This window comes from Apus apus, chromosome 6 (genome assembly GCF_020740795.1).
Source record: "Apus apus isolate bApuApu2 chromosome 6, bApuApu2.pri.cur, whole genome shotgun sequence".
NCBI classification, from domain to species: Eukaryota; Metazoa; Chordata; class Aves; order Apodiformes; family Apodidae; genus Apus; species Apus apus.
In genome coordinates this window covers 23,753,556-23,959,100 of record NC_067287.1, presented here as the reverse complement: position 1 = coordinate 23,959,100, position 205,545 = coordinate 23,753,556, and the positions used below count along the sequence as shown (strand labels likewise).

The window sequence follows — 205,545 nt, the reverse complement described above, 5'->3', positions numbered from 1 at the left end:
ACTTCTAGGATAAGCTTCTCAGAAAAAAACCAAACAAACAGAAAAACAACAAATCAACAAAAAAACCCACACTTCATTCTCTCAGCTGAACTTCTAAGTCTCATTCTGAATGTGGCTGAACGAACTAAGGGAATTCATTAAGTAATACAAGTATTTTTTTTCCTCTCTTTTCAGTTTTCCAGAGCTGAGGCAGGAAAAATGTTAAGCAGGATTTTGGGAGTTAGCAGGGTAAGTTTTAATATAAAATCCACAGAAAGATTAAGTAACAAACCACATACATTCTGGAAAGCTTAATCATACTAGGAATGTAGTAATTATGTATGTAGGAATTTTTCTCTTAAAAGAAATAAGTAACAGCAAGGAGATAAAGGACACAACTCTTAATTGTATCTTAAAGGACACCATTCAACACCACCATTACTCAGTTCAGTCAGGTGGACACTCAACATTTCTAACCTGAAAAGCTGAATCATGAATAGAAAGAAACTACATAAAACTTGTTAATTAGATTACTTGTTTCTGAACAACTTAATATTCTCTAATGATCTTGATACCAAATTATTAAATGGCTTTTGGCAAAGTTTTATTATTTTTTTTACTGATTTGTCTATACTTAACTCAAGAGAAACAAACATCTAGAAAGGCAGTTTAATTTTATTTTTCTTAATTCTATAATTATTACATAGATGATGGATGACAAAATATTACTGAATGCCCTCCTCAAATTCTAGGGCTTGCCTACATAAAACTTTTTACTCTTTAAATAAGCTTTTATTTGGATGGATTCACAATGACATATCTGTAGATTATAACCATATCACTTCAGAAACACTGGCAAAAAGTGTTGATGTAAGCTGATCCTATACAGTCTTATTTAAACTTTTTGAAAATCAGTGCAGTTGTTACTCAATGATGTAAGAATTTTTTTCACTGATATTTACTCATAGTTTATACCACCAGGAACAAAACTTTGCATATATCGAAGAAATGCTGAGGTAAGAACACAGGAGAGGAGCTACATTCTATTTTATCCATCCAAGAACTTGATCTGTTCTTCTTCAGGTTTAGTCTCATTAGCAGCTGGGAGGCATGTTCTCAAAAAGGAAAGCTGTAAAACATAGTTCAACTCTCCATGCAAAGATAACATTTCCCCAGGTTAAACCACAGAATTCCTTCCATGATTCTTCACAGGACAAATTACTTTGAAATGTGCCATTCTTTAATTTAGGCAGCAGTGAAGTTTATAAATAAAATACGTGGATAAGCAGATCTGTGGGCATTGCAAATATTTACTTACAGAATCTGAAGACTACCTTCTTATTTTCTCCTGTAGTACCAATATTTTTGTTTCTTTGCTGTCAGTTATTGTTAGGGTTTGTGTGTGTTTGGCAAAACAGTACCCTAAGGCAAGGCATATTTTTGTAAAAGATTTTCACAAATTACGTCTTGCCTTTTTTGCAAATTAATTAAAATTATGCAAAACAGTAAGAGTACAGCAGTAGTAACCAGTGAACTGGAAATGCTTTGAAAAACAAGCATGAAATAAGAGTACCAAAGACTATTAAGGACCGGCTGATAATAAAACAAATTAGGCAGCAGGAGGCTCATAGAGCACACACTGTAAAGGCAGTGAGATGATGCAACCCCTCTGCTCTTGGGCCACTTGGTACTTGGTGTGATTCCCCCTCCCAGGTCACACACCAACTTGGGAAGTCAGGTGTGGATTCTGAAAGGCAGTGCACCAGAACACTTAGGCAACCCCATAATGCCCCTGGCTTCTGCTCCCCCTGTACTTTGGGGACAATAATGACAATCTATTACCTCCTGGCAATGTAATACATGTATACCTATATTAAAAGCAGTGGATTAGAGCATTAATGTGCCCCCTTGGCAAACCTGGCTCCTGACACCCCCTTTATTCCCAGGAACAGTATTGATGATCAATCACCTCCTGACAGCCTAATACACCTGCACTTGGGTTGTAGCCCACAGTGGGGCAGTGCCAGAACTCACCAGAACTCCAAAATCTAGCAAGCTCTGGGCACATGCACTGGCAGAAAGCACCAGAATATTGCATCATCCAAGATGGGCTGAAATGGAAAAGTATCTCATAAAAGTCAGTTATCTTGGACCCCATAAATAGCAATTCTAAGCAAGACCCTTTGAGCAATCCTGGTTTATAGTGCACTGTGACCAGGAATCTCCCCCAGGCTGGGACACACACACTCGAGGACCATCTGCCAACAAAGGTGATGGAAAACCTGGTGAGTTTGTCCTCCTTGAGTTTCAATTCTCACTCGCTGAGGAATGCTGATGCATTGTGTGTATTTTCTCCATACTCAAATAGGCACGTTTAAACTATAGGCAAGCCTCTTCTGTTTTACTGGGCCCAAATACTTGTATCTGTGTATGCATACTCTATCTATCTATCTATCTATCTATCTATCTATCTATCTATCTATCTATCTATCTATCTATCAGTTTAGGAAACCCTGTCTTAAGTCAGCATAAATCTTGTAATTATCTAAGCTGTAATAAAGCCACTGTTTTGATTATTTTATATATATATATTTAATCACTTGTTAATTTCAAATTGTTTTATCAATAAGTGCTGCTAAAATTTAACCACTGATCTACCTTACACCACTAATAATTTATGAATCACTGTGAAATCATCACTGCGTCAAAACATTTCAACTGCAACAGGCAGCAAAAGGCAAGCTCCAGTGAGATTAACTGGGTGTGCCCTGGAGTACCAGAATGCCAGAAGACTGAAAAGCCATCTTCAAGTATCAGAAATCACAGCTACCATCAGGACTGACATAAGATAACTCCATCCTGAGTAGGAAACCAGATCAACGCCTCTTTCTGTCACAGATACTGACCATACAACACAACATTATTTACTTGGTTCTTTGAGTCCTCCTTAGGGCTGAATTACTTAAAATACTTCAGGCCAAGTACTGTTGCACCTGAATAGCCTAGAATTACTTCTGTAAGGAAGAAGAAACTCCCAGGCTTCTGACTGATGCAAAATTACTTACGGTAAGCAAAATGAAAGTTGACTAAGCAGCTGTAGAAGGATCTGACAATAGAGAGTGACAGGGCAATGAGATGGTGGATGAAAGTCTATGTCAATAACTGCAAACTAATGTAAACAGCAATGAAAACAAACCTAACTAGATATATGTAACAATGGACTCTAAATTACCCTTTATCATTTGGAGTTATTGTGAGTAGTTTTCTGCAAACCTGGACTACTGCTGAGTAGCAAGCTGAAGGCAAAAATGTTATAAATTACTCCAAAAGCAACAGAATAAAGCAGAAGAGTTCATTACACTTCTGTGTGTATCTCTTGTGCACTTGAGCTCTGTATACAGTTCTGGTTCCTTCACATGAAAATGTGGAACTAGAAAATGCATGAATGAGGCTAAAAGAATATGCAAAGGTGTGGGAATACATCTGCATGAGGAAAGAACTTATAGCTGGAGAACAGACTGAGAAAGGATTATCTTCCAACCTATAAAATCCCAAATGATTCATAGAAGGCTGACAGGAAATGATCATGTGCTGTTTTCCATCATACAAGACTTCAGTAAGTGATCAGGCAGCGAGTTTATAAAACAACAGCTGAGAAGAACTCTTCCACGCAGTGTTAGTAAATTAGATGTCTTGCTGCTATACAAAACTACAAAGCTGAAGAGACAGATGTTTTTAAGCAGGGATTATATGAATGAATGAAAGCTATCTGTAGCTTTTGAGCACAATAATTTCCTTTGCAGTTCCTGTTTGAAAGGTGCCTTCTGGAAGGCACTGCTCTCCAAAGGCATCAGTTTCCAGCCACTGTGGAGAGCAGGACACCACATTAAATGGATGTTTATGCTGGTTCTCTACAGCTATTCAGATTGTTTATTCTTTTCTTTCTGCTCACTTAGGTGTGAGAACCCAAGGACAAGCAGCATCTCTAGGTATGAAAGCATACTCCTGCCTTTTACCATCTTCACTGGGAGTCAAATCAGACTCTTAGCTCTTGATCTATCCTTTTTGGGTGTTTTTACATTGCCCTGAAGAGATTTTGGAAGAACTGTTTTCTGAACACTTTGCTCTTCAGTTTCAGCAGTGTTAATCCATATGCATCAATCTATTCAGATCAGCACTATTTTTCTCTCCTTTATACAAGACTGGGGAAGTATGAAGCAAGATAAATCCTGAATCATAATAACATACATATTGAATATAATGAAAATACTTTCCATATCCATAGATCATCACAAGAATAAATCTAAACCATTCTTGGACATCTTGGAAAGGAGATAGTGATTTCTTCTCATAGAAGAAACTGGAAAGGGAAGTAGAACCAGCCGGAGATGCTTTAAAACTCAAATGACAGATAATCATCTTACATAGATAATCACAAATTATAAGAGTTCTATTAAGAATATTCCTATTAAATACAATAAACTAGAAATCTGAAAAGCAAATCTGAAATGCAGTTTGGCAGAACTCCAAGAATCCCTGAAGATAAACATGACATATCAGCTGGAGTGGGTAAATCTCATTTAAACAAAATCTGTATGGTTGATACTCTGTATAGCTAGTTATCTCCACTCAAATATAAGGAAAAGAGTTTGTTTCATACTTGATTTTTGCAATGAATAGTAGTCCCATGGCCTCATCTTCAGTAAAATGCATAAGATTTCTTTATTGTGTAAACTGCAAAACCAAAGCAGTATAAACACTTTTAAGCTATACATTTTAAACAACAGCCAAAAGAAAGAAAGGAAGCCTTCCAACCCTGCTTTGGAAAGTTTGTTAATAAAACCCTTATCACCCTTCTGGATATTACCAGCACTCTAGTTTTCATTCTAGGCCAAGTTCTTTAAAACTTCAATATTTAAAAAATGCTTATCTCAGTACACCCCCTAGAATAAATTTATAAAGGGTTACAGGGGTACAGTTTCCTCTGCACTCTTTGAGAACTACCTACTTTACTTTTCCAAAGCCACAGCAGAGATCATCTGGTTCAGATTGCCACCAGGATAGAATTCCAAGAATGTCGTTACTTACGGCATCGAGGCCATCTTCACGTCCTTGTCCTTTAAATCAGCAAAGGAAAAAGCTACTGTGATACCTGTGCATGGATAACTTATTCCCAGAATTCTAGCAGCTAAGCTGGTATGTTGTTATGGAGAAGCAGCACATTTCCGTGTTCTCCAGCATTACTACAGTAGAAGCAAACTCTGAATAGAAATGAATTCTGTGGACTTGATAAAAAGTTAAACACATCAGTAGGTCAAGACACAGTGCACATTTTCACATGTCGATGCCTCTGACTTTTTTGTTGCTGATTAAATATAACTTTACCCCTGCTATTCTTAAATGTAACCAACACATTAGGAGGGGATTCAGTGTGCCCAGGATGAGGACAATAAACAATTCTGTTACTTAAAATAACTTCAAGCAGTCTTGCAATTTTGTTTGTGAAGTTGCTTGTAATTTCAATTTCAGAAAATATTTCCAGCATATATTTGCATTTCTAAGAGAGTTTTCATGTCCACATAACAGAATATGCTCTGTTAACACTGTCTTGGATTTCTTAAACTAACACCATAAAAAGTTATTCATTAGCACTTTCCAAAGACAGAACTCAGGCAGAAGAGTTGGAACAACTCCCATGGTATCTTCTGCACTACCATGCTCAAGATTTGTAAACACTTTTAAATATAGAGCAGGGTCTGGTCAGCAGTTAACTCTTCAGTCTTAGTGAGGTCCTGCATATATTGTGTGCTAACATTAATTTGAACACTTCACACTTTACGTTGGGTGAAGCCCCACCTTCCCAAGCCCCACAGAGCTTGCAAACTTTCAAGAAAAATTAGTAAGACAATTAAGGTTTGGAAGCAGGCAGATGCATATTGCTAAAGTAGATTAAATAAAAGTCTTTTGTTGGAATTTAATGAATCTGACCGAGCCATGTATAGTTCAAAACAGCCCCACCATTTTTCAAATATGTGGATTGTAGAGAACTGAAGTGTTATTTTCAAGCTGTGGTGTAAGATGTTCACAAAGCACCAAGGCTGTAAAGGCCATCATCCCTCCAAGCAGCTCCTCCTTAAAGCTCCCTCTTAAGCATTTATAACCAAGTAGAGCAAACAGCTGAACTGTGTGTTACATTCAGCAGCATCTTTTGCTCTCATTCTCAGCAGAGTTGCCTTACGAAAAGCTGCCTGCTTTTGTCTCCACAGCTTCAGCTACCAGAGCTGTCTGAAGCATCTGGAACCACCTGGAGGTTTTCGAGGGCAATACAGCATCAGGCTGGCTGCAGGAGGCCTGATCCTGCCTGTAAGCCAAGCTTCTGCTGCTGTGCTCATCCCTGCCAAAAGCAGAGGCAGTGGATGAGCGACCCAATGCACATTTGTGCTGCGAGGTGTTCGCTGAACTCGGGGCAGCTGGGGTGGGCTGGAGCGCACGGTGAACTACCCTGCAGCAGAGGCAGAGAGGGGAAATGACCCAACCCCACAATGGAGCTCAACAGAAAGCACACATTTTTAAATACTAGATATTGTTCTAAAAGTAATCCTCGTGCCATAATATTAATTATGTGCATATGAAATGTGCATGGTGCATCACAACGTATTGTAAAACAAAGTAGAAATAAGACACAAAAGGGTGGTGTTACTACAGATTGAACTAAGGGCTCCTGCAATTCATTTGTGCTAGGCCTCCATCCAAAAGACTAAATCCCAACATCCAACTGTAAAGTACTTGGCTTCCAGAGCACCACAGTGCCCTCCATATTTTCTGTCTTCAGATATGAATCATGTGGATTATCCTGCTTTTTCCCACATCTGAACTGACTTTCCCCTCAGGAACCTCGCCATACCTTACTTCTTATTAGACTGTTTCCTATTCTGTTGTCTCAGTATCATAGCTCCTTCTTTATCACTTTCCTTATTATTCCTTTGTTTTGTCCTTCTTTTCTCTGGTTCTCTTCCTAGTTCCTGCTCATTATCTCACTCCTGATCTTTTACAAGAAATAGCAAAAATGCCAAGAAATGATATGAAGAGATATTCCGTTTGTGGTGTTTCCAGGCGTCTCATAGAAAATTTTTCATACTGGGCATGATAATTTTAGAACTATTTGGCTCATCTGCATTTACAAAACCATTAAAAGCCTCTGGTGCTTTAAATTCATTTTAAAAATCAGAAATAGGCATGTGAGACTTGTGCAAGCAAAAATAGATAATTTTTATTTAAAAACTAAGAGGCTAAAGAGAAACTGATGGTTTAAAAAATTATTCAGAGAAAAGATACAAGTTATGCTAGGATTCTCTCTCAATTACTCTCCACTACTGTCTTCTTGCAATTACCTTTAAATTAATAAATTCAATTACTTTAAATATTTTCAATTTAATAAGTATTATTTATTAATAACGTATTTTAAGTTATGCATTTATAATTTACACACCTTGAGATAACTATCTGTGAAAAAACCCACAACTACTTTTGGTTAAGAAACTCCATAAATAAGGTGATTACCTGAGAAGCAGATGAAGGTTTTCAGTAGTGTCAATTTTCAGTTGCAGCCTCCTCCTGCACACCCAAGGCACCAGTGACCTCTGCCGAAACAGTGAGATCGATCACCTCCCAGCCCTGCAGTCTCTGGCATCCCCCTTTGGCCCTTTTTTCTAACTAAGAGAACTTGGCATGATTAACCCTCCATCTTCCATTTATAATTTTTTCCCTAGATTATTTGGGAGAAAATTGGCCAGTCCAACTGTAGTTCAAATCTGGCATTTTTGGAAAACAATTGAGCAGACTTTGTGTAAGTTTTAAGTGAATGTTCAACAAATAAAGATAGAAAGTTTAGAAAAATGTACAGTGATAATATGAAATGAGTAGTTTTCCTCAACCAGAGCTGTGCACATAACTGCATGTTGTTCTCACCTTCAGCAGCTTCCACGTACGTATGATTGTTCCTTCCTCTGTTTCTTACTCAGTGCTACAGTAATTGAAAGAGTGGAGGTGCCTGGTGTTGCAGACATCTCTGTAGACAGAGCAGAAATAACATGACAGAGTACCCTGAGGCAGAAAATGGACCATTAACAGGAAAGAAAAAGAGAGGAAGGATGTGAAGGAAATCCAACTTCACTGTTCAGTGCAAACCTGGCTCTGCCCTCATGTGAAGCACTCTTGTAGCGGTTTGCACCACCAAAGTCTCAGGTAGGAGGTAACCTCATGACCCCATGAAGGGAATGAAGTGCCATCACTGACTCGCAGATCAGATCATCCTGAATACCCAGCCCTCTTGAGAATGGGCTTTTTTCACTTAATGATCAGAAATACCTTAATGCAGACATTCAGACAACATAAGTAAATTAGTTTCTCCAGTTATACACAAACAAAGCTCCTCTGCTGATCAAGTGGTTATGACTCTGCAAACAGACACACTGATTTCTACTGGATGTCATTTAGCATAATGTATGAAATCTGTTTTATCTCATTTTCAAAAGGTAAAAAAGCCTCATTCACTGCCAACAGAAAATATGGCTGATGAACACAGCTGAAATCCAAGTCCCTTACAAATAAACCTACTAAATTCTACTTACCAATATTAAAGCATTGCCACTGGAAAACACCACCCAAACCCCCTAATGCTCATTCACTCAGCAGTTTTTTCGTATCAGTGAAATGACGTAGAAAAGCAGTGTGCCAGCTACTTAGCAGTAGTGCTATTTAGCAATTTAAATAGGGAGTGACGAATATCATATCCAATAAAAAACACCAGGAGACTTTAAAATAGCAAAATGTACACAAACTGTAGCCCAAAGCAGCACTGCATACAGAGCACTGATCTTCCGTGCCCAGGGAAGTGCAGTGGCCCACTCTTCCCATGGACACGCAGTAAGGATCATTTTAACAGATGATTCTCCTTTCACATCTTGGATGGCCAAGCTCAAACACCAGTCACTTCATTTTTGAGCATTTACACTCCCCTGTGGATGTTTACATCACCCAAACATCCAGGCATCCACCTTCAGTGCCACAGGAGGCTGGGGGTTGTGACACAGAAGAGACTCATGAAAAAGCCTGGTCAAGCACATAAATGAGGTTTTTTTCAGCTGACTATACAGAGATTCTCAGCGTTTCACCTGATACCTACACAACACACCCAGCATTATCCTATACTTCAGTGCACTCCCTTCAGCGAAGACAGAAAAGATTTGCACATACACTGAAAAGATGCTTGTGCTAGCACCTCACACCTTGTAGGCTGTGTTTTAGCTCACTCCCAGCATGCAGATACACCGTACCACACATGTCCAGCAACACGTCTCAGACCTGCCAGACTAGGAGTGTCCCTGTCATGTCTGCACACTAGGACTGGTGCTTTCAACATACTGACTCCCTACACACGTACACTGTACATTTAGTGCTACAAAGGTGCTGCTTGATAGTTCTGGAGCTCTGGAAATATGGCAAGCTGGTCAGAATTATTTCCTCAAAGCAAATAAAGGAAAGCCCCAAATTCTACTCAAAATTTGTGGTGTGGACAAGGGAAACAAATGAAAAACACAACAAAACCCAAAGAGGACTTTTCCAGAGGAAGCCCAGAAAAACAGAAAGCCTCCCCCGCCCCCCAAAAAATTAAATCTCTGGGCCAGAGTCAAAGATAGGGTCCCCATTCTCCAGACTCAACTATAAACCTGTTTTGTTCACTACATAATTTCTAACATCTACAACAAATTAGGCAGGAATTTGACAGGCTGCTTTAACTGCTCAGCCCTGATTCAATTTTGTTTTTTGTGCTGAATGAATAAAACTGCTCTCAGGGAAAAAAGCTGCTGGTGAGTCACCAAGGACAGCATCATAGCACACATAAGGGGAATGGCAAGCACAAGGAGGTTTCTTAGGCAACCTTTATTCTGCAGCTTCCTCATATCTTAACATTTTAATTCCAATATTCATTTAACATAAGAAACAGCTCTGGTTTGTGGCTCTTTAAGTACAGATTGTCACTTAAATTTTAACCTTCTAAACCAACTGCAAATGAGAGTGATCATTTTCATATACCCTCTCTAACACAATATTTGTACTGATGCTTTTTATAAAGAGCAGGAAATAAAGACAAACTAATTGAATGGGGCCTTTTCTGGTATTAGAAACCTATTCACAAAATGCTTTAAAATTTGTACTGCATAAGAAATTGTAAGTACACCACCACATTTTAATACCCTTCTAATCACATTAATTTGATAATAGGTGAAGACACATGACATTACTAGATGGCCAATCTAGGGTTGTATTCTAGCAGTATTTTAAAGCTGACTGTAAAGCACAAATGGCAGAGTTTTAAGTCTTGAATAAACTTCTCTTCCAGTTAAAAAGATTGTATTGAAGCCTCTGCTGTTCTGCACCCTCCTCTTCCTCCCCAACCAGGGCCATTGCTTTAACAAATGTCTGTCTTTTGCTTTTGTGAAACAATGGAGAAACATCAAAAAGGGTTGCACCTACAGCTGTCAGCTACTTACAACTGGAGGTATTTCCCAATACCTTCTAATTTACTCCTTCACTTTGAAAAATAAAAAAAAAAAAAGAAGGAAAGCAGGCCATCTGTTGTAGATAAAAACATAGCTTAAATTAGGAGAAACAAGACAAGGCCCCCAATTAGAAGGTGCTGTGCTTCTGACAACTTACTATTGAGGCTGGGAAAGCCAGGGGCTTGGAGCACCAGAAGGGAGGCTGCAAAGTAAGAAGTAGCACTCTTGAGAAGAGTAAGGGGACAGAGAAGCAGGAGGTGAAGACTGTAGAAGGTGACAATAATCCTGAAGCTCATTGAGCTGCATAAAAACAAATGCCAAAGGCTGTCCAGGGACACCACCCAGTGGGACCCAAGACTGGTGACTGTGAGCAGCTGCACAGCACAAATGCAACTTTCTGTCCAGCCCTCCTGAGAGCAGCAATCTCCCTGCCAGGAAGGGAAACTGATGCTACATGAACATAATGCTGCTAGCAGGGAGGGAAGAAAAGCATGAAGTTATAAAGGTAGGAAAAAAGCTGATATCTTGTTGGTTCTCAGATAAACCCCACTATCCACATCCACTATGGGCTGCCATTCACTCTCTCCCCTGTGACTCAGTCCCCCTTACCACTGTAAGCAAATCTCCCCATCATATTAAAATCCTGCACACTGGCCATATCTACTCTGAAACCAAATTCACTGGTTTCCCACCTGGCAGTTGAGGGAGTAAGACTTGCACTTACCCGTTTTCCTGTGGACTAGGGAAATCTTCCCAAAGGTGCTGAGACAGAGGAAGTTGCAGGATGCTCCCCTGTCTCTCACCACACTGACACCAAGGGACCAGGATCAGACACTGGGAGGCAGGATGCACCCAAGAGCATGACTGCCCTCCAGTGTGCAGACAACCAGAATTTATCCATTCTATCTGTAGAAGTTATTAAAAATAACCAGGGTATTTTCAATTCAACAAGCAGTACTCAGGAATACACTGAGGAGCGTTTGACATTTAAAGATTATCTGTGGAACAAACTACCCTCATTTACTCTTCATCAACATTGGAATCCTCTTAATCTTGCGGAAATGCTGAATTGTCCAATTTTTACTTAAACCGATGCATTGAAAGCTTATTAAAAAAATATGAAAGGCCAAAAAAAACAACTCCAGATGAAAAACCCCACCCCTAAACTCCATGATTCCCCCGCAGTTATAACCAAAAGACCTCAGGATAAGAAAGGATAAATACAAGCAGCTCTGGTAGTCTGACCCACAGTCAAATGTCCTTTTCACTAAACAGAACATAAAGTAATTATGACCAAAATATTTGAGAATGTACTTGAATAATTTTCTTGATTACAGGTATTTTCTTGAATCTAGCTTAATATTTTCAGGTTTACCAGCAGTTTTTGAAGCAGTTACTTTCTTTGGACTTACTGTACTTCAGCTGTACTTGTACTTCAGTACTTACTGAAGCTGTACTTCAGTTTTCAATGCTGTTCAGACCACAAGAAACATCTTCTATACTAACAATTATAATCTGAATGATTATCAAGTAACCAGTCAAGCCACAAAATGCTGACTCCTTTATTTCCCCCATCATTGTAATTTCCACCTTAGAGGAGGAATTTAGTTAAACACGAGATATTTCTGTAATACAAGATCATAGACTAGTACAAGAACAACCACTAGTTTACAATTTTTAAGGTCTACATAATTTTCAAAACTGCATGTCTGTATTTTCAAAACCAGGAAGTGCCATATATACATAAAGAGACCAGCTAAGTAACAATTTTTTAAAAAGCTGTCACTGTCCACAGGAACCATGTCTAGTCATGTTTTCAGTCAGTCAGTCAGCTAGCTGAGGGTCAAGTCATTTTTTAGTTTCTGTAGAAAAAACACAAGTAAAAAACCAGCATCAAAAAGGAATATATCTATTTTTATTTTAATATATATCTTATAGAAAATAAGTATTACACCACCGTATCAATGAGGCTTTAAACATATTTAGAAGAAAAATATGAACATTTTATATATGCTTCTCTAGCTTTTAAAGTAGTAGCTTTCTGAGCACTGTGTGAAAGCCACCAATTATTCTACAGTATATTGTTGATACAAAATACAGTTAAAATATGCTCCAGACTTCTAAAAAATTAACTACAATAGAATTACTTTTTGAAAACATTTTTGCGCAGAAATAAATTATAAATACACTTTTAATTATTAAAACCCTGAAGTTTAAGTTTCAACTAAAAAAAAAAAAAAAGGAATGCAAACCAAATCAGTGAAACAGAACTGTTTCAGGACAAAATAATAAAAGCCACATATTTCAAGGCAGGGTAGTATTTTTTCAACTTAGTAACTAAATAATTCATTTTAAAAAAACCTACCAAACATTCTCAGAGGAGGAAAAATGCAATCAATCCCTTTGCTGTGGGTTAAGGCCAATCAGCAATTATTATTAAGAGACAAAGAATCCAGCTCTAGGTATCTGTGTTTTGTATTTCTAAGGCAGTGCTAGTTAGAAGCTCAGCTTGCTAAGGGCTACTTGAAAGCTTAACGAAGAGTGTTGTGGTCCAGAAGAAGGAACTTGGCAGGTTTTTTTGTCTGTGGGGTGTTTCCTTTGGGAGGGGTAGTGTTTAAATAGAATACTAGGTTTCAATGAAGAGATTACTCAGAAATGCACAACACATTCTTTTGAAAGATATCAAATTCCTTCCTTCCTTTTCTACTTTTGTGCGATACATACAACAGGCATCTGGCAAGAAACACAAATACCCATGTGGAGAGAACAAACTGCTCAACGCCAAGGGAGCTTCTGCTTTAAACAACTGCCTAGAAGTAGACACTGTAGTTGTCTTCTCAAGCCTACACTGAGTCAAAACCGGATAGTTTAAAGTTATTATTTCAGCCACTAATACTTACTTAGCCTAAAGAGGAGAACCTCACTCCCCAAAAAAATCCAACTTACATTAGAAATTAAGGTAGTTAAGAGAACGTTAATGGTCTGTATTCCCATAATTTCTCTGTTACTATTAACTACTGATATAAACAATCAAATTTTCATTGACTTATAGGAGAACCAGAGCCTGCAAAATTCATGAGATGTATTAGTTTAGAATACACATGTATTAAAATTCTCATGATAAGGTTGTTGTAGGCTAACAGACCTTATGATTATCCTCATAATCAGAAATTTACATTGTAATGCATTATCAGTAGTGTATCACTATAATGACATTACAACATTTTTAAGAAACAATGTTGTAAATTCTACATTTTAAAATATTATTTACATAAGAAAATATTATTGGAAAAAACTTCAGACATGCAGATAAAGACTGCTTTGAAATTATACATATTTGATTTAAATTATTCAATTCAATTGAATTATTTTCATATAGATTCCATTGCATTCACAGATCTTGTAACAGATTTTTATCAAAGAAGCTTGTACAGAAATGAATACTACAGAAATCCAGTCACCTTGTTAGAAGTAAGAGGCAAGCAATACAACAGAACTTTAGATAGGATATAACATCAGTTTCTTCTGTAGTGATCAAGAGGCTGGCATTTTCTCATTGAAAGTAAGAGTCACGTTAAAATCAAACAAAAGTTTGCACAAAGATAAGAGCATGGGTACAAGTTACTTAAAGTTGCATTCACCAGAGCCAATGATTAAAAGATGTTTCAAATGAGTTTTGGCTACAATTGAATGCAGAAAAAAAGAACACCAAAAATCCTTTTTTTTGTTTCTTTTTTTTTTTTTTTTTTAAAGAAAGTGGTGTGCAAAAAATACTAAGGCCACCTCTAGTAGCTGCTGCTTATCAAAAGAATATAAATGTTCTCAGGAAAAAAGGAGGAAAAGAACATGGTGGGCATAATCTTTCTTGGACTTTGCAACTCCTGGGTCACAAAGATCTACACAAAGAAAGGTACAAGGACTGAAACTGAAGTATTAATGCAAAGAGAGTCAAGATTTCATGTGGTGTTTCCTGAGTAAGTTAAAGAGAAACTGCATGTCCCCTGTAAAGCTAATATGGCTACTGAAATTATTTCGTAGTTACAGTAATATTTGCGAGCTATTTTGTAGACAAAAGGGCTTAGCCCTTCTTCCAACTATATTTCTCTTTTAGTAACAGTCCTAATGTTAAAAAATACGTTTTAAAAATATAATATTAATCAAACCAATGTTTTGAAAGAATAAGTGAATTTGGTCTCTGATATCTATAAAACATACCTTGGAGCTTAGCCAGCTTTCATGGGCCATAAGCATCAACTCTCAAAACTACTCACCTCAAACACACACCTCATTCCCTCCTAAACAGGCTCTACAATATTGTCTTCACTATCACACTACATTCCAGCTACATCTGATTTCTGAGAATCCAGATGACTCAAATATCCCAAACATTGAGTTTCACCTGACAACCTTACCTGTCCTCCCATCCTTTTCTATTTAATCCTTTCCTTCCTCTGCCCTTTAAAAGCTGAACTCCGCATCTTAATCCAACACCACTGCAAAAGCATGCATTTTAATGAAAGACACACACAAGCTGATCTCAGTTGCATTGTTTATTTTTGCATACTGTTTTAAATGTTAACTGATCTTCTTACATACAAAGTGACTACTTCTGTGAACATCCAGGTTGATGTTAATTAACTGGTTCACATGTGTTTAAAAAATTAAAAAAATTGATTTTTACTAAAAAATTTATGTGTGCACATATAAACACACACACGACAAATTTGAAGTTGTTGACTGAAAACAGATTTCATTGTTATATGTTCATATCTAACTTCAAAATGCTTTGCCTATCACTATTTCAAGTAGTTGGACTTCAGTTAAAGTACCAGCTCAGACTGGGCACTCACCTGCTCAGTAAGTTCTCAGACGCTTGTTAGATTCTTCTGAAGGCGAGTCTGCCAGTCTCACTTTAAGCCTGACACCATTCACAATCTTGCCATGTAACGCAGTTATGGCATCACTGGCACTTGCTCTGTCTGCAAATTTTGCATAGGCCACATTTTTTCCAGCCACAAGATAAACTTTTATCAAGTGCCCAAAACGACTGTAAAACAAAAAAGATAACGTACAGGTTTTGCTGCAACATGGATACCTACTATCCAATCTCAAGCATATATGATTTGGTAACTGCAAAAGCTATATTCTCCTAGGTATGCTATATTTTCTTGTGCTACCCTCCTCCAAAACTTCAAATTTTCATACTCCCTTATCTAGAATTCCAGGCAGAATAGAAATAAAACCAGAAGTTCATAGGCAATGTGTTCTACAGAGTATTACAGCAGAACCACAAGCACTAGTGATTTATCTCTTGCTTAAAAGAATATGGAAAGCTAATCAATACCATAGTCCCCAAACAGTAAATGGCACTCAAAAAACCCCACAAAAACAAAACAACAAACAACGCCAAACAAACCAAAAAGAACACACAGAAAACAACAGATAATTCAGAGGCTTAACTTGCATCTCACTTAGGTGAACTTCAATTGTGATTCATCTTTGAAAAGGTACCATTAATATGACTCAGAAAGCAAGTGCTAAAGCTTTAGGGGAAAAGCCAGATTTCCAAGTCCTCAGGAGATTCCTGGACAGTTCCTCAAAAAATTTATTCAAACAATGAAGCCTGCTTGCTTAATACTGAAGTTATGCAAGTGTCAAGACTACCATGCACAGCCTTTTTCTTCTCCAGCATCTGATTAAGAAAATCCAGTATATCAAATAGGCACAGTTATAAACTCCACACAAATGCACAGTGTTTCTTTTCCCCTTGTGGTGCTTTGAAAATACTTGGGCTTTGGAAAGATTAACTGCAAATGCCAGTCATTAGAAGAGGGAAGCGTTGTCCTTTCTTCAAGAGTATACTAAAAGTAAATAATATAAAATACTGGAGAACAGCTGAACTATAGACCTGTTTTAAAGATACCAAAAATCATCAGTCAAGGCTTTGATCCTCATAAGGAGGCAGTGTGAAAGGACAGCTGAAATAGGGTCAGTAAGAGGCAAACCATCAATATCTCTCAGGACATAAAAAAAATTTCCTATACTTACTTCTCAAGTAACTGTGGATATTTATCAAAATACCTAAATTCCTTATCAAAAGATGTGAAAGACAACACTAAATAAATTAAGCTATAAGAACAGGAAGCACTGCATTTTTGGTTAAGAAATTAGAGACTGGACATTTTACTTCAGATGATGTTAACCAATAACAAAGCTACTGCACAGACACCATTGCATCTGTGTTTCAAAGTGAATTCCCGTACACACTTGTTTCAAAAGTGACTGTTACCTGTTGTTCACACTACTTAATGATCCCTGTACATTGTCTTTTCTAAAAAGAGTTTTCATTATGACAATATTTTTTTTTATTTTCAAGATTTATTTTAATTATTTCAAGGTTTCTTTTTTTTTTTTGAGAACACTTACTATGAAGTCTTACCAGAACACATCCTCCAATACATTTACAGGTAGAGGATGAGGATGAAAAAGTATGAAAAGCCTTTCCTTCACACAAGTGTCAGGTGGATCTTTTTTTTTGTGTGGTGGAAGTATAGCATCTGTTTGGGGCTGGACTAATGATGAGCCAGAAGTTCCTCCCAATGCCTGCTGAGACAGGGAAAAAAATGCAGGTATAAATTATCTGCCGGGGTGAAATGTTACCTTATCTTTTTTTTTTTTTCTAACAGAGAACATAAACAGTCTCTACTAGTTCTCATCTTAAACTAGTTTAATTTGGTTATTTCATTTAATTGGACAATAAATCCAAGTAAGGTCAGGTAACTTTACAGGGAATTAAAATGTACAAACTAACCAGAAGTAGAACTTGAAAATACAGCATCTAAAACAGTTATAGAAGAAAGTGAATAATGTTCTTTATTAACATATCTGAAGTTTATTACAGCAATTCAGAAGAATATTAATAGTAACCATCATATTAACTTACAGGAGGGGTCCTATACTGCTGAACAATTGCATTGTTATTCCACAAAACTGATGACACCTGTGCTGTTACTAGCTGTGTTGCCATTTTTCTGATGAGACTGCAAGCAGAAGTGATAATTAACTATTTTAAAGAGAGAGCCAAGTTAGAGTAATCTTAAATTCCACAAGTGCAAGTTCAGTTTTAATGCACATCTAACATTACCTCTGGAAATCTGTAAACTCGTATAGATAACAAAAATTAAGTCAGGCTTTCATGACATGCTAGACATGATCTGAAAGAATGCATGCTAGCTGCAACTCACTGAAAACACTCATATTTTTACATATGGAGTTAAAAAACTCTTTGCTTTTTTTAATACTCTAGGGGAAAATATTAAAAAGTTAACTCTGTAGAGCCCACTGCATTTTGTGAAAGGTGCCTAAAAGGTAGAAGGGACAGAAAAATTCCTCATTTCAATAAAGAGCACAAAGATTCAATTCAAAAGTCAGAATATTATCACAGAAAGCTTACTTCCAAGGTCTTATTTTCCTGTAATTTCTTTGTTCTGTTGCAGAGCAAGAAAAAGCAATTGCACTTTTTGCACAGATTCACAGCCTGTGTTGCAGGACCAAGAAATAGCAGGAATTATTGAAGAACAAAGGACAGTTGTTTGCAAGAAGTATTATTACAGTGGTTTATTTTTTTAGTTTAGATCAGGCACACACTTCTGAAGTGAGTCTCCCATTGTCCCTCCTTACTGTCCTCATTCATATTGCAGAATAGGTTTGACATGAACTAGACTCCTTTAGGATGAAACTAAGCCAAAACACACACTGCAGGAACATATGTAAGCCACTCCAACTTGTAATGAACATTCAAATCCTAGCATACATTAGTGATGGTCACAGTAAAACCTGATGATCCCCGTGCAGTGGGGATATCAGATCCTCAACACCCAACAGTTTTATTCTACGTAAGCGCTTCAAGAGGCTACTGTTAGCGGCACTGCAAACACAATGAAGACAGCAATTAGATAAGTATGTTTTTAACACAAAAACCTCAAAAACGTATTCCAGCCTTGACATTAGAGACATTTACAAAGATTCTTGCCAAACCCAAGATTTTCCAATGTATCTTAAAAATATATATTTAAATATTTTCTGTATTACAGACTACTAAGTTTCAAAAAGCTTACTCTAAACCATTCAAAAACCCCACAACATTTGAATTTCAGTAAATACTATCTACAACTGTGGAACAAGATCACAGGACTTCTGTTACTTCTTATGTTAAAAAAAATACTTATTTTAAACTTTGCTCTCCAGAACACAACTTAAACATTCCATCTCTGTGTATTGGTACTTACTCTGAGCTATCACTTCCATCGTCTAGGAAAATGACAGTTAATCGATTTCCAGGAGGATATTCAAAACCGTGTAACTTATACTTGGCATATATGGCTGATGCAGCAGTACTGTACTGAATCACAGCATACCCTACAAATACAGTGCACGCAGTTGCAGTATGATACGGGTAAATCCCAAGAACAAACTATCAAGTGATAAGCTTAAATTGCACATCAGTCATGCACGATACAAAGTTCTTAAGTCTTTTTATCACGTAGTACACTACTTAACAGCATCATTACCAGTAATTGTACAGAAAACTTCAGTGGAATTAACTAGTGACAGATCAGCTTTTTTTATGCTAATTTGAAAAGCTGGTAATAAAAAACTAAGTAAAAACCATCTTGCCTAACCCTGAATTAGAAACAAACAGTTCCACTTTAAAATGTAATTATCCCCTCAAGAGTGAATAAAGAGTACTGTAATGTTACAATGTTACCCTCTGAATCACTTCCATTTCAAACTTAGCTTTTCCACATTTTCCTCAACAATAGCAAAACTATATGATGACTAAACCAAAATAAACATTCCAATACAAAATTATTTGGTTTGGAATGATTTAATCTTATTTACTCATTTCAGCTTCTACACACAAACACACACAAACCCCTGTTTCAAGATGAAAAATCCAAAGATCTGTTTATAGAACATTAAAGCTAGATGTATAATAGTTCAAAATTTTTCTTTTTATTCTGCCCCAAACCATTCACTTAATTTGCCAAAAAGAAAACCACTTAAGGTTTTAATACTGTCCTTCGTGAGATTTTACCATCTGAAAATAAGATATTTAAGGCTACTCGTAAACGGGTTCAAACAAAACTGAATTATGCATCAGTGACTGCAGCAGCCACTGATACATAAAACATTAATTCGGTCCAGAAAATCCACTGTACTTTGCAATACAAATTAATTGAAGTACAATTAAGATAAATTCCCTTCATATGAAAGAAAAAACTAAGTCACTTTGTACTTTTACTTACCACTATTGGTATGAGGATCTCGTTGAACGTCACAATATTCCAGTCCTGGGACTAGATCAAAGAGGGCAAACAGCTGCTCTTGAGTAAAGGGAAGCCGTGAGACCACTGACAGACGTTTGGAGAGAGGCTCCTGAATTCTGCTGTCATTTTTTTCAAAGCTGCAAAACTCTGGCTGCACACCTCAGTTATTTAATAAATAAATAAATAAATAAGCCATGTCATCACACTAGCACGCCTTAATTTCATATATATTTTTCATTCAACTTTTAAAAGTAATCTAAATTAATAATATAGTAAAAGTAACATCTCTTTCACCAGTGTAGACAAAATAATCAGCCAACTAGAACAAAGTGAGTCACAAAAATATAGAAAATAAATGCCTGTCTCACTCCTAACTCCAACACTCAGCCTATTCAATGTAAGTGTTGAGCTAAGCCTCCATTAGCTTCCCTTCTTCCAAATGGCATTCTTACTTTCTGATCATACTCAATACTGCAAATCTCTTTTAGTATGCAAAGCTGTTACTTACAACATGGAAGTGTATTTCCTCTTAGTTCTTGCCTCATGCTACTGCTGTAATACTCATGTTCAAAAGACTCAGATGACTTATTTTTAGGTTCAGCCAAAATGGCCCTGTAGCCTGAAAGAAATGACCACACATATAGCAACACAACACATCTGAATTACCTGACCAGACCTTTATTCTTTGAGTACCATATTTAGAAACTTATTATTCAGAAAATCCAGTAAGTAATAATAATAATATTTATAGCTCTTGAAGTCTGATTTATCAATTGTGTTAAAGCCAACAACTTCCACATAGAACTAGTCCTCTGCACAAATTAAGGACAACAAAGCCTAGTTGCTGTGAGGGTGACTGAGGATTGGCACAGGTTGCCCAGGAAGCTTGTGTAGTCTCCATCCTTAGAGATATTCAAAGGTGTCTGGACACTGTTCTGGACAACACTGGTGCCCAGGTGACCCTAGTGGAGCAGGGGCAATGGACAAGATGATCTCCAGAGGTGACCTTCCAACCTCAAACATTCTGTAATAGCTGGCAGGATTCAGAGATGTTCTACAGGCAATCACTTGAGTTTCCACACTGTAACAGCAGTTTATTTATGTTTTGCACTGACTCAGGTTTTGCTTTCATGAAAAAATTAGGTATTACACTCAGGCTATCCAACTAACTTCATTTTAACTTCACAGCAGAAAGGAGATAAAATTTAACTGCTAAATAATCTTGGACTCATATTCCTATGCAAGAATTGTCACAGATACAATGTTAGTAAACCACTTTTGATAGATATAACTACTATGTACATTAACAGGGGAAAAAAGCACACAACAACAAAAAAAACCTACATTCACACACCAAGTTGTTTTGTATTTGTGCTCAAGTGAACACAAAACAGGAGGTCAGACTGGAAGGCTGCTACCAGGTTTCCCCAAAAGCCCTCCTCCTGGATGAGCAATACATCTTGTGCATCAGCCTTGACCACCTTGGTGGCCTTTCACCAAATTCACTGAAATTCAGGAACACAGGTACTAGAGCATGAACAATGGTTGGTCATAAAGCAAAGTCTTTCATTCATGGCAAAACAAAAACTTCAATTAGGATAAATTCGTTCTTAACTAAATGTAACCACAACAGAAGCCCTATGGATTATCAAATGTATATGTAAATTCATATTCTCAGAGATATATTGCAATGAGATATTACTGTGTATGAAGCCTAGCTTACAGACCAATGATAGTGTGTCCTGGTTCGAGCCGGGATGAAGCCAATATTCTTCTCACAGACCTTTTTTTCTTCAGTGAGCTCTCTTTTAACTAGCAGCAAGTTTTCCAGCTAGTTGACTGGTAATGCTGGAATGTATATGTTAGTTAAAAGACAGCTCACTGAAGGGAAAAAAAAAAGACAAAAAAGAAAAAAGAAAATTGGCTTCATCTTAGCATTCAAACCAGGACATAATTCATGAAAGCAACCTCTCTATCCATTTCCAAACTCTTCACTGATTTTACTCACAGTTTGGGCCTGCCAGAATGTAATCAGGCGACTGTTCTCAACAAATGTTAATAATGCTGGCATTTTATCTGCAAGAGAACTTAGTCTGAAGATGTGTTTACGTCATAAATAATTTACCTGCAAATAAGACTAAAAATCACAAAGTACACTAACTGTGAAACCCCTGAAAGGATTAAGTAATATTCTTACTTCGATCACACTCTTCAATTGCTCGGGCAGCTTGCGATGGTTTTAAATACCGCACGTAGCCCAAACCTTTACTTTCTCCAGTAGTCTTGTTTTTAATTATGCTGCAATATTCAATGTCTCCATACATCTAAAAAATTAAAAAGGGTATTAGTTTACAGAATTTGAAAATGCATCAAAGTTTCCTGTGTTAAGACTTTCTGGTAAGTTAAGAAAAAGCCAATTTAAAATAACAATTAACAAATACTGAGTACCTTAAAGTTCTCTTGCAGATCTTCCTCTGTAAAGGTTTTTGGTATCATAACAAAGATTCGTGTAAGCTCCTCATCTTCAACATCTCGGTGGCTTCCAGAAGCTCTTGACTGTGCAATAAATACCTAACAAATTAATTACACAGACATTAATTACTAGAGAAATGCAGTCTTAACTACATATCAACAAGCAAGAACAATTGTTTGTTTTAACAAGTCTTTGTATTTATTTTTCACATAAATTACTTTCCTAATACAGGGGGGAAAAAGAGCAAGAAAACCCTATATCTGATCATAGATGCATCTATGATGAGAGACCTACCAACACCCTAAACCTCAAATGGTTTCCCAAACAGGACAAAAGCCAGCAGAAGTTCTCACCAGAATAATGAGGAATGATCAGGAATATCAAAGCCTGATTCAGCAGCACTGCCAATGTCACAGGTGGCATGTGAGGTAGCAACACATGCACTACTGCAGCATGCCTGGTACAGCAGCAGTAACAAAAGAGCCTAGCAGCTTAACCAAGACTTGCTACTGCAGTTCACTCCTCAAGTTGGGCCAAAGTTTGCATGTCTAGTGCTCTGTAAGGATCATAACTTCCCACATATGTAACTGATCAAATATTTTTTAATTACTGAAATAAGTTTAATCTCAAAAGTGCACCCCAAAAGACAACCTGGTGAAAAACAAAACAACCGATTAAAAAGCCAAACAAACATCAGAGTAAGCCTCTTACACAAAAGCAGCAAGTGATTTAACAGAGCTCTGAAATTACTTTTCTAATAGTCATGCATTCTAATGGTCTGATCTTTTGGCTGCTAATGGCAAGTTCTTCAGAAAAGATTTGACTGACTCAATTGCTTTTTCAAATGAGAAACATGGAATCTTCTTTTTCTGTTCAAAGTCATTCATATCTTCCCAGTACTTGGAGTAAAGGAAATCAAGAGACTGAAAGCTGCCCAGGAGTCCCATAGGTTTAAAAAAAACCATAACTGTCCTGAAAAAAACTGCTCAAGATATAAAACCAATATAAAATATTCTTGCAAGACAGTTCTATTTAGCCATGTCAACCTTCCTTACAACACTTAAAATATCTTGTCTTTCACAGATACCTTTCACAGAGATAAGTTAAAAAATAAGAGTAAAAAACGAAGCTCGTTTCCAGGCTCTGCGTCTGCCCCAGGCCTGTTGCAGCCTGTGTCTCGCGTGGGAGCGCCGGGCCAGGGCGGGACCCACCGCAGCTCCTCCGAAGAGCGTCACCAAGCCCCTAAGCCCCGCAGCAGAAACCGCCCAGTGTTTGACCCAACAGGCTGAGAACATCAGCACCCGCAGCACGCACGGAGAGAAAGCCAGCAGGAGCCGGCCTGCCCTCCCCGCCCGCCGCCCAGCCGGGCGGGCAGCTCGCTGCGGGACCTCCAGGGCCGCTCCAGGCTGGCTCCGCCACCCGCCGCCCCGCAGCCCGCGGAGGGGCTTCCCGCTGCCCCGCACAGCTCCACACCACAGCCCGGCGGCCCGCTCGGGGCTCGGGCCGAGGCCTGCCGCCCTGCCGCCCTGCCGGGCAGGGAGCGGGGAGGCCCCGGCGGGCCGCGCTCCCAGCAGGAAGGCAGCTGTACCTTGATGGGCTTGGCGTCGGGGAGCAGGCTGCGGCCGTGCATCTCCTCCATGGCCCGGCAGGCCTGCGAGCTGCGGGCGAACTTGATGAAGGCGATGCCGCGGGACTCGTTGGTGCGCTTGTCCCGCAGCAGCCAGACGTTCTGGATGTCCCCGAAGGGAGCAAAGCGCTCCCTGATCAGCGCCTCGCTGGTGTCCTTGCCCAGCACCACGAAGACGCGGCTGTTGGGCGGCTCGTCCAGGCACTCGGCCGAGAGGCGGCAGCCGCTGCCCTCCTCCATAGCGGGGCCCCGGGCTCCCGGCGCTGCCGGCCTTTCCTCGGGGGCCGGCGGGGAGAGGCCGCGGCTCCCCTTCCGGCGGGGCGGTACCACGGCCCCCGCCCCCTCCGCGCAGCCGCGCCCCTTCCTCCTCCCCGCGCCCACTCGGGGCCGCGGCGCTGCCTGCGCCGGGCGGGGCCTCTGCGGGCGGGGCCTCTGCGGGCGGGGCCTCTGCGGGCGGGGCCTCTGCGGGCGGGGCCTCTGCGGGCGGGGCCTCTGCGGGCGGGGCCTCTGCGGGCGGGGCCTCTGCGGGCGGGGCCTCTGCGGGCGGGGCTGTGCCCTGGGAGCGCCTGCGGGCCCGGGCGGGCCGCCTGCTCCCGGCAGCGGGTGGGAGGGACTGAGCAGGGAGAGACGGAGGGTGGGTGCCGAGGAGGGGCCCTCCCGGCTCCCCCCGGCCCGGCCGCGGGCGGTGCCGCGAAGCCCCTGAGCAGCGGCAGCGTGGGGAGGTCCCCGGGACCAGCCCCTGCGAAGGCACCGCCACTGCGAGCCGGCCCCCCGCGCCGTGTCCGGGCGGCTTCTGAATGTCTCCAAGGAAGGAGGGAGACTCCACAGCCTCTCTGGGCAACTTGTCCCAGTGCTTGGTCACCCTCACGGTAAAAAAGCATTTCCCGATGTTCAGATGGAACCTGCTGTGTTTCAGTTTGTGCCCATTGCCTTACGTCCCGTCACCGGACAGCACTAAGCAGCATCTGGATCGACGTTCTTCATTCCATCCCTTCAGCTATTTATACACACCGATGAGATTCGCCCAAGGCTTCTCTTCTCTGGGCTAAACAGTCTCAGCTCTTTCATCCTTTCCTCGTAGGAGAGATGCTGCAGTCCCTTAGTCACCTTTGTGGCCCTTAGATGGACTCTCCCCAGCATGTCTGTGTCTTTCATACTGAGGAGCTCAGAGCTGGACATAGTACCCCAGGTGTGGCTTCACTGGTCCTGAATGCAGAAGGATCATCTCCCTTGTCCTGCTGGTGACACTCCTCCTAATGCAGCCCAGGATACTGGTAGCCTTCCTTGCCACAAGGACACGTTGCTGGCTCATGTTCACCCTGGCATCTACTATGAGGTTCAAGTCCTTTTCTGCAAAGCTGCTTTCATCAGGCTGTTCTCCAGCATGTACTAGTGCATGGGGCTGTTCCTCCCAAAGTGCGGGACTCTGCATTTCCCTCTGTTGAACTTTTTGATGCTCCTGTCAGACCATTCTTCAGCCTGTGAGCTCCATCTGGATGTCAGCATAACCCTCTGGTTTATCAACCACTCCACCCAGTTTTGTACTCTGTCAATATTTCCCTGACATACTAACTTCTGTTGCAATAATTTATTTATTTTAATGGGCTTCCTTCAACCAAAAACACTACACTGCATGGTGACCTGCCTCCTTTGGAAGAGCACTAGTGTCATAAAGAGAGACTTCCTCCATGAAGAAACCATTTTCAAGGCTTTTGCTGACATAGGCGACAGCAGGGCTTAATGTGCATCTTGTGAACTCTTGGGATATGAGGGGCACGCAAAACTACCTGTAGGAAAATAAGCATGCAGCTAACAAAATGTGAAGAATACAATGTTATTATAAAGTTCATTTCATCTTTTATAGTTGGATTCAAAACCAAAGTATTCCTCAGCTGAATACCTGAGTTGTCAGTGCCCCAGGGTTATAAGTGGCCCTGACCACAGTTCTGTTACCATGGCCAGCACAGGCTGGACTTGCCATGCTGCGTCCCTCACCATGGGATAAACTCTGCCAGCTCCTTGTTACAGAGGAGCCTGCAGGAAGCTCCCACTCAGTACAGGCAATCACACCTCTCACCCAGCCTTACCTTTATCTAGCAGTGCAACAAGAAGGTCTCATGAGACCATATTCCTGTTTTGACTGTAGAAATTATAGAGCCGTTTCCCTGCAAGAAAATCTTACAAAAGCTTAAAAAAACGAAGGATGAGGATCTCTGCTGTGGAGAAGGTTTGCACAGCATGCTGTGTGTGGACCATGTGATCACCAGCGTTCTTCTGTTAGCAGTGTAAATAAATAAACTTTAAAAATAAACTTTACAGAGTTTAAATGCCATTCTTACTGGGACAATAGACCAACACCTCCTGGTGCAAAAGAGGGTCAAATGAAAAATGCAGGGGATCAGGGTACTCACATTCTTTTATTCTCCACAAGCAATTTAAATATGCAGAAATCCCCCCTTTCTTTCACGCATGCAGATGTAGTTGTTAAGTTTTTATCAGCAAAGTTTCATGGAGGTAAGGTCTGGCCTCCCAAGCATCTGTCCCTTCTGTCCAGGCCATTGCATCTGGAAATCCCCTGTATCATTAAGGTGTTTTGGCAGGCACTGGAGGAGTTCTGGAGACATTCTATGTAGCATTGTGACCCACAGGGAAATCCTGAGGTGCTGCTGTGTTTTAGATTGGCCTTCTAGACAAGACCTTTACAGTTGTCACTGACACTTGTCATTGAAGTACTTATAGAGGAGCAATAATGGAGCTTAAAAGCTACCTTTACCTCCAAAGATAAGACTAACAAATTCTGTCATTCTGCACCTCTCAGAGATGCAACAAAAAAAACCCATGGTGCTTTTTCCTAATTGTAAATTTGATAACTTAACAAAAATTAATTAATGACCATCATAAACCAGATCATGTTAAGAAATCATGCAGCTCAACAGTCTCATCCAAACTTAGCTTTACAATTAAGTCCAGGTCAAATTTTAATTACTTGGAGATACATTATTTTTTATTATCATGCCACACAGAAAAATTTATAAAACTGTAGAAGATTATAAATGTGACTAACAACAGTGAAATTTTCTGTAATATTGTTAATTTTTTTTTTTTTAAGATTTTTTTAGATAGATCAAAATGGGTGATATTGAAAAATGCAAGAAGGTCTTTATTCATAAATGTTCTCAGTGCCACACAGTTGAAAAAGATGGAAAGCAGAGAGAGTACCAAATCTTTGGGGGCTATTTGACCACAAACAGGACAAGGTGCAGGGTTTTCTTTTTCAGATGCAAACAAGCACACAGGTAAAACTATCAGGTGACATGGATGAGGTACAGTGCTGGTGGGGACATTTATGAAAAAAAGCTTTTTCTTTAGAGATACAACAGAAAGCCTTACTGACGAGTTACTCTTACAATCGTCTACTTTGCATTGCTGCAGATGAACCTGAACTATAACTTCAGAAACAAAAATCCTCGGTCTCTATATTAAAAAGGTTTACCAATATTCAACACACTGGATCAGAAGGCATTTATCTTTTCCAGAACTTCGTACTATCAATGGGCAAGTTTTATTTCGAGCGCTTTCAGTTTTTGTTTGCTGGTCACCACCCTCTGCTGGCAACGTGGTGTGATGCAGTTGTTTGCTCTGACCATTTGCCTAGTAAACTATGCCTTGTCTTGTGTTTTTCATACGGACAGGCTTGAAAAGCATTCGAACACTTAAAAAAGGAAAGTAATTCTGTGAGAGTTTCATTACTTTTATTTATATTATTTGAATATTTGAAACAAGCTATTAATTACAAATATAATCCTGGGTTTTTTCTCAGGTTTAGAATTGGATTTTTTATTTTTCTGTGATTTCTAGGAAATGTTTTGTGACAATCGCTTTATACTGGGACTTCATCATACAGTACATCATCGGCATATATTAACTATTTTTCTCATTAAAAATTTAGTGAACAAATCATACAGATGTTAGTATAAGTTTGTAAAAGAAAGCCTCTTTAGACAATGGGAAGAGTCAACTATGGAGGACAGAAGAGAAACTTGAACATTTCAGTGATCTTCAGTACAGCACTAGTAGGCTTCTGTTGACAGAGACAGGTTTTAACAGGGTTGGAAGGAAACACTAAGGGTTTTCCAGCTTCTACCAAGAGTTTTCAAGAACTGGCCACTGACAGCCCTTTTTCTGATGCCCTCCAGTGGAGCACAGCCAGGATGAATTTCACGTCAATCTGCAGATGCTAATTTTCAACAAACTTATTAAGTTAAAATTGGATCTTCTGGACCCTGGAATTACAAAGATATTTACCAAACTGCAAAGTAGTTAGTAGCTGTATGTGAAATTCTGCAAAAAACCTGCAACTCTTCATGATGCTAAAAGGATTTATATTTGACTTATTAAAGTGACACAATGACTAGGTCTATCTTGCATATTTTATACTCTGCATCATTTATGCTCACATTCCTCTTGGATTCTAGGCACACTATGTTCAGGAGCATCCCATCTTGGATCTGAGAGAATTGATGTTTTCAAAAATACATTACATTGGGCCATCCTTGTATTTTACTATGTTTTTTTTGTCTTTCAGGAGTTGTCTGGAGTGAGAATACACTGGTGGAGTATTTGGAAAGCCCAAAGTAATACATTCCTGAAACAAATACTACTTTTGCTGGAATTAAAAAGCAGAATTAAAAAGCTGATCTTGTTGCATACTTGAGAAAAGCAACTTCATGAATCACTGCTGCTGCAGCTGTAATGTCAGTGAAGAGTATTTTCAATTTTTGCTAGCTCCTATGTAAAGTTTTAGGATTTTGATGTTAATTATTAATTAGGGACTGGCCTTAGAAAAATCAAATAAGGATATGTTTTAAGATACTATGTCCTAATGAACAACATTGGGAGGTTAGCATTATTTATATTATGCTATTATTTCATAAACCTTTGTTGATTGTACTATAGAAATACTGTCCCTTTCTAAAAGGAGACATGAGAGCCCAATTCTGTACCTAGTTATTCAAACACCCACTGAAACTATTATGCAGCTGTGGCTATGTAAATAAAAAGGTGCCTGTAAGAATTGGAACTGAAAGAAGTTTTTCTTTTGGAAAAAAAAAATTCCCTGCATTACCATCTGTGAAGAAAAGTACCATATGCAGTAGATAACAAAACATGACCTTACATTAAAAGGTGTGTATATATCACTATATAAAGATAATGGAGGCAGGATACCAAGAATATTAGATTATCTTCAGGGGACAAGACACCTTTCAGTAGTGAAGTTGACGTAAAAAATCTTGAGGAGATACCTGAATATCCCACGAACTTTTTGCTTAAAAAATATAACCCCACTCATTGTACTGTTAGTGCTCCTTTGTTTACTAAAAAACCCCACTGTCTACCAGTCATTTCTCAGAGTTGTGGATTTTTTTCTCCATTTGAGGTTAATATAATATGGTATCCTTAGCCTTCAACATGTAGAACGAATGAGGGCTAACTAGTTCAAGCAAATGATAGTAGTAGGTATTTTTCAGCAACAGCAGAAGTGATTAAAGTCCTCCTAAAACCTCCTCATGAATCTCTACCACCCGAATTGTGTTTTACAATTTAATTATCTGTTTACAAAAATGTAATGGATGAAAACATACTTATTCAAGCAAGGTTTCCTTATGTCATTGCAGAAGGGAACATAACTAATTTGCTGTAGTGTCTATTCCCAGGTACTCATTTTATCTGTATTGTTCCACTGCTTACCCACCAGGGTCTTTAACTGGTTGTCTTACAGTGCTCCATAGAGCTGAGCTGCTGGTTTTAAAATCCCCAGCAAGTAACTAAAGATGCCACAAGACTGAAGAAACAGTAGGTGAAGACCGCATTTATACCTAGGCTTAGGGAGACACTAAATTGTTTCAAGTGTTTACATACATAACTGCTACACAGTAACCATTTTGTTGAAAACACTAGTGTGAGCGCTCAGATCAAACCTTACCACAGTGAGAGAGTAAAAATTACGTACACAGAATTACTTCCTTGCGTGCAGATGCCAAAGGTCCTTGCTTGAGAGCTCAGGGTATGTGCCTGCCAGGCCTTGAGCAGCTTACACAATTTTTTTGTGTAAATGGAGTGTTTGTGCCAGTGTTGAAAAAAAGGAAAGGCCACTGGAAAGGCCAAGCAGCAATTAGTGGCTGCAGGCACGTGGTTGCCCTTCCAGGGCGATGGTGAAGCAAGCGCCTGCAGCTGAGGCTGGTTCCGAGGCAGCACAGGCAGCGGTGCACAGATGTGCACCACAGCCAGGATGCTGTGAGGAGTAAGGGCGGCACCACGGCTGTGTCCTCCCGAGAGCGAGGCCTCCACTGACGCTCTGACAGTCGCTGGGTGGGCTGAGGGGCTGTGCCTGCTGCTGCGCGTGAAATCCCTTTGCTTCACAGCCCCGGCAGCCTGTCAGCAGCGCACTGAGAGAAACGCTTAAAAGACGAGTATTTCAGCCGCCCATATCCTTACAGAGATATGCCTGCATTTTCATATTCCAAGCTACCTGCAGGAAAAGACCTCAGCTTCTTTAGCAGCTCGGGGACCATCCCCTATAGCGTGTCCTCCGATGTCCCCCCCTCGCCGCCTGCCCCCTCGTCCCGGGTGCTGCAGACGGGCTGCGCCAGCAGGCCAGGGGCGGCTGGCCACGGGGCAGCTGCCGGGACCAGCCCTTTCCCCTTCGCCGCCACGGCGAGGGGCCAGGCCAGCTCCCGGCCCCACGCGGTGCGGGCTGCTGGTGCGGGCGGCGCCCCCCGCCCCCTCCCCGCCCCGCTGCCGAGCGGGCGCCGCCGCGGTTCCCAAGGGAGAGCCGTCCTTCTGCGGCAGCCGCCCTGCGATGCAGGGAAAGCCGGGAAAGCAGGATGAAACCCCGCCAAGCAGGATGAGACCCCGCCGCCGGGCTGGGGCAGAAACGGAGGTGCGCTGCCACGGCGGCCCGGGGCTGGCGGCAGCGGGAGAGCTGCTGCCCACCTTGCAACAACGCAGGCACCGGGAGCGGGAGGTGAAATCCTTTGTCTGTCGCCTCCTAAGCAGTCTCCGGGCTGCGGGAGGCACAGCACCTGCACGGTGCCCCTCGTTACCCCCGACTGCTGTGGGAGACGCAGCAGCCCTTAGGGCACTGCGTGCCATAAGGTACCCATCGGCACTACCGACACGCGTCCCGAAATCTCTCCCTCTCCTTGCAGGCTCTGCTCGGAGCCCCGCCCCGGGAGGGGCAGCTGCAGGGACAGGGTCCACGGCAAGTCGAAATCTCGTTTGCTTTAAGATTTGCCCGTGTGCTTTTCCAGCCATCCGAACTCCCATTCATGAATTTCTGAAGCCGCCTTCATTCAGTCTTTGGTGAGCGCATGAAAGACATTTTTCACGTGTTAAGACCCATGACTCCGGTGTTTTTTTCAATCGCTTATGCGTAGGCATCGATTTAGCAATGAAACGTGCTCCACGTGCGCATAAAAATAACCCCAGCCCGTCTGCCTCGGTGGATGCGGTCGGAACGTCCGCCAGCCGCTGCAGCAGGAGCGAACACACAAGAGGGTGCCCGGCCCCGAGGGAAACGGCGTTCGGGCAGAAAGCCCCGGGCGGCTTGCGGGCGGCGGGCAGGAGCCCGCTCTCTGCCTCTGACACAGTCACGGGCGTGAGACGCCGCACACGCGGTGGGGTCCCCGCACGGGAGAGACTGCAGGCGTCTCAACTCGGGGGTTCAAGAAACGGAATGCACTTGATCTTTCTGGAAGGGCCTCGTTTTTCCGCTTGTCTTCTGAAGTACTAAAGTAACGCAAATAATGCCGTAAACTAAACATCTTTAAGGGGCGCGCTTGCGTTACCTCCCCCCGCCTCTCCTGCAGACGGCGGGCGGGAGCCGCGGCCGCCTTTGCCCCTTCCTTGCACACGCATCACAGACAAAAGGACCTTCCCTCTCACCCCACCGCGGTGTTCCTCCGTGAGGCGCCCGCCAGCTCCCTGGCGCAGATCCCCGCTGCTCGGGGCCCTCCCGCTGCGGTACAGTGGGCGCCCAGCTCCGCACGACCCCCCCACCCCCGCAGAGGCTGCCGGTGGGGCCTCCCCCGCAGCACGGCTTGGCAGGCCTCCCACCTCCCGCCTGCCCCCCCGCTCGGCTCACGCGTCCTCCCCCCGCCCTCTCCTCCCTCCTCAGTGGTCCGCCGGCTGGGTTACGCAGCAGCCGCCGCCAGCGCTGACAGCATTTGGCAGGAGGGGTTTGCCCGAGCGCTCCCGGAGCATCTCCAGAGGCGCGGCGGCAGCGCCTGCCCGACTCACCGGGGCAGCTGGCCCAGAACCGGGGGGCTGGAACCTGAACCAGAGAAGGGCTGAGAGCCGGGGAGCAGAAAAATACCTAGAATAATACTAATACTAATACTAATAATAGTAATAAAGAGTGGTGGCCAGAAAAAGGAGGTCGCGGGGGAAGCAGGGGACGAAGGCGCATCCTCGAGGAGGCGCCCGGGCCGGGGGCAGAGGAGGCCCCTCGCCGGGGCTGCCGGCGCCCCCCGCGCCCCGAGGCAGCCGTCGGGACGAGGGCAGCATGTGGCACCGGCGGGGCATGGCCGCCGCGGGGGCTCCGGCGGCATAAGCCGCCCCTGCCGCCCGCACCATGGCGGCCGCCGCCGACGCCGGCCTCGACGTGGCGGCGGTGGAAAGTTTCCTCGAGAGGCACCCGGAGCTGGTGGAGAAGTGGCTGAAGAGGAAGAACTCGCTTCCTAAAGCCCCTGTCCCCCCCGTCGCCGGCCCGTCGGAGGAGCGGCAGAACAGCGGCAGCCCCGGCGGCGGCTGGGGCAGCGCGGGCAGCCCCGGCGGGGGTCTGCAGCGCCGAGCCTCCCAGAAGGAGCTGCGGAAGAGCTTCGCCCGCTCCAAGGCCATCCACGTCAACCTCACCTACGACGAGCATGTGCATGGCCGGGCGCAGGAGCCGCTGAGCAGCGTGCGGCGGCGGGCGCTGCTGCGGAAGGCCAGCTCCTTGCCCCCTACCACCGCCCACATCCTCAGCGCCCTTCTGGAGTCCCGCGTCAGCCTGCCCCAGTACCCCCCCACCGCCCTGGACTACAAGCGCTACCTCAAGGAGCACAACGAGCGGCAGTTCTTCCTGGAGCTGGTCAAGGACATCTCTAACGACCTGGACCTCACCAGCCTCAGCTACAAGATCCTTATCTTCGTCTGCCTCATGGTGGACGCTGACCGGGGCTCCCTCTTCCTCGTGGAAGGGGCAGCCGCCGGCAAGAAGACCCTGGTCTCCAAGTTCTTCGACGTGCACGCCGGCACCCCGCTGCTGCCCTGCGGCTCCACCGAGAACAGCAACGAGGTGCAGGTGCCCTGGGGTAAGGGCATCATCGGCTACGTGGCGGAGCACGGAGAGACGGTCAACATCCCCGACGCCTACCAGGTAGGAGCCGGGCAGGCTCCCGGCACACCGCTGCCCCCGGCTCCCCCCCGGACCGCGGCGACGGAGAAGCCCCGCCGCCGCCTGGCCCTGCCGGTCCCCGGGATGGCCCTGCCCGGGCGGCTGCGCTGTCAGTCCCGGGGCGCCGGGGGTTGAGCCCAGCGGCTGCGGGTGTGCTCCGGAAACTTTTGGCCGGGCAGGAGGGGACTCCCATGAGGCAGGAGAGAAAACCTGTCCTGGGTGGCGGACGGCGCTGAAGCGGCCGTAAAATCGGTTTAGTAGCGCTGGTGGATTTCGCAGGAGCGGTAGGCGGCTTCTTGCGTTTTCAAAACATACTTTGGAATCGGCTGAAGAAAAGTTTAAAACAATGCTTGTGAGAGTTCTAATGATAATATTCTTAAATCTCTGCCTCATTTCATGTTACCTGCCTGCCCGCTGCTGAAATAATCTCATTGCTTTCGAAAGAGCATGTATTTTCACCTTTGCGTATGCCCACTCAGCCCACAGGGCATGTGTTTTCAAACCTGTTCCTAGGAGTGATGCAACCAGTCCTGTTACTCTCCTTCAAGGACTTTCCCCACCTTTTACTTTCCTAGAGGCTTCAGTGTGATTTGTGAAAATATAGTCCTGGTTTCAAGGCAAAAATTCTCTTTGACTTCAGCAGGGACTAACATGCCTTCGCCTGCGTGTTAATGCAAAACGGTGCATTCAGTTCACTAGCTTGAAATGTACCTCTCTGCCACTAAGTCCTAGGGGATATTTCTAGAGTTTATTGACGTGAGACACTGTCAGGAATTTGAGCTTCTTGGGGAAATCAAGAACCACAGAGTGACAGATTTTCTATATTAGGGTCTCAGAAAACTTTAGAAAGGTGGGAGATGCAGGTCTTTAAGAATTTTAGTAGTAACTAGTGTCCAGTGTCTAACTTTGCTCTGCAGTAATAACAAAATAATAAACATTAAAAATCTGATTATGCTTTATAGCAAACCATACTAGGAGGAAACTTGGAAAAAGAAGACTTGGTTATTTTTGTTTGAAATACAGAAGAGCCAGGGTACATGTATTTTGGTGAATATTTGTCAAGCAGTGAAAAATACTAAGCACCTCACAGGTTGATACTGACAGAGATTCCCAACCCAAGAGTTCAAAGGAAAAGAACAGAGCTTGGTAAAAATGCTGTAATATTCAGAATAAAACGAATGAACGTTGGATCATCTTTGAAAAAATATAAGCATGTTTCTTCCTTTGTTTTTCCTTTTCTCTATTACACACTTTGTCTTACCGTCTGATTTCTTTTATTACTTTCACTTCTGTAACTGTACTCTTCCCAAAATACCTGCTGTTCGTGGTCAAGCAGAAGATGTTCTCAAGTAGCTGAACAGATAAAGGATATCTGATTTTGTCTGGGAAAGAGCTTGTTCTCTTCTTTTAACTCTGGATAGGTCCAGCCACCTTTTTTGGGGAGATGAGAATGTCACTAGAAAGACAGGGTGTTTTCTAGTCTTATGAAACTGTATTATTTTTTCTTCAGTGTTTGTTCACTTTGTGTTCACTTCCTTATGAAAAAGCCCAGCTAAACAGTTGGTCTGTTTCTTTCACAGAGAAAAGGAAAAACCATCCAGTTGCAATTTCTGGTACTATTTAAATTATTCTTTTGTATGGCTCCTATTCAAAATCAATTAAAATATTATAAATAATACAAATAGTTGTGTATTAAGCTATAAGTACATTAATTGCAACAGAAAGGAAAGTTATTAGCCAAGTTCATCCTGTAATTATATGAAATGCATTTTCCTGCTTTCAGTAGAGTTAGTTCTGATTAACTGTAGTGCAAAATAAACTTTAGACCTTGCAATTTTGAAAGAAAGTTTTGCATTATAATAAAATGGAGGATCTGCTTTCTGTTATCTTTCTGAGTTAGTACATTTAATCTTCTCTTATCTGGCACCGTATATATCCATTGTGTGTCATTAAAAGGAGACCTTTCTAATGTAATTGTATAAAGAACCCTATAGAAGCCCATAAGCCGATATGTGTGCATAAAGACAGGACAGCTGTTCCATTTTGCATCATTGTAGTGCTCACAATGCATCACTTTAAAAATTTATACATATGATGATATGCTTTTTGTCTGCATTGCCACTAATAATGGAATTGTTTAATCAATTGTCAGTTTGAAAAAAAAGCAGCACTGGGAAACTTTGTCAGGCTGACAGATGGAGTTCAAGAAAAAGGGGCAACAGCACAGCACCATTTTGTCTACTGAAGAGAGTGTCTATATTAATGCTTCCCGTTTGATAGAAGAAGGCCTTATATTAGGTTAGAGGAATTGCTCTAGGTTAACTTAAAGATTTTTTGCTTGTTTCTGAAATTAACAAACTTGTTTAAAAAGGGGTAAAGGTATTTCCATATACTTTGTTATTTAGTTCACAGTATTGGGAAATTTGTTTTATTATCATCCAACCATATTTATTTTCTCAGAGTCTGATCAAGCACTAGCTGAAATTCTACCAGCAAGTACAAATCGAGCTGTCACTTTGTATTGCCAGCTACTACTGGCATTAATGGGACCTCAGTGTTATTAACACTACATTAAAGTCCTGTCATTTCCTGTCACATGCGTCACACAGGCAGTCTCCTGTGCCCTTACACAGACTGACTGGTTTAGAATATACTTGTAAATTATTTCCAGTTTTCTGAAGCTAAAAATTGAAATCAAATAATAGGGTAGGGCTTTTCTGTGATCCAAGTGATTATTACTGTTGTTGAGTCTTTCAAAACCTGTTCATGTAAAAAATCCTCCTTAATTCAATAAGCATACTTAGATACAAGGTTTGGAATTAATACTATGTATCAAGGACTGTATAATAATAATTTAATTTAATACTAAGCAGTACCTATATACCATCTCATGGTAATTTGATTTATGAAGTTCAGTAGTGACTGAGCATCAGAGAATTGGACAAATAGTTTATAGAAAGGTTTAGGTGAATGTTATATGACTGATTTAAAAGTTGCATGATTTCATTAATTATATTAAAAGTTTTATTAATTACATTGCTAAGTCACACGATGAAAGTGAATTTATAATTGTAACAATTTGTAAAATACATGACCCAATCAGTAAGAGTTAGCACTGCAGAGGATTTTAGAACAAGAAAGGAGACAGAGACTTTCTTTGCATTTTGGAGACAGTTTAAAACTCTTTCTCCTGGAAGTAATCCTGTTGACTTGTAAATTATACTGCTGGTCAGTTTAAGTTTTAACATAAGGCCTGGCATCTTCTCCTGTGTTAACTTTGGGAAGCATTTCTGACTCCTTATTCTTATAAGACACTATGTCTGGAGCATGTGTTGGAAGAAACCAATCACACTGGCAAGGAAATTCGGAACCTAAATGTCCATTGAAGCTCCTTTTAACAGAGGATAGATTTAGCTTTTGCACTTACATATGGACTATTAAGCATATTGTAAGTACACAGGCAGAGAAGCCATTAAATCTTCATCTGCAGTTCTTACGAGTTATTTAAAAAATTAAGTTTTTTTCCTATGGATTTTTTCATGTCATTCCTTCTTCTGACAGGTCTTCTTTGATGTTTAACTGAAATTACTTATCCATTTCAATTTTGTTCCATCCTCTAGAGCAGTATTTAATAAAAATTTTGAATCAGAAGTAATGTTTGGTTATTCTTATACCTTCAGCTGTGCGAAAGTTGAGAGATACTTTAATAACAACCCAAGTCCTTCTAACTAGTGAAGAAAGATGTTACTCATTAGAACAGTAAGTATTAATCAGAAAGTTGTGAAAAATATATTATGCCATTTACCACTGTCAGCTGAACAAAATCTCTGTATTTTATGTTAAATTCAGAATTTAAAAAGTAGCTTTGAAAGACAAAAAAAAAAATTACTTACCAGATTGATGTTTTAATAAAGTGGGCAACAAAGAGAGGAGAAATATTAAATGGTATCGTGTTAAGACATGGGTTTTGTAAGCTGGAGAAAATTCCATAAAAGGTGATCAGAAATTATTTTTTCAATACAGCTCATGTCTTTAAAAAGAAAATGTAACCGCATTACTGGAACTGAAATCAAGCAAAACAAGAGAAATCAAGCTCCTTTGTTCTATACTCCACTATTACCTCTTTCAAGTTTAGGTCAGGTGTAATGCAGCTAATGCACACACAGCTTTACACTAAATTTTAAACATCCTTGAACACCTATGTACAGGCACCAATTTTGTCTTTGTCGTGTTCTCCAGATGAGCTCTGAGCAGTCATTCTCTCCTGCTGTGCCAGGACTGCACTACAAAGTTACTGCCAGGGGTGTGGGCCTTTCAGACTGTGAGCACGCAGCTGGGACGGGCTGGTGGTGTAGAAGCTCATGAACCAGGAGGAGCCACATTTCATCACACATGGTCACAGTTTGTTAGCATCAATGTTAACAGTATGCCTCTTTCAATTTTAAAGAGCAGTTAAAGCATTAAAACCCTGGCTCCTGAGGGGTTCAGTTCTGCAAATGGGAAACCCTCCAGGTGCTGTTTTATTCAGCAGCCCTTGAGCAGCAGGCACCAACAGTCATATTAGTTTCAGTGCTGACTCTTAACAAGGACAGAGGTTGCTCTTTAGAGAGCAGTGAGCATGAAACCTGGTAAGCAGAATAAACAATATTTTTTTTTTAATTCCATGTAATAAAGAAAAAACAAATTAAAACCGTTTTTGCTGTGCATTAAACATGACGAGGAAGTACCACAGGGAACGGAAGACATAATTGCAACAGTAAAGAACTAAACTGTTCTAACAAACTTTCTACAAAAGGATGCTCCAGCCCATCATGAAAAATTTAGGAAAACTTGCAGTTGTAAGTATAAGGCAGTAAACTGGTGAAAGGATATTGTAATTATCCCCGAAACTTCTGCCCAGCAAAGGCAAACCCATCCTTTGTGTCACAGTGGTGCTGGCCTGGAAGAGAGGGATCTCCCCATAGAAGGCAGAATCCTCCTGCATCTCCACAGCTGAGAGCCCTCAGGGCAGTGGCTGAGGAGGTGTCTTCGCTTCCTGTCACCTCCTTCTCTCCCTGAGTCTTTTCAGGGAGTGACTTTTGACTGGCATGTAAAATGTCCTAAGGCTTTCATGGGTCACACCACTGTAATTCTCGCCTTGGACATGTCTACCAGGGGCAGGAAGAGCTCCAAAGCCACCTGAGAGCTCAGATATAAAGTTTTGTGTCCCCATGCTGCTGCTCAGGTGAATCACCAGGACAGATAGGCCTGCACAACACAATGTACATTGCTGAGGGCAGCCCGCAGGTATCATAAGGGAACATAGCTTCCTCTCCATGCTAGTGTGGGGTGGGCAAGGTTACCTCAGCAACCAGATGGAGCAGTGGCCAGTTCTCCAGGGTTGCCCAGGCTTACTTCATGGATGCATAACACCTGTTTGCTGCCTCAGCTCTGTCTGCCCTGGCTGCCTTATGGGTTTGAATGGACAGCAGGTGGGCTGGTGGGCTGGCACAGGTTGCCCAGATGGGGCTTGTTTGGTGCAAGTTCTGGGCCGAAGTCTGTACTCCACATGTGTAATGAGTTTTCTCACTGGGGCTGTTGGGTAATTATCAGCCATCTTGCCGGGCTTGCACGCTTAAAATCAATGTTGAAGGTAGCTGTGCTGTCTTGTTTTGGTGCTGGTGTGAGGGGGTGCTCAGGGTGGCTGTAGGCTCTCAGGCAAACACAAGCCTGGAGGAGTTCAGGGTGTTAATAGGTCAGTAATGTGAGTGTTGTGGGGTTTTTTTATTATTAAAAAAATTATCTAGCTGTCTCACTTTTTCAGTTGCTTTACAGAGCAAGTACTCAGTGCCCTGGTGCCTTTGGTCTCTCAAAAGGAGTGGCTGCAAGGCCTGGCTCCCCTGCTTGCCCTCCTCAGCAGGCCCCTGGGCCGCTGGTCACGCTGCGCTTGAGCCCAGAAAGCCTTTTGGAGGGCTGGGTGGTTTTCCCGCCTCCCTGTGAGGCCATCTTTTGTTAAGCTGACAGACTTTTACTGGCTTGTTGCTCAGCCAGCACATCTATCTGAAGAAGACAGGCAGTTTAAAGTGTTTTTTTCCTCAAATACTTGTAAAATTTCCCTGTGGAACAGGGGTGAGGCTAGTGCCTTTGTGGCCTATAATTTTCCTGTGAGAAGGAAGTAAGTATATTTGATTAGAGCTGGTCAGTGACTGTGAGGAAGAACTGCAGGATTCAGCCTTTCAAATTTTAGTTGAAATCTTGTTACAAGCACAAGATTGAGTAAAGCTGTAGTTTTGTTTGGTAAGTGATTTTTCTGTTTTGTTTAATTGGTTTTCAGTTTTTCAAAATGTTATAGAATCTGAATGTTTCGTTTTGTTTGGTTTCTTTTACAGTTTTATGTTCTTATAATTTGGTTATAGACTAACAAAGCTAATAAGCATGCATCCATAATTTTGCAAGTTAACTTGTTTGCTTTTGTAAGTATGAAACAACTTGATGGCTCAGCAGAGCTGTGTGTTAACAGGGTAACAGCAACTGTGTGCAGTCTGAGCTTAATGTCTCTACAGTGCACATTTAAAATTATTGTGGCTTAATAATGCTTCTGCTTTGTTACAATAAGATATTTTCAATTTATTATTCAATCTTATTACACTGCTTCTGTAGCACTTGAAACCACATGTTGCTCACTTGTGTAATTGCCTGTGGGTGCTAAGCTTAAACCCACACACACTTGTGTTGAAACACCCAGGAGTACTGTTGGTTTCTTCGCTCCAAGGAGCATCCCTGTGTGTACATAGAATTAATATAAACAATCATGAGTATTTAGGAGATCAGTGCTAGAACCTGGCTAAAAGTGAGGTTGAAACAAGATGGGAACATGGATATGGTTGTGGTTGGTTCCCAGCAGAGTGTCAGCCCTTGGTGCAGAAGGCCAGAGAGAGCCACTGTAATGCAGCAACCAGTAGTGAGATTGGTCACTAAATATTTACAGTTAGCAGAAAAATAGCTTTCTTTGTAAACTTTTTTTAATACTAGTACAAGCAGAGCATAAGCTCACATAAGCAGCCATACCTAAGACTACACCTTGATTTACTGTTGTGCCATTGGTGATCTAACTGGAGTTTGTTTTGAAGGAAGAAAACAAAAAACTTTCATGATGAGTCTGAGTAATATTGTCCTACAGAGGAGTCTTTTCTGATCCCTGCTCTTGAGCAGGTAGGATCATGAAGCATGAAATGCACTTATGCTTATTAGCTTGGCAGTTGTGTCTGAAAACTTGCTAGTACTTATCACAGAATGTTAGGGGTTGGAAGGAACATCGAAAGATCACCTAATCCAACCCCCCTGCCAGGCAGGGTCACCTAGACACATCACACGGCAAAGGAGACTCCCCAACCTCTCTGGGCAGCCTGTTGCAGTGCTGTGTCACTCTCACAGTAAAGAAGTTTTTTTCTGATGTTTATGTGGACCCTCCTATGTTCCAGTTTGCACCCATTGCTCCTTGTCCTATCACTGGACATCACTGAAAAAAGCCTGGCTCTGTCCTCCTGACACTTGCCCTTAACATATTTGTAAACATTGATAAGGTTGCCCCTCAGTCTCCTCTTCTCCAAGCTCAAGAGACCCAGCTCCCTCAGCCTTTCCTCATAAGGGAGATGTTCCACTCCCTTCATCTCTGTGGCTCTGTGCTGGACTCTTTCAAGCAGTTCCCTGTCCTTCTTGAACTGAGGGGTCCAGAACTGGACACAATATTCCACATAATGCACCCCAGGATGCCATTGGCCTTCTTGGCTACAGGGGCACACTGCTGGCTCATGGTCATCCTCCTGTCCATCAGGACCCCCAGGTTCCTTTCTCCTACACTGCTCTCCAGTAGGTCAGCACCCCCAACCTGTACTGATACCTGGGGTTGTTCTTCCCTGGATGCAAGACTCTACACCTGCCCTTGTCGAATTTCGTCAAGTTTCTCCCCATCCAACTCTCCTGCCTGTCCAGGTCTTGCTGAATGGCAGCACAGCCTTCTGGTGTGTCAGCCAGACCTCCCAGTTTAGTGTCATCAGCAAACTTGCTGAGGGCACACTCTGTTCCCTCATCTAGGTTGTTGATGAGAATATTGAATAGCACCGATCCCTGAGGGACTCCGCTAGTCACAGGCCTCCAACTAGATTCTGTCCTATTTACGCAACTCTCTCACTTCATAAGTTATATTTACTCCTGTTTAAGAGATTGGAACACAATTAATAGAAAAAAAAAAAAAGTCACAGGCAGTCTTAAGTAGACAATGCATAGTTATTTCTGTCTCTTGTCTAAGATATTAAACAGTGGTCAGAAAAGAAAATACATTATGTAACGCATCCCCACCAATCAAACTAAGGAAGAAGCCCCAAGCTGCAGACACATTAAAAAAATCAAAACACAACAAACCCCCAAAATTTCAGTACTTCAGATTAAAACTTTTTTTTTTTTCAAAGTAAGCTATTTTTAAATTTCAAACTATATATGGGCTTATTTAGTTTTAAATCTAGAAATTAAGAATTTTTATGGTCAATGTTCCCTGCTTTCTTAGGAATTGTCTTGGGATTGAAGAAATCAAGTTAGCCAAGCTGTTTTGTGCATTCTTAACTGTCTTATTTGTTTTATCTTAAAAAAAAAAAGTTGCAATGCTATATAAATAGTCACAATATAACTGGATTGTGTGCTTATTTGCTTGAGAGAATGAGGTTTGTGCTGCTGTTGAAGGGTACTCATTTGAACTCCTGCTGTCTTTGTCTCTGTGACTTTATGGATTTTGGGGGAGATGACAGGAATAGCTACAGCACTCCTGACATGGAAGTCACTCAAGAGATTGCTTTATTACTTGTTTTTTCTGTGCAAGTTTCTTCTCTGCAAGGTTTTGCCCATATCTACTGTAGTGGCTTATTACTCAATTTCTGTTTTGTTTATGCATAAAGTAATTTATACCATAGGTGATTTTAGATTATATAGAACAGACTGGATGTCTTAATTTTGATTTGTATTTAGGTTTTTAATATTATGCATTGAATCTAGATAATTTGGTGTCTTTTGGATTACTCTTTTTGTTGTCTATGAACATTTGTAATATATACCCATAGTATGCATGGTTAAGAAATGTAATAGGTCTCTTCCAACTCAGGTTAATGATGCTGTCAAACATATTATTTTTATTACCTATTTTTGATACAACTTAGCCAACTCATTTAGTAATTTAAATACAGTATGTTCAAAGAATTTTTGCTGCAAGTTTCTTGTGTTTTGTTGTTTTTTTTCTTGAACCCTTCCTAAGGAAAAAAAAAGCAGAACAAAAAACCCCAAACAAACCTCTGTAAAATGTAGTAGGCCAGGCTAGTTAATTAAGTACATCTTGTGTTCTGTGTGATTAAAAAACAATGTTTTCAAATGAAAAAAAAAAAATTTGCTTTTCCTTGTAACTATTGGCTTTGGCTGAGTCACTTAGTCTATTTCATTAGCTTAAAAACTTTCTCCTTAGGGTTTGGAGAAGGAAAGAAGTGTCTTTGTCATGAACATTTAATTCTAGAAAATGTATTCAGGCAGATTTCATCCTCAATTACAATATTTGACTCTTAGCTAACTTGGTTTAAGATTGTACTTTTTTTTTTTGTTCTAAATTATGCTAGTAATATATAAATTGTCCTAGCTTTGCTAAGGATATAAAAGGACATATTTTCTTTCCAAGGTCAAAGGGCTATCCAAATGTTTAAAAAAAACCTCATCAAACAACAAAATCTGTACCTTTACTAACAGTGTGTGAACCACCTACTTAAAATGAAAATCAACACTGAAATTCAGTTTATGAAACTTTGTGCAGAAGTTAAAACTGGTTTTATTTCTAACATAATCTTTTCTGTTGCTTGAAATGTCTTGAGAAAAGAAGAAATGCAGATTTAAGTAAGATAAAACAAGAAATAAATACTTGTTTTGACTGTTTTGTGGGAGTCTTGGAGACAGTCTTGGCCTTCTGTGGAATAGTGCATGTCCATAGAATTTTTTGAGAAGATTTTTTTAGTTGGAAATGTGTAGATCCTTTCAGTAAATGGTAGCAATGGTCACTTTTTAGTAAGGTTTTACCTGTTTTTCCTGGTCAGCATGGATTTATTTTTTTTTTTAGGCTTATGCTATGTGTAACTGTTCAGGTTTAATCATTATCACAGATTGTGTACGTTGGTGACCTCAGATCCATGGTCTGTTTGCTACTGATACAAGCAAAGAGAACTGGGCCTTAATGGATTTTTCTCTTGTTTGCCACTTACATCAATAGAAGAGTTGATTTAATTTTTTTCAGTCCTTGCTGTATTTCTGTATAGCTCTGTCAGATTTACTGACTCATTTTATGAATGCAGAGGTCAATTTGGAGGACTTAAGATATGGGAGATGGGCATTATTTTGTTAGGTCCTGATTAAAATTGCTTGAAACCTCAGGCACATAATGAGTATTTTATAGGATCAGAGCTTGTAAGCATGGTCAATATCATGAGTTTTCATCTGATAAGGTGAAGGTAGGGGATCTAGAAAAGTGAATTGGAATATACCATCTCACAGAATTAATGCTGTCACAACTGCTGTTCCAGTTTCCATCCTTTCTGATCCTTATGTTGTTGATTATTTTCAGAACACACTTTTAATGTTATCCTCACAGTTACAGGAACTAGAAACTTATTTAAAAAAAAACAAACTTGAGATTTTGATAACATTATGCAATTCTAGAACCATAGGAGAAAAACCTCTGTACCTTAACCTCGTCTTTTATAGAATAAAGCATGAAGATGTTCTTTTTTTATTGACAATCTTTAAATATGTTAAAGAAGAACTGAGACTGCAGCATCACTGTGCATGCAGCTGGAATACCAGCACTTGGATTGACTAATCAAGCCTGTTCTCTTCTGTGTCTTTACTGGATTAGTACACTTTACATGGCAATATTTCTGCAAATAAGAATTTACAATAGATAAATAACTTGAGAAAAGGAAAAAGTTTATCCTACAGAGTAACTTCCTTGTTGGCAGTTGTGAAATTCTAGTAAAAGTGCCTCAGTCTTCACATTTTGAATATATTTGGCTTCTAGAAATCTCATTATATAGATCCAAAGCAGTAAACCCAAGTATATTTCCTTTTAGTAATGTTTTCAACAGTCAGTGAAAGACTTGTAGTTCTTGAGTGTTCTTGCTTGAAAATGCTGCCAGTGTAATTACAGTTATGGTCAAGTATCTTGCTCAAAAGTATAACTTGTATCTGGCCTGTCTCTAATTTCAGAATGTAAATCTTGATTGTAAAGGAAACTTGAAAGCAAGTGTTGCATTGGTATTGCCAACATTGATACTCTCTCTACCTGGGAGCTCAGTGCAGATGTGCTGCAGGCTGTTCTAACATGTGGCAGTTTGTTTCACAATGTTTGCAGTCTGACAGAGGGCTTCTCTCTGATTTGGCAGCTTTCTTATTGGCTGCTAAACACGCCTCCTTGCTCATGGTTACTACCCTCTGAGTAGAGGCAGACCTAAACTTTTTACATGCTTGTCAGCCATCACAGTCAACACTTGGGCATTGAGGTTTTTATTGATGCTGTTAAGCCCAGTAGAACTGCTCAGCTAGATCCTGCATACTATTATGGAAGAAGAGGGGTGGGGGATAAGAGTTGTGGGACATAATGCAGGTCATTCAGCTTTTATATGTATATATTGCATGATTCAACAGTATTAATGTTGCCAGAAACAGTATTTTATTTACTTACGTACCTTTCCTTTTCATTTTCACAAATCTCTTAAAAATAAAATCCTTGCCTGCTTTTCCTCAAAAGATTAAGGTAGAGTTTCACTTCCCATCTTGATGATTATCAATTTTTACTGAGTTTTTGTTGAGATATTCCTAAAAAATATCTACTTCCCCCTGCCCCTGTTAAGTGCATTAGCTTTACTGTGTTTACTGCACCTTTAGTCTTTAGAGACTGTGCTTTAGAGATGTAATATACTTCTGCAAAAGGTAGTCTAGTTCTCTACCATACATGGATAATCTGATATCACATGGCAGGAAGACCAAAACATATTGTTACATCTCTCTGTTGCATGGCATGCTTCTGGGACTAAGGCTGTCTGATTGCTCCAGGATCCCTGCTGTTTTCCTTTTCCCTATTGTAGAGATCCCAGCGAGAGATACAAACAGGAAACTTCCAAAATCCACTTTAACTGGGAAGCAGTATTTGTGCTTTAAAAAACACTTTCCAGATTGCTAATCCCTCCTGCTTCTGTGGTTCTCCATAGCCTCCATTAAGGAACACAGGATTGATAGCTCATTATTAAATCTGTTCCTAACACTGGCAGCTGCACTGGATATATCCAATTCAGACAGGTTCACAAGCCCCTATCCCATGTGCCACCATGCACTGCAGGTCAAACAGCACTTTGTGTGTTGATCTTGAGGCCTGTTTAAAAGGCAGTGACTACACATACCACAGGATTGTAAATTACAATTGGATCTTATTACCTAGACAGAAGAAACTCAAACATGAATAGTCTTCCTGATTTTTTTTCTCAGACCTCTGTTTTGTCTTACAATGATGTCTCTCTTAGAAGAGTGCATTTAGAGAAATGAATGACTAGTCATTTTTGGCCTGTGCAACAGCTGTCCGTTTTCAATTAAACTACTCCATGAATGTTTACTTCTTTTACAAGGGCCACAGGAGGTAAATCGGCAACAATGTTTCCAGTCAAGGCATGTTGTCATTTTGGTGTTTCCTGATGTACTGTTTTGCTTAGAACAAAATGAGTAGAGGAGGGACCGGTCTCTCTAGTTATACAAAGCATATTATCAATATTTTGGCAATAATAGCAAATTCTAAATAGTAGTATTGAATCTGAGATGTAGATTGTTTTCCTCACAGCAGCCCTAATAGTGCTGTGCTTTGTATTGGTAGCTAGAAATGTGTTGATAACACCCTTGGCTGCTGATGATCAGTTGTTGTGGTCTCTACAACATCCCTCCTCACCACCAGGCCAGGGGTGGGTAAGATCCTGGGAGGGGACAGAGCCAGGGCAGCTGACCCAGACTGGCCAAAAGGATATTCCATATCATATTATGTCTGCTCAGCAATAAAAACTAAGAGTACGTGGGAGTGGAGGGGAGGGGTGTGGGTGGCATTTGTTATTATGACATTTGTCTTTAAAGTAACTGCTATGCACTCTGAAGCCCTACTTCCTGGGAATCCTGGGAAGTGACTTAGAATGCTGATGGGAAGTAGAGAATAAAACTTCTGGTTTAGTTTGCTTATGTGCTTGGCCTTTGCTTTTGCTTTATTAAACAGCTTTTATCTTGACCCATGAGTTTTTTCCATCTTATTTTCTCTCCCTCTGTCCCGCTGAGGAGGGGAGTGGTAGAGTGGCTTGGTGTGCACCTGGTGTTCAGCCAAGATCAGCCACTACTGTAGTTCAGATATTACCAAGAAGTAATTGAAGAAATGTGTAATTAATTCATTGATGAAGCCTACTGTGTGATAATTGCACTACATTTCACTTTGTACTGTTGAATAGGAACATTATCCTTCTAGGCTCTTTCTACAGTGCAGAGTGACTTGGCTTCTATTGGAGGTAATATGAAATTTTCAGTGATGTCTAGTGATAGGACAGGGGGCAATGGGTGCAAACTGGAACATAGGAGGGTCCATGTAAACATCAGAAAAAACTTCTTTACTGTGCTGTACTTTACTGTACTGACAGAGCACTGGAACAGGCTGCCCAGAGAGGTCGGGGAGTCTCCTTTGCTGGAGACATTCAAAACCCGCCTGGATGTGTTCCTGTGTGATGTGCTCTGGGTGACCCTGCTCTGGAAGGAGGTTGGACTAGGTGATCTTTCGAGGTCCCTTCCAACCCCTAAGATTCTGTGACAGTGTTTAGGAGCATGTAGAAGATCACAAGATCAGGCAGATCTGGGCTCTTGATGCTATTATTAAAACCATTCATCATGGTGGTTCTCATTCTTCTACAGAAGTTGTTAGGCACATATAATTCAAGGGGATCTTATAAAAGATTGCATATTAGTAATCTGGTTTTTATGGAAGCAAAGACTGTTTAATACACTCTAGTGGCAGAAATGGGTCTAAGGAAAAAGAGCAACTCATAATGAAGTTATAAAATTAAAACAACAAAAAAAGAAAATATTATAATTTAAAAAGAACCAAGAGCTTGATATACTCCAGCTGAAGAATACTATAAGCTATATATAAACACCACAGTTGATATTAATTCTTTATGGTTGAAAGGTATGTAAACTTGCAACAGGTAATATAATAGCCAAATGTATATGTTAAATGTAATGATGAGGGAGTGTAAAGCATTTCTAAATTGTCTCTTTTTTTAGGTGACTGAAGCAGTCTATTGCTATAGCATCTGCGATTTACAACAAGAAAATAAAAATAGAAATAGAATTGCAAGGAGGGGGGGAGTCTGTCCATTTTTAGCATCAGTAAAGATTTAATGAATTATCTCTTCCTTATTGCAATCAAATCTTATCTTAGATTGAAGATTGTAAGTATTGTTTTCATTATCTGAGACAAGTATAGGCATGATTTCACAGCCTGTATCATCTACACTTTTGAAAACAAAACTTGTGCTTATTTTCCTGGAACAGCTCAGTTCCCTCATGTTAGGGGAGTGAGAACTGGCTGTAACTATCACATGCAGCATAAATGCTAACTTTGCCCTGGAGAAATGGGGCTGCTGCCAGTAAGTAACATTAATTTCCTCTATGGCTGATAAAGACCTGTTGAAGATTTCTCTACCAAGATTAGCAAAGATGTTAGCACTACCTCTTTTGAACTTTGCAGTATCCTTTGGGTCACTTTGTGATCTGCAGTTCAAGCTGTGCTGTTCCAGAAAATGTGTGTCTACACACTGCCATGTATACAAACAAGCCATGTTTGTTTCTGTTCACTTTAGTTTTTGTCAATCTACATTGAAAGTAATTTTTGGCTAAGATTTTAATTTTGCTCTCAGCTGTTTGCTTTCTACAAATGTTACTGTATTTAAGAAAATCTTCAGATTGTTTAATGGCTAAAAGTACTATAAGCACCTCTTACTATTCTGTCAAGCACAGAAAGTCATATGAAAAGATATTTATTACATCTTTTAAACACTTCTGTGTGTATATGCAGTAATCTTTCTTCAGAGGTAACTAGCTCCATGTGTCCTGCAGAGGTAGGTTAAACAAACTGCAAAGCCAAACAACATACTCCTTGAGACATGTCTTTACCTAAGCAATATCCTGCGAATTATATTGGCATTTGGGGAATTTGTTTTAAATGGGAACACTTGTAGTTAGTTTTCCAGAAAGAGCTGAGATTTTATTGTATTTCTTTGAAAACCTGTTTGTACCCCATTTGAATACTATCCCACATAAGTCTTATTTAATGTGTTAAACTCAATGTGAAACAGAACTGGGTCCAAAAAGTGTCTCTGACTACTTGGCAGAGAAATTATGAGCATCTACAGAATGCAGATGTGAATGGCAGCATGGCCTAATGTAAGTGTGTATGTATGATTTTATATACTAGGTAGCAGTCTTTGCTGCCTGTCGTGCTCTATAACATGATGGGAATTTTTTTTTTAATTGTGATAAAATTAATTTGATCTCAAAATGTAATATTGTCACTCTAGGTGTATTTTTTGAACTATTTTTTAAGATTGTAGTTTATAATATTTTACAGTGGGTTACATTGTGAAATTCCTACAAGTATTAAAGCTCCTAAGCTTTCACTAAGACATGAGACACTACTTTTAGTGCTTTAGTGTAAAATGTGTTATGTCACTTGCCCCTAAACCATGTTCCAATCTGAAGAACTGTCTGAAGGCAACTTAATTATTTTGATGCATTGTTATTAGCAGTACTGCTATTAAGATTTTAATACCTGAATAGCTTTGGGGATAGAGCTGTATGTGCAGGACTGTGACCCCACACAGAATAGGAATAACAACAAGAAGTATGAAGCAATTATAGTGTTAATATAATACTTTCATTTTGTTTTGAAAAGTCCTCTTTGGATGTGATGCAAGCATTTATTTCTTATGTACATTCTTCAATAAATAGGCACTTTTATTGCCTTAGAAAAAAATTTAAATGACAAAGTACTTGGTGCCGTTACTTCAAAGATCATCTTAATCTTTACCATTCAATGTGGTCTGTTATAAACATTTTTAATATTTTGTTGTAAGAGGGGTCTTATGTTCACAGTTTGTATTCTGTTTTTTTTGTGAAAGTGCATGTTTTATTATCAATAAGATTACACTGCAACTTAATAATTTAGAGATTGTATATATACATTAATTAAAAAGAATTTTCATAGTTAATTATACATTACAATTTTTCAAAAAAACTAACTGCAAGTGGATCCAAAAGCATATTAAATAATCACACCCAGAAATATTCTATGTAACAATAATAGAAAACTTGATGATATTGGGTACAGTTCTTGGCTATCAAAATTTGAAAATAATCAATCACAAGAAATCATACTTGTAGAATTCTTGAATAACTGTTTGCTACTTGTACAGCTGAAGGGTCAACTTTTTTGGTGAAGAGTCAGTTGCTCTGCTCTGTTAACACTAATGAGAGTTGAATTGTTAAATTTGCCCCTTAGAGCACTTCAGATTAATGAAAAAAAATTCTAGTTGAGGTATACTTCATTTGAGGAACTTTCAGACCACTCAGATATTTGCCCATACATTTTCAGCCTGCTGCACAGTGTTTTAGTTGGATGTTTTTATTGTGAAACAGCCTTCATAAAATCTTTCATTGTTTCATAGTTTACGTAGTGCAAGCACAGCAAATTGACAAATATAAATTTAGTGCATTGAAACTTCATATAGCATTTCTGTCTGAAATGGAATAGTCCCAGTACTAGTTATAAGATGGTATAAAAAGAAAATTCACAGACTCATTTGCTGCAGATATCAGGCAGTCAGTAAGTACGTATCAGTAGAGCAGCTTGTACTTAAACACACCTTGATCACTGCTCAGATTGAACTGTTGTAAACTTACAACAACCAGAGAAAGACGTAGGGTGAATATATAGTGTCATACTCATGTATGCTCCTTGTTTTGCATTAAAGTCCTAATTCTGCTACTGTCCATGCTGTATACAGCTAATGGACACCATTGCTTGATTCTAAGGTAAATGTGGTGACTTTCCAGCAAGGGATATTCTAGAAATTGGTATGTATTGAGTCTGTGTGGCTGATTCTTGTGCTCTGTGGTCTCAATTAAGGTGGCACAGTGCTCTTTGCAGGTCTGTACTCTTGTAATGGAGCAGTGGAGGACCTTCTGCTTATAGATGGCCCCAGAGCACCATCAGCCATGGTGCTGAGCTGTGGGATGAGGAGCTTGTGCTTTGTCTTTTGTGCAGTGTGTTATGCAGTCTGTCTATCACATTTTTTTCTCATATTTATGTTCCACATACCTTTAATTTGTCTTTATTTTCCATGTTCTCCTGGTAGCTGCTTTGGTAGCAGTCCTTTAGGTAGGTCATTCTTGTAATTGGGGTATAAAAGTGGGACTCCAGTGAACACAGTTATGTAATGGTAAGCCTTGTGATCATCCTCAGAGAAAATTTTTTCTTGGTATCTTAACTGAGGAAAAACAGCTCATAAAGAACAGGGTACTATCAGAGTAGCAATAACATAACACTGCAGAATATACTATAGAAGACATTGGGAAAATAATTTGCCTGAAAATAGTTTAGATGTATGACATGCATGTTAATGATGCTTTATTTTCTTTTGAAGGATCGTCGCTTCAATGATGAAATTGACAAACTGACTGGTTACAAGACAAAATCACTCTTGTGCATGCCCATAAGAAACAGTGATGGAGAGATTATTGGTGTTGCCCAAGCAATAAATAAGACTCCTGGAGGTGCCCCTTTTTCTGATGATGATGAAAAAGTAAGATTACTTTCATTTTAAAAAAATGTCTTTTGTAACTTGGTAGACTCTTGTAAAGCTACTTAATCTAAATAAGTAAATGGTACAGCTCTTGTGTTAATGACGTTTTTGAGGAGTGCTTAGCATAAAATGCCCATTTTTGTTGTTCTCAACATAAAACGTGTATCTGTTCCGTAAACGTGGGAAGTCTTGTGGATGAAACTTCTACTTAATGGTCTCTAAATCTGATTTAGACTCTTTAAATGTAATAGATCTTAATAGGAAAACTTTATTTTTAAAAACTTACCTTAAGAACAAGTTCATTGGGAAGAACCATCGCAGAGACACTCCTATGATTGCTGACTTTAAAAATCACCACCAGCTCTTGATGGTCTCCATGGGATAAATACCTGTAGCATATGAAAAAGAACCTTTATTTTAGAGATTATGCATATACAACTTTATGCTATTCTAAAATATAGCAGGCTTCCAAAGGCTTGTGAAAGGATAAGGAGACACTAGGTGTGTATATGAAGCAAAATCTGAAGAGTAAAGTGACCTTAAAAAGCAGGAGAATAGATGGAGCAAGGTGAAATGTATGTAAAGCCAAGAGATGACTGGGGAAAATAATGGTAGAAGTCAGCAAACTGGGGAGGAACAGAACAGTAACTTTCTGCTGAAGAGAGAGAAATGGAGTCTCTTTCAAGCATACAGTTGGAAAATGTACATCTGTTTATTAAAGTATTACATCTAATTTTTGTGGAAGTGTATTTAGTGGCAGACTTTCCCCTCAGAAGTTCTTTATATTGTTTCAGAAGCAGATAATATTTGATGCAGAGCCATTGTTGGTTATTACATACATGTTGACATCTCTGCTATGACAAATATATTAAGTGATGCTTATTGGAAGGGGAAAATCCTGTCTTACTGGTTCATCTAAATAGATAGAGATTATTTTTAGAATCGATATGGCTTGACATGAATTAAATACATTATAAAGTTGAACAGTGGTTTATAAAGGCTGTGAAATGTTGCAAAAATCAAACTTGTCTTCTATAGAAACCATAGTAATTGTATTTATTAGTACTTTGTTGAAGTTACATTCTTGTTTTACTTACAGAAATACATTTAAGCCATTTCATAGTTTGCAACAATTGCTTAGTGAGAATAATGGATAATGGATGGATTAGATGGATAATGTCTGTTAATAGCAGCATAATCTGGTTTGCTGTGTGGTGGGAGTAATTAAAAATTTATGGCCTTTTTGAAATTTAAGTACGTGGAGGTAACTTTTGCAGCCCAGGTGAAAAAAATCTTTGCCAAGTGAAATATTAATAAGTGAATGCATTAAAGTTGAGCAAGAGTAAAGATAAGTACTGATTATTTTATACATTTTATTAGTTACCAGATGTCTTCCAATGGAAACAGGTATAAGTAAATATCCTTTATAATTTTATTAGATTATTTGGCTTAGCACAACTTTGTTGTCAAGTGGAGGTAATCCAGTAGTTATTCTTAGCAAAACCTACTTACACACGAAGAGCCAGCTTGCTTGCTGTGAACCACTACTTGTTTTTAGTGCTTTTCTGAAATCTGTTTCAATGTTTTATTGTGATCTGTTGTGCTCCTGAGCTGCTTGTTAACAACTTCTTAAACTTCAAGCTTCAGATTCTCATTGAGACCTAAGCATTTGGATCCAAGTTGAAAAACTAGGCATGTTTGGATTATAATCTTTAAAGTACACTCAACAAGTAAAAGGAGTGGACAATAAATTAGGCTGACAGTAAGAAAGCTTATGGTTTGACAGATTAACAGTACTCAGTTGCCCAGTTGAATATAGTACCATAGAGTGAGCTTTAAAAAAAAAATGGAAATGCCAACTACCTGTGGTTACTCTTCCCACCAACGCTATTAGTAATTTTATAAAACTGAAAAATTATTTACATGAACAATACTTAGAGTGCATATGTGTATCTGGCATCATATCTTTGTTAGATGTTTCTTCTAAATATGTGTTGAGTAACAAGGAAGAAAGTCATAGACTTATCTCTGGCAGTATCACTTATCTAGCACCACATTTAAGACAGCTTTTCTGCGGAAAGCTTATAAAAATGTTTTTCCACAAAAATAGTTAGCTTTTAATTTCTATTTCTGCAAGGAGTGTGTGTAACCGATTCTAACTTTCAGTTTTCAAATGCTACTTTTTCAGATATCTGAAGTGACCCAGTACTACTTAAACTGTTTCTTTACAAGTTATCTAAGCTTGTGTAACCATTAGTTTTCTTCTGAATTTTGATTCTTGAAAATATTGGGTGTTGAATGTTGACTTACTAGAATACAGTACAAATCTGGCAGTATATGCTACCCCATATGGGTAGCCAAATGCAAATTAAACAGATTTTCTCTGAATAGGCTTTTTTCTTCACTTTTTATTTCTACTCTGTGTCTGTGTAAAGATTTTATTTAAAATGCAGCCTTTATCATGGATACTACATTTGATTGCCATACGTTGCACTAGCAAAACAACTGTATACTTGTGAAGTGTGTATTACACAAACATACTAGTGTAAGTATTTGATGTTGGTACTGAGGCTGTGGCATGTGCTTTTATTCAGTGACTGCTAAATATTATCTAAAATCAGCACATTGCCCATAATTTGCCGTCTTTATATCATGTTTGCTGGTCGTTTATAGCACTCTTATATTTTCAAGCCTATATGTTAGAACTCTTCAAGAACATGTTAAGTGGGTTTTCACATGTAGAGTTTATATAAAAAAATGAGAACATAACTATGATTGTGCCATGTAGTAGATCTTAGATGTAATGAGGCTTGCCAGGCTGTATGCTGTTATTTCCAAATCTGTATTCATAAGTTTCTTCTCTCACTGAGAACCTAGAAAGCACAATATACCTTTGGGAAGCAAGAGAGCACACACTTTCAGGAGAATGTCTTGCAAGATTAGCAAATATTTTTGTGTTGTTTGTTTTTTGTTTTTTGTTTTTTTTTTAATCATAATATCAGCAGAAGTGGATTGTGAGGAATGGGGAAAAGCAAAAACTGGTAAGTCCTTAGAAAAGGTCTACCTGGACATAGAGGTGGTTTGTGTAGAAAAGCCTGATAAGTAGCTTGGTTAATGTTACAATTTATGACAATTAGCAGCTTCAGAATGGTTAGAAAATGAAAGTGTAAATTACTCCTCCTTTTCCTACTCACCCCCACCCCAGCCCTCTCAAGGAAAGGTCAGTGTCATTTAAGTCTAACTATTGTTTGCAAGTGTCTATCCTCTCTCAGTTTTGTGTGAAACAATTAAAATAATCTGTTGGGGTTTTTTTACACTGCTACAAGACTACATTGTGTAATGAAATGTCACTTGGGGGCACTACTGTCTTGAGTCAACAGAAAACAAAGAATTATGTTTTCAATTAGAACTTAGTAGATGCTAGCATCATTTTTATGTATGCTTAGTTATTTTCAGGAAGTTGAAAGTAAATAAAATATTTAAGATTTCAGAAGCTTTTCATGCTCCTAAACTGTAAGCAAGATTATATTTTGCAATTTCTAAAATGGAGTATTAGATGTCAAAATTTTTTTAGTTTTGGTTTTCATGGGAAATTTTCAGGTTTCTTCTACATCTGACTTTGGTGATAGTAACACCACTAATAACAAGTCTAAGTGAATTTTCCACATGTAATGATTGTTTTCCATTGCTAGAGTTCTCCTTTTGGTGCAAGGGGTGTTTCAACCAATTAATTTAACAATGCAGAACTAGACTTGACAGCCACTGGCATCAGAGAAACTGCTCTGTCTCTCAATGTGTTCTGTCTCCTCAACATCAGTGGCTCAGTTGAACAGAGTGATGTCAGAGATTTTCAGTTTGATACAAACAATCATAGAATACCTTTTTACTTTTCTGTATCAGCCATCACTATTGCATTATGTTGTGTAAATGGTAACTTTCTGGAGAAGTAGCCTGGTGGTATTCTTTTGAATGTGTCTTGCAACTGAAGGCACCAGTTCATCTGCACAGATACAGAGCAGGAAGATTAAAAAAAAAAGAACTTTGAAAAGAGCTGTACACCCTGTCAGTATTCCCAGTACTATCCTGAAGAATCATTTAAGTATGTGCTGTTTGCTGGCAAGTCATACTTGTTCCAGGACTGGTAAGAAATTAAGCCTCACAAGTTTGGCAGTCTGTAGTTTAGATTAGTGTATGCCCTTCAGAGTCTTCTGAGATGTGGTGCCAAAACAAATCTAATACTTCATTAGAGAGGCTCACAAAGAGCAGCAGCAGCTCTACAGTCACTTAAACTGACATCCTTGTTCTCTTTGCTCTGATGTCTTCTTAGCCTGAAAGAACAGAACTGACTGTGGGAAAACTACCCAGGACAGCCAGCTTGAGTTAAATCCTTCTTGACTTACTGAAAAGCAGTAGTTTGAATGCAGTGAGAGCCCTCCTGAGAGGGGGAAGGAAGAACTCTATATGGTTGTCTGTACTCTGTGCATAGTCTTATTAAGAAATATGTATGATTCCAGGATTCAGCTGCTGAATATGTGGTCTGTGGGGACTTGAAGGTATGGTTTTCTCATGCGCCGATATTTTTTCCTAATAGCAGCCCTGTGATTGCCCTGTTTAGTGTGCTCTTCTTGGTATACATTTGTTAAGGCTTAAATATATCCTATACTGGCTCTACCATAGTGATGAATGGTTTGCAGGGCTTGTGTTATATCTGCTTATATTTTTTTTCTGTTAGTTTTTGCATGATGGGTTTAGAACCATGCTGGCAGGTAGCAATTTTAAAATCAGCTAGAAGGGCTTCTTTATATTGGGGAAGTAATCAACTGAAAACAAAACTGCCTGTTCTGGATCACTCCTTTGCCTAGTAAGCATCTCTGACTGTTGTGAAAATGATGACCCCAGCTCTGTGAGTGTGAGGAATTTACTAAAAATGTCACCTGAAAATTATTTTGAGGCATCAACTAGAAAGGAACATAAACAAATTGGGCAAAGATTTTTTTTGCAGTATGTGATGACCACCTGCTAAAGTCTGCCTTGGTTCTCTGAAAATCTGCATGGCAGCGAGACTCCAGAAGCTATTATTTAAAATTGGCATAATCCTCAAAGGTATCATGTGGCCCTTATGTCACTTAGATCCCAATGCAAGAGACAAATTTGCTGAAAGAAGGCAGAAAACAACAAAGACAGTTGAAGGATAAAGGTGCTAAGCACTTCAACTATCTGGGAAAACTCAAATGGTCTGTTAGGCACAGTTCTCAAAGTGCTTGCTTCACAACACTATATTAAAATTAATCACAGTAACTGAGCTCTCTTGCTGAGGGAGTTTAAAACAATTTGTCACTAGAATGTTTGCTTTATCAAGGCAGCTTCACACCACTTGTTTGCAACCAACAGCACTAAATGACTGAAGTGACAAGATCTGAATGGACCTTAGTTAGTCTTGCATGCATTCAGTCATACTTTCAAGTTAAGGAGAAAGTCTAGATTTTTAATTACAGAACTCTTTAAATGTGCTTTAAACTTAACAAAAAATGTATCTTTATCAATAGCTCAAGTTTGATACTGACAGTTAATATTGGAACCAGACATTTTTGTCTCTGAGATGTGGAAACATGTCTAAGTTGTGTCACACAGTGATATTTTAATGAACTATTGTTTTTTCAAATACAAATATGGATTTTCCTAGGCTCAGAGGCTACCTTGTTGCTTTGGTTTATAGTATGTGTTAGACTAAATCTTTGATGTTTGAGGCCTCTAAATACAATCATAAAACAAACACATTGTTAGGTTTGGCATCAGGAAGAGTTTGTCTATAGAACAGTGAAGTTTTTAATGTTTTGTGGGGTTTTTCTGGTTTTGTTTGTTTTTGTGGGAACTGGGCTTTTGTTCTTATATGATGGTGACAGCAGAAAAGGTAACTGGATTGTTCCTGCAATTGCAGCAGGAATCTGAACCTGTTGGCTCTTTCCATATGTTGTATTCTTGTGTCTTCTTAAATAATTAATACAGAGAAACTTAAACAAATAAGAGCTCTTGTCTGTATACCTAGACTGTCATTTTGCTAATGTTTGTAGTATTTGACTTAAAGCTCAATAAACTAAATAGAAGAATCTCTGCTGACATCATGGGTTTTTAAGCATCAAACCTCTGTGCATTTAGAAATCCATATGGAATATTTAATTAAATGTGGAGGACTTAGGATGCCTAAAATGCAGTCACACAGAATCCTGAGCCTTCAGTGGGCTGATTGTAATAGGTGCAGTGCTTTACAGCCTGAGTTAAAGGTGTGTTTTTTACTGTTTTGTTTGGCAATTTGTGGAAGGAGTCATATTAATTTTCTAGGAAACTGAAGCCTTTTTGTTACAGCATTAAGCGTTTGTATATAATACAACATTTGAAAACATTGGTGCTTTCCTTCATCCTTAATACAGTAATGTTATAAAAAAATATAGTTGGAATGATTTTTATTAATTATGTCCCAGTTTGAAAAAAAAATTCCAGAGGCATTATGAGGATAGGTCATCCATTAGAGATATTAGTTATGAAACATTCAGTAATACTCTGGATCTTAGTAGGACATCTCTGGGTCTTCCTGCAAATTCTGAAGCATAAAAATAGCCCTAGAGCTGGTGCCCTGTTTCCCCCTTTCACTAGTATTCACAGGGAGCTAAAGGAGTCCAGATCTCTACTGGTCAAACATATGAACTGGCTTCACAGGTAATCAACAAAATGCCATGATCATAAAGCCCAGAAGCCAAGAATCTGGCATGTCTGATCATAATTTTCAGATACTTCAGTAACTAGAAACTGTGACCTTAATGTTATTTGATCTTTTTTTTAATACTGTATTAATATAATTTGCACTTAAATTATTTGAATATCAAAATGTTGAATAACAATAATATAAAGGCACAGGAGGATTAGAATTTCATTTGGTTTGTCTGTCAGCAGAAAAAATGCCTACTACAAAATAGTCTGAGTGCTGTGATGTGTATTTGTGTTACAGTGTAAGTCTTATGCACTGTCTGTATAAGGAATTTGCTAGAAAAGTGTTGGATGTTATTGCATTAACTAAGTAATAGAGGTTTTACCTTTAGCTGTCTTCCTTTTGTTGACAAAACTGCCCTAAAGCAGCTACATTATTTTGATCAAATGTCTCATCAGGAAAATCTTGTTTGCTTCAAGAGAAACCTGCATTGAGGTCTTGTTATGGAAGCACATAAAAGGAAACATTTCTGGTCAGTAGCTGGTGTAGCCTTCATTTCTGACAATTACTGGAGAAGTGCCCTATGGGCTGGGTGGGAGGACTTTGTCCCTAGTGAAGAGTTTTCCAAACTTATGTTAGTCACTCAGTTTTCCTGTTCTTTGGTATACTTTTAGAAAACAGCATTTTGCATCTCCTGTGAATTGCTTATCTTTCCTGAAGCAGAATGAAATGTTTGTACAGCAGTTCCTGCCATCAAAAGTATTTCCCACTGGATGTTGAGCCTATCTCTTGAGTTCAATAATGATGTTGAGCTATAGGTTCCATTATGAGATATTGAAAACTGCTTAGCAAATCATATTGCTAAAAAGTCAACCTCTGACCTTCAATGTGTTGTTACAGGCTTCTTAAGAAATCGCAATTCAAACAGTGTACTGTTGTTCTAGTGCTGACTCGCAGCGTACCCTTGGGGAAACAACTTTGCAATGGTATCTCGTCTGAAACAGAATTCTAAGAATTAGAATTAGGTGGTTATGTATGTACTATCTGACTTTCGATTTTAATTATTCTTGCTTTATAAAAACAAAATTATTTTCAAATTGTTGAGCTCAGCCTGAGCTTTTGAAGCCTTGTTGAATGCTTTCTTTGCATGGAGCAGCTGTAATCTGGACAGATCTAGTTAGAAAACACCAAATCAATTTCATAAAAATCATCTTCAGCTGTTCGTTTGATAGTCCTAGCTTTACATATAATATTTCCCATCTCCATTAAAATTACACAACCCTGCTGTCCTGAATTGGTTTGCAAAAGTGTAACTAGTCTGTAAGTGGTGAACTTCTGACTGTATGTTAGAATGAACTCAGTTCTCCCGCATGCTGTCTTTGCAATTGCTAGCCTGAGAAATTCATGTCTACATCCCAGCATTTGGAGTCTGCAAGCAGCAATCTAGCTGTAGTGCCTGCTAGGAGTGTACAGGAATGCCTTTCCCCTATACCTTGGAAAATGGCTGTTCTATTCAGTGGCCAATGAATAAATTCAGTGGAAATCAATGAATAAAACTATTGCCCTCTTCTTTCATAGGAACATAAAAAAAGATTGGCCACTGCACATGAAAGGTCTCTTTAACCCAGTGACATTTGTCAGCTGCTGAAAGCAAATGCCTGGGGTGAGGATGGGATGGTATTTCTGTCATGTAGTCTGACAGTTTCCCCTGATTAGCCGCTCAGGGCCAGACATGCTATCTTTGTATTTAATACCACCCCAGGGATTTTCTACTTAGGAATTTATTCAGGCATTTCCTGAAACAAGACAAATTTCTAGCTTTCACAACATCCTGCACATTGTGTGAAGAAATGCCACCTGACTTCTGATAATTTCATGTTACTCCTCCTTGTTTTGTTTTCAGTCAATCTGGTGAAGAGCTGTTGCTGATTTGTTTTCATGTCAATTGTTTTGCCCTAAAATTTTTCAGCCTTTAAAAGCTGTGGAGTTCCCACCTGGAGCAACAGTCTTCCCAGCAGTCAGCTGCTTGCTTTGGCAGAAGGGGTGCCTGCTCTTCAGAGCCTTGAATAGTGCCTGTGGTCTGCTGTGACAGTCAGTACTTTATGTATCTGGAAAAGCAGAAGTCACTTGAACTGTTTTTCTGATGACTCTAGCCTGAGAAAACACAGGTACTGCACCTGTCTTGGTGTTGGAAAAACTGTCAGATATGCCCAGAAGTGCTTTTGAAAGCCAGGGCAGATCTTCATTGCTTGTTGGCATCTTGATGCCACTGCATTACTAGAACATAAAGAAGGTTCATCATGTAACCTATTTAGTCTACCTTGCCAGTTGCTAACCTTAGCAAAAAAATGCTATTGTTCTTATGAAAGATTCCAGAGCTCACTGAATTATTGTGGATGTTGGGAAGTCTGTTTTGAATTAAAAAACAAACAAACAAAACAAAAAACACCACACAAACAAAAACAAGCAAAAAACCCCACAACCCTGTAAGGTCAGGTCACCAGTGGAAGTTAGCCAACAAGATGAAATTACTGTGCCACAAGATTATATTTTTGGAGCAGAGCTGACTAGAATGATGAAAGCTAAAGTAGTTTAACCAAATAATGATAATTATATAGCATGTCTTGCCTAGCTGACAAACACTAGAGTTAAAACAGTCAATATCAGGATGATTTTTTGAGTTGGAATATTTTTGAAGCTGTTGGAGATAACTGAGCCATGTTGTTTGTAATTGTGAATGGTGGGCAGAGATTTCAGCAAGAAAATGATGCAGTGCACTTCAGGTAACTCTTAACAGGGTAAGCAAGCAGTTTAGAAAAGTATTTCCTATGAACAGCATAGTGATACAGGCAGGGACACCAAGAAGGACTCTTTGTTTAACAGTGGTTTGTGGAAGCTGTGAGTAAGCACCTTAATTGTCAGTTCAGTCTATGGGGAACCCTTTTACTTAGCATACTTATCCACATACATATTTAGCAAAACAAAAAAAAGCTTATACTGGCAGCTATCAAGGCTACAGTCTTTGGACTGAACTGAACTTATATGAATTTAACTGTAGTATTAATTTGCTGGCAATTTGCTATCTCTCTGGTAGAATGGTTAAAAACAAATCTTGCTTTTTTTTTTTTTTTAAAAAAAATAGCTTTTGCTGTATCAAAACCAGACTAGAATTTTGTCAAGCTGGTGTCATGGTTACAAGGCAAATTCAATGATAACAGCTTTCTGGCATGATAATAACTCTCCAGTGTTGTGGCATGATGTTAAACTGGGAGGTGAGTGAAAATGCCCTGGAGCTGTAGGTGTATGGGGCCCTGTGTGTAGGGCTGTGTTGTGGGGTTCCAAGTATGGGGAGGCAAGTGCCAAGCAGTGATGGTCTTGTGGAGAACCGAGAGCTGAGGATATCCTAGCTGCCATGTGGTGAGGTGTCAGCAGGATGTTTTACAGGACAGCAGGGCCATGTGTTGTGGTCTGAGCTGGGGCAGTCCTGAAGACTTGTCCTACAGAGCAGAATAGCTACGGATTTGGTACTAGTTCCTACTAAGGAGAGGAGGGTTTGAAAGAAGGAAGCTTGCCAAGATGTGTTACCATAAACACAATCTGAATTTTCCTTTTCTGTCACATACACTGTAAAATGTTTGGTGTGGTTAGCACAGCCTGTGCGCTCACCTTTGTGCTTGAATCACAAAGGTTTACAATCTACTCTAGCCTAGGGCTTCTCCGTCAACTCGGGGTATAAAGCCATGAGCTTTTGATCCTATGTGTCCAGAAGTTTTAGTTCTTGGTGATGACAAAGATAGTCTGTGCCCTACTACATGTGCACAGCAGATGAAATGTGGCCTCAGTAATACTGCTGTTGCAATGGTGACTGCTGATCTCTAGTCTCTTAAAGAAAATAAAATAAATCAGAACTCAAAGAAGCTGGCAAAATTTGCTAGCGCAGTAGGGATGCGGATGACTTATAAAAGCTGAAGTCTGCCTGCAGAAATGTTAAAGCAGAAGGTTGGCAAGAAGCTTCTCACAAACAAATTAGAGCAACAAAATACTACATCTCATTGAAGTTTTTGAGAAATACGCAATGTAGAGACTCCTTGTAAGTGGAGAGATGATCTCTGTTTTGATATGATCTCATGAACATCTGACAAAATCTGACCATGGAGGGTTAAACTCACTAGTTGCTACCAGCCCAAGAAGTTCATACACAAATGAAGGTATTTTCTATTTCAGAAGTGCGTTTTGGGAAATCACTGTGCCCAAGAAGCAGAGGCTATTCCAGTGAGATGTCAAAGAGTGTAAGCCACTGTAAGAGCCTGTAGGAAGGAGCTTGAGCATTTCATGTGCTCAGCAATCAGTCTTAGGAGGTTTGAAGTTGCTGCATTGATATTTGGAAGAATAAAGACAGGGGGGTTTTTGTTGTGTTTCCCCCCCCCCCCCCCTTCAAACTATTATAGCTTTTCACATATTCTCTAAAAATTAGGTTCCAATTTCAGAGTAGAAATAGAGGAAAAGAACAGTGAGAAACTTATTTTATAAGCATCCCTGTTCTATGTATAAGAAGGATTTAATGTATGTTAATCAATAAAATGAATTCTTCCACTGACTGACTACTCAGTGATCATCTTCATCACTGACATAATACTAGCCTAGTATGTCCTGAACATTAAAACAAAATACTTCAATTAGTGTTTCATCAGGCACTTAGACTTTTCTTGTAATGAAAACTGAACTAGAGATTAATAATTTTGATTGATTCTAACTGAATTTATTCTAGTTTTCATGACCTTCTGCTTTGCTTCTGCTGTCAGTTTTGTGGATTTTATGAGAATAGATATGTCAAGTCAGGTGCTAAGATCTATTTTTGCTTCTATAAGAAGATTAATTTAGATGTTAGTTGTAGTAGAATGTGATGTTGAAGCTGGAAATATCTAACTGAAAAATATTCACAATATACTGTTTTAAACAAAACCTATTTTTCTAGGATAGTTGTTGTAATTCTGACATGAAATTAATCAGGCAGTGTGATTTTATGTGAATATGATTATGAAAGCTGTGAAAGTGAGTGCTGGGAAAAATAAGCAGAACACTGTGTATCTGCATGTGTCTTCTACAATAACAGAGTTATAGCAGCAGAACTGTGTTGGTTTTATTTTCTTAGTGAAATTATTTTGCATTTACTTTTCTCTCAATATTTTAATTTTCTGAGTCAATCCTGCATTTTGCTTTTTCTGGAGGAGAGATGTCTGGCAGCAGCTGTTGCTGTTGGGAATATCTGTTGCCATGCCTAGTGGTATGGTTATCGTATTTCAGTCTGGCATTAGGACTACTGAAGTAATACTCTAATTTGTCTCGTGATTGGTACTATTGCTTTAAGAAGAGCTGCATGCTGAGACCTTATAACTTTCATTTGCAGTTACCGTGGCAAGCCCACCCCCCCCCCCCCCCCTCAAAACCCTGAGAATGGACTGATGGTAAAAGAGTATTCAAAAGCACATGTAGGAATTCAGAAGCTGTCGTCTCTTTAAGATTTTTTTGCCGCCGGGAGACGTGGAAGCAGGAAAGAGTGGGACTGGGGGAGTGAAAATCTGGGGCATACCCAGGGTGAGGTCACAGCAATAAAGTGATGGATAAAGAACCTAGCATTCCTGTCCAGCGCTCATGTGCCAGCAGAGTAGGGTCTCACCCCTCTAGTGGCTTGCGTTCCTACTTGTCTGATACACATTTACTCCACACCAGTGTGTCGCAAGCCGGTACTGGGAGCTACCGGCGGTCAGGATGCTTTTGCAGCCCAGCTTTAGGTTAAGAGTGCTACAAGGGTGTCGCAGCTCTCAAAGCAGTGCTTTAAGTTTCTAAGCGAGGATGGACAAGGCTCAGTGCTTCCAGTCCCGATGTGTGAGTAGCAGCAGCCTGTTCTCACTGCCATCAAGTGGATGCCGGCGGTACGGCACCAGCCTTGTGTTTGAAGTTTCTTATCTTTTTATTATACCAAAATCTTAATAAACCTCACCCCACTTGCACGTCTGATTCTGATAACACAAGCAGAGGCTTTGCCTTTATACCTGTAGCACTGAAGAAGCAGAGTTCTCTAAAATCATGTGCTTACGTGGGAAGATAAAGATTTTTTGCTTCACAGTTTGTCTGCACTTAACATAGAACCGTAGAATGCCAGGCTAGAAGGGACCTCAAGGATCACCTGGTCTAACCTTTCTAGGTACTACTGCTAGTTTATATGAGATGGCTCAGCACCCTGTCAAGCTGAGACTTATAACAGTCCAATGTGGGGAAATCTACCACTTCTCTTGGGAGACTATTCCAATGTTTGTCCTCATGGTGAAAAATTTACTTCTTGTGTCACATTGGAATCTCCCCAGGAGCAACTTGTGCCCATTACCCCTTGTCTTTTCCATGTGACCCCTTGTAAATAGGGAGTCTCCATCTTCTTTGTAGCCACCCTTTAAGTACTGGAACATGGTAATAATTTCTCCCTGAAACCTTCTCTTCTCAAGGCTGAACAAGCTAGTTATCTCAGCCTCTCCTCATATGGGAGGTCCTCCAGCCTTCTGATCATCCTTGTGGTCCCTCTCTGGACCCTCTCCAGCCTGTCCCCGTCCTTTTTGTAGGGCAGGGACCAAAACTGAACACAATGCTCCAGATGTGATCTGACAGGCGCGGAGTGGGATGATGACTTCTTTATCTCTGCTGCTGATGCCCTTGTTGATGCAGCTCAGCATCCTGTTGGCTTTCTTTGCTGCTGCAGCACAGTGTTCACTCATGTTAAGCCTGTTATCCACCAAGATCTCCAGGTCCCTTTCCACAGGGCTGCTCTCCGGCCAGGTGGATCCCACTCTGAACTGCACTCCTGGGTTACATGTTCCCAGGTGCAAGACCTTACACTTTTCTCTGTTGAACTTGATAAGTTTCCTGCTAGCCCAGTCCTCCAGTCTGTCCAGGTAACCCTGGAGGGTGGCTCTTCCTTCTGGAGTGTCAACCTTTCTACTTATCTTGGTGTCATCAGTCAATTTCATCAGGGTGCTCTTGATCCCAACATCCAGGTCACTTATGAAGGTGTTACACAGCATTGGGCCCAATATCAATCTCTGGGGGACCCCACTTGTGTCCGGTAGCCAGTGTGAGGAGGTACTATTTGCTATCACCCTCTGGGTATGGTCTGTCATCCAGATCTCCATCTACTGCACAGACCGCTTGTCAAGGCTGTAATGAGCCAGTTTCTCAAGGAAGAGGCTGTGGGGGACTGCATCAAAAGCTTTGGAGAAGTCCAAGTAGATGATGTCCACCACTCGCCCTGCATCAACTGAGCGGGTTACTTTGTCATAGAAGGTAATCTGGTTTGTCAAGCACGATTTGCCCCAGGTAAATCCATGTTGGCTTTTTCCAATCATGTGCTTCAATTGACTTGTGACAGTCCCTGGGAGGATTTGCTCCATGACCTTTCCAGGAACTGAAGTGAGGCTAATGGGTTTGTAATTACCTGGGTCATCCTTTGAACCCTTCTTATAGATGGGGATGACATTAGCCTTCCTCCAGTCCTCAGGGATGTACAAAGTTAAAAAATAGAGGAAAATTGAGAGTGTGTGGGAGTGTGTGGAAGTGGTGACTCTCCGTTGCCAAGACAAAGCAGAGCACTTTGTAAGACAGATCAGTGGAAAGGCTACTCATCTATTAAACAAAAGCAGAAGCTAAAAAAGGGAAAGGATTGCCACAAAAAGAAACAGTTTTGGTAATGACAGTAGTATTGGAGAGCCTACGTCACAGCATCTGTGCTGCAGATAGACAATATGGGATTGGCAGGTTGTCTTCTGCTTGCCACTCTAAATAATAACATAGCAGATATGCTGATGTAGCTGATAATAAGTATACCCTTAAATACACAAGAGGAATGTCACGTGGAGGAAAAAGGAGAACGGGGAAGGCATCCACAAAATCAAAGCCAAAGCACCACTCTGATACAAATTTAAATTGAGCATTGTATATAGAATAGCTTCAATTGTTGAAAAATTGTTTTGGAATAATAGGCAAAGCCTCAGGAATTTTAGCAAGATCTTTGCTATCACAACCCCCTTGTAAGAGGTGAAATTGGTTATAACTTTGTTCTTTTTGGAAATTAGGGTAGGATGCAAATGTATTTCTTTGCTTGTAATCTCTACCACTATGTGGGATTCTTAGCCAGCTCTTGAATGCAAGAGTGCTCCAGGTGAAATACACTCTAGATGAAATTCAACAGTCAACAAAAAGTGTGGAATCCAGGCATTGGTTTAACCATAGAAGCATCCAGATTGGGGTCTGGCATGGGTGAGCAAGTCTTCGTTTCTGTGCAACTCAGCTCCTTCTCAGATGCTCACTGTGTGAAAGTTCCAAGCCAAGCCCAAAAATTAAGATACTATGTGTTTTTCACCATAATTCATGTGTTGCTCTTCAACAGTCCGAAGTTAAATTCTACTATATGTGTAGGGAGTGGTAACTCTAACGAGACAATTTTCAATACAAGTGTAATGGAAAGGATGAATCCCTATGGCTTTTTTAGATACATCATATTTTTTTCTTCAGTCTGCCTCTTTTTTGTCTTTATTTTTTTTTGTGGTGTTTTGTGTTTGTTTTTTACCTAGAAGTCCCACTCATGGGCTCAAGACCTGTACAGATAATGAACAGGAGGCAACTTCTTCAGAGATTTTAGAAGTGTTTCAAAAGCATCAGGTAGCATGTTGTAAATAAGTGTCTGACAACCTTTTAGTAGACTTCTGTAGACCTTTTGGTTACTTGGAGGGAATTTATTTTTTGTACTTTATATGTTTTTCAGCTGAAGGTAGGCCACAAAAAGAACATTCAAGGGAAGAAGAAGAATCACATAATAGTAGTCACAGTCAAGGAACTGTGTAAGTGGCAAAATCTCACCTCTTAAGACTAAGTAGGGTTGAAGATTAGGCTGCCTCAGGTAACCAAAGGATGGTAATAATAGGCTAAAAGTTGTATCTAGACTTTCCAGGAGCAGAATGATAAGCAGGTATTTGTTTGCCACATTTGTATTAATGCAGTTGTATCTTAGTGGTTTCAATATAGTAGAAGGGTCCTGATACTGTGTTCAAATTTCCTTTCTATCAAAAACATACTGTATGTTTTCCTTATGCAATGTCGTTTAATACTTAAACCCAAAGAAACAAAAAATCCTGCCAAAAACCCCAATCCAAACAAACAAAAAAACCCACCACTCTGTGGATGATTTTGCCATATGAAAATGGTTAATGTTTTCAGGAAGTACTCTTAAAGTCTGCCCTTTGAAATGGTTAATTTTTATTTTTTTTTCTGGATCAGGTTCTATAAATTGTTTGGCTTCCAGTTAATATTTTTTGAATCAGCATACTTCAGTATAACTTTCTTGTTTTCTTTTTTATATACTATATAGTTATTCATCATAGGCACCGTATATCCCAAAGCACAGACATAGTTTCACATTAAAAGGAAGTTTTTCTTTCCTTATGTGGAGGTATGTTGATTCTTTTTGGCAAGAAATGTTCCTTGACTCTGGATAAATACAACCGTATTATTTTATAAAAGTTAAAGGCATTATTGATTAATTACTCCCTCTTAATGGTATTATTAAAATGTAGTAACAAACTATTACTGTGCTTCTGTTCCTGTCTGGAGCCAAATAATTTGGAATCATTAAGAGCAGAGTTAATGGTTTTATTTAAGTATGTTTTGGCAATACTATATACCCAGGATAACAAATATTTTTGACCACAGCTAATGCAATGCTTTCTGCTGTTTAAGCATGTGTGCTAAAGGATTTAGGAAGATCCAACACTTCTGTGGGTTTCTTGATTTATCTCTGTTTATAGTGTAGTATTGTATTTGATACTGTTGCCAATCTTTACATATTATTCTTCTGTCTTTCAAATAATCAACAGTTTACCCACTGAAATGGCATGTGTCTAAACATAGTAGCTAGGCATTCTTTACTACTCTTCTGGTGGTCTTCTGGTAAATGGAGGTGTGTGTTAGACAATGCACTTTTACTTTGTCCTCCTTGAGAAGCTATGAAATCTCTTCATTCTTGGTTTGACCAGCCTAGTTTTCTGAAACACATTACCACAGGTTAGGATTTAAAAATTTCTCTTCAGGTGTTCATGAAATGGATTTAGAAAAAGCCACTAAAAAGTACAATCCCTTGTAAAATTAGGCACACCTCAAGAACTGTGTAGAGTCGAGTCCTCAACACCAAAGGATGGGATGAAGTTTGGGGTGACATATAACATTTGCTGTTCTATCTGTTCCCATCTGTGAACTCCATAGGAAATAATGTAGATACACAAACATCAATCACTGTATAAATTACAAATCTTGATTTGGTTCCCCAATCACTTTTTTTTTTAACTTTAACTTTTAGCTTTACATTTTATATTAATATGAAACTGTGAAATGTAATTTTCTTTCGGTGCTATTATTTATATTCTTAATGTACATATAGTGGTCTGGCTTATCAGGGAGGCAGCTGAGTTAGCTTTGTTAGTATCAACTTAATATAGAGCTTGAAGTCAGATCCTATTTTGAATTATTTCAAAACAAAATGCAGCATCTGTATATCCATGAATGCACTCAGCTAAGGTACTCATAGCCCTTTTGCTTGCAAGGTGAGAATAGGAGGGTTTAAAATATTATTTGAGTCTTTATTAAGTAAATGCTTTTAGCTTTAATGGTGGTAGGAGGAATATATAAAACTGAATTGGTAAAAATGAAAGCAGACTTTGAAACGACAACATTTTGCAAGCTTCATTCATGTAAGTCATACCAGTGACTTCAAGAAGTTGCCAGAATAAAATGAACAAATTTTAAAGAGAGCATTTGACATAAATACAATGAAAAAAAACATTACTAAGGACTATATTGTACTTTTTTGCTTGTCTTAGAGGAATTAAATTTGCACTCAAGTGATCTGAGCAGAACTCAGTCTGGTTTTTACAGTAAGGCTTTAGTTTTTCTTGCTCTAAGCAGAGCTGTTTCGTGCACAGCTGGATATTTGGTGATAAGTAAAGCTACTCTACACAGGTTACTAAGAACAGTCCCTTAGAGCAGTGAGGGGTTGTGATCTGCTGGGGCAGTCTTGGGGGTATGAAGGCATCCCCAAGGGTGCTCTCAGGTGGATTTGTTTGCAGTGCATGTTGCAGGACAGCAGGAATATGCTCTGCAGTGCATGTGGGACCTGTGTGCTGCCTGCACAACTATGTCCCTGCTCTGCTGCCAGCAAGACTGTGCCAGATGGTTGCTGATGCACAGGTTGCCTGCTAGCCACACTGCATGGAAGCAGATAAAATCAGAGATACAACCATACTCTAGAGCCTCCTTTCTCCTCTCAGTATGGATGTAGTCTTTGACATTCCATAAATCTGCACAGGAGTAAAGATGGATAAATGGGAAGGAAAGAGCAACAATGCCAATGCAAAAAAGATTTCTGTTTCCATGCTAAGCCAGCAGCTGTGAGAAACAGGAACATGAGAAAGTCGGGGGGGGGGGGGGGGGGGGGGGGTGGGGGCTTGGGTGTTTCATTTTTTTTTTTCCACAGCATCTGAAATCAGTTTTTTAGTTACTAATTAAAAGTGAACTGTTTTCAGAATCTCAGCTCTCTCTGCACAGGAAAAGAAGAAGCAAGCTCTTCCTTTAAATGCCTCAGGCAATTTGTAGAAGGCTATAGAGCTCTTTGGTACTTTGGATTTGACAGCACTGGCACCATCTATTGGACTTTTTCAGTGAAATAAATTTAGGCTTTGAGTTCAGTTTCTCAGGAACATCACAAAATCCACTGTCACATAGGTACTGGTAAAAAAAAATTATAATTAAAGTACCAGTATTTCAGGACAATTGACAGGCTAGCATACAGAAGTTGTCCATTCTGTTTTGGGTTGTTCAATTCTGTGAATAAAGATAAGACTTTCCTTATGGAGGCAATTAACTTCTTATTTTAAAAATTACAACATCAAATTGTTTCAAACAAAGTAAGAAAGACTTCTTTTGGAGAAGCAGTAGCTAAACTGAAGTTGGAAATAAGTATGTTGAGAAGAGAATAAACCAATATTAGAAAAAGGAATGAAGAAAAGATGGAAAAATTAGTAGACGTAAGGACTGCAACAAGATTCAATGACTATCAAAAGATAATGTAAGCTAAGACTGATATATTTTTTTAAGCAGATAAAGTGCAGATAAAAATACTGGGCCTTGGGAAAATGTTTAAACTCGTATGGAAAACAAAAGCAGAAGGAGAGGAAATGTGGGCAGATGTGCACTGAGCTTAATTTGAATTTCTCTTTGCATCACTGTTGTAGTTCTACTCATCTGTAAGAAACAAGGGTGTATAGCCTAGGGCATTTCTCTGATTATTCAGCCTTGCCTTGGTTAGTAGTCATTGCTTGTTTAATGACAACTTTTACAGTTCATAATTATGGAGACAAGGAGCAAGCCTACTCAAAGCCTAATTAAATAAAGAACACTATTCTTTCCTATGTTTTTTAACAAAATATCTATGAGGAGAGAATAGCCTTTTGATGACAGGACAGACTGTGTTCCTAATATTTCTGTAGCTTAAAGATAAGATATCCTTATTCAGTATTTGAAAGTATTCATTGGTACTACAGAACAAAGCTAGGGCTGAATGAACTGATACTACTTGAAGGTTGCAACTGGAAGTGAAGCCTTGTTTTGCTGGGTGCTCTGTAAAAGTTTAAAGAACTTCGGCCATAGCTAGTTAATAATGTAGACAGAAATATGCCCATAACATCAGTAAATTTGCACCGAAGTAGGATATTGATTTCTGAATGCAAGGTACCTACTTGAAATCAAATATTCTCCAGTCTGCAGTTCAACAACTATATTAATATCTTACTTTTTTTCTTCTGAGGCACAAAATTATGTATTCTTAAGTATATGCTTGAAGAACCTTGTGTGGCTGGAAGCAAAATGCACATCTATAAGTGTTACAGGCTTGCTTATATACCTGATTTTCTATATACAGGCTTGGGTTTGTTGGTTTTGTCTTTGTTTAAACAGAGATTTGTTTAGATACACAACTACTTTAGTCCAAGATTCAAAACATCATACGATTTTGAACATTAAGGGGCAGGATGTTCTGTGCTTACTAGTTCTAAGATTAACATCTTTGAAAATTTACACTGCTGCAGATCACTGTATTTTATCTCTGAGGATGTAAGTCATTCTATGGTTTGTAATACTGTTCTCACAGAGAGGTCATTTGGGCAGTTGTTCCAAACTGGTTTTTTCAGTGCCCTTCACCAGATTACCCCAAAGAAAGAAAAGAAGACAAATGGCCTCATCTGAAGCTGTAGTAAAAACACTTCATGGACAGTTGCAGAAGAAGGAGGAAAAAGATATGTAATTGTTACCAAATGTTGATGAAATCTTAACAAACAGAAACCTGAGCATTGGGGAAGAGTGTCTGAAAGCAGAGACTGTAATGTGAAGGTTTTAGTATGTCTCTGGACCTGTGAGTGAGACACTTCAGGCAGGAATATAATCATACACTTGGGGCAAGAGTACTTTGGAACGAATAAAATCCTTTTTTGTCTTCAGTGGCCTGAAACATGCAAGTCTCCAGGTGTAAACAGCCTGTATGGCAAGTAATTCCTGTACTTGCTATCAGAGAAGATGCTTCACAGACAAGTGCTTTAGGTAAAACATGTTCTGTATAGTTACACCACCAGGATTTGGCCCTGCAGTTCCCATTTATAAATAACTTTGCCTAGAAATCGGATAACAGTATGTGCAGGTGTGAGTCATTAGTGCAGGAGACACAATGATGTGTGGAAAAAACATGGCTCATATCCAAACCAGCCCACGCGTTTCATCAACCCTTTGAAGTCTGCAGCACGAAAAAAAAACAACACAATTTTTCGTCAGGCTTTGTAGCCCACCCAGCCTTAAAACTCAAAGGTGCAGTAATATGGAACACAGTGGTTCTCCTGGTGCTTTGTCAATCTGTTGTGCTCAAAAGGTAGTTTTAGAAGGCACTAATTTACTGTCTGAGTTAATTATCACCATTTCAACTGAATAGAGTAATATCCCCCACATGCATGCAAAAAATAATGTGTCAAAGCTGCATTCCATAAATTAATGTTTTAGAAGATGTACTTGTAAGTTCTAATGAATTGGTTAAATATCTAAATTATTGTTTTATTTTTAAAACTGAAGCTGGAAACGTTTTATGATATTCACCTCTCCAGTTGCAGAGTTAATGAAGGCTGTAAGGAAGAAATCAACTGGTACTGAAATAACACTTATTATAAGGTGCTGGTTTTGGAGAGAATTCCAGGGAAAGAAAAAAGGAGCTATTAGTTCAGGATTATGCTCAATTTACCTTTAATTAGTCTGGCAAAGTTTATCCTTTTAAGGCTTATCTTAAGCTGAAAGGGAAAACCTGATTCCTGAAGCATGTGATTCTCATCCATACTCTGGTTCTTACTGATGTCTTGTGAAAATTTTGGGCAAAGAAATTTAATTTGAAAGGGTTTCAAGATATTTTTTTTAAACTAAGACTAAAGAGAGAAGTGGATTATTTTTAATATATAAGTAAATTTGCCTTCTGAAATTGATATGTTTTCAATATTGCAGATTGAATAATTGTTTACCTTCATAAACGGCACAATTGCAGGGAGAGACTACAGTGCTGTAAATAAGAAATTGTTAGATAATATGTACTTACACATTGACAGCAAATTGTGGCTTTAGATCTTACCAAAAAGATAGAACATATTTTTCTTCTTGTCATTGAAATTATAGGTACAATTCAAAGTTCTGTGCAGAGATGGTCCCTTCCTTTCCTGTTTCTATTGGCATGTTCTTGTGCATGGATTAAACAGTAAAACATGAGATTTGGTCATCCTGGTAGACCCAAAACAGAGATACAGAGAAAGCAGGGAATGTCAAACCAATCAGACTATATTGCAAATTACATGGTTCCAAAAAAATGGTAAGTACTTATGCTCAGCTTCTTCTGACTGGTGTCTGTCTGAGAAGGGTAAAATAACTAAGGTCAATCTGCCTTTTGGGAAACTGCTAGAGCCAGAAACGATGAAAATGTCCTTGAGGCATCAAGCTAATTTCTACGTTTTTAAAGATGACAAAATTCAGGAAGTTACAACCATGTAAATCCAAAGTAATATGTCAGGTATTATTACTGCAGGCTCTTAGTGATGTGGATGAAAGCAATACTTGCTTTAGCTACTTTGCTGCTGTTGTTCCTTGAAGTTATGCTCATAATGGAGAAGAGCAGAGGTGACATAATTGCTCAACACTCTTTTCTAAATATATTTATACAGAAAGCAGTTAAGGAATTTTTATGACTTCGTGATGATCTTTCAAAAGGTCCTTTAATTTGAAACTAATAAGAATTAGCATTTTCTTTGTTTTTGTTGTTTAAGAAATTACTATATTGCCTTGATGTTACATTAGTTTTCCTGAACTTAGTAGTTACTAACCTTAGACCACTAACAATGATGCTGTCTAGATTTATAGATCAGTTTCTCTTCAGAGAATTCTGTGATACTTTTGGTGAAAGTTGTTTAAATATTATATTATTACTATACACTGTCGGGTTTTTTTTGCTTTTTTTTTTTTCATCTATGAACTCAACATGTGGGTTTGTGAGCTCTTTTCTTAAAGGCAAAGGTTTGTAGGGTTTATTCCCCTTCTCCCTCATGTGAAACATTAACATTCACAATGTGAGTGGTAGAAATTACAATATATGTTTTAAGTGTTAGGAGTTATTTTAATCAGGGCTGAAAATGCTATAATAGAACCTATTTCAGATTATATAATTGGTATAATTGGATTAAAATAGTTTTTATAAAGTGTGTCCAGTTTTATAATAAATTCTGTTGGAATAAGATAATGAATGTTTGCAGAAACATTGTGTTATGGGTAAAACTGATACACCGTATAAGAGTAGCTTTCTCAGGAGAAATGTATGAAGAATAGATAAGCGTCCCCAGGATGAAGTGCCATGATGTTCAGTAGCAATTATATTAGTCACTAAATATACATAAACTCAAAATAGGCAAATGTAAAACACCACTGGCAAATTTTCCAATGTTGAGGAAACACTCAACAAAATAACATAAGGAGGTATGTCAAAACAGAAAGTGAATATGCTGTGTTGTGATGCTTCTATGTATTATAGAAGAAATGGTCAGTTGGAAAGGGACATAAATTGGGGTTAGAGGAAGGGTGAATAATGCTATATGTTGTCCTTTATGGACTATTTCCACTCCATTGTAATTTTTTTCCATTTAGATGTAAAGTTTCTGTAGTCTAAGAAACACTAGAAATGCTTTGTTTGACAAGGAGTAACATGAGGGAGCACCGTTGGTGTCCTGAGTCTCTGGTTTTCTTTTAAGCTTTCACCTAAATTCTGGATCTCACTTGTGTATGAAAATTTAGATCACTTTTTTTCTTTTTTTCTTGGTAGTTGAAGAGAAGCAACCATTTCCACCCCTTTGGATTAATGCTGGAAACAGCAGGCAGTCAGGGCAACTAAACCTACTGATACCAGGCACAGTTTAATTCAGGAAATCTGCTTGGTTTATGTGCTGGATTCAGGCTTTTTATATTCCAGTTGGGGTTTTAGCTAGAGGGAAGTATTGGCTTTAGTCAGACAAGAATGCCCACCTCACTGAAAGAGGAGCTCAGCATGGCAAAGGATCAGGCTTTTCCAGTGAGCTCTTCTAGAAGCATTCTCTCTCTGTTAAACAAAGGCCAGTATGAAAAAAGGTTGCTATTCTAGTATCTTTTTCTTCAAAAATCACCTTTCGAAGTATATGAGAAAAGAATGTCAATAGTGACTTCATAATAGCTCTGTGATCTCAAAGCAGACTGTTACCTATAGATGAGTTACATTCTTTTTTTTTATTAAACTGCACGTAGTATTTATGCAAGAGCAGGATGAAGCTTCACTCACAACTCATAGTAATGTGTCCAGTTCTGGGCTTCCCAGAGCATGAGAGACATGGATGTACTGGATAGAGTCTAATGAAGTAACATGAAGATGATTAAGAGACTCTTCTAAGATGAAAGACTGAAGGAGCTGTTCAGCAGAGAGAAGAGAGGTATTGTGAAGGAATCTCATCACTATGTATAAATAGCTGATGGGACAATGGAGCCAGGCTCTTTCCAGTGGTGCCCAGTGATGGGGACAAGAGGCAATGGCATAAACTTAGACACAGGAAACTGAACATGAGGAAATACTTTTTTACTGTGAGAGTGACCAAGTACAAGCATGGGTTACCCAGAGAGGCTGTGAAGTCTTCATCCTTGCAGATACTCAAAAGCTATATAGATACAGTCCTGAGCAACCAACAGCAGTCCTTCCCAAGCAGGGGGTTGGACCAGGTGACCTCCAAAAGTCCCTACCAGCCTCATCCAGTCCATGATTCTGATTCTGTGCCTGCACTCTGGCTCTAAAGACAAAATTTTATTTGTACAAAAAGTGAAACAAGACATCTTAATTCAGTCCTGGCTAAGCCAAGAGTTACAACAAATAGTTTTCAGTTTGTGTACTCTAATATTTACAGACTGCAGGAAGAAAGCAGTGTATAATTAAGTCTAGTCCTTATTGTTGACAAGAAATGTGAGTTGATAACTGAGTTGTGAGTAGAATTGTGACTTGAAGATGGCATTCTCAGTGCATGGATGCATGTGAAATTTACTCTTGATTTCAGTACCATTTAATTAGCATGGTCAGTTAATATGGGTAGCATCTGCCAGAAACCAGACATGTGGCACAATTTGAAACGGTAAAACTGAAGCCTGCAGTTGTGCCATAGGAAAAATCAATTTTGAAGTGATAATTCTTAATTCTCCTGTGCCAATTTAAAGTTCTGATCTGCAGCTCTTTTTTTTTTTTTTTTTTAGCATGGATAGTATCAGTCTTAACTGCTCTCACTTTGCAGTGCCAATACCAAGATCTTCTGGTCTCATGTGGAGACATTTATAAAGCTTTTGTAACAGTGTCTGGGCAGGCTGGATCCACGGATGCAGGCATAGTGGGAACCAGGAGCTTTTCCAAAATTTTGACAAAAGTCTTTCTTTGTGACCTTTTTTCTCCTCAGATAAGTAATTTAATCTTTATTTGCTTCAGTTTTGCTGTCTCTAGAAAAGAAATACGACACCATACTGCTGCTGTAGAACTTGGCTCATGGTCTGCCTGAATGATTTGATATATGGAGATTTAAGGCACTGCAGAACTAGCCTTATGCAATGGCTGCAGGCTCCTGTGCCTGGGAACTGGCCTCTAGTGGCTCATCTTCCAACAGGAGAGACTAGCTAGGCAGTAACAATCCCTCTTGATGTCTCTGGAAAACATTACACAGGTAAAATGTTCTCTGTGAACCCTGTCAGCTTGACTTTTATTAAGGTGGTGGTATAATTTAGATGCATCAAAGATGACTGATGTTCGGCCTTTGAAGGAGAGATGGTTAATTGGTGGGTAGGAGTTGTGGTTTTGAGGATGTTTCTGACATTTTCTGATGCTGCTTATTCATTATTTCAGCTGAAATAAAAGCTATCTAGTACTTCTCCATAAGACTTTCCTACAAAGGATGGTGCCCTGCTAACTTTTGAAAGCAATGGCTGAAAACACTAGACTTGATAGGGAAAAACAATGTATAATTGTTGGGTTGATTTAACAGCCTTCAAACTACAGATGGTCACACAGATGTGGTGCATACCTCCACTGTCCAGATCTGAGAGCTCTCAGCAGCCCTTGCAGTAAGGAGTCTCCATGCTTTTCAGCTTGTTTATAATACAGAAGCATGGTGGTTTACAGGTTCAGTCACATTACTTTAACTTTTCAGCTCTCAAGGGAGCTTCCTGAAAGATGATTTTTTTCCCGTTGCTTTCAAGCTTGATGTGCATTTGCTGAAACCCTAGGACAAAGTGCTGAATGCCATGCATTGGCCTTACAGGTGCTTACACTAGCATGTTCCTTGTATCACTGCTTTTTAGTCTTTGACTGCTACCTCTACTCTTTACCTGTTGATACACTTCTCATTTTAATAGAACCACAATTGTTCCTTTGTAACTTTTCTCTTCCTCTTGTCCCTTTTTCTGCTGGAAATCCTGGTTTGTTATGACATTTTTTAATAACTCGTTGGCAGCTTGAAGTGTTTGATGAGACAGGGCTTATTCTTAAGCTTCACTGATTAAGGTGTGTCTAAAATACGGATAATTTTTCAATTAAAATAGCAGATTTTTTGCATGTACGAGATCAGAAGATTGGATCCTAGAATAGTAGCCATTTTACATATATTTAAATTACTTTCAGCTTTCTAGTCTTTAGCTGAAGTATGCTCAGATTTCATATTTACTTGGAGTAACAACATTTAAAATTAGGTTCTCTGTGGAAATTTACAGTACAATTGATTGCTCTTCCCACTTTATAATGAATGCTAAATTCAGTGCAATATTAGAATGTTTAAATATGTCTCACACAATATTGCTAGAAATAGATTTAATAGCCACTGCCAATGTTTTTGTGTGTATAACAGAAGAACTCAGTGTGGCTTGCTTAGATTTATTTTTTTTTAGCTTCAATTCATGCTAGTGCTGGCAGATATGGGAAGTGTTTAGCTGTAAAGTGACTGGAGCAAGAAACCTCCAAATACCTGTCAAAAGAGTGAAATAGGAGTAATGTGCAGTTCTGACTGTATAAACAGCTTTGCAAGTGTATTATTCTAAATCAAATTTAATGCATTCATTTGTGTTCCCAGTTTAAAGATCTTAGATGTGTAGGAGAAAAGAGAGAAGACAGGTTTTGTGCTGTAGCAACTGGAGGGCAGTACAGGGGTCTGGAAAAGGCCAGAGGCTGAGGCTGTACGGTGCCATTTTAACCTGCACTCCTGCCCATTCCTGCCCCTTGATCCTGTCTGCAATAGTTTCCCAGTGCCTTAGCTTGTGATTACAGTGACCTACACAGGATTCAGGTTTTAAAACTATAATATGTCTGCTCCAGTGTGTTGTAATCTGTCTGGTGATGCAGTTATCTAGTTTGAATGTGAGCCAGTAACTATATGAGGCAGCCAAGCATGGAGTCAGTGCTGAATAAACGGTCCCGTGGTCTTTTTCAGGCTGTTTACAGCCACAAAAAGCTTCCATAGTTAGTCAGCTTTATAGGACAGAGATGTTGCCATATGTTTGCAAGCATTAGAGCATTTTTATGGGACTGCATAAACAACAACCATATGCAAATGGAAATTAAAAATAAATAAATAAATCAGAGACAATAGAAAATTGGCCCAGGAGCCTCTGCAGGTTCAGTGGTATAAATAAGAGCTTATGTATCCATTTGTATGCCCATAATTCATGCAGTGTTTCTACCAAGCAATTGTTCTGTCCACGCTGGGGGTGGAAAAATAGTTTTGGAAAATATTTCTCGGAAGTGCAAGCCCAGAAGATAAGATTTTAACAGAGGCATGGATAGCCAGAGAGTGCACAGCTGGCAGAAGGTAATGCTTGTGCTTAACCATTTTGCGATTGATTTTGGTTTATTCTTCTCAGAATTCAGTAGAATACTTCATTCTCTGAATCTGTTTTTAACACTTTAGGAAGCATATTAAAGGGCAGCTGGCTTCCCTGACTTGGTTTTAAGGATGTCTACAAAACATTTATAACTTTAAACTTTAGCCACTAAATTTTACTTTAAAAAGATGTTTTTCTCTTTCTAGTAAGCCTGCACTACGTCCCTTCCCTTATGGGCTTACCAAGCAAGCTGTATAAAAAGAAGTGGGTTCTGTGGCCACTAAAGAAAACAATTGAAGCACATAAGCATTTGCTAAGAGCTTAATGTGGACTTTGTGCCAGGTTGAGTATGCAAGCCTTACTGAGCAGCTTCCTTCTTTCATCAGACATCCAAATTGGTTTTGTTTGTGATCACAAGCAGGACTATGGCAGAAGCCATGAGTTAGACTATATGTATCAGAACTGGCAGTGGATGCTCTCTGAGGATGCCTAGTGCAGGCAAAACCACATGTGGGGGTAGCAAGGTAAATGTCATTTTACCTCTGCAGTGTGTTGCCATTGGAGCACTGGCTGTTTTTCACAATTAGCTAATAATTTTCTGCATTGCAGGTCTGTGTGCATGTGGTTTCCTTGTTTGTATTGTTACTTGTCATTTAAAAAAAAAAAAAGTAGAAGACGTTGAGATCTGCTGATATAAACACCTATATTCCTAAATAGGGTAGAAAAGTAATATTTCATACTGTTTTGGGGTTGATGTAGAGTCTGTGCTATTTGTGAGGGTAAAACAACACTGAGTTTAGGAAACTAAAGGCTTCAATATCTTTTTCTCATTAAGAGAAAATTTTTCAAAACTTATTTCCCACAAGACACTAAATTCTAGAAAATAGCCTTCTTTCAAACTTTTTAAGGTAGGAGCCATGGTCCCTAGGCTGTGTGATGAAGGCAAAACTGGTATTGGTTGCAGACCAGTGTTGTCAGTAAGAGTTTAACTGGAGGTCTCCTCCTGTCTCTGATGGTAAAAAAAAAAAAGTTATATCATGTGTGCAGTTATCGTAAAACCCAAGCCCAGATCATGGGAAAACCCAGTAACTTTTTTAGCAGCTCAGAAAAACACTGATAAGCATCTTACTGACATACCCTATGTCTTGGCATCAAGGAAAATGGGCATCACATCTCAAGGCATTGTGATGCTGTAAGGTAAGGGTCCAAATGCTTATGTGCCCAGACAGCAATGCAACCAGGTATGAAACTTTAGGCCTATAAAATTGTGATTATGAAGAGGAAACATATGGGTGACTGTCTGAAATTCCGAGGGAGAACTGGTGTGCTTCATCTTGATTTCAGAGCCAATGCTGTAAAACCCTAATGAAACGAGCACAGGTTACAGCTTTCTTGTCCTAGCAGTCAGTTTGGGCTTCCACATATTGAGCTTCAGTTCTTTTTGTGGATTTAAAGGCCTAACTTTGGTCATATAAGTTTGGAGATGTGTGAAGATACTAAAGCAGGGGGAATGTATCCTTCTGTGGAAAGAAAAAAGTGACTATAGTCAGGGCAATAATTTGATCTTCTTGTGGTGTTGCAGAAAGGATACATTATCTTCAGGACCTACCTGAAAATGTTGCATAATTGAATATTAAAATGTCTACTATTTTTTTCTGTTCATTCCTTTGCTAGTTGTGTTTTAATAATAATAACATACAATAACCCCCATAATGAAATAATAGAATTTAGAAAGGAGGAGGATGAGATATTGAACTGTTGCCCATTACTTCATCGTATTTTCATAGAGGGTTTCCTGTCCTGATAAAATATGGAACAGTTTGTAAGTGAGCACAGTGTTTTAGCTTTTATTTTCTGCTCTGAATCTGTGAGGTGAGCTTAGTTGCTACCTGAGGATACAGTATCTGTAGGAAGATTAGGTGTGAGAAGCTGAGTTGCATGACCTGAACCCTGCATTGAAAGCTCAAGTAATTAAAAATATTACATTAACCTGCAGTTATTGAATCTGAATGCCTTATAGTTGGCACCCTTTTTAAAAAGGTCTCTTCCAACCTTTCAGCAGGTACATTTTATAAAATATGTTTTTATAAAATATACTATTACATATTCACCGTTTGTTAATATGACACAAAGTGCTGTGATGACTCATTACAATTAATCTTATTTGCTAAAATAAATTAAGTATATCTGTTAAAGCTATATTTTTGTTTTTATATTCTATTTGCTTTCTTAGGAAATTGGTTTGTTTAATAAATCTGCAAGCTCTTTTCCTGTAATTAATTCTAAATAGATGTGGAAAGAAATTTTCTGTCAGTTATAGTCCATTTTGGTTCAATTTTTCTTTTTTTAAATGGCCTTCAGTATAGGAAAGGGAAATTATTTTATTTAGAAGGATATGTTAGGTGTTTCTGTGAGTTTCACACCAATGTTTTGTGCATTGGTGTAACAGAAACATCCACAGATGTTGGCTGGTAGAGGCAAGCTGCCCTGACCTGTTCAGTGCTGCAGGAAGAACAGCAGACAGGGAAAAAGAAAGCAGCTCTTTCTTAACAAGATTTTGCCTCACCAAGGCAAATTAAAATAACCCTGTCATTTATTGGTATTGTTTCCTGTTACATGCTCCTTAACGAGTGTGTCTGTGACCAACATTTCAATACTTCATCCTTTCAATATAATTGTCTTCTTCTCAATTTTTTTTTTTTTTTGAGTTACCAAAGTCAGTATTATGTTACTGAAGCATATCCATGCTGGAGAATTACAAAAGTAAAATATAGATTGTGCTTTATGTTCATTGTAAGTTACATCTATTTAAGGAGAAATAGTAATCATCATCATCGTCAAATAATCAGGGTTGGAAAAGACCTTCAAGATCATCAAGTCCAACTGTCCACCCTACAACCCCTAAGTACTAAACCATCTCCTGAAATACCATGTCTACCTACTTTTTTAATACCTCCAGGGACGGATCAGCAGGAATGGAAATAAAATTACAGTGCATTATAGTTCAGTGATGCAATACATTTCTACCTTGGAGCACCAGAGGATTAGTAATTGTATACCTATCACTTAAAAGGAGGAAAAAAATACTGTGTCCTGCTTATGAGCCATTTGCTCAACTATTTGTGTTTCTTTGGAGGGAAATCCCTGCAGTGAATCCAGCATAACGACACCAGCTCCTTACAGTATGTGGCTCAGGCAGATAAGAGCTCGATATTACAGTACTACATTTTTGTATGAAATGTCAAGGGCTGTAGCATCATATTGAAGGTGATTGTAAAGCAGTCTTGAGTACTGCAGATTTAAATTTGTAATTCAAAATCAGAATGTGATAACTGCTTCTTGCTCCATTTGGCAGTTTTAGCTGAAAAAACCTTATTTAAAATTCCGTTACCATTAGAAATGTCTTTTTTCTTTGTTTATTTGGTACTGTATTACAATTTGCCAGAAGCACAGCACTCGCCCTTATGGTTCAGAAAGTACAAAAGAGGAATGACAGTAGGCTTTTGTAAATTGTGTTGTGGTTTTGTTTGTTTTTTGTAAACAGGGATAACTGATTTATCTGTTTTCACAGGGTGGTTCCCCTCTACCTCCTGGTTGGTTTGTTGGGTTTTTTTCTTCATAGCTGTAACACTTATTAATTTCTTCTACTGAATATCTTAATCAGATTGATGATTCTTAGCTGCACTGCACCTTACATAAGTAGTTTGAGTGGTGAAAAGAATGATGTAAATCAGCAGCTTTTCAGACTCTGGACATTTCATAAACCAGTATTTTATGGATGTTAATTTTTATGCAGAGTCAGTGCCTTGGAATCTGGGTTTCAGAGAGCAGTATTTTTCAATATTGCAAAATCATATTTTTTTCTTGCTGGAAAAAAAATCTTTGCTAGCTTGTTTATGTGATGGCTGAAGGTTTATAAACTTCTTCTATGCTTTCCATTGCCACAGGGTTGCATTAGTTTTGGGAAGAGAGGCTCCAATGTGGGGATGATAAATACCAACATTTACTTATTTTTATTATGTAAAAATGTGTCCAGTCTGACTATAATATTAATTATTACACTAAAGGTCAGATTTTTCTCAGGTTAAAGTTCTTCTGCTCTCCATCTCTTAATTGGCTGTGGCATTTAATACTATGAGAAGAAAATACAGATAGGCTTTCTTGTTTCATTTTGTAATACCTGAACTGAAATATGCAAATTCTCTCAGAGTGCTCATTATAAAAAATAGACCCCCCCTCTTAGTGATCTTTTGCAGTCTTACTTTATTTTTCATTTTGTGTACTCTTTCCTGCAGATCTGGTTGGCTAGTTTAATACCTCCCTGAAAAGATAAGTGTTTGTAAAGTCTAAAGTGTATCATTTTCCTTTAGAGGGAACCACAGTGGGAAGGGGAAGAAAGTAAAGTGTTTGCAAAATAGCAGTTGTGTGCACCCTTAAAAATCTGCAGTTATTCTGACAGAATGGCAGCTGCAAAGTTCAAAATTCAGAGAATCTGAAGATCCTTCCAGAAAGCTCGTCATTACTCAAACACTAAGTAGACACGTAGTTTAAGGAAGATAGAGTAAAACAAGTTGCTGCTGTTTCAGTTGTTGTGGATGCTTACAAGTCTTGGTGTTTTTTTTCACATAGTGTCAGTAGTCCCCTTCCCTGGGTAAGCAGTGATTTTTTAATTAAATGGAATTTCAAAGACAAATGCCAGTTTCTCAATGCCAACTTGTCACAGAAAGAATTGCTTACAGTGGATCTTCCAGTCAACATAGACCAGAGAGAATTAACCAGAAAGGTTAGCTGCAGCAGCATTCTTTTGGCTCTATAAAACAGCAAAGTGCCTTAACTCTCAGTGGCTTTGCAAACATCAAGGCTATTCAGCACCTACAAAATTTACTTAATGTTTCAGACCTAAGCTTGGGAACCCCTCAGCAGTGACACTATGTTACAGACTTATTACCAGCACATGGCTTAAAAATGCTGCTATTATCAGACTGTGATCAAGTGTCATCCTTGTGAAAGTGCCAGTCCTACAGGTACTCAAGTATTTGACTAGCCTGGTTTATTCTTTTCATGCAGAGAGAGGCTTAAGTATGCCTAAAGTCAGAGTCAGCCTGAAATCATCTTGTGCACCTAAAAATATTTTCCCAGTGCTTCTTGTCCAGTCTTTGTTAATGTATGGTGATTGCTAGTAACTTCAGTGCCTAATTGCAGTTGTTTTTAATGACTGGCAATTTCTTTTGACACTAGGTGATGCAAATGTATCTCCCATTCTGTGGGATTGCCATATCCAATGCCCAGCTATTTGCAGCTTCAAGGAAGGAATATGACAGAAGCAGGGTAAGTAAAAAATGTACATTGGACTGGTATCAAATCTTTGTCTTTTGTTCCTTCAGATTCCAGCTATGCATACGTGTTTGTTAAGCAGACAGTTTTAACTGTGTTTTATTTTAAAAAAATGCATTTTCAACAGATCACTGCCTTGACTGAGGCAGCAAGAAGAGAGCATGGGAGGGAAAGATACTCATGGTCATGGCTTTTGTTTTCTAATGTCACTTCCATGTTTCATAGTGCTGAAACTATTGAATTTGAGACATGGGTGGTACATGAGAGAGAGTTACTTTGGCAGAGATTCAAACTCCCATGAAATTCCAGAAATATCACACCTTTGACACCCTGAATTTTTAATACTAATGTGTAAATAACGTAGATATAACTTCACAAAAATAGGTAAGGAAAAATCTGTATGTGAAGGGTTTTGACAGCATGTGTCTGCATCAATACATTATTCATGATTGCAGATGCCACGTATGATTTGGGACAGGAGGCTCCAAAGAAGTGAAAACAAGGCTGGCCTCATGTCCTTTACTTCTCAGAGAGGTCTTTATTTTTTCAGTAAATAAAATGGTAATTTTGAGGGTGTTTTATAATTGTTGGCTTCTTTTTTTTCTTTTTAAATCACCTTTCCTGCAATGATGGGAAGTGCTACTTTTGTTATCGTGGATCACAGCTCACCAAAGCTCTAGCAGAAATACCACTGGTAGTGTTCAACCTTCTCTCACTTCACAAGGTGGGGGAAACTAGAGTGGGGTGGGTCTGTGTAATGAGCACTCATATTTGTATATTCAGAATGTTGGTGCTTTCAATGTATGGAAACTAATGTTTCCACCACTTTGAAAACTACCAATAGCCCTTTTCTAATGATGTATGTATTTAAAGTTCATGAAGCATCTGAGCTTGTCTTTCTGACCACTATGTTTTGGGGTGAAGGTGTGGAGAAGACTTGGGGGAGAAAAAACTTTTTCTGCCAAATATGTTTTTCCTTGTTTGATGTTCAAGCAAAATAATTGTTTGACTACTTAGAGCCTTAAAATTTGCTGCAGATTCCCAGCCTGCAAGGAACAATGACAGATTTTTGAGAAGTCAGCATTTAATCTTCCAAGGGAGGCATTCAACAGAAAGTATTTAAGGACATTCTCATTCTTCATTAGAAAATGGTACATTCTGGTACATTCAGGAAATTGGATTAGAGATACAGATTCTTTGTTTCTTGTTGCTGCTTTGGCCATGCGAGGCATAACAAATATCATTGTCATCTGACAGCTACATGGTGGCCTGTACTTAACTGCATTTTTGACCTGTTGGTGGTCTTTAGCTTTGCCTAGTCCATGGTTGAAATTAGTTATCAAGAAATATATGATGGAAAAGCCAATACTTTGCCTTCCCTATCAAACTAGGAACTTGCTGGCAAGTTCCAGTGGCTGTGACCAATGTTTTGCTGATGAACACTGTATTAAGAGACTTAAGACCACTAACATTTATATGCTTACCTATATGGATTTTCTTTAGTGTCTGTGCCCTAAACCAGAATAAAGGCACACTTCTTTGGACCCATGGTAAGAAAGAACATGGCCTATTATTTTTAAAGTCAATAAAATGAGAGGGGAAGCCCTACATTTTAAAACACTGTTTTATAGATGTGTTGTTAGGGGTGAAGACTGGATGAGGGTGCTATCAGAATATGGAAGTATTGATGTGTTGTTTTCTTTCCAATTTTCAACATGCAAAATGGATAGAGTTTAAATGCACCAGTAAAGTCATACAGCAAATCACCTAACTCAATCCATACTGCATACTTGAAGAGTTGCACTACAGCTATTGTTTCTTTTCTGGACCACAGTGAAGCAGTTTGAAAGATCCTCATTGTTTGCTAAGAGTTGGATTGTGCCCAATTATGGACTAAGAAGTATTGAACTTCTTTCTTTCTTCAGATACCCCCACCCCAATTCTGGTTCAAACTTTATTTGAATGAAGATTTCAATGGATCACTTATATTAAAACCAGTTCCAGAGGTTATGCTTCCTTTGCAATGCTCCATGTATTTATTTATTGTACAACCAATGCCACAGTTTTCTGTCCTTGTATGTAGGCTTTACTGGAAGTAGTGAATGACCTCTTTGAGGAACAGACTGACTTAGAGAAAATTGTCAAGAAAATTATGCATCGAGCCCAGACTCTGCTGAAGTGTGAACGGTGCTCAGTATTACTTCTGGAAGATATAGAATCACCAGTAAGTATATCTGCACATTCTGTAGAAAAGCTAATATTTGAGCAGTGGAACAGCTGCTTTTATTGTGGTGAAGATGGTTTGTATCATAGGTAAGTACTGGACACCAAGTATTCTTTCAGCACTTTGCTCTTAAATGCAAATTAAGTACAGGTTGGATCTTTCTCAACACCACTGTTGTGGTTTAACCCCAGGAGGCAGCTAAGCCCCACACAGCTGCTCACTCATTTCCCCACACCAGGAGGATGGGGAAGGGAATTGAAAGGGTTAAAGTGTGAACAGTCATTGGTTGAGATAAAGACAGTTTACTAGCTAAAGCAAAAGCTGTGTGCACAAGCAAAGCAAAACAAGGAATTAATACCCTACTTCCAATCGGTAGGCAGGTGTCCTGTCAATTCCAGGAAAGCATGGCTTCATCACATGTCGTGGTTACCTGGAAAGACAAATGCCATAACTCTAAAGTACCCCCCTTCCTCTTCCTTCCTGCAGCTTTTACTGCTGAGCACAACATCATACAGTGTGGCATGTAAGTTGGGGTCAGCTGTCCCAGCTGTGTCCATTCCCAATCTATTACGCACCCCCCAGTCTCCCTGGAAGGGGCATAGTGAGAAACAGAGAAGGCATTGACACTCTGTAAGTACTGGTCAGCAATAATGAAAACATCCCTGTGTTATCAACACTGTTTTAATCGCAAATCTAAAACATGTCACCACACATGCTACTGTGAAGAAAATTAACTCCATCCCAGCTAAAACCAGTATATCCACTTTTTCAAATGGAAAGTGAAATGTACATTTATGATCCTTCTGGGTATTTGAAGGCATTTAATGAGACATCTGTAAGTTGCTGGTGGATGTATCAGTGTTGTGATCCAGCTGATATGCTGTGATTCTCAGTTTTCTGTGTGATGGAATCAGTGCTTACTACAGAGCAGCTAGGACAGCTTAACTGAGAAGCAGGGTGCTCATGGGTCTGCCTAAAAAAGAAAAATTACCTGTTTTGTCGTATGTATTTGCTTTAATATTTTTTAATGGTATAGCCACTAGAAGAAAAGTCCGTTTTGAAACTTCACTTACATTTACCTGGACTTTATGACCTTGCTAACATTTTCAGACTAATGGCTTATCAAGTGAGTGAAGCTTGTAAGCAGTTTTGAAAACATAAACATTTGCATTATCAACCAAATATTTAATGCTCATTTTTAGAACTATCCTTTTCTGCATACATTCCAAGAAATAATTATCAGACATCTTTGTTGCTTTTTCTACAGTGTTCATACTTTTGCATCTATTATTGTTGTTTAACTGCAGTCAACTGAAACACATAGTTTCTATTCTAGTATGTAACAGAATCATAGAATGGTTTGGGTTGGAAGGGATATTTAAAGGTCACCTTGTCCAATTCCCCCTGCAATGAGCAGGGGCATCTTCAACTAGATCAGGTTGCTAATCAGACTATTGGTCCTGCAGAAATAACACATAAAAATAAACTCATCAAAGGTTTGTATTTGTATTTTAAACCTGTGTATTCGGCAACTCAGTAGGCTTTACAGAGTTTCTCTTTTTTTTTTCTTTCTTTTTTCCTCAAATCCATGGAATTTGTTCCTTCCTGAATGTTTTCCAGTTACTCTAGATGTTGGCAGGGCTATGTTTGCGAGTGGGAGTAGCTATGTTTGAACATCTTTCCTTAATACTTTGAAAAATTATTAATGAGAGCAGGTCTCGGTTCCTAAATGATGAAAGCTCTGTGAAAAGATAAGTCCTCGTGTTATTTTCTCCTAGTAATTTTCCCCTAAGGTAACACATTTGCATACAAATGTCACAAACTTGTTCTTGGAAGAAGCTTTTGCACTGAGAGTATGAAGTGAAAATAGGATTTCCAGCATTACTGAAGTATGTTTTTTCCAGTTGTTCTTTCTACTTGGCCAAGGAATAATTATTTCAATGCAGAAGTCTGTTAATTTGGATGGACGTAAGCTGTTTGTCAAAGTTGGCTTTCATGCAGTTTTGACAGGGTCTTTCACTGGGATGTTGTAGTACTGCCATTTGTAGGGTATGAGAGCCTCTAAGAAAGTTTAACATTTTTGTGACTATTGTTATTAGTAGTAAAATAAAAGACTCTCTTTTTATTGGTAGCTCCCTTCAGTATTTTCAGTGTTTTCATGATCATCCTGACTACTGATTTGAGAAGCAGCTGAAGGATAAAAATGTTGCTCGTAATATTCTTTTTCTATCCAAGTATGTTTGGATTCACTGACTCTGTAATTGGTTATTTGTTACAGGGCTGTGACAAGTCTAAACGATTATCAGAGACAGAATCATAAAATCTGTGTATGGCAGAAAAAAAAAAATAATCTTTTCCTTCCTGGAAGGAGAAGATGATTCTCATTTCATTTAAACTACTAGAAATTAAATACTTCCAGAGGAATATGCTCTAAATTACACCAGCATTCATAAAAGCAAGTGACATTTGTATTTAGTTTATATATTCTGTGTTGCAGAATTTTTATGTTTTTGGTTGATTTTCTCTTTCAAGACTCCCCCACACTTGTTTTATAATTACAAGATACAGTTCTACTACGTTCTTATGAAATGTCATTATGTTTGCAAGTATAATATGATTTTTCACAGAGCAGTACATTGTGGTAGTAGCAAGCCGTGGGTGGCATTGTTCACTTGAGTTTTCTACTATTTCTATGTTTGAACACGGAGGGCTTCTTTCCAAACAACAGGCAATGAGTTCTCATTCCTCTAGACCAAATTCTGAAATATGGACAGCCAAGGTATTCAGTTAAGCCTAACATTTTTCTAAACATTCGTAAATCATAGGTTAATTTGGAGTAGGAGAATACATCTTGCCACCCACTTGGTCATTTTCACAAGTGGTAAAACAGTTATTTTCCTGATTCCCCCCTATTTTAGAGGGTTAACCTACATATCAAAATAGATCTGCACACAGTAACTCAGTGTTAAGCCATGTCTAAAATACCATCATTTGCACATTTCATCAAAAGCTTTTACGACACAGAACTGAAATGGAAGGTGGGGACTCATGCCAGCATCCGAAAACATTACCTGTGTTCTGTGTCACAGGAGCCACTCTTAAAATGTTTCCCTTATGTGGTCTCGGCATATTATGTTTAAGAAAAATTCATTGCAATTAGTAGTGCAAATGACTTTATTTTTCTATATTTAAAAACTATGAAGTTTGTGTAAAACTCCATAATTCCCATTCCAAAGCCCTTTGAAGGGAAACATACACTGATGCAGAAAACAGTTTCATAAAGGGATCTAAAGATATAATTTGATTTGACATTGTTTGTTAGTGAACTGTGCACAGTGTGTATTTTTAACACAAATTCTCCATTGGGAGAATACTGATTGAATTTTTATAAAAATTGGGTTTTAATATAGGAAGCTTACATTACTGTTTCCTTACATATTTATTCATCTTAACAATTTTAAGTTACTTTTTTTGACAGGTGGTGAAATTTACAAAATCTTTTGAGTTGTTATCTCCAAAATGCAGTGCTGATACTGACAACAGGTTAGTGCTTATGTCTGCTGTGATAATACTTTATTTTTTCACATGGTTTTATATTATATGTAATATATACCTTATATCATACTTTTAATTTCTTATTGAACATTGGTTAGATTTGATTGAAGAGAGCCTACAGTTTTTACTCAGACAAGGCTCCTGCTCACTTAAAATTGAGACTTGCTTTGAATAACTATATATGCCTATATTTTTTAATATGTGTGTGCATATATATATATATACATGATAACATTGTATCAGTGTCTCAGAGAAGGAAATAACTCACAATTTTTTATTGTAGAAGTCGTGGAGAGCAAACAAAAGTTTGCATGATTAGTACTGAAGTAAAAATCACAAAATAATTTTAGTTTGCTTGTTGATCTCTTACAAAATGCCTCCTTGCCATTGTGTTGGAAGGTTTCCAGAAAGATTTTATTTCTACTCCTGTTGTCAAGTTGGAAAGCTGAAAAACCTCAGAGAACATGTATTTCCTCGAGATTGTGTCCCTGTGCCTAAATCTTGTTTGGGAGCCTAGTCAAAATAGAAGTCTATGCATCAATAAAGGGCTAATTGTAACAAGTAATCAAAAGTTTTTTGTCCATGTGGGGTTACTGTATTAATTCCTATAAGGTAATACAACTGATAACAGTTCATAGAAAACATCCTACATACATTGTAAAAAAGCCCCTCCCCAGCTTTTCTGTAGACCCCTTCAGGTTCTGGAAGGCTGCTGTAAGGTCTCCCTGGAGCCTTCTCTTCTCCAGGCTCCAGAAGGCTCCAGAACTGGACACAGTACTCCAGGTGGTGTCCTGAACAAAAGGGGAGAATCATATCCCTGGTCCTGCTGGCCACACTTTTGATGCAGCCCAGGACACAGTTGACTTTCTGGGCTGCAAGTGGACATTGCCAGCTCATGTTGAGCTTCTTGTCCACCATCATTCACAAGTCCTTCTCCTCCAAACTGTTTTTGATCCATTCTCCACCCAGCCTGTATTTGTACTTGGGATTGCCCTGACCTAGGTGTGGGACTTGCACTTGGTCTGTTTGAACTTCATGCAGTTTGCACAAGCCCACTTCTCAAGCCTTTCAAGGTCCCTCCATCGTGTCTACCTCACCACACTTTGATGTCATCGGCAGACTTGCTGAGGATGCACTCAGTGCCACAGTCCATGTTGCCAACAAAGATGTTAAATAACACTGATCCAAGCACTGACCCTTGAGGAACCCCACTCATCACAGCTCTCCATCTGGACATTGAGCTGTTGATCACCACTCCTTGAATGTGACCATGCAAATCAATTCATACTGATTCTGAATTAGAATTTGCCATGGCACATGGATGCTGTAATGACAAACATAGCCTTCTGTCCAACTTGCTACCCAGAGCTTAGCAAACTCAAATATTACTTAGTGCTTTGCCAAATATAAGCCCTTCAAGCATCTTTAAAAGTATTTTTGGGTAATTTGCCTTCTTTCGTGCTTTATTTCTTCACCTCCGGTGTGGTAGGAAGCTATCACTTCATTAAGGTGAATGTGCACATTGTACTCCAGATTATGACAGGTTGTAACTTTTCATGGTTTGATCTCACAGCATTACAAAAGTGGGTAGTGTTAATTTTAAGATGTGCAGGCAGACAGCAGAATTCAGGGCCACACAGAAAGATGAGTAGAAGGTAGATCTCTTTCATGCCCTTATCCACTAGCTGAGAAATGGAAATGGTGAGACAAATAGAAAATGAAAGCAAGTGATAAAAAATAGGGAAGTCTAAATAGGAATTTAAAAATCTCTTCTTTTGAGAAAGAGCTTCAGAGAGGCAGTTGGTTCTTCTTAGGTTAAGTGAATGGGTGAAAATACATTCTTTTTTTAAGGGACAGGAGTGTGAATCAAGGATGTGGTGGTTGTTCTTGTTTTTCTCAAACTTGATCTGTAGCCAGATTAATCAAAACAATGTAGGGTGGTGTCAAGATAACCAAGTTGGCTCAGTTCTTGTTACCATAGTTATATTAGCATGCTACCGAAAAGCAGTTTGCAGTAGCCTGCTCTGCATGTAGTCAAGTCAAGATTATTTTAACTTTAGTCTGACACATGCATAAACACATGTAACCTGATAGGGAGTCAGTGCAAGATTTATAAATGTAAATATCTGTACATCTTAATATAAATATTTACTGTTTTTTCTTTCATTTTTCATCCAGTGGAGAGTGAAGGTGGTTTTACAAAGATCAAGGTTAGACTGGCAGATATGACGTCACATTTGGATCTAGCAAAGGCACAGCTTGAGTTATTGGCACTGTAGTGGGAAAATAAAGGTTATTTAGGATACCGAACAATGCCATGAGCCCTTGACATTTAAGCTTTTTCCTAGTGAGTTTTGCCCTTTTCATTCTACATTCCACACCCATAAATGATGTAAAGTCATGAGATATTTCATGTGGAAAAAAGTGGCAAATTTAGTTTCTTCCTTGTTACATCAGCAGAGACAAAATATTTTTTTTTTTTTAACTATAGTGGAAATCCAAAGAGATTATAGGCCAAGAACAATTCTAGTTATAAGTTTTATCTGAAAGAGAGAGAAGTTCCACACTTTTAATATCCAAATGTACTTTGTCACAGTTTTAGAAGAAACTCGCTTTTATTTTGCCCTTCTTTCATCTGGCTAATCCCATCTCACCTGTTTAGTCCCTAAATATTTTTAGTCCCTAATTTTTTTTTTTTTTTTTTGCTGTTGGTTGTAAAGAAACACCTTGCAAGACCATGCTTGTGTTTATCTGTTCAATTTGCAGTTTTCCTGCACACACCATGATCAAGGTTGTTTATTCACAATGGCAAACTGATGCTGTTGTTTTAGCCATTCATTTTGTTCTTGAGGTATGCCTTTGCCCAAGTCTCCTAAATTTGCCCTCTCTTTGGAAAAACAGATTACATAAATCTTAGGAGCCTTGAGGGTTCAGTTCTAATGTGTTCAGGATGAAGATGAGCCCGAGGGAAGATGCTGATGGGCTGTCTTTGCTGCACAGAAGCTGTCGTCTTGGCAGATGATTACACCTCTCTATCCTGAGTACCAGTGGTAGTGGAGAGTTTGGCTGCTTGAGCCAGAGTGTGGGTTGCATGTGAGAAGATACCTGTGCTCCCTCCCAGTTGGGCTGGTACAGGGACAGTGCTGAAATCCCTGCTGCTGCTGTCTCTCCACCACTGCCCCTGGGATAACATGCACTCTGGTAACACCTAATTCCTTGCGGTATTTTTATGCTTCTTAGGGCATCTTTATGCTTTTCTGGTCCTAGGAGCTGGGAGGGTTCATGTTGCTGTTCAGAGAAGATTAAAGGTACCTGTGATTTTGGCTGTACCACTTCTCTACTGCACTATCTGGCATTCCTGTTAGGGATGCTTTGGGGAAGACAGTAGGGCAAGCAGCTGCATAAGGGGAGTCTGGAGCACTGCTCAGGTTTTCAAAATTGATCAGCTTTCTTCTCAAAACTAAGACAACTTGTGTTCATTTATTCACACATGAATAGCTACCCCTTGCCAGCATCAAAAACTTGTCTGCAAGAAATCAATGAGAACTTTCTTGCTGATTAAATAAGGTGTAAGGTGTAGTCTTTGAGGTTTGTGTAGATACTGAGTTTTCTGAAGAAGCTGCAGTGGAGTGTGGTGAGTTGAGCCCATGATTCTTAAGTCTTATCCTTGTTTACTGACAGCTCTCTAGCCCCTCAGAAGTTGTGGCAGGAGCTCAGCCAGAAAAAAAAAAAAAAAAAAAAGAAACTTTCATGTATTCTTTGTCTTCTTGAATTAACCTGGTTCAACACACTTATATTATTGATTTTAATACTTATTTTGTAATCCCTTCTTCAGCTATTTAGGTCTGGCATTTTAGGCTAAAATAAATAAAAAAGACAGTTCCCTTGACAGGAAAATTATTGGAAGTATGAATTAAAAATACCCCAAATTATCAGGCTAATTTGAAAAATCTTAAAAGTATATACTTTCAAATAGCTCTAAAGAAAATATTATTTAGAACTGGTTGCTTTTGGTGAGCAGGCTTGTATCCCACAGAAACTTGGAACATAATCTCACTCTTTCTTTGTATGTAAATGCTTTTCATTATTAATTGCTGTATTTACTTCACTTGGGAGACCAATGCTATTTTCAATACAAAGAGTTGTGTATAGGAGAGAATTTTTCAAGAAATAACAAATTATTGTTCCATCAATAATACTTAGTAACTGTTAATAACTGTGAATGGTTTTGCTGTTCCTATGAATATGCCTGTAAAATGGCATGATTGACTTTTAAGCAGCATTGACTGTATTTTTTTTCCCTTGCTGTGCCTTTTGATAGTTTCAAAGACAACATGGAGAAATCATCATCTTATTCTGACTGGCTAATAAATAATAGCATTGCAGAACTTGTTGCTTCCACGGGTCTCCCAGTGAACATCAGTGATGCCTATCAGGATCCTCGCTTTGATGCTGAAGTAAGAGATTTTTAGAAATGTAAATATAAATCACATTTTTGGTATTGCAACTAATATAACACAATTTTATTGGTACAGCCAAGTGGCTCAACATGTGACTATTGTGTGTTGTTTTTTCTATCCATTATGTCTTTTGGGTCTGCTGGTGTTGACATGGCTTTGTACAGTACACACAGGTCACTGAATTAGTGTATGACTTCAGGCAGTTACTTTGTCTGTGAATTATTTTTTTTTTCTATTTATATAAGTGACACCTTCCTCGGTCAAGTGATATTTATGCAAACTGATCTTTACTGCTGAAAATTCTGCTGTTTGTGTTCAGTGTTAGCAGTACCATCATTCTTAGCTGGGGTGACTGGCACTCTGCACACACAGAGTGAAAACAGAACCAGTATCTAGAGAGACAAGGCCAGCCAACCGAGCTTTTAATTTGCACAAATAAAATACACTGGATTACTTATTTCTCCAAGATACATATAACTCTTAATAAAAGTTGTTTGTGTATCTGAAGGTATTCATTCCAGCCTCAGGAAGGTGTACATACAGATAAAAACACGGGCATATACTTAACACTTAAATAAATGTTAGAGGCATATGGAAGGACAAAATCTTCACTGAATTCTGTCAGCAGTCTTATTCTCATTAACTGACAGCAATTAACAGTCAAGTTAGTTAACAGTCAGTCTTCACTGAATTCAGTACAGGAGCACTGCAGGGGACTCGGCCAGCAGTTGGGCAGGACATTAATCAGCAGCCAGCCTTAGTCAGCAAGCTTGCTAAACTATATTACTACAATAATTGTGCTTGGAAGTATTTCATCCTGAGAGTTTGCTTGGTTCCAGTTCTATTCCATGTGTCATTAAAGGGATTATCTCTCAAACAAGCAGAATTTGTCAAAACAAGAAGAATTAAAGAGACTTGCTGTAGAAGTGTACAAGAAAACTGTCAGTGCTAATTTGCTCAGAATTTCAAGTACAATTAATGCCTGGGATCTATTTCTTGCCACAGAGATATGCTAAAATAAAGCATGCCAATACTTGATATGTTTGCAGTTGTACTTTTAATATATAATGTCCTGAATAATTCAGCCCTTATTTGTTTCACAGTTACCCCTTTCCAAGTCTGAAGCATTGGCCAATTTATGTAGAGAAAAACAAAACACTTAATAAAAAGGGCAGTAATAATTTTCTGTCAGTGGATTCCTATGAAAATTTAATTCTTAAATTCTGTTGTTATAATCAATTATTTCTGCAGACAGTCAAGTGTAGGAAAATGAACTTATTATCCCGTGTGACTGAGATACGATCCAACATGCATTTGTATTAATGAACACATTGTTTTCTGTTTCTATTAAAAACCACTCTTCTTTCTCCCAGAACACTGTCATTTTCAAATGTTGATGCTCAATTTTCAGTGCATTCACTGAGAATTTAATGCCGAAGTATTTAAATCGAGTTAATTTTATGATACGCATCTGACACAACTGTCGCCACACGCCCATGGAGTTTAGGTGGCACTGCAAGTTGATATCAGTGATGAGTTCTGAATATGTACAAATAAGCAGTATTCTAGTAAAACCTGAGTGGTATTCTTTGCTAGCTAGGAGATGACAGTGATCCTGTCCTGCCTCCAATATATGAATTACTGTTGGTCTTTTATTTTTCTTTTACTAGAGATTGCCTGTAGCACTGGCAGTTTTAGTAAAAGGACATCTCTTGATGTCCTGTGAGAGGGCTCATCCCACTCTCTTACTCTAATCTCTTTTGAAAAAAATATTTTCCTCAGATTTTGCAGCAATGGCCCTAAAGAACAAGGCTTATTAACCACATAAAAGAGAGAATCAGTGATGCTTACAATAAATAGCGAAGTTTTACACTACATTAAATTACAAGAGCAATTGAACCTACATAGAAAATCTCAAATCTTGGTTTTGACCCCATCCTTCCATTTCTTCCCAGCTCGCACTTCTGCACAATTCCCTAATTGCTTTTGACTTTCTTCTGAAAATGGTATTTCCTGTAAGCCCCTTTTAATAGCTGCTTTGCTAAATCCAGTTTCAGTTCAAAAATTGGGAAGAGTGTTTCTAAGGCACACTTATTCAATGGAGGTTGTCTACGCTAATCCACCAGCACAAGGAATTCAGAAATTGTCTGGACATTGTCTCAATTGCAGTTTGTCCTTAATTCCAATTCAAAGTCAAATAGTTTATGCTTTCTGTTAGAAAGATGGCAGTGTTTGTATTTTCTTTGGCAATTATTAGAATAATCCTTGTGGCTTTTGGTTAATCTTGCTGTGAATGAGGTTTCAGCAGAAATATTTTCTGAGTGAAAGTGGAACCATATGGAATGACATTTGTAAATGTAAACTTACTCCTTGATATTTCTGTTACTAGGACATAAAATGGTACCGCAAATGGTACTGCGAATGGTACCTACAGCTAATGGAAGCTCTCGTTTGTATATTTTAGGCTGACCAGATTTCTGGCTTTCACATAAGATCTGTTCTGTGTGTTCCTATATGGAATAGCAACCACCAAATAATTGGTAAGACCTTCCTCATAGCTGCATCATTTTTGTGCTAATGTAAATTTAATTCTGTCTTTTTAATTCTGTGTTCCTTTTTCTTCTTTTTCCCAGCTGAATATTGTTAAGAAGTTATGGTACCTAGGATGCATGCTAAGTATCCAAGAAGAGACTTGGATACTGTATGGACTTTTTCAGCTTTCCCATTGTGTTAAGTTATATATTGTATTGAAACTGGAAGATTAATGAGATGAAAATAGAAATTCAAACAATATTAGCGATATATGCTTTGATGTTCTTCTTGGGTCTCCCTTTCTACTACACAATTCAGGCAACTTGTTTCTGCAGTCCAGCAACGTGGTCATTTCCCACTTGAATGTGAAACTACATGACTCAGGGAAGACTTACTGGAGGGGCTATGGCAGCTGCCAGAGTTGCCTGTGGCAGGGGTGCATGCAGGATCAGGGTGTGACAGGGTTTTATTGCTTGCTTGATAAGATGCTTCCCAGCTATGATACATCTGCAACTGCCCCTGCTTCTGGCACAAAAAGAAGCACCACTTGTAAATAAGTGCCAGATTCCTCTGTTAACTTTCCAGAATTGAAGTCATAGCAATAGCAATTTAAACCAGCAGGGTAAGACTTTGATCCTTGTGTGTTTTGGCTGTTGGGGAGAGCAGAGCTGAGATCAGTAGTGCATTGCTGGAGGCACCTGCCGTCCTTCAGGACCAGGATCTTCAAGCTTATTCAGCAGAGATGATGTGGGAATTGAATCTTAAAAAATATAGCTCATTTTTTGTTGTGAAATGCCTATTACTTTAAAGATGTAGAAAGAAACAGAACCCTTGACTGCTGATAGTTCTCTCAGTAGTTTTCTAAGGGCATATTGTAGCTAAATGAAATAGAAACAGTTTGTTGTAGTAGAACTCAGTCTTAGTTTGGCTAGAGCCAAGAGCCTTGAAGACTTTTGCTTTTTTGAGTGGTTTAAGGAAATTACTTTTTTCATTGGTTCAATAAATTCATGAAACATTGATGAGCAAAAAAGGACTTACATGCACTGGTGATGCTAAACCAACTAACATTTTAGGAATAAAGGTACTGATTCAGCAAGTTACATTAGTAACTCCACGTTGCTAGGACACCTTACATGATTGCTGTTAGCAAAATGCTCGAGTCCCAAAGAGATATTTAACCTTTTGTGAAAAATGTTGCAAGTAACTTTTAAATTTGCAGTATTATACTTAAAGAGTAATGAATAATGATTGAAAGTTATAAGCTGAGTCCTGGTATCAAAACAATCAGACTTTCACATGTTTATGTCTATCTAATAATTTCAGAATAAATATTTACAGTTTTGTTTTTCAGTTTGAAAAATGTATTTTAAAGCTTACCAATTATTAAAATAATCTGCATTGTGAATTAATGAGTGAAGATTATAATTCATATTAATTCTTTCTAAAGGTGTAGCTCAAGTGTTGAACAGGCTTGATGGGAAACCATTTGACGATGCTGACCAGCGACTGTTTGAAGTAAGAGACTTTGGATTTTGTAGCAATAACATCATTTTTCAGTAGGATTTGGTATTTCTGGGTAATGCTGCTTCAGACTACTTCTAGGGAGGGGTGGTGGAAGAATATGTTGACTGTACTGTGATTTGTTTTATTGTGGTTTATTAATTCACAGAAATCCTCAATGAATAAGGTTGCATTCTAATTAAAATTAGTTTCTTGCATCTGTTCTTTCTCATCTTGTTGAGGCCAGTGACCTACCTGCAAGAATATCTGTCTAAGCACGATTATTTCTAATCTTTCTATGCAATTCCTGTTAATGATTAAGCCAGCATTCATTTTGTGTTTGTATTATAACTGAATTATATTTGATTTTTTCTTTTTCCTCTTTTTAATTTTAGGCTTTTGTTATTTTTTGTGGCTTGGGCATCAACAACACAATTATGTATGACCAAGTGAAGAAATCCTGGGCAAAACAGTCTGTGGCTCTTGACGTATGTGTACTTCTCAATGAAACCTTTTTTTGCTTATAATTATCACATGTAAAGGAACCTGCTGCTTCTGAATTTATTTTAGCATCTTTTTCTATATCTACCTCTCTGCACTTTATAGTGTTATCTTATTAAGGTAAAGCTGAAGGGAAACTTATTCAGTGTGCACTTAGCTGTGGAGCTCATGCACAACCTAATTTATTTTGAGCCCAGGTATCTCATTTGATGCCTATGTTGTTGGGGTTTTTTTTACATGAGAAGAGGGGGCAGTTATGATGGAGAATCTACTTTCTTACACATCCAAGTGTAGGAATTAATCTAGGCATTATATTGCTTTTCTTGTCTGTCAGTAACTGATGGAAAATTCCTTAGAATTTTATATTTTAGATAGCTTGTTGGATTTTTTTCTAGTGTTGTAAAATATAAGTAAAACATACAGTAAAGAGGACAACATTTGAAAAGTTATAATTATTGCAGCATTTTTAGTATCAAAAGCAACATCTCCTGAACCCTTCTCAGATAGAATAAAGTCAAAGCAGGATGGCTGGCAGCTCAGTAAGGGTTCTGCTGTGAGTCATGGCCAACACATAATGCAAGATTCTGGCATTCCAACACCAAGTCTTTCTGTAGAATAGATGGAGAGAAGCTAAATAGATGGAAAGGTTTCTCTCTTTTTGACCATTGCCTTTGTAGGAATTTCTTTTCCTGTTTCTGCTCCTGCCACCCATTCATGAAGAATGAAATCTACCAGTTCCTTTAAAACTAATTCTAAAATGCATAAATATTTTTAAAAATTATTATTATTTAAATTTCTATAGGCTGATTAAAAAATAACACACTATTCTGTATTATATTCTGGAGATTTTCAAGATTTTCAACACAATCATATAAAAATCATCTTGGTGAGGACAAAGCTTGGAGTTTTGAGGGTAGCTTTAAAAATTTACATTATTCCTACTGAAACAATAAGAGTGGTTTGAATGAAAATTCAAGTATTTTTTAAAGTATATGCAACACTGATTAGTTTTAAAACATTCCTTAGGTGAAAGGGTAATTTTGCTAAGATTTCAGTATTGTTTTAAATTTCACGTATGACAGGAGAAGAAAATGATCTAGCTATCCTTGATGTGTGCACACTTTTAACTGTTCTAACTCCTTTGAGACATTATAATAAGAACCACAAAAATCACAAAATCACAGAATGATTTGGATTGGAAGGGATCTTAAAGATCCAACCACCCTGCTATGAGCAGGGACACCTTCCCACTAAACCAGGTTCTCAAAGCCCCACCCAGTCTAGTCTTGAACACTTCAGGCATGAGGCATCCACAACCTCCCTGTGCACCCTGTGCCTGTGTCTCACCACCCTCACAGTAAATAATTTATTTGTAATAGCTAACCTAAATCCATGATCTTTCAGCTTTAAAATGTTCCCCCTCACCCTGTTGCTAAATGCCCTTGTAAAAAGCTATAAGGTCTCCTTGGAGCCTTCTCTTCTCCAGGCTGAACAACCCCAACTAGTGTTGGCCTGATGGAGACATGAATTTGCTCTGTTACAACAAAAATCAAACCCAACTGGATTGTTATGAAGATAATTATATTTTCTTTGCTTTAGGGTTGGAGATATTTGTCTATGTATTTGGGATCTATCTGGCAAAGCACGCAGGCATGTTAAGGCTTTTGAAGTCAATAGGACTGTTTGTGTTAGAAAACATTCCAAGCATATGTGGCTTTTTATTATCCCTGTATATGTTTTCACTTAGGAGGAGAAGTTAAACACCAACCTTTTCAGGCCTCCTGCAAGATTCCTTATTCTTTATGTATCATAGTAATAAATGACTATAAACCCTTATATGCCCCAGATATTTGTGTAATATAACACGTTAGAATGAATATGCCTCCTGGCAAGAAAAACAAGCACTGCCAGACCTTACACTCGGATGCAGTGATGAAAGTTAACATAAAAGTTTGTTATTTACTGCTGAAATCAAAGACAGTTAAATTTCTTGGTTTAAAATACAGCTTCTTTCTTTGATCTAAAAAAGACAGTCATATAGCTTAAATGTAGATTATAGGTTTGATAAATGGCCCCTATGCTTCAGTGAGGAGTAATTCTTTATATAAATGAGCAACAACTCATGATAATATATTTGTAAAGTGACTGAAGATACAGCAGCAAAGTGCTGAACAAAAGAATGGTATTTGCTGAAGGACTGTGAATCGGTTTCTCCCAAACATAATACTTTATTAGCATTTATGCATTTAGCTAGAATCAACAGCAATAAGAGTGAAAATGTCATTTGAAAATGACATTGATATAATATGTAAAATAAATCCGTTTGATAAATACAATAATATGATTTCTATCCAAATATACAGATACTGTTTTTCATATAGAAACCTCATAAAATTGACTAATAAACAGAAGATAAAAATGTAAATAAACGATGGGGAAAGCCTGACAGTAGGATGCCATCTGGTTGAAAACCAGACTAAGTACTGTTGTATACATCAAGGATGCAAAAGTTGCAAATCATTAAAATATTAGTAAATAGTATTAAAGAAGAGTGCAAAAATCTAGAGGGATATAATGAATGCACATAAAGGAGAAACTTGATAAGAATTTTGGTATTAAGTGTAATCTGTCATAGCAGAAGACAGTTTTACTAATCTTACAGATTTCTGAGTGAAGCTTAAAATATGGTTGGACAGAAAAATAGATACTATTTGAGGACAGACATGATGTATAGTTATAGAAAGTAAAACATAGGACAGAAGAAGAAAATTGGTGATTGTTATTTATTACTTTATCGTGCAGGAATGACTTCCTATTACTGTAAAAGATGACACTTCTAAAATCGATATGAGTAAATACATCTTGGGACTTATTGCCACAAGGTATTGCAAGCCAAAGATGTTTGAGATAGTTTAAGCAATGTTATGAGTAACAGAGACATTAATAGATAAAAACAATTTCAAAATGAGAAATATGTATCAAAGTTGTAGCACATCAGCAGATTTGGTCTTGCTGTGTGGTGAGGAGGTCCTGTCCTTGCCAGGAGTGCTCTGGCTATGTAAGCTCCCTCATGGACCAAGCACCTCATCCCACCCACAGTCAGATCTTGGTGAGTGCAAAACACAGGATGGCTCTTGCACCTTCAGGAATGTTTGTCCAGTGCTAGTGTCATCACCTAGGGCATAATGTATTCCACATGTATGTATGCATACTTACAGGTAATAAGAGGAGGTGTGCAGTACTTTGTGCATTATAGTTGATGCTTTCATCTCCAGAATGGTATTGAAGAGAATGTCATACATAGCATAGAGGTGCTGATTTGCCACTAGCAAAGGCATTACAGCTTTACAGCACAGCAAAAGGCAATATTTGAAGTCTATAAATCTAGCATTATTTTTACATTGAATACTTTCTCTTTTGATCGTAGAATTCCAGAAGAACAATGTAGGCATGTTTATTATATTAAATGACTGTCCATGATTCCCTATAAAATGCATTGCATCATAAACACCGAATGTATACCTGAGAGCTTGCCATTAGTTACTATATGCTGACATTCAAACCAAATTACCATGCATAAATATTAATTAAATTTGTTATAAAAATAATTTATTAGACTGCAGCACAGAGCCCTATTATTTCTACTTGTCAAGTCTACAAAAGTGGTTTTTTAATCTTTTTTTCCTGGGCAGGTGTTATCTTATCATGCAACATGTTCAAAGGCAGAAGTTGATAAATTTAAGGTAAGGATTTACATTTTTTGTTATCTCTGACAATATAGCAGTAGGTCAAAATGGATGTAGGTTATCTGAGAGAAAAGTTGTATACCAAAAGTAGAAAATAATAATTAACAATCATTATTATTAATTAACAATTAATAATTTGCGAAGGTTGTATTGCATGTTAGGTAAAGAAGGTGGAAAAAATCCTTCAACAATAAAGACCTGCAGTGATGGGTGCACAGCAGCAAAATAGTATTGTCCCAGTGCCAGCTGCTGGAACTGCAGATCAGCATGGCTTTGGTGGCCTCCTCTGCAAGAACCATCATAGCAAAATCATACACAGTGAGAGGTTAGGAAGAGACTAGAGAAATTGAGAGGAGCTTGAGACTTTGTGTGCTTAGAGTGTGGAAGCTGTCCTGTGTTTACAAAAAAAGATTGTGCGTAGGCTCAGAAGGCCAGATGTGAAGGTGCGAAATCCTCTTTTAACTTCTGTAAGCACCTTGGGCAGAACTGTAAAGTGATGTGTGCTGAACATAGCACTGCTAGAGACCAATAACTGTGTTCTGACTGCATCCTCCCTTGCCAAAGGGGAGAGAGCATGGGGAACACTGACCTTGCTCTTCTATCACTGCTAGTGCTCCAAAGCTGCTTTGGTAATAGGCTTTGTCCTTTTCTGCTTGAGAAAACACTGGTATAACTTGGTGGCACTTCTTTGGCTATGACAAGTCAGTGTTGCAGATGGCTCCTCCAAGATGTGTGGGAGGTTCTTGTGGTGGGAATTAGTGTTGGTCTCATGTATGTAAAGTGCATCAGATTGTTGTGAATTCTGGGAAGGAGATCTGGGCTGTTGTGACCCCACACTGCTGGCATTCCCTGCTGTGGCTCCCTGGTATCTGTCACTGCTTGATGGGTTTTTTTGACACTTCACTGGCTGACTGCAACCTGATTTCTGCCCTATGGGGATGGTTGTGGTGGAAGGAGAAAGCCCAAGAATGACTTATCAGAGCTGATACTGATGAGTTACCTGGGCTGAGGAAGGGCAGAGATTGCTAGTTACTTGATTTGTAGATTATTGCCCAAATGATCACTGTGACTTAGAACTTTGTATCGATACCTGGTGTTAAGGTGTCATATTCTCCTGTTGAAGCTACTGTGCAGTTACCCAGACTTTTGTAAGATGAAGATTAGATTACCAAATTATTCCTGTCATCAAACCTGCTTGAAAATCGTTCCAAAACTGCAGCCAGCATGAAATGCTTCTGTGTGCTTAACAAGTTGTATTTTATGTTTGGCAAAAAGAACAATGAACACAGTGTGAGAGAGGATACAATAAAGGGATAAAGGACCATATTTTAATTTTAATTTTTATTTTATTTTTTTTTTTTAGTTCTGGTTTGTCTTAAAATAAGCACCATAGCTTCTGTGATGGTCAGGATTCAACCAATATCTTGCTACATACTAGAGGCCCATACTTCTTGGTTGTTATGAGCCATTGAAAGACAATTCCATCATGCTGTCTGTAGTTGAACTAAAAGCCTACTATGTTACTCTTCGGACTTAGATACTAGTGGATGAGGAGCTATTCTACTTGTTTTCCGAGGTGCCTTCATTAATAGATTTGCCAGTCTCCGAGTAAGGAGTGTCTTGTTACTTGTTAACTTTGACAGCATATAACCATCCATTTAATAGTTAATGATAAGGTAAAGGAAAATGAAAAGCATTTATTCATTAATAACCTTAATGGATACATTTTTATGAAGAACATTGATGAAAAAGTGAGGAATATAATCAAGGTGTGCTTAAATTAAGCTGGAATTTTTTCAGAAAAATTTTTGCTTTCCTCTATCCAGTTGTCTTGCTTTCAGTTCCTGACAATATGAATGCCAATGGTCTTTTACACCACTGGTTGTAAACAAAACAAAAAGCCAGATAGGAGGACTGGCATGTCTTGTGGGCCTTTGACAGAGAGGTCATCCCCAGAGAGGGCCATCTATCCACAGGATGAAATTGCTCCCGTCTGCCCCCTTGCAGAGCTTGGCAGCCAGTCTCCCTTCTAAGATTTCCTGAGGCATCCTACCCTGAAATCACTGCTCTCTTCTCTGATCCTTGTATTGTTATATTTTGTAGAAGCCCTTTGTTATATTGAGGTCATCTCCTAGACTTGACTGGCTAATAAACAATTCCTCCCTCTGGGGGTGTTTGGGGCTAAAACTGTCCCTTCTCCCTTTGGTGATTTATTGGCAGATGTCAGAAGACATGTCTGTTAGGATTTACCTGATGTTCTGGTTCAGTCAGAACAGTAACAGACACCCATGACAGGAACATCTAAATGAGAGTAATGCCAGTAGCTCACTATTGACTGGATCTGGAATGACATGGGACCTAATGGTAATTAATGACTTTGGAGAGACAATACATCTGAGTTGACAACTTTTCCACATATTACTCTAAACAAACTGTAACCTCAGAAATCATTGCATGTTCTGCATCTCCTAGATGAAGTTTATTTCCATCTTTGTGATCTTATCTCTTTGTAGTCTTAATAGTATGCTTTCCCATTAATTTTTATTTGCCTAAAATCTCAATAAGATTCTGATAAAAAGTGAAAAATTGCAATTATACTTGAAGTTGTTTGGTTTTTTTCCTCCAGCTTTTACCAGGGAATTAACTGTATTTCACTGCAGCAAGCCTAGCAAAACTAGTTGAAATTCTGTCAAGAATTTCCTACTGTTATTAGATGAATTCACAGATATACTTAATGAATTCACAATATACTAAGAATCAAACAATCACTGGGAGCAGGTTATGTAAAATAAAATGTATTTCACTTGCTTCTAATCCTGTCTAAGAATTAACGAAACAACAGAAAACCCCACCTTATTAGGAAAACCTTAAGAAATTAAATAACTTTCTCCAGATGCTAGGATGGGAAAAAATGCAGAGCACTATTGGATCTGGAAAATACAGAGGGAAGTTCATAGTATGGAACAACGAAAAAGAAGTGTATGATAATGGACCATGTAATGCAATTGTCCTGTTCCATATCTGATTTCTACACTTGTCTAAAAACAAAACAGGAATATAGATTCACAGTGAATGTGTGTTTTACCGCTTTTGAAGTGATTCCACTTCTGATGTTACTAGAATACAGCTTTCACTAATAAAAATCATAAACCCAAGTTTAAAAATACTTACATAATTTTTAGAAATTGTTCTAATAATGAGTATATTGGGATTTTTCTCAGAAGAGAATCCAATTATGTGGATCCTGAGTGTAAAAATTCATGTCACCAGCCCTTTTCATTATTTGCATTAAATCATTTGGGATTCATTATCACTTAGGCTAGCAGGCATACATTTCTAGGGAGCTCTGTGCAAAGCCCAGCTGCATTGCAGGCAGTTGCAGCTCTGTTGGCCTGGTTGGAGCAACTTGGGGTGCTGCCCGCACCTGGGGGAAGTGGGAAGGAAAAATTCATGCCCTTGGTTCAGCAGTAAGACAGGCAGCTTAGCTCTCCAGGTAGACAAAAATGGAACTGCAGAGATATAGATTCAGAGCCTGAGCAAATCCCAGTCTCTGTAGGTGATGATCTGGCCCCAGGGAAGGTAACAGGAGGTTTGCTGTTGATTTCAGCAGGATGTTGCTGTCTTCAGTTTTATTTGGCATTTGTAAAATTGCATACTAATGTTCCTTCTCTCACCTTCCATCTATGTATTCATGGCAGTCAATCTTTTGCATTGAGTTTTCTGATAGAATCACAGAATGGTTTGGGTTGGAAGGGACCTTATACGTCATCTGGTTCCAACACCCCTGCATGGGCAGGGACACCTCCCACAAGAACAAGAGCTCTGAAAGAAAGGTTAAAGTTTAAGAACTAATCCCCTTTTTATGCCAGTTGAAAGTGTCGGTCAAGTGAAAACTCTAGTTGTCACTCAGTGTAAAATGAGTCCTTTTTCCTGAAATGGGTAGTTCTTTAAAATGGAAGCTTAATTTACAGTGTTTCAATAATAAGCAATTTAATCAGCATTACTTGTTAATCAGAATGAATCATAGGGTATCTGCCATTATTCCAGTATTTCAGATACACACTGTGCTTCCAGGTTCTAAGAAAGAGGATTGTGATTTTTGTAAATGATTTATAGGATTAAAATAAGAGCAGTGAAAACATACAATGTATAGTATTGTACATAGACTGTCCATTGTCAGATAATTTTATATTTTGCTATTAAATAATTTTCAACTTTGGGGTTTTACACTATAAAGTATGATGGTTTAAAAAAAAAATCGGATATACTGCTAAGTTAATATAAACTGCATAATATTTTGTAGGTTTTCTGATATGCACTGCATTGTTGTGATAGGTAGATTTCTGATACCATTTGCTCTGGATATAGGGAGAGAAATGAAGCTTTACTTTTCATGGACGTTTGCAAGTAAAACAAAATAAGTCCACCTTGAGTGCAAGCTTCTCTTGCATATCTGAGGTCTGTCTGAAGTCTTGAGCCTGATTTATCAAAATACTTCTCACTTGCACCTACATAAGTGCACTAAATTCAGACAATTTTGGCAGGATAAAGTAATTAACAAATCAGAATCATAGAATCATCAAGGTTGGAAAAGACTGTCAAGATCATCAAGACCAACCATCTACCCTACAACCCCTGACAACTAAACCGTCTCCTGAAACACCACGTCCACCCAATTTTTAACACCTCCAGGGACAGTGTCTCCACCACCTCCTGGACAGCCTGTTCCAGTGTCTCACCACTCTTTCTGTGAATGCATTTTTCCTAATATCCAATCTGAACCTCCCCTGGTGCAGCTTGACCCCATTTCCTCTTGTCATATCACTGGTCACAAGGGAGAAGAGGCCAACACACCTCACCACAACCTCCTCTCAGGTAGTTGTAGAGAGCAATGGGGTCTCCCCTCAGCTTCCTCCAGCTGAACAGCCCCTGCTCCCTCAGCCTCTCCTCATAAGACCCATTCTCCAGACATCTAATCAGCCTACTTGCCCTTCTCTGCATCCTCTCCAGCACCCATATCCATATTCATATTTTTTTTTTAAGAAGTTAGAAATAGGTATGATTTTTAAAATTTCTATTCTCTCTTGTATCTTAGACTTAAAAGACAGTTCCGTTACTTCCATTGTGTACTAGATATGGTGTTCAGCTATAAGCATTTGAATTACTGGAATAGAAAAATGTAAGACTAGTGAAGTCTGATTAAGATTGTTGCTATCCTATAGCAATGTCCAACTGTGCCAGATTTCTGCTCATTCAAATGCAGGCTCTCCAAGCCTAAAAATAGTTGTCTTTTACACAAATATAGAAAGCCAAGATACATAAGTAAAGAATGCAGAATCGTGTCCAGGGCAGGATATTTATAGAAAGAGTTCCTGAATTCTGAGACAGTAATGAACAAGTCCTGTGACTTAGCAAGCAGTCCCACAAACACACATCACCTTTAAATTTCACTAATACAGTTTCCAAAGAGAATTTATATACACTGTTCTATAGTGGGTAATGTACAAGAACCTATTTTTAAAAAGCTAACCTAATTGTGCAGCTGTGAATGGTATAAGCCAGATCCATATTTAATGACCATAATGCATTATTTAAAAGCCTGTGAGAGATTCCCTTTTTTAGGTCAAACAGCACACAGGAGAGCTACAAAACAGAAAATAATGCAATATCTGCTTTGCAGAATCTTAAATTCAAAATGTAGTGTGGATGAAAATTCCTGTGTTTTTCAATTCTACAGTCTGAGGTATGGCTATTTAAGACACAGGGAGGCTTTTGTGTCTCTCTTAAATATACATTTAACTAACAATGGAAGGGTTGAACCAAAAAAGGAAACAGCTTCTATAGGACTGCAACTATACATGGCAAGGTAAACAGTTGAATACATGAAAGATGATGGATTGAAGTGAATTTGATAGTTGGAGTACATTAAATTATTATATAAAATGAGTTTGTTATTCATATCTTATGCTGTTATAATTTTATACCCACATTTAAATACATAACCATGGGCAGTACAATGAAAAGCTGAATTCTATGTATGAAATTTATCTTCAGCCTCTGTAAGGATTGGGAAAGCATTCCTGGACAATGTTGTTTTCTGCTATGATGCCATCTTTCTATTTAGTTATTTTTTATGTCCTAGTAATGAAATAATTTGTAGTGGTTTATAATAATAATTACATTATAGTCTTCCTCAGTAATTACATTTCAGAAAGGCAAGCTGGCCTCTGTATTTTGGACTACTTAGGAAATATTGCCATTGAAATATGTATGGCTAGAAGATGTGGGGTTTATGCATTGATGACACTGCCATTTCAATCTGCTTGGTAACAGGGTTTAGCAAGGACCCAAGGCATGTAACTGCAACATCAGTACTGCAAGCCATGGTCCCTGCCATGCACATGGTGAAATACAGTTCTTTAAAGATGTATGTAGGTGCATGAAGTTACTCAGATGCTTAAGTATTTTTCACATTATTCCCCAAGACTAGTCACAGACTCATAGATTCCTTTTTGGCTGCCACAGGGAGGTCTGTGCTGGCACTGAGCTTTTCCACAATGCTGTTCCACTGAGAGGAGCAACAAAGGAGGAAAAAAATAAGGAAAAACCCTGAGGGTGAAAAGGACTTGTGTTCATATTGAACTATGTTCCCTTTTTTCCTTTTGAGAAATGCACGTGTTCACAAGATGTAAAACAGTTTTTTCTCTGCTTTTCTGCAGACACTGCCTACGTAAGACCTGAAGCACAGTGTTGAGTTTCATAATTCATGAAACTGAGGTCTTTATTGTATTACATTATTTCATACTCTTTTACATGTGCCCGTGTCTTCAGTTGCCATGGAAACAAGAAGTCAGAAACACATTGCATACACTGAAAATTATTTAAAATAATAATGATTAAAAATATGGGACTTTTATGCCAGATTCTAAAATGTGAGGCTGTCATCTGTTGACATCAGGTGAGTGCTCTGTAATTCAAAGATACATAATGCACATTTTTTTTAAATGTCAGTGAAAAGAGGGAAGGGCATGGAGAAGTATAGGGGGAATGACTGTTAACAGTCTTTTCTCATACAATGTTCAGGCTTAGGGGGCATTAAATGAAATTATTTGGAGACCTTATCAATGTATATAAGTATCTAAAGGGTGGGTGCAAGGAAGATGGAGACAGGCTCTTCTCAGTAGTTCCCAGTGTCAGAATGAGGGCAATGGGTACAGGTTGGAACAGAGGAAGTTCAATTTAAATATGAGGAAAAACTTCTTCACAGTGAGGGTGACAGAGCACTGGAACAGGCTGCCCAGGGAGGTTGTGCAGTCTCCATCTCTGGAGATATTCAAAACCCACCTGGATGCAGTGCTGTGCAAAGCGCTCTGGGTTATCCTACTTCAGTGAGAGAGTTGCACTAGATAATCTCTAGAGGTCCCTTCCAACTCCACCAATTCTGTGATTCTGTATTCACAGTACAGATTTTAATCTGACTAAAGATCTCTCTTCATCAAACACATAGTGAAACTGCATGATCTATCACTGTAGATGTTAATGAGTTTTAAATGATGAACTAACAGAAGGAGAAGGCAAATGAGGACTGTTGTATAAAGACAGTCATCTTTGGCTCAGGAAATCTCCGAAGTCCAGCTTGCAGAAGCTGAGAGGACTGCACTGAGGAAGTATCTTTTCTCAGTTCCAATAGTCTTCCCTGCTTTTGGTGACTCTCAAAGCTAAGGTACAGGTCTTAGGAAGACCTTTGGTCTGACACAGTGCAACTATTCTTACATTATTAATCAGCAAGCATTAATTTCCAACAGCACTGATGGAAAAAAACATAGAAAACTACATTCTTTGCATCACTTTTTATCACCCAAAAGAGACCATGCCTTCTATGTGTAAAATAAAATGTTCATTGACTTGACAATTACTGTCATAAATGTCAGAAATTTCAGATACCAGGATTTGATGAAAACTCCCCAGTTTGCTGAATTGTTTGGTTTAGTACAAACTGTTTCCTTTCTCAATGACCTGCTCATGGAAGCATTTCTGGATTGTCCTACTAAACTATTATTCATCTCCTTGTCTCAGTGCTTGGAACTGTGATTCTCAGGTACACTTCTAATTCAACAGCCCTTCTCAGACATTGCTGCCGTCATTTAACCTGTTCCAGTGTGATAGACTTTATTGAGAGTAAAGCATATAAAAGAGTAATATGACAGTTTGTGGGGAAAAAAACCCAAAACCTGAGGTCTTTTGCTTTCATTTCTTCCATGAGACATTTCATTAAAATAAAGTGGGATGAGTTCAGTGTGACAGAAGCATGACGTACCTGTTTACAAATTATTTTTTGAACTGTCCTACTAGGCTAAAATTGTGCTACAGTGTCTACCTGAAATGTGGTCATAGTTAATAGAGAAAGCTAATGCAAATTCTGATTTTGATTTCAAAAATGTAAGCCTTCAGTTTTTTTCAAGTTTCAGCATTTGAATTTACTGGCTTTATAGTGGATCAAGATGAGATTAAACTGTCGCCACAAGGTCACCGAAAGGTTTCCTCCTGTATTTCTAAAATTAACCACCTTTATCGTTTCCAGTTGAGAATGTGGGGCTCCCAGAGTAAAATGTTCCCTTTTCTCCATGGCAGGTGAAAACCAAATTTATCAGTATATTGTAGAGTGAAGGTTTACAAGGAGTAATTTTAACCTGGGGTAGCTCAGGCACTAAGCTCTGTGAAAGGGCCAATCTCCCCCTTTGTTGGCTATAGGGGGGAAAAGGGGGAGGTTATAGCAGTCGTGAGGAGTACATCACCCTGTCTGCCCACCTATGAATATTTGTAGTCTAACTGGGCAGGTTGCTTGCCCTCATGTTGTCATATCATCTGAGCAGGGCAGGGCACTGCTTCATATTTTGGTTTCCCATCTACAAAGAGGGGACAGAAACATTAAAACATCTCTGTGAAAGATCTCAACATTTCTACTTTCTGACTGCAAAAGACTGTGTGGCGTGACTGTCTTGCATTGATAGGATGAGCCTGCACAAAACCACTTTATTTTGTAGTGTAGGAGATAAGTAAATTCTGCTTAAAAAAAAAAAATCTTTCTCTTGAGAAAAAGCCTTTATGATTTGAGAGAGTTAAAGCAAAAGAAAGAATCCTGTGACCTGAAAGCTTGCTAAAGCCCACAATTTAATCTTATATCCATGCCTAGGCACTTTTTTCTGTTTGTTTATGAGCTTAGCACAGGTCATTAAATGAATTTTTAAAAGGGACATGCTTCTTTCAGCAAGGAAGAGGTTCTACTCTGTGTATTATGTCAGGACAAGGGCATAATGCAGATGCCAATACAGAATTTCCTGTAATTTTATTTTAAGATGCAAAGGCAAAATGCATTTATTCTTCAGTGTTTACACCATACAGAACAATCTCTGAATATGTTTACACTGTAGGTTAAAAATAAGGACCTCAAGGTTTAGGATTAAAAAAATGTGAAAAATCAACATTGATATTCTGAATACAGACTAAAGATGCACAGTAACTAGAAATATTAAATAATAAATGGCTACTTCTAAGATCAGCTACTTCATAGCTAGAAAAGAGCTTAAATCTCCATGTTAAATACCTTAACAAGTAATAAACTTCAATCACTAAAAATAATAGAAAATTAAAATTATGTGCATGATCAAAACTGGTCTTTGTACTGCTTTTTTTTTTTAAGTTGCCTTTTGTAAAGCTGAAATAGATTTCAATTGTTTTAAATAATAATTTTAAGAATTTCTGCTATACTCTAATATTCTTTTACAGTAGTAAAAAACATTAAGTAGTTTAAAATATTACTGACTTGCTGCCTTTAGTAGTGGCTTATTTTCTGTTTCTTAGTAATTAAGAACACTGATACAGTGGTGCTTCAACAACAGAAATTTTCAGCAAAGGAGTAATAAAACATTTATGGTTTCCCATGCTAAAAAAAGTGTGTTGCTACTTTGCTGCTCTCGAGTATTTTTATATACATGGGAAGTTTTGTACTTCTTGCATCTGTTTTCATATCCAAAAAACACAGTTGGTCCTAGACTTGAGAACGCTTAGAAAAACAAATTAGAAACAGCAATTCTTGGGGACATAGTATTTCTCACAAGTGAAGGTGAAATGACTTACTATCCAACAGACCTGTTGTCTGTCCTTCAGTGTGATTGGTCATCATACTGCACAAGAATCTCTTGTCAGCTGGAAACCATCAAGGAATAAATACAGTTCAGCACTGCTGAACTATTTAGCCAACCACCATGCAAAAAGTGATCAGGCATTGAATACATTTGAAATGTCGTGCAAGCCGGAGGAATATTTGCTATTAAAAAAACCAAACCAAACAAAACCAACCCAAAAATACACAAAAAATATCAAACCAAACCAAACACACAACACTTGTCAAATGATGTAGTATGCTTCAATCAGTGACAGACTTGGAACTTTATCACAGAAACATAGAATGATTTGTGTTGGAAGGGACCTAAAGATCTAGTCAAATTTGGAAAGGTTTTCAAACAAGAAGAAAAATCTTGCACATTTAAATTGGATGAGAATAGTTTAAAAAAACTTGGGGTAATTCTGCAAATTATGGTACTTCAGGAGTTTTTTACTATAGGTGTATCATGGTTCTTTCACCATCAATAAGGAATTATTCCTCATGCAGTTGACAGACATGCCTCTGTGTAACCCTGTGACAGCTCACTGTTCTGTCTGAGACCTGCATTCCCAGGCTGGCCCAGTAAGTCCATTGTACTGTTTGATTTTACTAACACAAAAAAAGAATTATTTAAAGAAATCCATAAAAATGGCATAATATTTTACTTTTAAAATTATTATTTGTCTGTGCTTGGATTCCTTTTGTAGACCCAGCAGTCTGACAGTTATAATTGGGAATTTTCTGGTTAAAATATCTATTTGCTTTTCACTACATTTTATCTGGATATTAATTTTAAAATTAAGCAAGGTCTTAAGTTGTTTTAGTGATTTTAAAACCAGGAAAAAAATCTTTTGTTTTTCCTAGCATGTACCCTACAAAAGGAAAAAAATACTTTTCTTCATTTATTTCTACTTCTGTGTGATGTTCTGGCTGCAGATCGCTGTTTGTCATAAATGTTTTACTGGTATTGATTTAAAATTATTAATGGCAATATTTCTATAGGCTTTTTTTTTTACAAAATATTTTACAACAGGAAACATAAATGTCTCCCACTGGGAGAAGATAATGTCCTTTAAAGGCTTTTGAGACTGCCAATGAAATCAGAGCTAGAACCTTTTTATAATTAAAACTCCAGAAAGAGAAGAAAGGGAAATAGATGAGAACGTTTTTCTGAGATGAATCTGTTTGGCCACTGGGTGCCATCCTTGCTCCACTTTAAGGCTGATAGCCTAGCAGCAATTCTGTTAGGCTGTAAAACCCTGAAAAAGGTAATACCAGTGCCATTTCACACCATCTTAATGTCTGTGCGTATGCACGTTGTAGAATATGTTAGCAGCACAGGCAGTGTGTCCTCCTTGCACAAGTCACTGAGACACCTAGGAGAAATCCATGTTACATCCATGGCCTCACACCCACAATGTGCTTGTGCTGCTAAGGGTGAGGCTGTACAGAAAGACCTGTTCCCACTCACATGTGTGAGTGACTGTGCTCCTGAGTGGTATTGACTTAAGCTCTGGGATATTTCAAGGAAAAAACTGCATGGACACTTGTTTTCCAGATCAATTTTTATTTCAGTGTATGGGCCTGTGACATCCAAGCAAAACTATATCTACCATATATTATGTAAAAAATATTTGTGATTACAGCCTTCTATGAGGTATTTATTACACTGTTTTATTGTCTGCCTGGGGGGGATTCCTCTATTGTTTTCATTTCAAAAGTCTCTTGTTGTAGTCTTGGCAAAATCCCAGGCAGAGTAAATGTACTTTCTAAGAGAAATTATGTCAGTAGTTCTGGTTTTAGTCTTTGAAATTTTAAGTGTAAATACTTTAAATGTCTGAGAAATAGACTCCAGTGCTTCTCACTGCAACTGTATAGAAAATGTGCAGATTGTACCCTAGGCAAAAACAGGAAACTGAATATTTTATGAGGCCATTTCTGTGAAGTGTTCTGTCATCTTGTGCTTTGCAAGAAACTACACCCAGCTCTGAACTCACACAAAAATATCATAAGGGTATTTTCATAGTGGCCAGTTAACATGTCCTGTAAGAACCTCACGAATGACAAGAAGCAAGTATTTATTAGCTGTGTTGCAGCCCTTCACCACAGTGATAGATGAAAGCAACATTTGTTTAAAGAAAATTTATAAAGCTAGGAAGATATAGGTAGTAAGTAAAGAGCTAAATAAATACAATATTTTAGTGCCTATTATTTGCTTTTGTTGAAAGAGTAGGATCAGTATATTTTATTGTTTCTCAGAAAATATGATTAGGCTGCAAGTTGCGTGTGACATAGAGCTCTGTGCTGCTGTGCAGGCTGGGTGCTCAGGCCCTGGTGTGCTTTGTGGGATGCAGGGGGCTGTGGAGGATGTACATTCTGCTGCAGGAGAGGTGTTGGGCTCTGTGTTCACAGGCCACCCTACAGAAGCCTCACGTAAAATAACCCTTTTGGCACAATGAAGCTGCATTTTTTTGGAGGATGGTCTTTTGGGCAGTTCTTAGTGCTCTTAGGGAGTGATTTACAGATGGAGAATAAGAAGGGTGGATTGTTTTTTTAATCTACAATCAGAGCTTGATGAAAACTAAGGAGAAAAAGACAAAGATAAAAGAAATTTTAAGGTAATCACCGCGAGATTGTCTATAGCTTTTCTGTAAATGTATGTTGTAAGCTTGAAGGTGTTTTCAATATTATGTATTTTCTTGACAGCATTCTGCTATAGCTGTCACTCTAACAGATCTGAAATAAGACTTTCTCCCACTTCTTTCTCATGCACTCTCTTATATTATGTATCCAACTGAGAATTGCAGGGCATGATTTGGGCTGTGTGCCACCAAAAGAGCCAATTCTTCCCCATGCCGTCATATCGTGTTCTCTGTGAGAAGAGCCCTCATCCTCTTCTCCCTTAATCAGGATTTTCCTCTTTTGAGTCTTTGAGGAGGTAGCTAGAACCTTCTCTCCCCTTTCTCCTTGTGGAGGATAAGGCTACCTTGTATCCCTCACCCCTCCAAAATTAGAGGCATCAGGGGTTCAGTCTGTATTACCCATTCTGCTCTTCCTGGGAGCAGCAAAGCTGACTCTGTCTACCAAAACCAAACGAGGCTTTGTGGGAAATGGCAGCCTGCATGCCTGACACTTTTGTATTACGGAGAAATACTTGCCCTAGGTTTGCTGCTTGTGTTTATTTAAAATTCTGGGACGGAGATTGAATAGGCCCTTTTGTATGAGTTTCTCATCTGCACCAGTGGTCATAAAAAGTTGACAGTTGCTAGCCTGTAGTATGTGACACACTGGTTATTTCCTAATCACTGTAAGCCAAAAGGACGTGAACGCTCCCCTGTGCGCCTCGGGAGATCATTGTGTCAAATGTGCATGCCCTGTAAGACTCTAGTCCTAGGCTGCTGTGGTTATGGATTTTGGCCTTAAGAATAATAGATACTCAAACCATTAATTGCTTTTATTTTATGTCTCTGTTCTTTTGGAATAGAAATTTCTTGTTCCTTTTATAGGCTGCTATGTATTTTGTTTCTGTGTACTAGGAAACAATTTTAACATCAAGGATTGATTTTTTTTTAGTAACATAAATACTGTACTTTGTGTCTTTTCTATTATAGTTTGTAACAAAACTTTAATTGTAGTATTCTTATCTCTGAAATTTATTATTCCTTTTGATGGGTCGCAATTTCAGAAAGTAGCATGGTCAGACTGGATTTGACTGACTGATCAGAAACATCCAAAATACTTTCAGCTTTTTAGCTCTGGGCTTCTCTCTGGAAAAAGCATGTGTACTGCTGCAATGACATACCTCCCCTTGCCCCTTTAAAAATTACCTTATAAGAAGACAAATCCTTTCCTCAGGCACATACAACTTTATACCAAAAGCATAAAGTAATGCCATGTTTTTGTCTTAAGACCAGAGTGCATGGTAGTAAAAAAATTCCTAAATGCTACTTTTGCTAGTGATGCATTGCTTAATGGCTTCTTATTCTAATAGAAGGAGCAGAATAAATATTAATGCCATGAAGTTTCTCTTTTAATGAAAGCAAATACCAGTATTCATACTAAGAAGTGGTTATGTTTGGTAAATGGTCAAACTTAATATAACTTTTTGAAACAAGACTAAGTGCAACTTTCTTTGTTCCATATTTAGTATCTAAGTTATGTGTTACACTGTCAATTAGGCAGTTGAGGATGAAGAAGTATGCACCACATATATGTGCTTCAGCTGCAGCTTTCAAAGCTGGATTCAAGAGCAGCATTATTTTCAGTTTACGGATGTGAAATTTTGACTAAAGCAACAAAATTACCTTTTCCAACAAAGGTTTCAGACAGCAGCTGTGGGATTTCGGGCAGAGCTTGGGCATTTGATTTCAGAATTGCAACCCACTGCTTATCTGCTGGGTTATTCTGAAGAGGTTTAAAATGCATAAATCCTGTTTCCGGGACTGATGATGTCTTTAACATCTGAACAGTTGGACAGAACATTCACAGAATCTGCCATACAAACAGGGAGTCTGGCAGATCTGATAGGGGCAGTGTGAGGTCTCCTTATCTCATGTTTTTGTCCAGCTGCCTTCAGATGTGTCTTAATCCCCACTCCTATCTCATTCCAGTCTCCAGTTGTCATTTTTGGAGTATCTGTTCATACAGTGACCTCATTCAGAGGACTGGAATTTGGTGACAGTTGTTGAAGGGCAAATAAATTTGGGGTTTTTTTGACTGTGCTTGCGCAGGGGCATTGGACTGGCTGGTCTCAAGCTCCTTTCCAGCCCAAGTGATTCTGTGATTCTGGGAGATTTCGCTCCCAAAGGCAACAGCAATGGTACTGTGATAGTCATTTTAAAACTAAATTAAAAATTTTAAAAATCAAAATCCAAAAGACAATACATGTGCACACTTTTGAAGTCTGTTCCACACCCACTCCCCTTTAAATATTATAATATTCCCTTTAAATGCTGCTGGCCTGCCTCTGCTGCAGTTGGTCATTGGAAAAGAGGTGCTAGCTTGGCAGGGCGAAGGGCGGAGAGACACCATCCGCAGTCTGCAGTAACAGATGGAGGCCTTTAAAAGCCGAATTGCTCTGGGCATAAAACATCCCTAAGCTGAAATATTTGATTCTTTCCCCTTAGGAGGGAGTAAGAAATGTGTAAGACTGGAAGGTTTTGGTCTTCCATAGCTTAGGAGCGCAAAATCTGTGCACTACTGCTACTAACTGATTAGAAAGATACATTTTAAAAGATGCCTGCAGCTATAAATACAAGCAAGTATTTTAGAGGCCTTTACACATGAAAAGAACCATTTACAAATAAAATCTTTGCCATCAGACAATGCTTTCCCCAATATGGCATGATAAAAGATTGAGAAATAAAGACAACATGGGATTTAAGTATTCTCCGTTTTGGTGCTTTTTGAGCAGGTTTTGATGACCAGCCTTTAAGGTTTTTCAGCTCCTAATCTTCTGAGGCGGAGTGCTGGTGAAGAGTTACTTGAAAGGGTAGTCTTGGTTTTTGTGTATGTCTTGTTGTCTGAAGCTCCAACTTCACTATAGAGTATACATGAGGTCAGATCTTAACCTGCTGTTGAAATCATAGTACATGGACTCCAGACTCAAAAAGTGCCCCAGAGAGTTAAGAGACATACCATATGGTTTTTCTATTCTTTTGCAACACTGGGACATATATTTCATGGGATATCTTTATATATGTTATATATAATCTGAGTTTCTTGTTACTTCTTTTTCCATCAGTCTGGCAGTATTTTCTGATTAGGAAACCTTGCTAACCATTCCATATGTCATTGTCCATAGGGCTACATAAAAAGCAGACTAGATGCAGTAGTGGAAGTTGCAGTTAGAAAATAGTTCTGACACTGCATGGGAAAGAAGGCAGGTGTGCCAAATGCCAGAATGTGCTTATTTTTTTAATAAATCCATACTAATATACTTATCAGTAGGTTCCAAAATGCTTTCCTCGTATAATAAGTACTGCTGTCTTATCTACATAGGTAATAAAACTGGACTACAGAGAGTTTAAGCTGACACCACAAAGTAGGGTATCAGTCCAGTGTTTTCTGTGTTTAGCTGGACTGCTTCCATGGTAGTGAGCATTTTACAAGGAAAAATGAACTCACCAGTTTCCTTATGTCTGATTTTACCACATTATGAAATATGGATGTAGAACATAGCAAAGAATGCTATATTAGAAGAGTTAGTGCAAAATAATAAGCCTTCCCTGTCAATCTGTGCAATGCTATTTTCATCCTGTGTTCTTGTGGGTTTTTATACCATGTAATGTTGAATGAAGTTATTACAATCAGACTCCTGAGCTGCAGTTACCTTCTGTGTAAGAAACTCCTTAAGCTGCCAATTGGTGTGTGCCAATTTTTAGGAAAAAAAGAATGGATAAGAGGATTATGGCAAGATGAGATAAAATGTAATCACTACCTTGAAAGTACTCTCTCTCCACCACTGACCCAGATGTCTCATAACAAAATTCTGCTATAGGAGATTATTAAATATCCAAATTGCTATTTAATATCTCTTCCTGACATTATACGGTTTTTCCCTACATGAGGAGTTATGTCCCTCAGACCATTTTTTATGCTGGCAGCATGTGACCTGTCTGCTGGTCTGCACTGGTGGTACATCTAATTAACTGGAATGAGAAGACTTTAGCTTATTATAGCTTTCCCATAATCACAACTAGACTTCCAACTCACACAGGAATTTCGGTTTGTAAAACTGTGTGGATTGTCAGGGAAATCCATAAATTTTCTTCCCTGTTTGGAAGGACTGGTAATGTGTTTCCATATCCTCAGATATGGAAACCTATCATGAGCTTATAGCAGTTGTCACACCTACAAGTTATTCAGGACAGGAAGCACTCCCCCTTTCCTTTCAACCAACTCCAAGGGATCACTCTTGTACTACTTATAACTATAAACTGATTTAATGTTGATATGCATTTAATGGTATACTTTGCATGTGTATTCTCAATAGCATTATTGGCTATTATGAAGGTACTAGTGTGGCATATGACAGAAACTGAAAGTAGGATTGAAAGGAAAGCAATTTGCAGTAACATTAACTGAGCTGAATGTAAAACCTATCTTTCGTTTAGGAAATATGTTCATTAAGAGCTGTAGAAGTCTCGCCTTTTGCTTGTATTGATTGATTGTGACCGCTTCGTTCAGCCCTTTCAGTGAGAATGTTGTAAAATGCTGTGTATGTGTGTGCATATAATTCTACATTTTTCTGACAAACATTTACACATGAATGCATACTGCCTAGATGAAAAAACAAGTATGAATGCTTATCTTTATTGTTATCTAGTTGCGTTTTATACAGTGTATGTTTTGTACATCTAAAACAGTGAGACAGTTGTCTTCAGCAGCACCAAGGTATAAGCATCAAATAAGTATTTAGCCTTTCAGTGTTTCCCTAAAACTTTGACTCTTTAGTTTCCTGAGGTTTGTTCACTCACAGTTGCTAAAAGGCTTATACTGAATAAGAAACATAATTTTTCTGTTTTGATGAGCTTTTATAGTGGCCAGAATTGGGGCTTGTTGGTAGAATCCACTTGTGTGTTCCATGTATTTGGAAGTGTGATGGTCACTGATGACATATGGCCCTTTGGCAATGGCTAAAAGGTAAGGCTCAGCTAGTCACCCATCTCCTAGCAGCTCACCTATATCGAGCAGACTGTGAAGCAATTTGCATGTTAACAAAGACCAATGAGGAAAGGAGAGTATCTCTCCAATCCTTAATTAAGTACAAAGGCAGTTTTCCTCCTTCCTGTATACGTTCCACTCCATCCTATGCACATCTGAGTATGGAGTGCCTACAGACCCTTTCTTTATGCTCTCATCTGGGGGCATGACATCCTCTTTTTCAAGCTGCCTACAAGTGTTGATAGTTTCCCAGTCTGTTGACTGCTGATTTTCTACTTTATTGGGCAAGACCACTTGCCTTTCATGTGTTCAGCCCAACTTGTCTTGGTGGTCTCTTTCAAGACTAATTTTTGCTTGAGTATCAGGAGGTATGGAGAAGTGATCAGAGGAGGCACATCTGGCTTTAATTTACCATAAGCTCACAGAAAAGTCATATGAATTTTTCTTAAAGATTAAGAGCATTCAAATTCCTTGGTCTGCAGGGTAAAAAGACCTTGGAGTATAAGTTCTTAATTGTTTTTAGAAAGGGGAAATTTGACTTCAAAACATTTAAAAGGAAGCAAGCCTTTTAAGTGATTCTAAATCACTGGGGTGCTTTAAAAATAATTTCACTGTAACTTGAATTTTAATTGCCTGTCCCTTCCTCTTATTGTCATGGTACTTTCATCCCCTCTGTTTTCCTGGAAGAGAGTGTTGTTATTGCTGTTTATTTTAAGAAATCCACTGGTATTTGTCCTGCAGTGCAGAAAAATTTCAGGGATGGATATGTTTTAATATTCTGTATTATGAATTTTTTTATCTCTTTGTAATTAAAATAAATGAAGTTTTAATGACTGTTCTCCTATAAACCCTGGACTGCTGCATTTGCAGCCTAAGAAGCTGAGGACAGACAATGCCAGGTGCAGCCAGAATATTGCTGCAGCCCCACAACATATCAATTTTTTTTAACATTATTCAAATTAGTCTCAACACTCATAATTCTGTTGTTTCCTTTATTGCTGTTGTAAAGCAAATGGGTCTTTTATACAAATGTTATCTCCTGGCTATTAATTCAGCAGTTATTCTGGATTATGGCACTCCTGTTAAATTTAGGAATGTACAACCTCATAAATATTTAAAAGTTTCAGACTGACATGGGAAGAAATTGTTTTTGACTTGCTTTGTTAATATTCTGTTGTTCACTTTGTAATAGATTTTGGAATATATTGTTATTTCTCTACTGTTTGACAGAAGAAAAAACAATACTAGTTGAGCAACTGCTTCAAATGTTTACCCTTGAATTGTAATAGGCTGGTAAAAGTGTTTGTTTCCAATAAAAAATAGCAAGGAAAATATCTGTTTTCCTTTAAGAGAACAAAAATTGTGAAAATCTTAACCAGAGCCCACTTCAAAGTTTATCAAAATGCAGCAGTAGATTTGTAAATATAGTTTTGATTAAACAATATCAATTAGGTCCACTTACAATCAACAGCTTCTGTTTCAGCAGCTTTCTTATTTGAAATTCTCTCTAAAGAACAAACGAGTAAGGTGGACAAATGTGTTTCTTCCCTGAGAGACATGTTACAAAGAGTGCATTTGCTATGCAAAGATGGTATTCATAGACTAAATATTACTATGCCTCTTGAGTTTCCCCCAAAAGCTCTGAAGAATAACTGATTTATTAAGGAGTCACAATTTTTGTAAGGCTGCTGGAGGTCTGGACAGCACTGTCTTTGGGCTAGCGTTCCTGTTTCCCACCTGACTGTATTTTCTTGCTTTCTTTACCTCAGAAGTAAATACAGAGCTTTTCAGCCAGATCTCAAAGGGTGTTAAGGCATAACTCCTGTTAGGATAACCTAGAACTATTTCAAATGTATCAAGAATTGTTAAAAAAGATGCTGAATTGATTCAACCTGGATAAGTACGCTATCAGGTTCTTCAGCTCTGTCCTAGGATGAAACTTGACTTGATGGGTTTGTTGTATTTCCTGTCAGTTAACATCGTTGGTGTAACACAATGGCTTTTTGTGGTGTTGGCATGCTTTACTGAGTGCTGACCTGAAAAAACTTTTCTTCTAGCTAGGAATTAAGTTAACACTTCAATGTTAATACTATTTTATGGCAGGTTTACACCATCTTTTCTTCAATTGTATAGAATCCAGCTTAATCTCTACGTAAAGTAATTACCAAAGTGACAATTTGCCTTTAGCTAGAAAAAGCTTGTTACATATCATTAACTTGTTGTACTTAGGGTGCAATATTTCAAAACACAAGTTTTCAGAAAGAAAACTGTAAGATGGTCACATATTTTATGCAGGTGAGTAGCTGGATGTGCCACACCAGCTGAGTCCATGTGATTTTACCTAATTCAGCATGGTCCAGCTTATGGCCTATGGGCTGAATCCAGCCCCTTTGAGAGGTTTCTACCTGACCCATCACCTTCTCACTGCAGGAGACAGGGAACAGATGCTCCTTCAGCAAATGCAGCCTCCTCCACCTGCCCTCTCTAGGGAGATGAGTGGCAAGTCCAAAGGGGCGTAAGGAAGGACAAACAAGTCCTTGAAGGTTGTCAGCACCTCGGTCTGGCTCCCGCAGGTGCTGCCACTAGGCCAGCCACAACACATCTGTGTGCACAACTGTGTGCATGAGCCAGCCCTGCACACTCATTCGTATGTTTTTGTGAGCATAAAAAGCTCATTCCAATCTTACAAATAGAACAAAAGCCTGCTGTTACATGGACAAAGTAAAATGCAAGGCTCTTTTTGTTTACAGACTTACTACATAATCAGCATGTTGAAAAATATTTTTATTTTACTTTGAAAGCTGGACATTTCTTGTATTGCTCTTTTTTGGTTCTATGAATCTGTAGTGAGCAGCATAAAGCGAAGGGCACTTGTATGTTTATGAATGTAAAGATATTTTGATGATGAATTCTGCAGAGCAGTATATTTACTTTGCATTCCTGAATGGTAGCAAGTAAACTTCCCAGCTGCTCACTGTCCAGATGTTTCGTGCATTACAGAATTGTAATTTGCATTGGAATATATCATGTTACTGCAGTAGCTGTGAAGTGGTCAGCTCTCACAATCTAGACGATATATACAGGCTCCAGTTGGGATGATGAGCATATTTCCTGCTCATACCAGGTTCTTCTTCCCACTGTTTTCCAGCTCTGTTAACTGGTATATGTTTGTATTTCTTAGATGAAAACTTCTATTGCTTAGCATTCAAATTAAGCAGGGGATGTACTGGTAGGTCAAAACTGATGTATGGATGGTTTCTTTTATGAGTGACACAAAAAAACCCAAACAAACCCAAGTTTTGAATCAGAAGTTTCCCTTTGGCATTTTCAGGCAGCAAATATCCCTCTGGTGTCAGAGCTTGGCATTGATGATATCCATTTTGATGACTTCTCACTTGATGTGGATGCCATGATTACTGCAGCCCTGAGGATGTTCATGGAACTTGGAATGGTTCAGAAATTTAAAATTGACTACGAGGTAACCATCTGCACTGCAGAGTTATCTGCTGCTTTTCTCTTGGCACTGCTCTGTCCGTTTGTACACATTTAGTAGCCCTGGTACAATTTGTACTTTTCATTTCAGACGCTGTGTAGGTGGCTTTTGACAGTTAGAAAGAATTACCGGATGGTTTTGTATCACAACTGGAGACACGCTTTCAACGTCTGCCAGCTAATGTTTGCCATGTTAACTGTAAGTATCCAGCTACAGACACAGTCCTGTAAGAGCTTTTACTGCCACATGACCGTACCTATCTAAACACTTTCCAACATTTGATTTCTTTTCTACTTATTATGATACCCATTCATTTCCAATAGAAACACCAGATTAGGTTATCCAACTTAAGGTGGTACATGTTTGGCAAAGCCTTATAGTGTTTTAGTGACAGTGATATCACGGGCACGTTAAAGTGACAGAAAACAGGTGGCAGTCTTGGAGTGAGCTTATTATTATAGATCTTGATCTTACAAAAATGTTTTTCTTTGATTTGACATTTATTTCAGACTTTTAAATTGGGAAGTACAAAAACAAGGAAGATGAGAATCCCAGAGGTATTTATTATGTTGATATTGATTGCCTTCTTATTCAACTTCATCAAAATTGTTGTAGAAGGTATTGCCTTAAAATATTTTGACTGTCTTCCAAAGTAATGATCTAAGTGAATTTTGCATCCCCGTTAAACACTGTAAGATGTCTGTGTTTTATTAACATGCATCACCATCAGAACCAATAATTGCTCTCAGCATATAAGCAAATTCTATTCAAAGTACCACTGCTCTAGTTAATTTTGTAAATGTATCAATACAAAGCTTGGTGGACCTGGGTGCTTAATATTCTGGTTAATATGGCAAAAGAGAAGCAACGTGTCTGTGTGCACACAGCACTTTCCACTGTCCTTTACATTTTGTTTTTGCCTTATCTTCAGATAAAATAAGAATTCGAGTTTTTCGATTTTCAATTTGTGTTCAATTTTAATGGCCAGAGTCATTAATTTTAAACATTGAAGGGGTCATATCAACAGCATTTGTGCAAAAATTTATCTATCTGGGATATCATGTGCTTTTTCTCTAATTTTTAATCACTGAATATTTATATTCTTGTTGCTGGCTGGTCTCTGTGGTGTGGTGAGCAGTTGGACCTTGTGAAGCTGGAGACTCCACAGCCTGTGCCATTCACAGCACAGGTCAGGACTGTGTGACATGAACTTGAGACAGTCCATAGCCTGTTCCCTGCTCACAGGGCAGAGCTGTCTTGTGTGTGGGGGTTCTCAGCTGTCCTCCTCCATTTGGCATTGACTCTGTGGCAGAACTTTGTGCGTCAGGCAAGAAAAAACAGAATGGTACTTCCTCTAGCAGGTAGATGTTGGTCTAGTGCAGGTCCACCCCAGTGATGTGTGTTTGTTTCTTTGGGCATTTACAGAGGTCAGTAAAGTTGTGCCATACGTGGTGAGACAAAGGAAATGGAGACGTTCAACTAGAGAAAGGTCACCTCTTCTAGGCATAAGGCTGCTCAGCTGAGCAGAATTAATGTTGTTCCAGCTGAAATTTTCTGATAATCTCTAATGAAATCTTGTGTTAATGTGTAGGCATTATTAGTCTTTAGAATTTTATAAACTTGACGTGCTTTTTTTTCAGCTACAGAAAATTGGAAAGCTTTCTACTCTTGAGGAGCACGAGAAAAGTCAGGCAGCGCCGTTCAACTGGGAATTACCTTAATTTCTGCCTAACGCTGCCTTCAAACCTCACTGCTGAGGACCTCTAGATGGAGCTCCGAGGCTAGGTTTTCATCAGGCTGGTCTTGAGATGGGAAACGAGCTTTCCCACCAGGCATCTCAGTCTCAGCTAGCGGTGACTACACTGGCAGCCAGCAGGGCAGAAGCAGGTCCCTGCTTCAGCAGCCAACCAGCAAGCCTGTGAGGCCTCCACCGTAAAGAGCTTTGTCCTTAGTTCTCAAAGCATAATTTCAGGTCCTTTTAGCAGCCAGCACAGGGATGCAATTGTCTGTGGGAGGTGATCCAGAATTTTCAAGCCAAGCTCATTTCACTGCCCACACTCTTGGTAATAAACTGAACAAGCAGTTCGACATGCTGGGCTGGATGTGTGTGCCCGCAGCGTTGGGCTCACCACGCATCCCACCCCACTTTCCCCTGGCTCTGGCTGAGAACAGAGTAAGTTCACGTGTATGATCTGCTTGGGTTGCTCTCCATTTCAGTGCTAGGAGGACTGATCTTGTGAAAAAAGACACAAAAGAGAGAGCCAGGGGACTAGTAATAGCACAAGGTCCTGCTCTGACTGTGTTTATCTTGGAGGAGCCATCTGACTTAGTAGGTGCTTTGTTTTTTCACTTGCAAAAAGTGGAAAATTCTTTGGCAGTCAGAGGGGCTCTGATGCTCAAGAAGTAATGCTTTGTGGAGTTATTGCACATTATTCCTGATTTCTCCATGACAGTCAGCCATATTGACTGCACCACTAATATAAACTAATAGGTCTCTTTTAGGACTTTTTCAGCTGGACTTAACGCAGCAAAGTACTGTCTAATCTCTAGTGTGGCAGCCTCTAGTAGCCTGACTATGCTCCCACTGAATGTAGAAGGAAAATTCAGCTGGGCTGAACAAATCAACAGCAGAAATTTAACAACACTTAAACCTGGGTCAGGCTTCTGAACATCTAAGGCATGGTCCTGTATATCTAAGAATGCATTATCCCTCTCTGGTTAGGCACTGAACAATTATAAGCCCACTCCTGTGAGCCATACTTCTGTATTTCCACTTGCCCAAATATTCTGAAGATAATCACTGAAGCAGGACTGCTCCTGCGAGCTAAGGACATCCCAGAAAAGTAAACCACAGGATCAAGACCAGGCTTCATTATCAGTACCTTTGCCTAACACAGCTCACGTTGATGCTTATTTCAAAAAGTTAAAATTAACAAGTATGCAATACAAAATTAAAATCCCATCTGATGTGCTAATAACAAAACATATAAATGTGGAGCAAGGTATAATGAATGCAATTCATTTCCTCACATGAAAGAATGACCTCCATAACTCACTGGAGACGCTGCCACTCATGAGTTATGGGTCATTCCTTTTCTGGTAAAAATAAATTTTACTGCACCATCATCTATAGCCATGTATTTTTTCTCTCGGTGTAAATTAAAAAAATGGGGAAATGTAATCCTCTATTTTCTTGCATCATGTTCAAAGCAGATATCCCCTTACTGTAACATTGTTTTAAATTAAATTGTTTTTATTAAGTGAAATGCATTCAATGACAAGACTTTTGATTAAAAACAATGTTGCATTTATATTTGAGGTATTGCTACTGTTAATAAACTCCTTAATCAACTTTCCCGCATTTGCAATACCAGTTGAATCACTGAATTTAATCAAAGCTTGTGTTATGCTAAAGAATATTTATTACAGCATAAATTCTATATTATAAAACTTCTGTTTTAAGTTGTTTTAACTTAGCCATTAATATTTTCTCTAGATTGAATCCTGTCAAATAGCATGTTGTCAGTTACAAACCTGTTTTAAAATCTCCTTTTTTAAAAAAAAGGAACCTTAATTATTTATTTAAGAAGAGTATTTAATTTTTTAAAAAAACCACTATTTTTTAGATAATTGCCTCTGCATGGGTAGCTGTTATTGAAACACCACTAGAAATCAGGAGAATCTCTTTCATAAAATTCAAGTTAGTCTGTACACTGGTGGATTTGAATTTAGATTTGAATGAGCATTTTTGAAATGATATTGCAGCAACTGACTGGGATTTCTGAGTGAACTGTAAGTTCCTACCATGTAAGGTTATTAAGTACTGCTGATATTCAGTGTCTTTGTATCACATTGATTGAAAATCAATGGAATTCAGGATTTCTTACTCACTGTTGCTGTTCAGCCTTGGCTTGGTTCTCCAATATAAATGTATTTTGTACCCCTTTGACAGAATTTCCTTTCACACTAACTAGATCATGTGGCTAATTAAGGAGTGTCATTGGAAACTGGCACAGTGGAAAGGCAGGTGTCAGGATTTTCCAGCTCAGCCAGTCATTTTTGCAGGCAATACTTCCCTTATGCTTCTGAAAAGTTAAAGAACCAAGTTGTTTCTGCCACGGGTAAGACAAACAGCAGTAGAGAGGTGGTGTCTCACAAAGCACCACTCACTCAAGCACCTCCTCCAGACAGGATTTGCTCAGGTTGCTTGATGATAGCAATAACAGGAGTGTTTCTTTTCTGACGTGAGCCAATTCAGGCAAGAAAACAGCTGTGTCAAATGTCCATGAGAAGTATTGTGGCAAAAATAGGTTTTTAGGATCTGCTCCCCTGATCATTCAGGCATATCTGGTCTGAGTTGCTCCTGCGATATTTCAATACATCAGTTTTCAAAATTGTCCCTAAATTCTAGTAAGCATATGCAGCAAAATATGCCATTTGAGATGTTTCCTCTTTAAATCACGGCTCTTCATTTCATGTGTCACTCTTAATAGATTTCTCAATAGTTCATAACAGTTCCACAGAGAATATTTTCACTGATGATTTTTATAGGTCTTCTGACTTAACATCTCGGCTATCTCTGACAGTAGGGATTGACAAAGATGGTCACCTCAGGATTGAAGAAATCTAAGTGCTTCTCTAAACAATTATTTAAAAATGGAATAATTTTGCTTTGTATTTCTCTGGTACAAAATTCCAGTTTCTGTCTTAGTGTATAGTTATTGGTGTTTGTTTTCAGCTCTTTCGCCTTTAGCGCCTTCTGGGTAGTGAAGAAATGGCACGATGGAAATGCAACAGAGAGATAATAACAGATCACTCCAAGGACATTATGTATTCTGCCAACCATCTAATAGATAGTAGGGAATACAGTATGACAATAACACATTTATCTTCTCCTTACTGAAACGTTCATGGTACCAAAACAAAGTTGACTGTTGTTCGATGGACTAACATTACTTATCCCTGTTGCTACTGATAGTTACAGCTGCTATTTTTTTTCTGCTTTCAGACTGCAGGATTTCAGGAGATTCTGACTGAAATTGAAATTTTAGCTTTGATTGTGGGATGCTTATGTCATGACCTTGACCACAGGGGAACCAACAATGCCTTCCAAGCCAAGTAAGTATTCTAATTCTTATTACTTTAATTTGTTTTTCTTCCACAGAAGAGCAAAAGGTGACCAGGATAAAGAATGAAGCCTTAATTTCAGGCCTCCTAGGCCAAGGCCAAGTATTCTTATTCTCCTATGTAGTAAGGGACTATCCATCTTTATCATTCTCTGTTCTTCTGAGTAATTGCTGGCTTGTCCTTTGTATCAGGCTGTTGAATTGGCACCATATTTTGAAACATGGTGCCAAAACTTGATGTTCTTCTCAGGCTGAGGTATTATTGGTTCTGGTATTCAATGACTGAAAATGTCCATCTGGCTGGAATGCATGACATTAAGAAAAACCTTGTTCAACTGTTAAGGAGAAAATAGATAAAATAATGCTTTCACATAAGTACAGGCAAGCATAAAGTAATTCCTAGTTTATGAAGTTGCCATCATGGTGGAGCTCTCATGCATATTTTCCACAGCAGGTGGCTGGAGTAGTGGCTTCAGCACATACCCATTGGTAGTGGAGCACACAGGGTCCTTCGTGTTTAGAAATGCCTCCTCCCTGGCCTGCCCCAATGTGCCAGAACACACAGAGCCTGTTTGGAGACATGCTGCAGTGGGCTGGGGTGGACTGGTTACCCTCTGCAACGGTCAGTACCCATCAGCACACAAAATTGGGTTTTGAAGGCAGATTCGTACATCACCTATGTGAAATCTTGCTCTCCAGGCCATTTTAAATTCTAAAAATTAATTTTATTCTATTCAAAGTGGTTAGGAGCCGATTCAGTAGCCCTGAATTATGTACATTTTCACTGTCCAGACTGCTGCCCTTAGACACACTGAGGTAGGAGCAGCTTCATGAAAGGTTTGAGGGTACTTCTTGCTGTGGCAGTAAGGGAACTCCCTTGGCCAAGATAAAATTCTTTCCCATTTCTACGTTCCCTGAGAACAGAGGGGGACAATAGGAAATGTCCCCAGCAACACCCTGACCAGGGTGTGAAATAAAGCTATTAAACACAAAGCCTCCTCAAAATCCCAGTTGTCTTCTTGACTCCCCAAATCCACTACAGTCAGAATACAAGACCTTGAGGCTCTCTTGTCCTGCAGATCCCAGAATGCATTTCCAGCTTTGTCTGTTCTGCATTACTGCTGATCCTCCAGTGTGATGGGAAAGTGGTCAAATGGTTGTCCAAAGATATTTGAAAGACAGGGTGATTTTGTCCTACCATTTGCAGAAATACTCTGCTGGGATATGTGTATGCACAGGCTGCTACATTTCTGGGGACAAGCTGCCTCAGTGAACATCACTCAAACTGATGTTTCTGATATTCACTAAGCTGCGATTTCCTGAGCTATTGGTGCTGCTGTACAGTCTCAATGAAGCAATGACACTGTCTGGATCTTCAATCACCACAGCAAGGAAAATCAATTGCAGTGCTCAGAAGACAGAGCTCGTGGTGCAAAGGTTACCAAGCACTACAAGATTTCTTTTTGCAGCTGAGTCTTGAAGAGAATCAAAAAAGATGAGACAAATGGGAAGGAAGCTCAACTGATTGATGTTTATGTTCCTAATTTACAGAAATGAGACCTAAGATTTACCTCCTGACTGTTCTAGGCTCTGATTAAGTTAACCACTTCTCCACTGTAACATTACACAACAATATCTCTTGCAGAGGTATGGCTGAGTTAAAGGTAAAGGTTTCAGCATTAGACTCCTATCACTAATACTTGCTGTTTGACAACAAAATACAAAGAGGAGGCTACCATTTTATGACTCCATAAAGAAATTGCTGAAGACATTTTAACAAGAGACAAACATTAGCACACAGGTATAAAACACCCCTGAAAACAGGAGCTGTAGTTTTCATAACAGCAGCTATGATTTATTCCTCTAATCTGACATAAATTTAAGCATCACATTTTCATATTTTATCTTCAGAGTTCAATACAGCTGTTCTAAGTGATGAAAGTTCAAGCGGTATATGGTGGAGGCAATATCACAGTTGTCTGAAATGGCTCTGTTATATATCTCAACACCACGTTCTCTAGGGATGATGTTTCCTGGACATCCCTCTCTCTAATATAGCTGCTCCTGATAATTAAATATCAGTATGGTGCAGTTTTATAGTATATGCTCCTAGGAGACTCTTTTTGTTTGTATCTGGCATAATCTCTTGTTCTCGTTTCTTTGGAAAGAAACTCATCTTGTCATTTTAGGCTGGGCCCCAGAAGTGAAGTAATGATGAAGAGTAACTATTCTGTCAATCCCCTCCCATTCTCTGTATCGCCCAGAGATTCACAATTTTATAATTGTATGCTGTAGATTTTTGTTCTTTAAACTCAGAAAACCCACCTGCTTTGTGCACTTTGGTTTTGACAACAAACATGATGAGAAAATACATTGTAAAGAGATGCTAAACTTTACTTTTATTTTCACTGCTCTCACTTAATGTCTTTTTGTTTACCTTAGTATTTGTTTAAGTGTATGATTTTACATACAGACAAAACCTCACGGTATTAGCAGTTGTTTTTATGTTGTTGTGTTTTGGGTTTTTTTTTTTAAGAGTTTCAAGGATGTTACTGTTTGTCTTTAGTGCACAGTGGGGCACCCATGCTGTTGCATTGCTGAGGCACTTTGAAAGTTGCATTACAAAATGCCATGTAGTTCCAGGAAAATCTTTGGTCAGCTGATGATATTTAGCAAGGAGTGGAACATAAATGTCTTGTATCTGGCTCTAAATTGGTAATTTGATCTTGTCAGCTGTCTTAAATGTGGTTGCTGAAATGGAGAGGGAGTGTGGCTACCTGCTTTTGTGACTATGTTGTCTCAGAAACCTGCTTTGTAAGCTGATGAGCAGTATTTGTTGACTCCCCATGTTCTGTTGCAGGAGCGGATCAGCCTTAGCTCAGCTCTACGGCACCTCTGCTACCTTGGAGCACCACCATTTCAATCACGCTGTCATGATTCTCCAAAGTGAGGTACAAAAGCATTCCTATTAATCTCACTGTAAGCTTGTGGGCAGTTTCAGCCAGTGAAAGGAAATACCACACATGGTACCTTTTTAATGCCTTCTCCTTGAGAAATTATTGGTTGCCACAAAGGTCACAACAAGCATCAAATTAAATAACTACAAATGCTGATCATAGAGCCTGGAGATTATATTTGTCTCCATCAGCTAGGGGCAAGGCAAACATATCCTAATCTTATTGTCAGCTTTTCTCAGTCTTCTTACATATATTCTGCTCACTGGTTTATAGGTAGGTTCTTACCGTTCCCCACAGGTACTGTATTCAGAGTATCGTGGTCACCCTTTACTGGACCAGTTTAAGTTCTTTGACAGTCTTTCTTTAATCAGTACTGTTATGATGCTTCTGCATAATTTTACTAAACTTTTTTTTTTTTTTAATTATCAGTAATACCCTGTCTCCCAAAGTGCACTAGTTGCTTTGCAGATACTTATAAAAACATAATTCTTGCCTAGAATATTTTATGTATTCCAGTACACAGCATGTTCTACCCCCAAGATATAGTAAATGTGAAGAGTAGAAAGATCCTTACAAAGCAATGGATGTATTTTTCTTAATTTACACAGATAGGTAGTTATAAAATGCCTTCAGTATATAGAAGAGGCCATATGCTGATCTGCAGTAACTTTTGAAAAGCATTTGTGAATGTCCCATGGTCACAGGCAAATGAACAGGTTGATGGCTTTACAGTGACACTGACACTAGTCATGGAACTGTGGCTTTAGCATTCAGGTTTTTAACATTATATTAAAAAGTAGACACAGGAAAGGAGATCACCAGCATGAGATTTAAACAGCTCTATCTGCTTAGCCTAGCCTCTAGAAGGTGATACTAGGAATTAAATGGCTCCTTATACTACCAAGGAAATGTATAAGAAGAAGCAGCATTTTAAAGTTAAACAGACTGCTTCAGAATAGGAAAAGTTTGGGGTTTTTTCTAAACCATTGAGACTGTTCAGCCTCTGGAACAAGCTTTCCTTGGAAGCGGTGATTTCTCTAGTGCCTGAAATCTTCATAATGACTAAATGTCTCCCCAGAGATAGGCTCAAGACATGGACACCTCTGTGAAAGCTTACAGCTCATGTCAGTCTAGATGCTTTTATTTATCTTTTCCAGCTTAAAACCCAATAAATCTGGGGGGAGAGGGGGAAAGTTACTTCTTTCATTATAATCTACACCAGCTTCTTTCAGAGATGTAAATATTACTTGAAATGCAAGACTTCCCCTTTCATCATTCAGGCAGCTTCTTCTCCAGGTCCTCATTTCTAGACCAGAAAATTAATCTTACAGGATTTTTATCCAATAGACACTATTTGTTAATGGAACACAACAGCCCTCAGTTTGGAATAAATGCAGATTTGGATCCTCCAATCTACTTAAAGATACACCAAGTTTCACCAGCTGAGCAGTTTGTCTCCTTTCTCAAATAAACTGAAATTAGACTATACCCCGTCCACTAATGTTGATATTCTAGTCTGTCTTTGGTATCTAGAAGGAAACCCAGTGTATTTGTATTATTTATTTAGATTTTTTATTATCTTGGACAAATGAGCTATTTATTCTTTATTCTTGACATGCTAACCTCAATATACATTATCTTGAGCTTTATAGTGACATGGTTTCCTGCACCATGAAACAAGTCAGAAAGACAACAAATACAGAACAACAGATAACTTGGTAAATTGCCCCTATTGTAAGAGCTGCATTTTTCCTGATAAATTTTGCTTTGTTTTCTTCTGAGTACTTTAGTTTAAAAATTGTTTTTCAAAAATAAGCTTTAGATTCTCAAATCCTTTTCAGTATTTGGCCAAAAATAAATAATGATTTTATAGTCACAGAGAAGGCTATATTTTATGCATGATAAGTTATTTTTTTAGGCCAACAATTAGCTGATCTATTAAAAAATACCATCTTTACCTGCAGACCTTATATTGTCTGTCCTCAGATCATCATGGTTATAGCAATCCTATTGCTGGAAAATTCTTGGGTTTAAGGGCATTTTAATCTTCCTAGGCAGCAGATGGCAGTGCATACTGAATGTGTTTATGACAGTGCTAAATGTCACCAAAGTAAGACTTTGCTTAGCAAGAACTTAATTTTTTCCATAGGTCATTAGGGAAGAAAAAAAAAACAAAAAAAGGGGGGTACTTTTATTTATGTTAATTTACTTATATTTGACTAATCTCACAAAGAACATTTAGAGTCATAGAGTAATTCTTAAGCTTATGTTTAGAACTCTCCATTAATTTTGTGTTATTTCAGTTTATCTCCTCTAGGATTTCATAGAGAAATCGTAGGATCTCTGTTCTCCTTAGTTTTCAGAAATTCAGTTACAAAAGGACCCTCCTGCTCTCAAATAGCAATATTAAATAATTGTTTCCTTTCCTTCTGGCCATGGAGCACCTTTCAAATTCTTAATTCATGATCCCAAAAAAGGAACCTATTTGGCCTACAAAGGGCATTTGAACTGCATAAAATTGTGGTTCTGTAGCCTGAGTGATGAATGCTTATATACACATAAGGCAACAGCAACACTGGCAGAGTGAGCAAATGAGCTGCTGTGAATGGAAGGCTGATTTAGTGCCTTCGATTGCTCTAACAGCAGCTTGTGTGCCTGCAAGAAGCAGCACAGATAAATCTATTAGGAGCAAAAATCAAAAGCTGCAATGCACAGCTCCCCAAAACATTTAATAAGAGGAAAGATTGAGATGTATCCATAGTTTTTGCCCATAAACTGAGTCTGTGCAGGGTCAGAGCAAAAAATAAATCTTTACTCAAGAGACTATAATTTCAGCAGAGTTTAGAAAAACATCCTAGTGGCTTGATTACAATTGTCAACTCTTCCACCCCCATGTAATCTCAGCAGTATTAAAATTATTATTTTGTCATAGTTTTGACATGAATTAGAAAAGGCATCTGTTATAGGGAAACAGCAGACTAACGAGTTAGAAAACCTTTTAAAAACCTATATTGATTGCTAGCCCTTTACCTCTTTTATCTCTTTCATTATAGGGTCACAACATCTTTGCTAACTTATCCTCTAAGGACTACAGTGACCTTATGCAGCTTCTAAAGCAATCAATATTGGCAACAGACCTCACTCTGTATTTTGAGTAAGTATTGGCATTTTTTTAATTTGACAAATGAAAATTCGAAGAACTTACTCTAATGACCTATTAAATACCAATAAGGATATATAATATGAGAAATTAGTGTTTAGCTGTGGTTGAAGAGATTTAGTCTAATACTTAGTATATCTTAGGCTAATAGGAATATCTCAAGTGTCCAAGTAAGTTTTGCTTTAATGTGTAACATGTTTGTATCAACAAAAAGCAAGTGAAATCCTAGGCTTATACTTCAAAGCAATCCCAGGAATCGCTTACAGCTCAGTCCTGGAATTCTTCTGTCCCTTTTGTGATCATTTCTTCAGGCATGCAGAAAATCAATGACATTTTAGAATTATTTTCCACCATTTCAGAGTTTCTAAACATGTATGCTAAGAAATATTGTATTTAGTTGCAGAGGTCATGAAAGCATATGCATTGTGTCTTTGAAGACAAAGCATCCCAATTTACATCACATGAGAACAGGTCTGAAAAAGCTTAACTTGAGAGAGAAATAGGATCTCTCTCATAAGGGTTTTTTAGTTTCTTTCTTTGCAAATCAAATCTCCAAGTAGACTTCTTAGTTGGTGCTAATCTGTATTTTTCAAATACTGTTAATTATTACCAAGTTCTTCCCAGGGGGAATATCTGTGTAGCTGGAGGAGTCCTGGTGTCACAGTCACTTCCACTTCTGAAATTCCCCTCTGGCACATGCCTGGGGCTGACTTACAGAGAGAAGTGCTGTTGGATGTGCAGTTTCACTGTACTGCCTTCTCAGCCTTGACAGTATTTCATCCTTAGGATTTTTTGTTTGTTGTCCTTTAACATCCTATCCTGTACAGTGCTGGGTAGCATTTAGTCTTATTTTTCTTAGGGTAGTATACCTGGATTCTGCCCTTCATTTGTGCTGATGGCTGGTACCAAACCAAGTTTCCAGAAAACTTCAGGTACATTGTATCTTTAGCTGTTAGTTGTCAAAATACTACCTGGGATGCTGCAACGTTTGCTTTGTAGTTTTTTCTCAGTATTACTGTGCCCAAGGGTTGTTTCTAAATGTACTGACAGTAGACATACTGATATTCTGTTTCCTGCAAGTCTGTTCTCAGAGTGTATTAAGAAAGGGTTTTAATAAATAGTTTTATTATAAATCACTTCTAAATGTTAGTTCATGAAGAGACTTCTGTTTATCAACATGAAAATCCTGAGCAGGACAAATAAACCTTTTTAAGCACACTCTTTTTGAAACCATCCGTTAGGATGCTTGTTACCTGGGAGGCTGGTATGACAGTGGACTTTTCTGACAGCTTCAAGTGAGATGCAAGGAACACACCAATGTGTCAGTATGAGTTCTCCTGTCTCACCATAAGTAACAACTACTGCAGAAATGTTTTGTGCTTTTAAGGATGAGTGACAGGGGCTGAGGGCAGCTGTCCTGGCATGGCCCCATGTGCTCCCCCTGGCAGAGTCAGAGGGGGTCTTGGGAGGGAACCCTGTTCAGACCCAGACATGATGGAGCTCTCTTCCCTGCCTGCCTTAGGTTGAAAAGCTACATAGTCAAGTTGTATTTCAGTTTAATACAGAGAAATAATGTCCAAAAAAGGATACCAGCTGAATTTCAAGATTATTTTTCCCTCCATGCATAATTGATTTTTATGTGCTACACGAATCAGAAAACTCATAACAAATGAGGCCTCTTTACTCATAAATCTGCAGATAAGTTATCTTTTCCTCTTGTGTTATTATAATTAATTAATCAGGTAGTTATGCTGCTTTACTTCTGTAAGTGTCCCTGGAAATGTTGATGACTTACACATCTTACAGCCACCATATGTGAACAGATGTTTACACACAAGTACATAAATGTTTTTTTCAGTTTGCTTCATCTCCCATATTTTTGTGAGGAAAGAAATTCTTGTATCAGTATACTATGAATGCCTAAACCTAATGATCACAAAGTCCAGCTAACAAAACAGAAATAAAACTCCAGGCAGGGCAAGACGTTATGACCTTCTAAAGGCAATACTTTTCTACAAACAAACAAACAGATTACTTTCAGTGAAGGATCAGATGGAAAATATACTTGATTTTAGTAGATAATTCTACATAATGATGCTTGTAAATAATACAACAAGCAAAAGCATGGAATCAAAATGAAGTTTCTGGAAATGCACTCAAATGATGTCTTGAGCCACTGGGCTGTAGAGCAACTGGATTTGCTAAAATATAGTGGAACAACTTTCCCTTCTAGGGAAAATACACCCAAAGTAAATGCTACTCAAAGACATTGCAAAATTGTTATAATTCTGTTTATTTCTGAAATCCTGGCATATTATGTTTGCTTAATAATAGCAAACCTCTTTGTTTTGGATACCATGCATAAGCAATCAGTAGGAAACACTAAACTGTTTCCTGATACATGGCTACTTCCTTCAGGTTGACTCCTTCCTACGCTAGAAACTCTCCCTGGAGTTGGACTACTGCTTCCACATCCATTTAAATTGATTACAAAGAAAATTTTTATTTTAAAGTTTTCAGCTTAACATAAGGCCTTGAGACTCACATTTTCAGTTACTGTTTATGGATCTCTATATTTTAAATTTGAATGTTTGAAGTTTCTGGGATGTAATCTCCCTGAGCTTTCAGCTTTAAACATTCTTGCCTGTTTTTTCTCTAGTAACATATGAATTGCCCAGAATATCCAATACTTCCAAATTAAATCATTACCAAATTTTACATAGTTAGACTGAAATCCAAAAGAACCAAAAATCCACCACTCACCATATAATAGAGTATGTGGTTGTGATGATCTGCTCAAGATTAGGCTGATTTAAGGTTTACATGCCAGCTACTTTCGGCCATTACAATTTTCATGGCTACAATAGTTATTTCCACTGGGGCCATGACGCTAGGACTTTGTGTGAGAGAGCAGATTTCTGTTTTCTGCATGCATGACTTTGCATTGTTGTGGTGAATTTTGTAATGTGCAACTATTTTTGTATCTTATTTCACAAAACAAAAGGGAGTAGGTATCATCATGTAGTCCTTGTATCTCCCTCTTCTAATTGCTACCTTGAAATCTATTACAGAAAGGCCTTATAGTAGGAGGGACCGGTCATATAAGGCATGACAGTCAGTGCTCAGAATAATGCAACATGCCTCACTTAAAATCCTGTCCACTGATCAAGGGCAACATTCCTTGTGCATCTGGAAGTGTGCTTCTCCTTGTGTGTAAAACCTGTACTGGCTAACATCAGGCTGTGTTTTCAATAATCACTGTTCAAGATTTTAGTCCAGTTGAAATAAATTTAGAAAATACAAGATCTAACTACATTCCCACTTGACAAAGAGGTAGCAGAGTCTCCTATGAGATGGGGCACTGGACTGTCACTCAGAAAATAGACATTTGCTTTCTAGCCTTGATGCTACTATGTTGTGTCATCCTGAGCAAGTTGCTTCATATTTTTATACCTCAACTTTCACTGTATCTGGGACAGTATCTCTTTCATATTATAGTCTGCGTGCAGCAAGAGATGCTTGGAGTCTCAGTACCATAAGAAATTACACACTATGACAAGTTAGAATTTGGTATTTAAAGGCACCAAACAAGTATTAACATATTGTGGCTCATGTTTTATCCATCTTTGAGGACACAGACAAGAAGATAGCATAGGATCCAAGCAAGAAGACCTAGTTTCTAGTCAATAAGAACTACTAACTCGAGACATCTGCCAGTCCTGTGTGTCATTGTTCTGTGTGCTGGAAACAAGAATTGCACATCTCTTAAAAACCCTCCAGGATCCAGAAGTAAAAATCATTTTTGCTAGGACAAGTAAAGAGATGTGTGTATATATTTCAGGAGTGTTTCTATTGTCTGTCTGTCCACTGCTGTAATTGAATATTTCATGCTTCCATGGAAGACTGAACATTTTGGTACCATTTATTTCCTTATCTGCAGAGACCATAAATACAATATTGCTTTTACTAGGCAACTCTGACATTGATAACAGACATTTATAGAACATGTTCGGAAATTAGTATGTTTCGCTTAAATGAACTGTCCGCGTAACGACTTTAACAGTAATACATGAGGTTCAATGATTTCTTATCACCCAGAAAACCGTGTTTCTACTGCAGTGCTGTCCTGGAAGTGTCTTGTTCCCTTCTCTGATAATCTGTTTTGTTGCAGGAGAAGGACCGAGTTTTTTGAACTTGTCAGTAAAGGTGGTTATGACTGGAATATAAAAAAACACCGAGAAGTATTTCGGTGAGCGCTATTATTTCTTGCTTTCTCGTTATTTCAAAGTGTAGCCGTATTTGTCTAAGGAATTCCATATATATGGAGTGAAGACTTAAGAGTAAAAGAGAAGGTAGCTTGTTTTAAAATGATAATCCATGATATGAAACAGATAGTATGATTCTAAACATTACCAAACGGCAGGGATGTAATCAGTGTGACCTCAATCTCTCCATTCCTGTTTCTGCATTCACACTCTATCTTGCTTTCTTCCCTTTCTCCCAGCCTCACCAGTTACCACTCAGCCCTTCTGCCGTTTCTCCAGAAAGCATCAATATTCTCCCTCAGGATGCAAAGACCTTCCCTCCTTCCTCTCAGCTGTTTTCTTTCACTGCCCATGCTTCTCTCTGCCCTGTTACTCCGTACCTGGGAATCTGTAGATACACAGTACTCTTCCAGCCCTCACAAATTATCTGAGCTTGCCTGCTATTGAAAACCTCAGACACTGTGGGTGGTTTGAGTACACCACACTTTTGAGATAATAAATGTGTGCATTTGCATATGCATGCCTGATTATGTCTCGTTTTATCTGAAATTTCATTAAAATTCTGTTTCCTTTTGGCCTTTTGACCAAAATATTAGCCATTTTCTATTTTCCATATCATTTCACCCATTCCTAATTTTAGATTCAGGCAATATATTTGATGCTTCATTTTAAGTGCCCTTGTTCTTCATTTAAACTTTCTTAGACTTTTATCTGCATCATGTACTGTACATAAACGCTTTCTACAGCTGAATGGTTTCTTTCTCCTAATGCATATAAAACATGGTTGTAGCTAGATATTAAACTACAGTGGAACAGTATAGCTCACAGTAAATCTTATATTTTTATTGTAGATGAGCAATAGAAACTGCTTAAACAGTGTCTGGGATGCCTCCTGTGATTACAGATTCTCTTACTATAGCCGTCACTTACAAATAGGCATATAAATTAATCCAGTTTGCAGGTGTTATTTTGTAATAATATCCTCGTGTCACGTGAAGCACACACTTTCTTTTCCATGTATTAATGTGAATGGTGTTAGAAGTATTGCAAAATTAGCAGTTACTCCCTTGCAGTGTAATTTCTTTTCTAGCGTACCATGCACAATACCAAAATTCATCGTCTGGCAACCTGCAACACATTAGGCTTCCTAGGCACAATTGTGATGTAAAAGCCATGCTGATGGCTGAGATTTCAAACATGTCATCCTTTTCTGGAGGAAAAGAAGGGTGCCTGGACTGATGTTTTATATATGTATTATTTACTTATGCATCCAGAGCAGAGTTGTTTAGAAATCCAACAAAGGTTGATTCAGCTTGTATTGTTCAATTCTGTTTTTCAGATCAATGCTAATGACAGCTTGTGACCTTGGAGCTGTGACCAAACCGTGGGAGATTTCAAGACAGGCAAGTCATGATTAATAGCAGGGCTGGGAGGAGGCGGGACTGGCAGGACAATATTCCCAGGGCCCTGACTTACAAGGGACCAAAACTGGAATCAATTTACAGCAGTATCAATGCTATAAAAAAATAGCAGGGGGTTTCTGCAAGAACTGGTTTATTGCATAATCTTTCCATGTACACATACTGGTGAGCAGCATGTAGGTACCTGAAGAGATCTGGCTTTACAACTTTGCCTCTCATTAATCTTTTAAATCCATATCAAAAAATGGGTGGATTAAACATAAAAAAAACCAAAAAGGCTAGCCACATGTAGTTGCGCTTGCTTGTTTTGTCCCAAGGTTTTCCTTGGCAGTGACAGAATCTTCCCTAAATCAAAAATACCAGCAGATGATCTGCAAACTTTGATTAAAATAAAATCTTCAGTATATATGATAAGAGAAATGCGTTCATTTGCTCAACACTGATGGAAAAAACTGCAAGTGGCCAGCCCTACCTTAAACCATGACAGTAATATAGGTCCTCTGTACTTAGAAACAAGTAAATAAAAATTCAGGTCTCTGTTGCTGAGTAGGCTCTTTAGAAATATACATAAAACCCGGGTCCAGCATTAGCAAACAATTACAATGTGAGAAAGCAACCTGTCCCAAAAGTCTTATCCTGTACCACATGAGTTTCCCTCTTCTAGGCATCTTTCCTTACTCAGTATTCGTCCTTAATATTTCCTGTATCTATGCTAGTAATTCCGTGCCCTTTACCGAGGTCCAGAACAAGCCAGTAGAAGGCAGGCTGTGTAGGGTTTTGAAGGAATATACAGCATCAAGAAGCAAATAGGAAATACATCAGTGCAACTAAGTGTGGCTAAACACCTGGAGAAAGTCTGATTGACTTAACAGCAAAGTGATGTTTAAAAAGGTAGGGTGAAAAAGAGAAGCTGGACTGGAGAACTAGTGAGGCAGGAGCAGCCAGATTTCTTGGAGGACAAGGAAGTAGCAGAAGCTGAAAGGGAACTACAAAAGTTACATGCACATCAACTCAGTCAAAAACATTTATGTGGTGAGGGCTTCGGCTCAGCTTGCAGTTCTGTCAGATTAGTCTTTTTTGCTTTTATAAGCAGAATATGACAATAGTCCTCCTAAGGCTGTTACTCTACTTAGCCAGAACATGGATACCTCACATAGAAATTAGGGAAGCCACTCATATCCTGCAGCAGGAAAATGAGTCATGAGATTTTTCAGTGCCACCTAGCCAGAGCTGCAGTGTGGGCAATCCCTCTTCATTTTTCCTCTTTAACCCAGCTAGCTTCTCAATTTTATTTGACAGCCAAAATGTCAGGTAGGGTCTGTTTTCCATGTTATCAATCTCTGTGCTATGGTGCTGAATTAGTGCTGAAGTGGCAAACAGGTTTTTTTTATCCTTATCACTTTTGAGGTCTGTGGGTGAAAATTCCCCTGCAGCTCAGTGTACAGGTTTACTTTATATTGAAAAATCCAGTCTGGGATTGATTGAAACATTACCTGGTTGAGCAGAGAGGCCAATAAATCCACAGAGGGAAAACAAGAAATAGTTGGACCTTAACTGTGCCAACAGAACTTGAAAAGTGAGGAAGAGATTAAAATATATGATTCAAAAGGAATAAAGACTATACGTAAGAAGGCAAAATTCAGAAAGAGAATATAGAAATGGACAAGAGAAGTGCACAAACGGGACACAAGGAGAGCAGACTCAGAATAGCAGTGAGAGATGGGGGTGATACTATGTTGTGATTATTTTTATACAATATACTTGGCAAACCCTTGATTGTTGCTAAGTTGTTAAAATTATTCCTCTATCTGGAATATTGATCGAGAATTTTATTGCTGTGCTGGGATTACATACATTATAAAGTTCCAAACCGTGTGATAGGTTGGCTCAAGATTTAAGAGTACTTTATAACATCACTTCACCTACTTCTAGTATATTTTGGTACTCCTTATTTCAACCATAACAAGCTTAAGATTTGTGAACATTAGCTACCATGAGGTTGCTAGGGCAAGAAATTTGGAGATTTTATGAAGTACAGATTCTCTTCTTACTTCACCTTTTTTAGCCTTGGTGTTATGAAATATTTTCCTAGTTTGAAAACAGGGATGACAGGAGCTTAAGGAACTGAATACCACCCTATGTAGATTAGTTTCCCTTTTTGCACCTCAAATGTCACACATGCCTACCTTCAAAGCCCAACACATGAGAAGAGTACAGTACATAAAGGCTTCTATATCAGAATTGCCCACAGTTTGACTTCCTAAAGTTCCCATTGTTTCCGTAACTGATTTTGTTTCTAAACCTTGTGGTGTTCTGAGAAGCACAAACCTCTGCTGTGAATAGAACATCTTCATTCACAGAAGTCAGAAAGATGCATTCCAACTTCCAACCCACCAGTTCTTGATTTTGATACAATATGATAATCACAACCTGAGTTCATATTTAGATATTCAGATCCTCATTAAATTAATACAACAGAGCTTATTAGCTAAGGAAGTTTATTTGAAAGTGAAGTTGATTATACAGGGCAACAGCCTGTAAATATCCAGAGAGCTCTTGCACACCTTACAAAGCAGTTTTACAGACATTACTGTGGATGCCAACAAGAAGCTAAAGTTTTCCATTCTATTGTCAGTACTTGAGTGAGTTGCCTATGACTGCATTAAGTGCTATCTTGACATTGCAATGCAATTCCCCCAGACAAAATTCCCTATCAAAAAGGGCCAAGTGTACATATGATTAGTTATGGGTGTTTATACCTCCTGTATCCCCAGTTCTGAAAATTATACAAACATGTACCTGACATCAGTTGTGTAAATGGGGTTATTAAATTCTTTACAGTTAAACACAGGCTGACGTAATGGTCTGAGCAAGAGCTCATTGCCTTAAAAATTATGTAGCAAGAACTCTTAATTTTTGTCATTATTTATGTTGTAGGCAGCTGAGCTGGTGACCAGTGAGTTCTTTGAACAAGGAGACAGAGAAAGATTGGAACTCAAACTCACCCCTTCAGTAAGTTTTTATCACTTTCTGAAATAGTTACTAATTTGAATAGGGTAAGAAAATATAATTGGGTTCATTCAGAAAAAAGTAACTGTGTTTTGTCTGTAAATAAATATCTTGGAATAAATAAAATCTTTGTCCAATAAGGACATGCATTTAGAGCCAAGTATAAAACCTCTCCAGTCAGCTCAGTCACTTTTGTGTTGAGCTCTTTTGCCCATTTTCTGTAGCTTTTCCCAAGGTTATTCTGTCATTAATTTTGTAAGCAACAGGTATTGTTTTATCATATACTATTCAAATTTAAAAATCACCAGCTACTTATGGAAATAAAAAATCATCATATTTACTTCATGCTACAGCTGCCTTATCAGTGTTATTCAAATGCTGAAAAGCATTTCTATAGGTAAACAACTAAATATAACACTGTGATTGAGAGGATAAATTGGTATTGAGTGGAATATAGGCAGATGGGTATAAAGTGTCAAGAACTAAGAGAAAAAGTTTCATAAAGATTTTCAGTGACTTATTTGAAGAGAAAGCCTTATCCAGGTTAAATACTTCAAAATGTTGACAAGCCACTATCTGAAGGCAATGGGAGAAGGGTAACAGAAAGTATTCTAAAGAATTTAACTTAGAGGCCATTCACAAATGTGTTTATGCTTCCAAAATAAAAAGACCATTCCAGTGGCTCAGACTTGTTCTCACTTTGATAATATTTCATGTGACCTGGTGGTGATGTAATGAAGTCAATGAAGTTAAAATACTCATAGTAAATGAAAAGCAATTATTTTAAGGTGTGTAATTACATGTTTTGGATGTACTGTAGACTTTGTAGGAGTGCAAAGAAAAGACAAAAGTCAAAGCTTTCTTATCCTGTAGATGGAAAGCTGATGGACCCAAGTAATCTCAGGCAGAGTATGGAGAAAAGTCAACTCATGTTCAAACTCTCCAGAACTCAGATTCTTCTGCCTCCTTTCAGCCTTTGAGTCTCTTAAACATCAGCTTCAACCTCTATAATTTCCTCTCAGAGGGAGTGCAGTAAGCAGTGAATTAGGCTGTTTCCAGTTACTGAACAAATTTGTACCTACTCCCAAAATGGATCTGTTGATCCCCACCCTTTGGATTCACAGACATGGCTGGTTCTGCAGAAAGGGTCTGTAACTGGGAGGGAGGAAGCCAGCCCAGATCCATCACTGTTCATTCTGCTGAGCTGGAAAACCCTATGTGAGAACTGGGAAATTTCTACTTAAAAGTATCTACTTTGCACTGCTACAGGAGGTTTCTTACCAGCTTGACTCCGTCTGTGGAGCATTTATTTTTCATCACAGAAATATAAAATTCAAATACATTCAGCCTAAAAATTGAAAAACAGAATTGAAAATAAAGTTGATTTTTTCATGCCAGACAAATCAGTAAGAAGAGTGCTGTGAAGATTGATTATGGTTTACAAACTGTTCTGCTGTAAAAATTTGATCATAGCTCCAAAGTGCTACATGATGTGTCTGTAAAATATCCCAGTGTATTAAAGCATGACAGTTTTGTTCCCTTCTCAATTCAGGCTATTTTTGATCGGAACAGGAAAGATGAACTACCCAGGTTGCAGCTTGAGTGGATTGATAGCATCTGCATGCCATTGTATGAGGTAATTTTTACTTCCTGCTCCTGCAGAGTCCAGAGAAGATTGTTCTTGCCCCTCTAGGGGAGAGCTTACAGTGCAGCCTTGAAGGCTATTTGAACTCTTTACCAAAAAGAGTCTGAATCCTATGCAGAAATCTTCACGTTCCCTGAATCCTATGCAGAAATCTTCACGTTCCCTGAAAATGGTAATAGCTGTAAACATAATTCCTCTCCAAGTTATAAAAGCTGATAGGGCAACTATTTATTTTATTGTGTTTGAGACAAACTGATTCCCATCATTGCAAGGTGTGAAGTGCTCTGCAGAGAGGTGCCAGAGGGATGGCCTTGTTAAGTGCTGCTGTCAAACCTGTCCGAATATGTGTGACCCAAAAGGAAGCTCAAGGCTGAGCCATTGCACTCCCTTCTAGCTCCCTTCCAAATTGATAAAGGGCACGCTAGACCAAACCTTTAAGGTCAGTGACAAATGATTTGTGGTTTAACCTGTGTGCTATTTAACTTGGAGTTTACTCTTAATCATTCTTCTACATGGACTGCTTGGGTGCTTCGTATAAGGTGTATGAGCTCTTAAGTACTACTCTATTTAGATGATGGGAATAATGTTTCTCATTTTTTTTATTAAACCAAAGCTTCAGAATTTGACTTTTGTAACATAAATTTCAACTTTTAACTTTTTCTCTCTTATCTGTATAGAAAGCAGAGCTAAACAAGCAGGATGATAAATGGAAAATAACACTATAGAAACTTAACAATCAATAACTGTGTCAGTCTTCCTCCTACTCACTGAAACCACACAGACCACCTTATGCCACTAAAGACTGCCAGATTTGGCCATTGATATCTGACAAAACATGGAGATGCTCTCACTAGGCATTTTTTGGGAACTGCAACGAGCTCTTCCTGTTACCAATGCACCCTAAACCGTCTCACATTTTGAAGAAATGAATGGCTCAGTGATGACACGAAGCCAAGAGCTGGGAAGCAACTACTAGGTAACATTAAACTGATTAACTTGTGCCTGAATGTATCTTCCCTACACACAAACAAGAAAATGGATTGGCATTTCCTTTTCACTTGGTATACCAGATATGTCACCAATAGCATATGAGGTAAGAGGGATGATGTGCTTCCCCTGCTCTCTATACCTTGTGGCAACTGGGGCTGCCACTATGGCAATAATGAATTGGCTGCTCAGCATCAAAGGCTACTCCTGTTGTGCAACACAGACAATGTGTTTATACAAACAGCAAGGTGGGCTACTGCTTTGCCAGTAGATCCTGTCCTTTTCTTAGATCAGTCTTTGTCACGATGAAATAAACTAAAGCCATGGCTTTCAAACAGTTAAGGCAAAGCAAACACAGAAGTAGTATATAAATCTGTATTTTTTAAAATACTTAGATCATTTTGGACAATGGGCAGGGAATGGACTGACCTTGGATTAAAACTTCTAAAATAAAGTTTCTTTCAATGTAATAGTTCAAGTTACATTAGCATGCGCATTATACCAGAATTCATTATTTGTAATAGCATCTGTAATCCAAAAATCTACAATAAAGCAGGAAGAACTGATAATCAGCCCATCTTCTGCATGAGAACACTGCATCTGAGCACTAAAGCTCTATCTTAGCAGGAGATCTCTGGGGAATATATTCACATCTGATTTCCTTGCTTTCTGCTGTCTTTGCATCATGCTGTGCAGCTATTAGCCTGCTGCTCAACAACTTAAAAAAGAGACACCATCAAACCTGTAAGTCATTGTACCACCAGCCTTAGGGGTAAACAGAAAACTCAGTGTCCTAGTATTACACTGCGGGAGATTCTCTCTTCAATGTGAAGCCAAGTTTTAATTTTCATATCCAGCTTAATCAAACCTCAATACACATATCACATCAGCAGTGTCTTCAGGCATTGTAAATCCTCTGTTTAGGGCTGGCTGAGCACTACAACTGTAGCCAAGTCCTAGATTTCTGTTTCTTTTTTTCTTTGCAAATACATTCTTGGAACTTCTGGCTGTTATACTATGTTATAGGGACTGCAAGTGGGGACAGAATAGGTTACATCATTACAAATGCAAAATAAAGAGGCAGAGTGGCAGCTGACAGATGAGTAAAATCTTAGTGGTACTTATATATCTCACTCACATAGTGCTTATAAAAACTGTATGTTTGAAATAAACATTTGACCCTCATTTTGATAGCAAAATTACAACATTAAACCACAGAAAACAGATCAAGGCTTTTGCAGGTAATTTTTTCCATGCTAGTGATTAGAAATCCTGAATCCATGAGGGCAGATCCTAACATCCTAGCCCTGAAGGTAACTGTAGGGAATGCATGTGTCCAAACCAACACAATTGCTACAGCAGCACCTAGCAACCACCGAATACTGGCAACTCCCATTCCATTGCAGTCAGACAGGAGATCAGCAGAGCCCCCTCAAACTTTCTTAGCTCAAGGCAGTTCTCAAGAGTAGGCTGTCCTTGGCAGCTGTGGGTGTCTGAAGTGTGCAATACAGAAGGAGTTTCATAGCCCAAACTTCCAGGAGTCATCTGACACCACCCCAGTGCTCCATCTCTTCTCCACAGTTGAAGCTTATGAGCTAGGCTACATACCAGAGTGCCTATGAAGAACAGTTTATACTTAAACAGCATATAAACTTTGCAGAGCATTTTAGAGATTTATGGCATTTCTAGCCTTTTTTCTTTTTTTTTTTCCCTTTTTTTTTTTTTCTCTCTGTTCTGAAACATTCTTGGGAACAAGATCACTTTTCTGAGATTTGGTTCTGCCTCCTCCTTATGCATCTGCTCTGCTCTTGCACTTCCTTATATTAGCTCAAGACAACCCATTTTGAAGTGCAGTTACTCTCCCAAGTAAAGGATGATGAAGTCTCCTTTATCAGGAGATGGGAATCACATTCTTACCTGACTAGAACTGTTTTCTGAGTTTGGCTCCTTTTTGTGAGAAGGTTTAGTAGTGACTAGCAAATCTTCAAGACCTGTGCACCTTCCATAGTGATCCTGTTTGAATGACCCTCCAACCCGTAAGAAAGAAGATCAAAGATATACAAAACATGCTGCATCATAAGCTAACATGGAACTTGAAGCTAAGTATAGATACGTAATGATATCTGGGGATATTAAAAAAAATCAGGAATTATACACAGCTAGATTTCCCAAATCCAAGTCTCTAAACCCAAAACCTTTTTTTGTTTGCTCTGTAAGCCTGATTCTGCTCTTGACACAGAGTAAGCCATGGCTCTGCTCCCTTGCTCTCCCACATCTGCTACCCAGTGAGGGAATCAAGCCACCTCCAATTTCAAAATACCTTAATAATCAAATCTGTTTCCTTCACACTGTGGATCAAAGGTTTGTGAAAGATAAAAGCTTCCAATTTTTTGTTCATTGCTTTTTATTACACTTGAGACTTTATAATTTTATTGAATTTACTTTTTTGTTACTGTAGTGATCACTGATCAGACTATTTTTATGTGATGGTGGAGTTTTTGCCTTCAGTAGCAGAACAGCCATCCATTTACTCTGAAGCTCTGATTTTAGGGGCTTTAGTTACACTTTACTGCATCACATTTGCTCTTCATTCAAAAATGCCAGCAAGAAAAGAGTTAAACAGTACAGATGAGAAACAAGCTTATTAGAATAATAATTTATAGGGAAAAATATTCTTTTTTTTTCCATTTTTTTTTTTTTTGGTAGAATATTCCCTAAAGGGGAAGCACTTGCAATTTAGGCAGAAAATTTAAGACATGTCACTGAACATAAAGCACTGTGGCTACACTTACAGCTGTGTTCAGCACACGGAGAAAGTATCCTGTACCTATTTAGACATACGTGTTCATGTAACAAGAGACAGAATTTTGATCATTCAGAAAATTACCTTTCCGACCCTCCAGTAAAGACATGCTAAGAGTTTCAACACTAACAAATTTCTCTCCTGGACTCTGTGACTTCTGTGTACCTAAGGCAGGATCAGTCACAGATTTTTCCAAACTTGGATTAGATTTCTCAGTGGGGAGCAGAGTGGGAGAGTGAAGATCTTATTCTTTTTAATCATTATTTTTCTCACAAACAACATCAAAGCTTCAGCAATTCACATCAAACAAAAGATGCTAACAGAAGCCCAGCTCTGTTCACAGCATTGTTAGGCACAGACAGTAACACTATGAATAGCAGGGTCAAAGGCCATGCACTCTGCTTCTGGGCAGATAAATACATAGTCAGGTAGTCAGTGACAATGACAGCAGCTATTTAAATTTAAGGGAGATGTCTTTGTGGAAGATAAAGAAGCTCATGGCTTTTACAACTTATGCGTGCCTAAGATTGCCCTGCTCACCTCTACCTTTGGTGCTTCATTGAACTGCTCCATTTTAGTGCTATTTTTAGTGCTATTCAAGATTTTCTTGGGTATTGAGAGCTTTACACATATAATAGTATCTACAGAAGTGAATTTGTGTTAATCCATCCAAGATTCTAGGGGGAATGTGGGAAGAGTAGAAACATTAATGTTCAGCCTAGCAAGTACTTCAAATGTTTTGAACAGATCGTGGAGGGACAGAGTCCTTCTTCATCACATTGTTTGACATACTTAAAAAGAAATCTAATCACACTGTCTACAACTCCAAGAGCTCTGATATGCTTGTCTCCCTGCAGAAGATAACGTCTGGCCTAGTGATTAAATCTACCTTTAGAGTATGGTGATGTAGCTGCAAAAGCATCCATTCTGCTTGTAAGCACACATTAAACATGCAAGGTATCATAAATGGTAGAGCCTCTACAAAGCATAAAAAAATACACAGAAATCTCCAACAATCACAGCTACCTCTGTGCTTTAACTTCTCCAGTTCAAGAGTTGACTTTACACATGAATTGGAAGTGCAAATGCACACGCAGTGGTTTTTTTTTTTTCCGAAAGTCTGTACTCCATTTACAATCATAAGGCAAGAGATCAACCTTCTAATAACCCTTTGCAGAGACCAAGGAAAAGGTACACTTTTACAATCATGGCTATGCTGCTATGTCCTGATGCAGCACTTCCTCAGTTACCACTTCTATCCCTTTCTCTCCTCCTTTCAATTACTGTCTTGCATAAGAAAATACTGTATAAGAAATTCAGGGTTTGGACCACTCCTCTAGAAATCCTACTTGTCCAGAATAGACTGTATGGGATGGCTTAGTTCTTGTGCAGGCAATAGTCACTGGATGCAGCCAAAACAATGACTTTTTTCTTCAGATGTTTCTTTCCGCTCTGTACAGTCAGAACTGAAAAACTTTTAAAATTATTTAATGAAGAAGAGTTAATCTGTATGGACAATTTGGAAATGGGTTGCTGTACCCACCAGGTCAGGGCACTGCTGTTCTATTTAAATTTTTATATGAAGTAAAGATCAGGGGGCTGGGACAGCACTAGGTAGTGAGCTGATCACCATGAGCAATAAATAGACATTGCCTGCAACATATTCACAAGTTGTTGAGATGTGGTCTAGCAAAAACAAAACAAAAAAAACCCCAAACAAACAACCAACAAATGAAACAAAACAAAAATGGAGGGGAGGTGGGAAGCAATTTTATCAGCTCTGTGTGATTCTCATTGAAATCAGCCTTTCCTTTGTCACATGTTGTAGGAAGAGGATAACTTTCAATAGATCCTAAAGACTACCATAAAGATGCACACTTTTGGCAGGGCTTATTTCGTGCATTTGATTTGGACACAGAGAGTGAGAGATAATGCATCTGTGCTTCCTGGGACTGCCTAGCTGACGAGGATTAGTAAAGCAGATAGGCTCAGTCTGCAGTATGTGATACACTATGGACTGAGGCTGAACAGACTTTGGCAGATCAAATTAGTCTCACTTTGTGTTGAAATCCAGGGGGTAATATTATCCAAGGAAGAGCAGGTGCAACATATTCTGCTGTGTTTGTAAGAAATTTGCTTCAAAGGAAACTTAATCAGGCCAACTGCCAGCTCTGGGGAGAGCTGGGAACTAAGGATTAAGCAAGGAATAGAATCATAGAATCACAAAATGGATTGGATTGGAAGGGACCTTAAAGATCATCTAGTTCCAACCCCCTGCATGGGCAGGGACACCTCCCACTAGACCAGGTTGCTCCAAGCCCTGTCCAACCTGGCCTTGAACACTTCCAGGAATGGGGCATCCACAATCTCCCTGGGCAACCTGCTCCAGTGCCTCACCACCCTCACAGTAAATAATTTCTTCCTAATATCTAACCTAAATCTCCCCTCAGCAAGCTTAAAACCAATACCCTTCATCCTATCACTATAAACTTTGGTATAAAGTCTTTCCTCAGCTTTCCTGTAGCCCCTTCAGGCACTGGAAGGCTGCTATAAGGTCTCCCCAGAGCTGTCTCTTCTCCAGGCTGAACAGCCCCAACTCTCTCAGCCTGTCCTCGTAGGAGAGGTGCTCCAGCCCTGGGATTTGTTCTCTGGGTTTGTCCCAGAGAAAGGAGCTTTTGGTACTGCAGAAGGATCCCTCCATGGCCTTGAAATAGGAACTCAGCTAGATTTAGCACTTTTGCTGGCTTGTTGCTTGTCTACTAATGATAAACCTAAATGAGGCCACCTGGAATGAATTATCTTAAAATTCCAGAAAACTATTCTGATTCTATTACAACTTCCAGTAATGGACTGGTATCAGCAAACTGTTTTTCTTACCTTGTGCCCTTAACCTAAGAGTCTGTTGGGTTTTTTTGCTACTTTTGTACTATTAGAGAGGGAGGCTGAAGAAGAGCTATACAAGAAAGAAAAACCAAGAAAAGAAAGAATGGTTTCATTTGCAATATCCTTCTCTGTCAGTGACTATCTTACAAGATAAGATGGAAATGCATAGTTTTGGTTGTTTCAGAGCAAGTATTTTAGTGTCTGTGAGTATCACAAACATCTTTTTACAATGGGCACAAAGATCCTGATCCTCTTTTTTTGTTTCTTGAGAGCAGGGAGGGATTCATTTTGCCTTTGGAAATTAACAGAACATTATTTTTCCCAGGATTTTTCTAATTTGGTGGGATAACTGATGAAACATTGTATTACTAGAAACAATTTTAGGAATTTACAAGTTTTCTGAAATTGCTTACAAGGAGAAACAACAGAAATGAGTACTTCCGTCAAACAAGAGTACTTCAACTTCCTTCTCATACAGTCACACCAAAAAGCTTTCAATTGAAAGGGCAAGTCAGCAACAAAAATATTTGTGAGAATACAGAAACTCCAACATTTGCCATTGAAGTTAGTGAAGCTAAGCTTCAATAAAAGGCTTTCAAGCCTGATCTCTGAGAAAAACTGAATAATTCATAATAGTACAATTTATGTTGCTGTTTTCTTTAAAATTATCTGGCCAATGTGTTGCGAAGGACAAGCAGTCCTGTATGGAAATGTACATAAAGACCTGAGGCAGTAGATTGAAAAGTTGGCAGATAAGGTAGGAGAGACAGCCAATGGAGGGAACTCAGATTGTACAGCAAATCTGAAAGAAGATAAATGGATAATTTAACAGCCATTCAGTTTTCAAGAAAGACAAAGCACAAACTACATTGCATCAGAAAAGGACTAGAAATGATGATGGATGAAACACTTCAAGTAAGTGTTTAACACAACAGAATCACAGTTGCCTGCAGAATTCCCAGCTGAGGGCAAATTCAAAGAACTAAATAAGGATATGAGACTGATACGGTTTGAAGAGTTTTTCAAAATCCATTTAATAGCAAGGCAGAAGTCATTGATCAGCTGCTTGGTTAAAACATTGAAAGGAAAAGAGTTAGAAACATTCTGTCTCTTGCATGGTTTAGACATAGAATCAAACCCATAAACATCAGAGCCAAATAAAAAGTTGTTTATGAAGCAATAACTCTTCTTCTTCTGAGAAAACCCTTGGTTTCATGAAATTATTATGAAAGGATGAATCATTTGCAACTATGGCAACACATCAGTTGAGCTACTTCAGTAGGTACCCAGTCCTTCAGAATTACTCTTTCCCTTTGACAGCACAGCATTCTTGATATTGGTCAGGGCACACGTGGCTGCAAGGAGCTTTGTACATATTTTCCTCCCTGAAGTACCTGGCACATTTTACCAGTGGAGAATCTTACTTTATAATCATCCCTCTATATTATGCATGTTTGCTGACAATGGAGTGCAGCACTATTCTTGCTAGGGTACCATCACCAGAAAGAAGCATAACACTAACTCATAGTGGAAAAACTGAACTCTTGTGCATGTATTAGATCCCTTTCCAGTCACAACTGGCTTCCTTCTGCACTGCTACCAGTTTCTAAAAGAAACTCCTCTTTTCTATCAGAGAAGCTAGTAGTATATATTTCATCTAACTATATTTTTAAGCATCAGAAAGAAATGCCCTGGAAGAAATGCAAAAGTAATGCACTGATGCAGTATGTACTTGTCCACCTGGACCCCTCCTCAGTAAGCCCTAGAAGGAAAAAATAGTCTCCTTCAGCTATGCAGAGATTGAAGTAATTTATTTATTTCCATGAACTCAGCTTCAATCCAAATACAGTATTTTTTTCTGGAACATAATGATTAAAAATGACCCTGAATCAGTAGGGTAAATAAATAATTCATATACAAAGTCAGTCATAGTAGTTAATCCCTAGATCTTCTCTGTATTGCTTTATCTTCTCTACTTAGAGAGGTTAGATTTTTAGCAGGGTTTTTTTGTTTTAGTACACAGTCATACATACAGAAATACTTTTGGATTTTCAAAAGAACTTCCATCAAGTATTTGCATTATGAAGATCAAATCTGTGGATGACTGCAGTAGAGATTCCTTTTTACACGAAGTAATCTGAAGTTGAAGGACTTTCAGACAGATGGCTTACCTTTGCCCTATGTATTCTCATGTGAAAGCCACTTCAGCAAAACTCAGGAGTCCAATTCAGCTTTGCTGTAACTGGTCATGACTCTCTTGACTTTAGCAATGCTTCATATGCTTATACCAGGTCTGAATTTATCCCTATGGCTTCTCGGTCACTAGTCCTCCCTTCCAACTCAGAAACTGCCTATATAATAAAAGTGATTCATTACAAACCACTGCATTCCAAAGTATAGTGAACACTGAGACCTATAACTTTTTGATATGTGCTCAGTCATAAAAACAAATTTATATGGTCTTATTCCATAAACTCACTTTACAAATATTAGACCATACTTCCATGAGCTGTAATTTTGTCAAAGCTCATAAGTTAAGCAAGGTCAGAACTGGTCAATATTTGCATGAGAATCTCCAGAGAAGAAAAAAAGAAAGTATACACTGGACATCCTGCAGTGTTTGTAAGCTAGGGCTTACTATACTCTTTAAAAGGATTTTGTATTAGTCTTAGGATACAACCAAATGTTCTATTTGCTTTAGCAATAGTTTAATCTCTGGCCATATCTGTGCTGCATCTTGGCTTTTTAGGTAACACCCTTTCCCAGAGATGAAGGTGAGGTGGCAGATCAAGGTCTCTCCCACAGCATCACCCTTCAACCTAAGAGTTAGCTCTACCAACAAATCCCTCCACTGATACTCATCAACCTCTTCCTGAAGGCATTTGTTGCTACTTTTACTATTTCTTCATTCTCTATGATTTAGCTAGCAAAATATACCTAGGAACAACAGCTCTATAACTAATGAAAAAAACATTCTTCCCTCCAACCTTCTCCCATAAATAGCTTACCCTGAGTATCTCATGCACTCCCCCTTTTGCATTCTTCCTTCAGGCAGCCTTGCTCCTCTCCCAGATGTGCACAATGTGTTGCTGAAGTGCCTTGAACCTTTTCTTCTACTGGAAGGGCTCATATGTAAGAGGAGCTATGCCTTGTGAAAGTGTACAGGGAAGTACACAGTCACAAAAGACACCTAAATTATTGCAGGTAGTAGTAAAAAGTCAGTGCTACACAGTAACTTTCTGAAAAACAGCTTAGTCATACATCTGAGGTAGTAGATGGGTGCAGAAGTGAACTGCAAACCTATCTGGCTTTTCCCAGCGCTGGAGCACGCAGCAGCTGGCAGGATCACTCTTCCAGCACCCTCTATCACTCTACAGTTAAGAACAGCTTTTGCAGCAAAGAGGATAAAATGAGAAAGGTCAGCAATCATGTACCTACTGCTAGGTGGCAAGGCAGCTGGACTGCAGTAGAAGGACTGCAAGTGGGCATTGTGGTCCCAGGAGGAGAGACGGGAGCTCCCCTGGGCAGGGGCTCCCTCACCCCCATGCTGCCTGCCAGCTTCCAGCCTGCCTGCTGCACCAAGGAGGGACAAGGAAAATAGGAGTTTCTGGAGCTGCGAGTTTATGTGGTGGCATTCTATGTCAGACTGCTGTTGAAGACCAAGCCTCTTCCTACTAAAGCAAATAATAAATTGGAGGTTAAGAAGCTGGATACCAAAGTGTATCCAAAGCTGTTCATAGGAGGCATGCAGCAAAAATAGCAGCATGGAGGAGCAGTACATCAGGGGGTTTTCATGCAATAAGATGGAAAGTAAAAAGTGCAGCCAGAAAATAGAAAGCCCTGCCTAGGCTGCAGCCAAATAAACTTAAATAGCTTTAGGCATTAATTGGTGGTTTAATCCGGATCAGGAACAGGTGCTATGAATGTAATTCAGTAAATGGTCTGCCAGAAGGTAGAAAAATGTGTTGCTTTTGAGATAATTTCCCAGAAGCTTCATAAAAGAAAATTGATTACTGGAGTTTAATAATTAAAACAGGGCCAGATATATAGTAATCAAATGGGTTTTTAATTACATCTCAAGCAGAAATAAAATCCAATTTGTGTACTTTGTATCAGAAAATTCCTACCTAAATGCTTTGGTAGGTGGAAAAAATAAAATAAAGGCTAATTTCCATAGGAATTATAGTAGTCAGTTTAATTAAAAGACTAGATCAGAATGAAAGGGTCCCAAAGTGAATGGATACTAAATACAGAAGCAGTGGTTAAACATCAAATCGATGTCTGAATAAAGATATTTTATAGACCAAGTGCAAAATCTGCACTGTCGAGTATCCCTGACCTAAATTAATGTGTAACTAAATGAAGTTTCTGAAAATTACACTATATATTTATTAAGTATTCCATAGAATTAATTGCTTGTGCTATGGTAAAACTGAATAGTAAAGACATGTTTTATTCTTTTTTAAATGTTCCTTTTAATTTATTTCATCAAAGTTAATGTTATTTGTTAACCATTCTTGTTATTTACTTAGCAACATCTATTGCTCCTGGGTTATTTGATTCTGTAATATGTACTTAGGTATATATTTCTAAGAAATATATGTAATTACTTTTAGATTTAAAATGTGTTTACATCTCATGAGATACAGTGATTACAATAGAACTGTGTGGGTACTTCTTGATTCCATTCCCAACCTACCTAGGCTTCTGGTCTCTGCTGTAGTCAATACAAAGCTAACTGATCTAAGCAGCTCAAACACTCACAGTCCTGCTGGCACTGTACATGAGAGGGCTGTCTCCTACCATAACACTGTGGCATCTGCCCAGCCCTGGAGGGTCAGCATAGCAGTAAGTCATGCCCAGACTGCTGCATGTGCTCCCTGGCACTGGGATTGAAAATATCATGGTCTTGTGGTCAGTCTTGACAAAATAGTATTGAAAGAACAACAGATAGAGGCTAGAGCTGTCAAGCCCTACTGAGACAGAGCCCAGTGTCTCAGTGAGCTCCTTCCCCTCTACGTTGCCTGTAGCAGGTATAGGTTGCTGGTATAGCACTTATGACAGAAACAGCCAGTAATGCATTTCAGATTTGAGGCTGACAGGGTATGAGTGCAGAATGCTGACTTTGTGCTTAGAGATGTTTGTAATATAGTGATTTTAAAACTTTTTTTTTTTTTTTAAATCTAAAGTGTATATTAAAAAAATACTTTGCAAAAACTTTTTCATTAATTAAGGAATATCAACAAGCTTAACTGCCAGTGGATGGATACTGGCTTTGCACAGAACAGATCTGATAAATTGCCGTCAAGAGCTGAATATCTAATGTGTTACCTCTTGACACTGAGTTGGCAGTGGTAATACAGATGCTAATGACAGCAGCAGTGAGCTTTTCAGTTTTTTTTCAGGTGTTTTGTGATTTATTACTGCTCCTCTGTTTTGGACTTCACCAAATCAGGTTTGAGGAATACACAGGGATCTGAAATAGAGCTAAAAATGAGAAGCTCTGAGGCACAGTGATGGAAATGTTATGAATCCACATCTATTCTATCAAATGAATGATTGCCACCAGCGAGCAATACTACATGTGCCAGCAACTGCAGTAAAGTCTTGCCTCTTAGTCCAGGCCAAGGTTGCAAAGTTTTCTGGCCAGTCTGTGCCATATTTTAAGAAAAGAATTTCAAGTGGATTTGCTTCAAGTTTCACACAAATTGGCTACTTACTCATGACGTTTTTTCAGAAGTGCTGAGCATTCATAATTCCTACTGAAGTCAACTGAAATTGCAATTTTTCAGCACATCTTAAAAACAGGCCATTAACCCTTAATTATCATATAATAGCTCAATTAAAAATCTACCAAGACTTACTCCAGTAGCTAACCAAGCTCCCATGGCTTGCAGACTAGCTATAAAAAAAATCCAGTTCTTTAGTGCTGTGTCTGTGCCCTAGGGACTATTTAAAGTGGTTGCTGTTAATCCTGCTATTTAAAGCAAATAATGAAAATTATCAGCTGCAAAGGTACCTGCTTCCCCTTTATTTTCCTTATAATTTTCTGCACTTCTAGATGAACTTTTTGCCTTCTCTGTCATTTTTTTTAATCTTACACCAACCCTTCATTTCCAAAGACAAATACGTAGTTTGCATGCTATCGGAGAAAGCATGATACCCAACTCTCAGCATAACCCACTTCTTGCTAATCAAAAAAAGCTGCAACAGCATAATCCTTCTCTGTCCTGAAAGGGCACAGTACATGACTGCTTGGGAGGTCACTGGTTAACCCTTTCTTCACATCCAGGGGCTGCTGTACAAGGAGGTTCTGTCTAATGTTGGGACAAAAGAATGTGAGGCATTTGTGGTCTTTCTACATGAGCATTTGACACTGAAAGGGAAGGTAAAATAAAGTCCCAGCTAAGGCACGCAGCGATTTTATCATCTGGATAAGATAAAGAGATCTCAATGAGAACAATAAGCTTTACCTACACAGAAATTCAGAGCTGGGGGTGAGGAGGGTGGGGGTATGGTGCAGATTAAACTCTTTTTACCCTGTTACTCCCTGGACTGTCCCACAAAGGAGTGGAAAATTTTTCTCTCATTCTCTTTTATTTTTTTATTCTTCTTCCAGTGTCTAGTGAAGCTGAATGTGAAACTGAAGCCTATGCTGGACTCTGTGGCAGTAAATAGAGGTAAATGGAAGGAGCTGCACCAAAAAAGACTTCCTTCTCAGGCGGCATCCTCGGCCTCCTTTTCCTCTAGCTTTACCATGTCCCTCAAAGACATAAATTAAGCCTGCAAATGTCAGGGTCACTTTACAATAAGAGCTCTCTGAAAGGCTGTCATAAGCTTAGGCCCACTATTTCTTAAATGAATGCTTTCACAGACATACTTAATTGATTGGATGTTATCTTGATGGGAGCTTAGTTTGCTTTTACTGGCATGTCTAGAGGGACTGAAAAGAAGGCCTGTGGTGAGATCGTGCTGATATCTGGAGCAACATGGAAGACTTAGCACAAGAAGCATTCATTCAGCTCCGCTACATTTCAACTGCTGCTGTAAAAATCTGTAAAGCTGACAACAGACTGAAATATAAGAACTTACAGCTTAATAAAATTAATAATACACAGCAGAACTGGGATGCAAGCTGGTCAATTCATATGCAAGGAGCTGCAGGAAAACAGAATAGTATGTAATTACATTGTTGTTTTGCATCTCTTCAGTACATGTTATGAATCGATTATGCCTGCTTTTGTGATGTTCCTCTCTCACTCTTCCCTCCTCTTTTATGCCTGAATGTTCTGAAAAGCCTGCTTTGTATTCTAAAGAAGTATTTTTTTACAACAAAGCTTCTTAGTGATTGATCAGGGCCTTTAGAATTGCCTACCTTTGCTACATTTAAAAACAAACTTTATTATCTTTAAAGACACCAACCTGTCCCTGCTTCCCTGAGAAATTCATATTAACAATGCAGTAAATTTCTCAGCAAGGGCATAAAGGCAAAATATTGCATGGTAATTTTAGACTTGTGGGTTTTTTTCTTTTAAGAAATGCGCCTTTAACACTTTTTTTTTTTCTTTAATTAGCTTCCCTTAAGGAAAAGATTTATGAGCTTTAATTAAAATAGAATACAAATAAAACAGGAAATCTGTTGCCTTGTGCTTCAGGTTTATATTACATTGAAAAGTGGACCATGGATAAGCCTTTCTATTACAGTTTTCAGTTTAATATTTTGAGATGGTGGAAAGGAAGAATATAGTCATAGTGGACTGACTACCTCTTACTTCTCTTTTACGTTCTTTCAGTACAATTTGAGATGCTATTGTTAGTACTGAAATTGTACTGCATGTGAGAAGGCTCACATGCAGACATCTGTGGTAGAGGTGTTTGTAAAAGTATAATCAAAAGTGATAGGTCACAAAACCAAATGTGTTCAGTGTGATGACACTTCTATTACCTGAAAGTTGGTCTCTTTCCATTAGTGCAAAGATCACTAGCATAGCAAAACTGTGATCTATGATTTGAGGGTGCTTTCTCTGCTGCATGACCGGGCATGAGAGGAGTCATGTTGCAGTGCTTGTGAGTTCCCATTCATAGGGAAAAATACCCTTTGCACTCCATGAAAAATGGGATTCTAAATATAGGGTTGTCTGGCAGCAGAAATTAAAGCTGAATTCAGCTTAGTTTTACACCTGTGCCAAACTCCATTTACTTCAGTGGAATTACCTTGAACTGCCATCAGCTTAACGGAAATCAGGACCTGGCTTGGCTGACCAGATGCTAAAAAGAGCTTTCCTTTCTAAGGAAAGTGAGTCGTTAGCACCTTCCAAAAGCTGACTACATCTGCCTGACAACTAAAGAGAAACAACAAAACTGCTGATCACCTCTTTAAAAAAAACCCACAACAAAACCAAACCCTTCCGTGCTACTACTACTAATCACGGGTATAGGAGAATAGCAGAAAATGTCGGTACCATTGCAAGCCAATCTGTTAGTACTCAACTGAACCACTTACTTTCTCTAGCAGAAAAAAGCAGGGAAGGAGCAGAAATGCAGACTGCACAGCAGCGAATGCAGGCACCAGTGGAAATGTTTCTACTATTATTTTACCTCTTGTTTCTTTCTAGAATAAAGACAGAGGCAGGATAGTAACCAGCAAGCCATACAAAACCTACAATACATTCTTTATGGGAGAAACACATACCAGGAACAGACATAGCACTGCTGGCAGGTACATGCGGCTTTCCTGAATTTTGATATTGCATATTGCTAAGTATAACATAATTTACAGTGCCTACCCTACAGCTTCCCCCAAGGTTGAGTCTCCCCTCGTTTCCTCTCCTTTTTATTGGCTTCAGTGCACTGTTGCCCATGGCAACACCCACCGGCAGGGATGGGGATTCGGCACCACCGCAACCTGACATACAGCTGAAGCTCTAACAATGTCAACCATCAATCAAGTGACTGTTTATAATTGCCTCCATCTATTTCTTCTGTCTTGCGGTATCTTTGCCATTGTGGGTCAAAATTCAAAAACTGCTGACTAATGTTATGGTTCTGCTCCTCCATCACAAGGAAGAAAATGAGAGCGCACGGCTAAATCTTTATCAAATTGTTCTCAGGCAAAACGAAGCAACCCTGCTGAAACAAGGGGGCCACAGAAATGCATCTCAGAACAGCTATAGCTCAGTCTTAAAAAAATAAACTAAATTCTTATAAATTTAACACTCAGCTTAGGAACCCACAAAAGACATGTATTTTTGAAAGAAAACAAAGATTCTTTGTGGAACTGTGGAATACAGCAAAGAAAAATATCCCAAGTTTCTAATTTTTTAAGGTGATGGAAAACAGTTTTAAACTAGTGTTTACAAGCTCGATAGACAGAAATTGTATCTGCTTTTCATTATTTCTGATAGGGAAACATTTTCACAGCACTTCAGTCAGTTTTGCCAAACTCTTCCTAGATGAGGGCAGAAGAGATGCCTGTGTAGATTATTACATCAGAACTTTCCATCTTTTACTTGTTTCCCTGCCATGGGAGATCCTCTGCACATGGAGAGATCAAAAACCATTTAAATCAGTTTAGTTCTGTGATTGTGTATAAAACACAGGAGGTCCACAAGAGGTGAGGATAAATTAAAGGGCATGTGGAGAAGAGGACAGATAACCAACCCTTTGTTACCCAGGACAGCGCTAGTAAAGTGCTGCTTGGCCTTTCCCTGGAGATGCCTCAGCAACAGACAAGTACTCATATGCCCCAGCTGCCAGTGAAAACTTGGCCTTGAATAAAGGCTCTAGCATTTACAATTCCAGTGCTTAAATGTGGTGAGCACATGGACCATCCACAGGGCACAGTGGTTTCATTCTCTCCCAAAGTTGCTTCCAGCAGGTTGAACATTTTTCTTCTTGGTGTCCTACTGACTACTGCTAACTGAAGACTGAATTTGATCAGGTTTCTTGTCTTTTTTTGTGTGTGTATGTTGATGGTTGGACTCTGTGATCTCAGAGGTCCCTTCCAACCATGATGATTCTGTGACTCTGTATTTACAGGTCCTGAGGTCTCACAAGACCCAATCAGTGACCCTTACTTTATCAGAAGAAAATGTGCAGGAGAAGACCTCGTCTTCATCCCCATCCTCAAAGATAGTTCAGGCAATGCAGTAATTCCATTCAGGATTCCCACCTGTGAGACTGCTTACCAAAATCAACCATTCCTGACCAAGAAAAAAGAAAAAAAAAAAAAAAAGGCACAAATTTCCTAGCAGTGTGTAGGGTTATCAGGAAGGAGGCCTGGCACTCAAATCCTACTTGATTTGAAGCAAGCTTTCGAATTGTGGGTGCACCTTCCCCACCTGCCTGTGGGGAGTCACAAGACTGGCCTTGTCTCCTGCCCTCCTGTTGAAGCCCTCTTCACATGTGCTCAGCAAGGAAATGGGACACCTGCTGGGTACAGCCCCCATTTCTGCTTCGCTCCTGGGAGAGAGCACAGAGCACAAAGGTTTTGGTGGAAGAGCACAGGAGTGGCTCTTATGTACGTTCTCCTGGATCAAAGCCCTCCCCTGCAACATGACACTGTGACCCAACTAGAAAACCAAGCACTGTTCAAAACAAGGAGCACCTGAGGCAAAGGCTCTCCTGTGACTCAGACAGAAGCGCTTCCTACCTCCCAAGAACAAGACATCCAAGAGGTGTCTTTGGCCGTAGTTCTCATATCAGACAATTTCCCCTAAAATGCCCCATCATTTTGCCTTTCTACCAGCCTGAGACCTCCAGGCAATATAGAACAGTTTCATAACATGATTGAGATGTAGACATCTGCTTCTGTCAGGACATGGTTTTGCTCCTGCTCCAAAGCAGAACCACATTTGTGAGCAGCAGCTCACAGAAGTTTAAATTGGATGCCTCATGCAGCAATTAGACACTGAACTCCCCATGCAGCTCTGTCACAGCCAGCCCCTATTATCTGCAGGGCCAGGGAGCTTGCTGAGAAGGTCAGGAGTACATTTTGTGCCCTGCAGAAAATAGTAATGGAGTAAACGAGTATGTTTCATTTTAGCTCAGGTATTCATTCCTTCAGATGGTGTCCTTGGTACAGCAGCTGCATTTCTCTGGACTGGTGACCTTGCTAATTCTCCTTCTTAGAGACCGCTGCAATCTCATAATGTGCCCGTAGTTACCAACAAAACCAATACTAGTACTCACTATTTTTGAAAACTGCAACCAGCAGTGCCTAACATAATTTGTAATATTTAGACAAGTTAATCCTAGTGGGATAATAGGAGTGTTTCAGTCTACAGGCCAAATATTTCTTTCCCCTCATAAAATTAAAACTATTTTATTTAATTGATAGATTGTTTATGCATTGAATGAAACTTTTGAACAGGTTCATTTCAAGCCTATGTAAAACATATGGACACTTCCAATGCTTAGAGTGTTCTGGCCAAGAAAATGTAAAGTAAAAAGTCTTTCTATTGACTTTGTCAAAGAAAAATAATATTTTTAAGAGTAAGATCATGTGAATGGTTTCCAACATAACAATGAAGTAGGAGGTATAGATCAGCTGAAATGAGAGACTCCAGAGATTTCCACCACTTGAACATGCCAGTATTGGAATACATACTGTATATTGCTTGTTACCTTTTATTTTTTTATACTCCTTTGTATTTAATTACCATTTTATAAGCATGTTGGCCACTGCATACTATAGTTGTATGGGAAATATCATTATAAGCTCTGAACCTTTGCTGCCATGAAGAAAACGACTGATACATGCACAGAAACACTCCATGTTCTAATGCAAGCAAATTACACCTACTTTCAAAACGTGTAACTTAAGACTTTTGCATTCTTTTCCTTTTTGCATTTTAACACCTTACCCTCAATGTTTTGCTTTAGTAGATCAAACAATGCTGATTCAGCTTTTAAAAGCATGTTTTTGAAATTAACAACTTGGTTTTACTGGTCCCTAAAAAAAATAAATAATTTTAATGGTTTGCTGTGATTTTTTAAAAATTATTTTTCTTGGAAAATACCTTGTTAAGATGAATCATAACTGTATCTATTGATTACTGAATCACACAAATAGAAGAGCATGAAAATATGTGCAACTAAGCAGCCCAGATATGATTTTTGGAACATGACCTTACAGCACTTGTTCCTGGGAGTGTATCCTAACTTTACTGGATACAGGTGGCACTAGTCTAGAATAACTGGTGACTCTAACAGAGCTATTTACGTGTACAGAAATTACACAGATGATAGTCTGTAATACTGGACTACCATTGTCTACTATTCAGTAGACACTTGCAGCAGGACACTCCATCCCTCCATGCCTACCTCAGTTGCCCTCGTATGATTCGACAGCTTTTTGTCTCTGTTTTACGGGCCCAGGCCTGGAGTGGAACGATTCCCCCAGGAAAGGGCCTAGCAAGCTCTGAGCTGTTAACAACCTTGAAAGTACAAACAGAGGGTCTAGTTGACATTCATAACACCAGCTGCTCTCCAGTGTTGAAGAACACAGAGCCCAGCCCAGCCTCAGCTAGGCCTGAAATGGAGATAAAATAAGAACGAACAGATAAAGAAAGAGTTCGCTTGGTGAGAAAAGGGCCTTTGTGGGTTTTTTTTCCACTGTTTTCCTTTTATTCTCCAATGAGAGATTTTGGAGGCACAGCTAAATAGTTAAATGACAGCAGTCAATCCAATTTATTCCATAAAAGCCTGGTCCCACCTTCAATTGAAGAGACTCCCACACACTTTTCCAGAAGAGGTGCTAGACCTTTTCCTCTCCAGCAGGGGTGTCTGCCAGAGAGATTATTTCTCTGCAATTGAGGACCAGGACAAAGGGACAGCTGGCTGAGGCCATGAGAGGGTGAGAGATATTCTCTCCCTTATTGTCATTAGTTAACTTGAAATTAAGCAATCTTTCTTTGTTAAGTTCAAAACTTTTAAGGTTTTAGGATCCTTTCAGATAAGCACACTTACTGTATTATCACCTGGCCAGGTATTATTTTAAACATTGTTAAACCTATTAATAAGTTGCTAGCATTTAAATGGCTGCCCCTTATCGACTATTAGTTGTGCATTTTATTGGTAAGATTCCTTATTGCATGACAGCTTTAACGCCCTGTTCTAATATCCCAGCTCCCACACAATCCAGTTGTGCTTGTGCCTTTTTAGTTCATTAGTTAAGACCCTGGTGCTGTTTGCAACACCTCTCGTTCTGTGCATGTACATCCCCACCGCTCTCTTGCCCCACTCAGGACAATGCTGTGGGAAGAAGAAACATCCCTCCAAAGAACGATTACGTTGTTGGAGTAGTTACAGAGAAGTGGGGGATAGTTCCTTATACTGTGTGAGAGCTGCAGGGAAACTGGCAGGTTGTGCGGTTGTACAGACATCCCCCTTTCCACCAGCCATGGCAGGATCTTGACAGGCTGTAACGGGGATCTTTCTTGTTCTAATAACCCAAGTCACCGCTAACATTCTAGCTTGGGTTCCAGGACTGCGTGTGCAGCTCAGGGCCTGCTTCTACCACTTACTAGGCAAGAGAACAATCGCACAAGGCTTACAGATACATTAGAGAAATTGAAAAAATCGGGTTTGTTTTACTTCTAGTCTTTCCAGCTGCACGAGCAGCTATAAACACAGCAAACGTCACCGTCCCGGCCCCGTTTTCAGCAGCAGAGGCCTCTCTGAGCCGATGCTGAGCGGTCCCTAACCCGCCCGTTTCCCAGCTCGGGACGTAACAGCACAAGCGGGAACAGAAAACGCCAGCCCAACACCGACGATGCCGCTCCTCTCCCGCAGCCCCCGGCCCCGCAGCCGCTTCCGCTTCCGCCTTCCCCGGCGCAGGGGCGCGGTTCCGCTTCCCCCGGGCTGCCGGTCGCCATGGCACCGCGCGGCTTCCGCTTCCCGCCCGGCGGGGCCGTTGCCGGGGCCGCGGCGATGGAGGCGGCGCCGGTGCCGGACGGGCAGTACACGGCCGTGGTGTACGGGCTGATCGGCGGCGGGCGGCACGGCGAGGCGGTGTCGCTGCTGAGCCGCGGGCTGCAGAAGAGCTGCCGCTCCCGGGCCGGCCTCTCCCTGCTGGGCTACTGCCAGTACCAGCTGCAGGACTTCGCGGCGGCGGCCGAGTGCTACGAGCAGCTGGCGGCGCTGCACCCCGAGCTGCCCGCCTACCGCCTCTGCCAGGCGCAGGCCCTCTGCAAGGCCGGGCTCTACGCCGAGGCCCTGCGGACCGCCAGCCCGCTGCTGGACCTGCCCGCCTTCCAGGGCCGGGCCCTGCGGCTGCAGGCGGCCGCGCACTACGCGCAGGGCGACCTCCCGGCCGCCAAGAGCCTGGTGGAGGAGGCGCTCGCCGCCGCGGCGGACGGCGGCCCCGGAGCAGCTGAGGACCCCTCGGAGCGGGCTGACGCGGAGAACAACCTGGGCTGCGTGCTGTTCCAGCAGGGACGGCACGAAGAGGCCAGCGCCAAGTTTGCCAGCGCCATGCAGGTGCTGGGCTACAGCCCTGAGCTGTGCTACAACACGGCGCTCTGCTGCTACGCGGCCAAGCAGTACGCGCCCGCCCTCAAGCACATCTCGGATATCATAGAGCGCGGCATCCACCAGCACCCAGAGCTCAGCGTGGGCCTGACCACTGAGGGCATCGATGTCCGCAGCGTCGGCAACACTCTGCTCCTGCACCGCACGGCCCTGGTGGAGGCCTTCAACCTGAAGGCAGCCATCGAGTACCAGCTGCGCAACCTGAAGGTGGCCCAGGAGGCGCTGACAGACATGCCTCCCAGGGCTGAGGAGGAGCTGGATCCAGTCACGCTGCACAACCAAGCACTCATGAACATGGACAGCCAGCCCACGGAAGGGTTTGAGAAACTGCAGTTTCTTCTGCTACAGAGCCCCTGTCCACCAGAAACTTTTGGAAACTTGCTACTTCTCTATTGTAAGCACCAGTACTACGACCTGGCAGCTGATGTGCTGGCAGAGAATTCCCGTCTGACCTACAAACTGCTCACACCTTACTTGTACAACTTCTTGGATGCCATTATTACTTGTCAAACTGCCCCTGAGGAAGCTTTCCACAAGCTAGATGATGCAGCAGGGACACTAACTGAGCAGCTGAGAAAACTCGCAAAGCAGGTGCAGGAAGCTAGGCAAAACTGGGATGAGGAAGCTGTAAAAAAGGCAGTCAGTGAGCATAGTGAGACTCTTGATAAATATGTGCCTGTCTTGATGGCCCAGGCAAAGATCTACTGGGACATGAAGAACTACACAATGGTAGAAAAGATTTTCCACAAATCTGTGGAGTTCTGTAATGAACACGAGGTGTGGAAGCTTAATGTGGCTCACGTGCTCTTCATGCAGAACAAGTATAAAGAGGCTATTAGCTTCTATGAGCCACTAGTTAAAAAGCACTATGACAATATTCTCAATGTCAGTGCCATTGTGTTAGCTAACCTCTGTGTTTCTTACATCCTGACAAGCCAGAACGAAGACGCGGAGGAACTGATGAGGAAGATCGAGAAGGCAGAAGAGCAGCAGTGCTATGATAACCTTGATAAAAACATCTACCATCTTTGCATTGTCAATCTAGTCATTGGTACCCTCTACTGTGTGAAGGCAAACTATGAGTTTGGTATTTCAAGGGTCATTAAAAGCCTGGAGCCATATAACAAGAAACTGAGCACGGATACATGGTATTACGCCAAGCGGTGTTTCCTGTACTTGCTAGAGAACATGTCCAAGCACACCATCATGCTACGGGACAGTGTTATTCAAGACTGCCTTCAGTTTCTGAAGCAGTGTGAGCAATATGGAAGAAACATCCCAGCTGTCATTGAGCAACCCCTCGAAGAGAAGAGGATGCACAGCGGGAAAAACACAGTTACCTACGAAGCCAGGCTTTTGAGAGCACTGATGTATAAGATCATTGGGTGGACTGTATAAGTGATGTTCCTGTACAGTAGAAATGATACATTTGTGTCTGTTCTTTGCTTTTGCTTGTGAGGTAATGCTCACCCTGGTAGTCCACAGGGGTACTGTTTTTTCTTGATTTAAGGATTTTGTCTTACATTTTAACAACATTCAGAGGGAAACAGAATATTTGCATTAAATTAACATATACCAAGTAAGTAGGGGCATTCTGAGTAATCTGTCATGTTAAATACACCTTAAGATGTGCTGGTCAAGATCTGCGTTACAGAAATATCATAGAGTTTTCCCCTATAAAATATTTTATCCTTCTGAAATTTTGACCATGTTTCTTTTCATTGGTTGATAGGTGAAAATTACTTGTTAACCATCTCCTCTAGCAAAGAAATTGAAAAAACAGAGTTGTTTTAACTCTCTTGATTTGTCCCTGTCTGTAAAATGTTTATTCTGCTTTATCCAAGGTATTTTTAGTATATTACAGACCATGTTGATAGTATATTCAAAACACACAAAAAAATTGTTTTATAATAATAAAAAAAAGATCAGTCCTACAAACATCAACATTGCCTTTTGCTAACTGGGTAATAATCCACGTGTAGTCTGGTAAATCGTATACCTAACACAACGACCACTCATATATTCCAAGAAGGATGTCTTGGCGTGGCACCTCAGTTTAGATCTACCCTTGCAGTACAGTTTGTTATGTATAGACATAACGGGCTCCAGACCTAGCCCAGAACTGCCCCTTGGCTCTTGCAGTCCCCACAGTCCTCATGCTGCCATCCCAGCAGCAGCAATAGCTCTCCAGATCTATTTGGTAGCAAGTGCTTACTCAGTAATGCAGTTGTCCACTTGCAGCCTGGCCTGCCACTTCCATCCAGATACCATTTTAAGAAGACACCAATCTCTAGTAAGAGGCTTAATGAATGTGAAATTATATTGTTTTCCATATTCCTCAAAAAAGTATGTAATTTCTATTTCACATAGAAGCTGTAAGCTTCTACACCGAGATGGAAGAAATCTGCTTGTCTGTTTCCTTTGTTACTGTTCCTGCCTCTCTTCACACCTCTTTGAAACACACTTTATTTCCTTAATTATGCGGCATCTCCCTTCCACTGGCATCAGACACTCTTTTCTTTTACAGTCTTCCCATACCTTTTCAACCATACTGAGTGTTACACAGCAAAGTGAGACCAAAATGCCTTTCAGTGTTTTTATGCAGTCCGGTTCTGTGCCCCATGGCTGCTCTAATTTGTGTGTATTCTTCCTTCTGAAGGAAAGCATGACCTGAAGTTCTTCAAGCAAGGATCAAAGATCTGCAGCTTTAACTCATTTGCTTACCTTTGATACTGGCTCCCTGAAGAGCTGGAAAGGCAGAATGTTGGAATCAGGCTGCTTGTCCCTCAAAATCCTGTTTCTATTCTCTGGTTTACCTGGAAATAAGGAGGACAGCATTTTTTGAAGTTGCTCTATTATAAAGCAATAGAGTACTTAATCCACCCAGACAGTTAGTATATATAGGGACAGAACAGGCCTGCAACCAGTTCAACACACAGAAAGTCAATTCTGCTTATCTGCTGGGAGCAAAACCTGCCAGGGCTGAGCATATCCTCTGTAGCTGTGGGAAATGGCTGTGGGTTAGGTAATGTTACAGTTTACCCAAAGCTTCCTGTAACAGTAAAATCAAATTTAACACACGTGTCTCCAGTGTCAAAAATGGGAAAATCTAGAGAGATTAGAGAGCAGGCAGGGGGTGCAGCAAGTTGTCCTGCAGAGGCTTCCATAGCTCATTACCAGTCTGCAAAGGCCCCACTGATCATTGTATTAAATATCTCCCACAAGTGCTTCCCCACGAGGAGGAGACCTGTGATTTCAAATCTTGTTCACCTCCATGAAACATAGCAGCAGGCTGTAAAGTATGTTTCTAATTTACAGTGGAATTGTATTATATATTATGTAGCATAAATAGCATGACCTTTATAGAAAAAAGTTTTTAAAAGTCACACCACATAACAGCATCTGAAGTGCAGGAATGGGCAATGACTTAAGTAATATCAGCTCTTTATTTAATATTCATTGTGCATATTCTGTAAAAGCCAGTGGACATTAAAAAAAAAAATCCCTTTGCAGATTTGTGCCTGTGCAAGCGTGGAATGCCCCCTAATGGAGAGCCACGCAGAGAGCTTTTCCACTGCTGACTGTCGGGGGACGTTCACGTGCTCTAGCGGTTTCCCTACAATCGCAGCATCAGGGCCCTGCAGCCAGGACTAGCAGCCAGGACTAGCTCCTCTAGGCACTTCATCTCTTGCCTTCCATGGCCACGCAGGCGCCCACCACGAATAAGCAGAGGTGATGGGGCCCGCTGGCTCTGGGACACATTTCCCTGAGCCTGCCAGCCTCCAGAGAAGGCACAGCGCCCTCAGATGCAGCGTGGGAAGGGAGAACAGCCATGCTCCCCGTAAAAGGACACGGAGCTGTGGAAGTTGTGGCTGTTTTAGAAAATACAGCTAGAGGGCAGTCAGCATGTCTGGAATTTGCTTCATTCCGTTGCAACGGATCAGACATACAAAAAAAACCCACTGGAAAGCCCCGGAGAAAACGTCAACAGCATTAGTTTTGTCGTTCTTCCCTTTTCCTTCTGTTTTTATCTGCTTTTCCTCCTAAAATATACTGCAGTCCTAGACAACTCAAGGTTTCTGGGCAGGTTGGGTGATGCTGGACACAACGGCAATATGGAGAGGCCTCCACTGCTGAAAAGGGAGAGGGAAGCTGCAGAGCTGATACACTACAGGAAGAGACCTGCAACAGGGGCTTCCTTCTCTGCTGCGTCAAGGGATGCTTCTGTGCAGGGTCTCCTCCCCATCCCAGGGTGTTTTCACCCTGTCCACCACAACCTCTTCCTCAGCAAAAGCCAGTCAACCTGCTCGTGGTCACAGCACACGAGGGCAGATGCCGCAGCCCCCATTTTGTCCTAGAGAGCTGTCTGCCCCACCTGTGCCCAGAGGGATCAGGTCCTGGGGTCCTGCAGCTTTCACCTTCTGCAGTGTGTGTCACTTCCTCCAATGCCAAGCATGCATTTATAGCCTCTCCAAATGCAAAGCACTTTGGTAATGAAAAATTTATAAATGTTACAGCCAGTTTTATGACTCTCTTAATACCATATTTAATGTTACCACTTTGTGACTTACACACAAAATACATTTTTTTTAAGGAAAGCACATACATTTTTATATGCAGAAAAGGGAGGACACTGAATAATGGTTTGTGGTCCCTAGAAATATAATAAAATCTTGCCTAAATGAACACCCGAAACTAGCACAGTACTTTTGTCCACAACTGAAAACTACTGTTTTCCATTAAAAGAATGCAAACAGAAAACACTACTGAGACACAGCTGACCATATTCCCAAAGAACTGTGGAGGGCAAACACCTGCAGATAAGCACTGACTAAGCAAGAGCTTCTGCTTCTTCTGTTGGGAACAAGCACAAAGAAGCCCTCAGCCCTCTGCCACTCCAAAAGGTGAGCAGCACAAGATGCATCCCACACACACCACTGTACCAAGGCCAGACTCCAGGATTTTATTTGAACTAGTAGCCTCTTTTGCACCTTGTCCTTACAGTGCACCTTGTGAGATGTTCTTGTCCTCAAACCTTACAAGGGCTTGCCACCCGTGTTGCAAGTGATGAGCTGTATTGTACTGCAGTGGGCAGATCTTTTTTTCCCAATTAGCCTTGCAGTAATTAGAGCACATATTGCATGAGCAAAGGCCTCAAACTGCTGTTCTGCCAGCAGCCTGCCTGCTGATTTGGGCAGCATGTTCTGCAACATCTTACGACATCCTATTTCTGATGCATGAGTTCAAAACTTACACACATCCATGCTGTCTTTAGCTTCCAGCAAAGACAGTAGAGTCCAGCCCTGACTAATGCAGATTCTGGGCACCAATGTGATAATGTTGCTGTGTGGGCTGAAAGATAAGCACCAAAAGATCCATCTTCTCCTCTCCCCCAGGCTTCTCTTCCTTTATCTCCTGCTGACCTTTCAGCAAATAAGACCTTCTCTAAATTTTGGACTTCTAAACCCTGCTGTCTTCTTAAGCAATGACTATGGCTGGGACATTGCATATCTTCACATCACGTAGACCATACAGAAAAATGAATAAACACATGAATACCATCTGGTTTACCAAGAACTAGTCCATGAAACAAATTTCTTCCAAAAACATCTCAGTGCAAAGAGCTAAGAGAGGATGGTGAAACACCACCTTTCACAAGCATAGCAAGGGGCATCTCTAGGCTTTCCTTGCACATCCACCACATTTAAACAGTAGCCACCAGGAGGCTTCAGCATTGTGCAGCCCGTGCCTTCCGAGGCTCTAAAGCATCGAGCCAGAGAACGCAGCTCTGATGCTCATGTGGTGCTCACCTTTGCCAGTGCCTGGATGAGATGCCACATCAACTTTCACAAACCACAGGCTGGCCTTTCTGAGAAGGCACACATGGCTTTGTCACTCTGTGCTGGTGTGGGGACATGGACAGTGGAAGACAGAAGCAGCAGAAATTAACCTGCCTGGTGTCCTAGGGGTTGGTAAGGAGGATTTACACAAGTATGGAAATGGTGAAAAGCAAGTTAATGTCAAAATCTTCCCAGCTTATTTGCTGCTAATTAGTAATATAAGGACACCCAAGTGTGCACACAGCCTGAGAGACACTGCAGAGAAATGCTGAAATTTAACTGATACAACAAAAGCTGTTTTGCAGTCCTCTGCAGCTCAGTTGGACAGTGCAACCTCACAGAGAAACATTTTCTAAATAATGTAAGAGAGGATTTCAGTACTAACAAACTTCTAGGCTTTACTTTCAGCAAAACAACTCTTTTGGCTGACACCATTCCATTAAGTAGAAAAATTAAGACATTTGGTCTCATTTTCCAAAAAATCTCTTGATTAGCGTAATTTTCCTGGACCTTGCCTGAATTTAAACTAATCAAACCTGCTCATACAGCAGACCTTGCCAAATCCAGCAGTTTCAGTTCAGAATGTTTTTATTTTGGGGGTTTTTCCCCTAAATTCAGCATAGTTTATACCCCAAACTGAAGCCCAGGGAAGACAATAAAATAGTTCCCACCAACTTCTATGAATTTTAAATTGACACCTCAGAACATCTCCATTTTCACCTACTGTTATTTCAAGTCATGCAAGAGCAGCTTCTTGAATGTACTGAAATGCTACAACCCCAGTCAAATTCAATGACAAAAAACCTTGTTGCCATCCACCTGAAATGCTGCTTAGAAAACAGCTAAACCCATGTTTCCCCTGGTGCAACCACTGCACGTTAAGAAGACATCACTGTTGCACAACACAGTGTCCACGTCCATAGCATGGGATTAACCCCCACAGTGCAGGCCCAGACCTGGGAGACGCCCACATCCCAACAGCCGCCCCACCGGGAATGCCCCAGAGAGGAAAATGGAAAACATAAATGCCAGATTTTCTTCCGGAACATGGGAATCATCATTCAGCACAGCAAACTTTTTAACTTCCCAGGGTGAATTTACACACTAGCTCTGAACAGTCTGAGCTTCTCCATAGCATTAATGTCCTCTGCTGCACACAATCACCCCCTTCTCTGAATTTCAGCCTTTTTTTGCTGCTTATCTCCTCCTCCCTCCCCAACTCTGCCCCTAGGACCCTTGCCATCCTGTGTCACAAGCAGGGAACAGGTTGACTAACAGCTTTTTATGAGTCAGTTTTATTTTATAGCCCACTTTCCCGTGGGAGAGGGCAGAAGGAGCTGGCTAACACTCAGATCCTGTTGGGTTGAACTGTTTTCTAACAGCCGTCTTCCAAATTAAAATTAACACACCTCGGATTTTTCTTAACTGCATTTCTCTGGTGCCTCACGGAGCTCTTTGTATCCTCTTCCACTGATTCACGGCTGCTGAAACAGCCAGCAAACAGAAATGCGAGAGCTCTGACATGGCATATCTGATTTTCTTGCTCTGTCAATAGTATTTATCACTGCAGCTCCCATGCAGAGCAGGAGGGTCTGCTTCTCCATCACAGCTGAGGGACGGGGGTTTCAGAGAGCACATAAATCCTTCTCTCTTCCCCTGCAGAGCCGGTCAACATGCACTGTATTTGTAAAACAAAAAAAGTCCCATCTCCCTATGGCTGTTATCCAGCTGCCACTTTTCAGACACCTCGGTAGCACAGAGATAGCCACCGCACTAATGTCATCCACCCAACTGTCTGTAGGTGCGAAGCAGGCGTGGAGACAGCTCCATTAGGAAATACCGCCTGATTTATCAGGGCGGCATTATTCTTTCCCTGGCAGCACATGCCTTTGTGGTAACCTTCAGGGAGAGGGCTGGGCTGCTGCTGCCGTGCTCCGGCCGCGCTACAGAGGGTGCTGCTACGCCAGGTTTGGCCCGGCGGGGCTGCCGGACGGACCCTGGCCCCGGGCCGGAGGGAGCCGCACCGCCAGCATCCCCCGCACCGCCAGCATCCCCGGGACCTGCATCCGCCCTCCAGGTTCCCCGCTGCGGGTCAGCGACAGCCAGATTGCTGGGAATGTGACGGAACAAATGCCTGCAGCTAATATTGGCTCCAAACACAGAAGGGTAACATAATCCCGTTTTTCCCTTGCCCACGCTAGAGTTCGCTGCTCCTCCGAGTTGGAGAGGAGGGGGAAAAAGGGAAGGCAAAAACAGATGGCAGTAGTCTAGGGCAGTCTCTACCCTGAAGAGCTCTCTGTTCCCTCAGCACCAGCACTGGTCTACCTATGGCTTTTCCAGGAGCTCCCCGTTGCTGCTTTTCCTGTATTTAGGGCGGGGGGCGGGGGCAAGGCCACGCATGGGCAGACAACGAGGTTTTTACACTGCCTCTCAGCATCACCACCAGGCACAGGGAGCAAGGGCACCGTTTTTGGTACCAACACCTTCTCCCCAGAGATGCAGCCAATGTCATGCACTCCCACAGTCTCTTGCATCCCTTGTGTGCCTCGGTAGCACCTTTACAGGAATTGCACCTTGGAGGAAGTGCAATGCCCTCAAGTAGGCGTAAGTCTGACCTATATGTATTTGTACAGTCCCAGGGCACATCTCTGACGGCACCAGAGCTGCTCTGGTCTGGTGCCGATTTTACCATAGAGAGAGTTTATGTGGATGAGAACACCTCCCCAGCAGTCTCTACTGAACCCTTACAATAATATCCAAGACAAGAATCATCTTTAACATAGGCTTTTCCCAGCCTACTAAATGGCATTTTCTTTTCTGCCACATTTAAATGCCTTTTGGCCTGCTCCTACTCAAGAATCAAATCAGGGCTTCAGAGGACATGAAATACTGCTAAAAAGAGCTAACAGCAATGAAACAGTCAACAAAATATAAAGCTGTTAGAGCAGGATGGAGTCTCTGGGAAAGGAGATGTGGACGCCCTGCCCTCTGCCTTTGTCCTCAGTCCTGAGCAGAAAATGCAGAGACGCCTCCCTGATCTTGTGAAATGCCTGCAAGTGAGCATGTGTAATGTACTGTGAAATTTCTGTGGCTTGCTAGGTTATAAAGCTGGTTATAGGAAAATTTAATAAAAAAGGAAACCAGTTTATCTCTTTCTGATAATTTCTCTATGGCTTTAGGGTCTCATTCTGGCTTCCTCTTCATGCCTGGAGAGGTGATCCTAATATTCAGTGTAAAACGTACAGGTTCCCCAAAGGGAACTTGAAAGAAATTCTCTGCTTCAAATTCAAACCTGACAGTACATATCACATCAGGGGATCCCTTTTATCAGCAGGATATTCAGAAGGGATGAGTGATTTACTCACATAATCTCTTAAACCTTTCAGTTGCAGAGTCTAAGATAGAATTTATAGCATTTTTACCATTTGAACATGAAAAAAAAAAAAAACAACAACCAAACAGCAAAATTCCTCTATGAAATCCAAAACCCTACTCATGGATTTTCTACATGATGAAATTTCAAAGGAACATGTTCTTCTGTGATGGAGTAACAGCAGGCCACTGTCTTTGCTTTGGTGTTTTCTCATGTTAGAAATCAGATAATTCCTCCCTAGGGATAGATACCTCCTATCTTTTGCATTTGAAAACACTGAGGATGTGTATTAACCTCCCATAATTTAAGACTGTACCAAGTTTTGTGGCATTTATTTCTCTAATTTCCATTTGCCAAATAGATGTATATTTACACAAGAGACCTATACAACTAATGCTTTCAGTCTGAGCTTTAACCTAAGTAATCAGTTTTGTCTTCAGGATGATAAGGAAGGCAACTTAGGTGACAACACTTGTGTAATATTTCTGCCATGTATCTAATGCAGAAAAGTATGCCAGAAGGGGGTTGACACATTTCATTTCCCTTCCTAAAATATTTTTTCCTGTCTGATACTTTCTCTGTTCGTCTGATGAAAATATAAGCTGGTCTGAATCCAGGTTTTTCTTATCCTGTTGTACTGATAGAGTGGTATGACCTTTTTGTTTTGTTCTTCCAATGTTATTCTCAAATTAAACTAGGGGAAATGAGCCCAGAATGAACCCAGAACTATCGGGTGTTAATCTGGGGTGAGAATTCATAAAAAGAAATACATCATATTAATTACTCTTTCCTCATTTAAACTGAAGGAGGTATTGGAGGCAGGAGGAAAATAAGCATGACTAGATTGGTAATCAACACCTTAGAATCATCCAGAAGTACAAATCAGAGCTATGAAAATGGAGATTTCATTTTAGCTGTTGGTGAGCGTGTGCCTAGCCCTTTAGAAAGACGTCTCCGTGAATTAATCTTCGGGGCAATGGGCCTCACCAAGAGCTAAATTATGCTCACACTTACCTAGTGCGAGCCCCAGTACTACCACCCAATTCAGCAAAACAAAGTCTGATTTACACCACTGTAAGTAACAGCAGAATTTGGCCCCACAAACAGGCAGACTCTGTAAGGCCAGATTCTCCACAGGTATAAGTTACCATGGCTCAGTTTGCATTTGTAGTGCCAAATTTACTTCTTTCCATTTAGCATATGGCCCAAGGTCAAGTTAAGAAAATATTTCACTGTCATAATCATTCCTATGAAATCCAGAACACTTTGCATTTGGCAGCCAATATCATTTCCCATGCCTTAAGAAGCTGGCATTAGTTTCCTGACACTGAACAAAGACAGATTCACTCTCACATTTTCCTGACTGCCATTTTCTTCACCTCCTGCATTTGAATCTCTGCAATCTGATACAGTCCTGGAGAAGCTTTCCTGGGTACTACTCTAGCACTAATAACCACATCACCATTTAATAAGAATTTGTGCCACATTTTATTCAGCTGGAGTTTTACCTTCAACCTAGGAAGTAAGCCTGGCAACACAGCCTCACAAGAGCAATCTGCTCCTGCATTTACACCCTGAGAGCCTGCCCATCCTTATTAGAGAGCAGAGCTGGGGATCTCACAGGTGGGTCATTTCAAGCCTGTTGCCTTGTGTCAGTAACCCTGCAGCTGGATAAAGCCGTGTGGTTGTGCAGACCTCAGGACCAGCTCAGTGCCTCTGATGCAGATTCTCCAGCACCTTCCCTCTCAAAGCACCCTGCTCATACAGCAGAGCCTAGTGCAGATCTCCCCAGGGAGAAACACTGCACTCTTTCTCTCACCTGAAATGAAACCCAAGCTGTGAGCAGCCAAGCAAGAGTGCCAGTGACAGCAAGGGCATTGGTGTGGGACAAAGGCCTTCAGTGAACAAATCGGCACAGGACAGGACACCCATGGGAGGCACTGAAGGCAGTCTGGGCTCCCCAGGGTGAGTGCCACAGGGGCTTGGGGAGAGCACCCCTGTGCCTCTGAGGGATTTGGCCCCAACTCTGCCCACAAATGCACTTGCTAACAGCCATCTCCTTTCTTCTTCACATGAAAGTATTTCAATCCATAACATTTAGCTAATATCCTCAACTGATGTCTGCTTGCCTGGCTCCCCTAAAGCAATTAATATTTGTAATAGCTAAAAACCAACATACATTTCATATCCTCCTGATTATTTCTCACAGCTATTTCTGTTTGTTTTCCCATATCACACAGTAGGCTGAGTGCCTTTTCCATGCAACATGGTCGGTTTTCACCATAATTTTTTCATCTATAGGCTTGGTCATATTTACACATCTTGAGTTCTCATCACAGTACTTTAAATTGGGCAATGCCAAAATTACCTAAAGTGCATTTGCTCCACCCTGATAAACAAAAAAACCCATCCCAACCAACACTCCCCCACCCTAAAAAAAATAATTTTATATATATATATTCAAGTCAGATAATTTAATTCTGCATGGCAAAAACATGGGCATGGAAACAGCAGTGCAGACCCTCCCACATGCTGGCCAGCACTGCAGGAGTTCAGTAAAATTTCCCATTTCTCAGGATATTAAGTTTGACTGCAAGGAAATCCAGGCATCATGTAATCTCACTCCAGCACTGAAACAGAGCTAATAAAGATGCATAAAACATGCCATGGCCTGGAAACTTGCTCAGAGATGTGCATCTGTGTTTCAAAATGAAGACAACTACAGTGCGGGTGCAGCAGGGACAGAAAAAGCAAGGGAGGAAGATTAAACTATAGCATAAAGAGGCACAGTCTGTTGGAAAAATACAGACTTTCATAAGCAGAAAAGCCCAAATACAACACTTGCTGTGCTGATGCTTGGCCACTGCTGCAGGCTGTGCCCCCCTCCACTCCTTCATCCCTGAACTGGGCTCATCCATGGTCAGGGATGGCCACAGGGATACCCTGAGAGGGGAGATACCCCCCAGCACAGTGGGTAGCAGCTGTTCTCCCATCCCTGGGGGTGGGAAAATGGGACCTGAATTGTGCAGGCATTTAAGCTGGGCTCTTGAGTACTAAAGTGGCATATAACACATCCCCTCTGATGTTTCCCTCTCTGGCCCAAGGACAGGATGAGGCAACTGAGGATGAAACAACAGAACCCTCACAAGCCAAGACCTGAGTGGCATGTAAGCACCTAAGCCTCACCATTTCAGCAAGAGGTTCTCAAATATCTTTGGGAATCTGTGCCTTCAAATATGGCATGCTGAGACATCACCTGAAAGTGCACACCTGTGCCAGGGTTACATTGCTGCTATTAAAAGTTTGCTCACCCCTGTGGAAGGTGAACTCCTGAGGCCAAACAGCAGCATCATGACGCCAGCTGAGCAGGCAGATCTTCACCCTCCTGGTTTGAACCTTAGAAATGGGATACTGAGCTCAGTGGGCTATTGGCAACACACTTTAAATTGCTTGGTTTATTGTCAATCTTAAACCCACTCTTCTTCCACCCTTGGGCTGTGAATTTGAAAACAGGTGCTGTCATGAAACACAAATTTGGGTTTGTTTATTCCTACATGGGTTCTGCCATTACACACAATGCTAGGGTTGGTCTCACTAAATGCACCCACAACCATCAGTTGTGTCAGCAAGGCACCGAGGCAAAACACACAGGGGTGGGGAAACAGGGGTGGGGAAACATGGTTTCCATTCTGCAGCCTAAGCTTACAGCACACAATGAGAGCACTTACATGCTCAGGAAGCACTAGACCTTTTAGCTACTTTTGGAATGCTTATCTTTTTAATTGGGATACCTTTCATCATGCACCAATGACACCTGCCTCAGTTTTATAGGATTATTACAGCAGAAGCTGACAGAGGTGTCTGCAATTTATTTATTTTTACCTGAGGGTATGTTTTATATATTCTGTGCTCATTTGCAGTGAGTAAATTTGTTTTCCCTTGCCTGCCTCTTTTCTGTGCAGTTCTCATTGAAGCTGCAACCCTGTATTGGGTTACCTATAGGAGCCACTTGTGTCCTACCTCTCCATGAGGAAATTCCCAGCCAGACACAGGCAATAATTTGTGGATTTGTATGGGGGAAATGTGTGAAGAGTCTGTAATTCTGAATTCTGAATCATGATTTCCTAAAGATTTAGTGAGGAAATCTATTGACACGTGAACATGCAGGAGTTAAAACTATATTGTGGGACTGTGTGGTGATTTTGCAGAGATGCTGGCAGGAGCAGGGTGAGGGAAATGCCCCTGGTGATTTGTAGTTTTGGAGGATGAAGACTGGGGCTGCTGAACTGCCAGGAATTTGATTTCTGGCCACAGCTGTTTATTTCATCTCATACTGTTCCCCTTCACAAGGCAAACGCATGCCTCCTGAAGAGGATACAACACACACTGCTTATTTTAACCACATAACAGAAATGTCTGACTTGGCTGTCTCACTGTATTTCTAGTGCTTGCCAATTCTAACACCTCAGATATAAAACTTCCAGACCATCCTGTGCCTGGCTTTTGCTTTTCAGTTTGATTTTTCCCTAGCAACAGGACGTGCCCCAAAGTATTTCTGATGAGAGCAACTCTCATCTTAACAAACAAGAAGACCTTGGCTCTGTATGATATATGCCTTAGTTAAAGTAAACAATAACATTCATATTTTCTTGTAGGCTGCACCAGAGCACTGGTCAACCATTCAGTAAGTAGGCCATATTTCTTATTGCAATTTATGGCCTTGAGATGGACAGGAGCTAATGTAAATGTCCTGAGCTTTTGTGAGGAATGGTGCCCACACATAATGGCTTTGTAGTTACCTATGCTGAGCAGATACACAGCTCACTGATCTGTTAAGCACTTTTGAGATCATACAGTACATATAAAAAATACTATGTACTTGTAAATGTCAAGAGGCATTACTGGTATTTATAGAAAATAAACTGTTTTACTATTTCCAGTTCTGTGGAGCAAATATGCTGTATACTTTAGGGTTCAGCTCTAGCAGCTCAGTAGTTTCCGTGTGGATCAGATTTTTAAGGTCATAAATTGATTGAGATGACCCTGGCAATTCAGCACCGGTCCTTTAAAGCCCAGGGAAAGGCAAGTGACATTTAACGGTGGGAAAGCAAGCAAAGTGAAGCAAATAAAGGGGTCTGTAATATGATAATAAAAACAAGGCATGTGCATTTCATCAGCTGGATTTCATAAAGAGTTTGATCTTGCGAGGTTCCTTTTGCAAAATATGCCTGGACATACAAATTTGTATGTAAACCCAGAACACCAAACAACTCACTAACAGGACTTGCCAAACACAGAGTCAAGTCAAGCAAGAAAAGGAAGAATTAAGTCTGACAGTAACAACAGGTTCTAGAAATTGCGACTCCCTTATTTAATGCACCACATGGAAGGCTTTCCATTTTCATTTATCAGGTTTTTTTAACTGACCAGATTAATTATTTCCACCTTGCCATTTGGCAGGTAGGTCACTGTTCCTTTTCACAGCATTAATGAACTAATTCAGTTTTCCCCCTTGTAATTAAAAGTGAGTTACAGAGATCACATTTATAAATTGGCTTGGTGCACAAGAAAATTTACTTTTTATTAAATACAATATAACATTTCCCATGCCAAAAGGGATTTCTTTTCTTTGCATTTCTCCACCAGCAAAAACATGACAAGAAAAAAAATCCTCTCAGCGCTGCACTTATCAATCGGTAATAAAAGTGGGTAAAATAAGATTACCAGCTAACTCCTGAAGATCCACAAGTCTCCCACAGGCACTCCAAGCCCAACTACAACTGTGAAAGCAATTGAAAGTTTCACATTATCGATGTTTTATGCTCTAATCAAGGTCTCTTGTGATTAGGTCAAAAGGCAAGACTTGGAAGTATCCTGTTATGTTGGTTGAAGAGGATGCACTGCAGCTGACCCATCAGCTTTAGCTGCTTGCTTTAAGAGAGACCAGAGGAACATCAGGACCTGCTCACTGCAACAAACACAAGTCAATGCCACTGGGGTGGGCTGATTTGGGGGTCTCCTGTGCTTTCAAAAGCTAATCTCAATTCTTGCCCTCTCAAATCACTGTGCTTAAATGGGAGTTTTTCCTGCCTTTAAATGCCATTGGTCCAGTGAATTGATGAATTTCTGTAATGGCACCTGATTCAAGTAGAGGCTGGATCTTGCTGGTGGTACTGGAGAGACAGGGTAAGATGTGAAAATTTGAACTGTAACAAGGAACAGGAAGCAGCTGGGGGCTTTATACACATCTAGGACTGGAAAGATACTACAAATTATTAACTGAACACTATTTTTTTATTTCTAATGAATTCACAACACTCAGGCTGAAGATCCTTTTGTGTTCTGAGGTTAGACACGTAACATCAGATGATGTTATGAGAAGTGAATTTAGTTGTCTAAAAGACACTGAGAAATTGCATTTCAGAGTCTAAGTCCACAGGTATACATAGTAGCAATACTCCCTCCACAAATTAAAAATCCTCTCAGTGCTGGCACTGAACATATCTGTATTTGTTCAGTCAGAGACTGGACAAAACTGTTTTTCACCATTCCCAGCCAATAGTGTATCTGAGTTTTTCTAAGATATACATGGTCTAGTTGCAAGGCAAAACAAAATATTTTTTTTAATATATCCATGTTTTGGGAATGAGCAATAACATTATGACTGTAAAGTCTTATGCATGTGAAAAAAGGCAGAGTCTTTAAAACATGTTTTCTTACCAAATCACTTGCCTTTCTCTAGTGGTCAACAGAGGTATACAGTGTGTGGAGAGGGATGCAGAGTGAACGAAAATCATGAGGATGGCACAGAAATGAGGAGTGAAACAGAAGGGGTAGGAGAAGTTCAAGGGATGCTGGAGAGAGTTAGAAACTAGGGTACTAGTCCTAGCCTGGGAAGATAGGTATCCCGGTCATGAGAATTACAGTTTCCTGAGTACAAATGTGGCTGACAGCCCTTGTCCCTTTCTGCTCCACTGTGTGGATCTGAAGCCCAGCTGTTACAGAACATTGTTTTTTCTCTCTGCAGATTGCATTTTTTCTCCCCATAAAGAAGCAGGTAAATAGTTAAACATATAAAACAGCCTTAGGACTCATGCTCTGTGCATCTGTGAGACCAAGATGAATTCAACAAGATTGTGAATAAAAATACAACAACTGGTATTTCTAATTCCATTTCTCAGTGGAAAGCTTCTAGTAACAGCTAATAACTAAGTCATACTAATCAACTCAGTGACAAAACCTCTAAAGTATGTAATATAACATAGATTCTGATTTTTTTTTTAATGGAACCTACATGTTGCAATCTCTTACTCTACAGTCATAAAAGTTTATAGTCTTCTGTCCACTGAGATTTCAGGTGTTTAACCACTGACTTCCATCCAAAGTCTGAAGCAACAATAATGCTATCCATGTGCTGCAGTAAATGACCTTTTCAGCTTGGCTGGCAGTGACAGCTTTTACATATTCAGGCAGGCATAGCAGTCCAACTTCTGCTCTCAGCTGGTGTAACTTCTCTGCAACATTTGCAGTTGTTTGTAGAATTAACTTCTGATTTACCTCAATACAACTGAGGAAGGAGTTTGGCCTGGTTTCTATACATTTATAGAGAGAAACATAGAGGACAGTGTCTGTTCTTACTGAAAGTATAGCAGGAATTACATTGATGATGCAAGCTAGGATTGCAGCCAGCAGCAACAGTCACTATGGCACGTTGTACTCAGGCTATTCTTAAAATGCCTGAAGTTTGGTACCTTGCTCACTGCCTGTGGGACCAAGGGATAGTAAAGTATTTACAATAAATGGCTTTTCAATTCAACTTCAACGCAGAGGCACCTCTGGAGAGACAGCTGGGATGGAGCAGAAGGGACAGCATTATAGGTATCTGAAACAATTAAAGCTGTTTTGTGCTCTCTGCCCATGTAGTGCCTTGTGTTATGCTGAAGCCTGGGAAGTTTGGTAATAAAAACAAACTCTCCAGGCACAGGAATGTAACAAAACTAGGGAGTCACCTAAACTCATTAACAGTCCTGACCGGCCACAGCTTTGTTGCAATGATAAAGAATCATAAAGTTACAAATAACTGTAATTTATTTTCTGTGTCTTATCTTGTAAGAACAGTCAAGGGACCCTATAGCAAGCACAGTTCCACTGGCCATGGGGAAATCTTTGCTTCCTAGACTTTTTCTCTTCTCCTACACTCTGGATTTCCTTTGGGTAGCAATAGAGAGCAGCCACAGCACTCAGTGTCATTAGATATTATTGCAGCCCCTGCTAGCACAGCCCCAGTCAAAGGCCTCACAGCACTTTCAATAAAATAATTTAAGGGTTTTGGAATGTGATGATAAAAATTTGAGGCTGAAACTTTGTGCTTTAGCAATAGAGAATGGCAAAAAAATAAAATAACTAAAAATAAAGCTTAATAGTGTCAAAGTAAAAACACAGAGAGCAGGAAAACTCTCCAGGGCAGAGCTGGAACAGCACAATTTTGATTCAGTTTTGCAAAGCTCAGATTTCTGTTCTCTTCATTCAGTACGTGGTGGGAAAGACTTGAACTCTAGAAAGAAGCTGCCTTAATATGCAAGGAATTTGTACACTGAAATATTTTTTTATATTTTACCACCAGCCTCCCAAGTTTATAAGTTTCCCAAGTTTCCTGGGGTTATGCCACTAAAATTAAAGTATAGCTTGTCCTTTTCCACTCAAAGCCTCTGGGTGTTTTAGGTAGGAGAAGCTAGTGCCCTCCCAGTGTGAGTTCTTACTATTGACTAAATACCAGCAACATGCAAAACAAGGGCATCCATGCTTGAAAGGAGCAACTTAAAACTCTTCCATATGGACACACATACTCCAAAATTTTTTTGCAGTCTTATGACTTCTTTGACAGCAGTGAAGATCAGCCAAAGCCTGCAGCACATCACCACCATCACCACCACCAAGCTAGGCAGACCCACTTGATTTCTTAGTTATCCACCTGCATGACTAAGCTAATCTTGTGCAACTACAAAATCCACTGGCAGCTTTTCCCTCCAAAAGAGTTTCTCCCGACAGTAGTTATCCACTCCTCTGGTGTCACCACTCTCATTTAGCTCCTGAGATGGGGCCAGGTGGAGTCATCAAGCCTAGTCAGTGGAGCAGAAATACCTACCCCAAAGCAGTCAGTCAGGTTTCCTTGTTTGTCCCAAGTATAAACAAGTGTATCTTCATGCTGCTAGTTATGTGATTAGAAACAGCCTCTGCTGTGTTGAGCTCACTTGAGGGATGCTGTCGCGAGCCGATGCCAGGGGGCTATCGGCTGTCAGGATGCTTTTGCAATGCTTTTAAAACAAAGAGGCATTATTGTGCCCTATCATTCACCATTTAACTCCCTGATCTGGCCTGTAAGAAAACCAAGTGGTAAATGGAGAATGACAGTTGATTACAGAAAATGGAATGCCAATACAGATGCACTCACAGCTGCTGTACCTAACGCGGCTGATCTGGTGCTAGAAATCCAGAAAGCAGCACACCCAGTCCTGGCCTCACTGGATGTAAAGGATATGTTCTTTCAAATTCCTGTTGATCCCGAGGACCAAAAGTATTTTGCCTTCACTTGGGATGAGGTACAGTACACTTTCACAAAGGCTGCCCCAGGGATATAAACGCTCACCCACACTGACACATCGTGTGCTTGCATGTGAGCTGGAAAACATTCCAGAAGTCAGATGCACAGTTGCACATGAAGGGAGAAGGGACAGTGCGTGAGCCACCTGCTGAGAAAATGTATCTCTTTCTCTTAGTAGCCTGCATACATTGAGGAGATAGAATGCACCCTTGGTAAGTTTGCAGATGACACCAAGTTGGAAAGGAGTGTTCATCTGCCTGAGGGTAGGGAGGCTCTACAGAGAGACTTGGACAGACTACATCCATGGGCTGCAGTTAACTGTATGAGCTCCAACAAGGCCAAGTGCCAGGTCCTGCACTTCAGCCACAACAACCCCATGCAACGCTACAGCCTGGGGAAGTGTGGCTGGAAAGCTGTCCAGAAGAAAGAGACCTGAGGGTTCTGAATTGATAAGCAGCTGAATATGAGCCTGACAACCTTTTCAGTGAAAAATCTCTTCTTAAAGTCTGATCTAAACCTCCCCTGGTGCAGATTGAAGCCACTCCGTCTTATTCTATCATCAGTTTCTTGGGAGAAGAGACCAGCACCTACCTCTTTACAATGTCCTTTTTGGTATTTCTAGTGAACCATAAGGTCTTCCCTCTGCCTCCTTTTCTTCAGTCTAAACATCTCCAGTTCCCTCAGCTGCTCCTCATAAGACTTGTTCTCAAGGCCCTTCACCAGCTTCATTGCACTTCTTTGGACACACTCCAGCACCTTGATGTCCTTCCTGTATTGAGGTGCCCAAAACTGGACACAGTATTCCAGATGTGGCCTCACCAGTGCCGAGTACAGAGGGACGGTCACCTCCCTGATCCTGCTTGCCACACTATTTCTAATACAGGCCAGGGTACCATTGGCCACCTTGACCACCTGGGCACACCGCTGGCTACCCAGGGAGGTGGTTGTGTCACCATCCCTGGATGTGTTTAAAAGTCGTCTAGATGTGGTGCTTGGGAATATGGCTTAGTGCTGGACTTGGTAGAGTAGGGTTAATGGTTGGACTCAATCATATTAAAGGTCTTTTCCAACCTAAGTGATTCTATGATTCTATACCATGAGCAGCCTGGACCCAGAGAGGCAGCTGCCCCTTGGGCATATGGAGTCTGTACAGGCTGAGTACAGTGCTACTATGGCACGGTTGCATGATATAAGCAAACTCTGTAAAAATCAGGTTTAAGAGGGTTATTGGTGCGAACTGCCAGGTACCCAGTAATTTTGATTTTCAGATTGTTTACTTCAGCCTAATGGGAGCATAACCCTAATCCAGAGAAAAAACAAGTTGGGGCAAGTGTAATACAAAAGGAGATTTAAAACACGCATTTGGCTTTTCCCTGGAAGGCAATCACTTACAGTTTAGCAGTAAGAAAAACTAGAAAATGCTGATAGAATAGAAAAATAAAAACAAAAAGCCAGCACATGTCACTGACTTCTTCTGTTCCCATATATTCTGATCCCAATTAATCTGCCTGCAAATCTACACAGAGCTCTTATGATTTTGTTTATTGGAGCCATCCTCACAACTGGCTTGCTGTACCCCCATAAAAGTGCATCATGGTCTGGGAAATGCACAGGTAATTAGCAGCAGGATCCCTGCAGAGAAGCTTGAAATCGCTCCTGTCAGCTCAGAGTTTCTCACAGAATTCCTATCCCAAGGCTTTCTAGCTCTCCTCAAACCAACAGTCAAATTGCAGCTCTCACAGAGGAATAAAGTTTATGGCTTAACAGGTTTCATTTTTCTAGTACCTTGCAGGCACAGGTAGGACCTGAAAGTAATTCCAGCCCTGTCTGAGGTTTCAGACAAGAAACACTGAGCTACTGTCCCACACCAGGTGCTGGAGCTCAGGAGCTCTTTGTCTTACACAAAGACCAGCAGAAACCTCCTTTTTGTTTTCTTCCAGAGCAGTTTTTCACTAGCTTCATTAATGCAAGCACTGGGCCAGGCTGGAGTAAAGGGGAGAGGTGAGAGAGGTGACCAGAAGGTGGTCAGGGAAGACCTGGTCCTTCTGGCTGAGACCACACTGTAACAGCATCCCAGGGAAGAGCTCATCACATCAGCAGGCATCATGGAAGGGAAACTTTGTGCTCAAGTGTGGTAGATATTAAAAAGACTTTAAATTCCAAAGTAAGGAAATTAAAATCTTTAGACTCAGCATGGAAGCTATTTAAAAAACTTGAATGTAATAATGAAGAGCACAAAAAAATAACTGTGCATGGGGGGAAGGATGCAGGAAAGTATGGGGGAAAGCAATAAAATGGTTAAATGGCAAGATATTGTTCAAGCCAAACAGGTGCCTTTCAAAAAATGAAAACCCTGCCTGACTGAAGTCAATAGAAAGGGAATATGAACTAGAACAAATAAAATGTCAGGCCATCAAAGTTAGGAAAGCTGAGAGTGATTATGAACAGCCAATAATGAAAGACATAAAAATAAATAACTAGAAATTCTTCTAGAAAATCAGGTGGTTTACCAGGGTTTAGAAGCAACATTTCGTACTAAGGAAATAGCAGAGAAGCTGCACGATTTCCTCACATCAGGGAGAATTCAAGAGACATCTACTGCAGATGTAGCCTTAGCCATTGTTAAGCTGAGAAGCTGTCAAAAGAATGGTTAATGAAACAGTCTGAAACACTAAACCACACAGATTTAGTCCTGTTTAACAGGTGGAGAGGCACGTTGCTTATAAAACTATGCTCCAGCACAAAAGGCTAGGTATTTCCCCTGTGGTTGTTAGCATTCCCATAGTAAGTATGAGCATGTTTATCAGTGTGAGCTGGAAAGGTTTGAGTGATAATGCAGGACGAGATGATTCATATTGGCACTCCCTCGATAGCACTTCTATCCAGGAGAGAATAATTACCATCCAATATCGCCTTGGTGGTCCAGAAGCACTTAAGTATCATTTCAAGACTCCTTAAATTGGCAAGCCACTGCCCACTAAAAATCCACTAAAAAGGTGTCCAGAATGGCATTGTAAGTAGTGTGTCTTAACACCACTTGCCCTGCTTCTCACCTACCTTAGGTAACAAATAAATACCTGATCTTAACACCCAGTCTGGACAAGAAACCTGGTCACAAGACATTTAAAATTTTGGCTTTTCCTGATTCTGTACATACATTTGGCAACACCAGTTTACTGGCAAATTTATATGAACATTGAGCTCAGCCACTGCATTGATTATACTGTGTAAGGCTTAATGTGTCTTCTGTATCCCCTAGATGGTCTAGAAATAAAGCCATCACTTATCAACAATATTAAAAAAACAATATGAGTTCATGGATAAATGAAATCCTGCCAGACATAGGCAAACAGGCATGCTCTATATCCGCTGTCAGTCTAATTTTGAATAAGGTGAAATGAAGAAAAGGTGAGACAGACACAGAACATTTGGTCTGCATATTTGAAGAAAATAAGGTTCCTGCATAATAACTTAAGGTCCTCATACATGCAGCATTTGGATTGAGTTGTGGTGGCCAGAAGGTGTGATTCAATTTGCTTTTAAATTCTGTTTTGCCACACTGTAAATGCAGTCACTTGTACAGGTCTCCAAACAAATCAAAAGGTGAGGTGGGTAGACAGGCATGTGGGTAAAATACTCCCCTGGGATCTATAAATCCAGGAACTGGATCCAAAAAGCACTAAACAAGAAAGTCATCAAAAAAGAAGGGAGGGGTCAGGGGGGGAAAGGGTGGTGAAGAGAAAGAAAAAACTCTCCATTAAAACTACATAAATATTTAGAGTAGGCATCGTAACTTCTATTTAGTTTCACTGAAATTAAAGGTCCAAAAATCTGCTGGTGGAGAGCACACTGACATCCACACACATTCAGCTCTGAAGAGAAGCTGAAGAGGGTTCATCTCTGGACCAACAGCTTCTTTTCTTGCTTCTGTCTAGTGATAGGAACAAGCAAGATCAAGCAAAAAGTGATTTTTAAAGATTTTTTTAAAATAACTTAATATATCCAGGTATTTCAAACTTTTCAGGACAGTACAAGCAGAACAGGGGGAATGAGAAGGGTGCTGTGAAGCACAGGAGCCATGGCCAGCTTTAAGGTCATGACTGAAATCAGAGTGGAAAGAAGAAGACTCCAGGATTTTCCCCTTTGGATCATTTGTCTGAGAAGACTAGCCAGAAGAGAAATACATTCCTCCAGGCTTGGAACCAACCGAAACACTAAAGGGCTTTATCTTATGTTGAAGATTGATGAGAACATTATCTTTAGCAGGATAATTTATATTTTTTTAGTGGTTGAGGTCTCCCCATATTCTTTGGACTTGTCTGTTAGCTTGAAGTGTCACTTAGAAACTCAAAAGCTCATTTTAAACAGAAAACATTGCCAATTAGCAGCCCGCCCAGTTTTTGAAGCAGCAGCTTTAACAAGAACTTAGTTTTCCTGTTTTCTGTCTGTGAAATGCATTAATCATCTTACACAGAATAAGTCAAATGTTTGGCATCACTTCAGAGTTGTATCTTGTAATAAGGGGAGGACAGAATTTAGTCATGTATCTGTCAAAGCATGACCCTGTACTGAGATTACATACCCTATCTTTTTATACATATATATATACACACACACACTATATATATGTAACTCTATACGATGTTTTCAACACCCCTACAGTGCAAAAGGAAAAAGCATCCATCCAGTAACAGATGCTTCAGATTAGTCACATATTTGTCAAAGCATGGCCCAATACTGAGACTGTGCCCTATGTATATGCACACACTCTCTATAGCCCTATACCACATTTTCAATGCTGCTACCATGCAAGAGGAAAGAGCATCCATCCAGTAACAGGAACAGATGCAGAGAAACTATCCACTATGAAAATACAAAGTCTAATCACAAAAGCAGGTTCTGATGCAGTGTACAGCAGATCAAGCGTAAATCCAGCACACAGGCTTTAAATAGCCTTGAATTGCTCTCTTTGGGGAGTCATATGAGAGAACCAGGTGTTGGACCGCAGGTGACAAAAGTCCTGAACTTTACTATCATCCTGCAAAGACATTACAGCTCAGCAGCAAATAACCTGTGCTCTGAAACAATTAATACACAATATGAGGAAAAATAGGTTTAGCTTGCGCTAATAGCCCATTCTGAAGTTATGTTAGCTCTTTTATGAGACTTCAGAATCAAATGAAAACTCAGCTTAGAATAAGTCTGATTATTTTATTAGAGACAGGGCATTTGTATGTGATATGCAAACTAGAAAAAAACCGGAGGCAGTGCGAGAGATTTTAGCATGTTGCTACTTCTGAAACACCTATACATCAAAGACTGAAGTCAGCTCATATTGTTTTTTGAAGGAGTGGTTATAAACAGCATGAAAAGATGCTCATGGAAAACTGTGAAAAACTAGTCCTCCTGATTTGCAAGACAGTTGGCCAAAATTACCACCATGGAAGAGAGGACAAAAAGGGTTATGGAGAATTCATTACTTAATTGATGAGTCACTCTCAATCACAGTGCTCTGTCATTGCAATTCTCACTTCAAGACATACAAACCCAACATTTCTGGTACATGCAACTGCATGATGCTGTTCCCAAGCTTGGCATTCTCAGCAGAAATTGCTGCTACTCAAGGCAGACATATTACCGAGGGGAAATATAACTGCCTTACATAGAAACTTCATGAAAAATGTCAACTATGAATCCTGCTGATTTGTTGAGCAATGCTGCATTTTCATCAGCTAATCTAATTGTGCAAAGCCTTGGTATTAGAATCAGCCAAATCACAACAATCATATTTCAAATGTACGTGATGTGTTTATAACTCTCATGAGACACACTGTCCACTCCATTAAAAATAACAACCTTTGTAGTTATGCATGCTGAAGTACTGGTAATCAAATCTCATGCTTTGTGGTGTAAGATGATCACTAGAAGCGTCAGGAAGAAATTATTCCCCTAAGAGATGTCACAGCAAGATACATTTGTTGCCTTTGAATCATCACATGTTACCAGTAACAGCATACTTGCATGTTAGATCCTCAATCCAACAATTTGTTATAGCGAATTTTATCATCTAAAGTTCAGTAAATTTGTCACTTTAAAACCAGCAAAATATAAATCTCCTTTCACCACAAAGTAACCAGCACTAAGTTTTCAGATAGCGAGGAATGCAAGCCTGACTCCAAGTTACAAGTTTTGAAGAAAGGAATTTACTTGTAGAACTGGCTAAATCAAAACTCCAGATCTAAAAATCTCCTCAAGTTTTTGGGTATCAAGATTTGACTCTGAAATTTTATACTTGGGGTTGATGTCTCTCAGAATACTCCAGGTTTTCTGTAACCTTTTAAAGTGCAAAAGTCAAGCAGAAAACATACAAGAGCAACTGTGTTGGAGCAATTTGCACTGCTGAATTAATTTCCCTTTGTCTCCTGTTTTTATGGTGATTTCAAGGAAATTATATGTAGTAAAATCAGCACTCCCAAAATAGACTAACATCATATAACAGCTGGAATTGGGCAGGAGGAGGATTAGTGACCCACTGGCATATTTCACACCTCACATTAGCCTTGTTTGCTACTGATGAGCTTTCGTTAAATACAGGAGTCTAGAGATAATTTGTAGTTGATGGGATCCTTCCAAATAGATGTACATAGCAATAACAAAGATGCATGATTTTTGTAGCTGTTCTACGGGTGTTAGTTTCTGGTACCATCTGTGCATTAATCCTACCTTAAGTCTGGTATTCTATATTCCTCCAATAATATTTTTAGAAGAGAATCAGAGCATTTGCTCTTTGATAGGTCTATCCCAGTGCTCTAGAAATTACCTTAACAAAACAGTCAGATTTCTTAAAATTAAAATAGATTGCTAATTCCTGGAAGTGCCTTCAGAAGGAGCGTGTCATTATCACCCTGGAACTTCTTGCTCACACTGGCTGCTATTCAAAATCACTTTGGCACCAGAGGCCTGGCTGCAGCTTCACATCACCTGGCATCAGTAGCCTGGAAACAGCCCTTTGAGATAAACAACCACCATGCCAAATAGCAGCATAAAACTGGACAATAAAACATTTTCCTTTCAAGAAAAATCTCTGATGCTGTGAATCTTTTCTGTCCTCTTCTGCTAGCTACCCAGAAGCTGTCCGAGCACCATCTACTCACAGTAGGTACCCCTCCAGTGCCTGAAAGATCCCTGCCCTCCAGGGAACAGTGCTGGAGCATCCATGCAGCAGCATAGCCCTGTAAACCCATTCATCTCCCAGAGATTCATGAGGTGGAAAGGACCTGTGGCTTGGTTTTCAGAAGACTTATGAAAAGCCTTCCAAGCCCAGCACTTCCCTCCTGGCTCACCACCAGCAGGCACCCTGCTGCCCAACGCTGTATCCCACCTCCACATGCAGCACTTGGCTCCCATCACTCCCCAGCACCCTGCACAAAGGCAAAGTGCTTTTCGCATTTCTAGTTTCCAGTCAGATTTGGCACTGTGGGCAAGAAGTCACCTGCTAATGTGCACTAAGCTATCCTGTCTGCAGTTTTATGTCCTTTGGTGTCACAAAGAAAGGAAAAACCACAGGTTTTATATCACAACAAAATGTACAAATATAACCCAGGTTATAACCCATGAAGAAGAAAAAAAGCCCAGACAGATGGAAGAGGGTTTCTCTGTGCTGAAACACAAATATTCCTAGTCCTAGCAGCTTTGTGTTGGTCTAGCTGAAAATGCAGTTTTGCCTGCCATTGCCAGCAAGAAGGCTGGAGCCTGGTCTGCAGCCCCACACACACACCCACGCAGCATCCTCACAGCTGCTGCTGACTACCAGGGATAGTGTCTGGCAAAGCTTATCTGTGCTGTAGAGAACTGCAAAGCCTTTCTGTTAGCCCACCCATGCTGGCCAGAGCTAGCAATTACATTGTTTATACTAAATGCCTTTTGATTAATGGTTAGAGAAATAAGAACTGGGGCATATGCTGCTCTTTCTATAAAACTATAAGTCTGTCAGGCTGACAGCTCATCTGGTCAGGAAGGGAGGACAAAGATTTATTCCTTCTGTTACACCCTGTACCCCCCACATTTCAGTCTTAGCTCTCTCCATCATTTCACCTATTACACTCTCAGCCAATTTGGAGAAGACATCAAAGTGTGGTCTTCAGAGCAAACCCTGCCCAGGTGTCCAGAAGCACGAAGGTGAGATGCATTGGTGCTGACAGACCAAGGGGTAAATCTTCAGTATATTCAGTCCCCAGTCCAGGCACGGCTGGGGTGCCTGCTGGTGGTGGCCGATGAGGATCCCAGACAAGGCATTTTTTTTCTCTTGCTCTTAGGGAAGTGAGAAAATGGTTTCCCTACTCGAGGAGGTTTATAAAAGTGCTACTTTATAAATGGAACTCTGAGTGCCCACTGCATACAAGCCTTGAAAGGTGGTGTTGCCATCTCTGCTGCATGGGTGTCTATCACAATGGTTGTATTCACAGCCAAAATCACACACCTACAACCTGGTGTTTGCTCACTCTGACCTGGCAGTTCTGTCTGAAGAAAATGAGTGGCAGCCCTTCACCTTAGCATGCTCTTAAAGAAAGCCCTCTGTGGTGCCACCACCACTAAAAGGAGGCCTATGGAGTGAAACCTGGCTCTGTCCACTCACTCAAACTGTCTTGGTCACCTGCTCTAGTCTCCTTGGAATAGGTCATCATTCAATAATTCTGAGACTACATCCAAATTCTCAGTTTCTAATTGCATCCCACTACTTGTGAGGTGCAAACAGCAGTGCTGGACTTATGACAGCACAACAAACCAAGACTCATCGCAGGATCTGGAGGAGAGGGTGAAGTCCCAGGTCCCAGCCTACTCATGTAAACCTAGTGAGATGGCTTTGTGTGGTCCCTTCATCCAAAGGAGGAGAGAGAGCACTCCTAGGGAGGCATGGCCAGGTCCCACACCAACCCTAACAAACAGATCATCTGTAGGAAGAAATAGGACCAGTTGCACTGGAGGCTTTCAGGTCTGGGGAGAGGTAACCACACCTCTTTTCCCCAGGTAAGACAGCTAAGACAAGAGGGGAGGGCTCAGTGCAAGGAAGAGTGCAGGACTCAGGAGAGAAAGCTCAGTGCTTCATTATCATTCAACCTTATTTTTTATGCATGTTTTCTGAAAGTCTTTTTACTGCAGGTAGACTGTAATAACAATTTCTGTGGCATCCTCTTAGAGATACTTCTCCCTGAAAAGGGACTTGCATACCTGAAAACTTCTGGTTTCCCCCCCTCAAATAAATCAAGGGGATGTAATAAAAGATATTACCTCTCTCTACAGATTTTATCTCAGTTATAAATAAGACATCGGACTAGATTCTCAGCAGGCATAAATTTTGGGTCACTGCATCAAAGCCCTGTGGAGTTGCACCAATCTAGCCTATTGTCTGTGATGCAGATTAATAGAGGGACAGGACTCTAAACCAGGTATCTGCAGCCAAATGACAATTCCAGGCACTTTCTTGCCAGCTTCTTGTGCCTTGGAGCCATAGATCATAAAGTTACAATGCAGATCAGAAGTGTGAATGTGTGGACAGCCCAAGTAAGTTAATTTTTTAACAATTCCTTATAGTGAACACAAATAGTACAAGAAGTAACAAAGAAACAGTAAAATCTATTGGCATTAACAAATTCAAATACATTACAAAGTTAGGACCAGAGCAATTCTGCCCAAAATACCAGCAATACTGCTTCAGGACTCCACACAGTCATATTTCTGCATAGCAGAATTCCTGCTAAACTTCCGAGCCTGACAGAACAGAAACAAAAGCCAGTGAAGGTAATAGGACAGAGGCAAAACCAAACAGCAGGCAAACAAATATTCAGGATTTAGTGTAGAGAGAATGAAATAAAGGCCCAAAGCAAATGCTAATATGCTCCAGGACACAATTGCTCTGCCAGGGCCCATTAGCACCTCATAACTGTAAGACAGCACCCAAAGAAAAATGTGTATTTTCATATAGAATGACACAAAACCCAAGCTAAGCTCAACAAACCACCAAAGGGTAAATCAGAGTAGCTAATGGAAGTCAAACTCAAATATTTAAAAACAAAACAAAGGAATGTAACATGAAGAGAGGAAAGCTTCCCAAAACTTTGGAATATCAGCCTGGAAAAGCTGATGGTTAGTCCTGGTTTCAGAACCAGTTATTAGCATAGCTGATTGACTTGGACCTGTGCTTTTGTATGGGAAGGGCAATTTCCCATGAGAGGACAAGACCTCCCGGGGGCTGCGTGACTTGTTGGCAGTAGGACTGGAATATGGGCAGAGGCCGGGGGAAGAGACCTAGAAGTGACTAGGGTGAAACTGCAAGGCTCACCAAGAGAGGTGACATCCTCTGTCATCTGGGACAGGGGGCAAACCAACAGGCTAGTTCTTTTCAGCTGAAGCTTCTTCCTAGGTGTTTTCTAAGAGAATGATCCTTTCTGATGTTGCAACCTTGCACATCATGATTGCACTGCTAATTCTTCCTTAGACATGCGATGATTAAAAGATGGCCCTGAACTGCAGTGTTTGTATGGAAACTTTGAACGTCTTAGAGTTTGGGATCTTCGGAGAAGATCCTTTGGCTCCATCCATGAGAGAGATAAAGAGAACTGTCAAAAGGGAAGCCAGCGAATTCATGTTTATAATAAATTGCCCTGTGAGGTCTAAAATCACATCAGTTAGTTACAGACCATTCATTACTCATGGCTGGGCTAGGGGCCCACCAAACATTTGAGGAGTTTCTGGCCTTTAGTAAGGCCATTAAAAATGAATAGCAGTAATAAATACTCTTGTTATTCCTCCAGAAAGCCCAAAGGTTAAGTGAACTGAGAACCTTCCCCTTCCTTCTCTGACCAAGCTTCCTCCAGATCATGACAGACACTGTAGAAAAGCTGATGGAACAAGCTTGCCAAGCCCAGCTGGTACTTTTCTAGAATACTCTGACACAAGAAGTGATCAGGTTGCTCAGTTTTGCCTGCAAGATGTTATGATTGCTGTGTAGTATGCAAGCAATGGGAAATGAAAACAAGGACTTAGGCATTTACTCAAATAAAATTAAATAAAAATAAAATATTAAAAAAGCAGCTAATTGTTATTAAAATTTTGTGTTGATCTTAAACACTTTAAACTCATTTCAGAAAATAACATCAGACTGACCTTTGGGTGCTGCATGGGGACAATAGCAACTGCTTTTTTAAGAACAGAGAAATCCAGCAACTCTAAGTAAATACTCCATCATCCATTGGTTTTTCAATATCTTTGTTCTCAGCATTGAAACCTGTACCACCTGGCTTTAAAGTGCAAGTTAACTTTGTAGTCATAAGGCAATCTTTGACCTAGAGGTAAAGGAAGATTTACTGCATCTTCAGTCTGCTTTTGGCTAGCACTGGAGAATGCAGAGATGGAGACTTTCTTGTCCAGTATGTCATTCCAGCATGGCAGTTAGGAGACAGCAGTAGTTTTATTAGAGTGCTTAGCCCAAGTGCTGGGAAATGAGGTTGCTTGCTCTGCCAGTGGGTGTGTAGACAGCTTCCACTGGAGCTCCAAATCATAAAAAGGTTGGAGTCATTCTGAAACAGGCTTAGGAAGGAAACAGACCTTCATATTCATGTAGCAGTTACAGTAATGGGCATACCTGGAAGAGGGGCCAAAACCACCCACTTTAGTCCAGGGTGGCCTATTAGAAAATAATGTTACATGTATGAGAAGGAGGGGAGGGGCCAGGAGGCTCCTATGCCACCCTGAACACCCATAGTATTTATTTCCAGGCCTGACCTGGAGCCTGTAAGACTGGCCTCTGCTCCAGTCACTGCTTGCTTCATTGATTTGACATACACAGATGTATCTTTTTGTGTTTCTAGTTTACATCTTTTTTTGCTTGGGTTTTTTTTTTCTTTTAGGGAAAGAAAGGCTAAAAACAAACAAACCCCAAACAACAAACAACAGAGGTAAGATCATAAGCATTAGCAGTCTTTTGACAATAGATTTCTGTCAACTAATTGAGCTCACGCCTTTTATTCTTGCTGAGCTCTGGTCACCACTCTACCCTGAAAGCAATCATTTTGCTTAGCAGTTAATCTTGATCAGATTCATGGCTGCTCAAAGATTATAAAATCCAATTTTAAAAATAAAAGCCAATTGAAGATCTCCCATGGGCAGCAACACATTGGGTAATTTTTGCATGTTGTTTTACAAGCTACTTTGCAGGTCTGAATTAGAATAAACAAGTTGAGGGAAAAAAAATATATCCTCAGAAGCGTGTTGACTTACGAAAAACTCATCCCAGATATAAATTGATTATAGTGGTCTTTCCCAGATAGAACTAAGATCCAGAGAAGATCTGGAAATGTGAGGTATGCCTGGGTACGCTGCTAAGAGAAGCTTATTTCATTCAAAGCTCCAGGTCACTATGTCACATTTCTCTGTAGTGCTAAGGTCACCTCTGTCTTATCGTGAATCTCAGCCCCTTTCGAGGCAGCAGTGCAGACTCATTCATGATGCCCAGAGCATACTCTTTCACATTTTTTATATTTGCACATAATGTATTCACTTCTGTGGGAGACCAGCTCAAGGAAAAAAGTAAACATTTTTAAACAGTCTCTTAAAGCACCATCAGTTTGTCATCCAGGAAAAAATGAGGAAAGCCACTGCTACATGATTGCAGGACTGTGCAAGTCCTTAGCAAGGATGTGGAGGAGTGCCAGGGGTCCTTTCTCAGAACCATTGAGAACTGTTGCCATATGGAAATTAATGAGTTATTTGGCACAGTCTGTGGGAGAAAGGCTAGTAGTGATGCAAGGCAAGGTATCTATCTGCTTGCATGGCAGTCAGTGCCACAACTGTGCTGAATGATCATTTTTAGATATCTCCATCTTTCTTGCAAACTGTTCCATCCTCAAAAAAGAGCTTCCCCTCCTTGGTACCATTTACCAGTGCTCCATTTTATGCTCATATGTCTGCATACATGCCTGAACTCTGCCCTGTTTGGCCACCCTGAGCCCTCACTAGCCTCATTACTGCATTCACTGGGACTGGTTTGACAGCTGCTGCATAGATGAAACTTGGGTGTTTCCATTATTGAGATATCCATGTAGTAAATTTTTATTCCAAGTTTCCTGATGTTAGAGCTACTGACCCAACGGTTTTTAGTGGGGGATGCCAATCACAGCAGAAGTGCAGCTCTATGCCAAAAGCTGTTCCCCCCCATATGACACTGATAGGATTTCTGCAATGCAGCGTGGACTTCGAGAACACTACTAGATAGAGAATTCACTCATAACCTCCTGTCTGCCTAGCCATTTATACTACCTGGGAAAACACTTAAAATACTTAAATATCTCTGCTCTCACCATAGCAATTGGCTCCTTTCAGCTGGGTTCACATGCTTACTTTGCAAGTGCATTGCCTTTGTGATGAACAAAACCTTACTCCAACAGCCACTGATATTTCCGATGTATCTTTAGAAACAGAACTGTACAGACAGAAATAGCCTAATTTCAAGCTTAGTTGCATTCCTAAACTGCATAGTCTGAACCAAAATCCCACCCAATATACATTTGTATCATTTTTCTTCAAGTATCTCAAGGGGCTTGCCAAATCTATACCAAAACTTGCTTGGTCTTATAAAAGAAACAAGTACATGTCACAGCAGACATTAATGCATTTAAATTGGAGATTAAACGTGGGATAATTTTGTTTCCTTTTTTGTTTTTCTTCATATGCAAAGTGATTGGTATGAACATCAGCATCGGTCTTCACTGTCAATCTATTTAAAACTTTATTGGCAGAGCCATATGAGGTAAGTAAATATTTTTTTCATGAGCCTATAAAACATCGTTAGTTTATTTTTTCATCATGTCAGGTTGGTTAAGTATTTCACAGTGCCTGTACATCTTCATGAGGATTTTATTATTTATTTTGATTTAGTCTAAACTAAAACGAAGACCTGTCCCAAATCCCCAGGCTTCTTTGACAGTCTTTAAAATATACAGTAATAAAATTGAATTAGCAGGCTCCTTCAGTGATTTCCAGATGGCAATAGGCTGGAAACAGCAGAGAAACCAGAAGAGCTGCAGCAGACACATCCTTTGCAATTTTCCCATCTCTAAGTGGAAGGGCCAGAGGGCAACAGTATTGGGGCAGGAAAGAATGCGATCCTGTTGTCAAAATAACAACCTTGCCCATTCTCGAATGCCAGAGGGGAGCATAAACTTTGCAGACTAGTGCTCAACTGTGCAATTTTTGACAAACAATAGCTCCAGGATAGACAGTTCAGTATTTTATCCACGTAGAGACCTTAAGTATGTCCAGTAATTACCAATATAATGGTTGCATTACTGTATCTTATCTGTATTAATTCTCCATGTAGACCACCTTGATGTGAATTAAGACCACCAATAAGTATGCAATTTACCCCAGATTTGAGGAGAGAGGTCTATATTGGGAGCATCAGGAAGCACGAGCACAGATCTGCCACAGGTTCATTTTCCAGCTGCTGAATCATGAGTGCTCCAGAATGGACAGTTCTGACTCAGGATGCTTGGTCATAAATCTCATCTTTTGCTAAAATAACCTAAACCATTTCCCTCCAACTTGATAAAGAAGGCAAAACAGATAAATTGTTTTTATTGAAATTAAGAAATGCCAGGAGAACCAGCAATAGAGGAAAACACATGAAAATGTCTGCACAACTTTACCAGTGTAGATTAAATGAATATTCCTGTCACTCAAAAAGAAAGCCACCAAGAGAAGCATAGAAATTGTTTCTGCTTGTGTAACCTGCACAAGAAAATCAGAAGAATGCACTCTTGTATCCACACCAAGCAAATCTGTCCCAATGCCTTAAAAGGTATTGCCCCCGCAGTCTTTGCTAGCCAACAAAAACATGGCAGTTTTCAGTTGCAAATGGGTGAAAAGGTGATTTTTGTGCTTGAAAGTAACTGTAGTATCTATAAGAGACGTGACTAACATTATAGATGCAGAGCAGCATTTTTGGACAGATCATGAGACATGGGCTTGATCCATTACAGTTAACTCATATTTAAAGAAAATGGTAATCAAAGGAACTTGGCAATTGCAGGACTGACACTGCAGTTCTGCAAACAAATGGGATGGAGAAAGACAGCAAACTACATAAGCAGAGTTACATACTATTTCTAAAGTCAGCTTTGTATTCCACTCTGGTGATTCTTTCTTTTGCATCCATGGCAAACACAACATCCCCTTTGGGTACAAGATACACGTCACCCAATTTGCACACCTGCTTCTCCACATCCTCCAGCCTTTCACTCAGAAAAACAAAGAAAGGAAACTAGGGTTCTCTCTCCTTACTGCAGCACACCCTGAAGCAAGAGCAAAGACTCTCTATTTTACCAGCAGTGAAGTCAAGCAAAGCACATTAGTGACAGCAACAAGTAAGGCAATGCAGTATAATCCAAATGTTTCACTCCTGCTACCATTGCTGTTGAAGTACAAGAAATGATGCTCCAGACACTGAGCCTCGCTAGTTAAATAATAATTGTGGATTCTCCCAGTGCCTGCAGACAGCATTCTCACCTACACGGTCATCTCTTCTCCCTCCTGCCACCACACCACGTCCAAAGCACCCAGAGAGGGTCCAGGTCTCCACCACTGTGCAGGACAGAGGTGGAGCTCCGCAGTGCAAGCAGCTGCCTACCCCCAAGGGCTGGGGGGCTCTGGGAGCTGCAGGACACCTCACCAGAGGCAGAGGCCCAAGGCTTCCTCCCATGCAGTAAAATAAGACCTCTGGGCAGCCCTGCCTCATGCTGGTGCCAGATGGTGGCAAACTGGGGAGCTGTAACTAGGTCTCTGTGGTTTCCTTTTTTCTACAACATTCCCCCTGCTTTCTCTATGGCATCCCAAAAGTGAAGGGCAGTTGGAAAAACACAGGTATGCAACTTCCATGAATATAACACGGTTGTACCAATAAAATGGAAAAGAGTGAAATGACATTAAAAGAATGTACATTATTTTAAATTGCAAATTTTTATATGCTCACTTTTATAGCCTCACTCTTTAAAATAAATCCAGGACCTGATTTACTTTAATAAAAGTTTAATTTCACATCTTGGTTTCAGTTCTTAATTTATTCTATGGCCAGCCTTCTGACAGGAAAAGAGCCAAAGCAGCTGGGGAGTTTTATGGGCAGGTTATACCCAAGTCACTGTAGTCCAGTGGTTAAAAGCAAATTCAATGTAGCTTCCACTATATAAAAATGTGGTTTGTTTTTTTCATATGCATTCTTTTGAAAAAGCAGCAAAGATCGAAATGGAGCCATTTGCCACATCCAAAATTGTAAGAACATGCATCAACGTTTCACAGTCACATGTTTCAAAGTCAAAAGAAACAGCATACAAAAGACAGGTGTTTTAAAAGCCAGACCCAAAGTACACAAAACACTAGTGACCCACAAAGGTGCCACACACAGAAACTTCCTGCTTTCAGAACTCCTAGCACACTGAGCAAAAAACGGATTTCAGATGTAAAGGCAAAGAATAATTACTGTTCTTTCTCCACAGCTAAGCAGTTACTAATCTCCATCTTATTCAACGTACAAAAAATGGGCTCATTAGCAAAGTCAGGTTGGACACACACAGGTTCACTGCTCATAAACAAGGGCAGAACGTGGTTTACAGAATGGTTATCACAAGCAACCAAAATAACTGCACAGAAACAAAGCAGTACCTTTAATTCATTCACAACTCAGAGATTTCATTGACTTGTGAGAATCATTTAAACCCGGCCTCAAAATATGTGAGACATGAGCAAGCAGCAAGAGGCACCCGTGGACACACAGATACACACGAGGGAAGCTGGACTCTGCACAGCTACACCACAGTTTTCTCCTGAGCTCCCTGTTTTCCTGGGGCAGACCCAGCAATCCGAGGCTCAGGGCTCCCCCAGTCCCTCTCCACAGGCCTCTCTCTGAGGGGCCACTTGTGTGGCTTCATCTGGGCCCAGTGAGGTGACCCTCTGCTGCTCGGCTGTCACCTCCCAGCCCTCTGCCCAGAGGCACCACAGGCCCTGTACAGCCAGGCCTGGCCCCACTGAGATTTCTCCCTCCCTGCCTCCCACCTGCTCTACACCTTCACATTACTACCAGCAGGCAGCCAGGGAGGCCATAAAATCACCAGTGTGCTCTCAAGTCTGTCCTCTTACCTGAACAGAGAACGTTCCAGCAGCCACCCGGGGGCCACAGCGCGCCCCTCTCACCTCAGCGAGGGGCAGGGGCAATCAGCAGCTGCCCGCCAAGAGACAAAAGCTGTGTCTGGGGGAGAGGGGGGCACGTGAGGGCTGACCCGTGCCTCCCACCAGGTGCACCAGTCTTCTCCTCAGCTGGCACAAAAATACAGCTGAGACACATTATTATCATCAGAGAGAGGGGAGAAACCGGTTGAGTCACTTGCAGGGCAAAAAGGGCCAACCATTGTCTTTCAAACTGAGAGCCCTCAGATACTGGATTCTGTCTTGTTTCTCCTTTCCTTAAATATTTCCTTCCCAGTGGCAAGAGCTTTCCTTCTGTAGCTGCTAGGGCAGGTGGGGTGCCTGCACCCACGATTGCTGTGACATGACGTGGTGAAGGCAGGTGAGATTTGCTTGAGCAGGGCTGGAAACTACATAAAGGACAAAGCTGCCTCTCTCAGAAGCAGAAGATACACAGCCAGAACAAACAAAAAAAAGAGTATATCTGGAATAAACTGGCAGGCATTTGCAAATGCAGAGAATGAAAACAGCCCTTGTGAGAAAGCACAGCTCTCCATGTGTGTAACACCCAGGCAGTCCAGCCAGGTGGGAGGTCAGCAAGCTTCTGCTGTCTTGGCATGCGACTCCCCAACCAGATTCCCAGGAAGTCAGCATGCACACCCATTTTGTTTCTGAAGAGCTTATTTGCAAGAAATGAGCAAATCCTGTTGTTCAGGCTCACAGTAGAAGTGTAACATCACAATTACAACTCAAGATGCTAAGCATCAGCACCAAACACACAGCTGTGCATGCAGAGCCCAATGGATGCAAGCACTACTACTCGAAGATACTAGTCCCTGTGTGTATACAACCTGCTCAGCTTGCTGTTAAGAGAACTTGCATTTAACTTCAGCAGTAAGGACGTGTGCTCTGGCTGCAGAAGGTCTTGCCAATTCCTATACTGTGTCTGTAATTGTGTAACTTATTACAAAAGCATCATTCATCACAAGGTTCCCTACCCTGTCACTCACAGCTGTTTTAACTTTGCTGTGCGGTAACTGGTCTGCAGCTGTAGGGTATCAGCATGTAGTTTTAAAACAAACAAAAGAAAAGAAAACTAAAGCAATACTTTTACTCTTCTACCATCTTTTACTTTTTTTTTTTTCTTCAAAGGAGCAGCTAATAATGAGTGTATCCTTTCTGCAGCCGTGACAAAGATAATTTTGGTTTAGTAATGTAGATCATGCTGTGATAAGAGGTTGGGTGGAAGGACTTGAAGTGTTATGGCAGGACTGAGCAGGCCAGGCTACAAATGCTCAGCTGTAAACACCTGGAGACAGACTACTCAAGCTATGTTTGTAGGAGAGGCTTACATGAGCTACTGAAAAGAACAGGAAATAATGTCATGTTTTATTAATGTCCACAGGGCAGCACACAGCTCTACAAATGAAAAGATACTGATTTCCTCTCACTGGCCTTGAAAAGTACTAAATTGTAACCAAGGCAGCAGATTTGTTACCATCTTAAATTTATCATTTCTCCGCAGCAAACGGACCTCTATGCCTGGCTGTTGCTGCCAGATGTTCATTTCAGTGTAATTTAGCCATACACACAAGATACTGGCTTGTACTGCCCTTGCTCTGTTTTCCCAGTTAGCAATTCTTTTTGCTTCCTGGTCACTATTTCATTAGCAATAAGTCATGCAACAGGAAGGTGAAGTTGTACAAAGAAGTTTTTATTAAGCTTGCTGATGGGCTGTGCTGCCTGCTGAAGCTTTGCAGATGGACAGCCTCCATGTTCAGGTTGCAATGTTAACCTTTGCACTGCAGAGAAGTAAAAGCCTTCTTGAAAGCCTGTCTCTACTGTCTCTTGGGAAGCAGTCACTCATGTCCTCAGTCTAAAACTGTAAACTCTGCTTCCTCAACCACACGCTGGGTAACAACATGGAAGGACTTCACACTTATAAAGCTAGTGCAGCTCTTCATAAGGAGAACAGCCAGAACTTTGTTAACGCATATACTTACCTAGCTTATTGCTGTCTTATTAAACATCATTTCCTTCTCCATCACTCTCTCCAAACCCCCCTCACAGCTTGTTCTTATTCCCTCCAGACTGTTTTTAATGCTATGCCTCTCAAGGATAAGGCTACCAACTACAATTCGAGGCACTACTGCACATAAAAACTGAGCTCAAATACCATCTTAACAAAGCCAGCCAGCAGCTTCTGTTTGTTCTTCGTGTTCCTGTGGTAGAACATGCTAAACTGTAAAGCACAACTGAGAACTTGGGCATAACATAGTTACAAGCATGAACAGAGAAAGGAAAAACCTTTATTAAGGAAATTTTAATTTAAAAAACCCCCAAACAACAAAACCCAAACAAACCCAAAAACAACTTACTGGAAGGACAGTGTTGCCCTGTACTTTCAGAAGCAGCAGTACTAAAAAGGTCAGTTTGCCTTGTGGCTGACCCACTCAAAGTATTTTAAAGGTCCAAGAAGACCCACAAGGCAGAACACACTGAGCACAATGCCCATCTGAAATGGACGTACAGCAACTAACATTTGGGGTTTTAGCACACGAATTCTCTGGTATTAACATGGTTTGAGCTGACATTTCAGTTTTTATCTTTCTTGACAGCCCAAATTAGTGTTGGCATTTTCCACAAACATCTGTAATAACTGAATACATTGAGACTTCTAGAGTATTCGAGTTTGGCTGAAGCCATCCAGGAAGCTGAAAAACATTGGTGGGGATAAAGGCAGAAAATTAAGCGCAAACTAAGCAGCAAAGAGATTGCATTTGCTTTGTTTTTCTAGCAAGCTAGGCTAAACTCAGAATTCTGTCCTAAGCAAGTCAAGAAACAAACTTCAAATATGCTTGGGACTATGCTCTAAGCTCACAGTGTGGTCAGTATCATACCTAAGTCTTGTCAACAAGTGTCATGCCAAACACAGCATTCAGCTCACCCATGTCTTCCCTGCATTTTC

General features: G+C 39.7%; 3 protein-coding genes and 1 pseudogene across 7 annotated transcripts; 3 read left to right on the top strand and 1 right to left on the bottom strand.

The window, feature by feature from the left end:
* Positions 1-611: 611 nt before the first annotated feature.
* RBM45 (RNA binding motif protein 45) lies at positions 612-24,314 on the bottom strand. Of its 5 annotated transcripts, XR_007889826.1 has the most exons (12): positions 23,932-24,294; positions 22,319-22,441; positions 22,068-22,194; positions 20,379-20,489; positions 19,850-20,029; positions 18,830-18,959; positions 17,485-17,581; positions 16,981-17,147; positions 15,392-15,588; positions 7,948-8,047; positions 7,540-7,619; positions 612-5,096 (listed from the first exon to the last, which is right to left on the bottom strand). XR_007889826.1 is itself a non-coding variant. In XM_051622804.1 (10 exons), exons 1-9 carry the CDS (start codon positions 24,208-24,210, stop codon positions 15,396-15,398), a joined length of 1,407 nt encoding a protein of 468 aa, XP_051478764.1. In that variant the 5' UTR covers positions 24,211-24,294; the 3' UTR covers positions 7,682-8,047; positions 15,392-15,395. The 5 variants fall into 5 exon arrangements, 4 of the variants coding, with proteins under 4 accessions (XP_051478764.1, XP_051478763.1, XP_051478765.1 ...); XM_051622804.1 differs by lacking the exons at positions 612-5,096; positions 7,540-7,619 and having other exon boundaries at positions 7,682-8,047; XM_051622803.1 differs by lacking the exons at positions 612-5,096; positions 7,540-7,619; positions 7,948-8,047 and adding an exon at positions 12,084-12,403 and having other exon boundaries at positions 23,932-24,314.
* A 2,785-nt stretch (positions 24,315-27,099) lies between these two features.
* On the top strand, positions 27,100-29,048 carry LOC127386186 (cytochrome c, somatic-like; annotated as a pseudogene).
* A 3,554-nt stretch (positions 29,049-32,602) lies between these two features.
* Positions 32,603-159,249, top strand: PDE11A (phosphodiesterase 11A). Its single transcript, XM_051622801.1, has 20 exons — positions 32,603-33,388; positions 51,184-51,342; positions 83,810-83,899; positions 85,989-86,129; positions 89,608-89,672; positions 94,006-94,141; positions 96,609-96,684; positions 98,124-98,191; positions 98,572-98,664; positions 102,370-102,420; positions 123,585-123,731; positions 123,837-123,944; positions 128,755-128,864; positions 131,733-131,823; positions 134,883-134,983; positions 139,161-139,238; positions 140,594-140,661; positions 143,617-143,687; positions 145,237-145,320; positions 158,622-159,249. Exons 1-20 carry the CDS (start codon positions 32,603-32,605, stop codon positions 158,781-158,783), a joined length of 2,685 nt encoding a protein of 894 aa, XP_051478761.1. The 3' UTR covers positions 158,784-159,249.
* Positions 159,250-165,892: 6,643 nt separating this feature from the next.
* On the top strand, positions 165,893-168,472 carry LOC127386184 (tetratricopeptide repeat protein 30B-like). Its single transcript, XM_051622802.1, has one exon. It carries the CDS (start codon positions 165,935-165,937, stop codon positions 167,930-167,932), a length of 1,998 nt encoding a protein of 665 aa, XP_051478762.1. The 5' UTR covers positions 165,893-165,934; the 3' UTR covers positions 167,933-168,472.
* Positions 168,473-205,545: the final 37,073 nt, after the last annotated feature.

Bases quoted from the DNA above. Each gene is read 5' to 3' on its own strand.
- PDE11A (XM_051622801.1), top strand. From the start codon at position 32,603: ATGGCGGCCGCCGCCGACGCCGGCCTCGACGTGGCGGCGGTGGAAAGT. The intron at 33,389-51,183 runs GTAGGAGCCGGG...TTTCTTTTGAAG, and splicing joins ACATCCCCGACGCCTACCAG to GATCGTCGCTTCAATGATGA. The intron at 140,662-143,616 runs GTCATGATTAAT...TGTTGTAGGCAG, and splicing joins GGAGATTTCAAGACAGGCAA to CTGAGCTGGTGACCAGTGAG.
- RBM45 (XM_051622803.1), bottom strand. From the start codon at position 24,210: ATGGAGGAGGGCAGCGGCTGCCGCCTCTCGGCCGAGTGCCTGGACGAG. The intron at 20,030-20,378 runs GTAAGTAACAGC...TAAATAACTGAG, and splicing joins AGGAAATACACTTCCATGTT to GTGTGCAGCCAGAGTTTTGC. The intron at 17,582-18,829 runs GTAAGTACCAAT...TTCTGCTTGCAG, and splicing joins GATGGAAGTGATAGCTCAGA to TCTCATCAGAAAAATGGCAA.
- LOC127386184 (XM_051622802.1), top strand. From the start codon at position 165,935: ATGGAGGCGGCGCCGGTGCCGGACGGGCAGTACACGGCCGTGGTGTAC.